At 35.9% G+C, this 288358-nt stretch overlaps 5 protein-coding genes across 14 annotated transcripts in view; 1 reads left to right on the top strand and 4 right to left on the bottom strand.

Annotated features, from left to right (window-relative positions):
• The window catches only part of LOC101891519 (proton channel OtopLc), a 153406-nt gene extending 63029 nt beyond the window's left edge, over window positions 1-90377 (bottom strand). For 2 of the 8 annotated variants that reach the window (XM_011292655.3, XM_011292656.3), the window contains exons 1-4: window positions 88779-90374; window positions 52544-52578; window positions 26043-26504; window positions 20370-20503 (exon numbers count right to left, since the gene is read on the bottom strand). In XM_011292655.3, the coding sequence (XP_011290957.1) occupies window positions 20370-20503; window positions 26043-26174 (266 nt within the window). In that variant the 5' untranslated portion in view covers window positions 26175-26504; window positions 52544-52578; window positions 88779-90374. Of the gene's footprint in view, window positions 1-15929; window positions 15996-20369; window positions 20504-26042; window positions 26505-52543; window positions 52579-88778 lie in introns of all 8 variants that reach the window. The other 6 variants (XM_011292654.3, XM_011292651.3, XM_011292653.3 and 3 more) reach the window with 6 other exon arrangements.
• A 40551-nt stretch (window positions 90378-130928) lies between these two features.
• LOC101900593 (proton channel OtopLc) lies at window positions 130929-273424 on the bottom strand. Of its 2 annotated transcripts, XM_059122014.1 has the most exons (9): window positions 272715-273424; window positions 262998-265409; window positions 161467-161605; window positions 160808-161388; window positions 149584-149701; window positions 141534-141630; window positions 141267-141467; window positions 135827-135987; window positions 130929-132763 (listed from the first exon to the last, which is right to left on the bottom strand). In XM_059122014.1, exons 2-9 carry the CDS (start codon window positions 265193-265195, stop codon window positions 131618-131620), a joined length of 4641 nt encoding a protein of 1546 aa, XP_058977997.1. In that variant the 5' UTR covers window positions 265196-265409; window positions 272715-273424; the 3' UTR covers window positions 130929-131617. The 2 variants fall into 2 exon arrangements, with proteins under 2 accessions (XP_058977997.1, XP_019890230.1); XM_020034671.2 differs by having other exon boundaries at window positions 160808-161605; window positions 272715-273423.
• A 7917-nt stretch (window positions 273425-281341) lies between these two features.
• Window positions 281342-283017, bottom strand: LOC101900773 (zinc finger protein ZPR1). Its single transcript, XM_005177542.3, has one exon. The coding sequence runs from the start codon at window positions 282857-282859 to the stop codon at window positions 281456-281458; it is 1404 nt and encodes a 467-aa protein (XP_005177599.1). The 5' UTR covers window positions 282860-283017; the 3' UTR covers window positions 281342-281455.
• A 1377-nt stretch (window positions 283018-284394) lies between these two features.
• Window positions 284395-285867, top strand: LOC101887938 (replication factor C subunit 5). The gene is made up of 6 exons (XM_005177554.4): window positions 284395-284509; window positions 284570-284634; window positions 284692-285142; window positions 285209-285423; window positions 285485-285562; window positions 285628-285867. Exons 1-6 carry the CDS (start codon window positions 284469-284471, stop codon window positions 285777-285779), a joined length of 1002 nt encoding a protein of 333 aa, XP_005177611.1. The 5' UTR covers window positions 284395-284468; the 3' UTR covers window positions 285780-285867.
• A 908-nt stretch (window positions 285868-286775) lies between these two features.
• On the bottom strand, window positions 286776-287736 carry LOC101888110 (glutathione S-transferase theta-1). Of its 2 annotated transcripts, XM_059122015.1 has the most exons (4): window positions 287534-287736; window positions 287405-287419; window positions 286988-287374; window positions 286776-286937 (listed from the first exon to the last, which is right to left on the bottom strand). In XM_059122015.1, the coding sequence occupies exons 1-4, from the start codon at window positions 287649-287651 to the stop codon at window positions 286795-286797; spliced, it is 663 nt and encodes a 220-aa protein (XP_058977998.1). In that variant the 5' UTR covers window positions 287652-287736; the 3' UTR covers window positions 286776-286794. The 2 variants fall into 2 exon arrangements, with proteins under 2 accessions (XP_058977998.1, XP_005177612.1); XM_005177555.4 differs by having other exon boundaries at window positions 286988-287419; window positions 287534-287728.
• Window positions 287737-288358: the final 622 nt, after the last annotated feature.

Below are 288358 nucleotides of genomic sequence, written 5' to 3'. Positions count from 1 at the left end.
GCGATGTCCGTCTGTCCGTCTGTCTGCCTGTTGTAATCACTTTGTCTTTCGAACGAATTGAGATAGAAGGCTAAATTTTTGCACACATGTTTATTTTGCCAGTAGACAGGTTAAGTTCGTAAATAGGCCATGTAGGTCAATGTTTTCATATATCACCTATATAACGGTACCTCCCTATATTCGGTATTTTGATGATTTTAGCGATATTATTTACCGGAATTGTTTCAAACTTGGTGTTTGCAGTTCGAAATGGATACAACAGCCTAAGGCAGAAAATTGTATATGCAGGTTCACGTCTTCGTATAGCCCCCATATAACGGTACCTCCCAATATTAGGTATTTTGATGATTTTGGCGACATTATTCACCGTAGTAGTTTCAAATTACGTATTTAGAGTTCGTAATGGGAACTACAGTCTGTGACAGCAAATTGCCTATGCAGGTCCAGGTCTTCGTATAGGCCCCATATATCAGTACCTCCTTATATTCGGTATTTTGACGATACTCTTAAATTTAAAGTTCGTAATGGAAGCTACATATTTGGTATTTTAAAAATGTTGACAGAATTTTTGGCGAATGTTATCTTTTTCGAAAATTTTCAAATTCGTTCGAAATGGTGGAGGGTATTCAAAGTTCGGCCCGGCCGAACTTGCTGCTTTTTTACTTGTTGTCATTGGTTTGTTGAAAGCTTTGATGAGGAAGATGTAAATAAGTTACAGAATCTCTAAAAAAACAACGGACTTGCTCTTTTCAGGAACCAAACAAGTCTAAGATTAATCTGTTAATTTATTTTAACAGAATTTCTTAGACAATTTTGGCTAAGTTAAAAGTGTTATTTCTTTCTCTGCCGTACGTGTGCAAAATATCACAATTTCAATAAGATTGTCTTTAAGGCAACCAGTCCCAAACATAAAGTGTTTCATTCCCAGACACATAACTCCACCATAAATGTTGTTCCGACTATTGGGCTTCCACAAATAGATTGCTTCTACATCAGTGAAAAACCCTGTAGCTCTATCGAGATTGAGAAGATCTGTTAGTGTTAAATATGATGTCGATCTAAAATAACTTGTCATCTATACACCGACTTAGCCTGGCTTAAAAGATCTATTGGTCTTTAATGACGTGATCTTTATATCCATGGAGGATGGAGGGTATATTAAGTTTGTCATTCCGTTTGTAATACCTCGGAATATACATCTTAGACCTTACAATGTATATATATTCTTGATCAGCATAAAATTCTATGTGGATTAAGCGATGTCAGTGCGTATGTCTGTCCGTCTGTGGAAATTACTTACGCTTCCGAACGAATTGAAGTAAGTTAATAAAATTTTACTCCGATGTGTGTTTGATCTGCAGGCTTTTGATATTGAAAATGGGATAAATAGGTCTACGTTTAGGTATAGCCCCCATCTTTAAAATACCGAATATAGGGAGGTATAGTTATCACCCTATATTCAGCATTTTGATGATTTTTGCGACATTAATGATCGGAATTGTTTCAAATTTCGTAATGAAGGTTCGTAATAGCCCCCATATAATGGTACCCTACAGGGTGAGATGAGAAACCTGCAACCAACTTCAGACTGCTGTCATTTCTAAGCCACTCGTCCCACAACTGTTAAAATTATTACAGTGACAGCTCATTATATTGTTTACAAGCGTACAAAAGCATTTTTGTGAGAAACCGTGATTCTAGTAGCGAAGCCCGACGTCAAGGTAAAGCGACGAAGCGACTTGATCGAAACCCGCGTCGCAGTGGCCGAAAAATGGCTCGTGAGCTGAACATATCGCAATATTCCACTCGGCAAATATTATGAGCTCGGGGTAAAGCCATTGAAATTCCAAAAAGTTGAAGGACTTACACTGCAACAGAAAGAAAATAGACTCAAAAGAGCTAAAGAGTAGCTTCGCTGGGCCGAAAGTTGTGAACTGCCGAATATAGTTTTCTCCGATTAGGAATCATTCATTCTCCCGCAGTTTGTAAACAAACAAAACGATCGTATTTACCTGCCAAAGCTGAAAATGTGCAACTTCGGTTGGCCACTAGAACTCAAGCGCCGTCCATTGTGATGGTGTGGGCCGCCATAACAGCCAATTGTCGCTCTCCACTCGTATTAATCGACCGGTGGCGTCAGAATAAATGCCGAATATTATCGCGAAAATATTCTGCAGTGTGTATTAAAGCCTTGGGCATGCAAACATTTTGGCTGCTGAGGAATGTCCAAGGATTCCAACAGGACTCGGTACCATCGCACTCAGCACGGGCCACCCAAGAATGGTTACAAAATGGCCTTCCTCTCTTCATTTCCAGCGTACAATGGCCACCAAAATCTCCGGATACCAATCCGTTAGACTATTGTGTCTGGAATATTTTTGAAAGCAAGTTTGGCACTAAAAAATACCAAAGTGTCGGTCACCTCAAGCAAGCGCTTCGCTGGGAATGGACCAAAATGCCGCAGAGAAACATTCGGGCAGCATGTGACGGCTTCATTGGCCGTTTGAAGGTCATATTTCGTGCCACAGCTGAACAATTCAAAAAAATTCAATCTTAATCTAAAATTTGATGCTATTTCCGACAATTGGTGCTTATAAAAATTATGGCGTTTGACTTTGTTGCAGTTTCTTATCTCACCCTGTATATGAATTGGGAACTTCTGTATGCAGATCCCGTAGACGTATATAGTCAAAGAACGGAGATATAGCAAAATATACATAGGAATTTAATTTCTGGAATTCTGTTTAGCAATCCTGTAGAAAGAACATAGGACGTAAGTCAAGGGCAGTTGCCCCAAAAAGTATTATGGCCAAGGTCTGGTGAAAAACGAAGATAACCCTTTTATCATTTTTACGAGAAGACACTTTCGTCTTCTGAAAAAGTCTATAGACAAATTTTATTTTCGATGGAAATGCCTATATTGCTCTCCTGCGATTCGTTTACTATCGGTCTCCAATTAAAACGCCTATTGGAGTTATTTGAGAAGGTAAAATATAAATTTGACTCCTGAGGCAGGGCCTTTCAACCACTGTGAGTAGTCCTATTACTATTAAGAAGACATACCGTTCTCCTGTGAGTGGTCCCATTCATGTCACATTAGATAACTTACTGGAAATCTGAGGTTAGGTATAAATATTTGAAAATACTTCTTCAACTGTTATAAAAAGACTTATGGAGGAAATTTGCTTGTCTGTGAGAAGACCTGTTGCTATAGCATGAGAAGACTTAATAGAGTCTTACGAGAAAATATGTTGGCCTTAAATATGAAATCTATTCGTTTTATGGTGAGTAGACTCATCGGTAGACTCATCTAGTATAGATCCTTGGACTTCTACGCCTTTTTATATTAAAAGACATATTGATTTCCCCCTCCAACATAGTCATTTAGAAAACATTTGTTGACCTTGAATTGATAGTCATAAAAATATAACCCCTGTAGCATCGATTACATTACTACCACATGTACATGGGGCATTTCCAACCTACATCAATCCCCAAAGTGTTAAGATAATATTTTGAAGCGAATTCATAAAATTCCTCACGGTCTCCCAACTCCAACACTATATTTCACCTTACCTTATCACAAAATCTCTTATACAAAACACTCCCAACATAAACGCTCCCAAAATCTCTGCTACTCAACATATTCACCACACACACATACACCATTTCCCTTTCCCATCTATGCTTCATTTCGCTTCATGTTTTCTATTTTGTTTTTCTTCCCATATTGTTTTGCTTAACATATTCGTAATAACGTAAAACGCCTCACAAAAGATACACAAAACAATAGACGAATGAATTCTCATACAGAACATAGCCGAACAGCGAGCGCATTATATTTTTGCGGTATTCCATTTTAAGGCGCAAATTCGTAAAGGCGCAATATGCCAACAAAAACAAACTACGCAACAAAACACATAATCCAGATATCCTTTGAATGGGTGTGTATGTGTGAGAAACATATTTGACAGTGTGTGCGTGCCTATGCTTATGTTCCGTAATAACGCAGCAATATGGAAAAAAGTACACCAACAAAAACGGCAATATGGAAACAATGAGTTTGTTATTGTGTTCCGTGCGCACACACGTATACACACGTACATACATTTTCTCACGTACTAGGACAAAGGACATTTATTGCTTTGTAATGCCGGTATGCGTTGTAAATAAATTGACTCCAAAGGAGGATGAACAAAAATAAGCAACACATCTATTTTGTGATGAGATATTGATGCGTATTACGTTGGATGAAAAAAAAAAACAATTTTGCTTCGCATTTTAAGGATGTTGCGTTTTAGTTTCCTGTTTAAGGTCCTTAAGGTTTAAAGCGAAAGCTTAAAGACAATTTAATCCTTCAAAGAAGTCTCCTTACTTCAATTAATTCACGAGAGGTCTTCTGTGAAAAGTCCTTTTGACATTCCAGGAGAAGTCCTTTTGGTATTCCAGGAGAATACCTTATGGTCCTCAAGGAGAAGACCTTCTGGTCTTCTAGGAAAAGACCTTCTAGTCTTCTAGGACAAGACCTTCTGGTCTTCTAGGAGAAGACCTTCTAGTCTTCTAGGAGAAGACCTGCTGGTCCTCTATTAGAAGACCTGCTGCTCTTCTATGAGAAGACCTGACAACAACTTTTGGTCTCATAGAAGACCTGAAGGTCTATGAGAAGAACTTCTGGTCTCTTCTATGAGAATACATTCTGGTCTCTTCTATAAGAAGACCTTCTGGTTGCTTCTATGAGAAGACCTTCTGGTCGCTTCTATGAGAAGACCTTCTGGTCGCTTCTATGAGAAGACCTTCTGGTCGCTTCTATGAGAAGACCTTCTGGTCGCTTCTATGAGAAGACCTTCTGGTCGCTTCTATGAGAAGACCTTCTGGTCGCTTCTATGAGAAGACCTTCTGGTCGCTTCTATGAGAAGACCTTCTGGTCGCTTCTATGAGAAGACCTTCTGGTCGCTTCTATGAGAAGACCTTCTGGTCGCTTCTATGAGAAGACCTTCTGGTCGCTTCTATGAGAAGACCTTCTGGTCTTCTATGAGAAGACCTTCTGGTCTTCCATGAAAAGACCTTCGGGTCTTCTAGAAGAAGACCTTCGGGTCTTCTATGAGTAGACCTTCGGGTCTTCTATGAGTAGACCTTCGGGTCTTCTATGAGAAGACCTACTGGTCATCTATGGGAAGACCTACTGGTCATCTATGGGAAGACCTACTGGTCATCTATGGGAAGACCTACTGGTCATCTATGGGAAGACCTTCGGGTCTTCTATGGGAAGACCTTCGGGTCTTCTATGGGAAGACCTTCGGGTCTTCTATGGAAGACCTTCGGGTCTTCTATGGGAAGACCTTCGGGTCTTCTATGGGAAGACCTTCTGTTGGTCTTCTATAAGAAGACCTTCTGTTGGTCTTCTATAAGAAGACCTTCTGTTGGTCTTCTATGAGAAGACCTTCTGTTGGTCTTCTATGAGAGGACCTTCTGTTGGTCTTCTATGAGAAGACCTTCTGGTGGTCTTCTATGAGAAGATCTTCTGGTCTTCTATGAGAAGACCTTCTGGTCTTCTATGAGAAGACCTTCTGGTCTTCTATGAGAAGACCTTCGGGTATTCTATGAGTAGACCTTCGGGTCTTCTATGAGTAGACCTTCGGGTCTTCTATGAGAAGACCTTCGGGTCTTCTATGAGAAGACCTTCGGGTCTTCTATGGGAAGACCTTCGGGTCTTCTATGGGAAGACCTTCGGGTCTTCTATGGGAAGACCTTCGGGTCTTCTATGGGAAGACCTTCTGTTGGTCTTCTATGAGAAGACCTTCTGTTGGTCTTCTATGAGAGGACCTTCTGTTGGTCTTCTATGAGAAGACCTTCTGTTGGTCTTCTATGAGAAGACCTTCTAGTGATCTTCTATGAGAAGATCTTCTGGTCTTCTATGAGAAGACCTTCTGGACTTCTATGAGAAGACCTTCTTGTCTTCTATGAGAAGACTTTCTGGTCTTCTATGAGAAGACCTTTTGGTCTTCTATGAGAAGACCTCTTGCTCTGCTTTGAGAAGACCTCGTGCTTTTCTGTGAGAATTCCTCTTGGAAGACCTCTTGCTCTTCTAGGAGAAGACATCTTGCTCTTCTACGTGGGGAGCTTTAGACAGTGTGAAGAACTTATATATTGGTTTTTTGAAATATAACCGACTTTTAAATTTTCTAGATAACTTATAAAATAAATCATTGGATTATTGGTAATTTCTCGCCAACCTCTCCTTACCATCATCATATCTTGCGAAAACGCTCACCCTGCAATTATTCAAATAACTAATAGTTGTCACAAAAACCGCATGAAAGTGAATCCCCGCTGATATTTTGGCCCTTTAATTTCTGCCATATTTCATTGATAATTACGAAAATATGTGGCTGATGGGTAAATCTATTCAAATCAATTTGTCATACAACAGCGGGGTACATTTATGCACACACACAGAGATAAATTTAAAACAATTGCCGAAAGAATGAAAAAGGCCGATCACCCTATCTACGCAGCATGATGCAGCGCATTTACAGCTTAACCTTATCGCGCACGTATTACGGAAAATTCAAACTCAAATTACAATGCCAACAACTATGAAAAATTGCATTCATTTAAATTGAAAAGTATTTTTCCATTTTCCACTTTGCATTCCTGCCCGTTTTTTGTTTTTTAATATTCTTTGGAAACTGAATCCGAACGAGCGTTGTTGGTTGATGTGCCAAGTGTGCCATTCGTTTTATAATTCGGATTATTATGTCAATGAACGCCAAAGCCTCTGTTTTGTTGGCTTTTTCTGTAGGATTCTTGATGCCGTTGTCGTTGTTGTTGTTGTTGGGAAAACAAAAGTTTCTTTTTCCTTTCTTGTGTAAAATTTTTCATTTGCTTTTCTTTCTTTTTCACTACTCCCTTTCCATAAACACATTCACATTCGTATTTTACAATAAAATATGTGGCACAAGCGATGTGTAAACAGAGTCGAGATATGAAAGTTGTAAGAGGTGTTGCTGATGTGTGTGTGTATGTGCGTGAAAGTGGCACAGTGTTAAGAAGTAGCAGATATTAATTCTTTGGAATTAAAATGAAGAACTCCTAAGACGCACATGAGGATCAATACTGTTTTGTTTATTATTCTTCCCAGATTTTTTTAAAGGGCCCCAGCAAAAGTATCGACTTTTGAGGAGGAGAAACTAGGATAAGGGAGCAAATGTATCACAACTTAAGACTCTAATTTCACAACTTATAAACAAAAAAATTAAAAAAAAAAAAAAATGAAAACATAAAAAATTGACATAAGTGTATTAGAAATACCTAATAGTGCCCTATGAGGGCAATTTTATGTACTCCCTTTGATGTATAAGGAAGACTTATTCCGGATCTAAAATTGACAAAACACTGGTATGTGGAAGGTTAAAAAAATTGGTCAATTATTTCCTATTTTAAGAAATTTACAACTCCAATGCAACATAGCTAATTTCAATCAAATATTTTAAGTTTCTATAAGGCTAAGAAGGTTCGCTCAAAGAAACCAAAACACAAAATTTTAAGCCAATTTTAAAAAAAAAATTGGTCAAGACTCCCGAAATGACGAAAATCAGGAGACACATTTATGTGAGGGCTATATTAAAACCTGGACCTGGATATTGATATTTTTTGTCAGTAGGGTTTCTACATAACAAGGACTCAAAATGTCAAAACTTGGATATATTAAATGGAAAATATGACTAAAATTTTAAAAATACAACACCTCTAGCGACAATGCAAAAAAGTTGACTTACATGGCCCATTTTCGGTAGCATCAATTCCTGAAGTAAAATAGAGCTCTCCATAAATTCCAAAGGTCTATTTTAAAAAAGTCACAAAATATTGAGGATTTTATGACAAATATATTTTTTAACGATCATTGCAACAATCACCTTTGAAGTGAGTTTTTAAACATATCATGATCCCTTTAGTGACTTGGTTGAGTACTAACCAGTAAAAAGTACCTGAGCTCACCCGGGCCGTAGTTTTAATACCCAACAAAATTTGCAAGGAACATGAGAGCCGTTGTTGGGGGCTATATGAAGTTTTTGTCACAGGCTTCAGTAGCGATTTCGACCTTCAAATACGAAATTTAAAACAATTCCGGTGAATAATGTCGCTTATATAATCAAAATACCGAATAAGGGGATGTATCGTTATATGTGCGCTATACGAAGTCCTGGATCTGTTTTAGCCATATTTTGAAAAAATATCAAAAAGACTCCTTTGGTGGCTCGCATGTACCTAAAATCAACAGATTCCAAGAAATTTAAATCCTTAAATTTTAAAAAGTGTTAAAGGGAGTGGAACTTCCCCCTCTAATTTGGCTACTTTTTAATTTAAGCTTTCCGAAAGCTGAAGCATGTGTCTTCTTTTTTAGCTCTACATTGTTGAAAAGTTCCGTTGTTGAAAAAGTAGAATTTTATCGCACAGTGTTATTCAAACGAATTGCCTTATTCTCTAATGATGCCCCAACCTTTGTAGCGTCAGATCTAGACTCTGATGAAACAACAATAATTTAGAGATCTATGGAAGTAGATTCATTATTCCATGAATGGAAAACATTCAATTGAAATGACACTCTCCGCCATAGATATGAAGACGGGGACGAACACGATATATTCTCCACGATTAGAGAATGCAAATATTTGGGCTAAATCAGGGGCATACACTTAAATGCCTTTCGACAAAAACTCAATTTTCTATGAAAAAAGGACAAACTCTATTAGAATAGTAAACCAGGACCCAGTAAGACTCACCCCCCTCTTTGACTCATCTTTCCTACGTCCCTGCTCTACGCCAAAACAAGAGATGATTTCAATTATTTTTTTTGGAGTGGACATACATAATGAGACCCCTGAATCCACAATTCCATTGTCAATATGAAAAATACAAACGCGGAAAGATTTCCAAATTTTTGTACCGAGTTGATGGCATAGAATCCCATTTTGAGTCGATTTATGCACGTCCGTCCGCCTGTCCACATATATTGTTGTAATCAAAGTACAGGTCGCTTATATTTCCGATCAAAGTGAAAATTCCCAACCTTATTGAAATTGGAAAATATTTGAAATCGATATTCTGCACTCAAATGTGTAATATTAGTCCAAATAGCCTTCGATTACCTTCGATTGGCCACCAAAACTCAAATGGCGAATATTATCGCGAAAATATTTTGGAGGGTGTCTTAAGGCTTGGGCACGCACATATTTTGGCCGCATACCTTGGATATTCCAACAGGACTCAGCTTCATGGCACTCAGCACGCGCCACCCAAGAAAGGTTACAAAATGAGGTTCCTCGCTTCATTTCCAGCGCACAATTGTGACCAAAATATCCTGATACCAATCCGTTTAACTATTGTCTCTAGGGTATTTTGGAAAGCAAGGTTGGCAAAAAAATACCAAAGTGTCGATCACCTCAAGCAAGGGCTTCGCCGGGAATGGGCCAAAATACCCGAATCGGGCAGCGTGTGACGGTTTCATTGGCCGTTTGAAGACCATAATTCCTGCCAAAGGTGACCAATTCGAACAAATCTAAACTTACTCTAAAAGTTGAAGCTATTTCCGACATTTTTGCTTTCATTGAATAAAATTTAAAAATTATGGAGTTTGACTTTTTTGCAGATTTTTATGTCACCTTTTTTAATATAATCTTTTTCGAAGTCACGAGAGGTACAAACGATCCACTTGACATTAATTCGTAATTTGAACGCGTATTTGTGGTGTAGTGTATCATAAAGTCGGCCTGCCCGACTTTTCACCTTTCTTTACTGATTTTTAACGACGCTTATTTACACTTTCGCAAAAAAAAAAAATCATATACCGAGAGAATATTATGGGCTATAGGAAACTTATAGTTATATTTACACCGATTCCCTTAGTGAAAAAAGTAAAAGAGATGATGATTATGACTCGAATTCACATTCAATTTGTCAAACATACTTCTAGATTGAATTCGGTCCTTGTTAAATTAATTTAAAGCCATTATCTCCCCTTTCAGTAAAATTCGTCCTTAGATCGGATTTCGAACACCCAAAGACACATTTTTAAAACAGCTTCAATTTGATCTATGATGGTGGTATATGGGTCATACTTTTACCAAAACTTTTACTGTCTGTTGTGTTTTTATTTTCGAAGTTGGGCCGGAGTCGGAATATAAAACTGGCTCGAATTCAAGATCCTTGCAAAAATCTTTAAAAATCCTATAATCGGGTGTACCATTGATTGTGGACCAACGTATCCCAGATTCAATCCCATAAAAATTACAGGAAAAATAACTACGTCTTTCAAAATGTTTGGCAATTACCATAGACGTTAGAATTTACAGAGTCTACCTTTATTCTTTCGTGGTATAAAATATAATAAAAATATTCCCTCGTAATACTGTTTAAAAACTTTTGTTCTGTTGCTAATGCTTTTGTTGCAACTAAAAGTGGCAAACAGTAGTATTAAATGACACAAACACAGAAACCCTCACTCCCTAACATACAAACACACACACATTGCAACACTTTGGCCAACTGTTTACAAGGAGCGAAAAATAGTGTTAACAGATCCAAAACACAAATGTCGCTTGAATGTTTGTTTCTCGTGCTGTTGTTGTTGTAGTCGTTGTTGTTCGTGTGTCTTATATGAGCCATGCCTTTGTCAATGCGGCATTTTCTTTCATTCTTTTACTCTTTGCCAGATTTATGCCAGCAGAATACAGTCAGTCAGTCAGCCAGCAGTCCGGCATGTTGCACATTATCTTTGACATCTGTTTTTCCCACACCACAGCACACTCTAAGTGTCAGTATGTGTACACATAAACACATATATGTTCTCTGGGCTCCACTGTTTCACTTTGTTATTGTAATCATGTGTTCGTCGTAGTTGCTCGTTTTCTGTTAATTTTTAATGTTTAAAGCAACAGAGTGGAGAATCAAGGAAATATTCCGGGTTTCTGGTATTACCAGCCAGGGGAAATTAACTCCCATCTTAGTTTTTCCTGGTGACACTTTACACATGACTTGCTGCGCCCTTTCTCGTGTTGCTATGATGTGGTGGATGGGAGTAATAATTTTCATAACCATAAGCAAATGAAACAATGGAATTTCTAGAGTAGAATGGCAGAGTATTCTCAAAATTGTACTTGTGAGGGATTATTAAAAGAACATGTCAAGTGGCACAAGGCTCAAGCGGAAGTTCAAATAGGTTTTTTTTCTGAATTATTGATTACTCTGGGAGTTATTGTGAAAAGTTGTTACAAAATTTTAAAAAAATTCATAAATTTGATCTATTAAAGATTTATAGCTAAATAAATAGTGTCTCCTTAAGTTTTTTCTTGGTAAGCATTTTGAGGGAATTTTTTAAAATTATTCTTTCAACATAAAATCAAGGTTCCACTACTCCTGGCCTAATTCATGTACAGTACATATTTTGTAATCTTAGAATAAAAATACCGGGTGAGATGAAAAAACTGCAACCAACTTCAAACTGCTGTCATTTCAAAGGCACTCGTTCGACAGCTGTTAAAATTATTCCAGTGACAGCTCATTATATTGTTTACAAGCGTACAAAAGCATTTTGATGAGAATTTTCCAAAAAAAGTTATTCGTGATGGAATTCAAGCGTGATAGTGTGATTTCTTTATATTTGGCTGGAAAACCGCAAGTGGCTATCGTTAGAACACTCCAGTATTTAAATGTGAATAAATCTTGTGTGTCTCGTACCATCGCTCACTGGCAGTTTAGCCCGACGTCAATGAAGTGGACCGCAACATCAGCAGAAATGGTTCGAAAAAAAAAAGAAACGACTTAATCGAAACCCACGTCGCTATGGCCGAAAATGGCTCGTGAGTTGAACATATCGCAATATTCCATTCGGCAAATATTGGATAATGAGCTCGGGGTAAAGCCATTGAAATTCCAAAAAGAGCAAGAACACCGCAACTGAAAGAAAATAGACTCAAAAGAGCTAAAGAGTTGATTCGCTTGGCCGTAAGTGGTGAACTGCCGAATTTGATTTTCTTCGATGAGAGAACATTCGTTGTCCAGCAGTTGGTAAACAAACAAAATGATCGTATTTATTTGCCAAAGAGGTTAGTTAAAAATTTGCACCTTCGGTGGGTCACCAGAACTCAAGCGTCGGCACATGGTGATGGTATGGGCCGCCATAACAGCCGATGGTCGCTCTCCGCTCATATTAATCGACTGTAGCATCAGAATAAATGCCCAATATTATCGCGAAAATATTCCGGTGGGTGTATTAAAAACTTGGGCACGCAAACATTTTGCCCACAGACTTTGGACATTCCAACAGGACTCAGCACCATCGCACTCAGCACGCGCCACCCAAGAATGGTTACAAAATGAGGTTCCTGGCTTTATTTCCAGCGCACAATGGCCACCAATCCTCCGGATACCAATCCTTTGGATTATTGTGTCTGGATTTTTTTCGAAAGCAAGGTTGGCACTAAAAACTACCAAAGTGTCGATCACCTCAAGTAAGCGCTTCGCCGGGAATGGACCAAAATACCGCAGAGCAACTTTCGGGCAGCGTGTGACGGTTTCATGGGCGTTTGAAGGTGATAATTCGTGCCAAAGGTGACCAATTCGAACAAATCTAAACTTATTCTAAAATCTGGTGCTATATCCGACATTTTTGCTTTCATTCAATAAATTTAAAAAAAAAATGTAAAAATTATGGCGTTTGACTTGGATGCAGTTTTTTATCTTACCCTGTACAGTCCAGTAGAAATCTTATTTTCAAATCTCAGGACTCCAACTATACTGGTCACTCAAAAAATTAAATTGTACGAAACTTAGTACTAGTTGATACACATAAGTAAGAATTTTCACAACCTCTTACATACCTCAGTCCTATAATGCAATATCAGTCCGACAGCGGTTCAACCATTCGAAATTGTACCAAATTTAGTACCAGTTAGTACAACGAAGTACTGTCATAACTACGTACATCATACAGTCCAACTGAAGTCTTATTTTCATATTTCAATGTTTGAACTCTACCGGTACACCCAAAATTTAAATTGTACGAAACTTAGTACCATTTAGTAAAAATAAAATGGCATTTACAAAACTACCCACATTCCTCAGTCTTAGAATGCAGTAGAAATCACATTTCCAATTTCAGGATTCCAGCTCTATCGGTTTACACAAATCGAAATTGTAACAAATTTAGAACCATTTAGTACACCTAAGTGCGAATTTCCAAAGCTTCCTACACTCCCACAGTAATCACAATTCCAAATTTAGGATTCTATCCCTGTTGGTTCGCCCAAATACAAATTGTTCTCTATTAAATACATTTTAGTACATATAAGTACAAATTTCCAAAACTAACTACACTCTTACAGTACGTGTGTAATCTTATATTATCAGTAATCTTATTTCCACATTTCAGGATACCAGCTCTATTTTTTCACCCAAACCCAAATAGTACCAATTTTAGTACCAATAAAATACAAATAAGTACAAATTATCATAACTACCAGTCCAATAATACTATTGTTTTCAAATTTCGGGATTCCAACTCTTCCGGTTAAACCAAAAAATAAATAGTACCAAATTTAGTATCATTGAGTACACATTAGTACGAATTTCCAAAACTACCCACATTCCTCAGTCCTAGTATGCAATAGTAATCTTATTTCCAAATTTCAGTATTCCAAATCTACCAGTTAACCCAAAATTTAAGTTGTACCAAATTTAGTACCATTTAGTACTTATCGTGCACATACGAAACTTCCTCCAAATTTAACCATAGTATACTCCTCCAGAAATGTTAATTTCAGGATTCCACCGTCATCCATTCCTCCAAATTTAGATTGTACTAAATTTAGTACCGTTTAGTGCCAAGAGTGACCCTTGCCCAAAATTGTAGCTTCAGCCTAGACGTTGATGAATCACGAATACGTACAAAACTATTATATTCAAATTTCAGGATTCCAACTATACCGGTTCACCCAAAATTTAAATTGTACCAAATTTAGTATCATTTAGTACACATAAGTTGGAATTTCCAAAACTACCTACTCTCCTCAGTCCTGGATAGTAATTTTATTTCCAAACTTCAGTATTCTAACTCTGCCGGTTCAAATCTAAATTGTAGCAAATTTAGTAGCATTTAGTACTGTTCGTGCACATAAGTACAAATATCGAAAATTTCCTCTATATTCCAAATTTTCTCTATATTCCGCCAGTAATGTCAATTTTAAGTTTCAGGATTCCAGCTCCATCCTTTCCTCCAAATTTAAATTGTACTAAATTTAGTACCGTTGAGTTCTTTTTGAATCCATGAATACACACTTCCAAAACTACTTCCTAACATCGACTTTACTCCTCAACTTTAATTCACATTCCATATTTCAAGTTGTTAACTCTAACCTTTTGCATAATACGAAATGGTACCAAACGTTGTACATTTTATCACTTTCCGTACACTTATGGTGCGAATTCCTAAAAACCCTTTGATACACAGAACATACAGGGTGAGATAAAAAACTGCAACAAAGTCAAACGCCATAATATTTACATTTTTTTACCCTCCACCTTGAAAAGGTCATTCCATTCGCAACATCCCTAAATATTCGTCGTAGGCCCCTAAAGTATATATATTCATAATCAGCATAAAATTCATAATATTCATAATCAGCATAAATGTCTGTATCTCTATCCGTCTGTCCGTCTGTATGATACAGCCCACATTATTTGCCATAGAGCGTCAAAATTTAGCAGAACAATTTGTATTGTGTCTAGGATGGTTGGTATTGAAAATGAGATATATCGCTCCACGTTTTGGTATAGTCCCCATATAACGGTACCTCGCGATATTCGGTATTTTGATAATTTTTGACACATTTTATCACGGATTTGTATGAAAATTAATATTTTTAGGTCATAAAGGGTCCTAGTTCGTGTGGCGAAATATTGTATGTATGCGTCCACGCTTTGGTATAGCCCCCATATAATGGTACCTCCCGATATTCGGTATTTTGATGATTTTTGCCACATTTTTACGCGGATTTGTCTAAAAGTCGGTATTTGTTGGTCATTGTGGGTTCTAAATCCGGTGGCGAAACATTGCATGTATAGGTCCACGTTTTGGTATAGCCCCCATATAACAATACCTCTCGATATTCGGTATTTGGATGATTTTTGTCACAATTTTTCAAAAACCCAGCCTTATGTGACCCCTTCGGACCAAAATTTTTGGATTCAATCTTCAGCCAATTTTTCTAGGCGTTGATAAATCATGATTATCTTATCATTATTATTTTTTTATTTGTATATATAGAAAAAAATAAAAATACATATTTTTTATTCGGTGAATGTTTTACACCCATATTTTGTAAATATATGAACGTCGCTTGCCACATATGACAACATATACATATTTTCTAATTTACGCAGTGAGTATTATTGTTAGTGTGCCTTTTTTGTATGGTGCAATGTGCATTTGATATAAAAGTACTTGAGAAAATATGGTGGTGTTAAGACAATGTGTTGAGTGGTTTGATTATAACGCGCACATAGATCATGCATGCATCGAACCCCAACTAAACACATACAGAAACAAATAGAAACCATGCATCTTCCCCTTCCCCAGGCTGGCACCAAATGTACCCCAGCTGTTGGTGGAGAAGAAGATCACAGATTTCCATCATAACAATGATATGAACAATAAACACTAAATCATAAATATTAAAAAAGATTTTGTTAGACAAGAAAAAAAAACTATTCAAATTTGTGAACTATTTAAATATGTGCCAACAAACCCAAATATTAGTAACAAAACACAATATGACTTTTAGAAAAAGAAATAAACTATATAGGCAAAAGAATGTTAGAAAAATTGAATTCACTAATTTCTAGTAAAATTTATTCGTATTTGTTTTGCCAACCTTTTTGATGGTGATGCCGAAACTTGTTCCAGATTCGTGCTGGCTGATTTGCGTTCTTGGTTGTTACTTGAATTTCAAATTAGTCGTTTTTCGGTTTAGGCGATTTTATTATTTTTTTTTTTAGATTTTTTGATTATAATGGGGCACACACACAGACACAGATTGAAACATACAGTTTGACACACATAAAATTATGAAAGAAAGAAAAAAACATAGAAATAAAAAAATTAAAATATGTAAACAAAAAACATTAAGAGATTATGGAATTTTATAAAAATTGTATTAGTAATCGTTTTTTTTTTTTTTTTTTTTTTTTTGTTATCGTGTTAGTAACAGAAATTGGACAGTTAGAAAAATAGTTTTGGAGCGAAAAAATTGAACACTACCAGAATGTTAAAAGTCTCTCTCTTTTCAATTCTTTTTCTTGGTTTCTTGACAACAAATCCAACAAATTTAGAAAAAATGGATCTCTGAAAACCAAGTAATAAAAAAATTTATATGTACGTCATTAACGAAACTCACTAATCTGACATAAAAAGTTCTGATAAGGTCAAGTGTTGAAGGACTTCAATCTTAAATTTTGAAACAATTCCTTAATAATGTTGCTTATATTATCAAAATACCTGATAAAGTGAACTAGACGAAGACGTGGACCTGAGTAGACTCAGAAGGAACTCCTTGTGTGGATTTTCAGACAATTTCATTGATAAATGTGACTAAAATCATGAAAATACCGAACATCGGGAGGTATCGCCATACGGAGGATATACGATATCCTGGACCTATGTAGACAATTATCTTACAGGGGGTGAAGTACCCACAAAGAACTCCTTGTGTAGAATTTCAGACAATTCCATTGAAAAATGTGCCTAAAATCATAAAAACAAACAGACGGACAGGGCTAAATCGCCTTCGAACGCTTATTAAGAGTATATATATACTTTGCTAAGTCTAAGAGTATTATTTCGGTGAATTACAAATGGAATGACGAACTTAATATACCCTCCATACTATGTACGATGGAGTTATTTTTATACCCTCCACTAATTTACAAAGACTAAGAGGAGGATACTACAATTTTGGAGAGAGCCACTAATCCCTGTTGGGTCCCCAGTTTTTTTTTTTTTTTTTGGGGGGGGAAACTTTTTTTCTGAAACTTTCGAAAGAAACTTTCAATTGAAGGGCTTAAATATAAAATTATATTTTGAGTCGTTTATTGAATAATTTCGGCCCTTTATTGCGAGCTACTGAAAGGCACCTGATATAAGTTTGATAGTTAAATTTGGTTTATATAACGTTTGGTTGAAATTATACGAAAGTGGGTCAATATATACGACTTTCAAAATAAATGTAGTATTTGTGAAAATATTGAGATACGCGTAGGCTTAGCGAATTTTAGGAATGAGATTTTTTACGAGAGTTATGATGATTAATAATGCCAGAAGGAGTATACATATATTTCCAATTTTTACACTTGCACTGAAATGGATACAAGTAGAACGACATCCTATAAATGATCACTTTTCTGGGAGGCATTAGAATAAATGGACCAATTTTGCCCATCTTCGAGCTCGATCCATTTGTGAGAGAAATATTAGGATATGTGAACCCAATCAAATACTTCCCCTTAGAGTTATCATCCGCACAAGCTAGCAAGGGACGACCATCGCTACATCAACCCCAAAGACGGATGTCGCCCAAAACGATATTTCGATAAGGGTACTAATCTTACTGTAGGAAAATTGTTTAAGTAGCTCAACCTAGTAATATAATATCCAATATAATGGTGTTTCGGTATTCCAATATTTTTTCATACATTTTCATTTATTCATTACACACTCCTTGAGAAACATTTGCTGTTCCCTACAAGATTTTGTACCCTATACCAGATGGAGGTTATATTACCTTTGTCATACTGTTTGCGACAGCTCGAAAGGTTCATTGGAAATCTCATAAATTACATATTTTTGGGACCACAATAAAATTCTAAGTCGAATAAACGACTTCCGTTTCTTTAAAACAGAACAAATGATACAATTTTCCAGATGAGACAATGAAATTGGGTTAAGATATTTATATCGTGAGATAATTGGTATTGAATGTGGAACATATTTGTCTACGTTCATGTATAGCTCCCACATAAGGATATATTTTGATTTTCGTTATTTTAGAAGTGTTGCACTTCAAATACAAAATGTGAAATAATTCCGGGAAATAATTTCGCTAAAATCATCAAAATACCGAATATCGGGAGTTCCGTTATATAGGGGCTATACCAAAACGTACACCTGCATAGACAATTTTCTGTCAAAGGATCTAGTATCCATTATGAACTTCAAATACCGAATTTGAAACAATTCTGGTGAATAATGTCGCAAAATCATCAAAATACCGAATATCGGGAGGTACCGTTATGTGGGGGCTATACGAAGACGTGGACCTGCAATTTTCTGTCATAGGCTGTAGTATCCATTTCGAACTTCAAATACCAAATTTGAAAAAAAATTTCTAAATACCGTATATCGAGAGGTACCGTTATATAGGGGCTATACCAAAACGTGGACCTACATGGCCCATTTCCAATACCAAAAGTCCTGCAGACATAATATCCATTTAAGTAAAATTTTATCAACCTACTTAATTTCGGAGTGATTTCCACAGACAGACAAACATCGCTAAATCGACATAGGATTCTATGGTGATCAAGAATATATATTTTGTGGGGTCTACAATGTATATTTTGAGGTGTTACAAACGGAATGACAAACTTAATATACCTTTCATACTATGGTGGTAGGGTTTAAATTCTATGGTGATCAAGAATATATATTTTGTGGGGTCTACAATGTATATTTTGAGGTGTTACAAACGGAATGACAAACTTAATATACCTTTCATACTATGGTGGTAGGGTATAAAAAATCAACGTTGATTCACTTTTTGGTATAGTCCCATATTGCAGTGTCCCCTGATTTTTAATACCTTAAAAGCTTTGGTCTAAGCTTCCAACCAAATCAAAAGTAATTTAATATTTTATATTTCTCAGTGGGTATCTAAATTTTTCAAATATTCAGCACCTCCTATTTTTCGATATTTTCGAAATTTGTGGTACTCAAGGTACCACGTTTAATTTCTCTCAAAAATAAAGTTTGTCATTCCGTTCGTCGATATAACCATTAATAAAACTATAAAAATATATATTCTTTATTGTCAAAAAATTTCAGTCTTTCTTTGGTCTAACTTTTCAAGGGATTGACTTAGATGACTAAAATTTTTCTCGAACCCATGGATAGAAAATGACATCTATCGGTCCAATTTTAATAGATCCCCAATATAAAATTACTTCTGGATTTTAGATATTTCGAAGTTTCTAACCATTGCAACAATTCATTATTTATGGGCCTGTTTTGTTAATGTTAGGATCCCTGGGAATCTTAATCCGAAATTTTCACAAAAATGTGGAAGAGAGGGAACCTTGCCTCTTCTATTAAGGTAGCTATGCGAAACCTTAGTTTGAAATAACAATACATGGAAAAAAGGTTCAAAAAGACCCTATGAGGGTTTGAATGTATGACTGAAATAATCCTCGCATTGTCATCTGTAATACTGCTGAAGACACTATATAGCTAAATTGTATGGACTCCATGGAATTTTAATCCGAAAACTTCACAAAAAGGTGGAAGAAGCATGGGGAACATTAGTCCCTTTATTTAGGTAACTTTGCAATGAAAACTTTTAAACTGCGATAAACCTGTTTCCAATTTTTAGCACTACTTTCATAATCTGCTGAAAATTTCCTGAAATTTGTAATATTTTCTATCTCCCTACCTTTTTCCAATCAATTTGGCTTAAGCATAATTCTAGTTTCTCGGGGCGTAAAACGCATATATCTTTGCAATACAGTTTAGCGTAGGTTTATGTTTTGGGGTATTGCCAGTTAATCTCTCCTCTCGTTATAAAGTCTCATAACCCCTTTCAAGGTTCTACTCTACTAAGCAAATATCATCACTTGTCTAGTTTTTAACTACTTCCCATTTCAAAAAAATTTGTAGTGTTCAATTTTTTTTCTGTTTTTTAAAAAGTTTTGTAAAAACATAAAATTTCATTTTAAAATAAATTTCGAACACTCAGTTTAAGATTAGGTTAAAACTTTTTTTTAAATTCAGTTATGAAATTTAAAACACAAAAATTATTATTTTTAACAAGCACAAATAATATTACCAAATATGTAAATATAGAGAGTAGAAAATGAAATTTTACATTAATATTCTCAAAATTACTTCAAAATACTGGGTTTGGGTGGAATTTTTTTTTTTTTTTCACAACGGGGGAGGTAAAAGAGCAAAAGCCTCACAAAAGGATACAAGTTAAGCAAAACAGAAGAACAAAAAATGATAAATATTATTGATTTGGAAATTTCAATTTCAATTCCATACTTACTTTGCATTTTTAGGCCTTCTTACTTCTATGGGGAAATCATCGTCGAAATCCAAATTGAAATCTTCTCCTAAATCCCGTGGCACCAAAGGGGTACGCTGATGGGCCGGACTTGTGTGATAGCCATCGCCATGCAGCTGTGGTTCGGATGAGTGTTTGTTCGTTCATTCGACAATCCAAATACAGAATTTCGTTTTGTAACAAAGAATTGTAAATATTTAGAGATTCAGAGTTTTTTTGAATTTAGTGTTTCAGTTGTAACAATTGGATGTTTTTGTGCGAGCAGTGAACGGGAATAAATGTATGATTTATGTCCAGACGATCATCATCAGCAGCATGTTTGCATCAATGTTTTGTTGTTTATTTGTAGCGGCAACCAAGTGGAGGTCAAAATTATGAACATTTGTTATGCAAATGGGGTGGTGTAGTGGTGGGAAATTGAAAAAGGGGAAAACAAAAGAAAATTTGAAATTGTTATTGTAAATTTTCGTTGCATGTATGATTTCTTTTACAAATCACTCAACAACATTCCGAGTTATTGTTATGGTTATAGTTCAACCCGAAAAGAAAAACTATATATCCATGGATGTACAAAACAAACACATACGATCGACCAATGATGCATTCAAAGAAAATTGGAATTGAATATAAACTAAAGAATTTTGAATTTTGGTTAGGGCAAAATGTAAACAATTTTAATAAAGACAAGGAATTCTCTGTAATTAAAATGATTTATAGAAGTATTCTGCTTATTTTTACAATGTTTTAAGGAAAATTTATGTGAATTAACTCATTTGCATGGTTAATTAGTTCAATTATCTACCGATTTTTTTTTTCATTTTTTTTTTTGTAATAAATAAAAATAGTAAAAAAGTAACTTACATTTTTATATATGTAATAATAATATCTAATAATAACCATGCAGACGAAAAACTATAAAAATATAAATTACTTAATTTTGAACCTATTCTGGGTGTCACATACAAAGGAACAAACTTTTCTTTAATGTTCGGGCTAAACACTTTTTGCCTGTCTGACTAGTGCACGCACCAACTCTAGAAGGAGGGGTTCTTGAGAAGACATCAAAAAAGTCTGAGATTTTTTTAACTAGATGTCCTTTTTGCCAGGATGTCCTTTAAAATTATAAAAATTTGCAATTATGGGTTCAAAGTACATTTAACAAGAAAGTCTTAAAGTCGGACGGGGCCGACTTTATGATACCCTACACACTAGTAGAGCTCTACATAACAATTAAAAGTTTTTATGACCGAATTCAATCCTACACGCTATGATTACAATTATTATTTAAAGTTCAAAGCACTAAATATGCCGAAGCATTTGTATCTTTTAAATTCGGACTTATATTGCTCATTTGGTGCAAAATTAATTTTAAATCATATAAATATATATATGGGAGCTATATCCAAATCTGAACCGATCTCGATAAAATTTGGCAAAGATATTTCTGAGCTGTATTTGATATATTTTCCCGAAAATCGTTGTTACGGAGTGCATATTACGGCTGTGAGTAACAAATACAACAAATCGGATGAACAGTATATATGGGAGCTATAGCTATATCTGAACCGATCTTCACCATATTTGGCATACTAGCTTCTAGACTCAATTCAGTCGCATGTGCCAAATTTCATCATATTAGACGTTTGGTGCACAATAAAAGGCAAATCGGACGAAGATGTATATGGGAGCTATATCTAAATTTTGACCGATTATCTCCAATTTCAATAGGGTTCGTCCTTGGGACAAACAAATGTTGTTTGTTTTGATAATAAATGCGACCTGCATTTTGTTCACAAGAATACATGGACAGACGGGCGGACAGACGGACTGACATGCATAAATCAACTCAGAAAGTGATTCTATGAAGATCAGCAGATGTGTGACTTTTGTGGGGGATGTACCAGAAGGAGTGGACCGATGTATTCCATCTTCACACCACATCTTATGTTAATACAAGTATTTTGATGTGTATAATTTGAATACAATCAGGCTCTTACTTCAGATTTTATAAGAGTTTTAATTATTTAAAATGTAAACCCTTTGTGGGGGAGGTACTTGATGGAGTGGATCGATATTGTCAATTTTCGCACCTAACCTAGCACTAATGCAAATGATAAGATTTGCAAAGTTAAAGAGAAGTTGGACTATCCTTTCTGTTTCTTTGGAGAACATTTTTTTTTTTCATTTCGTCCTATTTTGGATGGGAGGTACCAGAAGAAGTAGGCCGATATTACCCATCTCCGAACTCGATCCAAATTTAAAATTATCACGATGTACCAAGTTTGGAGCAAATCGAATACTCGCTTCGTGCGGGCCAGCCCGACAGACAGACTGACGGACGGACATCGCTAGATCGACTCCAAGGAGATCTAAAACTGTTATTTCGATGTAGCACGTTTTCAATGAGGCACGTTGACCGACATGGCCCATTTACGAGTATAACCTGCCTATTGACCAAATACACATATGGGCTAGGTTTCAGCTTTCTATCTCAAGTGGTTCGAAATTAATATATTGGAGGAGAGAGAAACTAATATATGAGAGGTATAGCCTACTTTGAATCGATTTCCACTAAATTTAACGAAAGCATTTCTGTCTCTATTCTGAAATTTGATGCAATTTCCGACATTTTTTGCTTTCATTCAATAAAATTTAAACAAAAATGTAAAAATTATGGCGGTTTACTTTGTTGCAGTTTTTTATCTCACCCCGTATATATTCTAGATCAGCGTATAATTCTGAGACCAATTAGCGATGTTAGATAGCGAATTGAGATAGAAGGTTAACATTTTGCACACATGTGTATTTTCCCAGTAGGCAGGTTATCGTGTTCGTATAGCCCCCATATAACGGTACCTCCATTTATTCGACATTTTGATGATTTCAGCGAGATTATTAACCGGATTTGTTTTAAATTTCGTATTCGAAGATCCTAATTAACCTATGTCAAAAAATAAAGCTCATCATTTAAACGGCATTTTTCGGTATTTGATGAAATTTTTCAAGTCCCTTCCAAATGGTGGAGGATACTGAAAGTTCGACTCGGTCGAACTTAGCTGCTTTTTTACTTGTTGGTAATGAAAATGGGCCAAGTAGTGGTATATCCCCATATAATAATATTGTAATGAATATAATTATACCTGCCAGATTTATGGCGTTTTGGTTTTTTAGTCACAATTTTAACTAGACTTAGCTAATTGGCAGTTTGTATTAGATTAAATGTTGGAAACATCTTGCGTAGAAATATCTATATCGGTTTAAGTATAATTCCCATATAAATTAAATCGCAATATTCGGTATTTTAAAGACTTTTTTCTAAATTTTTCAATAGAATTATATTGACTTGTTATTTGGAGTTCGTTATAGGCGCCCCTTCTCGGACAGATAATTGGCAATAGAGGTCCGCGTTTTTTCGCAGGATCCTTCCACATGATGGAGGGTCTTAAAAGTTCCACCCGGCAAACTTAGCTGGCCTTACTCTCATTTTAGGGTAGGAAAAATGTTTGAAAAAAAACTATTCAACTTTTAACAAGTAAGTAAAGGCTATAGTCGTGCGGTGCCGACCATGTGATACTCTACAACACTACAATATATTCGAAGTTCCCTTATATCCAAATCCATTTTAGAAGATTTAGTTTTTGAAATAATGCCAAAGAGTCCTGCCCAGAGGTTACCCTTAAGTTTTTGACCCGGAGAATTTGGCCAATATTTACACACTCTGTAGTGTTGTGAAGTATTCAAAACAATTGCACACGTAAGTTGTGGTCCATTTTACAGCTAAATATAATCCAATGGGCATCCAAAATGCTAGACTTCTTCCCTGTCCTCAACTCTCTTCCGATGCGAAATTGCGTGTCGATTAGTTTTCAATTATGGCGTATAGAGCGACTACAAAATTAGAAAAAAATAAGTTTTTTAGCCATTTAAACCTCTAAATGCACATCCGAAGAACAATAGGCTCATACAAAATTTCGTGAGGATCGTGAGGATAATTGCAACATACATATAATACCCTCAAAACGTAGTGTTGGGAGGTGTAAAAATTTAAAATTCAAAATTGTAAGTCAAATTGAAAGAATCGCATGCGATAAAAAATATGACAAAAATGGAAAAAAATGAAGCAAAAGATATAACTTTTTATTGATATACTATTCCACGACCATTCCAAATTGATGGGAATTGTGAAAATCGGCCCAGCGGTTCTTGATTTAAAAGCAGAATAAATGACATAATTTTTTTTACATATATATTGTACAAATTTTGCTATATATCCGATTTCTTGGCTATTAGCATCACTTTAATGGTCAGAAGTGATCTTTTAATGTATTTGTGATTTGGCAGGGATTAAAAATAGTCGCGGTTTAGGGTAAATTTTACCCGCTAAATATTGTCCGATGGCCGCCCAAATTGGTAGGTTTCTGCCCACTCCTAAACTCAAACTCCGTATAAATTTTCGCGTCGATTGGTTCATAGAGCAACTGCAAAATCAGAAATTTTTTCTGTTTTTGGTCCATTTCAACCCCTAAATATCGTGCTATCATCTCCAAAAACAATAGGGTTCTATTCTGATCATAATCCCACCTCCATTTTCAATTTCGTGAGGATTGGTTCATAATTGCGACCTGTAGCTTGTAGGTTTTAAAAACCTAAGACCTTTTTTGTATCCTTGAAATCAAGTTTGTTCCTCTGTGTGTAGTGGTATTTAAATTTTGATATAATAAAATAATAATTTAAACTTCTTTATTTACAATAACTGTTTGAGATGTGTAGGGATGTGAAAAAATATTTCGTTTCAACAAAAGCTATTCAATTCCAATTCAGAAGTTTTAAATGTAAATGAAATATGTAGTGTTATTCAATTAAATGTGATGAAGGAAATAGCATGAAATGTTTTGTCGAATATCATCATGAGACATTAGGTGGATTTTTGGACTTCAAGGGAAAACTCACTTATGCAAAATTTGATAAATAACAAATTTGATAATAATTTGATAATAACAAACAAATCAGATTGTTTTTCAACAAAGTTTAATTAATTAATTCTTATATTTGTATTCGATTTCTCTTTTATATAAAGAATAAATATTTTATATAATTTAATATAATTTTCCCTCGAAGACGCAAAACGCACCTTATGTTCGTATATAAATGAAACAATGTGTCATGTATGTGTATGATTGATGGATTGATTGATTACATGTATGAACGATGAGTTGAGCAACTTAATTATAAAACATAAATAAAATAGTAATAACAATAATAATTAATTCAATTAATTAAAGATAAAGGGCCAACCATTACTCGTGCAAGGATATTAACTTTATTTTCAGTTTAAAGTTGTTGTTTTTGTTTCATTGTCTTATTCTGTTTGATGACTGTGACTGTAATTTTGGGTGGAGTCTGTAAAAGGTTTATGTTTTTGGTTAATTTCAATTTTAACAAATGACAAAAGAGAAAAATACAACCCCTGCAGCAAAATATGTAACACAAACTGTAAAAATTATTTGAATTTGTTTTTAAAGAAAACAAAAGTTGTTTTTAATTTTCATTTAAATGGAAAAAGGGGTAAAAGAAAAGTTATTCCACACAGGAAAAAGAAATCCTTGTAACGAGTAGTTTTGCAGTTATGGCCCCTACCTTGACTATAGTGCCGACCTGTTGTAGCTCAGCCGATTGCCGATTATCCAAGAGATTTGCACGCTCCATTTGTTCAAGTGGTAATGATTCACGATTTTGCTCGTTTAATAAACGTTCTCGCATCTCATGTATGTAGGGACAACGCTGCATTCCTTTTTGTTGCCGTCTTGTTCGAAACTGGGGGGAATTGGGATGAGGGATGCTGAGTGGAATGACCAAATAGTTTTAGTGATAAGGCGTAGTTTTTGTTTTTGCTTGGTTTTCTTCAATGGGTAAATATTTGTTTCCAAATATGGGGAAACCTCAAGAGGGGGGTTCTTAGAGTGTCTTATCAAAAATGTTGTAGCTAATTTTTGTTATAATTTTTTGCTTTATATAAAAAAAATTTTGTAGGCTTTTTGTATAAAATTTAATAGGCAAAAATCAGTCGATTTTGTTGAAATTCCATTAGCTTTGCTGAAGAATATTTTCTTGGTCAATCTGCAAAGAGAAAAATTAGAAAAAGGAAATTAGTTTGTATTGAAAGAAATTAAAACGAAGCAAATACAGATTAGTTTATATCCACTAAATAAGAAGAGTTAAGGATTATTATTTTTAAAATATAAACAAGAATAGTAAAATAACTGACTGACCGTATCAACGCCCAGATGAAATGGCTGAAGCTAGAAACTTGAAATGGGTGCAAAAAGTAAAAAAATTGAGTACTTTGTATTGGACAAATGCTACGAACTACAATTCTCAAATTTGAGATGAATGAGAAACACTGATTCCGTGCAGGAATTTGGTCATGAGGACCTTTATATAGGGTGAGATTAAAAAAATACATCCAACTTTAGACTGCCGTGATCTCTAAGCCTCTCGTCCGACAGCTGTTAAAATTATTCCAGTGACAGATCAGTATATTGTTTTCAAGCGTACAAAAGCATTTTGGTTATAATTTTCCAGAAAAAAAGATATTCGTGATGGAATTCAAGCGTTATAGTGTGATTTCTCTATATTTGGCTGGAAAACCACAAGTGGCTATAGTTAGAGCACTCCAGCATTTAAATGTGATTAAATATTTTGTGTCTCGTACCATCGCTCGTTACCGTGAGACTGGTAGTATAGCCAAACGTTAAGGAAGTGGACGGGAGAAAACAGCAACATCAGCAGAAATGGTTCGAAAAGAGAAGAAGCGACTTAATCGAAACCCAAGTCGTAGTGGCCGAAAAATGGCTGGTGAGCTGAACATATCGCAACATTTCATTCGGCAAATATTGAAAATGAGCTCGAGGTAAAGCCATTGAAATTCCAAAAAGTGCAAGAACTTACACCGCAACAGAAAAAAAATAGACTCAACTGCTGCTAGAACTGCCGAATTTGGTTTTCTCCGATAAGAAAACATTCGTTGTCCAGCAGTTTGAAAACAAACAAAATGATCGTGTTTACTAACCAAAGAGGTCAGCTGAAAATGTGCACCTTCGGTTGGCCACCAGTACTCAAGCGCCGGCCGTGGTGATGGTGTGGGACGCTATAACAGCCGATGCTCGCTCTCCGCTCATTTTACTCGACATCAGAAAAAATGACGAATATTATCATAAAAATATTCTGGAGAGTGTATTAAAGCCTTGGACACGCAAACATTTTGGCCGCAGACCTTGGACATTCCAACAGGACTCAGCACCATCGCACTCAGCACGCACCACCCAAGAATGGTTACAAAATTAGGTTCCTCGCAAGCAAGCGCTTCGCCGGGAATGGGCCAAAATACCGCAGAGCAGATTTCATTGACCGTTTGAAGGCCATAATTTATGCCAAAGGTGACCAATTCGTACAAATCGAAACTTATTCTAAAATGTGCTGCTATTTCTGACACTTTTTGCTTTCATTCAATAAAAATTTAAAAAAATATAAAAATTATGTTATCACGTTTATTAGTCCTTTGGTCCTTGAAAAAAATATTCTTTGAAAATCCACGTTTATTAGTCCTTTGGCCCTTGAAAAAAATATTCTTTGAAAATCCACGTTTATTAGTCCTTTGGTCCTTGAAAAAAATATTCTTTGAAAATCCACGTTTATTAATAGTCCTTCGAAAAATTATTTTTAAAATACCACGTTTTTTTATAGTCCTTGGAAAGAAATATTCTTTAAAAATCCACGTTTATTAATAGTCCTTCGAAAAATTATTTTTAAAATACCACGTTTATTTATAGTCTTTGGAAAGAAATATTCTTTAAAAATCCACGATTATTAGTTCTTTGGTCCTTGACAAAAAATATTCTTTAAAAATCCACGATTATTAGTTCTTTGGTCCTTGACAAAAAATATTCTTTAAAAATCCACGATTATTAGTCCTTTGGTCCTTGGCAAAATATATTCTTCAAAAATCCACGATTATTAGTCCTTTGGTCCTTAGAAAAAATATTCTTTAAAAATCCACGTTTATTAGTTCTTTGGTCCTTAGAAAAAAATTGTTTAAAAATCCACGTTTATTAATAGTCCTTGGAAAAAATATTTTTAAAAATCCACGTTTGAAATTGAAAATCTTGAGTTCTTCTAATGTCCACAGAAGACACTGAGGTCTTCCTTCGAGCGTCCGTAGAAGACTTCCAGCTCTTCCATTGTCCGTAGAAGACATAGTCTTCTCTTGTCCATAGGAGACCTCAAGGTCATCTTTTGTCCATAGAAGAACTAAGGGTCTTATATTGCCGATAGAAGACTTCAGGATCTTTTATTGTCCATAGAAGACTTTAGAGTCTTCTATTGTCCATCGAAGATTTTAGGGTCTTCTAGTGTTCACAGAAGACCTCAGGGTCTTCTGTTGTCTATGTAAGTCTTCAGAGTCTTTTATTGTATATTGAAGACTTCTGGGTCTTCTATTGTCTATAGAAGTCCTAAGTCCTTTTGCCTTTAGAAGACCTGGTGGTCTTTTTTTGCCTATAGAAGACTTAGAGATCTTCTATTGCCTATAGAAGACCTCGGGGTCTTACATTGACTATAGAAGACTTCAGGGTCTTCTATTGTCTTGGAAAGACTTCAGGAACTTTTGATATCGATTTATTCATACATTAAATATTTTTTTGTTCTGAGTTTATTCAAACCGCTTCTGTTCGTATTTCTTTATTATCTCCATAAATTATGGACAATAAAACAAACAGCAAACGCAACTTATGTTCATCATTATTGCCAAGAATAGAGGGTGTGAATTTCCATCCGAATTTGTACAAATTCAAAACAATTTTCTGGCCAAATGCCCATTTATGCGGCTCTGTGTGTGTGTGTGTGTTCTCCTTTTTTGGTGTAAACAAATGGCAATTTAAATGACCATTCATAAAATGATACGCCGCAAAAGTAGTTCATAAAATAATTTTGGAATTTGTTGGTTTGGTTTTTCGGGTAAACAAAAAGTCTATTGTAATCTGCGTGCGTGTGAGTGTATGTATTCAGAAATGTGTGAAATAAGTGCTAAATAATATTAATATCATAGTTTATAGATGCACATTATTCGTTGATTATTTCGATTTCAAAAAATATTAATTAATTGTTTTTTTAGCGAAAATTTTTCATTGTGGCGTAAGATATCAAAGCATTTTTGGAAGGAGGAAAAACCATAAAAATTTCAAAATTCCTTTTATTTGTGAAACAAAATATCATAATAGGTTTTTAGGAAGTTAAACGATTAAGGTCATTCAACAATTCTTTAAGGATATATAGTAGGTAGTAGTAGGTAGTGTGGCAAAACCAAGACGAGAATTTTGGGTCTAATGGAATCCCTCAGCCCCTTACCCAATTCTATAGAACGAATAAAGATGTTCTAATCATTTTTTATTCCTTATGATGATAGTTATTTCCCCCATACTGTCCTAAATCGAAAACTATATACAGGGTGAGATAAATAAACTACAACAAAGACAAACGCCCTAATTTTTACAATTTTTTTTAATTTTATTGAATCAAAACAAAAAATGTCGGAAATAGCATCAAATTTTAGAATAAATTTAGATTTGTTCGAATCGGTCAACTTTGGCACTTTAAAGGGCCAATGAAACATTCACACGCTGCCCGAATGTTGCTCTGCGGTATTTTGACCCTCCAAGTATTCTATGGATAATAGAAGACCAGGTCTTCTACAGGATGAGATAAAAAACTGCAACAAAGTCAAGCGCCATAATTTTTAGGTTTTTTTTTTTTTAATTTTATTGAATGAAAGCAAAAAATTTCGGAAATAGCATCAAATTTTAGAATAAGTTTAGATTTGTTCGAATTGGTAACCTTTGACACGAATTACGGCCTTCAAACGGCCAATGAAACCATCACACGCTGCCCGAATGGTGCTCTGCGGTATTTTGGCCCACTCCCGGCAAGTGCTTGCTTGAGATGATCAACACTTTGGTATTTTTTAGTGTCCACCTTGCTTTGCAAAACACTCCAGACACAATAGTCCAACGGATTAGTATCCGGAGATTTTGGTGGCCATTGTGCGCTGGAAATGAAGCGCGGAACCTCACTTTGTAACCATTCTTGGATGGTGCGTGCTGAGTGCGATGGTGCTGAGTCCTTTTGGAATGTCCAAGGTCTGCGGCCAAAATGTTTGCATGCCCAAGGCTTTAATACACCCTCCAGAAAATTTTCGCGATAATATTCGGCAACGGATTGGTATCCGGAAAGTTCGGTGGCCATTGTGCGCTAGAAATGAAGCGAGGAAACTCATTTTGTAACCATTCTTAGGTGGCGCGTGCTGATTCCTGTTGGAATGTTCAAGGTCTGCTGCCAAAATGTTTGCATGCCCAAGGCTTTAATACAACCTTCAGAATATTTTCGCGATAATATTCAGCATTTATTCTGATGCCACGGTCGATTAATACGTGCGTAGAGCGACCATTGGCTGTTATGGGCGGCCCACAACATCACCATGGCCGGCGCTTGAGTTCTGGTGGCCAACCGAAGGTGCACATTTTCAGCTGACCTTTTTGGCAAGTAATGTTTTCTAATCGGAGAAAACCAACTTCGGCAGTTCACCACTTTCAGCCAAGCAAAGCAACTCTTTAGCTCTTATGAGTCTATTTTCTTTCTGTTGCGGTGTAAGTTGCTGCACTTTTGTCTTCAATGGCTTTACCCCGAGCTCATTTTTCAATATTTGCCGAATGGAATATTGCGATATGTTCAGCTCACCAGCCATTTTTCGGCCACTGCGACGGGGGTATCGATTAAGTCGCTTCTTTACTTTTCGAACCAATTCTGCTGATGTAGCTGTTTTCTTCCGTCCACTTCCGTGACGTCGGCTACGCTACCAGTATCACGGTAACGAGCGATGGTACAAGACACAAAAGATTTATTCACATTTAAATGTGCTCTTGCGATAGCCACATGTGGTTTTCCAGCCAAATATAAAGAAATCACACTATCACGCTGGAATTCCATCACGAATAACTTTTTTCTGGAAAATTGTCACCAAAATGCTTTTGTACGCTTATAAGCAATATAATGAGTTGTCACTGGAATAATTTTAACAGCTGTCGGACGAGTGGCTTAGAAATGACAGCAATCTGAAGTTGGTCGCAGTTCTTTCATCTCACCCTGTATATATATTTTTTTAAATACAATTTTCATATTATTATTCCCTATTTTAAATTACTTAATTTTTTATTTCCCAAAAAAATACCATTCTTATATCATCCACCACTAATAACTTTTATATCATCATAAATAATGACAATTATAATTTTTTTTTGTTTGTTTTGTAATGCCCAACTGCAATTTAAAATTTATCAAATGACATCCAACAGTAGCTTTGATGATCTCACAACGATTGTCTACAAATAGAAATTGAACTTTTTTATGTCAGCTGAGTTTGCTTTTTCTCTGTTTGTTGTTTCTAAATTTCTCATATATGGAAAGTTAAATCGTATTCGCACAGAACTCGATTCAATTCAACCGGCAAACGGCAAACAGACAATAATAAATGAGACCCAGACAAAAACAAGCATTAAATTCATTTCTGTTTTGGGAATTCAAATACCAATAAAAAAACAAACGCCAAAGCAAAACCTGAAAAAAGTTCACGTAATCACCAAAAAAAAGCGTAAACAAAACATGAGGCAACTTTAAAGTAGTTTGCAAAAAAAAAAAAACGCAAAAACGATAGAACTGCATGCCAATGTTTAGAAGTTCTAATGGGTGAAACGGGGAGAGGAGAAGGAAAATTATAAAAACAAATAATGTGTGTCGAAGTACACAGGCCTACAGGTATAAGTGGAGAAGTTGGCAATGAAGTTAGTAAATGAAGTTAGTAAATAGCCATGAAAAGTGGATCGCTGTTAAAAAGTAGGGTCAAAATGATGAGGTTTTCATGGAAAAAATTTACTTTAAGAGTACGAAAAGTATCAAAACTAAAAAATCTTAACGAATTATAATTTAAATAGCCATGAAAAGTGGATCGCTGTTAAAAAGTAGGGTCAAAATGATGAGGTTTTCATGGAAAAAATTTACTTTAAGAGTACGAAAAGTATCAAAACTAAAAAATCTTAACGAATTATAATTTAAAGGTCAACAAGGTCAATTTTTAGAAATAGACTCCGAAATTGCACCAGAAAAATCATAAGGCACTATATAGTTGTGGTAATTGTTATTGGGTTATCGATTAAAGAAGAAAAACTTCAAATTTGATGTAGTACACGTTTTCAAAACCAATTTTAATTCTCTATTCTATACAATTCAATCAAATTTCAGTATTTTTTCTCTATTTATTGTACATATTTCCGATACCAACTCCATATATCAAGGCTACACATGAACAGCGACCTTAATACCAAATTTCAATTTTTTACGCATCCAACGCCAAATTGCACCAAATATGGTAATATTTAGTACTTTTCATACACTTGTTGTAAACATCTCCAAAACCAAATTTAATTCTCAATTCTATGCACTAATAATGACCCTTATGCCAAATTTCATAATTTAAACAATATTAGTACCATTTAGTAACTTTCGTACACTTGCTGAACGAATTTTCAACCACGAGTCTTTATCTAAACCCAGCAGAGACCAACTTTTGAAATTACGCGCTTTTTGGTTCACCCAAAATGGAATTGAACTAAATTTAGTACAATTTAGTACAGTTCTTACACCTAGTAGAAATTTCCAAAATCACCTCCATTCATTAACCCCATTTCCAAGAATTATTTATTTTACCAAATTGGAAGATATTACCTCTGTCTTTTCCTAATCCAAATACCAAATCTAAAAGTATTTGGTGCTTTTCCCACTTTTCGTACTTTTTAGTACGTATTCCCATGTAACCCGCTATGTATCAACCAAACATCAAAAATGTGATTTCAATGCCAAATTTTAGACGTTCGACTCAATATCCTACACAAATATCAACCTAAGTACTATTTAGAACTTTTTAGTACGTATGTCCCAAACCATTGCTCCAAATCTCAACCCTACACACTAGAAGCGATCCTAATGCAAAATTTTAGATCCGATTTGGTCCAAACTTGGCACATCGTAATATTATTATCAAACTTAGAGCGAGTTTAAAAATGAGTTATTTGAGTTCACTCCTTCTGGTTCCTTCCGACAAATGGTCGAAATTTTCAAAAACATATTTGACTGCACAGAAAGAGAAAGAATAATCCAATATTGCTCCAACTTTGCAAATCCAAATATTTATATCAGTGCTAGGTGAGGTGCGAAAATGGATAATATAGGTCCACTCCATCAAGCACCTCCCCCACAAAGGGTCAACATTTTGAATAGTTCTAAGCCCTATAAAATGTGTAATAAGAGTCGGATTATTTTCCAATTTTACACATCCCGGTATTTTTGTTACCACAAGATTCGGTGTGAAGATGGGATATATCAGTCTACTCCTTCTGGTACCTCGCCCACAAAGGGTCAAAGTTTAGAAATATTATAAGTCTTATAAAGTGTGAAATAAGATTCCGATTATATTTTAATTTGATATAGCTTAATATTTCTACTATAACAAGATCTAGTGTGAAGATGGAGGATATAGAAACACTCCTTCACAAAAGGGTCTTCAAATTTGATGCATTGAGATTTATCGGTCTACTTTTTCCTGTACCTCCCCCATAAAGGGTCAACATTTTCAATGGCCCTCATAAAACGCGAAATGAGCATCCGTTTCCTTTCAAACTCAGCACATTCCATTATCTTTATTAACACAAGATCTGCTGTGAAGATGGTAGGTAGTATGGTAATATGTAGGTCCAAGTTTTCCTATAGCACCCATATAAAGGTACCTTCCGAAATTTCGACGATTTTAGCCACACTTTCTAACAAAAACCGGCTTTTAGAGTTTATAATTTGTTGTAACTCTTGTAGCAGAACCTTTTTATACCCTACAACACTATGTGTTGGAGGTATTATAAGTTTGATTGGGCCAAAAATTATGTAACACCTCGAAATATTGGTTTTCAACATACGAAAATATTTATGGATCTTCCTATCTCGCCGAGCTGAGTCGATCTATCTATTTATATCCTTCCGTCCGTCTGTCCATGTTAATTTGTAATCACTCTACAGGTCGCAATTATGGCCCGATCTTCACGAAATCGGAGGTGGGCTAAGGCCAGAATAGAAGCCTATTGCTTTTGAAGATTATCGCATAATATTGGCGTTGAAATGTACCAAAAGCAGAAAAATTTTCCTGATTTTTCAGTTGCTCTACAGGTCGCAATTATGGACCAATCGAAACGGAAGTTAGCATGTGGCTAAAGCTTAATGCTGGGCAGAAGCCTTAAAATTTAGATGGTTATCGTGTAATATTTAGTGGGTGAAATAGACCATAACATTGGCGTTGGTTCAAATGAACCAAAAACAGAAAAATTTTCCTGATCACACAATTGAAATCAATCGACAAGGCTTGAGAAGAGAGTTAAAGAGAGGACAGAAGTCTATGATTTTGGATGACAATTGAAGTGCGTAAATATTGGGCAAATACCCCTGGTCAAAATGTTAAGGGTAATATCTGGCAAATCTTCCAAAATGGATTTGGACATAAGGGGCTTGTAACATATTGTAGTGTTGTAGGGTATCACATGGTCGGCCCCGCACGACTATAGCCGTTGCTTATATGTTTTTATATATTTGTTCTGAGGACTATATGTATAATTGTGCCTTCTCATATTCGGTATTTTGACGAGTTAAGCCTCAGTTTCTAGCGGAATAGCATAAAATTTGGCATTTATAGTATAGAATAATGCCTATACAAGTCCACGTTTTCGTACAGCCCCGATATAATTTTACCTCCCGATATTCGGAATTTTGAAAATTTAACATATTTTCTAACGGAATATTTTTGAATTCGATATTTTGAATTTAAAACGGTTTCTACTTCATCTGACAGAAGATTGTCTATATAAGTCCAGGTTATTATATAGCTCCCATATAGAGATACTTCCAGATATAGGGTATTTTGAAGGTTTTGGCCACATTTTCTAAGGCAATTACTTAAAATTCAGTATTGGGTTTTCGTGGTGGATTCGTCTGCTTGTATGGAACAATTTCTATATAAGTCAAGGTATTTCTATAGCCCCTATCATCCCGATATCTGATGATTGTAGCCAAATGTTTTACAGAATTGTTTGAAATTTCTATTAGATTTTCCTTCGGTATTGTCAAACATACCGATTTTTGAAATTGTTATATTTGACAACACCGAAGGTGGTTGAAATCTTGATAGGATATGAGGATTTGGAATATCCTCTATACAGGGTTGCCCATATTCGACGGACCTTTGGGTCCATTCCAATCGACGAGGCTTGTCCGCAGGCAACATTCTTTGCGTCAATTAAATTTTGTACGTGAACAAATGCAAATCAATGCGAATAATCCGTTGTAAAGTGGACCGAGCCATGCCCAACTGCTGAGAACGGCGTTTTTGGGATGTTCTTGGGGACCTCTCAACATTGGCTCGTACGGCAGCGATATTTGTAGTCAAACCAAACAATTTGACTACATACGTTTTCCCATAATAGAGGATAAAAGCATTTTGACCAGACTGAAACGAAAGTAATTTCTTAGTAGACGAGTGTTTACCTGACATCACGTTCCGCACAGTTAACAACACGTTTCCGAAGAGAGAGAGCGGGATGATCATTAGCAAAAAAGCAGTCACTCGAACAAATTAACAAAAAGCCAACAACAGCAACAATAATTTGAACAAAAACTAAATGTTCTAAACTGAAGTGTAAAAACAACGATATTCGTAAATGTTGTTGTAGCTAGTTCATAGTTTTAATTCTTCTTTTTTCATTTCAAACATTCAAAAATGTGCCACTGACAGAGTGACTGACTGACTAACTAAATAACAGAAAATGCATTTAACTATTGAAAATTGTATAGTTTTTTTTGTGTTTGTTTGGGCCCAACCCATCAGGGGCTAGATGGTCTGGCTGCAACGAATGAATGGATGGAATGAATGAATGAATGAAAGAAGTGGTGAATGAAATGAAGTTTGTTTTTTATGCGTTTTTTTTATTATTATTCAACGTTGTTCGGCATTACATACGAATGTGTGTAATCCTATGGCCAGCGGTAATTGTTACAATATGATAATGACAAACCATATAAAATTACACTTGAACAGTCGTGAAGTTCAATGATCTTTGTATAAACATGAATATCTGAATTTTCACTTGTTATGTCCACCACCATCCACGAGACTGTCATGTATTGTAGTTTTAGTTTTTTTTTTTTTTTGAGTTTTTCCTTTAGTTTTTCAAGCAGGAAATATTATATTTTTGAACTAAATATGACGTCGGTTGCTTTTTTTGGTTTTGGCACTTGTCATATCCGTTGTGATGTTGGAATATAATACCCTTGGCTTGGTTTGTTACTTGTTAGGCATCAGCGCACATTTTTGAAATATTTATTACAAAGTTCCGTGTGATAATTATTTAACACATATTGTGTGACTTGAGACGAAATTAGTTGTAAGAAAATTTGCATTGTATAATTTGTAGATATGACAATATTTATGATTTATCTGCGTATTTCCCATAGCTCAACAGCAACTTAAATTGTCCACACAGTTTAGATGTAAATAAGAACAAGTAAAACCCAGAAAAGAAAGTCTAAAAGTCGGGCGGGGCCGACTTTATGGTACCCTACACCACTTTGCTAATTTAGTAGAGCTGCGCATAACAATTAAAAGTTTTTTATGGGAGAATTCAGTCATACACGCTATGATTATAATTATAATTTAGAGTTCAAAGGACTAATTATGCTTAAGAATTTGTATCTTTTAAATTCAGACTTATATTGCCCATTTGATATATATGGGAGCTATATCCAAATCTGAACAGATCTTAATGAAAATTGGCAAAAATATTTCTGAGCTGTATTTCATATATTTCCCTGAATATGGTTGTTACGGAGTGCATATTACGGTTGTGGGTAACAAATACTACAAATCGGATGAACAATATATATGGGAGCTATAGCTATATCTGAACCGATTTTCACCCAATTTGACATACTAGCTTCTAGATTAAATTCGGTCGTAAGTGCAAATATTAGACGTTTGGTGCACAATAAAAGGTAAATCGGACGAAGTTATATATGGGGGATATATCCAAATCCGAACCGATCTCGATAAAATTTAGCAAAGGTATTTCTGAGCTGTATTTGATATATTTCCCCAAATACTCTGTAACAGAGTGCATATTACGGCTGCGGAGGACTAAAATAACAAATCGGATGAAAAATATATATTGGAGCTATAGCTACATCTAAACCGATCAAATTTGGCAGACTTATTTTCAGGCCTAATTTGGTTGTATGTGAAAAATTCCATACTATTCGGGAGGATATTATTTGGTGCACAATAGAAGGCAAATCGGACGAAGATATATATGGGAGCTATATCTAAATTGTTACCGATTATCTCCAATTTCAATAGGGTTCGTCTTTGGGCCAAACAAATAATATGTGTAAAATTTAATCTGGATCGGGTAATAAATGCGAACTGTACTTTGTTCACAAAAATACATTGACAGACGGACGGACATGTATAAATCGACTCAGAATGTGATTCTATGCAGATCATCAAACGGAACTATGGGTCTATCTCGTTTCCTTTTGCCTGTTACAAACAAATGCACAAAGACATAATACCATGACCACCTTGTGGTGTAGGGTTTAACCATAAACCAGTCCGAACTTTTAATACCCTCCACCTTTGGGTAAAGAAAACATTTTTATATAAAAGTGTCTGAATTCAAACGTGTTCTACTTTAAACCACAAACACCAGTAAGTCCGTTTGAATAATGCTGTTAAAAATTTCTAGAAACCATAAAGTGGGTGAGGCCGTTACAGGGTGAGAAAAAAAATACTGCAACTGCGCCATAATTTATACATTTTCTTTGTTTAAATTTTATTGAATGAAAGCAAAAAATGTCGGAAATAGCATTAACTTTTAGAATAAGTTTAGATTTGTTCGAATTGGTCACCTTTGGCATGAATAATGGCCTTCAAACGGCCAATGAAACCGTCACACGATGCCCGAATGTTGCTTTGCGGTATTTTGGCACATTCCCGGCGAGGCGCTTGCTTTTTAGTGCCAATGCTAAGCAAAATACTCCAGACACAATAGTCCAACGGATTGGTATCTGGAGATTTTGGTGGCCATTGTGCGCTGGCAATGAATCGAGGAACCTCATTTTGTACCCATTCTTGGGTGGCGCGTGCTCAGTGCGATGGTGCTGAGTCCTGTTGGAATGTCCAAGTTCTGTGGCCAAAATGTTTGCGTGTCCAAGGCTTTAATACACCCTTCAGAATATTTTCGCGATAATATTCGGCATTTATTCTGATGCCACGGTAAATTAATACGTGCTGAGAGCGACCATCAGCTGTTATGGCAGACGACACCATCACCATGGCCGGCGCTTGAGGTCTGGAGACCAACCGAAGGTACACATTTTCAGCTGACCTCTTTGGCAAGTAAACACGATCGTTTTGTTTATTTACAAACTGATGGAAAACGAATGTTTTCTCATCGGAAAAAACCAAATTCGAAGCAACTCTTTAGCTCTTTTGAGTCTATTTTCTTTCTGTTGCGGTGTAAGTTCTTGTACTTTTTTGAATTTCAATGGCTATACCCCGAGCTCATTTTTCAATACTTGTCAAATAGAATACTGCGATATGTTCAGCTCACGAGCCATTTTTCGGCCACTGCGACGCGGGTTTCGATCAAGTCGCTTTTTTATTTTTTGAACCATTTCTGCTGATGTTGCTGTTTTCTTCCGTCCACTTCCATGACGTCCGGCCAGTATCACGGTAACGAGCGATGGTACGAGACACAAAAGATTTATTTACATTTAAATGCTGGAGTGCTCTATACAGAAATCACACTATCACGCTTGAAATCCATCACGAATAACTGTTTTTCTGAAAAATTTTCAACAAAATGGTTTTGTACGCTAGTAAACAATGTAATGACCTTCCACAGGAATAATTTTAACAGCTGTCGGACGAGTGGCTTAGAAATGACAGCAGTCTGAAGTTGGTTGAAGTTTTTTCATCTCACTCTGTATATCTTTATTTATGAATTGAACATCATTTCCTCGCTTTACATCAATTTCTTATTTCCATGTACATAAAATATCTTTTGCAATTATTTTCTATTTTAAAAGCTAAAATTCTTAAAAAAAATTAACTCAATTCGTGTCAGGGTCATAGAGCCATTTCCAGTTTATTGCACCAACTGAAAGCAGCATCTCCATTCATTGCACATTAATCGATTAACTAGGCGAATTAACGCAGCCATAGATAGGCCTACTTTCACACGCAACTAAACGAAAACAATATTTAAAACAACATAAATTTTCTAAAGTCTATTTTCAAATTCAAGGATGTTCTACTTGGGTGCAACTACACACACGCTTACAAGAATACGCGCTTGCTAATAAAAAAACAATGTCTGTCAGTCATTTTCACTTATCTATCCTTCTCTTTCCCTCCGTAGGCCCTATAAAATATGTTCACGATGTTGTTGACAGTTGAGTTTCCTATTAAAAAGGCTATTAACTTTAGTGCACAACGAAAAAAAAAGAAGCAAACCGTTGATACCCACCTAGACAGCCTCTTTGCAGTCATATCTCCTATCCTGCTATCCTTGAAACACTTTGCTGTGTCGCCCTTTGTTAGCCTGCATTGATGAGGAGGAGCAAGCAACAATTATTAGACCTTATCGTAATATTACAATGTCGACGTGTATCAACTGACTTCGTAGACAGATTTACACCATTTACACTCGTCTACAATCTTTGTGGAAAATTTATTAGGATCAAAAGGATATAAAATGATAATTTCTGTACAAATTTTAAGAACTGAAGACCCTTGTTTCCATTCTACTACGATTTGAAGCTCTTCCATAAAAAACCAGTAAAGAAAGTCATAAGGTCGGGCGGGGCCGACTTTATGATACCCTACACCACCTTATTAATTTAGTAGAGCTCCGCATAACAATTAAAAGTTTTTATGGGAGAATTCAATCATATACGCTATGATTATAATTAGATTTTAAAGTTCAAAAGACTAAATATGCCGAAGCATTTGTATCTTTTAAATTGGGACTTGTATTGCCCATTTGGCGCACAATTAATTTGAAATCGGATAAAGATATATATGTCAACCATATTTCTGAGCTGTATTTAATATATATCTCTGAATATCTTTGTTACGGAGTGCATATTACGGTTGTGGGTAACAAATATAACAAATCGGATGAACAGTATATATGAGAGCTATAGCTATATCTGAGCCGATCATCACCAAATTTGACATACCAGCTTCTAGACTCAATTCGGTCGTAAGTGCCAAATTCCATCCCATTTGGACAAATATAAGATGTTTGGTGCACAATAAAATGTAACTCGGGCGAAGTTATATATGGGATCTATATCCAAATCTGGACCGATCTCGATAAAATTTAGCAAAAGTACTTCTGAGCTGTATTTGATAGATTCCCCCAAATATTGTTGTTACAGAGTGCATATTACGGCTGTGGAGGACAAACATAACAAATCGGATGAAAAATATATATGAGAGCTATAGCAATATCTGAACCGATTTCGATCAAATTTGGAATACTTATTTTTAGGCCTAATTTGGTTGTATGTACAAAATTCCATAATATTTGGGCTGATATTACACGTTTGGTGCACAATAACACGCAAATCGGACGAAGATATATTATCGAAATTCAATAGGGTTCGTCCTTGGGCCAATCAAATTATCTGTGCAAAATTTCATCTGGATAGGGCAATAAATGCGAACTGTACTTTGTTCACAAAAATACATGGACAGACGGACGGACGGACATGCATAAATCGACTCAGAATGTGATTCTATGCAGATCGTCAAAAGGAAATATGGGTCTATATCGTTTCCTTTTGCCTGTTACAAACAAATGCACAAAGGCATAATACCCTGACCACCTTGCGGTGTAGGGTATAATAAAATCTAGGTCAGATGCAAATATTGACAATATCGGCCCACTCCAACATGTACCTCCCACACAAAAAGTCAATATTTTGATTAATTATACCCTCAGCCATATGGCTGATAACCGTGTCAGACCATTGGTTTTTTAGGTCAATATTCGTTTCAGGACATTTGGAATCGATCTAGCAATGACCATAGGACCGTCCGTCCTTCTGGGCAAGGTCTTGCTGGCAGGTGCGCAAGATAATTCTCGAAGAGAGTATTCGATTTAATATTATTATCAAACTTAGATCGATTTCGGAGATGGGCAATATCGATACACTCTTTTTGGGACCTCCCATGCAAAAGGTCGAAATTGTCACGAAAATGTTTTACTGCACAGAAAAACGAATGGTTAATCCGATTTCCTTTATAATTGCATCAGTGCTAGGTCAAGTGCGAAAATCGACAATATCGGTCCTACCTCCCCCACAAAGGGTCAAAAATCGAGTATAAAATCCGAAATAAGCATCCTTTCCCTTCATATTTCACATATTCTATTTTTATACCCTCCACCATTCTATGGAGGTTATATTAGCTATGTCATTCCGTTTTTAACTCCTCGAAATATTCATAATAGACCGTACATATCTTCTGGATCATCTAAAATTCTAAGATGATCTAGCGATGTTCGTCTGTTGTAATCACGCTATCTTGTGAACGAATTGAGATAGAAGGCTAAAGTTTTGCATACATGCATAGTTTACCAGTAGGCAGGTTAAGTTCGTAAATAGGCCATGTCGGTTCACGTTTTTGAATAGCCCCCATATAACGGAACGTCTCGATATTCGGTATTTCCATGATTTGAGTGACATTATTTTCCGGAATTATTATACCCTACAACACTATGTGTTGGGGGTATTATAAGTTTGATTGGGCCAGAATTTATGTAACACCTCGAAATATTGATTTCCCATATAGGAAAGTATATATGGATCTAGCTCGCCGAGCTGAGTCGATCTAGCTATGTATGTCCGTCCGTCCGTCTGTCCGTCTGTCCATGTTAATTTGTAATCACTCTACAGGTCGCAATTATGGCCCGATCTTCACGAAATTTAAAATGTAGGTGGGGTTAATGACAGAATAGAACCCTATTTCTTTTGGAGATGATCGCCAAATGTTTAGGGGTTGAAATGGACCAAATACTGAAAAAATGTCGGATTTTGCAGTAGCTATACAGGTCGTATTTATAGACCAATCGACGCGGAATTTCGCATGTAGCTACAGTTTAGGGCGGAGAAGAAGCCTACCAATTTGGGTGGTCATCGGATAATATTTAGCGGTTAAAATAGACCATATCTTTTTTGTTGAAAAAATTCAAAATTTTTCATTAAACCGCGAATATTTTAAATCCCGGCGAAATTACAAAGCCATGACAAGGTTACTTCTGATCTTTACATTGATGTCAAGATCCAACAAATCACATATATAGCAAAATATGTCTATCAAAGAAGATATGCTTGAAAAATCTCTTATATGTCGAGAACGGCTGAACTGATTTCGACAGTTCTCATTAATTCAGAATGGCCTCTTGGCAGAAAAGAAAAAACGCCTAAAAAATAGCATAAAAATATCTCTCTAAAGATGAAAATATTGATTTTGTAAATTTTCTCATAATTTTTCAATTTAGTCATATTTTTTGGCATATTTTCATTTTGAATTAAACATTTGGTAATATTTCTACAGCTAACAAAACTAAGTAGTTAGGATATCAGGATATCATATACAGATCGCATTTATGGCCCGATCATTACGAAATTTTGCATGGGGATAAGATGAGGGTCAGAATAGAAGCCTACACTTTTTGTAAATGATCGCCGTATATTTAGGGGTTGAAATGGACCAAAAAACTGCAAAATTGTCAGCAGGTCGTAATTATCGCCCGATCCTCACGCATATTTGAATGGGGGTTACCGCACATTGCAAAAGCCAATCAGTTTCGGATGGCCATCCAAATATATTCAATGTGTGAAATAGTTTGCCAACTTTTGTAGACAAAATACGAAAATGTCCAATCCAGAGACTTTTTGGAGAATTCACAAATACAGGAAAGACGCACTTCTGACTATTTCGTTAACGCTGATTTCGTTGAAGAATATAGTCAAATGTCTGTATCTCATATAGATGCGTTTCAGTCAAAAACCAACAATAAATGTTAATCTTTTGCCACTTCTGAGAGATTATAGGTCTTTGGGAAATATTGGTTCCAGATCTAGGAAGGCCATGTACGTGCGAAATCTGCCAATAAATTGGAAATGAGCAAATTAGTTTATGTTGCTATTATTTGAAAATTAGAGAACGAAACCTGATGGTTTTCTTTTATTATTTGTCACAATATCTTGTGGAATTCTTTCGAGTTTCCCGCCTATGTAGATTGTATCGTTTATTATATTGTTGTAGGGTATTCAACGGTCGGCCCCGCTCGACTGTAGCCTTTGCTTACTTGTTTTAAATAAAATAGGACTAAAATTTTTGTATGCAGGTCCACGTCTTCGTATAGCCTCTATATAACGGTACCCTCCGATATTCGGTATTTTGATGATTTCAGCAACATTATTCACCGGAATTGTTTCAAATATCGTATTGAAAGGTCTTAATGGGTACTACAACCTATGGCAGAAAATTTTGTATGCAGGTCCACGACTTTGTATAGCTCACATATAACGGTACCTCTCGATATTCGGTGTTTTGATGATTTCAGCAACATTATTCAACGAAATCGTTTCAAATTTCGTATTGGAAGAACTTAATGGGTACTACATCCGATGACAAAAAATTTCGTATTCAGGTCCATGTCTTCGTATAGTCCCCATATTTTCATTTAAATGGTAGTTTTCGATTTTATTTATTTTTTTTTTTTTTTTTGTGAAAAATTTCAAGTTTCTTCCAAATGGTGGGGGTATTAAAAACCTAGCGGCTTTTTTACTTGTTTCTACTAAAAAAGGATCCGCTGTGAAGATGAGATATATCGGTCCACTCCTTCTGGTAACTCCCACACAAAGGCTCAAAATTTTGAATATCCGTGAAGCTGACAAAACGCGAAATTAACATCTGATTCCATTCAGACTTAGTGCATCTCAATATTTCCATCAACATAAGATATGTTATAAAGATGGTAGAGATCGGAGCATTTCTTCCGATACCTCCCCCACATGGGGTTTAAAATTTTGAAAAACAAAGTGCTCAAGAAAAGCGAAAAAAGCATGCAACTCTCTTCAAATTGCACAAAAATTTTTGCTAACACAATATCTTTTGTGAAAATGATCATTTATATCTGCTAACCTCTTCTGGTACCCCACCCACAAAGGTTCAAAATTTTCAATACCTTTATTAGTCATAATTTGCGAAACAAGTCAGCGATTCTTTACAACTAGCTATATTTAAATATTTCTCTCAACCAGAAACTTGATTTGAATATAGAATATATGATTTTCCATAAAATGTTCTTGTAATTTTGCTAATACCAGTATTTTTAGATGAAGGAATACTTCGGTCGACTACATCTGGTACCTCACGCAAATTTTAATATTTTCTGCATAGAGGGTCAAATATTTGAATAATCATAAAATAAATCAAAAAATTATTTAAATAATGGAAGATTGGCCGACTAATACTACATAATTTGTGTTTTTTTTTACAGTTAGTTTTTTATTATATTTACAATTTTAAGGCTTATAAATCTCTTTTGGGACTGCATTGCTTTTTAGGGCTTGCCATACTCGATAACTATATTCCCATTACACCCTAGTGCACTCATAATACATTATATATTCATATATTTACCATTCTGTAAACTTTGACATTGTGTAAAATCCTGTGTGCGCATATATGTATATATGTACATTTACATCAGTTCCATGTGTATACAAAATTTACAAAGCGGGGAAGAGTGGGGGCAAAAAAATGTAGATATTTTATGTTATGTTCTTAACACTTTTCCATCGCTGTCAGTTATTTTTAATGACCTGATTTGATTATCGTTTTTTTCTCGCTCGCTTACATTGTTAATTTTATGAAATAAACTTTATTAAAAAAATAATAATGCGACAGCAGCATCGTTGAGAGTGGGAGTTGTCCTACAACGCACATGAAGGACCTTAGCAACATCTACAGGATTGTTAAAGTGTAAGTGATTTACACCATGGGGCATAGACCGAACGTTGTAATTCAATTTCGTTCTCATTAATGTCTAGTGGCGATGACGTTATATTAGTTGTTCCATATTGTCATCTTCGCGCGTGGTGTCCTGTGAGAAAAACTGGGTTATTTGATTGACAATATTGTTATTTGAAAGAAATTATTTTAAAAATAAGTGAACTTTTTTCATGTGAAACATACCAAAACGTAATCGTCCACATGTAGCGAATATTTGGAAGAGGGTCTTGAGAAGAGGCTCAGATGAAGTACCCAAGTGCCAATGATCCTAAGACTGTCGAGGAAATGCTTCGGGCCCCCTAAATAATCCAAACGTTTGTAGTCAGGATACCGACTACGTTCTAACGGAACTTTGATTTGAAACCTGGGCGCCTTATTGAGCACTTGCCATGGTACGGAGGATATCCCATGATCTACGTTAGTCCCTTCAAAACGCGATGACGCATAGACGACAATTTTAATCAGTTTCCGATTTTCACATTTGAGGTATTTGATTCTAGACTGAATTCTGTCCGATGTGCAGAAATACATCATATTTGGACCCATATCCGTCCATGAAGCACAATAAAATTGAAATGGCGGGTCTAACACATGTTAGACCCTACAAAGTATATTTTCTTGATCAGCGTAAAATTCTAAGTAGATGCCCGACAGACGGTCTGTCTCTTGTAATCTCGTTATCTTTCGAACAAAATGATATAGAAGTCAATGAGATAGATCCAAACTTTTGCACACACGTGAATTTAACCTGTACGTATATATATGTTTTCGTATAGCCCCCATATAACGGTATCCCGATATTCTGTATTTTGATGATTTCATATTCGGTAAAGTTCGGTTCATAGATTTCTAAATTGATTCTACCTTTTGTGCCAGATTACTTTCTGTATATGTTCACATTATCCCTCATATAACGATAGCTTCCGATAATCGGTATTTTGGCGATTTAATCCACATTTTCAAAAGGAGGTATTTTGAATTAGGTACATAGAGGTCTTAATGTATTCTCCACCCTTTGTCAGAACATTGTCTATAAGAGCCAACGTTTTGTGATGATGATTTTAGCCACCTTTTTTTTAGCGGAATGGTTTAAAATTCGGTATGTAGGGTTTGTAATGCTATCCATCTCCTGTGGCCGTAAGTTGCATTATATCCCCCAATATAGCAGTACCTCTGAATATTCGATATTTAATCATAATTTTCAATATTTTTATTTAAATTGGGTATTTATATGTTCTACAGCAGGGAATTGCTATAACGGTTATGTTCTCCCAATTTTGTTATTCTCTGATTACCAATGTGTCTGATTAAGATTGTGGAGAGAATTACGCTCAATGAAGTCCCTATTGACTGCTTTGCCTTGACCCTGATTTTGACCCCACTTTGGGATAGGTGTCGTAAGGAGGACTCTTTAGCCGAGATCTAATGCTGTTTGATTGGGATATGCGGAGTTTGAAAAAAATCGGACACAACATAAATATTTAATAAATGTTACAGTTATTCAAAATGTTGATCTCTTGAGGGCTGGTACGAAAGGCAGTGGGAAAATATTTTCCATGTTCTCCTTTGATCTAAGTATAAAAATTATCACGGACCTAATTTGGACTATATCGGGTATTCGATTTGTTCTGTATGAAATACATGCAACACGTTGACCTCTTTGGGGTTTACTAGAATGAGTAGGTAGATGTATATTGCCCTGCTCCGAACTCAGATACATCAATTTTTTAACCAAACGGATTCCCAACCGAGTGTCATCGTGCACACCAATCAAATAGACGAATCACCAGTCAAATTTCCTGAGATAGATTTCGCCCAAATATAGTCATAAAAATCCCGTTACTTCGGTTAGGAACATTTTGATAGCATCAAATGATAATTACCCTTCCCAAGTCACAAGACAAGTAAAAAACATTAAGTTCGGACTGGCTGAACTTTTAATAGCCTCTACCATTGGATAAAGAAAACATTTTTATATTAAAGTATCTGAATTCAAACGTGTTCCGCTTTAAACTATAAATACCAGTAAGGACGTTTTGGATAATGCTGTTAAACTTTTCAAAAAACCATAAAGGGGGTGAGACCGTTGCATGGGAGCCATACCGTAACCGGAACCTCCATAGACAAGTTTATGCTTCAAGGATTGCAAGCTACCAAATCTTTTTAAATACCAATTTTAAAACAATTTCGCTAATAAATGTGACTACGATTAGGAAAATACCGAGTATTGGTGGGTATCGTTATATATGCGCTATAGGAAAACGTGGACCTAAATTTTCAATGTTCTGCGCTGGAGCTAGAACCCATTACGAACTACAAATACGAACTTTTAGTCAAATCCATGAAAAAATGTGCCAAAAATCATTAAAATACCAAATAACCGGAAGAACTGTTATGTGGGAGCTATACGAAAACGTGAACCTTAATATTCCATACGCATTACGAACTACAAATACGAATTTTTGGACAAATCCGTGGGAAAATGTGATAAAAATCATCAAAATACCGAATATGGGAAGGTGCCGTTGTATGGGGCTATACCAAAACGTGGTATAAATACAATGCTTCGCCACACGAGCTGGACCTACAAATACCAATTTTTAGACAAATCCGTGGGAAAATGTGGCAAAAATCATCAAAATACCGAATATCGGTAGGTACCGTTATATGGGGCTATACCAAAACGTGGACCTATAAGTACAATGTTTCGCCACTGGACCGGACCCATTATGAACTACAAATATCAATTTTTAGAAACATCTGTGCAAAATTGTGGCAAAAATGATCAAAATACCGAATATCCGGAGGTACCATTATGTGGGAGCTATACGAAAACATGGGCATAAATATTCAATATTCCACAACAAGAGCTAGAACAAATTACGAACTACAAATACGAATTTTTTGGACAAATCCATGGGAAAATGTCGCAAAAATCATCAAAATACCGAATATAGGGAATTACCGTTATATAAGGCTTTACCAAAACGTAAACCTATAAATACAGTGTTTCGCCAAGGGACCGGACCGAACCCATTATGACCAACAATTACCATTTTTTCACGGGCCGTTATATGGGGGCTATACCAAAACGTAGACAATGTTTCGCCACCGGACCGGATCCATTATGACCAATAAATACCATTTTTAGACAAATCCGAGAAAAAAATGTAAAAATTATCAAAATACAGAATGTCGAGAGTTACAGTTATATGGGGACTATGCCAATACCAACCATCGTAGACAAAATACAAATTGTTCTGCCAAATTTTTAGGCTCTACATCAAATAATGTGAGCTGTATCGTGATTTCAACAGACAGACGGACATCATTATAATTTTATGCTGATTATGAATATATATGCTTTATGGGGTCTACGGCTAATATGTAGGGATGTTACAAACGGAATGACAAAGTTATTATACCCTCCTTATATTATTATATTACTTATAAGTTACCAAAATATGGAAATATCGATATTCCTTCAATATTTAATGATTTCAAATCACTGTGTGTAATTTATTACTATTGCCCCCTTAAAGGTCTGATTTTTTGCTTTATATTTAATTCTAAATTTCTTTAAACAAATGCCTTAATTTTTCACGCATTTGTCCAATACGTGTATTCGTGTACGTCTTCTTTAAATAAATCATATTGTGCGGGTGTTGAATAAACAAATTCAAAAACAAATCGTGACTTTAACCACAAAACACTTTGGTTTGGACAATAAACAATTTAAACTCACGAAGTTCATGACCTCCGCCAACACAATAAAAACAAGAAGTGCTCATTAGAGGCGAAACTACCCAAAAAATTGGATTGTTAAACAATTCATTTAGATCATCATCATTTACACAATTTGATTTCAAACTAATAATTAAACATGCCACGCCGCAGCACACACAGACGCATACATGGAAGACACGGCGACTTCCTGCTTCCATATATTTTCCCATACAAAACAACAATTAAAATATCCCACTAAAACTTTTATTTATTCTAATTTGTTGTTCTCTTCAGTATCCAAATCCATAAGAAGTGAAATGTGTAACAAATGCTTTGGTGGAAGAAGACAAAGGCACCAAATTAGAAAAAAGAACGAAGAATACAACGAAGAAGAAAATATGACGGGGAAAATGTCTGATTCCAGCAAAACACAAATCTACGCATCGTTGCCACATACGAAAGTAAACAAAAGAGCTGTTCTATAAACCACTCTGCTTTGCTCTAGTAAAAGAAACGTGCTTGAATTTCGAAAAAAGACAATAGCGGAGGGATGGCTCCCCTCCCGCCATCATCACCGACAATTATTTATGCTGGCGAAAACTGTTGCGCCAGCCATAGTGGCCCTTATTGCGTCTTTTGAGAAGAGACTTTTATCAGTTTGCTTGCACGTTTTCTTAAGTGTTAGTGTCATGAGCTGGCTGTAGCGATGTAAACAATTCGCAAATCAGGTACCTCGCTCCTAATGTTCCCCCCTTAAGAATGTATAAAATTTGTGTGAGATACAATTTGGTGCAAAGAGGATTTTCTTTTAGTTATTAATTTTAATGAAGATCTTAAGTATTATTTTGAAGTGGTGGCTGGAAGGTATTAGGTGGGTTCTCCATACAACAACTATATGCATTCTGTAGACGATATCTCACATCACTCTATGTAAACTGAAGACATTCTGGCGTTTTTTTTATAGCCAGAAGGTCTTTGGGAGTTCTCCCAAAGCAGAAAAACTCAAGGGGTCTTTTTTAATCAGAAGGCGCTTCAGATGTCTTCTATAGGTAGACATCTATAGATGTCTCTTATGGAGAGAACACCATCGGGAGGATAAAAGACCTTCTATATACAGAAAACCTTCGAGATCTCATATATAGACAAAGATCTTCAAAATGTCCATTGACAGAATACCTTCGAGAGATCTTCTTTAGAAAGAAGTCTTTCGAGAAGTCTTCTATAGGCAGAAGACATTTAACCGGACTTCTTTAGAAAAAAGACTTTCAAAAAAGACCTTTTTCCATTGACAAAAAATCATTGCTAGCTCTTCCATAATCTTCCATCAACCGAAGGCTTTCATGAGGTCTTCCATAAACAGAAAACCATTGACGGGTATTCTCTAGACAGAAATCTTCTAGAGGTCTTCTAAATACATAAGAACTCTTACAAGTTTTCTATAGACAGAAGAATTTGGAGAGAGGTCTTCTATAAAAATAAAACTTTGGAGAGAGGTGTTCTATAAAAAGAAGACTTTGGAGAGAGGTCTTCTATAGACAAAATCCCTTCCAGAGGTTTTCTGTAGACAGAAGACATTGACAGAAGGCCTTTGGGTCTTCTATGGATAGAAGACTTTTTGGAGGTATTCTATTGTAAAAAGACCCTTGTAAAGGACTTCTATAGACAGGGGATCTTTGAGAAATCCTTCAATTGACAGAATAACGTAGAGAATCTTCTACAGTAAGTAGACCTTTGAGGGGTCTTCAATAGATAGAAAAGAGGTCTTCTATAGACAAAATCCTTTCCAGAGGTCTTCTATAGACAGAAGACCTTTAGTTCTTCTAAATTCGGAAGATCTTTAGGTGTTCTAAAGTCAGAAGACCTTTGAGAGGTCTTCTAAGGATTTTTTTTTTTTTTTTTTTGAGGTATTCTATTGTAAGAAGACTCTTGGAAATGACTTCTATATACAGGAGATCTTAGAGAAATTCTTCAATTGACAGAATAACGTAGGGAATCTTCCATAGTAAATGACCTTTTAGAGACCTTTCTGTCTTTTATAGACAGAAGACATTGGGGTGGTCTTCTACAGACAGAATACCTTCGAGAGGTATTCTAAAGACAGAAGGATTTCGAGAGATGACCTGTAGACATAGGACCTTTGAGAAATCTTCCATGGACAAAAGGTCTTCAAGGGGTCAGGACTTCTATAGATAAAAGACATTTTACAGATCTTCTAGATTTGATCTTTCATTTGCCTTCTATATGTATTTTATGAAGAAAGGATCTTTTATAGGCGTTTTATAAAAGAAAGGATATTTAGAGTTTTTCCACTGAATTTTGACGGGATTTCTATAGACATAAGACTTTTTAGGCATCTATTACAGACCGTGTTTCAAGTTTTCCTCTAAACTAAAATACTTCGTCTTCAATTAAAATAATTTAACTTTCGTCCAAAAGTACCATCCACCCTAATGTAACTTAAACATTTCGTGACGACAAACCATTTGTTGCTTTTGTTGTTGTTGTATATACAAAATTAAATGTTTAGTTCGGAATATTGTAGTTGTCGATTTAATTTTTTCTCGTTTTGTTGTGGCCGTAGTAGTAGCAGAAACATTGTAAACATTAATCGTTAATGCCGTTAATAGACGACAATAAAATGGGCATGGGGATTCACAATTAAACCTACAAAAATACATTCAGAAAATTATTAACAAAAAATTACAGTATGACCATAATTTACATCTAATGACATATTACCGTATTTCCAAAACGGCCACCTGTTTGCGCCAACAATTAACATAAAAACACCATCAAGTTCAATCCCCTCATTTGTTGTGTAATTTCATGAAAATGGAAATTTGGTCGAAAATTTGGAATACATTAGAATTTTTTATTAGTGGACATAGGGGAAAAGCAGTTGCATCCACCTGTGTCCGCAACACAAAACAAAGCTTGTGGCCGAAAAGTGATGTATTTAAGAGATGATTTATTTTGCATTTATACACGTTGTAATTAATATGAATTAGTATTTTATGAGAAATATCGGGGTGGTTTTCGGTTGTAATGAAATGTAGACTGCATGTCTACCAGAATGTTTTATTTTAATAACAGTGTGTCCCTACAAGAAAATAGTTATTTTAATGCACTTATTTATACTTACAAGGACTTGGGGGTTTTAATACGTATAAAACATACCTGAAAAAAGAGAAAAGAAAACATTAGGTAGAAAGTACGTACTTAATATATTACATAATTCAATAAATCCAATAATTCATAACATATCCTTTTTGAATTCACTATTAATATTTGGCGAATTTTTATGAATATCTTATCAAGGACTTATGTTTATGATTTTTAGTTGTTTAGTTCAAGGGCTTGATTCTTGTTCAATGAAAATATGAAATTAAAAATATTTATCATGGTTTATCGCGTATTCCAATTTTTGGAGTATTAAAAATTCGGATCATTTTTTTTTTTTTTTTTTTTGGAAATATAATTTTTTATTTTAATTTTTTATTATTTTTAACATTTTATTTTTTTAAAATACCTTTCGAACCAATTTTTGGGAAATTTTTATGTTTCTCATGTTTCTTAAATGAAAAGATAAAATTAAAAATATGGCTGGAGAGGTATTACACATTTGATACGGCCAAAACGTGCGTCATCGCCATACCAAATCGGGAACCTGTATAGCCAATTTTATACTTCAATGATTGTCATCTTCCAAATATTTTTAAATACCAAATTTGAAACAATTTCGTAGGTAAATGTGACTAGGATTATCAAAATACCTAATATCGGTTGGAATCGTTATATCTGCGCTATGGGAAAACGTGGACCTAAATATTCAATGTTCTACCGCTGGAGCTAGAAGCCATTATAAACTACAAATACCAAATTTTAGGTAAATCCGTGTAAAAATGTATCAAATATCATAAAAATACAGAATATAGGGATGTACACGGCGACAAAGTGGAGAGCATAAAAACGGAGGTTTTGGAACCTCTAGTACTAGTACATTTCTGTATAGCACATGATATGACTTCAGGAAAAATTATATTAAAAAATTTTATTAGAGCAATAGATATACCGGACCGAGATTCACCAAATCAATATATATATATATATATATATATATATATATATATATATATATATATATATATATATATATATATATGTATATATATATATATATATATATATATATATATATATATATATATATATATATATATATATATATATATGCATAACCGTAAAATCGGATGAACATCTTTATTGAAGGTATATAAAAACCGTCACCAATCTCGACGAAATTTGGTAGAGGTACTTTTAAGCTGTATCTGAACCGATGTTAACCACAATTTGAAGTACTTGTTTCTAAGATGAATTCAGTCGGAGTTAAAAAACTACAACAAAGTTAAATTCCATAATTTTTTAAATTTTTTAAATTTTATTGAATGACAGCAATAAATGTCGGAAATAGCATCAAATTTTAGAATAAGTTTAGATTTTTTCGAATTGATCACATTTGGCACGAATTATGGACTTCAAACGGCCAATAAAACCGTCACACGTTGCCCGAATGTTGATCTGCGGTGGCCCATTCCCGGCGAAGCCCTTGCTTGAGGTGACATTTTGATACTTTTGACTGCCAACCTTGCTTTCCAAAATACTCCAGATACAATAGTCCAAAAGATGAAGCAAGAAACCTCATTTTGTAACCATTCTTGTGTGACGCGTGCTGAGTGCGATGGTGCTGAGTCCTGTTGTAATGTCCAATGTTTGTGGCCAAAGTGTTTGCGTGAACAAGGCTCCACCCTCCAGAATATTTTCGCGATAATATTTGGCATTTATTATGATGCAACGGTCGATTAATACGAGCGGAGCGCGACCATAGGCTTTTATAGCGGCCCATACCATCACCATTGCCGGCGCTTGAGTTCTGGTGGCCAACCGAAGGTGCACATTTTCAGCTGACCTCTTTGGCAAGTAAACACGATCATTTTGTTTGTTTACAAACTGCTGGACAACAAATGTTTTCTCATCGGAGAAAACCAAATTCGGCAGTACACCACTTTGGGTCAAGCGAAGCACACTCTTTTGCTCATTGGAGTCTATATTCTTACTGTTGCGGTGTAAGTTCTTGCACTTATTGGAATTTCAATGGCTTTACCCCGAGCTCATTTTTAAATATTTGCCGAATGGAATATTGCGATATGTTCAGCTCAGGAGCCATATTTCGGCCACTGCGACGCGGGTTTCGATCAAGTCGCTTCTTTACTTTTCGAACCATTTCTTCTGATGTTGTTGTTTTCTTTCGTCCACTTTCTGAAGTCGGGCTATGCTACCAGTATCATGGTAACGAGCGATGGTACGAGACACAAAAGATTTATTTACATTTAAATGCTGAAGTGCTCTAACGATAGCCGCTTGTGGTTCTCCAGCCAAATATAAAGAAATCACACTATTACGCTTGAATTCCATCGCGAATAACTTTTTTCTGGAAAATTCACTCCAAAATGCTTGTGTATGCTCGTAAGCAATATAATGAGTTGTCACTGGAATAATTTTAACAGCTGTCGAACGAGTGGCTTAGAAGTGGCAGCAGTCTGAAGTTGGTTGTAGTTTTTTCCCTGTATATGGGGACTTCTAGATTAAATTCGGTCGGATATACCAAAATGCAGGTAATTTGGACTGATATGGGGCACAATTAACCGGAAATGGGTTGGAAATATATATGATAGTTATATCTTAATTTGAACCGAGTTTCACCAATTTCAATGGAAGAAATATAAGACGCGCTCTCAAAACCACCTCCACATTTTAACCACAGACACCTATACCTAAATAAAAAATTTCCTGGTTCCAGCCTTATTCCTTTACACAAAACAAAATTTAATGTAGTTTTCGTACAAATATAGGACGCACTTCCAAAACCACTTCCACATTTTAAATACAGATACCCACAGAGACCTAAATAACAAATTTCGGGATTCCAGCTTTATTCATTCGCCCAATTCCAAATTTACTGTCATTTAGTAGCTTTCGTACAAATATAGGACGCATTTCCAAAAAAAACCTCCATATTTTAACTGCTGACAACAAAAGAGACCTAAATAACAAATTTCGGGATTCCAGCCTTATTCTTTCACCCAATACCAAATTTAATGTCATTTAATAGATTTCGTACAAATATAGGATTAATTTTTAAAACCACCTCCACATCTTAACCACAGACACCAAGAGAGACCTAAATAACAAATTTCGGAATTCCAGCCTTATTTCTTGACCCAATACCAAATTAAGTATTATTAAGTAGTTTTCTTATAAATATTGGACGCATTTGGACCAAACAAATATTTTTTGGAAAATTTCATCTCAATCGGATAATTAATTCGACCTTCATTTTGTTCACAAGAATACATGGACAGACGGACGAACATACGGACTGGCATGCATAAATCGACTCAGAAAGTGATTCTATGAAGATCCTCAAATATAACTATGGCTCTATCTCTTTTCCTTCTCCATGTTACAAACAAATACACAAAGACGTAATACCCTTACCACCATGTGGTGTAGGGTATAATGATACCATGGCTTATATTCATTTACATACAATTTCTAACTGGTCCAAAATTAACTAACCTTTGAATAATTTTTAATATTCAATGAAATTTCAATAAAAATTAATGCCTCTCTCTTAAATAAGATATTGAAAATCTACTTTAACATTCCATTTCATCCTCCACCCATTTTTTTTAATGTTGATTTTTAATCATTTGCTGTTTTATTTAACTTTTTGAAATTCCAATTTTTCATTGAAATGTATTTAGTGTGTTGGTGTTAGTGGTGCTGCTGTCCAACGAGAAATTGAAAATGCAAAAAAAAAATGTAAAACACATATAGAAATAAAAAAAAACTAGTACATGTAATTTTCATTGACAATTAGCAGTGGCCGACCGACGACAATTGGGTCACTAACAAAGTGTTTTGGTTTGGTTTGGGTGGTGGTGGTGTTGGTTAGCATCCATAAATTTACAAATGGAAAAATCACAATTATCGTTTGTTCTCTTTTTCGCTTCTCGCCATTTGTTCGCCTTTCATACGAAATTCAATGGATAATTAAATTAGCACTGAAGGCAAAATTGTGTGTCAAGTAAAAATAAAAATCCATACATACATATGTGTGTTTGTAGGAAAATGTAAAAAAAAGGCAGAAAGAAAACTAAAATAGAACATAAGCCGCCTGTCCATACAATTGAAATGTCAGCAGAGCCAGCCTATGTGTGATTTGTGTGGTTCTAAGAAAAATATTTTCTTTTATTTTGAATAGATTGCTAGAGATATAAAAATGACAATAAATTAGATTCCATTTTGATAGACGACAACTGTCAGACGAGTGTGGGTTTGGAATTTGATGTAACTAAGAAAATAATGAGTAGGAAAATAATTTTTTTTTTTTTTTTTTTTTTGAATTTTCAAGGCCGGGAAGCAAATATTTTCTGAAAATTTCGACATAATTAGACATGTGGTATTTAAATAATTTCCACAAGAGGAAAATGGAAAATGCAAAATCCACCATTCGTATTTATCGACAAAAATAGTTTTGCTTTTAAATTTATTTTCAAAAATCTCTAGTATTATATCAAAAATCGGTTAAGCAGTTTTACTAATGACCTGTTCCAAAACCTGCCAGAAGATAAAAGTTCTGGTGTTTTATATATATTTTTTTTTTTTCAAATTAGGCCCGAATAATTTTAGGGTTACAGACTAATTATACCCTTATTATTCCGTTATTCCGTTTGTAACATCCCTAAATATTCGTCATAAACCCAATAAACTATATAAACAGGGTGAGTTGAAACAACTGCAACCAATTTCAGACTGCTATCATTTCTAAGTCACTCGTCCGACAGCTGTTAAAATTATTCCAGTGACAGCTCATTATATTGTTTACAAGAGTACAAAAGCATTTTGCTGAGAAATTTCAAGAAAAATGTTATTCGTGATTGAATTCAAGCGTGATAGTGTGATTTCTTTATATTTGGCTGGAAACCCACAAGTGGCTCTCGTTAGAGCACTCCAGCATTTAAATGTGAATAAATCTTTTGTGTCTCGTACCATCGCTTGCTACCGCGATATTGGTGGCGTAGCCCAACGTCAAGGAAATGGACAGAAGAAAACAGTAACATCAGCAGAAATGGTTTGAAAAGTAAAGAAGCGACTTGATCGAACCCCGCGTCGCAGTGCCCGAAAAATGGCTCGTGAGCTGAAAATATCACAATATTCCATTCGGCAAACGTTGAAAAATGAGCTCGGGATAAAGCCATTGAAATTCCAAAAAGTGCAAGAACTTACACCGCCACAGAAATAAAATAGAATCAAAAGAGCTAAAGAGTTGCTTCGCTTGGCCAAAAGTGGTGAACTGCCGAATTTAGTTTTCTCCGATCAGAAAACATTCGTTGTCCAGCAGTTTGTAAACAAACTAAATGATCGTGTTTACTTGCCAAAGAGGTTAGCGGAAAATGTGCACCTTCGGTTGGCCAGGACTCAAGCGCCAGCCATGGTGATGTGTGGGCCGCCATAATAGCCAATGTTCGCTCTCCGCTCGTATTAATCGACCCTGGCATCAGAATAAATGCCGTTTATTATCGCGAAAATATTCTGGAGGGTGTATTAAAGCCTTGTGCATGCAAACATTTTGGCCGCAGACCTTGGTCATTCCAACAAGACCAATTCGAACAAATCTAAACTTATTCTAAAATTTGATGGTATTTCCGACATTTTTTGCTTTCATTCAATAAAATTGTAAACAAGTAAAAAAGTATCGGTCGGTTTTGCCTACAGATGTATACCCTCGGCCAATGTTCGATTATTAAAAATATTTTGGCTTCTGTTAAGATTATTCAAATTTTTAACCCCTTATGCAGTAGGTTCCGAAGGAATGGGCCAATATTGGCCATTTCGTATCGGACCTAAATAAATATGATTTTTTTTTTTTTTTTTTTTGAAAGTTTCGATCTTTTGTGAGGGAGGTATCAGAAGGAGTGGAGCGATATATTCCATCTTAACACCAGACCTTGGGTTAATAAAAACATTGGGATGCGTGAAATTTGAAGTCAAGCGGACTCTTACATGACATTTTATGAGAGTTGTACATATTCAAAATTTTGACCATTTGTGGGGTAGGTACTTGATGGAGTGGGCCGATATTGTCCTTTTTCACACCAGACCTAGCACTAACGCAAATATTAATTCTTGCAAAGTTGGAGCAAAATCGGATTACCTTTCTCTTTCTGTGCAAAAAAAATATATATATTTTTTTTTAAAAAAAATTCGACCATTTGTGGGGAGGTGACAGAAGGAGTGGACCGATATATTCCATCTCAACACCAGACCTTGGGTTAGCATTAATATGGGTATCTGTGAAATTTGAAGAAAATCGGACTCTTATATCACATTTTATAAGAGTTGTAATTATTCAAAATTTTGACCCTTTGTGGGGGAGGTACTTGATGGAGTGGACCGATATTGTCCATTTTCACACCTGTCCTAGCCCTGACGCAAATATTAGGATTTGCAAAGTTGGAGCAAAATCGGATTATCCTTTCTCTTTCTGTACAGAAAATATATTTTTCGAAAATGTCGACGTTTTGCGGGGTACCAGAAGGAGTGGATCGATATTGCCGATCTCCGAACTCGTTCTAAGATTGACAAAAACATTACAATGTACCCAGTTTGGACCAAATCGGATACTCCCTTCGAGAGTTTTCGTGCGCACCAGCCAGCCAGACAGACAGACTAGATCGCTAGATCGACTCCAAATATTCTGAAACGGATTTGGTTCAAAGAGACCTAGGGTCTAAAACCGTTATCTCGACTAGGCACGTTTTGACCGTATCAAATGATATATACCTTCTGTAGCCATATGGCTGAGGGTATAAAAAATGTAAAAATTATGGCGTTTGACTGTATTTCAGTTTTTTTATCTCATCCTGTATGTACCGAATTTTAAACAATTCTGTTCGAAAATATGATTTTATTCGTCAAAATACCAAAAATCGGTACCTTGGTTGTCAAGTTTCAGCTAATTTGTTTGAAAATTGTTGCAGAAACGTTCAAAATACCGAAAATCTAGGGGTACCTATTGCAGGGGCTATACCTAAACTTGTTATTTTCAATAGCAATCAGCCCGCATATACTATAAACCTTTGCGCCAAATGTCAAATGACTTATAATTTTATTCTGATCAGAAATATATGTACTTTTTGGGATCTCCGAAGAATATTTCGAGGTGTTGCAAATGAAATGACAAATTTCATATACTGTCCATTGTACGGAGAAGGTATAAAAATTGATTGATCGATTTGGAATTTTTGTTAGTACGAATACTCAAAACCAATGTAAATTTCTTTTTTATAAAGTTAGAGATAGTTCCCTTTATTTCCCGTAACTTCCATTAGTACTTCCTCCGACTTCGATAAGATATTGCACATATTTTTATTTTGTGAAGACTTCTGTAGTTGGCCCCTTCGATTTTTAAAGGAAAAACTGTAAAATTCTCATGCATTATTTTGGAAGATAATCAGAAACTATGATTTTAAATTTTATATGGCTTTAAGATTTTTAAAATTGAAAATAAACTAAAACTGAAACTGGACGACCAAACGACCTTAGCCCATGGTTGTAAGTTGTGATAAAATCCAATATTGCATTTCACAAAATATTTCAAAATCTCTATGCCATAAAAATCATCTTTTTAATTCCAAATCTGTCCTAAAAATTCCTACCCATTTCTATTCTTTCTATTCATTAAAATCGCACACACAAAACAATCGTTTTACGTCGATAAACCTAATTCATTTTTCATGTTTTGAGCTGAGAAATGAGCAGCAGCAGCGGCAGCAGTCAAAAATCAAACAATTGTTGTGTTGTGTGTTCTGCTCGACCTGTTGATGATAATTCAATAGCTTTGTGGGCACACACTCAAGCGACCAGACTCTATGATGGGCAAATATTTAGACTACTCGAAATGGTCATGTTTGGTTGGTCATTTTTGGGTAGAATGTGTTAAATGTGATTAACATAAATTTGCACATAATTTATTGGGCGATTCTTGTTGGTGCCAACAACCCAACGAAGATGACATAAGATAAAAAACAAATATTTAGTTTGTTCGCTAATACATTTATTTGTTAAGCGGTAGCAAAATTGAATGGTGTGTTGTTTCCATGGAGCTACTTTTTTTTAGCTAGATGTCACCACAATTTTTTCTTCTTTTCTCAAATCACCTGTTTGTGTTTGTGGTTTTGAGACAGTTTGTTGATTCATTCATCATTTCAAGTATACCGCCAAGAGCTCGTTGATTTGCACTGTGCTAATTGAGAACTTAAATATAACGAGTGTTTGGAAAAAATCACCAGTCACGGTTGCTTCACACACTACGAATGACATAATATGTAATTAACTTTTTTTTTTTTTTTGTTTTCTGTTATGTGAGACTCTTATAGAAGATTAGGGGCTTACTGGGACCCACCAGCATTGGATTGGAAATGTGCTGGAATTTTTTATGTTTGTTTTTTGTGAAACATTGAACAGAGTTGGGATTGTATCCAATAATGGGGCTAGAAAATGTCATTGTTAATGCAAAAACATAGAAACCCTTATTGTTATTTAATCTTTTTATGACGACATTTTATTACTTCAGATTTTTGTTATTTGTTGTTAATCACGAAGAGTGTTTTCGGTATATTTTGTCATCAACTGAAGTAATTACTTTAGAACTTCAATGAGATAATTTCCTTTCAACTTCCGTCGTCTGTTTCAGATTTTATTTAATTTGTCATTCAGTTTGTGATTCCTTGAAAAATATGTTTAAATTCTACAGGGTGAGATAAAAAAACTGCAACCAACTTCAAACCACTGTCATTTCTAAGTTACTCGTTCGACAGCTGCTAAAATTTTCCCAGTGAGAGGTCATTATATTGTTTACAGGCGTACAAAAGCATTTTGCTGAGAATTTTCCAGAAAAAAAGTTATTCGTGATGGAATTCAGGCGTGATAGTGTGATTTCTTTATATATGACTGGAAAACTGAAAGTGGCTATAGTTAGAGCACTCCAGCATTTAAATGTGAATAAATCTAAATTTGTGTCTCGTACCATCGCTCGTTTCAGTGATATTGGTAGCTTAGCCCGCCCAACATACCAAAAATAAAATACAGCTTGAGAATAATATTATGAAAATAGTTTATCATAAGAATTTTTCAACAATGCTTGAGAAACACTTTTTTGCACAAACTTTTCTCAAATCTGTCCTTTGTTGACAAATTTGTTTTGATTTTTTTTTGTGAAAATTGTCAACAAAAAATTATTTTCTTTGGTTAAAATCAAAATCACGCGAATTTAGGACCCATTTCCGGACGAAACTCTAAGGTAATGATGAATAATAAATCTGGGAATCTGTAGTATAAATTATTTCAATCTCATTTCAGAATGGAGGCGTCAAAAAGTTGCAGGAATTCAACAGAAGTGAAGAATAAGTGGAGGAGATACAGAAGCTCAAATAAGGGGAAAGAAAGCATCTAGGTATCAAGGCAACAGGATGCAGTGACAGCTGGGATGGCAATCAATGAATGAAATGTGTAAAATAATTAAAAAATGAATAAATAAATATTTTTTACCATTGAAAAAATAAGCTTTATAAAATATTACTTTCGTAAGCTTATTCTGCAATTACAAGAATAAGCTTATGAATAAGGGTTCCTTTTCGATTATTCTATAATTGTTAAACAAACATTTCTCAATACATTCTCAAGATTTTCTCAAGCTTTAGGCTTATGTTTGTAAGCTTATTAAAATATTATTCTCAAGTCAATTTGGTATGTTGGGCGACGTCAAGGAAGTGGACGGAAGAAAACATCAACATCAGCAGAAATGGTTCGAAAGGTAAAGAAGCAGGTTGATCGAAACCCGCGTCGCAGTGGTTGAAAAATGGCTCGTGAGCTGGACATAGCGCAATATTCCATTCGGCAAATATTGAAAAATGAGCTCGGGGGAAAGCCATTGAACTTCCAAAAAGTGCAAGAACTCACACCGCAGCAGAAAGAAAATTGACTCAAAAGAGCTAAAGAGTTGCTTCGCTTGGCCGAAAGTGGTGAACTGCCGAATTTGGTTTTCTCCGATGAGAAAACATTCGTTGTCCAGCAGTTTGTAAACAAACAAAATGATCGTGTTTACTTGCCAAAGAGGTCAGCTGAAAATGTGCCCCTTCTGTTGGCCACAATAACTCATGATGATGGTGATTACGGTATGGGTCTCCCTAACAGCCGATGGTCGCTCTCCGCTCGTATTAATCGACCGTGGCATCAGAATAAATGCCGTATATTATCGCGAAAATATTCTAGAGGGTGTATTGAAGCCTTGGGCACGCAAACATTTTGGCCGCAGACCATGGACATTTCAACAGGACACAGCACCATCGCACTCAACACGCGCCACCCAAGAATGATTAGAAAATGAGGTTCCTCGATTCATATCCAGCGCACAACCGCCACCTAAATATTCGGATACCAATCCGTTGGACTATTGTGTCTGGAGTATTTTGGAAATCAAGGTTGGCACTAAAAAATACCAAAGTGTGGATCACCTCAGGCAAGCGCTTCGCCAGGAATGGGCCAAAATACCGCAGAGAAAAATTCGGACAGTGTGTGACGGCTTTTTTGGCCGTTTGAAAGCCATAATTCGGGCCAAAGCTGACCAATTCGAACAAATCTAAACTTATTCTAAAATTTAATGCTATTTCCGACATTTTTAGCTTTCATTCAATAAAATTTAAAAAATGTAAAAATTATGGCGTTTGACTCTTTTGCAGTTTTTTTTTATCTCACCCTGTGTATCGAAATTATGTAAAGATCTGAACCGATCTCGATAAAACTTGGCATAGGTATTTTCAAGCTGTATCTGATGTCCGGTTCCAAGTATCATTGTTATGGAGTGCATGTATTACGCATGTAAGGGACTTTAACACCAATCGGATGATACATATATATATGGGAGCTATAGCTATACCTGAACCTATTTTTACCAAAATTTTAAGCACTAGCTATTAGGCTGAATTCTGTCGTCAGTCCCAAAATTCATTCAATTTGGGCTGACATCAGCCATTTGGTGTACAATAAACCTGAAATCGGATAAAGATATATATGGGAGCTCTATCCAAACCTGAACCGATCTTGACAAATTCTAAAATACTTATTTCTGTGTTGTATCTGATTACAAAGATTATTGTTGTGGAGTGCCTATTACGCATGTGAGTGACTTAAAACACAAAATCGAATGAGACATATATATACAGGCGCTATAGCTATATCTGAACCGATTTTCGCCAAATTTAAAGTACTTGGTTCTAGAATGAATTCAATCAGAATTACCAAAATGCAGTTTATATGGTGCACAATTAACCCGAGATAGGTTGAAGATATATATGAGAGCTATATCTAAATTTGAGCCGATTCTCGCCAATTTCTATAGGGTTCGTCCTTGGCCCAACCAAATGTTGTTTGGAATATTTCATCTCAATCGGATAATAAATGCGATCTGCATTTTGTTTACAAAAATACATGAACTGACGGACGGACTGACATGCATAAATCGACAACGAAAATAATTCTATGAAGATCCTTAAAAGTAGCATGGGTCTGTCTCGCTTCCTTCCCCATGTTACAAAGAAATGCACAAAGATACAGGGTTGCCCATATTCGACGGACCCATGTGGCAACGCCATAACTTTTGACAGAGATGTCACATCGCTTAATGACATACCGCGTTTGAAGCGTCAGTCCAAGCAGATTTTTACCATGAACCAATACACGCCACGCGAGCTCTCTGAAATAGTTAAAATTTACATTCAACAGAAGAAGTCAATTGTGAAAACTCAACGTGCTTTTAAAACATTAAAAAATGTGAGAAGTGCGCCTTCTAAAAACACCATTAAGCGTTTATACGAAAAATTTTCGACTGGTAAGGCTCTTCCTAATCCGAACAGGCCATATAAAAGTCGACCAAGGCGATCGGTCGAGAATATCGCTGCCGTCCCATAAACGCCGTTCTCAGCAGTTGGGCATGGCTCGGTCCACTTTACAACGGATTATTCGCATTGATTTGCATTTGTTCCCGTACAAAATTCAATTGACGCAAAGAATGTTGCCTGCGGACAAGCCTCGTCGATTGGAATGGGCCCAAAGAGTCATGGGTCCGTCGAATATGGGCAACCCTGTATATGGGAAATATTGCTATATCTGAACCTATTTTTACCAAAATTTGAGGCATTTGCATTTAGGTTGAATTCCGTCGGAAAATAATTCTATGAAGATCCTTAAAAGTAGCATGGGTCTATCTCGCTTCCTTTCCCATGTTACAAACAAATGCACAAAGATATAATACCCTTACCCATTATACCCTATCTATTAAATACATTTTTTCTACAAAAATGTTGAAATTTATTATCAAAAAAGTCCAAGATAACCACTACATTATCCTTGAAAAAAAATTATAAAAAATATTATTTGTTTGTTCCTCTAATTGTCCTGTAAAACATATTCATATACATTTTAAATCTGTTGTTCATATCCCTTAAAAATACACGTTTGGTGCATTATCATTAAAAAATTATGTTTATTTTTATTAATATTTATTATTAAAAAATATCCTTAAAAATCCAAGTTTTCATTGAGAATGTTACTATATTTTTATAAAATTATGGAATAGCTAACTTAGTAATAATTATAATTTTCATTTTCGTTATAGGTCACAGGCTGAGTGATTATTTATTGAAGGTATTTATAATTTTTTCCTTAGATCCATTAAATGAAAAAACATTTAAAATATCTTTGCTTCCAATGGTCCTCTTTTTCGTTAAAAGTATTTTTCATTAGAGAAACTGTACATTTTTTTGTATCCCATGACAACTCGTAATGTAATTTTCTGAAATCAACATAAAAAGCTTATGTTTTTAGTTGGCCATAAAACGTCTAATGACCACAGGTGGTTACCAAGAGCAACATATACCCACAACGGTACCTTTCCTGTATATATATGTGTGTGTGTGTCCTCAACTCTTTGCAATGACATTTCTCTGTTCGAAACTTTTCCCCAAAGGACTTTTCAACATAACTTGCCATATGGCCAATAGTTGTGAATTAGTTATAAAAGCATTAAATACAAGTTTCCTAGAGTCCAATGCCTACAGGATGGTAATTAGTAGGAAACGAGTAATACCATTTAAAAGTGTAAAATATCAATCATAATATAAATAATTTATTCGAATGGAAACCACATAAATATGCCGGAGTGGCACACCTACCCAACATTTTGTTGTTGCTCTTTCAAAAGGTCCTTAGGAGCAGGAAAAAGGAAAATATTGTGCAAACGACCAACTCATCCCTGAACTTGAAGATAAAACAATTCCGTTCTTACCTTTTGCCTGAGTAAATGCAATCATGGCAGGGGGTGTAGGGAGGTGGGTGGAAGGAACACAAAATAAAATTTATGCCAAAGTTCATTAAAGTTTTATGCATTTGTTGCGTGTGGCAAGCCAAATGCAACCAAAACAACGTCATTCGTTTGGCCAGAGGTTTTAACACCACTCAGCCAACTAACCAGCCAGGCAGCGAGTGATGGTGGAAAAAAGACAAAAACAACGGTTCCATTGACACAACCACCGCCGGGTTGAAACATTGGCAGCAACGCCAAAAGGACATTGCACTTCGCTGAAAGGATCATAAAATATTTAAATTCCGGGTTGGAGGTGTGGAGAGGGTTGCACCAAATGGGAGTGTGGAATAGTTTACGATTAAGTACAATATAGTTCAATAGCATAACACCCCCATCCATGTGGTGGGGATCCAGTGTTATTAGATGTGCATTTATTTCAGACAGACCAGCCTGGCCATTAATTTTCCCCCATCCACCCTAAAACATGACAATATTTATTATTTATTTGTTAATGAAACCTAATTATGTTATTGTCATCTGGTGTTCGATGTTGTCCAGGGAGTGTTTGATGGCCAACCACCAGTTGTTTGATTTGTATTGCCTTACATCAAAGGTGAGTTCGCTCCGTTGTTTGTCTTCCACTAATGCTATCATAATTTCCACCTTCTGTGTCAAATGATGGCTTAAAGACACCCTCGATGCAATAAAGCAAAGAGGTCCTTTATGGCCACTTGTGAAACATAAGTTGGCTGTTGAAGGAGGGAAAAAAACTAAACTTTTTCAAACAAAGTCTGAACTTTAGTTCTACTGCCAGGAAAACTAAGTTATCTTCAGGTTAGAGAAAAAACTTTTGTTTTGCAGAAGTTTTTTTAATGTTCGCCCACTCACATATGTATACATGTGTGAACGTTTCTCTACCCCTTTATTGGTTAACAAAACAACTTAAGATGCAATAACCAAACAATTGCTGCAAGTGGTTTGGGTAATTAATACCTTTCGGTTTGCTAAAGTTGCCACCGATCTATTGCCTAACACCAAACCACATTGTGTTTTGCAACTTTTTTTAGGAAAAATACGGATTGAGAACATATGTTATAGACTGCTACGGGGGAAGGATATTATATTTAGGTATTTGGACGGCTAAATACTGATTGATGGCAATTTCAGAAATTTTCTATTATTTTACTTATTTGGTTAATAGCTTGGCTTAAGGTCATTAAAAAACTATGTTTTTATTTTTGAATTTTTCCTTTTTTTATTCATGGATGAATAAAAAAAGGAAAAATTCAAAAATAAAAACATAGTTTTTTAATGACCTTAAGCCAAGCTATTAACCAAATAAGTAAAATAAATATAACAGGTCAACAATATACAACAACAAAATTTTCTATTATTTTGAATTAATATACTGCTTTCCTTATAGGGGCTCTCAATTTCTGGAGATACTGCCCGTATAAATATTTGATGTTCTAAAACTCGTATATTGTTTATTTGTTAGTTTTGTCCTCCGCAGCCGTAATATACACTCTGTAACAACGATGTTTGGTATAATACAGTGTGAGGTTAAAAAACTGCAACAAAGTCAGACGCCATAATTTTTACATTTTTTATACCCCACAACACTATGTGTTGAGGGTATTATAAGTTTAATTGGGCCAAAAATTGTGTAACTCCTCAAAATTTTGATTTCCCACATAGGAAAGTATGTATGGATCATCCTATCTCCCCGAGCTGAGTCGATCTAGCTATGTATGTCCGTCCGTCTGTCCATGTAGACTTGTAATCACGCTATAGATCGCAATTATGGTCCAATCCTCACGAAATAGAAAATGGAGGTGGTGTTAGGGTCAAAATAGAAGCCTAGTGTTTTTGGAGGTGATCGAAAAATATTTAGGGTTTGAAATGGGCCAAAGGCAGAAAAAAACTTGATTTTTCTGTTGCTCTACAGGTAACAATTATAAACCAATCGGCACAGAATTTTGCATGGAGTTAGAGTTTAGGACTGGGCAGAGGCTACCAATTTGGAAGGTCATCGGGCAATATTTTGCGGGTAAAATAAATCATAACTTTTATATAAAAAAAATACTAAAATGTCCACTAAACCCTGAATATATTTTCTTACGGCAAAATCACAAATACATTAAAAGGTCACTTCTGACCATTACCGTGATATCGGATATGTAGCGAAATTATTACAATCTATAGGTAAATGAAATTGATATTATTTATTCCGTTTATAAGTCAAGAACCGCTGGACGAATTTTGACAATTTTCACCAATCCGCAATGGTTTCTTGCCAGAAAAGGGCAAAATCTTAAAAATCGCGTAAATATCTACCAACAAAAAAAGTGAATACTTTTAGTTAAATTTTTAAAATTTTTGGCATATTTTTATCGCATGCGATTTCTTTAATTTGACTTAAAATTTTGAATTATTCATTTTTTAATTTTTTTTCTACAGCTCTTCTCATAGAGGAGCAATAGCTCTCCTATCGTCCGATCCTCACGAAATTTTGCATTGGGGTAGGGTTGGGGTCAAAATTAAAGCCTATTGTTATGAAGATGCATATTTTGATGTCCAAATGCACAAAAAAAAATTAAATTTTCCTGATTTTGCAGTCGCTGTATAGGTCACAATTGTAAACCAATCGACACGGAATTTAGCATGAAGAGAGAGTTAGGAATAGGGAAGAGGTCGAGCATTTTGGATGACCTTTGGATTATACTTTTGTTGAATTTATTTTGAATACATAACAACACGGCGGAGTTCGTAAATAAGTAATTCAGTAGTTCAAAAACGAAATCCTCCACAATAGATTTGGACATAAGGTGGCTTCCAACATATTGAAGTGTTGTAGGGTATCATATAGCATTTGCTCACTTGTTTTTTTTTAAATTTTATTGAATGAAAGCAAATATGTCGGAAATAACATTAAATTTCAGAATAAGTTTAGATTTATTCGAATTGGTCACCTTTGGCATGAATTATGGCCTCCAAACGGCCAATTATACCGTCACACGCTATCCGAATGTTGCTCTGCGGTATTTTGGCCAATTCCCGGCTAAGCGCTTGCTTGGGGTGATCGACACTTTAGTATTTTTTAAGTGCCAACCTTACTTTCCAAAATACTCCAGACACAACAGTTCAAAGGATTGGTATCTGGAGATTTTGGTGGCCATTGTGCGCTGCAAATGAAGCGAGGAGCCTCATTTTGTAACCATTCTTGGGTGGTGCGGGCTGAGTGCGATGGTGCTGAGTCCTGTTTTGGCCTGCAGCCAAAATGTTTGCGTGCTCAAGGGTTTAATACACCCTCCAGAACATTTTCGCGATAATAATCAGCATTTATTCTGAAGCCACGGTCGATTAATACGAGTAAAGAGCGACCATCGGCTGTTATGACGGCCAACACCATCACCGTGGCCGGCGCTTAAGTTCTGGTGGCCAACCGAAGGTGCACGTTTTCAGCTGCTCTCTTTACAAGGCAAGTAAACAAGATCATTTTGTTTCTTTACAAACTGCTGGACAATGAATGTTTTCTCATAGGAGAAAACCAAATTCGGCAGTTCACCCCTTTCGACCAAGCGAAGTAACTCTCTCTTTTGAGTCTATATTCTTTCTGTTGCGGTGTAAGTTTTGGCCCATTTTGGAATTTCATGGCTTACCCCGAGCTCATTTTTCAATATTTGCCGAATGGAATATTGTGATATTTTCAGCTCACGAGCCATTTTTCGGCCACTGCGACGCGGATTACGCTCAAGTCGCTTCTTTATTTTGAACCATTTCTGCTGATGTAGCTGTTTTCTATCGTCCACTTCCTTGACGTCGGGCTACGCTACCAGTATCTCGTTAAAGAGCGATGAACGAGACACAAAAAATGTATTCACATTTAAATGGTGGAGTGCTCTAACGATAGCTAATTGTGATTTTCCAGCCAAATATAAAGAAATCACACTATCACGCTTGAATTCCATCACGAATAATTTTTTTTCTGGAAAATCTCACCAAAATGTTTTTGTACTCTTGTAAACAATATAATGAGCTGTCACTGAAATAATTTTAACAGCTATCGGACGACTGGAAAGTAGAAATGACAGCAGCCTGAAGTTGGTTGCAGTCTCAACCTGCATACCCTCTTAGACATATGGCTGAGGGTATAAATATTGATGTGGACCAACAAACAAGAAAATCGAACATTTATTTCCAATTTTATACGGAATCATAAATTCCATATTCATCTCAGGTTTCTGGTATAAAGAAATATTTGGAGTGGCAAGTTATGATAGGTATAAGTGTTGGAAATTGTGGCCTTTTGTTGATGAAGTACCAGAAGGGGATGCAGACATATATCATCTTCACATCTTGTGTTAGCAAAAATAATTGTTGAATAATTGTGTGAAATTATCTTATGTCAGTAGAAACAGTGGGATGTATGAAATATAAAGAGAACCGGAAGCTATTGTCGGATTTTATAATCGTTTTGGTTATTCATAACTTTGACCCTTTGTGGTGGAGGTACCAGAAGGAATGGTCACATTTCTACCTTCTTTATATCAGATCTTGTGTTGATGGAATTATTTTCGCGTTTTATGAGCTCCATGGATATTCAAAATTTTGATCCTTTTGTGGGGGAGGTACCAGAAGGAGTTGACCAATATATCCCATCTTCAAAGTAGATCTTGTGTAAGCAGAAATAATGGGTTGTATAAGATTTGAAGAGAACCAGATGCCTATTTCAGATTTTATTTTTTTGGTTATTCAGAACATTGAACCTTTCTGTGAAAGGTGCCAGAAGGAATGGTAGGATCCCTGCTATCTTTATAACAGACTTTGTGCTGATAGAAATATTGATTTGTGAAAAGTCTGACTGAAAATGGCGTTTCATGAACTTAATGGATATGAACAATTATGACCCTTCTTGGGGAGGTACCAGAAGGAGTTAACCGATTTATTCCATCTTCACACCGCAATAAAAATATTGTGATATGTGTAATATCAAGGCAATCGGACTCTTACATCACATTTTACAAGAGGTAAAAAAAAATATTCAAAATTATGACCCTCTGTGTGGATTTGCAAGTTGGAGCAAAATCGGATCATCCTTTTTCTTTCTGTGCAGTAAAAAAAATCATTTTGAAAATTTCGACCTTTTGTGAGGGAGGTACCACCAGAAAGAGTGGGCCGATATTTCCTATCTCCGAACTCGATCTAAGTTTGATAATAATATTACAATGTACCAAGTCGGATACGCACTTCGAGAGTTATCGTGCGCACCAGCCAGACAGACGGATTTGGCCCAATGAGACCTAGGGTCTAAAATCGTTATTTCGATGAGGCATTATGATGTATACCCTTTTCTCTAGTCATATGGCTGAGGGTATACAAAAATTCTGCAACAGTCTTCATGATGCCAACTTACTGTAACAGAATTACTGTATATTTAAAAATATTTAAATTTAAAAAATGCAAAAAAATCCCTTGGTGCGGAGACGATTCTCCAATTATCTATTCATTTGTGGGTGTGCACTCCTTAAACGTCTGTCTGCATACGTAATAATTTAAATTGCAGACACATATACATATGTATCTGTAGTGTATGTAAATTCCTGTCTTCTGTTGCATTTTCCGTACATAATAATTTAAGATTGTTCCCATTGATAGTGACCCTCCGCCACTAGTGTTGCATGTACACTTTTCATATTGGGGAGGTGGGGTATTCCAACAGGAAGTTTTTTGTTCTTTTGGACCTCAAACTCCCCACTAGCCGAACACTTTCCTGTGAACAACACAACAAACTGCAGCAATACAGAGTTCCATGTGTTCGAAACGAAAAAAGGCAGTTTTAGCCTTTAAAGCCGGGGGTGGTTTCGAAATGCATTCAAGTTCAGCTAAATGCTCTTCGTGTTCTACCTTCATAGCTTTGGCTACAATTTTTTTTATCGTATTTGACATTTTCCGTTGGCTGTTGTGGGTAGTCCTTCATATCCCTTCTCCACTCTTAGAATATGATGAACTAAGCATTAGGTTTTGGAGCGACGTTCCACATTTATCCCAACGTTGTTGTTGTTTTATGTTGTTGTACAGTTTGCCTTCGCCGTGACAATGTGACAAGGAAAGAGCAAAAAGGCGGACAACCACTTGTGCTATGTTTTCACAAAGTGTGTGTGTGTGCCATAAACAAGAGTTTGTTGAGCTCCCGTTCACGTGTGTGTCTGTGTGTTTTGATGTTTCTGTGGGTTTGTCTCAATGATCCTTGGCCGTATGTCCTTATTATTATTTTTGTTGTTGTTGTTTGTTTTGTTTTTATTTTTTACCAAATGTATCCACTACTTCTTGATGTTGCTTGCATTTGCCACGATTTTTTTCTCTTTCTTAGGGTTGGGCTTTGTTAATTGTATTTGTTGTTTGGCGTTGTTGCCTCTGGTCATTGTTGTTGTCGTTGTTGCTGGCGTTTTGGTGGTTTGTCCAATTGGATTTGTGGCGGTCTTTAGAGCTTGTTCCTGCCACCAATTCTGTTTACATTTTTCGCCTTTAAATAATTGATAAATCAACTCATTTGGCCCCCGCCTCCGCGGGGAATTTGTGATGTTTAACTTGAAGGTTGATTTGGCATTAGTTTGTAATTTTGTCATCATGGAAATAATGCTAAAAGGGAGCTTATTTTTTTAGGAAAGAATATTTACTATAATTCGATTTTTACCATACTCAATCAATGGTGGAGGATTTATTAAATTCGGTAGCCATTTTTTATATCCATTCTATGGAGGGTATATTAGCTTTGTCATTCCGTTTTTAACTCCTCGAAATATTCATGAGAGATCCTACAAAGTGTACAGGGTGCTGGAAATGAAGCGAGGAACCTCATTTTGTAACCATTCTTGGATGGCGCGTGCTAAGTGATGAGTGCGATGGTGGTGAGTCCTGTTGGAATGTCCAAGGTCTGCGGCCAACATCTTTGCGTGCCCAAGGCTTTAATGCACTCTCCAGAATATTTTCGCGACAATATTCGGCATTTATTCCGATGCCATCATGCGACCATCGGCTGTTATAGCGGCCCACACCATCACCATGGCCGGCGCTTAAGTTCTGGTGCACATTCTCACTATCATTTTGTTTGTTTAAAAACTGCTAGACAACGAATGTTTTCTCATCGGAGTAAACCAAATTCGGCAGTTCACCACATTCGGTCAAGCGAAGCAACTCTTTAACTCTTTTGAGTCTATTTTCTTTCTGTTGCGGAGTAAGTTCTTGCACTTTGTAAAATTTCAATGGCTATACCCCGAGCTCATTTTTCAATATTTGCCGAATGAAATATTGCGTTATATTGCATGTGTGCGTTTTGCGAGTAGGCAGGTTAGGTTCGTAAATGGGTCATGTCAGCCCACGTTTTCGTATGGCCCTTATATAGCGGTACCTCCCGATATTCGGTATTTTGATGATTTTAGCGACATCATTCACCCGATTTTTTTTCGTATTCGAATTTTGTAATGGCATACTAACAATTCCTAAAACTTTCGTCTGTAGGTCCACATTTTCGCATAGCCCCCATACAGCGGTACCTCCCGATATTCGGTATGTTGATGATTTTAGTGACATTTTTACCGGAATTGTTTCAAATTTCGTTTTTAAAGTTCGTAACGGGTAGTACAGCCTCTGACAAAAAATTTCGTATGCAGTTCCACGTTTTCGTCTAGCCCCCACATAACGGTACCTTCCTTTATTCAGAATTTTGATGCGTTTACAGACATTATTTGCCGGAATAGTTTCAAATTTCGTATTTGAAGATCTTAATGGGTGCTACAGCGTATGACTAAAGGTCATAAAGGTCATAATTGAAACAGTATTTTTAGGATTTTTTTTTTAGTTTTTCCGAAATAGTGAAACATTGATATGGGAGCTATAGCTATATCAGAACCCATTTTCATCAACATTTGAAGTATTTGCTTCTAGGCGAATTCCGTCGCCATTTGGGCTGATATTATACACTTGGTGCACAATAAACCTGAAATCGGATAAAAATTTATATGGGAGCTAAATCAAAATCTGAACCGACCTTGACAAAATTTTAAAAATTTATTTCTGAGAAAGATTATGGTTGGTGGGATGTGCCAAAATTCTGGTGATTTGGACTAATATTGGCCATTTAGTGCACATTTAACCCGAAATCGGTGGAATATATATATATGGGAGCTATATCTAAATTTGAACCGATCTTGATAAAATTTAGTATTTCTGGGCTGTATCTTATATTTGGTACCAAATATTATTGTGATGGAGTGCATATTACGAATGTGAGAGGCTTAAATACCAAATCGAATTAAACATAAATATGGCAGCTATAGCTTTATCTTAACCGATTTTCACCAAATATAATACACTTGATTCTTGACTGAATTCAGTCAGATGTGCCAAATTTCAGGTTATTGGCCATTTGGTGCACAATTAACCCGAAATCAGTTGAAGAAATATATATGGGAGCTATATTTAAATCTGAACCAATTTTGATCAAATTTGGCAGAGGTATATCTGGGCTGTATCTGATATCTGATACTAAATATCATTCTTGTTTAGTGCATATTACGAATGTGAGGGGCTTATACACTAAATCGGATGGAACATATATATGGGAGCTATAGCCATATCTGAACCAATTTTCACCAAATTTAATGTACTTTCTTCTAGACCGAATTAGGTTGGATGTGCAAACTCAGGTCAATTAGACTGATATTGGCAATTTGACAACTAGGTTTCCTTGAAGAGATGTGTGTGAGCTATATCGAAATTTGAGCCGTTTCTCACCAATTTCAATAGGCTTCGTCCTTGGGCCAAAAAAATATTGTTTGGAAAATTTCATCTCAATCGGAAAATAAATGCGAGCAGCATTTTTTCACAAAAATGCATAAACAGACTGACGGATGGACTGAAATGAATGAATGGACTCAGAAAGTGAGTCTATGAAGATCCTTATGAAAATCCTTCTCCGTGTAACAAACAAAGGCACAAATACATAATACCTTTCCAAATATGTGGTGTAGGGTATAAAAATGTTGAAAGCAAACTCATTTCACAGACGTCAGGCTTAGGGAAAATAATTTTCCTGTGTTTTGTCATTTTTATTGATTTTTAGTTACATTGTTTTTTTTTTTTTTTTTTTTTTTTTTTCTTTTGTTTTTTGAAACTAAAATGCACATTACTATACAACTATTTAAACGTGAGATATATTCACTAAGCCATTGCATGTCAATATTCTGTCAAACTTGCAGTTAATGTACGTCAGTCTATAGGCATGTACTTGCTTTTTGAGGGTGTCATTTTCTTAGTAATCCGCTTACATTTTTTTTTTCATTCTTTATACTGTTGGATATTAAGTTACTTACTTTGTACAAGCTAGTTTATCTCCACAGTAGTATGGAAAGCTAATCATTAATTCTAAGACTAGCATAGCTTTTGAAACATTTACGGGTATGGCAAAGCCAGCCGGCTTTTTTTTTATTATTTTTTCAACTTTTGCATTAAGGAACTTTAAAAATTACATCACTACAGGGTGAGATGAAAAAATTACAACCAACTTCAGACTGCTGTCATTTCTAAGCCACTCATCCGACAGCTGTAAAAATGTTTCCAGTGACAGCTCATTATATTGTTTACAAGCATACAAAAGCATTTCGGTGAGCTTTTTCTAGAAAAAAAGTTATTCGTGATGGAATTCAAGCGTGATAGAATGATTTCTTTATATTTGGTTGAAAACCACAAGTGGCTATCGTTAGAGCACTCCAGCATTTAAATGTGAATAATTCTTTTGCGTCTCGTACCATCGCTCGTTACCGTGATACTGGTAGCGTAGCCCGACGTCAAGGAAGTGGACGGAAGAAAACAGAAACATCAGAAAACAGCAATGGCCGAAAAATGGTTCGTGTGCTGAACATATCGCATATCATATCTTCCATTCGGCAAATATTGAAAAATGAGCTCGGGGTAAAGCCATTGAAATTCCAAAAAGTGCAAGAATTTACACCGCAACGGAAAGAAAATAGACTCAAAAAAGCTAGAGAGTTGCTTCGCTTGGCCTAAAGTGGTGAAGTGCCGAATTTGGTTTTCTCCGATGAGAAAACATTCGTTGTCTAGCAGTTTGTAAACCAACAAAATGATCGTATTTGTTTGCCAAAGAGATCAACTGAAAATGTGCACCTTCGGTTGGCCACCAGAACTAAAGCGCCGGCCATGGTGATGGTGTGGGCCGCCATAACAGCCGATGGTTGTTCTCCACTCGTAGCATTAGAATAAATGCCGAATATTATCGCGAAAATATTCTAGAGGGTTGATTAAAGCCTTGGGCAAGCAAACATTTTGGCCGCAGACCTTGGACATTCCAACAGGACTCAGCACCATCGCACTCACAACGCGCCACCCAAAAATGGTTACAAAATGAGGTTCCGCGCTTCATTTCCAGCGCACAATGGCCACCAAAATCGCCGGATAGCAATCCGTTAGACTATTGTGTTTGGAGTATTTTGGAAAGCAAGGTTGGCACTAAAAAATGCCAAAGTGTCGATCACCTCAATCAAGCGCTTCGCCGGGAATGGGCCAAAATACCGTAGAGCAACATTCGGGCAGTGTGTGACGGTTTCATTGGCCGTTTGAAGGCCATAATTCGTGCCAAAGGTGACCAATTCGAACACGTCTAAACATATTCTAAAATTTGATGCTATTTCCGACATTTTTGCTTTCATTCAATAAAATTAAAAAAAAAAAATTAAAAAAATGATGGTGTTTGACTTTGTTGCAGTTTTTTATCTTTTCCTGTATGCAGGTCCACGTCTTCGTATAGCCCCCATATATACCTCCCGATATTCGGTATTTTGACGATTTCAGCAAAATTATTCACCGGAATCGTTCCAACTTCCGTATTGAAAGATCTTAATGGGTACTCCAACCAATAGCAAAAAAATTCGTATGTAGGTCCACGTCTTCGTATAGCCTCCACATAACGGTTTTCATTTAAGTGGTAGTTTTCGGATTTTTTTTTTTTTTTTTTTTGAAAATTTTCAAGTTCCTTCCAAATGGTTGAGGATGTTTTTTACTTGTTTTGCATTTTTTTTATTGAAACGTAAAGAAGCTTCAAAAATTACATCAGTACATTTGCACCAATACTTTTGTATTAATTTATTCCATACCATTATGTACATCATTAATTAATATAATCAATATTTTGTGGATTTGGAAATCTCTTTTAGGCCTAATATTGGTGTTAGCATTGTATAAGCGCCATATCCACGAATGAAATAATAAAAAGTTCAAACAAATAACAACATTTAAACTTTAAACATTTTAAGGAAACGAAAATCACAACAGTTCATTTTTATGAAATGGTGTCAATGTCCCTCTGCTTATTTTGCAGGTCATCAAATCTGCTCTGCTGACCATCGGACACCAGAGTGTTTGTATAGTGACAATAAATGTCCTACAGTTTTTTTGACATTTATCAAATATCTTTGTTTGCAGTTGAAAGAAAGTTTCTTCTCCTATGCCCATCAAAAGACTCGTCATTTTCCAACTCAAACAAAACCTTACAAAAAAGTGACAAAAACTTTCGGAAGCGTAGACAGACGCATGTTCCCGAGACAGTGTTCCTTGTCTTTTTGTGTGCCGATCACCCGTCATATTCTTAGTTCGTACTATTATTATTATGAATTTCTATAAAATATATATTGAAACGTGTTGCCACAACGTGATGTCTGCAAATTCATAATCAATGAATGAATGAATGAACGACGGACGGACTGGCGGAATGAATGAAAATGCCATTTCTATATGCGAATGAATGATGGAATATGTGTGTCGCTATTGAAAATGGAAGATAACACCAGCAGTTGAGGCATGTGTCGTACGCCGTTGTCGTCTGTTGTCATCATTTTGTGCAGAAAATGTAAAAAACACGATGTGGGGAAATAGTGGAAATGTAAGAAAAGCTAAACAGTAATAAAGGCAACGGACACTATTGCTGTGGTTTTTACTAGCTTCAGGAGAGAAGGAAATCCAAACTTTTATGATATAAAAAGGGGAGATCGGCGGGAAAATAATTCCTTTACCGAATAATGAGTTTAGTAAGTATATTTTGGCAGCAGTAACTGCTAACAAACCAATATAACTATCCCTGTTTTTACCCTAGACCTTACTATGGAGGGTAGATCAATTTTGTCATTCCATATGTAACACCTCGAAATACTCATGAAAGACTCAACACAGAATTTATATTCTTCATCAGCCGATTTTGCATTTTAGACTGACTGTCCATCAGTCCATCTATCCGTTATATTCACGCTATATTTCCAACGAATACGGATAGAAGTCTAAAATTTTGACTTCGTATATTTTGCCAGTAGTAAATTGGTCATGGATTTATAAATTTAGTCCCCATATTACTGTACCTCTCAATATTTGGTATTTTGCCGATTTAGATCACATTTTCTAAAAAAATCGTCCTGTGACAAAGCTTTGTCTACATAAGTCCATGTTTTCTAATAGACCCCATACAATGGTACCCGATATTCGGTACTTTAAAAATTAAAACTACATTATTCAACGGAATTGGTGCATTTGTTATACGATTGAGATGAAATAGTCACAACAACATTAGTTTGGCCCAAGGCCGAACCCTTTAGAAATTGGTGAGAATCGGTTTAAATTTAGAAATAGCTCAGCAATACCTCTGCAAAATTCAATTGCGATCGGCTCAGATTTGGAAATAACCTCCTTTATATATCTATACAGGGCAAGATAGAAAAAACTGCAACAAAGTCAAACACCATAACTTTTACTTTTTTTTAATTTTATTGAATTAAAGCAAAAAATGTCGGAAATAGCATCAAATTTTAGAATAAGTTTAGATTTGTTCGAACTGGTCTCCTTTGGCACGAATTATGGTCTTCAAACGGCCAATTATACCGTCACACGCTGCCAGAATGCTGGTCTGCGGTATATCGGCACATTCCCGGCGAAGCCCTTGCTTGAAGTGATCAACACTTTGGTATTTTTTAGTGACAACCTTGCTTTCCAAAATACTCCACACACAATAATCCAACGGATTGGTATCCGGAGATTTTGGTGGCCATTGTGCACTGGAAATGAACCGAGGAACCTCATTTTGTCACCATTCTTGGGTGGCACGTGCTGAGTGCGATGGTGCTGAGTCCTGTTGGAATTTTCAAGGTCTGCGCCCAAAATGTTTGCGTGCCCAAGGCAGAATATTTTTGCGATAATATTCGGCATTTATTCTGATGCCACGGTCGATTAATACGAGCGGAGAGCGACCATCGGCTGACATGGCGGCCCACACCATCACAATGGCCGGCGCTTGAGTTCTGGTGCCCAACCGAAGGTACACATTTTTAGCTGACCTCTTTGGCAAGTGAACACGACCATTTTATTTGTTTACAAACTGCTGGACAACGAATGTTTTCTCATCGGACACGGAGAAAACCAAATTCGACAGTTCACCACTTTCCGCCAAGCGAAGCAACTCTTTAGCTCTTTTGAGTCTATTTTCTTTCTGTTGCGGTGTAAGTTCTTGCACTTTTTGGAATTTCAATGGTTTTACCCCGAGCTCATTTTTCAGTATTTGCCAAATGGAATACTGCGATATGTTCAGCTCACAAGCCATTTTTCGGCCACTGCGACGTGGGTTTCGATCAAGTCGTTCTTTATTTTTGGGACCATTTCTGCCGATGTTGCTGTTTTCTTCCGTGCACTTCCTTGACGTCGGGCTATGCTACCAGTATCACAATAATGAGCGATGGTACAAGACCCAAAATATTTATTCACATTTAAATGCTGGAGTGTTCTAACGATAGCCTCTTGTGGTTTTCCAGCCAAATATAAAGAACTTTCATGCTGGAATTCCATCACGAATAACTTTTTTCTGGAAAATTCTCAACAAAATGCTTTTGTACGCTTGTAAACAATATAATGATCTGTCACTGGGATAATTTTAACAGCTGTCGGACGAGTGGCTTAGAAATGACAGCAGTCTGAAGTTGGTTGCAGTTTTTTCATCTCACCCACTACATACATTTGGCTATATTTAAAAGTATATATTTAAATAAATATTTTATCGATTTTCCGACTATAATTTTTTTTATATATTTAGGAAATGTGGTTTTTTTGCAATTTTTAAGGACATATGTAAGTCGTGAAATTAAACAATTTTAAGGGGCCCAAGACTAAAAATCATTCATTTATTATTTAATATGACCTTCAGTCCAAAAATCTTAGATTTTTTAGAATAATACTAAGAAACATAAATCTATTTTGAAACCATTTCGGTGGTCCTTGTTAGCAAAAATTTTCTTTTCCATGTCAAACGTACAGAAAATGCCAAAAAAGTGACAATTTTCAAATTTTCCGTCCCAGTGGCTTAGGTAAATATCTATCGGCAATCATACTAATACTTCCTTAACCTATTTTTTCTATTCATTGTAGAGTGTAAATTAAGAATTTTTATTGATATCCTACAACAGACCCCTAAATTACTGATTTTTTTCCCTAAAGAAGTATAATGAAAATTGCTCCAATTGACAATTTTCGAACATCGCCGCTTCAATAAAATTAAATTTTAACAGGTCCACCGCTTCAATAAATAAACTCTGTCACAAGAAAAGCGCATCAATGTGCAAACAATATTTCTCCTCAAGTTTGTATGAATATTGAATATCCATTATGGATGTGGCAAGACAGCCAAAAGGCAAATTCAAATGTAATTGAATCATTCGAAACTGGGGTGTCTGCCGTCTATAACTTCAATTGATGGCAGAAGTTTGCATCTTTGGATTTCCGCGATAGAATTAATAAATCATTACTTAGTAGAGCCAGCGAGCCAGCCAGCTATCTGTGTCGCGACGTGGTAATCATCACTTCGTATTTTTCTACAATACCACATTATGCCACCATTTGTGGTATGGAGGCTTTGAAAGAAAATTCAAACCACACCCCTCTTCCCAGCCGCACAAAATTTAAAGAAAACACAAAAAAAGGCGAAACATAAATTGCGAAAATAGTTTGCGGTCATTACGCCAGATAAAGACGACAACCGCGACTATTGCAACAGCAGCAGCAGCAGCAGTTTAGCTTGTGACATATCGGTTTTATGTTCCCTCCATTGGGCCCATGTCGGATGCCTTGCGCCATTGCCTCATTGACGAACACCGAAAACAGTTGAATGGAAAAGTGGGGTCTGATGGATATTTCCTTCAATGTCGTCATAATTACTCATTGCTGATGATGAATCAATATCACCTCAGCTTTACCTCACGTAAGGTTAGCATTTCTAGGGTTTCGTTGACACAATTTTCATCAGAAAAGTCCATCGAAAAATGGAAACTACTACACAACAAACATTGACGGCGGAAAAGTGACAATGACACCTTATTTGATACCATGTTGTACAACAACCACCCACCATCGCATTTAATTAAGTGCCAAAGCTTAGAACTTAATCTGCAAGCACGTTTTCGGGAGGGTTTGAAAAGAAAAATGTTATTTGAATTTAACAAAACAAGTGAAAAGGACAGTAGACTTTCTGAGCAATGTTCTCAGAAAATATCTATGAGCAGACCTTCTAGTCTTTGAAAGGGAGAACTTTCAGCAAGGTGAACTTTCAGCCTCTGTATGTGAATACCTTTCTGACTTCTATATGTGGACCTACGAGTCGTCTAAGAGAGAGAAAATTTTCTCTTTTTTCTGAGGTCTTATCAACTTTTGTGAGAGAATTTTTATCTGTGATATCTTCTACTTTCTAGTATTTAATTATAAGACCTTCTTGTATACCTTACAATATTCGTGAGAACAGATGATATTCCAGTTTCTTGTGATATCTTCTTTCTTCATAGAGAAGACCTCTTGATCTTCTGACAGAAGATCTTGCAGGCTTATATGGTTCACGATACCTTGCGATCTTCTGTGACAAGATATTCTCGTCTTCTGAGGGTAAGCATTATGATTTTCTCTTCTGGTACTGTCTTCCCTAAAAAGATCTATTGCGAAAAGGCATTCTGGTCTATGATCTTCTAAGAGAAAGTCTTCCTGTCTTCTACGAAGTCTTCCTGTCTTCTACGAGAAGGTCTCCTGTCTTCTACGAGTAGGCCTCCTGTTTTCTACGAGAAGAACTTCCTGTCTTCTTTGAGAAGACCTTTCAGTCTTCTATGACAAGATCTTCCGGTCTTCTATGACAAGAAATTCTCGTCTTCTATGAGAAGACCTTCTCGACTTTTTTGACAAGTCCTTCACGGCTTCTATGAGAAGCCTTTCACGGCGTCTATGAGAAGCCTTTCACGAAGTCTATGAGAAGCCTTTCACGGCGTCTATGAGAAGCCTTTCACGGCGTCTATGAGAAGCCTTTCACGGCTTCTATGAGAAGCCTTTCACGGCTTCTATGAGAAGGCTTTCACGACTTCTATGAGAAGCCTTTCACGCCTTCTATGAGAAGCCTTTCACGGCTTCTATGAGAAGCCTTTCACGGCTTCTATGAGAAGGCTTTCACGGCTTCTATGAGAAGGCTTTCACGGCTTCTATGAGAAGCCTTTCACGGCTTCTATGAGAAGCCTTTCATGGCGTCTATGAGAAGCCTTTCATAGCGTCTATGAGAAGCCTTTCATGGCGTCTATGAGAAACCTTTCACGGCGCCTATGAGAAGCCTTTCACGGCTTCTTTGAGACGCCTTTCTCGGCTTCTATGAGAAGCCTTTCACGGCTTCTATGAGAAACCTTTCTCGGCTTCTATGAGAAGCCTTTCTCGGTTTCTAAGAGAAGCCCTTATCGGTTGCTATAAGAATCTTTTCTCGGCTTCTATGAGAAGCCCTTCTCGGCTTCTATATGGAGATCTTCTCGGCTTCCATAAGAAGACCTTCCGATCTTCTACGAGAAGACCTTCCGCTCCTCTACGACAAGGCCTCCGTCTTCTCCTTCTAGCCTTTCTCCTTAAATGTTTTAAGCTTTCGTTATGTGTGGTATCACTTTTTTACAGCTTTGATTGATAGGCTAGATATCTCGAAATCGTATCGCCTTCATTTGTATTTTTTTTTTTTTTTGTACCCGTAAAAGTCTTGTAACACCTTGCTTTCGTCATTTTTCAGAATTCATTCATAGTTTCTTGTAGCTATTTTTTGTTGTTCTTGTAACAACTGCCAATTGTATTACCATAAATGAACAGAACAACATTTAAATCACGTTAGACGTTCGCAGCTGTAGGTATGGCGTTTGAGTTGGCTGCTAGGTCGGCATCAGCAAATGAAATGTGGATTGTTGGCATTGTTAGGCAGCCAGTCGACCAGCCGGTCAGCCGACAAGCCAAAACCGTGTGTGGTGGGCTTCTTGTACTTGAAATGGCAACCCCCACAACTGGAATTATTTTTATTTTAGCTATAATTAGCTTCAATTATTTTTAATTATTCTAGATTTTGTTTTAAAAGAATTTTGAGTAAGATTTCATTAAGACCAAATTTGAGAATGGAAATTTTAAGAATTGAGGCACTGTACAAAAGTCACGGTTTTATTTGACAATTTAAGTGATTTTGGCTTTTCCACGAAGCACCGAGTTTACAGCTGATGTTATAACAACAAGAAAACGTGTTAAGCTATTGAAAAGTTCTTGTCTTCTTTTATGGTTGGCAAAAGGAAAAAACTACTACATCACCTTTTGTTTTATTACACAAGAGTTACAGGTTCATTGACTGGTGGCTTCCTCCAAAAAAACGGGAGTAGTTTGAAGAATAACATCATCATTATCATCAATCATTTAACAGGGCCAAAAGGAAAGAGGATATGAGAGAAATAAAGGAGGACGCTTCAGCCTTTAAACAGATGTGACCTTTCGGCCCACTGCATTTTTCGTTTGGCTTAAATTCTCCTAAAAATACACGTCCAATGCTAAAAATAGTTATAAACTGCCAAAGCACGTGCCATCGCCACAACTTCTTTGGCAGCATTAGAAAAAAGTGCAGAACATGTTTGCCTGTTTTTTTTCCTCGTTTCATTTTTCCATACCCGTGCCAAAAAAGGCTAACACAAGGGAATCCAAAAGCCTGAAACGGCCAAAAGAGATACAACAGCAAATGCTCTAAACCGGAAAACGTGAAGGTAGGCATAACAATTGACTGGGGGAATCTTCTTCTAACTTTTATGGACAAAGAATGATTTCTTTGACCTTTTTTGTTTTATGAAATTTGTGGTTTAAATTTATTTAAAAGGAAATAAGGTTTTGGGAAATCTGCAAGAGATTTAAGTGGAAATATAGGCATTTTTATATACAGGATGCGATAAAACTCCAACAATTATTTGAACATTTGTGAAGGCAAAACTGGTTTAAACGGCTCATGTACATTTTCTTTTAATGCAAAGGAAATTTCCATTTCTTCCTTTAAATGGCGACTGATAATGAAATTTGATGAAGATTTTTTTGTCTTTGATGTCAACGTTCTAAAATAATGCCTTTTAGGAGAATTTTGCCTAAACTCACACGAAGTACGGTTTTAACACCAAAACGTCTTCTTTGATAATTATGGATTCCTAGCCTTTAGGTAAGATTTAGATTTTTGATGTCTTCTAGGACCTATAGTAGGATTTCAAGTCAAATAATTTTTTGGAATAATTCGACTGGCGATGTTCTCGCTTAAAGGTTTTTTCTATCATATTTCGAAAAAAAAATTTCCAAAAAACCCCCTTGATGACTTGCTTGAGGGCTGCAATTTTCGACCAAAATAATACTCGTCTTTATACCCTACACCATGGTATGGAGGGTATATTAAGTTTGTCATTCCGTTGGTAACACCTCGAAATATACATTTTAGACCCCACAAAGTGTATATATTCTTGATCAGCATAAAATTCTATGTCGATTTAGAGATGTCCGTCCGTCCGTCCGCCAGTCCGTCTGTGGAAATCACTCTAGCTTCCGAACGAAATGAAGTAGATTGATAAAATTTTACTCAAGGGTATATTATATCTGCAGAACTTTTGATATTGAAAATAGGCCATGTAGGTCCACGTTTTGGTATAGCTCCCATGCAATAGTACATCCCGATATTCGGTTTTTGATGATGCTGGAGACATTATTCACCGGAATTGTTTCAAATTTCGTATTTGAAGTTTGAAATGAATACTACAGCCTATGACAGAAAATTGACTGTGCAGGTCCACGTCCTCGTATAGCCCCCATATAACGTTACCTCCCGTTATTCGGTATTTTGATGATTTTAGCTGCATTATTTACCGATTTTTGGAAAGTTTCGCATTTGAATATTGTAATGGTTTATGACAAAAGCTACCTATGCAGGTACATGTCGTCGTATAGATCCTAATGTAACAGCCACATTCGGTATTTTTAAGATTTTAATAGAATTTTTAACGGCTTTTATGGTTTTCAAGAAATGCTAAATTCGTTCCAAATGGTGGAGGGTATTCAAAGTTCGACCCGGCCGAACTTACAGCTTTTTTACTTGTTTTAATTGTTCATTTCCTCCTTAGCTTAGTACCTTTCATATGCAAATCGCAAGAAATCGCATAAATTCTAATTACCCACCCCGTTCCATTTGCTCAACGAATTGCACCTACCCCCCACGAATTCTAAGCCTATTTTGCTCATTTTGTATTTCCATATGTCGTTGCCGTTGTTGGATATTTTATTCGCTTTCATTTTCTCGGCCATTGTTGGAAATAATGGAAAATGTATTAGAAACCTAGAAAAGATATACCGAGAATTAGAATGCAAAAGACGTTTGTTTTTCCCTCTGTCACCTCCACCCGCAAGTAGGAGATGGAGAAAAAGACCCATTAATTGCTAAGCCAGTTTATGAAATTATTTGTTCATGTCTACTCTCCCTGTTGCCACAAACAATGGAATAGATTTCCATTCTATTCGAATGACTCCCTCCCAGTTCCATTGTTATATTCCTAGATTGAGATTCTTTTTCCTCCGACTGTCGCTATCAAATGCAGACATGCCATTTTTTTTTTGCCCGCATCTCCTACAACAATGAGTTCCTTTTCTACATGGGAGTTAAATTTTCATATATTTATTCTCCATTTAGAAAGTTTGAAGTAGGAGGCTGGGTAGGTTGCACCAGTTGCATGAAGACATACATATACCTTCATTGTTAAGTAATTTGAAAAGATGTAGCTCCTCATAGCATATTGACAAGGAGAAGTGGTATTTAGAGCATCACATTGTTGTTGTTGTTGCATTTGTATGTGTGAGTGTACATAATCCTTAGTTGTCGTCGTCGTCCTGACAACAAAAAGGTAAGTAAATACCACTGCATCCTAAGGGCAATGCAATCTGTTGAGCGATTTGACTTTACTTGTGAAATTTCACCTCTTCAATGGACTTGAACTTATTAAATTAGAAGAGTCACCGGTCAGCGGATAATGAAGTGGGAAGAATATGTTCCCGGAATGTGTGTTAGAAGGATGTTTAGGAGTTGAGTAAGAATGATGAATGCTCTTAACCTATAAAACTCCCACAATTTTAAGATTCTAGCTTTAGGATTTTATTAATCAGTTTCCAATTCGTAAAATTCTTCAACCTTTACACTAGGCCACAAAATCAATTTTTTTTTTCAAAATTTAGAGGCAAAATCTATGAAATTTGAGCTGAAAAACGAAGAAAAGTGCATCGGCGTTTTCAAAGTTTACATTGCAAATTAACCTTAATAGGGGTGGTATGTCCCTCCCCCCTCCTCTACCAATTGTTATACCCTCAGCCATATGGCTAATTACACCCTCAGAGAGGGTATATATCATTTGATATGGTCAAAACGTACCTAGTCGAAATAACTGTTTTAGACCCTAAGTTTTATTGGACCAAATCCGTTTCAACGATAATCCGATTTTGATCCAACTTTGTAAAACCTAATATTTACGTCAGTGCTAGGTCAGGTGAGAAAATGTACAATATCGGTCCACTGTATCAAATACCTACCACAACTCTTATAAAATGTGATGTAAGTGTCCGATTGACTTTCAATTTCACAGCTCCCAATAATTTTATTAACCCAAGGTCTGGTGCTAAGATGAAATATATCGGTCCACTCCTTCTGGTACCTCCCCCACAAAAGGTCGAAATGGTCACAAAAATATATTTCCGATTTTTTCCAACTTTGCAAATATTTGCTTCAGTACTAGGTCAGTTGCGAAAATGGACAATATCGGTCCAATCTATCAAGTACCTCCCACACAAATGGTCAATTTTTTAATAATTATAACTGTTATGAAATGTGATGTAAGAGTCCGATTATCTTCAAATTTAACACATCCCAATAATTTTATTAACCCCACGTCTGGTGTTGAGATGGAATATATCGGTCCACTCCTTCTGGTACCTCCCCCACAAAAGGTCGAAATTTTGAATAATCATTAAGTTTATAAAACGGGGGAAAACATCCGATTCCATTTAGACTTGGCACATCTGAATATTTCTATCAACACAGGATCTGTTATAAAGGCGTTAGAGATTGGACCATTCCTTTTGGTATGGGTGAAAACGCTCAAAGACAGCCGAAGAAATAAGCATCCAACTCTTTTCAAATGTCACACATACAAACATTTTTGCTAACGCAACATCGGTTGTGATGATAATATACAGGGTGAGATGAAAAAACTGCAACCAACTTCAGACTGCTGTCATTTCTAACCCACTATTCCGACAGCTGTTAAAATTATTCCAGTGAAAGCTCATTATATTGTTTACAAGGAAATGTGCACCTTCGGTTGGCCACCAGAACTCAAGCGCCGGCCATGTGGGCCGCCATAACAGCCGATGGTCGCTCCCCTCTCGTATTAATCAACTGTGGCATCAGAATAAATGCCGAATAATATCACGAAAATGTTCTGGAGGGTGTATTAAAGCATTGGGCACACAAAAATTTTGGCCGCAGACCTTGGACATTCCGACAATACTCAGCGCCATCGCACTCAGCACGCGCCACCCAAGAATGGTTACAAAATGAGGTTCCTGGCTCCATTTCCAGCGCACAATGACCACTAAAATCTCCGGATTCCAATCCGTTGGACTATTGTGTCTGGAGTATTGTGGAAAGCAAGGTTGACACTAAAAAATACCAAAGTGTCGATCACCTCAAGCAAGCGCTTCGCCGAGAATGGGCCAACATATCGCAGAGCACCATTCGGGCAGCGTTTGAAGGCCATAATTCGTGCCAAAGGTGACCAATTCGAACAAATCTAAACTTATTCTAAAATTTGATGCTATTTCCGACATTTAAATAAAATTTAAAAAAAAATTAAAAATTATGGCGTTTGACATTGTTACAATTTTTTTATCTCACCTTGTATATTTGTGAACCCCTTCTTGTACCTCACAATTTCCAATACTTTTGATGTGTCAGAACTTGCGAAACAAGTCAGCGATGTTTGTATCAACCAGAAACTTGAGATGAATATGGAATTTATTTAGCATAAAGTTGGATTTTCTTGTAATTTTGCCCATTCCAATATTTTTATCTGTATTATATGAAGTATTAAATTGGAATTCTTCGGTCGACTATATCTGGTAACTCACGCACCTTTTAGAATTTACGCACATTTAACATTTTCTAAAAATTATCCCATATCTCATATAAAGTGAGGGAAGTAACCGATATAGACCAAACCTGAAACCTCGTAATATTTATATCATAATTATTTATGTCCAGTACGAAATGGACAATATTAGCCAATTCCTTGGGTGATTCGACAATTTCAATAATCATAACAGAAGTCAAAATAAATTTGAATGATCAAATATTGGCATCTGTCGGCAAATCCAACTGATACTTTTTGACTTGTCTTATTTATATTTTGGAAATAAGTTTCTTAAAATTAACTCAAAATACAAACAAATCATCGGTACTCACTTTATTGTTGATAACCAGTTAATGATAAGTATTGTCCAATGGATTCAGGCAGTCTCTGATGTTTTTGTCTAATTTTTTTTAGGTTTACCAAAATTGGTTTAGCACGAAAAAAAATGTTTTCAAAATAAATTTTAGAGATGACTTAATTATTGTCAAATATTAAGATATAAAAATTCTTGCACGCACTTTTTTGTATTTATACACGAAATTCATCAATCAAAATCAAATTCACAAGCCAATCAAAAGAGAACACCGAACGAAGAGACACCCGTTTTTTTGGCAGTGATGATGGCTACTCTGTTAGTTAACACACATGGGGCACACATACACGCGCACACACGCGCTTTAATAATAACGACCTTCTTGGTGGGGTGTAAGGACGATATTGCAACGAAGAATCCTTTGCTACGTTGTTTTTGTTGTCGTCGTGATTACCTTTTTTGTTGTAAGGCCGTCGTTAGAGGAAATACCGGTTGTCGTCGTCGTCGTGGTGGTTGTTACGAATATTATTTTGTTGTTGTTGCGACTGTTGCTATAAATTTTGTGTATTTTGTTGTTTTTTTTATTTTGCTTTTTTTGGTTTGTTTGTTTATTTTTGGTCCTTCACAATGAACTCAAGAACGTCGTTATAGACTTTGCAAACGTTGAACAAGTTAAAAATACTGATGGTTTCGGTGAGTGAATGTCGTCGTAGTATTGGCGCGTTATCCTTTTATCCTGGTGCACAATGCTGGCTTTGATTTGCTGTTATATATTTGAGGATCTCTCAATAGTTGTTGTTGATGACAGGATATTTTTATGTTTTGCCACTGATTTTGGTCGCACTTGACAGACACACGCCGCCGCCGCCACAAATCGCAAAAGGTGTGAGACAAATTTCATAGACACAAAGGACACCAATAAAGGACTTTGGGATACGGTTTTGAAGAGTTAAATTTGGCGTTTTATTTTTATGAATTTAATGGGGAACAAAATTTTTTGATTGTTTTCTCCTCTGATTGATTTTAGAAAAATTCCTATAAAACAGACTTGGTTTTTTATGGCACTTTTGGATTATTTTGTTTTATTTTATGATTTTCATTATTCAATTCAATGTAGTTTTGATATTCTTTTCAAGTTTATTGTTATTATAAAAAATTTCCGTTTTTGATATGTTTTTTCTCTGAAACTTCTTCCCGTTGCTGTTTAGCCGAATTTCTCAAGGAAAAATTTCCGAGGAAAAATTTCGCCAACTTCCTTTTTTTGTGTGGGGGGATTTTGCACTTTTCTTTCGCACACCGTAAAAAACACCTCCAGCTAACACTCGTGCCAAAACGAACACTCACACTCACATCCGCATTTAAACTCTGTTTCGGACACCGATTTGATTCGAATCTCAATCTAATGATTTTTACTGCAGTGTCACACTCTCTTCTAGACGGGACTTATTTCTTTCTTCTTCTTCTTCGCTTCTTTTTGCTTTGCTTTCTTTTATTTTGGAATATCTCAAACGTATTATTTGGCTTCTTCCATCGTTCACAACAATTCGATTCAGACTGATTGGAATAACAGCTAACAGATAGCCAGCAAGCCAAAGTTATAGCAGAATCAAGCAGACAGCCAACAAGCCAGCCAGCCATCCATTCAGGCAGTCAGTCAGCTAAGCAGCCGAGCGTAAAGCGTCGCATAGTATTATGGAAGCCAACATGAGCAGACCATCAACCAAACACTCGTATTGACGCAGCTGTTGCTGCGGTGGGCAGCGCAGCTCCGTGTTGCTGTCCTATCGTCACATTTATCGTATTATGCCGCATATCGTAATGTAACATCATCAGACAACACAAACAACAACAAACATCAAACGACGCACTCAACTCCAAAACATTAGACAATAGGGTTGCCAAGTTTGAAAGAAAAACTGGGATGTGCAAGTACGGGATATGAGAGAAAGGAAGGTCCAATTGGAATTGTCAGCCGATTTGACTAAAAAAAATACCCAGCAGAGATTTTTTTAGAAGATTCGGAAAAAAACTAAAATCCAAATCCCAGAAAATAAAACGACCATTAAAATAGGTGTGAAGGGTAGTAGTTTTTATATTTTACCAAAAGCGTCTTACAAACGAACAACGCTTGCAAATCTATTCCAGAAATGCAAGGATATACAAGTTTTTACTGCGATAACCGAATCTTTCTTTATGATAACGAAAAAGAAAGAAAAATTTTAGATTCTTGCAGGTTCTGCAACGGAGCAATTATTAACAAAATGACTGGTCTGTTAAGAGTGTTCATAGCGCATCTTTTTATTTTACGATCATTTTAGTCTCAGTGGGTACGCAAATAAGCTGAATTGTCAATTTTGAAGTGAAAATAAGTAACAAGCATTGCAAAATGGATGATTATTTCGGATTTAATATTTGTTTTGCTTAGTCAAAACTTTGACCCTTTGTGAGGAAGGTACCAGAAGGAATGGTCCGATCTCTACCATTTCTATAACAGATCTTGTGTTGATAGAAATATTGAGATGTGTCAAGTCTGAATGGAATCGGATGTTAAATTCGCGTTTTATGAGCTTCGTGGATATTCAAAAATTTAACTCTTTCTGGGGGAGGTACCAGAAGGAGTCGAGGTATCCCATCTTAACACTAGACCTTGGTTAAATAAAAAGTTTGTGATGTGTGTAATTTAAAGGGAACCATATGCTTATTTCGGATTTCATGATCTTTTGGGTTATTCAAAACTTTGACCCTTTGTGTGGAAAGTACCAGAAGGAATGGTCCGATATTTACCATCTTCATAACAGATTTTGTGCTGATGAAGATATTGAGATGTACCAAGTCTGAATGGAATCGGATGCGTATTTCGCGTTTTTTGAACTTCATTGATATTCAAAAATGGGGGAGGTACCAGAAGGATTGGACCGATATATGCCATTTTCACACCAAACCATGGTTTAATAAAATATTGTGATGTGTGTAATTTGGAGACAGTCGTAATCTTAAATCGGATTTTATAAGAGTTATAATTATTTCAAAATTTGATCCTTTGTGGGGAGGTACTGGATGAAGTGCACCCAAGTTGTCCACTTTGTACCTCACCTAGCACTGATGCAAATATCGGATTATCCTTTCTCTTTCTGTGCAGTGAAATATTTTTTTGGAAATTTTTGACCTTTTGTGGTCGAGGTACCAGACAGAGTGGACCGATGTTGTCCACCTCTGAACCCGATCTAAGTTTCAAAATAATATTACGATTTGCGATGTTTGGACCAAATCGGATACTCCCTTAGAGAGTTTTCGTGCGCTCCAGCCAGGTCGGATGCTGACATAATACAAATATCTAACCAAAGTAAAGAACACTAGACTTTTTAGGATTTAGAATAATTAGATGAAACAATACAATAGCGTTAGAAACCGTGCTCTTACAGATTTCTTGAAAAATAATGGGATTCCAGAAATATTTTAATATCTATTAAAACAGTATGGCAACATATATGTATTTTTCCTTCCGATTTCTTACTAATATTGGTATTCTTTTTGTAATTGTAATCATTTCAAATAAGCATCTCTGCATTTTCTGTAACTCAACCTGTCAAATTTCACTGCATAAGAACGGGTTCCCTCTCTGATATGTGTATCCAATGAATTTGTCAAAATTTATGACAATGCAATGTTGTCAAATTAATAATTTTGAAAAAAATACTTTCTTAATTATACCATGGTTATAACTAAAGTCGTTATAGTTGTCTCACACATCTTTCTTTCACAATTTCGATTCAATAAATAGAAGAAGAATAAATTCAAGCAATGACATAAGAGGACTTTAAATTCAGTCATAAGAAACAAATATATGCAGAGTTAGCGCAAAAACTTAAAGTCGCATGGAACATATTAATTTTGACATACATTCAAAAAAATCTATTAATCCTTACCGATACGGATAAATAGACTCAACTATATTACATTTTTTCTTTGGTAGAATTATTTATTTTATACAACAACGACAATTGTGAGTAATGGCAACCCTACTGCCAATATTTATTTCGGTAGCAGTGGGTGGCGTAAATGGTGGTTGCAATGTTTTGGAGTCGAGCAGAGCACATGCCAAATAAACAAAAACAACCAGGGAAAAAACAATATCAAAAATACAAAATAACATAAATGGGCAAACAAAAGCATACGAACGCATTCGTCACAAATCGTGTACGTTGATGTTGTTTATGTTCTTCTTCATCTGTGTATCTCTCGGTGTTACACCCCATTTAGCGCCACTCATTTTTTGCGGTCGGCATTGCTGCCACTTCGGCTCTCTATTTTCCGGTTTGTGTATTATGCCGGAATACGTGATATCGTAGAAAATGTCAGAATATAACGTAAGTAAATCGAAGAGCAACGCATAGAGGGCGATATATCGTATAGCAATGTATGTGTATCGTATGATTCGCATGTACCGTAAAAAAGAGGTGGTGGTGAGTAATTTTTGTGTTCTTGTCGTGGTGTATTGTTTGAATTCGCTTTTTATTAATTTCCCATTTCCACCACTTTGAAATGACCATCATTTGCTGAAGCCCCAAAGTATGCTACAAATTTTTAACGCTTTGCGGCATGTATAATTACCACCCATGGCGCGTTTTTGTTTGAGGTTTTAAGTGCGCCGTTATTCATCGTACATATTTGGCAATGACGATTGCCATAATAATTTTAATGCACTTTTACCTCGATTTTATGTTGTTGCTTTTTTTGCATTTTTTGCACTTTCTTAATAATTGGTCATATATGGAAAATGCTACGAAATGAGTTCAAGGAAAGTAAAGCAAATAGCTATGCGTGAAGCTTAACAGCTTTCTAATGTTTTGTGTTTGTGACATTGGCAAAATATTGCAATGCAAAGATAGTGCATTTCTGTTCATGCATATTGCATGCATATTTTTAAATAAGTCATAGAATAATGGTACAGAGTTGGCGTTCTCTAAATTTTAGTCAACCTTGTTGACATCAGAAGAGAGTTAACAATATTTAGGAATAGACTTTTACAGTTTTTTTAAGATCATTGGTTTTAAAATTGGACTACATAAATATTTGCTTGTTGGAGAATAAACCGGACCCTCTCATTTTCGATAATGCGGACTCAAATTCGGCATTTGGAATATTTTAGGTTTCCGAATTGGCTCTTCTTTAGCAGTTAAGGTCCAGATAGGGTAAAAATTAACCTTAGGATAATAAACAAAAAATACACCGGCGAATTTAGGAATTTTTAAGGTCCTGGTCCTACTTTCCACCCGAAGTGGCTCTAATCTGTATTTTGAGATTTAAGTAATGTCGAAATCTTTTATAACATTTCTTTTGTTTAACCTCGATAAAACAAATAGAATTTCAGCCAAATCGATTAGGAAATTTTGCCGAAACCATCGAAATAGCTTAAATTAGGGGATATTTAAATGTAAGAATTGTACCAAAACTAGAGTTATTATTTCCATGAGTTACAAACGGAATGACGAACTTAATATGTCCTCCATGGTGGTGGGTATAAAAACACATTTAAGTGTTAAAGTCGTAATTTATGTGAGTTTATACAAAAATCTCCTATAAAACATCGTTTCAGAAGAATAGTGTCAAAGAGAGAAAAAATCCTCATCACATTTCACTATAAGTCATCAAAGAACAATAAAAGTTTTGTTGTTTATCAAAAAAATATTTACATCAATGTTCTCAAAAAAAAAAAAAAAAAAAAAAAAAAAAAACGAAAATATTTCTTAATTTTTTCCTCAGCTATATGGCTAGAGAGGGTATATACGAGTATAATTTTATACGGTTAAAACGTGCCTAGTCGAATTAACGACCTAGGTCTCTTTGGACCAAATCCGTTTCAAGACATTTGAAATCGATCTAGCGATGTCTGTCTGTCCGTCTATCTGTCGAAGAGAGTATCCGATTTGGTCCAAACATGGTACATTGTAATATTTTTGTCAAATTAGATCTACTTCGCAGATGGGCAATAACGGTCCACACCTTCTGGTACCTCCCCCACAAAAGGTCGAAATTTTCAGAAAATATATTTTCTGCACAGAATGAGAAACGATAATTCGATTTAGCTTCAACTTTGCAAATTCTAATATTTGCATCAGTGCTAGGTCGGGTGCGAAAATTGACAATATCGGCCCACTCCATTAAGTACCTCCCCCACAGAAGGTCAACATTTTGAATATTTACAAGTCTTATAAAATGTAATGTAAAGGGCCGATAGTCTTCAAATTTCACACACCCCAATAATTTTATTAACCCAAAGCCTGGTGTAAGGATGGAATACATCGGTCGAAATTTTCAAAAAAAAATATTTTTTCTGCACAGAAAGAGAAGCAAAAATCAGATTTTGCTCCAACTTTGCAAATCCTAATATTTGCCTTAGTTCTCGGTCAGGTGCAAAAATGGATAATATCGGTCGACTCCATCAAGTGCTTCCCCCCCAAAGGGTCAAAATTTTGAAAAATTATTACTCTTATAAAATATGATGTAAGAATCCGATTGTCTTAAAATTTCGCACATTCCAATATTTTTATAAACTTAGGATCTGGTGTTAAGATGGAATATAACGGTCCACTCCTTCTGGTACCTCACCCACCAAAGGTCGAAATTTTGAATCATAAAACGCGAAATTAACATCCGATTCCATTTAGACTTGGCACATCTGAATATTTCCATCGACATAGAATCTGTTATAAAAACAGTAGAGATCGGACCATTCCTTATGGTACCTCCCCTACAAAGGGTCAAAATTTTTAATATCTATGAAGGTCATAAAACAGCATCAGGTTCGCTTTATATTTCACATCCCATTACATCTATTAACACAAGATCTGTTGTGAAGATGGAAAATATATCGCTTTCCTTCTGGCAAAGCCCCCCCCCCCCCACATACGGATCCACATTTTCAATAGTTATATATCTCATAAAATGCGAAATAAGCATTTGATTCCTTCAAAAAATTCACACATTCCAATATTAATACTTACAAAAGATCTGATGTGAAGATATAGGTATCGGAACACCCTTCTGGTACCTCCCTCGTAATGGGTTACAATGTTCAATATTTATATATCTAATTACATTACAAAACAAGTAAACGATTCTTTTCAAACTTGGCATGTCTTAATAGTTTTCTCAACCAAAGATTTGATATGAATATGAAATTCATAGGCCAACTCCTTCTAGTAACTCTTCCACAAAAGTTCAATATTTTGCTATCGATCGAAAAACCGACTGATACTTTCTATATTGTTTTACAACAAGTTTGTCCATTTTCGTTCCATGCGTTGTCATTTTTTGGAAAATATTGAAGCAAAAATCCCGTAATTAAAGCTAAATGCACCATCGTACATATACCTTAACTAAATTATATGCCCATTTAAAACCTTTTTGCAAAATTTATTTCTCCATAATAAATTGGCCATTTGACAAAGTGGCAAAGACAGCCAGACACTTGTGTGTGTCAACACCCAACATTTGCTGTGAAAAGGAAAAGCCATGCAAATGGTACACTGGTTTGCTTTAATTCCTCCACCTTGTGATAGATAACAAAAATGTCTAAAAAGGACACTTTCCTATACACAAAACCAACCTGGAGAATCTTATTCAAAATTCTTCGGCAATGAAAGGCAAAACGTCCATTGACAAGGTGTATGGAAGTCTACACCCTTAACCGCAAAGTTGAATGTCCTGCAAATGCCAAATGACAACAACAAGGCGAGGTGGCTGCCAGGAGACAGAGTGTGGAGTGGTTACCTAAAGTATACTCATATTTAAATGTAATTTAAATCATTTCCATTCAAAGCTTAAATATTCCGGATGCATTGCTAACCTAGATTCAGCATCAGCACAAGATAGAAAGGGAGATACAAACATGATGAGCTACACACCTATGTACATGCATATATGTGTTTATGTTATGTCGCCTGTCATGCATTTCCTGTTGCCTGTTCAAGCCCTGGGGCCGTTAGTATGAGTTGTGTGTATGAACATACACACTCACACTTTTATATAACTGTAGAATCCCTAAGGACAACATTAGCTTGTCTGTTAGCATTTAATTTTTTTGCAACATTACAAATCATTTTCCACACCCATACACTCACACAGAATGCAATGTACAACCCATTTGTTTACTGTTTACTTGAAGATTTTCATCCCAATCAACAATGGAACTTCCTAAAAAACCAAAAATCATCATGACGAGGATGATTTGAAGTATTACTCCAGTTTTATATCTAACTTTTGTTTTCATACCCTACACCACAAGGTGGTCAGGGTATTATGTCTTTGTGCATTTGTTTGTAACAGGCAGAAGGAAACGAGATAGATCCATAGTTCCTTTTGATGATCTGTGATTCTAACATTCTGAGTCGATTTATGCATGTCCGTCCGTCCGTCCGTCCGTCTGTCCATGTATTTTTGTAAACAAAGTACAGGTCGCATTTATTGCCCTATCCAGATGAAATTTTGCACAAATCATTTGTTTGGCCCAAGGACGAACCCTATTGAAATTGGTCAAAATTTAGATATAGCTCCCATATATATCTTCGTCCGATTTGCCTTTTATTGTGCACCAAACGTGTAATATCAGGCCGAATGGTATGAAATTTTGCACATACAACCAGATTAGGCCTGAAAACAAGTACGCCAAATTTCATCGAAATCGGCTTAGATATAGCTATAGCTCCCATATATATTGTTCATCCGATTTGTTATTTTTGTCCACCGCCGCCGTAATATGCACTCTGCAACAACAATATTTGGGGAAATATATTAAATATAGCTCAGAAATACATTTGCTAAATTTTATCGAGATCGGTTCAGATTTGGATATAACTCCCATATATAACTTCGTCCGATTTACATTTTATTATGCACCAAACGTCTAATATTTGTCCAAATGGGATGGAATTTGGCACCTACGACCGAATTGAGTCTAGAAGTTAGTATGTCAAATTTGGTGAAGATCGGTTCAGATATAGATATAGCTTCCATATATATTATTCGTCCGATTTGTTATATTTTTTACCCACAATCGTAATATGCACTCCGTAACAACGATATTCAGGGAAATATATCAAATACAGCTCAGAAATATCTTTGCCAAATTTTATCGAGATCGGTTCAGATTTGGATATAGCTCCCATATATATCTTTATCCGATTTCAAATTAATTGTGCACCAAATGGGCAATACAATTCCGAATTTAAAAGATACAAATGCTTCGGCATATTTAGTCCTTTGAACTTTAAATTATAATTATAATCATAGCGTGTATGATTGAATTCTCCCATAAAAACTTTTAATTGTTATGTGGAGCTCTACTAAATTAGCAAAGTGGTGTAGGGTACCATAAAGTCGGCCCCGCCCGACTTTAAGAATTTCTTTATTGTTTTTTTTTTTATTTTTTATTTTTTTTTTTTTTTTTTTTTTTGACAAAATGCTAGCACCGCACAGTAGTGCCTAATTGCCAGAGAATGAGAAGCGTGTCAAAACATTGTCAAAGAATGCATTGCAAGGATTCCTGTATTTTGTGTTCCGTGTATGGGCTAAAATCAAAATTGTGTAAACATGACTGACACACATACGTACAACCATACACATTGTTCTTCGGAGAATGAAATATGCAATACAAAATTATAATCGTTCATTGCTGCTGTTGTCGTTTCGTTGTATTTGCACCGATGACTACAAGTACATAAATCTGATAGTCGTCGTCGTTGGTCGGTACATCATGTAAACATCGTCGTCGTCATCATCATTAATGTTATCCTGATTTTTTGCCTAGTTTCTCAAGAGAACTTTTTGGTACTGTTGTTGCAGTTGTTCTGAAAAATTGCCATCATTCAGGCCCCATTTTGGGCAAATACATAGAATTGAATGCATTGAATTGAACCACTCACATGAGTATATACATACATACATATGTATGTACAGCTTTGAGGTTTCTCATTTTATTTTTCGCTGTTTGTAGGGTTGGGGACTGAGTTGGTGTTGGATTGAACTGCTCCACAGTCGAAGTCCACTTTTCGCGCCCATTTTTTTCTTCTTCTTTTCATTGTGAGAAACTTAAATACATACTTTATAGAGGAGAGGACCTAAGGCAAAAACGGCCTTTTTAAATGTTGGATTGGGAGTAAAGGGTCATCGGATAATATTTTGCAGATATTCGAACGGAGGAATGCAATGACGATTACAATAATGACTCCTAAATCGAAAATTAAAGAACGATTCCGTAATTTGGAAAGATTTTTAGGCATTGCATGAATCCCACTTTTTTTCATTTTCATTCAAGGACCTTCGAAATCGGTGACATTTTTAAGAAACATTTATTGAAGGACCATAGATTCATCTTTTTAAGACCCTAGGTCTATTTGGACCAAATCAGATTCAGGATATTTAGAGTCGATCTAGGCATGACCATAACTCTCGAAGGGAGTATCTGATTTGGTCCAAACTTGATCGATCGATTTATAACCCTCATAAAACGCAAAAAAAATTCCATTATCCTCAAATTTTACACATCCAAATGTCTCTTCCAACACAAGATATTGTAATGGTTGAAGAATATACGTAGACGCGTCGACACAATTGCTGGAACAATGAACTGTCTAACCAATTTTGAACTTGAAAATTTTAAATGAAAAATTTATGAAATTTTGAAAAAAAAATTTGGAAAACACATATTATAGTAACCTCTGATTGACATATTTTAAGAAAACCTGCTTATATTAAAAAAAAAACTTTTACAATTTTGACATATCAATCCTCCAAAGCGTTGATGATAAATAAAATAAAGACATCTTCTTGTTGATAAAAATAGAGTTTCCCGCGATACAGAAGTCCTTCAAACAACTGCATAAAATCTCAAATTTTCTCCATGAAGAATTAGTGGATTTTTATGATTTTTTTGAAGGTCCTCTTTAACTCGAGAAACGATTTTTTATTCAAAAATCGTAAAATATTTTATAAAAATGTCTTCAAGATTCTTCAAAAGCTGTGAATGTTTTAAAAAAAATCGTTTGAGGGACCTCCTGAATCCGGAAATATTTTCAAAATTATTTTCAAGGGACCACCTAAGATATAGTTTTTAACCCTTGGCCATTTGGCTACAGAGGATATATATCGTATCATTTGATACGGCCAAAAAGGTGCCTCATAATCCTAATATAAAGGATTTTTATAAGAAAAGAACCTTAAATCTTGTATTGTTAAAGAGACTTGTTTTTAAGGACCTCTGGAAATCGTGAAATGTTTAAGATTTTTTTCCAAAAACATTTGCAAAATGTCTTTTAAAAACCGGGATTTTTTAACCGACATCCTGGCAATATACATTTATAAAAATCGAAAGTTGTTTAAAATGTTGTTTTTTCAAGGACCTTTGGAAATACTGATTTTTTAAGAATTGCGTTTTTAAGAACGTCTGAAATAGCAGACTTTTTCAAAAATGTTTGTTAAAAACTAGCAGTTTTTCCAAGATAACATGACCATGAATTTTGTTTTTAAATGTCTTTCCAGGATTCTCTAGCCAATAACAGCGAATTAAAAAAAAGCAAACTCCCGGCCTATAAATCGAAATTTTTATTTATAAAGATTTAAAAAATCTCGATTTTTCAAAGCTCATGGATTTTAAAAAAAAATATTTTTTAAAAACCTTTTTTCACAAGTCTCTTAAATACGAGCATTTTTTAGAAAATTCTTCTTTTTTAAGACAAACATATTCTAGGACCTCCGATAATCTTAAATTATTAAAGAATTATATTCAAGAACTTTCTAAAGCACACAATTTGGTCCTTGAACGTTTGACGTTTAAAATGTTCTTTCAAGAAGCTCTGAAAATTTTATATTTTTTTAAATGACTTGATTTTAATCTTTTAAGCTTTAAACTTTAAATGAATTTTCATGGACATCCGAAAACCATGATTATATTTAGAAATGTAAGATTTGCAACTTTTTTCAAGGGTTTTCAAGGAAATTCCTGGAAAAAAATATTTTAAACAAATTTGCTTGGTGGGAAAGCCCTTGAAAAACTTAAAATTTTTCACAATAGATCTTTTTAAATTTATTACAATATAACCATGGGTTTCGGATGTCCTTGAAAATTTATTTAATAAAAATCAAATTATTTAAAAAAAAATGTACAATTTTCAGGGGTTCTTGAAAGAAACATCAAAGATTTCCATTATTTGGAACGAATTTGGCAATTTTCAAAAAATAAAATCCGTTAAAACTTCCGTTAAAATCTTAAAAATACCAAATGTAGCCGTCATATTAGGGTCTAAACGACGACATGGACCTACATAGGAAACTTTTGTCATAAGCCATTATAATATTCAAATTCGAAACTTGACTGAAAAAAATGGGTGAATAATGTTGCTAAAATCATCAATATAGCTAGGTACTATTATATGGGGGCTATACCAAAATGTGGGCCTGCACAGACAATTTTCTGCCTCAGGCTGCAGTATCCATTACGAACTTTAAATTCAAATTTGAAAAAAATTCCGGTGAAAAATTTCGCTAAAATCATCAAAATACCGAATATCGGTAGGTACCGTTATATGGGGGCTATACGAAGACGTGGATCTGCATAAATAATCTCCTGTTATAGGCTGTAGTATCCATTATGAACTTCATACACAAAATTTTGAACAATTCCGTTGAATAATGTCGCTAACATCATCAAAATACCGAATATCGGGAGGTACCGTTATATGGGGGCTATACCAAAACTGGTATGGGCCTATATGGCCCATTTTCAATACCAAAATTCCTGCAGAGATAATATACATTTGAGCAAATTTTATCAATCTACTTCATTTCCTTCGGAAGCTAGAGTTATTTCCACAGACGGATAAACGGAAAGACGTACGGACATGGCTAAATCATCATAGAATTTTATGCTGATCAATACTATATACACTTTGTGGGGTCTATAATGTATATTTCGAGTTGTTACAAACGGAATGACAAACTTATTATACCCTCCAAACTATGGTGGAGGATATAGAAATGGATCCATATAACTTAACCTGAAATGAAATGTAAATGATAATTGGAGGGCCTCATAAAACTCCAAAGGCCTATCTCAATATTGTTCGTTGTGGATTCGCACTCAATCGTTTCCTGTTTACTATACTGACAAATGCTCAATACATTTTACGCCAAACAATTTGGAGTAATTTCAAATGCGCAGGCGTTGTAGAAAATACACAATATTTTGAGGATAGGGCAATAACCTCTTCATCAGGTAGTAGAATTAAAAATAAAAAAATAAACAAAAATTGTAAAAAAAAAACATATTTTTACATAATTTTTTATGAAAACCGATTTCCATTTCAAAATCCTTCGAAGGAATGACTGTGTAGCCCCAAAATGGCATTTCCATTATGTGGTAAACAACATAAATTATTCGCGTCCGCAAAAATGGGTGTGAGCAGCTGCTGCTGCAGCATTTTGTGGCAAACAGTGCGTTCTGCTCAGCATGGCAAAGAAAATCAATAAAATGCGTCGTAGCCAACATAAAACCTTCGTCGTTGTCGTTATGTTGTGGTCTCTCCTTAACTTCGTGTTTGACTTTTGCATTAGAAAAGGTACACCCCATACATGGAAGTCAAAGCAACAGTCTAGAAAGCTTTTTTCCACGAGAAAGCTTTGTAGGTATAACATGAGGCATAAACTGTTGAACAAAGATAACCATCTATGTTGTGGTTGGGACCCCTTCATTAAGCACAGAGGGGAAATTGTGATTGGTTGCTATCTCTTTCCCACTTAACATCCACTAAAAGCTCTAAAGGTTTAAGGGGAGCGTGGGAAGCTTTTGAGAAGTATTTGCAAATTAATTCTTACTCTCTGCATGTCTTTTTCTAAAATCTCTCTCACGCCCCTATTCGACTCTTTTTACTCGATGTGTACAGCATCCCTAAAGTTGTTTTTGGTTCAAAGGCAAAAGCTTTTCCTTGTGGAAATTCAGTTTTTATCCGTATTTCCTGGCGCGCAGGCTGTTACCATACAAATGTGTATGCTTTGCTTCCCAAAATGTTTTTTTTTTTTTTTTTTCTTAGCTTTTTTTCTATTCTTGGGTTGGTCCCATTAGTCTCCTTAACAAGTTGCAAAGGTACAAATCTTTTATTTTTATGGCCATCATTATCATCACTATTCGCAACATTTGGTAGTAGAAGGCGGGAGCTGAACTACCGTTCAGCATCATCTTTCACCCGCCATTATCCACAGCACCTTGCCACTTCAACACCCATTTTTGCAGAAGCAATACACAGAGATGGGTGGGTGTGTATGCGTGTAAGCGCGCGCGAAGAAAGTATGCTGCTCTACCTGTGCTTTTCGGGCTCCCCTGACACGATTTTGTCGCTCTCCGCACTACTCTAAATAATTTATGCAAGGATTTCATTCTTAGCTTTTTTCTTTCATTATTTTCAGATTGTTTTTTAGTTCAAGTAGTTTTTTTGCTAGTACGGCCAACAAAGCCACTGCCTGGCTGCTTTAGATACTCTATGACGATTTAACCCATTTCTGTTTTTTTTTTCTCAAGCTATTGTCGAACTTTTCGCTTGGACTTCTTGCTAGTTGTCGTCGTGGTTTTTGTTGTTGTTTGCTGCATAGTTGAAGTATTTATTTTTTTACTCTTTTAATGCTTCATACTCTGGGTTTCTATTTTAATTGTGTAGTATTTTGGAAGTTTTTCTTTTTTGTGCCAGCTCTCCTTTAGTGTCCTTTCTGGTTAGTGCCCCTCCGGACTATATTTTTTCATGTGACCACAATTGACAAATGTTGTTAAGAGTTTTACATTGCTTAAGGGACAAATGACCCTTTGGTTTTTTTTATCCATCCCAACAGAAGATAAATAGAACAATTTTTCTTCATAGTGAAGATGGATTAAAGATATTAAATTTTGTTTATTAGGAGGGGTATGTGATACGCAAGGAAAAAATCTATAAATATATAAGCATATATAGCCAAAAAAAAAGTAAAACGGATCTTAAATTGCAAATAAGCCTCCTCAATAGTAGCATACCAAAACGTAGTTCTGGGAATAGTCATACTATAAGAAAATGTCGAAAAGTAAAAACAAATATTGTGGGTTTTGAAAAGAGATATGACGTACAGACCATTTGTTCAATTGTAGTTCTTAATGAATATATTTGTTTTTATTTGGTGTACAAATTAATAATTGCAAACTTGTGCCACTAATGAAAAATGGATCGAGTTTTGGCAGGAAAAATTCTCTCTTGAAAACACAGTATGTTTTTGATGATTAACTAAACACGTCTGCTTTAAGGTATTTAATTCCAAATTTCACCAAAAACAAATCTGTTAAAAAATAGGGATAAAATTATAGAAATACCGAATATAGCGTACTTCCGTAATATGGGTATACAGTGTGAGAAGAAAAAAAATGCAACAAAACTTCAGACTGCAGTCATTTCTAAGCCACTCGTCCGACAGCTATTAAAATTATTCCAGTGATAGCTCATTATATTGTTTACAAGCGTGCAAAAGCATATTTGTGAGAATTTTTCAGAAAAGGAAGTTATTCGTGATGCAATTCAAGCGTAATAGTGTAATTTCTTTATATTTGTCTGGAAACCCACAAGTGGCTATAGTTAAAGAACTCCAACATTTAAATGTGAATAAATCTTTTGTGTCTCGTATCATCGCTCATTACCGTGATGCGGGTAGCGTAGCCCGACGTCAAGGAAGCGGAAGGAAGAAAACATCAACATCAGCAGAAATGGTTCGAAATGTAAACCCGCGTCGCAATGGCCGAAAAATGGCTCGTGAGCTGAACATATCGCAATATTCCATTCGGCAAATATCGGAAAATGAGCTGGGGGTAAAACCATTGAAATTCCAAAAAGTGCAAGAACTTACGCCGCAACAGAAAGAAAATAGACTCAAAAGGGCTAAAGAGTTGCTCCGCTTGGCCGTAAGTGGTGAACTACCGAGTTTGACCGATGGGAAAACATTCGTTGTCCAGCAGTTTGTGAACAAACAAATTGATCGTGTTCACTTGCCAAAGAGGTCAGCCGACATTGGTGATGGTGTGGACCGCCATAACAGCCGATGGTCGCTTTCCGATCGTATTAATCGATCGTGGTATCAGAATAAATAAATGCCGAATATTATAGCGAAAATATTCCTGAGGGTGTATTAAAGCCTTGGGCGCGCAAAAATTTTGGCCGAAGATATTCTAACTCGCACTCAGCACGCACCACACAAGAATTGTTACAAAATGAGGTTCCTTGCTGCATTTCCAGCTCACAATGGCCATCAAAATCTACGAATACCAATCCGTTGGACTATTGTGTCTGGAGTATTTTGGAAAGCAAGGTTGGCACTAAAATATAACAAAGTATCAATCACCTAAAGCAAGCGCTTCGCCGGGATTGGGCCAACATACCGCAGAACAAGAAAACATTTGGGCAGCGTGTGACGGTTTTCGAAGGCCATAATTCGTGCGAAAGGTGACCAATTTGAACAAATCTAAACTTTTTCCGAAATGCTGTTTGCTATTTGCGACATTTTTTGCTTTCATTCAATAAAAAAAAATTAAAAAATTATGGCTTTTGACATTGTTCGAATTTCCGAAGAACCTTTAGTGCATATATCCTACACCCTATCAGGATCCCACATTCTAAATTTAAGAAATTTTGCTCAATCCATTTGACCAATACAATCAATTGCATTTTTTGTACCTATTATACACTTTAGTTCAAATTTGGGAAGTCCCAGCCTTTTAAGATTGCAGCTTCAGCAGTTTCGCCACCCATGCAAATAGTCCACATTTTGAAAATTTTCCAAAATTTCACACTTTACAACTCCCCGGACAAATGGCAAACTTGTTTAAAAATGTTTAATACCGCGTTAGATGGAGGGACTATTGGTGCTAAAAACGATTTTTATACCCCAAGGCAAGGTTATATATCATTTAATACGGCCAAAATGTGCCTCATAGGAGTAACGGTTTTAGACCAAATCCGATTCAGGACATTTGGAGTCGATCTAGTGATATCCGTATGTCTTCTGGTTGGTGCGGACGATAACGATTGAAGGTAGTATACCTGTATCAAATTTTATCGCGATCGGATCAGATTGGGATATAGCTCACATGTATATCTTTATCCGCTATCAGGTTTATTGTGCATCAGACTAAATGGATTTTGGAAATATCGACTGAATACTTCATAGGAACAACTTCTTCAGATTTGGAGGAAATCGTTTTAAATATATCTATAGCTTCCACATATATGCTTTTGGTGCAAGATATCAGACACAGTTTTGAAATAAGTGCTGCGCAATATGCACTCCACAAGAATGTTATTATTATGTACAATGCCTCTGTCAAATTTGGTCAAGATCGGTTCAGATTTGGATATAGCTCCCATATATCTTTATCCGAATTCAGTTTTTTTGTGCACCAAACGGCTAATATCAAGCCAAATGGACTGATTTTTGCCACTTGCGGCGGAATTCAGCCTAAAAGGAAGTGGAAGGAAGATGTTTGATACCGAACATCAGATAGAGCTCCAAAATACCTCTGCCAATTTTTTTCGATATCGGTTCAGATTTTTATATACCTTCGATATGCCTCTCCATCCGATTTTAGGTTATTGTTACCCATATATGTAATATCAGCCAAAAGTAGAAAAGTGTAGGGCATCATATAGTCGACGCCGTCCGACCTTTGACCTTACCTTACTGGTTTATTTTCGAGTTTAAATTCGTAGTTTTGGACATTATTTAAAAAAGTTAATCGTTGCATGCTACTATCTCAAAATCGAAAATAATTTATGAAGATCCGACATATTTTGATTTTTTTATTTATGCACCATGCCGGTGGGGTGGCATTCTATTGTATACTGTGAAAATTGTGTGTTTTTTCTCGAGGTCTAATAATATAAATAAAGAGTGATTTGTTAAGAGCTTGATAACTTTAAAAAAAAAAAAACGCATAAAATTTGTAAAATCTCATCGGTTCTTTATTTGAAACGTTAGATTGGTCCATGACATTTACTTTTTGAAGATAATTTCATTTAAATGTTGTCCGCGGCTGTGTCTTAGGTGGTCCATTCGGAAAGTCCAATTTTGGGCAACTTTTTCGAGCATTTCGGCCGGAATAGCCCGAATTTCTTCGGAAATGTTGTCTTCCAAAGCTGGAATAGTTGCTGGCTTATTTCAGTAGACTTTAGACTTGACGTAGCCCCACAAAAAATAGTCTAAAGGCTGTGTCTTAGGTGGTCCATTCGGAAAGTCCAATTTTGGGCAACTTTTTCGAGCATTTCGGCCGGAATAGCCCGAATTTCTTCGGAAATGTTGTCTTCCAAAGCTGGAATAGTTGCTGGCTTATTTCAGTAGACTTTAGACTTGACGTAGCCCCACAAAAAATAGTCTAAAGGCGTCAAATCACATGATCTTGGTGGCCAACTTACCGGTCCATTTCTTGAGATGAATTGTTCTCCGAAATTTTCCCTCAAAATGGCCATAGAATCGCGAGCTGTGTGGCATGTAGCGCCATCTTGTTGAAACCACATGTCAACCAAGTTCAGTTCTTCCATTTTTGGCAACAAAAAGTTTGTTAGCATCGAACGATAGCGATCGCCATTCACCGTAACGTTGCGTCCAACAGCATCTTTGAAAAAATACGGTCCAATGATTCCACCAGCGTACAAACCACACCAAACAGTGCATTTTTCGGGATGCATGGGCAGTTCTTGAACGGCTTCTGGTTGCTCTTCACTCCAAATGCGGCAATTTTGCTTATTTACGTAGCCATTCAACCAGAAATGAGCCTCATCGCTGAACAAAATTTGTCGATAAAAAAGCGGATTTTCTGCCAACTTTTCTAGGGCCCATTCACTGAAAATTCGACGTTGTGGCAGATCGTTCGGCTTCAGTTCTTGCACGAGCTGTATTTTATATGGTTTTACACCAAGATCTTTGCGTAAAATCTTCCATGTGGTCGAATAACACAAACCCAATTGCTGCGAACGGCGACGAATCGACATTTCACGGTCTTCAGCAACACTCTCAGAAACAGACGCAATATTCTCTTCTGTACACACTGTACGCATTCGTGGGGTTGGCTTAATGTCCAATAAAGTAAACTGAGTGCGAAACTTGGTCACAATCGCATTAATTGTTTGCTCACTTGGTCGATTATGTAGACCATAAATCGGACGTAAAGCGCGAAACACATTTCGAACCGAACACTGATTTTGGTAATAAAATTCAATGATTTGCAAGCGTTGCTCGTTAGTAAGTCTATTCATGATGAAATGTCAAAGCATACTGAGCATCTTTCTCTTTGACACCATGTCTGAAATCCCACGTGATCTGTCAAATACTAATGCATGAAAATCCTAACTTCAAAAAAATCACCCTTTATTATACTTACTTGAGTTGACAAAACCAAGTATATTCACACATATATAATTTTCATATATTTCATCTTTATTTTTATTTCATAATTTAATATTTTCCCAATTTTAATATTGTTTTTAACATTCTTGGATTTGTTTTTTTTTTTTTTATTTTTGTTTTGTTTTTTCTTTTCTTTTGAATTCAAATGCATTGCCATACGACATAATGATGAACTACTAAATGGATTAATATTTTGTTCTCAGATTTCTCGCTAGATCTGATCTGATGTATATACGATTCTAGAAATATGAGTATATGTCAACTAGAATACATTCTTTTCATTCAAATAGTAGTGTGATAGTATTTATTTTCGTTATTTTCCATTTATTCCTAACTTTTTTGCGTTTTTTTTTTATTTAAATAAATTTTTAAAGATTTAAAAAATTAATTTATTTTCGAGTTTTATGATTTAATAATAAAATGATTAGTTATTTAAAATACTAATAATATTGATTTATTTTTTTATTAGTAAATTATACTTAAAAATACACTTATAAAATACGACATTTGAGTGAGAGTTAGACAAAACAGGGTGGGGCTGGGACATGTGTATCATTGTTTTTTTTATTTTATATGATAATCATGGAGATAATCTTACAAATACATAAAATGTGCTTTTTTGTGTAGATTTATATAAATATATATGTATGTATATACGAATTAAAATATCTACTTAAAAAATTACACAAAATATTTTAATTACACATTGTTGTTTTTTTTTAATTAAAAATAATTTTATTAAACTTTTGATTTCATTACAACTTGAGGAGTAGCTTTTTACACAATTTCAAATAATGATTTAATTTATATAATAAAGTTTATAATTATTTGTTAATCACAATTAAATGCTACAGCAAATTATGCAAACTATTAAATTTATTTTTTAAGAAAACATATAATATTTTTTTTTAATTTCTAATAACATCATAAGTAACTATATTCATATATATGAAAAATATTTTTTAATAATGAGCAATAACTTAAATTTAATAATGCATTTAATTTTATTTTTTGGTAAACATTTAAAATTTATCACATAAAGTCGAAAGAAACGCATACACATATATTCTATATAAATTATTTTTATTAATTTACATATTATTTTTTTTTTTTAATTTAATATAAAATATTATAAATAAATTGAGACGAGGCATGAGTTTATTGTTTTCATAAAATATTAGCTGTTTAAATAATATAATCGTATTCAATTTATTAAGTCCGAAATTGTAGTGAAAATTATTAAAATTTAAAGGGAAAACTATAGGCATTACAATGGGGAAACAATGTCAAATAAAAAATATACCTCGCAGATCATCTTCGTGTTCATGCTCAAACGGCATATTATTTTAAAAAGATGTTTCGAGTTCTTCAAAGCAGTTATCGTAAAAGTAACATGACCTGGCCGAACTTTTATTCCCCTTCGGGATTCAATATTCAACCGAAGTAATTATAACACTTCAAATATCAGTGAAATCAATTGGAATGCAGTTAAACTCTTCAAAAACATCATATCTAGGGCGGTACGGGTTCATAGTGTGGTACTTTCCTGCTACAAGGGTTGGTATCTCGTACATATATATCACGTATTTTAAATATCAAGCTTGAAACTCTTCCATGGAAAAATACGGCTAAAATGTTCGAATACCAAATATCATATAAATATAAAAAATGAACCTACAGGGTGAGATGAAAAAACTGCAACCAATTTCAGACTGCTACCACTTCTAAGCCACTCGTCCGACAGCTGTTAACATTATTCCAGTGACAGCTCATTGTATTGTTTACAAGCGTACAAAAGCATTTTGGTGAGAATTTTCCAGATAAAAAGTAATTCGTGATGGAATTCAAGCGTGATAATGTGATTTTTTTATATTTGGCTGGAAAATCGCAAGCGGCTATCGTTAGAGCACTCCAGCATTTTAATGTGAACAAATCTTTTTTGTCTCGTACCATCGCTCGTTACCGTGATACTAGTAGCGTAGCCCGACGTCAAGGAAGTGAACGGAAGAAAACAGCAACATTAGCAGAAATGGTTCGAAAAGTAAAGAAGCGACTTGATCGAAACCCGCGTCGCTTACATACATATAACATATCGCAACATTCCATTCGACAAATATTGAAAAATGAGTTCGGGGTAAACCATTGAAATTCCAAAAGTGCAAAAACTTACACCGCAACGGAAAGAAAATAGACTCAAAAAAGCTAAAGAGTTGCTTCGCTTGGCTGAAAGTGGTGAACTGCCGAATTTGGTTTTCTCCGATGAGAAAACATTCGTTGTCCAGCAGTTTGTAAACAAATAACGTGATCGTGGTTACTTGCCAAAGAGGTCAGCTGAAAATGTACACCTTCGGTTGGCCCATGATGTGGGCCGCCATAACAGCCGATGATCTCCCTCCGCTCGTATTAAACGCTGAATATTATATTCTGGAGGATGTATTATAGCCCTGGGAACCCAAACTTTGGAAAGAAGACTAAAAAATACCAAAGTGTCGATCACTTCAAGCAAGGGCTTCGCCGGGAATGGTCCAAAATACCGCAGAGCAACAATCGGGCAGCGTGTAACGGTTTCATTAGCCGTTTTAAGGCCATAATTCGCGTCAAAGGTGAACAATTCGTACAAATATAATCGTATTCTACAATTTGATGCAATTTCGATATTTTTTGCTTTCATTCAATAAAATTAAAAAAAAACGTTAAAAAATATGGCGTTTGACTTTGTTGCAGTTTTTTATCTCACCCTGTATATGGACAATATTCTGGGGAAGGAGGAAGAACCCATTACAACCTCTAAATAACGAATTTCATTAGAAAATGGTCTTAAATCTCAAATCAAAATACCGAATATCGGGAGGTACTGCTATACGGGGATTTATATGATTACTCATTATTTATACGGATCATCCTAGATACAATGCAAGCTATTATGAAAAATACCCATTTCAACCGTTAACTATTATTCGCTAATGTTCCGAAATTTTTGAAGTCTACCCTGTCATAAACTCGAACAGCTTAAAAAAATGATGTCTCGATCGATCCGTAATTTTCACTTGTAAAGAGACTGCTAAATCCACTCCATTTTATCCCCTTAAAACTTCCTAAGATTATGTTGGTTAGACCTCAACCTCTTTGGGATCAGCCCCAATTGCGGGGTGTAGATCGATAGAGTTTTTGTTTTAAAGGCAGACTGACAAATTAAGCTTTGGAGATATGTATGGGTCTAGGACAAATATTTCAATGTGTTATAAACAGGACACCGACGTTATCGAGCGATTTTTACTTTCTACTTGAATTCGAGCAGAATTGCTATGATTCTCGAATAAAAGCGAAAATGCCTTGCTCGTTTTCGAGTGAGAGTAAAATTCTTTTGCGTTAAATTGAGCAGATCTGCTTCAAATTTTACAGATTTTATTTTTACCTAGTACTCTTTTAGTTTTTGTCAAACTTGTTGTTGTATTTAACGTATCAAGATTTTATTGTTTAAATAGGAGTGCTAGGAAGCTCTCCAACAAAAAAAGAAAAAAGAAGAGTAAGAGTAAACAAACCTTCAAAGTGCGTACTCTTCCAGAATTATTGCTCACGCGTAAAATCGAGCAAATCGGAGCTCTGACTTCACACTTGATCCAAAATGTACAATTATTCTACGAATAAAGGACGTTCATAAATCTCCTATAGATAAAAGTCTTTAAGTGGATAGAAAGTCTTTAAGTGGATAGAAAATCTTTTTCGAATTTTCTTAGCTTTTCACAGGCCCTTTATGGGTAGACTGGGTCGTCTCTATATTAAGACCCTCGACAGGGGTTCTATAGATAGAATTCCCTTGGCAATGACTTTTATAAATAGAAGATCCTTGGCGAGGACTTTTGTGGAAATAAGGCCTTTAACGAGGAACTCCATAGATAGAAAAACCTGGACGAGGCCTTCTAAAAAGAGAATTCCATATAAAAAGTCTTTTATAGATATAATACACTTGACGAGGTGTACGACCATAGGCGAGGTTGTCTAAAATAGAAGACCCTTGACAAATTCTGCTAAACATAAAATACCCTTGTCGAAGTCTTCTAGTTCAAAGGTCATTCAATTGACGAGGTATTCTTCAGATTAAATACTCTTGACGAGGTTTTCTATAAATCCTTGGCAAAGTATCCTTTTCAAAAAAATACCCTTGATGAAGTATTCTGTAGATGTACTCTTGTGTACCCTTCACAAAGGGTTTTTATACATTCATTCATGAGGCTTCAGAGGGTTTATAATACTATTTAGTATGGTCAAAATGTTCCTCCCCGAAATAATGGTTTCAGGTCATTTGGAATCAAACTAGAGTTGAATGTCCGCTTGTCTGTTTGTGCCCATGATAACTCACGAAGGGAGTATTCGATTTCGTCCACATGGTGGTACATGGTTATATTCGATCAAACTTAAATCAAGTTCGGGGATGAGTAAAATCGATCTACTCTTTCTGATATTCAAAGAAACCAATTTGCCTCATCCGATTATCCGATTAGTTTCAAACTTTACATATCTTAATATTTGAATCGGTCTAAGGTCCTTCGGATATCTCGCCCACAATGGGCCGGAATTCTAGCGATGTCTGTCTGTCTGTCTGGCTGGCTGATGCGCATGATAACTCTCGAATGGAGTATCCGATGTGGTACAAACTCGATACATTGTAACGCCCAAAAGTCATGCTTTCGTTTTTGGGGTACATTATTATTTTAAATACCATTTTTACTTACGTATGTTATATACATCAACTATGAATTATATTTTTGTTTGAAAATGAATTAAAATATTTAAGTTATGAATTAAACTAACAGCTACTCAGGGTCATGTAATTTAAATGTATTTGAATATTAACGGTCACACAGGTCCCCTAGTAGAAAGAAGTATACTTAAAATACAACATTGGAACCCCTGGTGGCAAATGGCGGAACTACGCAAAACTGTCAGATTGGGATCAGCTGCTGTCATGAGAAAACAACAATCGTTGTCCAGCCAAAAAGGTATAAAAGGAGACGCATTTCACACAATCGAGATCAGTCTTCTGTTGATGGCTGGTAAGTCAAGTGTGATTGGGAGGAAGAAAAGGCGCGCAACCTCGGTTGAATTGAGTCTTAGTAAGCCAAACAATAAGCCTTGACTATTTGTGGTGACTGGACTGGACTGAACGCAGGGTCAAGTGAGGGTTGTAGCAATACTCCCTATTCTTCGGGCTGCGTTGACGGCGACTGAACGCAGGGTCAAGTGAGGGTTGTAGCAATACTCCCTATTCTTCGGGCTGCGTTGACGGCGACTGAACGCAGGGTCAAGTGAGGGTTGTAGCAATACTCCCTATTCTTCGGGCTGCGTTGACGGCGACTGAACGCAGGGTCAAGTGAGGGTTGTAGCAATACTCCCTATTCTTCGGGCTGCGTTGACGGCGACTGAACGCAGGGTCGAGTGAGGGCTGTAGCAATACTCCCTATTCTTCGGGCTGCGTTGACGGCGACTGACGTACTCATCGGGCTGCTGCTGTGCCAAAGCTGCCGCCACCCGATTCGTCGTGCGCGTATTCATCGGGCCGCCGCTGTGCAAAGCTGCCGCCACCCTATTCGCCGCTCGCCTATTCATCGGGCCGCCGCTGTGCCAAAGCCGCCGCCACCCTATTCGCCGCTCGCCTATTCATCGGGCCGCCGCTGTGCCAAGCTGCCGCCACCCTATTCGTCGCTCGCCTATTCATCGGGCCGCCGCTGTGCCAAGCTGCCGCCACCCTATTCGTCGCTCGCCTATTCATCGGGCCGCCGCTGTGCCAAGCTGCCGCCACTACTATTCGTCGCTCGCCTATTCATCGGGCCGCCGCTGTGCCAAGCTGCCACCACTGCTACCCGTTTATTAACATTTCGACTGAACTTTGTGATTTAGTGTTCTTCGTAAAACGTTCTGAACGTGATTTTATTGTGTTTAGTGTAGTGTTAGTGTTATTTAAGGAAATAAATTTATAACGTTTTAAGAAAATATTTTTGCTTCGCTCTCTCTCTCTTTATGTCCTAACAAATAAATTTTTGTGACGACTCTGGCCCCCGCTGAACCTACCCCAGCTTCAAAGTGAAAACACGTCGTCACAATGGCGCCCGAGCAGGGACCATAAAAGAGAGAAAGAATAAATAAATGAGTGAACAATAATTAGACAAATACAGATGAAAACCCAGTGAAAAAAAAAACAGTTAAAAAAAAAAAAAAAAAAAAAAAAAAAAAAAAAAAAAAAAAAAAAAAAAAAAAAAAATGTCAAACGAAAAGACAATGTTGAAGGTCTCCTGGGCCTATATGCTAAAGCAAGAAGACTTGGTAACATATCTTACTGAATTCAATCTTGATCCAGTTGGAAAAGTGGACGATCTCCGAAAAAGATGGGCTAAATTTCTCCACAACGACCATGAAGCCGATGTATACAGACGGCTTATAGAGTTGCAGAACAAACATGAAAGTACCAGTCCGACCAAATCGCCGACATTGCGAGCCGTCACAAAACAACCCCTTATAACCGTAACACCGTGTGGAGCAGAAGCAATAGTATTATCCCCAATAAAAACAGAGTACGCCCTTCCCCACATTTCCGCGGAAAGGTCACATGGAGAGTCAAGCACAGGGGTAACAAACGATCAAAAAGTACAGAAGATGTCGCCAACAAACCCCGAATATGGATTTCAAAAAGATTCTCCGCCCAAGCCATCCAATAATTCGTCGTTACTCGTAATTCTCGACCAAATCCGAAAATGGAATATTACTTTTGAAAATGGAATGGACCCTATTGGATTCGTAGAACGTGTAGAAGAAATGGCTGAAATGTACATCGTGGAAGTGAATCAAATAATTAAAGTAATGCCAGAGTTGTTACGAGGTAAAGCTTTAATCTGGCTAAGGAACAACAACCGACACTGGACTACCTGGAACGAATTTAAGAGTGATTTTCTGAAATTCTTTTTGCCACCGAGATACTTTGAGAAATTGGAGGATGAAATTAGGAGAAGGATACAGCGTAATAAGGAGCCGTTTAAGGAATATGTACTCTCTATACAGCATCTTATGCAGCACACCAATATGACCGAAGAACAAAAATTGGAACGAATTTTTAGAAACGCGCATTCGGATTATCAATGGTACATTCGCCGTAAAGACTTTACCACACTTTCGGAATTGATCTCCTTGGCAGACGAACTCGAAAGCATACCAAATAATTCTCGGTCGGAACAGCCTCGAAATCAACAAAACTATAATCGACGTGCGGACAACTCTAGAAATAACCTGTATTGCACCAATCAAGGTGACCAAGTGCTAAACGAAAGCTCATCCAATCCAGAAACGCAGCAGGATGAACCCCCGGCAAAGAAGAGTAACCAGAATGTTACATCCTTGCAATGTGAAGAATATCGCCTTACTGCAACTGTCTTAATAGAGGGGAAAGCTATTAAAGCAACTGTCGACACTGGTGCCACTAGCTGTTTTATAAAAAGAGAATTTGCGGAAAAAATCAAGAAAAGGTTTACTTATTCACGGCATGAGGCAAATGTTATCCTCGCAGACGGCACCACGGTGAACATCACAAGATCAACAGTGTTACCTGTTACATTTGGAAACCAAAGCTCAGATGTTACATTTCTCATCATGCCGCAATTCAAGGAAAACATCATATTGGGATTGGAATTTCTAAAACAGTTCCACACGACCATTCACTGCGCCGGTATAAGTGTCAAATTAAGTAAGCCAACCACCTCAACGGAGCATTGTACCGTGGCTATAGGAGAGGAAACCCCATCAAAAGAGGTAATAGATACAATGACAGCTACGAATAATGTATCCCCCAGACCTAAATTCTTAAACGATGAATTGAGTAAAACGCAATGTGAGATCGTTGAAAATTTTCTGGCACAGGAACTCCCTAAGTTCCAACAATTAAATGGCCTATCGTCAATAGCTGAACATAAGATTGTAATGACCGACGATCGACCCATTAAATTAAGATATGCTCCGCGAAATCCTGCAATGCAAGCCGTGATTAATGCCGAAGTGAGAAAGCTCGAAGAACGAGGATGTATAGAGCCGTCTACAAGCCCATACTGTTTCCCCATCACATTAGTCAGAAAGAAAAATGGGAATTGGAGAACTTGTATGGATTTTCGCCAATTGAATAAACGTTCTGTTCCAGATGCCTACCCTTTACCCCGCATCGACACAATACTGAATCGACTACGGGATGCCAAATACGTGAGTAGCCTGGACCTTAAAGACGGATATTGGCAAATACCTATGGCGAAGGAGAGCAGAAAATACACGGCCTTTGCGGTAGCTGGTAAAGGTCTATATCAGTGGAAAGTGATGCCTTTCGGTTTGCATTCAGCACCGGCAACCTTCCAACGGGCATTAGATAGTGTGATTGGGCCTGAAATGGACCCCCACGCTTTTGCATACCTTGACGATATCATCGTCATTGGAAAAACGTTTGAGGAACACTTGCGGAACTTGAGAGAAGTGTTCAGAAGATTGCGATCAGCTAACCTGAGAATAAACATTGAGAAATGCGAATTTTTCAGAAAAGAAACGAAGTATTTAGGCCATGTTGTGAGTAGCGAGGGAATAAAGACGGATCCAGATAAAGTTGCCGCAATAGTGGAAATGAAACCTCCAACATCGGTAAAGGAGGTACGAAGATTTCTTGGAGTAGCATCTTGGTACCGAAGATTTGTCCCACAGTTTGCAACAATTTCACAACCATTGACTAGTCTTCTTAAAAAGGGAAAACATTGGAAATGGGGTCCCGAACAACAAGAAGCATTCTCAGACCTAAAAGCAAAGTTAACTGAAGCCCCCGTTCTGGCTTGTCCGGATTTCACAAAGACGTTCATATTGCAAACTGATGCCAGCAACTATGGCCTTGGAGCAGTTCTAACACAGGAGTTAGATAACGTGGAACGTGTCATAGCCTACGCCAGCAGACATTTAAAACAGGCTGAAAAGAACTACTCAGCGACTGAAAGGGAATGTCTAGCCATACTGTGGGGCATCAGACACATGAGACCCTATTTAGAGGGTTACCAGTTTATAGTTATTACCGATCATTTGGCCCTAAAATGGTTAAATTCTATTGAAAGCCCTACAGGTCGACTCGCACGTTGGGCTCTCGAGCTACAGCAATATAATTTTTTGATCAGATACCGTAGAGGAAAACAGAACGTTGTGGCAGATGCGCTTTCGAGAACACCTTTGGAAACGGTAGACCTAGCCACAGTAAAATATGACACCAGTCCGTGCCCATGGCTAGAAAAGTTGAAGGAAACCATAACCAAGAATCCGAAGAAGTATCCAGACTATACAATCATTGAGGGAAATGTTTATCGACATTTTCCCAAGCAAATAAACGATGAAGATTGCACACCATGGAAGCTGTGTGTGCCCACCGGATCAAGGATTCAGGTCCTTAGAGAAAATCATGACAGTGTCACCGGAGGTCATTTGGGAGTGCGAAAGACTAGCAACAAGGTGGCGAACCGATATTTTTGGCCTGGTATGTTCCAGGACATCAAACGTTATGTCCAGCAGTGCGAATGTTGCCAAAAATATAAAGTCAGCCAACAGAAACCAGCAGGGGAAATGTTGATAAGAATCCCGGAGGAACCATGGGCCACTATTTGTGCGGACTTCGTAGGACCCCTACCGCGATCTAAGCACGGTAACTCAATGCTACTCGTTATTATGGATAGATTCTCAAAATGGACGGAGTTGGTTCCATTGCGGAAGGCTACGACAGAGGGATTAATAAAGGCATGCAGAGAAAGAATTATTTCTAGATATGGGGTTCCAAAAATATTGATAACCGATAACGGAACCCAATTCACTAGCAACCAATTCGAAAAATTCCTAGCAGAAATGGGTATAAAGCATCAACTTACGGCTCCTTACACCCCGCAAGAGAACCCTACTGAAAGGACAAATCGGACAGTGAAAACAATGATAGCACAAGTTTCGAAACAACATAATACATGGGACGATATGCTGCCCGAAATAATGTTAGCCATAAACACTAGTGCATCAGAATCCACTGGATATTCGCCGGCATACCTGACACAAGGAAGAGAACCGCGACTGCCCCAGGCATTATATGATCAGCTCACAACAGGAACTGGTGCTAGAATAGTCTTACCAGAAGACCGTGCCCAGGAGTTGAAAGAAATATTTAAGATAGTGCGTCGAAACTTGGCAAAAGCATCTCAAAACCAGCGGAGACAGTACAACCTTAGACGACGAGTTTGGAAACCAAAGATTGGGGAGCAAGTTCTAGTTCGTCTACATCCTCAGTCGAAGGCCGTCGAAAATTTCGCCGCCAAACTAGCGCCCAAATACGGAGGGCCGTTTGTCGTACAAAAATTCCAATCTCCAGTAATCGTTGTAGTCCGAGGAAAAGACAACATCACCCGCGTCGCGCACTTAAGTGAAATTAAGCCTTTTTATGAAGAACAAAATTAAATGGTAGACATAGAAGTAGAATGTTGATTGTAGTTCCACTTACGTTTATGTGATGCCATTTCATTATAATTTCTTATTTTATTTTTAGACATTAAATTGACAATACCCAAACTAATCAGTGTCCTAATATAAGCCCATACTTCAAAGACCATCGCAATTCTCAAAATTTCAACATCACGATGGAGCAAGATAGCCCCAACACGAAAAAATTCAAACGGGCGAAGGAGAAATTTCGAGCTCATCTGGAACAAGTCGAGGCTCAAAGGCGAAGGACAATATTTTTAGACGAAGGTCCTAGTACCAGCCGAAAGAGGAGAACAAATCAATACCGTAAGCCCAATCCAAGAAAGGGTAGCAGTCAATCCTCATCGCCCCAGCACCAAATATTTTACCGAATGTGCAGCACAACCCCGAATGACGTTCCACAGCAAAAGTGTAACACGACCGAAAACAACAGCGACGATATCGATGAAACTGACTCTTTGAACGAGGAAACCCAGCCTAGTAGTGACGTCCCGCGTACACCAACCTACGCCCCGTGTTTTGGTTCGCCAAATAGCTTTAAGCCGGCTTCCGATGTGCTCTCAACACCCACTTCAAGGTGCTCAGAAATGCCTGTTACACCGGGTAAAGAATGGTGTCGTGACTCAGATGACGCATCAACTCTTCCTCGGCCCAATATGGAGGAGTCGGGTGAATCTCAATCAAATTTCGAAATGGATGAAGAATGTCGGCGTATGTTTTACGGTTACTTAGAAACCTCAGTGACTCGGCGAGCACAGTCACCCTTATCCTCGAATAATTCCTCGCTGGATGAGTCGGATAACGAAGATCAACGTTCCTCGTCTCCGCCAAAAAGGTATGGTCTGGGATTTGTCCGTCAGAAAGATAGCCAATACAAATATCTCGGATTTCGCTGTTATGAGAGAACAGTTACTATGCAGCTTTTGGTCCCCGACTCCGGGGAAAATCCAATATATGAAATAACCAACCCACCGCCGGATAATCATCGTACGCCCTCACCCACACCCGCGATAGGGGAAGAGATCAACACCGAAGATATCCATTCAATATCCAACACCTCACACAAACATGAGGAGGTTCCTACTTCATCCTCACATGCTTTCGCACATTTAGAAGAAGACTCCAGATCGACCGCAAGTAGTTTTGTGACAGTTTCCGAAGATCCTAGTTCTGAGTGGTGGACCCAATGGCAGACGCTGGTTGGTGTTCCTCCATCATCACCGCTATATAACATAACCGAACAAGCAAATCTGTTGCATAGTGATGACGTACAAATTCCATCGCAATCCAATGCTGCCGTCATATCGGACGATCACAGGTCCCCCAACGTGAAGGAAGATAAATCATTACCAGGAACGCCGGGACACGTTGTCGAACTGTCATCACCATCGATGTCTTCCCGATCGTCATCCTCATCCTCATCAGCCTCGTCGTCTTTATCGTCATCCTCATCCTCATCAGCCTCGTCGTCTTCATCATCATCCACAAGCCAAACGATGACACCTCATCAGCCAACATTGTGTAGCAGTCAACCTTCCATCGATGAAGTGTTTATACCCAGTAAGGAGAATAATAGCACACCAAGTACAATCAAATTGCCAGTCACTGAAATCCCAACTGAGTCAACGCCATCGTCCTCGACAGACAATCCCGTGAACGATAACACATTTCTCGAACTGCCAAATTATCCCGAAAACCTACAAATCCGTATCGAGAAGTTTAAAAACAATTGGAAAAAGGGACACAAACTGAAGCGAATTGTTAAACAAGATGGCAAGCAGTACCGCATAATAATATCAGCAGACGGGGTAGTGAAGGTATCTCTCCGAACTTCTGCAATTGGTCTCTAACATACCTTCCTATTCGACCGAGATATAGTCGAACCAAAGTGCCCATGTCGGAGAAATAAAAGGTTACATAACACCCTAGGGCTTCCTGGCTATTGAAACCCAATAGCAATAGAGAAAGCAAATCAAGGAATCAAAAATCAGAGGGAGGAAGAGATGCCATGTAACGCCCAAAAGTCATGCTTTCGTTTTTGGGGTACATTATTATTTTAAATACCATTTTTACTTACGTATGTTATATACATCAACTATGAATTATATTTTTGTTTGAAAATGAATTAAAATATTTAAGTTATGAATTAAACTAACAGCTACTCAGGGTCATGTAATTTAAATGTATTTGAATATTAACGGTCACACAGGTCCCCTAGTAGAAAGAAGTATACTTAAAATACAACATTGGAACCCCTGGTGGCAAATGGCGGAACTACGCAAAACTGTCAGATTGGGATCAGCTGCTGTCATGAGAAAACAACAATCGTTGTCCAGCCAAAAAGGTATAAAAGGAGACGCATTTCACACAATCGAGATCAGTCTTCTGTTGATGGCTGGTAAGTCAAGTGTGATTGGGAGGAAGAAAAGGCGCGCAACCTCGGTTGAATTGAGTCTTAGTAAGCCAAACAATAAGCCTTGACTATTTGTGGTGACTGGACTGGACTGAACGCAGGGTCAAGTGAGGGTTGTAGCAATACTCCCTATTCTTCGGGCTGCGTTGACGGCGACTGAACGCAGGGTCAAGTGAGGGTTGTAGCAATACTCCCTATTCTTCGGGCTGCGTTGACGGCGACTGAACGCAGGGTCAAGTGAGGGTTGTAGCAATACTCCCTATTCTTCGGGCTGCGTTGACGGCGACTGAACGCAGGGTCAAGTGAGGGTTGTAGCAATACTCCCTATTCTTCGGGCTGCGTTGACGGCGACTGAACGCAGGGTCGAGTGAGGGCTGTAGCAATACTCCCTATTCTTCGGGCTGCGTTGACGGCGACTGACGTACTCATCGGGCTGCTGCTGTGCCAAAGCTGCCGCCACCCGATTCGTCGTGCGCGTATTCATCGGGCCGCCGCTGTGCAAAGCTGCCGCCACCCTATTCGCCGCTCGCCTATTCATCGGGCCGCCGCTGTGCCAAAGCCGCCGCCACCCTATTCGCCGCTCGCCTATTCATCGGGCCGCCGCTGTGCCAAGCTGCCGCCACCCTATTCGTCGCTCGCCTATTCATCGGGCCGCCGCTGTGCCAAGCTGCCGCCACCCTATTCGTCGCTCGCCTATTCATCGGGCCGCCGCTGTGCCAAGCTGCCGCCACTACTATTCGTCGCTCGCCTATTCATCGGGCCGCCGCTGTGCCAAGCTGCCACCACTGCTACCCGTTTATTAACATTTCGACTGAACTTTGTGATTTAGTGTTCTTCGTAAAACGTTCTGAACGTGATTTTATTGTGTTTAGTGTAGTGTTAGTGTTATTTAAGGAAATAAATTTATAACGTTTTAAGAAAATATTTTTGCTTCGCTCTCTCTCTCTTTATGTCCTAACAAATAAATTTTTGTGACGACTCTGGCCCCCGCTGAACCTACCCCAGCTTCAAAGTGAAAACACGTCGTCACAACATCATTATATTATTATTATTATCAATCATTGATAGAGCTCGAAAATGATCAAAATCGATCCACTCCTTCTGGTACCTCCCACACAAAAGATCAACATCATCATGGAAAATAATTTACCGCATGAAAATATAAAGGATCGTCCAATTTTTGTTTAAACTTTGAACTTTGAGTTCGAAAATGGACAATAGCGTGATTGTTTCCAAATTTTGTACATCCCATTATTTCCATCATCTCATATGAGGTGGAGGTAGTGGTTAATATAGTCAAAACATGACACGTCGTAATATTTATATCAGACTTAGGTCAGATGCCAAACTGGACAATATAGCTCCGCTCCTTCGTGCAGACATTTGTTAAAGATAGAAGAGTTTTTAGAATTCTTTGATAAAATACCTTTCGCAGGTCATCTGCAAATTGGGGATTTTTGTACTAGATCGTTGAACGTGGATCGTTGACACTAGGTGTTTCATTAATAGATGACTTCTTGCAGTTTTGATGAAGGTTATGCATATGATCTTTGAAATTTACATTAGAATCCCATATTTAAGGAACAGTCAAAGGATTGGTGGTTTGGAATTGGCTCACAGATGAAATTATATTTCTATAATACTAAGTTCAAAGGCAAAATAGTTGGAAAAATATTGGCCAAATTTCACAAATTCATATAAGACAAAATGTTGGTACATGGCCAAGGCTTGCCATTACCAATAAAGCTGCAAAACTGTCCGTAATTTTCATGTTTTAAAAAATGTTTTCGGAGTTGAAGGTCAACAATTTAAGTTTTTTCTGTCATTCTCTTAAAAAATATCACAAACAAAATTCTAACGTTTCAAAATTCTTTGATTCTCATGAAGTTTTCCCTGGGATTCATGTCCATGTCCATTTTTTCAAATAGCCCCCATATAACGACACCTCCGGTATTTTCATGATTGTAGCCAAATTCTTCAAAGGAATTGTCTGAAAATCCTTTTGAGTACTTTACCCTCTGGAATAGAATTGTCTATATAATTCCCCGATACCGTATGCCCCCCATACAACGGTACCTCCGATATTCGGCATTTTTATGATTTTAGCGACAGTATTCACCAAATTTTTTTCAAATTTGGTATTTGAAGTTCGTAAGGGGTACTTCAACCTTTAACGAAAAATTTTCTATGCAGGTCCTCGCCTTCATATAACCCCTCCCGATATTCCATATTTTGATCAGTTTAGCGACATTATTAATCGGAGTTGTTTCAAATTGCGTATTTAAGATTCGTAATGGGTTCTACAACCTATGACGCAAAGTTGTCTATGCAGATTTGAATAGCCCACGTATAACGTGTTTCTCTTAAGCGGTATTTTTCGATGGATTTTTTTTTTTTTGGAAATTTTCAAGTTTCTCCTCCCAATGACGGAGGGTATAAAGAGTTTCACCCGGCTGAACTTAGCTGTATTTTTATTTTACTTTTTAAAATTGTATTTGTTTAAACTCCCTATCAAAAATTTCCTTGTCGACATTTGAGCTATTTGACAATTATTATTTTCACTAAATATGTTAAATATTCAAAAGAAGATTGAAATTCACATAATAGGAAAAAATAAAATTCTACGACCAAATATTTCATACATATACACATATTCACGTAAATACATTGGATTCTGACTTATAGCAATAAAAATAACAATGAACAAAGATTTTTCTTACAATTTTCCATACAACTTGTATTTTTCATCTTTTACAACTTCATAATTATGGAATTTTGTTTTATATTTAATAATCTATGATTGCTATAATTTTAAATATCTTACTTTTCTTTGTCATACTGTTTTTTTATAAATTTTGATTAATTTTTTTTTTTTTCAAAAATTTCATTGCAATACTCCTATATTTATCAAAGGTGACATTTGGTTTTTTCGAGATTATTAATTTGCAATGAACACACAAATCAGTCTCTATACAAATATTGTTTGTTGTTGTTGTTGTGATTTGTATTATGCCAATAAAATGGTGGTTGGTCATAAACAATATTCCCTCGTATTTTCTTCTAATGATTTGTGATGAGCTAAGATTGTAGGTTTTTTTTTGCTATTCTATCATTGCTGTTGTTACTTTGTTGTCAAATTTTGTATTATTTGTATGTATTTGTAATTTTATGTTTGTATATCTAATGTCGTTATCCGAAAATATGAAATTCTTAAAAACTTTTGTTATTCAATTATTATTCTAAATTTAGTTTTTGTTTTCCATTTTAACATTTTATGTTTCTTTTTTTTTCAATTTTGTGGTGGGTCATGATTATGATTTGTTGAGTTTTGAGTTTTGTTTTTATTTTTCTTCAGTAAAAATCGGTAGTTTTTGTTGTCGAATGAATGAATGAATTTATATGATATTGGTGAAATGGAAAATTAAAATTATATGCCACAATACTAAAAATCTTCCTTTTGCAGTCTTCTATGAGAAGACCGTGCTGTCCTCTATTAGAAGGCCTCCAAGTCTTCTATAAAACGACCTCGCCGTCTTCTATAAGAAGACCTCCAAGTCTCCTAAGAGAATACCTCAAAGTCTTTTATAAAAATCCTCCAAGTTTTCTATAACAAGACCTTCAGGTCTTCTAAAAGAAGATCTCCAAGTCTTCTAAAAGAAGATCTCCAAGTCTTCTAAAAGAAGATCTTTAAGTCTTCTATAAGAAGACCTCCAAGTCTTCTAAATGAAGATCTCCAAGTCTTCTACAAGAAGACCTCCAAGTCTTCTATAAGAAGAACTCCAAGTCTTCTATAAGAAGACCACCAAGTCTTCTATAAGAAGACCACCAAGTCTTCTATAAGAAGAACTCCAAGTCTTCTATAAGAAGATCACCAAGTCTTCTATAAGAAGACCACCAAGTATTCTCTATGAAGACCATCTCTTCTATAAAGAGACCTCCAAGTTTTCTATAAGAAGGCCTTCCGGTATTCTATAAGGAGACCTTCTAGTTCTAAATAGAAAAACCCTCTGGTACTCCCTAGAAAACCTCTGGTCTTCTATAGGATGAACTTCTGGTCGTCTATAGAATGAACTTCTAGTCTTCTGCAGGAAAACCTCCCAGTCCCTTATAAGAAGACATTCCAGTCTGCTATAATAAGAACTTTCGGTATTCTATAAGAAGACCTTCCGGTATTCTATAAGAAGACCTCCCGGTATTCTATAAGAAGACCTTCCGGTATTCTATAAGAAGACCTTCCGGTATTCTATAAGAAGACCTTCCGGTATTCTATAAGAAGACCTTCCGGTATTCTATAAGAAGACCTTCCGTTATTCTATAAGAAGACCTTCCGGTATTCTATAAGAAGACCTTCCGGTATTCTATAAGAAGACCTTCCGGTCTTCTATAAGAAGACCTTCTGGTACTCTATAGGAAAAACCTCTGGTACTCTAACCCTCTCGTCTATAGGATAAACTTTTGGTCTTCTATAGGATGAACTTTTGGTTTTCTATAGAATGAACTTCTGGCCTTCTATAAGAAGACTTACCGGTCTTCTATAAGACCTTCCGGTCTTCTCTAAGTAGACCTTATTGTCTTCTATAAGAAGACCTTCCGGTCTTCTATGAGAAGACCTTCTGGTACTCTATAGGAAAACCCTCTAGTCTTCTATAGGATGAACTTCTGGTCTTCTATAAGAAGACCTTCTGGTCTTTTATAAGAAGACCTTCTGGTCTTCTATAAGAAGACCTTCTGGTCTTTTATAAGAAGACCTCCCGGTATTCTATAAGAAGACCTTCCGGTCTTCTATGAGAAGACCTTCTGGTCTTCTATAAGAAGACCTTCTGGTCTTCTATAAGAACACCCTCTGGACTTCCGGAAGACCTTTTGGTCTTCTATAGGAAGACCCTCTGGTCCTCTATAGGAAGACCCTCTGGTCTTCTATAGGAAGACCTTTTGCTCTTCTATAGGGAGACATTCTGCTCTCCTACAGGAAGACCCTCTGGTCTTCTATAGGAAGACCTTCTGCTCTTCTATAGGGAGACCTTCTTCTCTTCTATAGGGAGACCTTCTGCTCTTCTATAGGAAGACCTTCTGCTCTTCTAAAGGAAGACCTTCTGCTCTTCAATAGGAAGACTTTCTGGTCTTCTATGGGAAGACTTTCTGGTCTTCTATAGGAAGACCTTCTGGTCTTCTATAGGAAGACGTTCTGGTCTTCTATAAGAAGACCTTCTGATCTTTTATAACAAGACTTTTTGGTGTTCTATAGGAAGACCTTCTAGTCTTCTATAAGGAGACCATCAATTCTTCTTCCTTCTGGTCTTCTTTAAGAAGACCTCCTGGTCCTCTATAAGAGGACCTTCTGGTCTTCTATAAGACGACTTTCTGGTCTGCTATAGGAAGACCTTCTGGTCTTCCATAAGAAGACCTTCGGGTCTCCTATGAGAAGTCCTTCTGGTCTTATATAAAAAGAAATTCTGGTCTTCTATTAAAAGCAATTCTGGTCTTCTATTTGAAGACCTTCTGGTATTCTATTCGAAGACCTTCTGGTCTTCTATTTGAAGGCCTTCTGGTTTACTATTTCAAGGCCTTCTGGTCTTCTATATGAAGAACGTCTTTGATTCTATAAGAAGACCCACTGGCTTCCTATAGGAAGACCGACTGGCTTTCTATAAGAAGACTTACTGGCTCTCTGTAAGAACCTCTTCTATGAAAACACTCTCTGTTTTTCTGTAAAAATAAATAAGTCTTTGGAGGAAGTGAAGAAATGAAAGGAGCAAAAACCATTGCTTCTGACAAATAAAACTTTGGAAAAGGGTATCAAATATATTCCGAAAATATTTTTAAGTATACCTCTTTTTAATAAAATGGTCCTTCTTTGTTGTATGAATGTAGTAGTATCATGTAAGTATTTACTATTTAAATCGTTATTTTTTTGTTAATTCCGAAAAAATGATCATTTGTGTACTTTTAGTTTTGTGTATTTTTTTATTAATTTTCCGTTTTGTTTTTAATTTCTTAATTTACTTTAGTTTTACAAAAAAATTGTTAAATTGCTTTAAATGCTTTACTGGTTTACAACACTATCAAAAAACAGTTTTAATATTGTATTCTGCTGATCCTACAAATAGCATTCGTTTATAAAGAACAACACATTACTGATACTGATTTCGAATTCATATCCTACATTTCTCGTTTTTATTTGTTCAATAGGTTTTATATCAATTATATATATTTTGTTAAGGTTTTAATATATATTTCCAATACTTTGAGTTACGTTAACTATGATTTTGAGATTACAAAGATTCCATGATTATTTAGTTTTTCAGTTTTTTATTTCTGATTTTTCACAAATAATTTGAACATTTTTTCGTTAGTAGTGACATTTTAATGTGTGTGTTTATTTTACTTTTTTGTAATTATTAATAACGACAATGTTTAGTGAGGAAAATGGGAAAAAATAATTGAATTAAAAAATTTTAAATAAAATATTCAATTAAGAAAACATTTTAAAAATTAGGGGCAATGTTGAAATTCATTAAATTTTTTAATATTGATAAAAAAAGTCTAACATTATTCAAATTTATCTGCCATAGTATTTGATGGGCAATTTTTAGGGGAGCAGATAAATTAGCAACAGAAAGGTTATATTTATTTCGAATATCTGGGTCCGAATTCTTTCATTCGTAACGAAATAATTTCGAAGAAGATTAATTTTAATATGCAAACGACTAAATATCAAGTTTCAGAGTTAAACGTCAATTGTTTATGCCAAAATCTTCATTTTTTATCAATCTAAAATAAGCACACAGAAATACATTTCGATCGAACTGTTTTCGATGTCGAATAAAAGAAAAAGGGGTTTTTCTAACCTCCTCTTATTGGTTGTCAAAATTTTAATTGTTCTTCCAAAAGATGATAACTACGAAACAAGTCAGCGATATTTCTCAAAATTTATATATGCCATTATCAGTCCAGAATATGGTCTTCTGCACCCACTTCTTCCTGTCCTCCCCCACAAGGGACCAACATTTGAAATAATTTTCTAATTTTTTTCAAAAGTATGCGCCCCTATAATTTTATCAATATAAGATGAAGTGTATTAAAAAATTTCACACATATTCCATACATGTATGAAGAAAGTAGGTGATATAATTCAAACCTGGGACATCAGTTCAGGAGAGAAACCTCTACCATAAATGGTCAACATAATTATAACGCAAGTCAGAATATATTTAAATAAAAGATGAGATAGAAAAACTGCAACCAACTTCAGAATGCTGTCATTTCTAAGCCACTCGTCCGACAGCTGTTAAACTTATTCCAGTGACAACTCATTATATTGTTTACAAACGTACAAAAGTATTTTGGTGAGAATTTTCCAGAAAAAAAGTTATTCGTGATGGAATTCAAGCGTGATAGTGTGATTTCTACATATTTGGCTGGAAAACCACAAGTGGCTATCGTTAGAGCACTCCAGCATTTAAATGTGAATAAATCATTTGTGTCTCGTACCATCGCTCGTAACCGTGGAAGTGGAAGAAAGAAAACAGCAAAATCAGCAAAAATGGTTCGAAAAGTAAAGAATCGACTTGAACGAAACCCGCGTCGCAGAGACCGAAAAATGGCTCGTGAGCTGAACATATCGCAGTATTCCATTCGGCAAATATTGAAAAATGAGCTCGGGGTAAGCCATTGAAATTCCAAAAAGTGCAAGAACTTACACCGCAACAGAAAGAAAATAGACTGCAAAAAAGCTAAAGAGCTGCTTCGCTTGGCCGAAAGTGGTAAACTGCCGAATTTGGTTTTCTCCGATGAGAAAATATTCGTTGTCCAGCAGTTTGTAAACAAACAAAATGATCGTGTTTACTTGCCAAAGAGGTCTGCTGAAAATGTGCACCTTCGGTTGGCCACTAGAACTCTAACGCCGGCCATGGTGATGGTGTAGCCCGCCATAATAGCCGATAGTCACTCTCCGCTCGCCTTAATCCACCGTGGCATCAGAATAAATGCCGAATATTATCGCGAAAATATTCTGGAGGGTGTATTAAACCGTTGGGCACGCAAACATTTTGGCCGCAGACCTTGGACATTCCAACAGGACTGAGCACCATCGCACTCAGCACGCGCCACCCAAGAATGGCTACAAAATGAGGTTCCTCGTTTCATTTCCAGCGCATAATGGCCACCAAAATCTCCGGATACCAATCCATTGGACTATTGTGTCTGGAGTACTTTGGAAAGCAAGGTTGGCAGTAAAAAAATTCCATAGTGTCGATCACCTCAAGCAAGCGCTTCGCCGGGAATGGACCAAAATTCAATAAAATAAAAAAAAAATTAAAAATTATGGCGTTTGACTTTGTTGCAGTGTTTTATCTCCTGTACACATACATTCAAATATAACAACGGTCAAATACAACAACGAATTTAGCTCTCACTTTAAAACGAGCGAAACATACTCTTTCATATTTATTTAATATTCCAAGGGTGCTATCGCTCGATTTCCAGAAAACAGTGAAATTCAGAGATCTGCTTTATTGGAGTCTTTAGAACATGGAAGAAAACCTTGAGACTACCTCTACAAAGAAGTTCCCTATGAAGTTATTTCTGATATGGAAAAGGTCCCCTGTGCATAACAGTCCTTCACTTGGAGGGTCTTCTGTATGCCTTCTATGCATTACAAAGATTCTGGATTAATGTGAATAAAATTATCAAAAATATCGAATGTCAAATTTCAAAGCTTTACTTCAAATTATATAAACTATAACTGGATTTCATCGGACGGACGGACAACGTGCAATTGACTCAGGATTTTATGCTGTTCATGAATACATATAAATACTTTATAGAGCCTCCGGAAAATATTTGGGGGTGTAGCAAATGGAATGACTGATTTAATATAACCTCCTTTCTATGGTGGAGGCCTTTGAAAAATTACAGCCCACAAAATGTTACTTTTCAGATTATTGGACATTTTTGAACTGATTCAAATACATTCTTTGATAAAACTCAAAAATCACAAAAGATTATATTTATAAAGGATATTTAGCCGGGGGTTGGCTATTGGGTCCACAGTGCTTTTGCCATGTAATCAACAGTTCAAACCGGAGCATTACATAAAATGTCGACTTAAGTCTTCGTATTTTGAAATTGAAGAATCCGTTGATCCAAATCTAACATCTTCCAGTTCTATGTACACATTCATAAACTGTGTATCATTTTCAAAAATGTTTACCAAAAAAATCGAAATAAAAAATAATAAAAAGGGTCAAAAAATTCAAAAAAAATATGTTTCAAAACGATTGAAATAAAAAACAACAACAATTTCAAATAAAATAATTTGTTTATTTAAAAATTAAATTAAAATAATATTAATACATCATTAGAATATATATAAATATATATAAAATTTAAATAATCTTTGGAATGTCGCTCACAAACAAAACAAATATCTTAATTTTTATTTTCTTATCAATTTCTTTTTTTGATTGCTTTGTTCAGGGGTTTACATTATTTAAAAATAATTAAATAAAATTTACAAACATATATATAATATCTCATTATTTAATAATATATACAATAATATTAATAATTTTTTATTTTTGTGTGTTTTTTTAGTTTCAAAAAATTATTGCCTAAACAAATGAGTTTTAATGACTGAGGAAAGGATGAAATGACAATGGTGGTGGTGGTGATGATTCCTTACAAAGAAGAGCAACAAAATTGGTCAGTAGTTTTATTTTTTTGTCTTTTAAATTACTTTTAAGTTTTTTTGTTCTTGTTATTTTTGTATTTGTGTGTATATTTGTTTTTTGTAGATAGATAGATATATATATTTTTTTCTTTTCTTTGCTTTGCTTTCGTTTAGTTTCCTTATGCCTACAAAAGAAGATCAAAAGAATCCACCTTCGAAGAAGTCATAGAACATCGGTGTCTTTGCTCGGTTTTCTCTCTCTCTCATTCTCTTTCGCTCTCTCTCGCCTTATCCAACATTGAGCCTAAACAAAGCTGAGTTCCTTTTGTGAATTGGCATCGATGAACTCCAGTTGCATATAAACTCATTGACCATTGATGATGTAGACTGGACAAAATGCACGACCATTGCCACCGCCTCCGCCACCAGCACCAGCACTTGATTTCCTCGACGATTGTTGCTTCGATTCCACGACAGTTTCATTATCGGTTGTCTCCAGATCTTCCTCCTCGGTGGCTTCGGTGCCTGTGCCAATTCCACCACCCTCTAACACTACAGTTGTTGTTTCCGAGCCATTGCCACATTTTTCAGCCGGTGGAGCTGATGGTTCACAATTTCCCCTGCCATGGCCATTCGAGGTTGCGACTCCATTACCACCACTACCACTGCCATTACTGTCCGCCTCCTCAATGGTCTCAACTATGGTTGTCGAACAATAACAATACGACAAGTTGGTCTTAAGTTCCTCACAAAATTGTTGTTGTTGCGCAATGCTGGCAATGCGCTCACGGGCTAATTCTCACATGTACGTCGGTTTTAGTTTATAGGCCCGCTTCCAGATTTCACACAAACACACCGTGGAATGGAAACGATAGAATATCGCCAAAGGCATTGAGACATGGGTGATAATGGTCCAGGCCCACAGGCCATAGAAATTCAGCTGTATAGGATGTGACTCGGCCCGAGACTTTTCCAGCGTGCTGATGGCCCACATGGCCAGATTAACAACCAACATAAAGGTAACAATTTCTCGACCTGGTTTCTTACGAATATGTTCCGGTGTCACGGCCTGTCTTCGACTGGCGTCCAATATAAACATAGTTTGACACGCTGTCTGCACAATGGATGCCAAGGCGTTGAGCGGTACCAGCCAATCATCACTTCTCAGCGAAAAGTGTCCCGCAATTACTGTGAAGATGTTATACAAAAATGAACCCGTCTGGGCACCCACCAGCAGAATATCATCCAAGGAGAAACTGCGATAGGCATCGTACTGCAGATGACGTATTTGAATCATTCCCACCAGCGTGGCTATTGTTGCTGTGCCATAGATAAACAATTCACAAATCGTCACCTCCATTACGGCCAAGGCCACAAAGTCCGGTCGTGAGATCAATACGAAGAATAGAATCAAAGAAATTATGGTCAGCACCAAAATCAGAATACCCACAAACAGGCCCTTGTGGGCCCGGGCACAGTCCACCGAATAGTGGTGTGGAGATCGTTTAACCGGTGAACTTATCATATCGGGTCGTTGGGGTTTCGGTATCTGTGGTCGGGAGATACTCTTCCACATGACATACAGGATGGCAGCACATATCAGAGAATATTCAATCGTGCAGGGAAACAGGAAGGGTGAGGCATCCTGCACCAATGTTCCCAAAATATTTGTACGTCGACATTCAAATATCTGATAGGGACCCTTCAGGCCTCGTGGTACGCGCAGCAGGACGTTTGGATCTGATGGTGCCAACACAGAGTGAGCCCTTGAATGTCCCGGTATTCGATGTGATATGCGCAGCGTTCGATTTTCGGGATTATAAAATGTCAATATTTCGTGTTTTGTTTCCTGTATCAGGACATTCAGCCAAACGGCAAGATTCGTTCCAATCATATGCATCAATCCGAAACGGGCTATGATTTTATAGCGATAGACTTTGATTTGCTGCAAAAAAAGAAGCAGATGAGAGAATTAAAATTTGAGAGAATTACTTTGGGTTGTTTTTCGGAGATGTTGAAATGTAACTGTTGTAATATACAGGGTGAGATGAAAAAACTGCAACCAACTGCAGACTGCTGTCAATTCTAAGCCACTCGTCCGACAGGTGTTAAAATTATTCCAGTGATAGCTCATTATATTGTTTACAAGCGTACCCAAAGCATTTTGGTGAGAATTTTAAAGAAAAAAAGTTGTTCGTGATCGAATTCAAGCGTGATAGTGTGATTTCTTTATATTTGGCTGGAAAACCACAAGTGGCTATCGTTAGAGCCCTCCAGCATTTAAATGTGAACAAATCTTTTGTGTCTCGTACCATCGCTTGTTACCGTGATACTGGTACCGTAGCCCGACATCAAGGAAGTGGGCGGAAGAAAACAGCAACGTAAGCAAAAATGGTTCGAAAAGTAAAGAAGCGACATGATCGAAACCCGCGTCGCAGTTGCCGAAAAATGGCTCGTGAGATGAACATATCATAATACTCCATTTGGCATATATTGAAAAATGAGCTCGGAGTAAAACCATTTAAATTCCAAAAAGTGCAAGAACATACACCCAAGAGAAAGAAAATAGATTCAAAAGAGCTAAAGAGTTGCTTCGCTTGGCCGAAAGTGGTGAACTGCCAAATTTGGTTTTCTCCGAAGAGAAAACATTCGTTATCCAGCAGTTTGTAAACAAACTAAATAATGTGTTTATTTGCCAAAGAGGTCAGCTGATAATGTGCACCTTCGGTTGGCCACCAGAACTCAAACGCCGGCCCTGGTGATGGTGTGGGTCGCCTTAACGGCCGATGGTTACCCTATTAACCGTATTAATCGACCGTGGCATCAATATTATCGCGAAAATATTAAAGTCTTGGGCACGCAAACATTTTTGCCACAGACCTTGGACATTCCGACAGGACTCAGCACCATCGCACTCAGCACGCGCCACCCAAGAGTGGTTACAAAATGAGGTTCCTCGCTTCATTTCCAGCGCACAATGGCCACCAAAATCTCCGGATACCAATTCGTTGGACTATTGTGTCTGTAGTATTTTGGAAAGCAAGTTTGGCACTAAAAAATACCAAAGTGTCGATCATCTCAAGAAAGCGCTTCGCCGGGAATGGGCCAAAATACCGCAGAGCAACATTCGGACAGCGTGTGTCATTGGCCGTTTGAAGGTCATTATTCGTGCCAAAGGTGACCAATTCGAACAAATCTAAACTTATTCTAAAATTTCATGCCATTTTCGAAATTTTTTGGTTTCATTCAATAAGATTTAAAACAAAAAATGTAAAAATTATGGTGTTTGACTTTGTTGCAGTTTTTTTTTATCTCACCCTGTATTCAGTATATTTACGATTTATCAAATTTGTTATCTGAAATGTTGCAAGTTCGGTACATGTACTTTATTACCGGACCGATAGAGGCCGGTGTCAAAACAAATTGGTCCAAGATTTCCATTTGACGGTAATCACCGATATTTGGTATTTTTATGATCCTAAGTCCATTTTCACGTTGTTTTGAATTTGGCCCTGCCCTGAATTTCTTTACTTATTTAAGAATATTTCAATCCAACATTTTTAAATCGAATAGTGTAAAAAATCAAAAAAAACCCGCATTGTTTGAAAAAAATTGATAAAACATTTAGGGAACTCGTTGATAAAATACCTTTGATTTTTCAAAGAATTCCAGCTAAATCGTAGCCGTGATTTCTAGGAGAGTTTTTCATGGAACTCTTACCAAAAATCGTTGATGTCTTTAACTTTCACCAATGAAATCCTGAACACAAAATCATGAAATGTCAATATGTTTATACCATCCACCATACATAGTATGGATGGTATATTTAGTTCGCCATTCCGTTTGTAACTCATCGAAATAATCATTTTAGACCTGTCCGTCCGTCTGTTGTAATCACGCTATAGTCAAAACGAATTAAGATATGAAGCTAAAATTTTGCACAGATCTCTCTTTTCTCTGGAGGCAGGCCAAGTTCGAAGATGGACTATATCGGTCCGTGATATCGTATAACCCCCATATAACGGTACCCCCGATACTCGGTATTTTGATGATTTTAGCCACATTTTTCAACGGAGTTGTCCAAAAATCAACACAAGGAATTCCTTGCGAGTACTTCATCCCTTAAAAGATAATTATCAATATAGGTCCACGATATCGTATAGCCCCCATATAACGGTATCTCCCGATATTCGGTATTTTGATGATTTTAGCCACATTTTTCAATGGGATTGTCTGAAATTCTACATAGGGTGTTCTTTGTGAATACTTTACACTTAGACAGAGCTTTGTCTATATAGGTCCACAATATTGTTCATCCCCCGATATATTGGCACCTTTTTTATATTAATAAAATATGATTTTTTTACAAAATATTCTTAAAGAGATCTTGGTTATATTTAAATTGTGGATTTCAAAAAACTCACAGTAGACTTGTCGAATTTTTAATTTTTTTAAACTAGAGCAAAAATAGTGTTTTATTAATTTCCAGGAAATTGTACAGTTTTTAAAAATATTTTTTATAGAACTAAATCATGAATTTTCTACGAAATTTGTGGATTTTTGAAAATCTCCCTTTGTCATATTTAAATATTTATTTAATTATTCTTTAAGGAACCGACCATCGTGAATTTTTTATAAATATTTTTAAAAATTTCTGACCTTTCTAGCATATAATCATGAATTTGTCGAATAATTTATAAATCATTTCTAGATTTTTTGAATAGATTTGTCGGGATATCATGCCAAGAAATTAAGGATTTCTTAAGAAAACCAGAGCCAATTGAATAAAGAACTGAAAAAAAAATTCAAAAGCAACACTTCGAAAATATTACAAATCACCTATTTAAAAAAATTACATGTAAAGCACTGCCGCGTTACCCAACTATATGCATATAAATTCGGTTTACAATCAATACGGAAAAATATTTTTTTTCAGAATGGCTAACATACTTATGACTGATTTTTGTTTACATTATTTTAAGTAGATCAAATATACACATCTACTTACCTCATTATTCAAAAATATAAAATACATTTGAATAAAAATGAATGCCATTCTCGTGGCGGGTGTCAGAGCCAACAAAACATTGTGACATTTTGTATCCGGATTCAATTCAAAATATTGACCAAATTCCAGGCCAGAATATATCATGCTACCAATACCGAAGGCTGTAAAGAAATAAAAAAACAAAGTTAAACAAAACAACAAGAAATGTAAATTTTTTCTTTGCACAGAACTAAGAAGCAACATTAAAGTCATTTAAAAGCAAACACGATAAATAAAGGACAGCGGTCCCCACGACCAACTATCAAAAATTTTCCGTTTAATTTCCTGCAAAAACAAAAGCAGCTAAAATAACGATGAACAGAAAACGGAGACGGATATAAAAGCGACAACAAATTTAATTCGAAATTCCAGCGAGACTTGTGAGTCTGAGTGTGTGTGTGCGTGGGTTTGTCTGACACTCTTGATACTCTGTCCTCCCCCTTGGAGATAAGCAGACTTTAAGAAAACTTAAAGATAATTCGCACACAATTGAATTATGACGGGATTGCAAGGATTTTCTGTGTGTGTGTGTCTGTTTTCACTCAACCGTTTTGGTGTTTTTTTTTCGCTAACATGGGGTTTTCTGAAACAAAAGAAGAAAAAATACAAACAACAACGACATAAAAAACAACTCCAGTAAAATACAAACCATGAGGCCCTAAAGTATAGCCATTACATGTAGCATAAATTAAATGTGTAAATTGAAGAAGTCTAAGTAATCCTGTTGGCAAAGGGAGAGAGATGGAGACACTTGGATGGGGGAATTTAAGTGCTATACATAAACATATATTATTTTTCATCCAACAGCGAAAGAAGGAAAAAAGTGATATTATTCAAGAGCAGAAATGTCTAAATGTAATTAGTTCTTCTATCCTAATTTCCCTTCCCTTCTCCATACCAATAAGGAAAGGATTTTTTACGTCATCTTGATACCGATTACACTGTCACTATCTACGCCAATAACGATTGTAAGTGAATGGGAAGTGAAAACGGCAAAATTCTGATAAAAACTGAACAAAAGTTAAATCATATGCCAAACCGATCCCTTTTAAATTTCATAGTTTTAAAGAAAACATTTTATTTCCAAAGCATGATATCAAATATTGGGAAATTTCATGAAAAATGTTACAAAAAATACTAATACCGATGGATGTATACCTTCAGCCAATATTCGATTATTTAAATATATTTTGACTTATGATTATTCAAATTGTTGATACTCTATGGATTAGGTTCCGAAGGAATGGGTCAATATTGTCCATTTCGCATTGGACCTAAATAAATATGATATAAATATTTAGAAGTGCCAGGTTTGGACTATATTGGTTACTTCCTTCACTTTATATGAGATATGTGATAGTTTCTTGAAAATATTAAAATATATAAAATATAGTACCAGATATAGTCGACCGAAGTATCCCATTTTCAAACTTCATCTCATACAGATAAAAAATATTGGTATGGGCACAATTACAAGAAAATCGAACTTTTACAGGGTGATATGAAAAAACTGCATCCAATTTCAGACTGCTGTCATTTCTAAGCCACTCGTCCGAAAGCTGTTAAAATTGTTCCAGTAACAGCTCATTATCTCTCACCAAAATATATTTTCCAGAAAAAAAATTATTCGTGATGGAATTCAAGAGTGATAGTGTGATTTGTTTATATTTGGCTGGAAAACCACGAGTGGATATCGTTAGAGCACTCCAACATTAAAATGTGAATAAATGTTTTGTTTCTCGTACCATCGCTCGTTACTGTGATACTGGTAGCGTAGCCCGACGTCAAGGAAGTGGACGGAAGAAAACAGCAACATCAGCAGAAATGGTTGGAAAAGTAAAGAAGCGGCTTAATCGAAACTCGCATTGCCGTGGCCAAAAATGGCTCGTAAGCAGAACATATCGCTAAATTTCATTCGGCAAATATTGAAAAATGAGCTCGGGGTACAGCCATTGAAATTCCAAAAAGTGCAAGAACTTACACCGCAACAGAAAGAAAATAGACTCAAAAGAGCTAAAGAGTTGCTTCGCTCGGCCAAAAGTAGCGAACTGCCGAATTTGTTTTCTCCGATGAGAAAACATTCGTTGTCCAACAGTTTGCAAACAAACAAAATGATCGTGTTCACATGTCAAAGAGGTCAGCTGAAAATGTACAATTCGGTTGGCCACCAGAACTCAAGTGCCGCCCATGGTGATGGTGTGGACCGCCATAAGAGCCGATGGTCGCTCTCCGCTCGTATTAATCGACGTTGGCATCAACAAAAATGACGAATATTATTGCGAAAATATTCTGGAGGGTGTATTAAAGCCTTGGGCACGCAAACATTTTGGCCGCAGATCTTGGACATTCCAACAGGACTCAGCACCATCGCACTCAGCACGAGCCACCCAAGAATGGTTACAAAATTAGGTTCCTCGCTTCATTTCCAGCGCACAATGGCCACCAAAATCTCCGGATAACTATCCGTTGGACAATTGTGTCTGGAGTATTTTGAAAAGCAAGGTTTTGGGTACCAGAAGGAGTGGACCGATATATCCGATCTTCAAAGCAGAGCTTGGGTTAATAAAAAAAGTATTGTTATGTATGTAATTTGAAGAAAACCGGATGCTTATTTCGGATTTTATGATCGTTTTTTTTTTTTTTATTCAAAACTTTGGTACCAGAAGGAATGGTCCGATCTCTACCATCATTGAAAATGGAAATATTTAGATGTGCGAAGTCTGAATAGAATCGGATGAGCTTCATGAATATTCAAAATTGTAACAATTTTTTTTTTTTTTTTTTTGGGGGGGGGGATACTGTTGCGGTTCATACGAAGACATGAATCTGTATAGGCAATTTTTGTGTAATAGGAGGGAGTACCAATTTCGTTTTCCAAATACCAAATTTTAAAACAATTCCTGTAAAAACTTTGACAAAATTCGCAGAATATCAGGAGGTTCAGTTATATGGGGACAATGTAAAAATTTGGTCCGGTATGGACAGCTATTCGTGTTAAAACTATGACTAAAAAAAACATATATATGGGCTGAAAACTCCACGGCCCTAAAATGCATTTTAGTAAAATTTCATCAACCTACTTCATTTCGGTCGGAAGCTAGACTGATTTCCCCAGACGAACAGACATATATTGAATTTTATACTGATCAAGCATACGTATACTTTATGGCGTTCGAAATTGATATTCCGATGAGTTACAGACGGAAAAACAAACTGAATAGTCGCTTGGTACTATGACGGAGGGTGTTAAAATATCGGCAAATTATTTTGCGTTTTTTAGAGGGATTATTTTCAAAATGTTCACCTTCCGTGGGAGAGGTACCAGAAGGGCTGGACCGATATACCCAATATGAACGTTACATCTTTGATTGGCAAAAATATTGATTATACAAAGTCGAATTTATGGCTCGATTCTCACAAAAATTTCACATGGAGGTAGGGGTGGTGTCAGAATAGAATCCTACGATCGAATTTTTGGTAAGTGTTGAAAAGAACCAAAAACTGAAAAAAAACAATTATAAACCAATTTTGCATTGAGTTAGAGTTTAAGGCTGGGAAGAAGCCTACCAATTGGAATGGTCACCATATAATATTTAGAGGGTAAAATGGACCATAACTGTTGTGTACAAAGATACACATTTCCATGAAAATATTCCAATAAATAAGTTATTTTTTAATTTTTTAAATTTTATTATAATTTTTTATATTGCATTGAATTGTACAATTTGTATTATAAACAGATCACAATTTTCTTCACGAAATTTTGCATGGAGGTAAGGTTAGAATAGAAGCCTATAATTATGGTTGATACGGCCAAAAATGTGTTTCGTTATAAAACGATTTTAGTTACTAGGTCTCTTTGGACCAAATTGGTTTAAGGCCATTTAAAATCGATCTAGGGGTTTCTGTTCATCTGTCCTCCGGGCTGATACGCAGGCACATCATCATATTATTGTCAAACTTAGATCGAGTTCGAAGATGGGCAACATCGGTCCATTTCTTTTGGTACCTCCCTCACAAAAGGTCAACATTTTCAAAGAAATAATTTACATAATAGAACAAGAAAGGATAACCGATTTTTTTAAACTTTGAAAGTCATAAAATTCGTATAACTGCTAGGTCAGGTGTGAAAATGGACAGTATCGATCTCCGTCCATCAAGAACCTCCCCTACCAATGGTACAATTTTTGAATGATCATATCTCTCATGAAATGTGAAACAAGTACCCGAATCTTTTCATATTTCACACATCCCAATATTTTTAATAAACAAAGATCTGGTGTGACCATCCCCACAACAGATCAAAATTTTGAATAATTTTTTATCCAATAAAACGCGAAACAAGCACCTGCTTATTGACTCCCTAAACAAGATCAATATTTCTACCTCCTCCACAAAGGGCTCAAAAGTTTGAATAAACTATATCTTTCATAAAATAACAAAAAAGCATTTGATTCTTTCTAGTTTTCGAAAATTCCAATATTTATACGGTATCAATACCTCCCCCACAAAGGGGCAAAAGTATTTATATTAATGTCTCTCATAACTTGCAAATCAAGTCAAAGATTATTTTCAAACTTGGTATGTCCTAATATTTTTCTCAATCAAAGACCTGATGTAAATATGGAATTTATTAACTCCAACCCCATCTGGTACCCCTCCCACAAAAGTTCAAAAGTTCAGTCTTGATTATTCGCATAAAATTAGAAATAAATGTTCGATTTTCTTTAGATTTTGCAAATAACAATATTTTTATCAGTGTTCCAAATTTGAGGACTTTTGAGGATAGCCGATTTATCAATAAGTTAAGTTCTCCGTCATGTAAAAACTACTATTTATTTTTATCTTGGTAATCCCGAAGCGTTTCCTGCCTTATAAATAACTTTTCCTCCGGTCTTAATAATGTAAACAAAATTTGATACTTTTCCTCGAAGCTATACATATTTTCCCACAATTTGTCTCTGCCATTGATTAATGAAACTTTCAAACTCAAGTCCTATGTTATCATTGTAGTTATAGAAATATTTTCTCATTTGTTATAGCAATAAATATGAGCTCATTATTGCAGAGTCCTGGTACTGTCGTATGCTGCAGAGGCTGAGCTTTCTGGTAAATAACGAGAACAACTCACAATAAATAGGAATCCTTTATTGTTTTCAAAAAAGGAAAAAAATATTTATATACGAGTATGTGCGAGTTACATTAAAACCCCATTTCAAAACAAATCCATTATAAACTATTTCTCTCTCGCTGGCATTTAAAAGCATCCCGCACACATACTCACCCACAAACAATTCAAAACTTTTTACTATAAAATTTATTACTACAGCATTCATAAATCTCTGGCAAAGTCGAACAATAGTGCGAAGCACAACAAAACAGACCCATTTACTTCACTTACCTACAGCACCCATACGCAAGTAGAAACTACCGTAATGATGTTGCCGCCCCAGGGGTGATAATAGAGAGGGTCGTCTCGCCGATGATATGGCCGGTGGCATACGCTTGTTGCGATGCGTTGATGTACTATCCGTATCCGATTCATCCATACTCTCCGAAGCACTAGTCGAACGGGTCTTGGCCGAGAGTTTTGTGGGAGAAGCTAGAATCAAAGGGAAATATACGATTAGTAGACGAAATCTAATTAACGTATGTTGGCGTTGGTTACCTATATTGGCCGGAATTTTTGGTCGTCCCCATAGCAGCGTGGCATACATGAAAAGTAGGAATATCATACTACCAATGTAAAGATATAAATAATACACCTAGACGAAGGAGGAAGAGAGAAAGGAGAAGAATCAAATATGTTAATGACATCTTAATTATACAGAAAAAATTAAATAATGTTTTATATGTATATGAGTGTGTAGGTGTTTATGTCATGGTGGCGTAATTTAGATGTCACACATCAAAATGTTAATTTATGAACACTTGCAACTTAATGTCAGGAGGTTTTTTTTTCTTAATTCACGCATGTATGTATGTACATCTAATATATTCGGTACACACAAAAGTAATGAGCAAACCCCACCTGCATTCTCCAAAAAAATTAACCCATCTTGTAAAGGATTTAAGTTCTTAAAGGCATTTAAGGTACATATATATGACGTATTTCTATACCGTCAGCTTTATGAAGATATACAGGGTGAAATAAAAACCTGCAACAAAGTAAAACGCCATAATTTTTACGTTTTTATACCCTCCACCACAGTATGAAGGGTATATTAACTTTGTCATTCCGTTTGTAGCTCCTCGAAATACTCATGTCAGACCCAACAAAGTATATATATTCTTGATCAGCGTAAAATTCTAAGACTTAGCGATGTCCGCTTGTCTGTATGTCCGTCTGCTTGTCCGTAGTAATCAAGCTATCTTTCGAACGAATTGAGATAGACGGTTACAATTTTGCACACATGTTTATTTTGCCAGTAGGCAGGTTAAGTTCGTAGTTAGGCCATGTAGGTCCACGTTTTCATATAGCCCCCATGGTACTTCACTATATTCGGTATTTTAATGATTTTTGCGACATTATTCACCGGAATTCTTTTAAATTTGGTGTTTGAAGTTCGAAATGGATACTACAGCCTAAGACAGAAAATTGTCTGTGCAGGTCCACGTCTTCGCATAGCCCCATATAACGGTACCTCCCTGTATTCGGCATATTGATGATTTTAGCTACATTATTCACCGGAATTGTTTCAAATTTGGTATTTAAAATTCGTAATGGATACTACAGCCTATGACAGAAAATTGCAGGTCCAGGTCTTCGTGTAGCCCCCATATATCAGTACCTCCCTATATTCGGTATTTTGACGATTTTATGTACAATACTCACCGAAATTGTTTGAGATGTCTTATTTCAAGTTCGTAATGGGTGACAGAAAATTGTCTATGCAGGTCCACGTCTTCGTAGAACTCCGATATAACGGTACCTCCCTATATACGGTATTTTGATTTTTTTAGCTACATTATTCACCGTTTATTTTAAGTTTCGAATTTGAATATTATAATGGCTTATGACAAACAAAGCCTAAGTAGGTTCACGTCGTATAGCCCCCAATATAGCGGCTATATTCGAAATATTTAAGATTTTAACAGAATTTTTAACGGATTTTATTTTTTGAAAATTTCCAAATTCGTTCCAAATGATAAAGGGTATTTAAAGTTCGGCCCGGCCGAACTTACTGCTTTTTAACTTTTTTTTTTTTAATTTAATTGAATAAAATCAAAAAATGTCGGAAATAGCATCAAATTTTAGAATACGTTTAGATTTACTCGACTTGGTTACCTTTGGCACGAATTATGGCCTTCAAACGGGCAATGAAACCGTCACACGATGCCCGGTATTTTGGCCCATTCTCGGCGAAGCGCTTGCTTGAGGTGATCGACACATTGGTATTTTTTGGTGCCAACCTTGCTTTCCAAAATACCTCAGACACAATAGTCCAACGAATTGATATCCGGAAATTTTGTTGGCCATTGTGCGCTGGAAATGAAGAGGGGAACCTCATTTTGTAACCATTCTTCAGTGGCGAGTGCTGAATGCGATGGTGCTGAGTCCTGTTGGTATGTCCAAGGTCGGCGGCCAAAATTTCGGTGGCCATTGTGCGCTGGAAATGAAGCGAGGAACCTCATTTTGTAACTATTCTGAAGTGGCGCGTGCTGAATCCTGTTGGAATATCCAAGGTCTGTGGCCAAAATGTCTTTAATACACCCTCCAGAACAGTTTCGCGATAATATTAGGCATTTATTCAGATGCCATGGTCGGTTAAAACGAGCAAAGAGCGACCATCGGCTGTTATGGTGGCCCACACCATCACCATGACTGGCGCTTGAGTTCTGGTGGCCAACCGAAGGTGCACATATTCATCTGACCTCTTTGGCAAGTAAACACGATCATTTTGTTTGTTTACAAACTGTTGGACAACGAATGTTTTCTCATCGGAGAAAACCAAATTCGGCAGTTCACCACTTTCGGCCAAGTGAAGCAACTCCTTAGCTCTTTTCAGTCTATTTTCTTTCTGTTACGGCTTTCAATGGCTGTATCCTGAGCTCAATTTTCAACATTTTCCGAATGAAATATTGCGATATGTTCAGCTCACGAACCATTTTTCGGCCGCTGATACGCGGGTTTCGATCAAGTCGCTTCTTTACTTTTCGAACCATTTCTGCTGATGTTGCTGTTTTCTTCCGTCCACTTCTTTGACGTCGGACTACGCTACCAGTGTCACGGTAACGAGAGATGGTATGAGACATAAAAGATTTATTCACACTTAATTGTTGGAGTGCTCTGACGATAGTCACTTGTGGTTTTGAAGCCAAATATAAAGAAATCACGCTTGAATTCCATCACGAATAACATATTTGCTGGAAAATTCTCACCAAAATGCTGGAATGACAGCAATCTGAAGTTGGTTGCATGTTTTTCATCTCACCCTGCATATTAGTTACCTCTGAAACCAAACTATAACTGATCTAAAGCCAAATTTTGATAGGTGGTATGATCTACCTCAAATAAATTCCTTTCTTATGGGAGCTATACTAAGTACGCATAGTGGTGTAGGGTATCATGTAGTCGGCCCCGCCGAATTTTCACTTTTCCTTACTGTTTGTTTTATACCCTCCACCTTGGAAAGGAGGGTATATTAACTTTGTCATTCCGTTTGTAACATCCCTAAATATTCGTCGTAGATCCCATAAGGTATATGTAATATTTCGTACTCAGCTTAAAATTCTATGTTGATTTAACGATCACCGTCTTTTTGTCTGTCCGCATGTCTCTCTGTCTTTCCGTTTGTCTGTTGAAATCACGATACAGCCCACAATATTTGACGTAGAGCGTCAAAATTTAGCAGAACAATTTGTATTGTGTCTAGGATGGTTGGCAGTGAAAATGAGAAGTATCGGTCCACGTTTTGGTATATTCGCCATATAATGGTACCTCCCGATATTCGGTATTTTGATAATTTTTGCCACATTTTTCCATGGATTTGTCTGAAAATTGGTATTTGTAAATCATAATGGGTCCTAGTTCGTGTGGCGAAATATTGCATGTATGGGTCCACGCTTTGGTATAGCCCCCATATAACGGTACCTCCCGAGTTTTGGTATTTTGATGATTTTTGCCACATTTTTTAACGGATTTGTCTAAAAATGTGTTCTAGCTCTGGTGGCGAAACATTGAATGTATAGGTCCACGTTTTGGTATAGTCCCCATATAACCTCCCGGTACCTCCCGATATTCGGTATTTTGGTGGTTTTTGTCATATTTTTTCATGGATTTGTCTAAAAATTGGTATTTGTTGGTCATAATGAGTTCTGGCTGCGGTGCCAAAACATTGTATGTATAGGTCTACGTTTTGGTATAGCTTCCATATTCGGTATTTTGATGATTTTTGCCATATTTCTTCGCTGATTTGTCTAAAAATTGGTATTTGTGGGTTATAATGGGTTCTAATGTTTTCTAAGTTGGAGAGTATTAAAAGTTCGGCTTAACTTAATGTTTTCTTACTTGTTTTTTTTTTTTTTTTTCAATATATTTTCCAAGTCTATATGTCGAGCTCCTGAGTTTCACATAAATCATTGACTACCTAGGCAACATTTTTGAAGCTAACAACTTTTTTCAATTTTCTTTCATGCCCCATATGTCTCCCCATTTAGGCCAAACATAACATGACTACCAGCAGCCGAAAAGTGTTTGTTAATTTTTTGGCGACAAATGGAAAATAACATCATCGCCAGTTCCAGCAGCATTAAACATCAGACGATATCACAAGGCAACACCGTAAGTCAGTCAGTCACTCAGTCTGATAGACAAAATGAACGGATAAACGACGAAAAAGACTGGCAGACAGTTTGGGGACACACTTTGAAATATGTTGCTGAACGAACGAACGAAAAGTTAATGTTGTAAGCAATTGAACATGACATTTGCCTGTAGCAGCCGAAAACATGCTGCCGGTACGGGGAGGAAACAATCCTTGTTGGAACAGAGGAAATGCCGTGGAACTCCCACCCAAAATAAGGTAGCAGTGTTACATCAGCGAACAGAGTTTTAAGAGACAACATCAGCTCATCATTGATGTTGGTGGAGTTGTTTTTGTTTTTGTAATAATCGTTCGCATAGTATGTCTACCTACTTAACGTTGTGTTGTCGTACGTTTCGTTTCGTTTTTTTTTGTCTCCTGGAGTATTTCATGTATGACAGGCATACAAATTTCTGACATTGTCTGCTGCCAGTTTCGAAAATTGATTTTACGGTTTTTTTGGTTCATTAATTTCCGGTGCCAAGGCATAAAACAAACATCCCCCCCTCAATGATGTTCATTGTAGCCCCATTCCTTGTACGTAACATTATTTTGTAAGATTATGTTGGGGGTGTTCATGGGAAGTTTTTTTATCTTTTCTGTGATAAAAAGAATAAAAAACTTTTAATTTTCCCCCAAAAAAAATTGTTATAATTTTATTCCAAATATAATTTAAAACACATCATTTATGATTTTCCACCACAGTTTCGTTCTTTTCTTGGGGTCATTTATGCAAATGTTAAATAATCAATTTATCTCATTTACATTCATCATCTGGTAATGTCTTATTTAATATTCATTTAGCAAACCGACTTCCAACACCACAGATCGTTGTTCTTTTATGGTTGTTTAATTATACGAAGTGAAAAGTTCTCGGAGTTTGTTACACCAACTGACGGTATTCATGGATGCACAGATTGTATTAGTATTCGAAAATATAAACGAAGTGAAAACTTGTCTGTATGTATATATCATCATGCGTGGGAATAGTAAACCCAGCAGACAATGGGTTTATTAAGTACATTTTGGTGATAGTTACTACTTTTGCACTAAATTGGAAATGGGGTTGATGTAAGGAGGTGTTTTTTAAAATGTATACTAAGTGTAACAATTGTACGAAATGGTACTACATTTGGTACAATTCCGTTTCGTGTGAACGGAAGTAAATGCGAATTTGAAATGTTCATATTGGGGACTCTGATGGGGAATTTGATGTTGGAGGCGCTATTCTGGTGTAGCCTGGACATATTGAGATGGTTTCGGAAATACAGGGTGGATGAAAAAACTGTAACCAACTTCAGACTGCTGTAATTTCTGCTGCTGCTGTCGTCCGACAGCTGTTAAAATTATTCCAGTGACAGCTCATTATATTGTTTACAAGCGTACAAAAGCATTTTGATGAAAATTTTCCAGAAACAAAGTTATTCGTGATGGAATTTAAGCGTGATAGTGTGATTTCTTTATATGTGGCTGGAAAACCTCAAATGGTTATCATTAGAGCACTCCAACATTTAAATGTGAATAAATCTTTTATGTCTCGTACCATCACTCGTTACCGCGATACTGGTAGCGTAGCCCGACGTCAAGGAAGTGGACGAAAGAAAACAGCAACATCAGCAGAAATGTTTCAAAAACTACAGCAGCGACTTGATCTAAACCTGCGTCGCAGTGGCCGAAAAATGGCTCGTGAGCTTAACATATCGCAATATTCCATTCGGTAAATATTGAAAAATGAGCTCGCGGTAAAGCCATTAAAATTCCAAAAACTGCAAGAACTTACACCGCGAAGGAAAGAAAATAGACTCAAAAGAGCTAAAGAGTTGCTTCGCTTGGCCGAAAGTGGTGAACTGCCGAATTTGGTTTTCTCCGATGAGAAAATGTTCGTTGCCCAGCAGTTTGTAAAAAAACAAATAAAATGATAGTGTTTACTTGCCACAGTCAGCCGAAAAAAGTCAGTGGTCAGCTGAAAATGTGCACCTTCGGTTGACCACCAGAACTCAAGCGCCGGCCATGGTGATGGTGTGTGCCGCCATAACAGCCGATGGTCGCTTGGGCACTCAAACATTTTGGCCACAGACCTTGGACATTCCAACAGGACTCAGCACGCGCCACCCAAGAGTGGTTGCAAATTGAGGTTCCTCGCTTCATTTCCAGCGCACAATTTACCTCAAGCAAGCGCTTCGCCGGGAATGGGCCAAAATACCGCAGAGCAACATTCGGGCAGCGGTTTCATAGGCGTTTGAAGGCCATAAAGGTGACCATTTCGAACAAATCTAAACTTATTCTAAAATTTGATGCTATTTCCGACATTTTTCAGAAATGTGTACAATATGTGCTCGAAAAGTACTAAATAGTAAGTACTACATTCGGTACAATTTGATAATGGTTGAACTGGTAGCACTTGAAATCTGAAATGTGGTATTAGGGGCGCTGTTCATATGTAGCCCGGACATACAGTGGTGGTTTCGGAAATGTGTACTTAATTTGTACTAAAAGTACTAAATGGTACTATGTGTAGATTGGGTGAAGGGATAGATATAAAATTCTGAATTTTAATATTAGATTAATAATGGAATTGGTTATTAAGAATGGCTGTGGTTTGGAAATGCGTCCAGTAAATGTACGAAAAGTACTAAATTCGAAATTTGATATTAAGGTATCTTTCGGTGTCTGGAGATAAGATATGGAGTTGGTTGTGGAAATAACCTGTAATTGTACGAAAAGTACTGAATGGTACTATATTTTCTATTGGATGATGGAATAGGGCTGAAACCCTAAAATTTGATATAGATGTCGGTGTTGGTGCCTTTGATTATTTACGATAACCATATACCATAATTCCATATTCATCTTAGGTTTATGGTTGAGAGATATATTTAAATATAGCAAGTTGTATAGAATCGCTGACTTGCTTCCCAAGTTATGATAGGTGAAAATGAGTCCCTTTGTGGGTGAGGTACCAGAAGGGGTTCATCTTCACAACAGATCCTGCATTAGCAAAAATGTTTATATGTGTGAAATTTGAAGAGAGTTGGATGCTTTTTTCGCTTTCTTTGAGCGTTTTGTTTTTCAAAATCTGGAACCATATGTGAGAAAGGTATAAAAATAAATGGTCCGATTTCTACCATCTTTATAACAGATCTTGTATTGAAGGACACACTGAGCTTTTATCAGCTTCATGGATATTCAAAATGCTGACCCCTTGTGGGGGAAGTACCAGAAGGAGTGGGCCAATATATCCCAACTTCACAGCATATTTTGTATTAAAAGATATAATGGGATGTGTGAAATATGAAGAGAACCGGATGTTTTTTTTTTTTTTTTTTTTTTTTTTTTTTTTTTTATATTCGTTTTGGTTATTCAAAACACTGACGTTTTGGGGGGGAGGTACCCGAAGAAGTGAACCAATATTGTCCATTTTCGCACCTGACATAGCAAATATTAGGATTTGAAAGTTGCAGCAAAATCTGATTATCCTTCCTTTTTCTGTGCAGTGAAATATTTTTTTGAAAATTTCGACCATTTGTGAGGTACCAGAAGGAGTGACCGATATTGGTCATCTCCGAACTCGATCCAAAGTTGATAATAACATTACGATGTATCAAGTTTGGAACAAATCAGATAATCCCTTCGAGATATTTTAAGGTGGACTTTTCGCAGACGAAGTAGCGTGCACTTGTTGTTTAATTATATTCACGCAACAGTAACTACGCATAAAACGGCATCCAAAAAACTTATTTTAAAATTGACATGTCGTATAAAGCAATTACTGTCCAAACTATCAAAGAGACATGTTACATGATCACTTAAAATAACATTTTAATTAGGTAATTTCTTATAAGTCTGTATAAATCCAGATGTATGTCTATGATATCCAACCAAGTAATTTTGCAATCATCCTTTTTAACTTACCTCGTAAAATGACGGCGGAATATACGTTGAGATAACTTCAGCCATTGGAAATGCAATACCCATAACAACCAATAATTTGCCATACAACGCTGAGAATAAGGTTGCCAAAGCATCACTCCTGCAAAACAGAAAAAAAAATTAAATATTAACAGAAATGGTCAGACAGGCTTCCGCTTCTGTTGGCTCTTGTAAATAACATTTTTCATATAAATAATTTGGAAACATATTTTAACAAAATTAAATTGAGCCTCAACATGACATATCATCACATGATGAAAAACAACGGGATTGTACTAATGACAAAATTATTTAACTCATACGAAGGAAAATTGTGTTATCAACAATTGTTAGAAAACAGTTAACTTTCTTTTAAAATCGAAGATTTCTCAAGAAAACTTTGAAAAAATATCTTGAATAAAAACCCACTAATTTTTGGACCAGAAGTACGTGAACAACAACAGAATCAAAGATTTTTGTTATTTAGTACTTACACCCTCAACAAATGTTAACCCTCAATAATGTTTTTACAAAAAAAAAAAAAAATCTTACAAAATTCATGATTTTTTCGAAAGTCTTAAAATGTTTAAAAGTGTACAGGATAGTTTGAGTATTTTCAATTCAGCAAAGAAATGTCAAAATGACCGATTTCGATAAAAATGTGGCAGATATATTCCAGACCTGCATCTGATACCTGGAACCAAATATCATTGTTATCGAGTGAAAAAAATATATTGAAATTTCCAATTATTCTAATACCTCCTCCACGAAAGATCAAAATATGCCAAGAAAATAATTTATCCCTAATTCATTTTGTTCAAACTTTAAAAAATTCTAACACTTGTGTCAGTGTTAAGTAAGGCGTGAAAATAAACAATGTCGGCTAACTTTTTCTGGTACTTCCCCCACAAAGAGTTACAATTTTGAATATTCATAAATCGTATAAAATGTTAAGTCTGACTGTCTATTATAAAATAAAAATTAAAATTAAATTTTACTTCGGAGTCCTTGACATTTTAAATAATATATCAAAAGAATCCCCGATTCTTGAGTGGAAACCTCAGAAATCCATGAAAAATAATATCTAAAAATCAAAGGTTCTTTACAAGGAAGTCCTTGAAAATATTTTGTTTTAATTCACAATTCTTGGTTAGGAAGTCCTTAGATAACACGGTTCTTGGTTTGAAATTCCTTGAAAAATATTTAAAAGAAATCCTTCGTCGAAAAAAAACCAAGATGATTGGCAAAAGAAAGTCCATGAAATATTTAAAAAAGACTTACTATTTAAAATAATCGACAATTCTTGACTATGAAGTCCTAAAAGCTGTCTTGAAAATATTTATATAACATTTTCAAATCTCGGCGTCAAATGTTTGACAAACATTTTTAAAGAATCCAAGATTGTTTGCTAGGATTCCTTTAAAAATATGATTCTTTGCCATGAATCCTATGAAAAATAATAAATTTTCTCCGCTGGGAAGTCCTTAAAACAATATAACTACTTTACGAAAAACCAAGTTTCTTAGGAGGTCTTTCCTTGAAAAATACTTTAATAAAATCCAACTTTTTTGGCAAGAGGATTCTTAAAAGAATATTTAAAAAATACGCAAATACTTGGCTAAGAGATCCTCGAAAATAATTTTTTTTATTAATCCAGAATTCTTGGGTAGGAAGTCATTCGAAACTATTTAAAAAACGAAATCATTAAAACACAATTTCGACCAGCAAGTCATTGATCAAATTTTATTAGAAATCTTAGGATTTGTTTAACGAGTTTGGAGACATCTCAGGGACCCCATTTATATCGTAATTTTCAAAAAAAAAACTTAAAAACAGACTTAAAAAATCGATATTTTTATATTTCCCAATTGATCTAAATTTGACAGAAATATTGGAATGTGAAAATCATTTTAACTATTCAAAATTATATTATTTTGTGTGGAGGCACAGGAAGAAGTGGATCAATGTTTTCCATTTTTGCACACAGGTATGTACGAAAGGTTGTGGCACTTAGGTTCGTGCCTCAACGAAATGCCTACTTTTCTGAATTGTGTTGTATATTTTGCGTGAAATTTTCCAAATTTTCATTTTTTTGGAAAAGGTACGCGGAAAAGAGGCCAATATTATCATATTCGAATATGGCATAAGTCTTGCATAACTATTACCTTGTGTCAATATTTGCACAAATTAGGCTTAAAAGGAATCAGTATATAATTTTTTTTTAGATTTTAATATTTTTTTAAGGGGGGGTTTATTGTGGACAGAAAATCAATATCATTCACCTCAACCATAAAATATTACCAACCCTAAATAATACACCCCTCGAGAGTTATATATCAGTCAGATAGACGGATGCGTATCGTTGGATCGATTCCAACAGTGTCTTAATAATAACATAATGACATATTTTATTCACAAACGTTCTGGTATTTGGTACTACTTTCCAAAAAAAATCAACTTTTATAAATCCATTTCTAAGCAGTGACGCCAATTAATTCCTATCTGGTCAAACATAAGCACATGCCCAATGCTTCAATATTTAACTCTGTACCAATTTTTCGAAATTTCCACAAAAAAAAAAAATAATCTACGATTCCGATGACCATAAATAATATTTTACAAAACTGTTGTAAAATTTCTACCCAAAAACATTGTTGGCAATTTAATTCAATTTAAAAAGAAATACCAAAAAAAAAATTGGTGTTTACATTTTATCTCAACAAGCCAATCAGAGCTGGAGAATTTTCAAAATAATCCACAGACATGTTGTCATTAGGGAAGAGATAAAAACTCGACAATACAAATCAACACTCATTGCCCGTAGACAATGTTGTGGCAATGCATTGACGCATCACAGACAAAGATGCAGTCCAGAGTACCTCCCCCGGGAGTGACACGTGAAGCAGAGTCAAAATAAAGCAGTTAAAAGGATTCCGTTCACACACACCCACACACACATATGAGAATTGTATATGTGTCTCCGAATAAAAAACCCCACCTAACCAACCGCCAACAATAAACAATCATGTCACGCAATCAACAAAGTAAAACAACATTGCCCACTCACTGCAAATGACAAAAATAATAGCAACAACAAAAAGGACAACACAACACAACACAAATAGAAGTAATAACAAATTGAGAAATAAAATGTATGGAGCAAAAAACAAAAGAAAAGAAACAAGTAAATGGAAAAAAATAGTTTGTTTCTTTCTTCCTTTGTTGTTTCTATTAAGTTCGTGACTATGCTCAACAATGGCCAGCAATTATGATAGTGGCATGCATGCATTTTTAAACTATAAAAGCTCAATCACAAAGGAGAAACGAGAGCTGGAGACATGCACAGGACTATACAGGTAGTAACACTGCACTACAATAGTTCTTTACCTCAAATAAACATACCTTTATGTTTGTGTGTACAATTCGAGGAAGTGAAAAATGAATAAAAGGAGTGCCATCAAATCATATTTAAATTTATCAAAACTATAAAAATATTTACATTCACACGCACAAACACAGGCACACACACATACATCTTTGTATGCTTAGTCTGTATAACTTTTAAATAAATTGCATATTCATCACATTGTTTGTAGTTAATTTCATACCAGGACATTGTGTGATGAATAGAAATGAGAAGTAAGGAATGAAGTAAGTGTTGTTTTAATTATCACCAAACTTATAAATTTTATAAAAACAACATTGTTGTTGTAAGCATGTATTGTTTGTGCAATATATCATTTAGTGATTTCCTTGTACGAGGGCAGATACAAAATAGAACGTATTGGAAATAAGTAAAATAAACAACGCTCGTTTTTATGTTTTTGTGCATTTGTTTGTAACAGGCAAAAGAAAACGATATGATAGACCCTTAGTACCTTTCAATGATCTGCATAGAGTCACATTCTGTGTCGATTTATGCATGTCCGTCTGTCCATGTATTTTTGTAAACAAAGTACAGGACGTACTTTGTTTCCAGATGAAATTTTGCACAAGTCATTTGTTTGACCCAAAGACGAACCCTATTGGAATTGGAGATAAAAGGTCAACATTTAGATACAGTTCTCATACATATCTTTGTCCGATTTGCCTTTTACTGTCCACCAAACGTGTAATATCAGCTCTAATAGTATGAAATTTTGCACATACAACCAAATTAGGCCTGAAAATAAGTATGCCAAATTTCAACGAAATCGGTTCAGAAATAGATATGGCCTCCATATATATTGATCATCTGAATTGTTATTTTTGTCCTCCGCAGCCGTAATATGCACTTTGTAAAAACGATATTTGGAGAAAAAGATCAAATACAGCTCAGAAATACATTCGCTAATTTTTATCGAGATTGGCTCAGATATGGATATAGCTCCCATATATATCTATGTCCGATTTGTCGTTATTGTGCACCAAACGTGTAATATTAGCCCAAATGTGATGGAATTTAGCAAATTGAGTCTAAAAACTAGTATGTCAAATTTAGTGAAAATCGGTTCAGATATATCGTTCATCCGATTTGTTATATATGTTCTCCACAGCCGCAATATGCACTTCGTAACAACGATATTCAGTGAAATATATCAAATTTAGATCAGCCACATTGGCCCAATTTTATCAAGATCGCTTCAGATTTGAACATAGCTCGCATACACAGGGTGAGATGTAAAATACTGCAACCAACTTCAGACTGCTGTCATTTCTAAGCCCCTCGTCCGACAGCTGTTAAAATTATTCCAGCGACAACTCATTATATTTTTTGCAAGCGTACAAAAGTAAATTTTCCAGAAAAAAAGTTATTCGTGATGGAATTCAAGCGTGATAGTGTGATTTCTTTATATTTGGCTGGAAAACCACAAGTGGCTATCGTTAGAGCACTCCAGTCGAACTGTCGAATTTGGTTTTCTCCGATGAGAAAACATTCGTTGTCCAGCAGTTTGTAAACAAACGAAATAATCGTGTTTACTTGCCAAAGAGGTCAGCTGAAAATGTGCACCTTCGGTTGGGCACCAGAATTCAAGCGCCGGCCATGGTGATGTTGTGGTCCGCCATAACAGCCGATGGTCGCTCTCCGCTCGTATTAATCGACCATGGCATCAGAGTAAATGTCGAATATTATCACGAAAATATACTGGAGGGTGTATTAAAGCCTTGGGCACACAAATACTTTTACCGCAGATCTTGGACATTCCAACAGGACTCACCACCATCACTCTCAGCACGCACCACTCAAAAATGAGGTTGCAAAATGAGGTTCCTCGCTCCATTTCTAGCGCACAATGGCCACCAAAATCTCCGGATACCAATCCGTAAGACTATTGTGTCTGAAGTATTTTGGAAATCAAGGTTGGCACTGAAAAATACCAAAGTGTAGATCACCTCAAGCAAGCGCTTCGTCGGGAATGAGCCAAAATACCGCAGAACAACATTCGTTCAGCTTGTGACGGTTTTATTGGCCGCTTGAAGACCATAACCAATGACCAAGTTGAACAAATCTAAACTTCTTCTAAAATTTGATGCTATTTCCGATATTTATTGTTTTCATTCAATAAAACTAAAAAATCTAAAAATTAGGTCTAAATTATGGTGCACATGTACCAAAGACCTAAAATGGTAAAGACTAGACAAAATGCATTCTGAGCAAATGGTTTGTGGCTATACTACCTTGAATAACAGCTCATTACAGAGGAATGTTAATATAAAAAACACAATTATAGCAAAGAATGACAAATAAAAGTTTGGATAATCCAAAATATTAGTTTCAAAATTCTATTCCATATACCTTCCCAAATAATTGCATACTGCTTTAGCGGTTTAAATTGCTTAACATTGGTAACTATGTTGTTACGATATCATAACAACAGAGGTATTTTTCACAGGGTTGCCATATTTTGACTCTGTCTTGTCCCATCTTTATACTTCTATGTCTTTGCATTTACTCCCCTATATAGGTCCAAGTTGTGGTATAAATGTACCTCCCTATGTTCTTTATTTATTTTTTTTTAATTATTTCAGCCACACTCATTTTTGACCTAAGGCTAATTCAAATATTAAGATGTGCAAAGTTTGAACGAGATCCGATATCCTCCCTTTGCTTTTTTTAGGGTTAACTATTCTCTTTGTTAGTTTTGAAACATTACAATTGTAGAAATAACAACCAAAATAACTATAAGTTAGGTCGGGTCGAACAATAAAACACCTTCCACCACTGGGTAAAGAAAATATTTTACAGAAAAATATCTGAATTCAAGCGTGTTCCACTTTAAACTACATATACCAGTAATACCTTTGGGGTGATGCAGTTAACTAAGAAAAAGGCCATTAAAAGAGTGGGCCGTTATATGGGGGCCATACCAAACAGGTACCCATTGTACCCACAACTTTATATTACAACGATTGTTACCTATGACAAATGACAAAATGACAAATTTTAATAATTTTCATGGGCAAATGTGACTAGGATTATCAAAATATCGAATATTGGTGGGTACCGTTATGTGTGGGCTATACGAAAACGTCGACCTAAATATACAATGTTCCGTCACATGAGCTAAAATCCATCACCAACTACAAATACCAATTTTTAGACAAATCCGTGGAAAAATGAGGCGAAAACTATCAAAATACCGAATGTCGGGAGGTACTGTTATATGGCGACTATACCAAAACGTGGACTGATATATCTCATTTTCAATACCAACCATCCTACACGCAATACAAGTTGTATGTGCCAAATTTGAAGCTCTACGTCAGACAGACATCATTAAATAGACTTAGAATTTTAGGCTAATCATGAATGGTTTTATGGGGTCTACGACAAATATTTAGGGTTGTTGCAAACGGAGTAACGAAGTTAATAAACCCTCCTTTTTTTAAGGCGTATGGTATAGAAATACATATTTTATTTTATATTTCTCCTAAAAATTATTTTTACCTTATTTGGAGGACTATTATTACTCCTTGGAAAATAAATCCAATTTGAATAAGTTTTTAGCGGAGCTTAATATTATATCATAAACTACAATATGTAGACACACACACAAAGAACCCTTTCCCTTTACACAGACACACATTGTCCCCACCCCCACCCAACACAATTTGTCTCTTTTTCGCGATAATAATAATTGTCATAGAGTCAATCATCAACGACAACAACAACCAACTGCCACTTGAAAATCGCGTTTACTCAGGAAATACATTTTCCAACTGTCTGCAATTCAACACATAATCAAACTCACTCACACAAACACAGACACATTCAAACACTTGGAGAAAATCCATAAATCATTCGCTTATTTGTTTGTCTTTTTATTGCCTTAGATTGCTTTTACAGACATGCCATCGCCTTTTCCTTCTTCTTTGTTTTGCATATTCACACATCTGTCTATACATTCATTTATTATCCAAACTCACACATACAGCCATACACACATACTTATTCATATTTGCTTACTGAATGGAAAGATTTATGACTTCTTTTTTGAATGTAACAATAATCTTTGGGAAATTAAGTATGGGAATTTTCTTGGGCCATAAAATGCAGTGGCACTCCTTTTTCCTAGGGGGAAGGCTACGAATATTTTGAGAAAAGAACAAAAATTTGAACGAATACATTGATTCCTCCGGGAAAATGAGGCGACTTTTAAATGAATTATAGGTAATATTGGTGGAGACCTAGGGTTTAACACCATTATTTCGACAAGGCAATTCTACCGGCGGCACAAGAAAAGAAAGAAACTCACTCGATTTATTTGATTTTAGCTTGTTTACAACATTGCGAGCAGAAGAAAAAAACTCAGCAAAAATATAAAAAGATCCTAAGACAAATTGGACAAATAGACATTGAGCAGACATGTCGGATACTATTGATTGATTGATATATTGACAAGTTGTTCGTTAAAAATATTGAAATATTGAAACAGAGACATTCGGAACTGGTACAAATTTCCAGTTTTCCCACAAAAGGTAATTGCTGATTTCAAATTTTCTCCTCCTCGATGCCCAATATTATTTAACACTTGGTTAGGATTCGATCGAGACCGCTACCGATTTCTATCTTTATTATACCATGCAACCTTATGTGTTGGGGGTATTATAAGTTTGATTGGGCCAAAAAAATTGTAACATATATATATATATATATATATATATATATATATATATATATATATATATATATATATATATATATATATATATATATATATATATATATATATATATATATATATATATTTATCCGATTTCAAATTTGTTGTGCACCAAATAGGCAATATAATTATAATCATAGCGTGTATGATTGAATTCTCCAATAAAAACTTTTAATTGTTATGCGGAGCTCTACTAAATTAGCAAAGTGGTGTAGGGTATCATGAAGTCGGCCCCGCCCGACTTTACGACTTTCTTTACTGGTTTTTTCCTGATTTTGCAGTTGCTCTGCAGGTCACAATTTGTACAGAGAACGGAATTTCGCATGAAGTTACAATTTAGAACAGGATAGAATTCTACCGACTGGGGCGGCCATCGGATAATTTTTAGAGGGTAAAATGGTGAAAAACACCAAAAGTATAAAATCTTAACATATGCCAATAAAAATTTGAATATTATGCCTTACACCACAAGGTGGTCAGGTTATAATTCATTTGTTTGTAACAGGCAAAGGAAACATAGTTCATTTTAATGATCTGCATAGAATCACATTCTGAGTCGATTTATGCATGTCCGTCCGTCTGTCCATGTATATTTGTAAACAAAGTACACGTCACATTTTCTGCACGATCCAGATGAAATTTTGCACAAGTCATTTGTTTGACCCAAGGACGAACCCTACTGAAATTGGAGACAATCGGTCAAAATTTAGATTAAGCTCTCATATACAGGGTGAGATGAAAAACTGCCACCAACTTCATTTCTAAGCGACTCGTCCGACAGCTGTTACCGTTACGCTACCAGTGTAGCCCGACGTCAAGGATGTGGACGGAAAAAAACAGTGGCATCAAAAGAAATGGTTCATAAAGTAAAGAAGCGACTTGATCGAAACCCGCGTCGCAGTGGCCGAAAAAATGGCTCGTGAGCTGAACATATCGCAATATTCCATTCGGCATATATTGAAAAATGAGCTCGGGGTAAAGCCATTAAAATTCCAAAAAGTGCAAGAACTTACACCCAACAGAAAGAAAATAGACTCAAAAGAGCTGAAGAGTTGCCTCGATTGGCCGAAAGTGTTGAACTGCCGAATTTGGTTTTCTCCGATGAGCAAACATTCGTTGTCCAGCAGTTTGCAAACAAACAAAACGATCGTGTTTACTTTCCAAAGAGGTCAGCTGAAAATGTGCACCTTCGGTTGGCCACCAGAACTCAAGCAAAAAATTAAAAAAATTATCGCAAAAATATTCTGGAGGGTGTATTAAAGCCTTGGGCATGCAAACATTTTGGCCGCAGACTTTGGAGATTCCAACAGGACTCAGCATCATCGCATTCAGCACGCGCCACCCAAGAATGGTTACTAAATGAGGTTCCTCGGTTCATTTCCAGCACACAATGGCCACCAAAATCTCCGGGTAACAATACGTTGGACAATTGTGTCTGGAGTATTCTGGAAAGCAATTTTGGCACTAAAAAATAACAATGTGTCGAACACCTCAAGCAAGCGCTTCGCCGGGAATGGGCCAAAATATCACAGAACAACATTCGGGTAGCGTGTGAATGGTTTCATTGGCCGTTTAAATGCCATAATTCGTGCCAAAGGTAACCATTTCGAAGAAATGTAAATTTATTCGAAAATTTTATGCTATTTCCGACATTTTTTGCTTCTATTCGATAAAATTTAAAAAAAAATGTAAAAATTATGGCGTTTGACTTTGTTGCATTTTTTTAATCTCACCCTGTTTATATTGTCCATCCGATTTGTTATATTTGTTCTCCACAGCCGTAATACGCACTCCGTAACAACGATATGGACCAAAAAAAATAAAAATTATGCTGATTTCGCACTCGCTCTATAGGTCAGAATTAAAAACCAATCGAACCAGGATTTTGCATGCGGATTGAGTTAAGAACAAAGCAGAAGTCTAGAATTTTGGATGACCAATGAGTTGTATTTAGAGGGTAAAATTATCACAATTTTCGTCTGAAATTGTTTTGAATAACTAAAAGGACGAGGGTAAATACCCTCGGTCAAAGTGCTAGAGGACACATTTGTTCAGGCCTGTATGCCGTTATTTAAAAAAATCAAATCTTCCAAAATGGATTTGGAACTAAAGGGGCTTCCAAAGTGTTGTAGGGTATCAAAGTTTCGGCCCCGCCCAACTATAGTCTTTGCTTACTTTTTTATCATATGCTTAATAGCATACTACACTATATGTGGGGGTATTATATACTGGCCGTTGGGTTAGGGCTAGAATATAAGCCTACTGATTTCTACAAAATATCTAGAAGTTAAAATAGATCAAAACCGAAAATCGCCGATCAAAAACCAAAGATAACATTTTTCATCATTCAAGAAATCGACCAAAATGTACTTTCACGTAAGGGTCATATGGTCGGTCCCGTGTTACTATAGCATTTCTTACCTGTATTATCTGGAGTTGTAAGTCAGAAGTGATCGGAATGTAAGATCTTCTCACTGATCCTGGAATAAATACATACAATGTCCTCCACAGGAAACTTGTGCTATTTTCAGTAACTTTACAAGTTCAAACACACAATCGTACATCTGACCCGTCACTTTAATGACTTTATGCACAAAATATCCAACTCAATACTCTAGCCAAACAATGGCAATTTTTGATTTAGAAATTCCAATTTTTCTACAAAATGTATTTAAGTTCTTTAAATTTCCATTTTGATATCTGTAAAACTCAGAGATTTTTCACATTATTACTTGGTATTTGAGATAAATTTTAAAAATTGTAAATTGAGTTTCTGTAGCGCTAAAAATTCTTCAAACCCTGCTTGACGTTGCACATAATTTTAGCACTGATATCTGATTATCTCTTTGCAAAATATTTTATATGTTGTTCTATTAGTTTTTGTGTAATAATCTCTTTAATACGGGAAGTCAAATTTTAGTCCACAACTTAGCCATATTTTTTCTCAAAATTCGAAACTCGAAATTTTTTTTGAAGAAGCGACACTTTTTGAGATAATAAGCGGTATGTGTTTCACTTTCAAAAAATTTCTCACAACAACAATAATAATGATAATAATAATTCATTTCAAAATGTCTACTCACTTTTTAACTCTCGGCATTGGTGGATAGATGAACGAAGGACGATGTGTTCTCTTGATGGCTGGCAACACTGGATAACTGGACAGCTGACTAGAGTGATACATTAACGCTAAATGACCAGTCTGGCGTTCGTCGCCTGTCAACTGCTGCTGTGACGACATGCCTGGCGAAGGAGGACCCGAACCATGACCGCCATCTCCACCGCTGCCACCACCACCGTCGCCATCGCCCCCATCATCGCCGCCACAAGTCAATTGCGAGGCCACTGGTAAATTCGATTCATCGATAGTTACACGATGCTGTGAACCCGACTCACGTATACGTGCCGATAATTTGGCAGGCGACACCGACGACGTGTGAGACGTTGTATCCGGTGCTACCAGAAGATTTGGGGAAGGCGTTACCGTGGTGGCCGGTGAGGTATGTTGTGGTGGTGGTCGCAACGTCTCATCGCCACTGCTGCTGGCCGCTCGAATATGCCGCGATTCGTGTAACAAACTTGAACTGGTGTATGAAGCTGGCACTGTGGGAGTGGGCACCGCTACCCCATGCGAATGGGGATGATGATTCTGATGGTGAGGATGCTGAAATTGGTGGGGCAAATGATAGTGGTGATGACTGCTCATTTGGCGACCTGTAGGTAATTTTTGAGCTGTGGTTACAATGGCCTGAGGCTGTTCATCACGATAAGACAGGGATGTGGTGGTTGCCGCCGCTGTTGTCAATGCCGAAGATGCTGTGGCCCGAGTGTCGCTGGTCGAGGCCGATGAAGATGTTGATGGCAATGAGTCCGTGGCAGTACTGCAAGTTGAATTTGAACGAGACATTAGTGAGGCTAATTGAGGTTGATTGCAAAATTCTAATGAATGTTGGTTTATAATTGTTGCAATTGCAAAAATTAAAAAAAAAACGACAACAGCAACAACGTAGACAGAGATTATCACTACACCACACTTCCCGAAATAGTTATAGCGACCATTGGTGTTACGTTGTTGAAATGTTTTCTATTTTTTTTTTTTTTTTTTTGGAATTTTTTTTATTTTTAAAATTCAAAATTTTGCACGTCCGGACATAATGATAAATGGATAATAAATGATTTAGGTTTTTACTTTTGTTCGCTCTAGACTAACAAAAAAAAGATAAATCTCCATGGACCATGAATTGTGTCGACCTCTCTCTCTCCCTATGGGATTCTTTTTTTCTGTAAATTGAATAATTGAATTGAAACACAAACGCACACACAGAGAAAAGAAGAATTGTGGTTACTGCTGCTGCTGTCCGGTCAATGATAATAATGCCACTGATTATAATGCTGATGGCAGTGGCAGAGCGGTGGAGGTGGTGAAGAAGAAATGTCATTGAGTTGGATGCCACTACTGCTGTTGCCCGGTCAGCAACGGTGTTGATGTGGTGTCAATGATATTATTTATGTGTGTGAATATGTTTGTGCAAGTTTAACAAAAAACAAAATACAACAACTACTGTCCCTCCACGATTCATTCACATGTTCGCTCATCCATTCACATTCATTGAGAGATAGAAAGTCTTTCCCAAATGAAAAACCACACTGTCTGTCCATCATTCATAAATCTGATTTGAGTGCAAATTTCCTCTCCGCTCAGTGGTCAGTCTGTGACTTTTGGCATCAATGGATTATTTTTAAAATAAAAAGTGAAAAAAAAATTATCTAAAGAGTAGCTACATTCTGCCCTAAGGGTAATTCGAAATCTATTTGAATATTCTACAATTGGAAGGACAAAGTGATGTATGGTAAAAGGTTAAGGGATGGGGTAAAAGACATTTTAATACCCCGCAGAATATACAGGGTGAGATGAAAAAACTGCAATCAACTTCAGACTTCTGTCATTTCTAAGCAACTAGTCCGACAGCTGTTAACATTATTCCAGTGACAACTCATTAAATTGTCTACAAGCGTACCAAAGCATTAGCTGAGAATCTCCAGAAAAAAAGTAATTCATGATTGAATTCAAGCGTGATAGTGTGATTTCTTTACACGGAAAACCGCAAGTGGCTATCGTTAGAGCACTCCAACATTTAAATGTGAATAAATCTTTAGTGTCACGTATCATCGCCCGTTACCGTGATACTGGCAGAAAAGTCCTACGTCAAGAAAATGGACGGAAGAAAACAGTCACATCGTGAGCTGAACATTTCGCAATATTCCATTCGGCATATATTGAAAAATGATTATCCCATTTCACCGAAATTTCAAAAAGTGCAAGAAATTACACAGCAACTAAAAGAAAATAGACTCAAAAGAGCTAAAGAGCTGCTTCGCTTGGCCGAAAGTGGTGAACTGCCGAATTTGGTTTTCTCCGATGAGAAAACATTCGTTGTTCAGCAGTTTGTAAACAAACAAAATGATCGTGTTTACGTGCCAATGAGTTCAGCTGAAAATGTGCACCTTCGGTTGGCCACCATAACTCAAGCGCCGGTCATGGTGATGGTGTGAATTGTCATAACGGGCAATGGTCGCTATCCGCTCGTATTAATCGACCGTGGCATGAGAATAAATGCCGAATATTGTTCTGGATGGTGTATTAAAGCGTCGCTTTATTTCCAGCGCACAATGTCCACCAAAATCTACGGATACAAATCCTTTGGACTATTGTGTCTGGAGTATTTTGGAAAGCAAGATTGGCACGAAAAAATACCAAAGTGTCGATCACCTCCAGCAAGCGCTTCGCCGGGAATGAGCCAAAATACCGGAGAGCAACATTCAGGCAGTGTATGACGGTTTCATTGGCCGTTTGAACGCCATAATTAGCGCCAAAGGTGACCATTTCGAACAAATCTGAACTTATTCTAAAACTTGATGCTATTTTCGACATTTTTTGCTTTCATTCAATAAAATTAAAAAATGTAAAACTTATGGTGTTTCACTTTGTTGCAGTTTTTTATCTCGCCCTGTCTCTTTGGACGAAATCAGGTTCATTGGACTTACGATTGTCTAGCAGGTTCGTACTATAACACTCCGATTTGGTCCAAATTTGGTATGATTACCGAAACTTGCGTATTTTTTTTAAGTCTTCCTGGACAAAGTTTATTGATTTTTAAAGATTTTTTAGAAAAGGATATTTTTTACAAAGTTCTTTCAAAATTCCAGGACTTCAGGGCAAGGACTTCTCTGTAGAAAAACATGAAATTAAAGAATATATTTTCAAGGACTCCCGGGGAGATAATTAGATATTTTTATACCCTACACCACAAGGTGGTCAGGGTATTATGTCTTTTTGCATTTGTTTGTAACAGGCAAAAGGAAACGAGATAGACCCATAGTTCCTTTTGATGATCTGCATAGAATCACATTCTGAGTCGATGTATGCATGTCCGTCCGTCCGTCTGTCCATGTATTTTTGTAAACAAAGTACAGGTCGCATTTATTGCCCGATCCAGATGAAATTTTTCACAGATCATTTGTTCGGCCCAAGGACGAACCCTATTGAAATTGGAGATAATCGGTCAAAATTTAGATATAGCTCCCATATATATCTTCGTCCGATTTGCCTTTTATTGTGCACCAAACGCGTAATATCAGTCCGAATAGTATGGAATTTTGCACAAATCATTTGTTTGGCCCAAGGACGAACCCTATTGAAATTGGAGATAATCGGTCAAAATTTAGATATAGCTCCCATATATATCTTCGTCCGATTTGCCTTTTATTGTGCACCAAACGTGTAATATCAGTCTGAATAGTATGGAATTTTGCACAAATCATTTGTTGGGCCCAAGGACAAACCCTATTGAAATTGGAGATAATCGGTCAAAATTTAGATATAGCTCCCATATATATCTTCGTCCGATTTGCCTTTTATTGTTCACCAAACGTGTAATATCAGTCCGAATAGTATGGAATTTCGCATGTACGATCAGATTAGACCTCAAAATAAGTATGCCAAATTTCATCGAAATCGGTTCAGATATAGCTATAGCTCTCATATATATTGTTCATCCGATTTGTTATTTTTGTCCTCCGCAGCCGTAATATGCACTCTGTAACAACAATATTTGGTGAAATTTATCAAATACAGCTCAGAAATACATTTGCTAAATTTTATCGAGATCGGTTCAGGTTTGGATATAGCTCCCACATATAACTTCGTCCGATTTACATTGGATTGTTCACCAAACGTCTAATATTTGCCCAAATTGGATGAAATTTTGCACTTGCGACCGAATTGAGTCTAGAAGCTAGTATGTCAAATTTAGTGAAGATCGTTTCAGATATAGCTATAGCTCCCATATATACTCTTCATCCGATTTGTCATATTTGTTACCCACAGCCGTAATATGCATTCCGTAACATCGATATTCAGGGAAATATATAAATTAGAGCTCAGAAATATCTTTGCCAAATTTTATCGAGATCGGTTCCGATTTGGATATAGCCCCCATATATATTTTTATCCGATTTCAGATTAATTGTGCACCAAATGGGCAATACAACTCCGAATTTAAAAGATACAAATGCTTCGGCATATTTAGTTCTTTGAACTTTAAATTATAATAATAATCATAGCGTGTATGATTGAATTCTCCCATAAAAACTTTTAATTGTTATGCGCAGCTCAACTAAATTAGCAAAGTGGTGTAGGGTATCATAAAGTCGGCCCCGCCCGACTTTAAGACTTTCTTTACTAGTTTAGAAATATTTTTCCAAGAAAGATTTTCAGGGACTTTGGTCAAGAAATCAAACAAAAATATTTCTTGTTGGAAATTCTAAATTTTATGGAAGACATCGTGGTACTTTTTTTCCGAGGTCTTCCGACTAGAAATTCAAGAATATTGATAAAACAAACATTTTTTTGGTCTTCCTTGTAGAAAAATCAAAAAAAAAAAATCTCACTTAGTTCAGAGATTTTAAGGAGAGGAATCATGGATTTTTTTAAATATTTTTTATTGACGTCCTGACAATAAATGTCGGATTTTTTAAAGTGTATAATTATGGACTTGCTAGCAAAATTACCGATAAAAAAACAATGACTTGTTTTCAAGGACCTCCCTGTAGAAAATATAGACTGTTTTGCGGATATTCTTCAATGAAGTTATTTTAGATTTTCTTACCTTATCATGGATTTTTAATAGATTATTTTCAATGAATTCCCGGCAAAAAAAAAGAAATTTACAAGGAAAATCATGAATTTTTAAATGTTCAATCAAGGACTCAGAGTTTATTTAAAGATTTCCTTGGAAAAAAATGATTCTAGACTTCCTGTCAAAAGGATGGGAATTCTAAAGTATATTTTTTAAGGATATCTTGGTAACAATTTATTTATTTAATTATTTATTTATTTATTTATTTATTTATTTATTTATTATTTTTTTTTTTTTTGAGAGAAATTCCTTGCAACAAATCATGATTTTAAAGAAAATAGAATAGGATTATTTTTAATAAACATTTTTTGGAATTCCCTCCTAAATTCAGAAAAATTTGGCAATAACTTTCTGGCCAAAATGTAAGGTTTATTTAAAAATAGATTTTTAGGACTGTATAGAAATTTCAAAATTTATTTTTTCCAGGACATCTTGGTAACAATTTTAGATCTTTCTTTTGAGAAACAAATTATGATTTTTAGGGAATATTTTTAAGGATTTTCCCGGTGCAAAATTCAGAGATTTTTTTAAAACAGTTTCAATGAAAAATTTTGATTTTTAAGAATATTTTCAATGAAAATTTGACAGTTATTTTCTGGCAAAAATTAAAAGGCCAAATTCAAGGACTCTTGGTAACATCTTTTTTTTAAATCTCCTTCCTTTTTAAGGAGGTTTTCATAACATATTTTCAATAACTTCCTGGTAAATTTTTCGGATTTTCGAAGGCTTTTTTTCAGAAACTCGTGGATTTGCTTATAATATGCTTTCATTGACTTCTTAACAAAAATACATGATTTTTTTTAATTTTATCATTGACTTTTTACGAATAAAAAAAATTTCAGCAGTTTCTGTGCAGAAAATTATGATTTTTAAGAATTTTCTTTTCAAAGACTGTTAAGAAATTTTTTTCACGGAAAGAAAAAATGTATTTTTTAAAAAAGATATTTCAGATTATGTAATATTTTTTAAGAACTTTTTCAAAATTGAATAATTTTAAGGACTTCCTGCCAAAAGAATTTAGGATTTTTTCGATGACTTCCCGCCAATAATGTTTGGATTTTTAATTGTTTAAGGATAACAATATATAAATATGTAGGACTTTTAGGTCTATCAAGGACTTTCTGTAAAAATTGTTGGATTTTTTCTAGAAAATCATGGATATGACTTAATATTTTACCAATGTCTTCCGAGTTTAAATCGTGATTTTTTTTTTTAAGAATTTCAATGCATTTTCAGATTTTTTTTTTAATTTCTGAATTTTTAAAAGGTTTTTAAAGGCTTTAATCCTAAATATTGTGGATATGAAGGAATTTTTTTTAGGTTTATATGCTCAAAGATAGTGGCTTTTTAAGTTCATTTTTATGTATTTCCTGGCAAAAGAATGGAAATTGGATGAATATTTTGGCCAAAATCGTGAACTTTTTATAAACATTAACTGTCCTTTGAAACTCATACAAATAATCATACCTAATTTGCTAACAGGATTGATCAATGAATCCAATTTCTAAAGTTGGACATTTTTTAACATTTCAAATCAAAAATGATTATAAAAGGGATTTATATAAAATTATAATGACGAAAATACGAAAGTTTTAGACTGTTGATTGATAAATTATAACTGGAGATTATATATGTTATATGTGATATATGATATGGAGCAAAGCTCCAAATATTTTCCGGATTCCGTTCTTAACATTAATTAACATATAGTGTCAATGTTATGCTGTCGAAAATAAAAAAATGAGTCACAAATCCGTATTTAAATTTTATTATAAATTCCACTTTAAAAGATATAGTGTAGGGTACGCTGAATGCATCTCTCACTGACATAACTAGCCCATTCGATTTTGCGCTCAGGTGAGCATAAGTCCTCTAATGTTAAATTCAATTAAAAAGTCTTCTCCACACATTCACTGCACAACATATTAAAATACATACATACATTTGCACATGCATATACACTAAATGTTCTCCAAAACTATTTACGACCATGAACATAAACTAGAAAACACGACGAACAACACTATTCTGCAAAGCAATCTTCATGTTTAACCTGGTAATGTTGATAATGACGATGATTCTGAATGCAACAGCATAAAATTGCAAAAAGCAGGTCATCAGTTTAAGTTCAAGTACCGTTGAATTTTTCTCTTTCTCGACTCTCGGTTGATTGCAATTCTCTATTCAGGAAATAACTAAAGCTACAATCAAGCAAAGATGGAAAAACTTAAACGAAATGAGTTTTATTGCCTATTCTTCTGTCAAGTGGTCGGTGAAGTACTTGCTTTGACCATTAAACGGCTGTCTTAATAAGCAAACCCGCAATTTTAATTAACTATAATTAAAATAATGAAAAGCTGGCGCTTTCTTATAAATAAAAAAACATTATCCCTGATTGTTTTTTAATTAAATTTAAATGGAATGGTTATTTATTTCTTTAAAATAATTATGTTTTTGCAATATGGTGATCAAACACATACTACACAGTGCAACAAGGCATGTACACTTGTGTCCTAAACGTATGAGTGATTTCATAAATATAATGTCACTCATACGCAGAGTATTCATGCAAATAACCGCAGTCCATGCAACTAGATAAAACTCAAACGAAAATCACAGGAGTTAAAGGGAACATCAACATTTTCTACAATTTCGAATTTTTAATAAGATTTTTATTTTTTCATTCTAAAATTTGAAAATATATTCCTACAAACGCTTTACATAATAATTTCAATTTCGAAAAAATGAAAATATTCAAAAAATATACAAAAACTGTGAATTAAGTGATTTGTACGCCTACCTTCTACATTGCATTCTGCAAAAAAATGCATATCTTTTCTATTTTTAAGGAAAAATTTATAGATTACCCTGTGCGATAAAATTTAACTTTTCCAGTAATGTCAGAGAAATCTATACCAGATTATGAAAGAAGAGCTTGTGAGGGAATGGAGGAAAAAAGTTTAAGACTAAGATTCCTTGAATCCTTGCATTTTAGTTATGTAGTGTGTCTGGCAATTTTACAAGACGATGATTATTTATTATTGTCAAGAATTTTAACCCTCATACAAGTCAATAGAAAAGTCTTTTTGGTCCTTTTTTACTTATGGCCCAATTTTTAACAAAAGCTATATTTTAAATGAGTTTTTACAAAAATCTCTTCCAAATGTGAGGTTATAAAAAAATCTCGTCTATCCATCATTTTGGAATCATGGCGATAACGACAAACTTATTCTTTATCAAATTTCACCGAAGAAAAGAAATCTCCATTTCCACTATACAGGATGAGATAAAAAAACTGCAACCAACTTCAGACTGCTGTCATTTCTAAGCCACTCGCCCGACTGCTGTTACAATTATTCCAGTGACTGCTCATTATGTTGTATACAAGCGTACAAAAGCATTTTGGTAAGAACTTTCCAGAAAAAAAAGTTATTCGTGATGGAATTCAAGGGTGATGGTGTAATTTCTTTATATTTCGCTGAAAAAACAACAAGTGGCTATTGTTAGAGTCCTCCAGCATTTTAATGTGAATAAATCTTTTGTGTTTCGTACCTTCGCTCGTTACCGTTAGTGGCAGCGTAGCCCGACGTCAAGGAAGTGGACGAAAGAAAACAGCAACATCAGCAGAAATGGTTCGAAAAGTTAAAAAAAGCGACTTGATCGAAACCCGCGTCGCAGTGGATAAAAATGACTAGTGAGCTGAGCATATCGCAATATTCCATTCGGCAAATATTAAAAAATGAGCTCGTCGTAAAGCCATTGAAATTTCAAAGAAAGAAAATAGACTCACAAGAGAAAGTTGCTTCGCTTGGCCGAAAGTGGTGAACTGCCGAATTTGGTTTTCTCCGATGAGAAAACATTCGTTCGTTGTCCAGCAGATTGTAAACAAACAAAATGATCGTGTTTACTTGTCAAAGCTGAAAATGTGCACCATCGGTTGGCCACCAGAACTCAAGCGTCGACCATGGTGATGGTGTGGGCCACCATAATAGCCGATGGTCGCTCTCCTTTCGTATAAATCAGAATAAATGCCGAATATAATCTCGAAAATATTCTGGAGTGTGTATTAAAGCCTTGGACACGCAAACATTTTGGTCGCAGACCTTGGACATTCCAACAGGACTCAGCACCATCGCACTCAGCGCCAGCCAAGAATGGTTACAAAATGAGGCTCCTCGCTTCATTTCCAGCTCACTCAATGCCAAGTCTCAATGGCCACAAAAATCGCCGAATATCAATCCGTTGTACTATTGTGTCGGGAGTTTTTTTGAAAGCAAGGTTGGCACTAAAAATACCAAAGTGTCGATCACCTTAATCGTCGGGAATTTGTCAAAATACCACAAAGCAACATTCGGGCAGCGTGTGACGGTTTCATTGGCCGTTTGAAGGCCATAATGCGTGCCAAAGGTAACCAATACGAACAAGTCTAAACTTATTCAAAAATTTGATGCTATTTCCTACATGTTTTGCTTTCATTCAAGAAAAAAAAATAATAATAAAAAATTAAAAATTATGGCGTTTGATGTTGTTGCAGTTTTTTATTTCATCCTGTTTATGCCTTAAATCAACGAATTAGAACTGATCTTAATCTGAGGATTTCGAAAATATCAAAATGGAGGATCTTGACCATCTTTCATTGAGGTTACATAGCGATGTAAAATTTCAAAACGATACACTTGTCTTCCATTTTCAGTATTACATTCAGAAGTTACTACATTTTTTCATTAATCATAAGAAAATAATTTTGTTGCCCAGTGTAGTTGTTATTTGGTCTATCTATTGAGAACAAAAAATTTCCAAATCGGTCTATAGTATGACTCTTAAAAGTTTCACTTCATTTTGAAATACATTCATTTACAATTTGCTATTTCGAATCCTCAAGGATATTAAACATCGCATCATAATGTGGTTATATTATAACCGTATTGCTTTCGCACATATTTTCCAAAGTTTTTATTCCCTTCAGCATTGAGTGTATCCGAATTCCGCACGACGAAACTTATCCTCTTTTCTCTTGTTTTCTGCTTGAATATCCAATTTTTAATAATTTGTGCTCTTTATTTTTTAAATAATATTTTTTTTTAATATTCCATTAAAATCACAATATATTATCTCCAAAAAAAAAACTATCATCCCAAGTTAGCAACAATAAATTCTTCTCCATAATGAAACTGAATTTAATAATAATTCGCACTTATAACACACACAGCACACCCACACACTAACCCATAGCCAACACTTCTCACATACAAACAACAACTTATAATGGTATTCTTGGCACAACTTTTATATCAGTTCACCAAATGCATTTACTTAAAGTTTGTTGTTGTTGCTGCTAATGCTAGTGTTCTTCATGTTGTTGTTTTTGCCATTATACGTATTATTTATTCCACTAAAAACACACACTTTCTCTGTCTCTTTCGCTCAGTGTCGCTGAATGACTTTATTTCCTGTGTTTTCGTAGTCAATGTTTTATACACATACGAGTATGTGAGTGTTGCTTCTACAGTGTGTATAAATTCCATAGACACACATACACACACGATATTGTATATGAAAATGAAAGGGAGCTGTAATGGACGCAAAATGGGTTGGTGGGTATGTGTCTGGGTGTGATGTGGTATTTAGTAGTAAATCTCTTGGGCGAGAAGAGACCCAACCAGACATTAAATATTCCAAATGATTATCGTGTGTTAAAAGTTTGATAATAGAGTTTACAAAACAGTTTTGTCTTCGTCGTTTGTTGTTGTTTTAATTTTTTTTATACCCTACACCACAAGGTGGTCAGGTTATTACGTCTTTGTGCATTTGTTTGTAACAGGCAAAAGGAAACGACATAGACCCATAGTTCCTTTTGATGATCTGCATAGAATCACTTTCTGAGTTGATTTATGCATGCCAGTCCGTCTGTCCGTCCGTCCGTCTGTCCATGTATTCTTGTGAACAAAATGCAGGTCGCATTTATTATCCGATTGGGATGCAATTTTGCAAACAACATTTGTTTGGCCCCCGACGAACCCTATTGAAATTGGAGATAATCGGTAAAAATTTAGATATAGCTCCCATATATATCTTCGTCCGATTTGCCTTTTATTGTGCACCAAACGTGTAATATCAGCCCGAATAGTATGGAATTTTGCACATACAACCTGAAAATAAGTATGCCAAATTTTATCGAAGTCAGTTCAGATATAGCTATAGCTCCCATATACACTGGTGGCCAAAACTAAAGCAACTAAAATCGCAAAGACAATAAATGTCCTGTAACTTTTACAAAAATAAACAAATCGTAACTATTTTTCCAGTTTTAAATGAGGTCTTTAATTCAATTTTAAGAAACTAAAAATAAATATACAAAAATAATTTTGAACGAAAAATAATATGTGGAAAACTAAAATGACCCAATTTTTTGCTTGGTCAAAACTAAAGCAACTTTTGATTTTTTATTTTAAAATAATTAAATTTTGGCTAATAGTCGATAGCATCCATTATTTTTGATAGCAGTTGCACACCTACGAGGCATTGAACCTATAACACGCTCAATTTGATCCTTGGGTATGCTTTTCCAGGCACCCCGAATTATTTAGAAAATTTTGTGCTTATTTGTTTCCGAATCTCGCTTGATCTTCCTATCTACGATAATCCATAGGTTGTATATGGAGTTTAGGTCAGGTGATTGTGCCGGCCATGACAAAACATCGAATTTTCACTCCTGCAACAAATATTTGACATGTTTTGATGCAAGTATGGGATCATTGTCATGCTGAAACACCCAAATCAGCCGAATATTTTAATCAGCGTAAGGGAACAACGTGATGTCCAACACATCTTTGTAAACAAACCGATCCACAACTTCCTTTATTTTATGGATAGGCCCAAGTCCATAGAAAGAAAAACAGCGCCACGCCATTTTTGACCCTCCCTCATGCTTCACTGTAGCTTTGCAACACTGCGGCTTGAGTCCTTCATTTTTTGGTCTTCTCACCGTAAAATTTTTCACGTCTGAGCCTTTAATATTAAACGTAGACTCATCCCAGAAATAATGTTTTTTCCATTTAGCTTGATTCCAGTTAATATTATCGTTTCCGAAAGCCTTTTTATTTTTTTCAGATATAAATGGCTTTTTTGATGTCTTACGGACATGCGGACCAGCTGCCATTACTCGTCTACGCACTGATCTTGAGCTTATATCCAATGATTGTTCTCTCACCAATCCAGTTGAACTCTTAAATGGTTGTTTTTTTATTTCTCTCATAATTTGTGGATCAGTACGGGCTGAAGTTCTTCACGGCCTTCATCCGTTATGGACTGTTACTACTGATCCAGTTGCAAAAAACCGACTTAGTATACAGAAATAATTATGAAATCACATAAATATTTATGAAATATTTCTCGGAAATTATTTTCTGTGATATGTTGTTTTGATAGTCACTGATAATTTGCTGTTTTATTCAGGTACTGTATTTGCTTCTAGCCATTTTTAAAATTTGTTTGGGCAGTACTTTAAAAAACGGAAAGAAAAACACATACTGTTGTAAAAAACTTTTCAAAAAGGATTTATGACAAGCGAAATTGTCGAAGGAAGCAAAAAGCGATAAATATCACAGTAAAAATAACTGAAATTGCAGCAGTTATATGAATGTACAACAGAGTTGCTTTAGTTTTGTCCAAGCCAAAATCGGGGTAATTGGCTTTAGCATACATTATTTTTTATATAAAAAGGAATTTTGGTTTTTTGTTTTAGGTTTTTAAAAAGTGAATAAGGTACCTAATTTAAAACAAGAAAAACTTTGTCATTTTCATAAATGTGTATATTGTTCATCCGATTTGTTATTTTGTCCGCCGCAGCCGTAATATGCCCTCTGTAACAACAATATTTGGGGAAATATATCAAATGCAGCTCAGAAATACCTTTGCTAAATTTTTTCGAGATCGGTTCAGATTTGGATATAGCTAACATATATAACACCGTCCGATTTACCTTTTATTGTGCACCAAACGTCTAATATTTGTCCAAATGGGATGGAATTTGGCACATACAACCGAATTTAGTCTAGAAGGTAGTATGCCAAATTTGGTGAAGATCGGTTCAGATATAGTTCCCATATATATTGTTCATCCGATTTATTGTATTTGTTACCCACAGCCGTATTATGCACTCCGTAACAACGATATTCAGGGAAATATATCAAATACAGCTCAGAGATATCTTTGCCAAATTTTATCGAGATCGGTTCAGATTTGGATATAGTTCCCATATATATTTTTATCCGATTTCAAATTAATTTCGCACCAAATGGGCAATACAAGTCCGAATTTAAAAGATACAAATGCTTCGGCATATTTAGTCCTTTGAATTTTAAATTATAATTATAATCATAGCGTGTATGATTGAATTCTCCCATAAAAACGTTTAATTATTAAGTGGAGCTCAACTAAATTAGCAAAGTGGTGTAGGGTATCATAAAATCGGCCCGCCCGACTTTAGGACTTTCTTTACTGGTTTTTACTCGTTGCAGTGGGGCATTTGTTGATGTATGCACAGTGCGTAGATGCCATGTTTTGGAGGATTAATACTCAAGAAGATTTTGAAGGGCATTTTGAGAAAAAATGTATCTATATTTATAAAAAACAAATAACTAGCTGATCGTGAATCAACGCCCAGACAAAACGGCTGATGCTAGAATCTTGGCGTTTTTGCACGATGGTGAGCTTGGAGCGTAAGCCTACGCTGCTTTTCTGGAAATTCGTAATAAAAGTGTACGAAATGTACTAGAAATTGAAAAGTTGTATTGAGATGGAGTTCAGGAGAATTGCTTTGGGGTTTGGAAATTCGAACTTTAAGGGTAAGAAAAGTTCCAAAATGGCACTAAACTTCTAAAATGGCACCATTTGGTACTATTATTTGAACAGACGGAGCCAATCAAGGTTGGAAAGCAAGTTTGATATATGAAGGGTTTCGGGATATTCGTACTAAAATGTACGAAAAATTTATTACTTTGTATTGGACAAATGGAATTAGCTAGAATTCCGAAATTTGGAATGAGAGTCCTTGATGGAGTGCGATAGAATTTTTTCCTTTTTTTTTTTGAAATTTGGGGTTGTGGAAATTCGAACTTTATGGGTTCGAAAATTTCCGAAATGGCACTAAACTTCTAAAATGGCACCAATTGGTACTATTATGTGAACACAGAGAGCCAAAAACATGAAATATAGTATGAGGATCAACGTTGGAAAGCAAATGTAATATATATGAAGTGTTTCGTGAAATTCGTACTAAAATGTACGAAAAATTTAGTACTTTGTATTGGACAAACGGAATGAGCTAGAATTCTGAAATTTGAAATGAGAGTCATTGATTGAGGTGGTTTTAAAAACGTGTACTAAATGTGTAAACTGTACTAAATGGTACAACATTTGGTTTAGGGTGAACGGATGAAGCTGGACTTTTGAAATTTTGTATTGGGGTCCCTGTTAATGGTAGGTTTGTGATAAAGAAATGGTTATGGTAATGTGTACAATTTGACATTGGGTACTAAAAGTACTAAATGGTACAATATTTGGTATTGGGCGAGTGGATAGGTCTGGAATTCACAAATTTTATATTGAACTCTCTGTTGGTATCTGGAATTGAGATATAAAGGTGGTATGGAAATGGGTACTAAAACGGTACGAAAAGTACTAAATAGTACTAAATTTGGTATTGGGTGAAGAGACAGCATCCTTCCTAAAATTTGTCATGTAGGTAGTTGGTAGATGGGCGATAAGGCGCGGTTTTTGGAGATTCCTTTTAAAAAGTGGTATATATTAAGGGCCAGAATCTCCAAATCCTATATAAAGGTGGAAGTGTGATGAGTTCATCACATACATTAGTCAGAACATACAGAAACAGCAAAACAACAAGAACATGCGACGATGAAAATGAGAACAGCATTAACCACCCCATTCGCTGACAATTCAGCTTTCGACAATATGCCATTTACGGCATAAGGCAAATAATTCTCAATCACTTTGTAAGACCGGTCACATATAGTGTTCGGTTTGAGTTACTGCAGTGGGCTTGCCGAAGAGTAGTTAGTGATTTTCTGAATAATTTTCTGTCCTCCGACTAACAGAATTTTTACCTGGGATTTCTTTGGAACTGGCTCACCTTAAGTTGAGAGACCGGCAATTCATTTGCAGTTGTTCATTGTTCCACAGAAGCTTCTTTAGCTCGTTGTACCGTATCGTAGCTTAAACATTAGTAGTGTAGTAAGGGGAGTCATAAACGTAGTGCTAGCTGAAAACAAATCCTAGCCATTGCCTTTAAATCGTCAACATCCCGAACGTTGACATCATTCCGAACACTAATGTCGTAGGTCCTTATTGTATTCAACCCGTCGACATCCAACAGCTATAAATTAAAGTTCCCGATTACCTTGAAATCGTCAATCTTACCAACATCGACAACTGTCTACCAGATATCAAAGTTCCCAATTACCTTCAAATCGACGTCACTCTGAGCACAAACTTTGTAATACCTGATCTCCCGCTCCGGTCAGCATCCGTCGACCATCCATAAGTCCCACATTACCTACAAGTCGTCACCGTCCCTTACACCGGCGTCACCCAAACAAAAACATCGTAATTCCTGACATCTCGCAGTCAACATCCCAAAAGTTCCCGATTACCTTCACATCGTCAAAATCCTGGTCTCACACACTTGTCAACATCCGACAATCATCCACGAGTTCCAGTCATAATTGAATCATCGGTAACCTGAACATAATCCCCGCCTAATCGCACTTCATCAACTACCCGAGTACCAATCGTAACAAATCGACGTCACTATATAACAGTTCCCGATTGTCGACAAATCGTTCACTGACTGAATATCGACCCTGATTGCGTACGAGACATCGTAAACGTTAAATTTCCGATCATCAAGTGAAAAACTCTATTTTTAATTGCTGAGCTTCTCCGAAGTCAATTCGCAATCCCACATATATTTATGCCCCATGTCTTGGAGGTACTATAAGTTCGATTGGGCAAAAAAGTTCGTAACATATCAAAATATTGGTCCTCGACATAGGATTACATCCTATGGATGTTCCTATCTCACCGAGCCGACACGATCTCGACTCGATATCCGTCCGGCCATCTAAGTTAATTTATAATCACCCTACAGGTCGCATTTATGGCCCGATCCTCACAAAATTTCGCATGGTGGTAGGGGTAGGATGGGAATATAAGGCTAATGTTTTTGGAGATGATGATTACGTGTTGAAATCTAGAACAGAGCAGAAGTCTAGTATTTTGGATAGCCATTAGATAATATTTAACGGGAAATGGACCAAATATATTTGGACCTAGGGGGCATTCCAATATATAGCAGGGTGTCCCCCAGGAGGGGAAAAATCTTAAATACAGCAGAGTTTACATCAGCCAACGAGAAAACCGTGATACATGGTCGCTGTTAAATACACGGTATATAAAATAGGATGGTGTTTTTGGAAACTCGTACTAGGAGTAAAATTTTATTCTATTATGATTGATTTTGTTCGGATGTTGTTGGACCTTGAAATATTAACAATTACTTTAAAAACTCCCTACAATGGCATTCCAATTGGGTCTTGATTGGGGTTTTTTCATATTCTTTTCCTACTGCTATTTGATATGAGAATTTAATAATAGCTGCATTCAGAGCGTGTGTGAAACATGTGATACCATAAAGAGCTCTGACAGTCACGGAGAGTCTGCGGCTATTTTTGTTGCCATCACCAAAGATTGCGGAAGTGTTCGTTCCAGAGCATGGAGTTCTAATTGACAATTAGTATGGTATTTGCTGTTGTTGTTTTTTTTTCCTATCAAGAATGGAGTTGGAGTAAATGGACACAAATGTGTTCGTGTGTATGGATGTACATCTCTTTTTTGTATTCGTATTCATAGATACCAACATTTGTGTCCTTTGGCATGGCATGGCATGGCACACACTCATTTCTTATTCTCTCCACATGATGTGAGAATGTGTGGTGGCTGGGGGTCTCTCGTACTTTCAAAAGTTATTTTAATAGGAATTTGTGGTTACATCTGTGGTGAATAAATGATTTTTTTGGTGGGAAAGAAAGTTAAGTGCCAGACAATATTTTGGTTTTCGTTTTGAAAATGGTAATTAATATTTAATGTCAAAATGGGTGTAATATTTTATGATGTAAATTTGGAAATTAAATTCAAAAGGGAATTCTAATATTTCACTAGACTTTTTTCCAAGAAAGTTCTTGGGAACTTCTTTGAAAGGAATAACTAAAAAAATTTTCGATTCCTTTGAAAAAAGGATTTTTGGTTTTTTTGAAATGTTGATAATTTTAAAATTTAAAATAATTTTTGTTTGTTTGATTTGGCCCAAAATTATAAAGCACCTTGAAATATTGGTCCTGCACATAGGATGTTCTATATAGAGCTGAGTTGATCTGATACAAAGAGAAAATATTTGGATGATTTTGCAGTTGCCAAATTTTGCATGGGGTAACGTTCGGAAAATATTTGGGGTTTAAAAGGGACCAAAAACCTAAAACTTGTCTAGATTTCGTTGACGAATATATCTAAATATCGGAGATACAGCAAATCATATAGAGGAACCTAAATATTCAAATATTCTTTTGAAACCCCATTAACACGTCGTGGGGCGTAAATATAGGGCCGACGATTTGCATGACATCGTGGTTTCGGCCAAAAGTCAAGATATCGGTCAAAACAGGACTATGTGACATTATTTCAAGAATAAAATGGAAATAAATGGTTCAATATGAATGAGAAAACGCTTTTGAATGTGAAATTTATTTACTTTCCGAAAGAGCTAATTAGGTATGAAGATCAACTTGGTCAAATACCAATACTTTTTAGAGTATTTTTTTGTTAAGATATTGGTTACTCACAGTAATGATTATTCGAAAAGAGGAGCAATTAGATCAAAATTTGCATTTTTATTTAATAGATAACTGAATGTTTCTGTAGAAACTTTACCACAAAATAAAATGTTGTAGAAAATCAAATGGTCGACACGCCCGACCATAGCCTTTACTTGTCTCAATATATGCTAAACAGTCCTTGAAAATATTGCCTAAAAATCAAGGTCAATTCCGCTATTCTTGACCATTTTAAAAATAATATCTCGAGAAGGAATTTCTCACAAGATTTTGAAAAACGCTTTAATAAAAATTCTATATTTTTCATGTTTTCGTCAGTTTGACCTTAAGAAATCTATTTTTCTTGGCTCGAAGTTTTAAACCTAGTTTTAACAGGTATAAAAGTCTGTAAATTCGACCGGGCTGAACATGGAATACCCTCCACCATTTGGAACGAATTTGGAAATTCTCAAAAACAATAAAATCCGTTAAAATCTTAAAAGTACCGAATGTAGCTGTTACAGTAGGGTATATGCGACGGCATGGACTTGCATAGGTAACATTTGTCATAAGCCATTACAATATTTAAATGCGAAACTAAAAAAAATTATTAATTTAGCTAAAATCATCAAAATATCGTATATCGGGAGGTACCGTTATATATATATGGGGGCTATAGGAAGATGTGGACCAGCACAGACAATTTTCTGTCTTAGGCTGTGATATCCATTACAAACGTCAAATACCAAATTTGAAACAATTCCGGTGAATAATGTCGCTAAAATTTTCAAAATACCGAATATCGGGGTGGTACCGTTATATGGGGGCTATACCAAAACGTGGACCTACATGGCCCATTTTCAATACCAAAAGTCTTGCAGACATTATATACATTTGGGTAAAATTTTATCAATGTACTTCAATTCGTTCGGAAGATAGAGTGATTTCCACAGACGGACATACGGACAGACGGACGCTAAATCGACATAGAATTTTATGCTGATCAAGAATATATATACTTTGTGGGGTATAAAATTTATATTTCGAGGTGTTACAAACGAAATGACAAATGTAATACCTTTTACCTTGAAGTGCCTGAAAATCTACGATTTTTTACTTCGAATATTCTAAAAAATTCCATTTTACGTACCAGAAGTTTGCCAAATGTTGGCAAAGAAATTCTAAATTCCACGAATTTTGGCCAGAAAACATTAAAAATGTTCTTTAAAATCTCGGTCAGAAGGCCCTTGAAGAAGGTTTTAAAATAAAATCTGTACAAAAATAAGTTGTAAAAAATATTCTGGATTTAAATTTATGTAAATCCCTTTACAAATATATATAAAAATGTACAGTTCAGGGGATTTTAAAATTTCTTAAAAATACTTAAAATATATTATACTCGATCTTAGTTTGACAATATTATCGCCATTTGGTTTAAAGGAACCTATTGCGATGAGGCTCGTTTTGACCGTATCAGATGAGTATAAGAAATTCGCTAGTCTTGTTTTTTTTTTTTTTTTTTTTTTTTTTTTTTTTTTTTGAAATACTATTCTTGCTAAAAAGACCTTAAAAATACAAAACGTTAAGGAAAAGAAGGCAGCATTTGATTAAAATATTTTTTTATGTCTTTAAAAAATTTTTGAAAAAAATTGCAAATTTTTAAGTCGATAATGTTCTAACTAAATAAATAAATAAATCCCTGATTTTCGATCAAGGGATCCTTTAAGAATTATCTCTATTTTTTTCAGTGTCAAAACTCCGTAAATTTTGGCCAGGAAATCTCAAATAAAATATACTCAAATTTGTTGTCAGGAAGCCCGTAAAACGCCCACAATTTCTTTACCCAGAAGTCCTTGAAGCAACATTTTGTAATATCCAAAAATTTTATAAGGAAGTCCTTGACTAGAAAACCTGGAAAATATTCTAGAAAAATTCACGATATTTTTTAAACTTTAAAAAAACTATTCTAAAAAATTCACGACTTTTTGTCCAATAAATTCATGTATAGTCCTGGACAAAAAAATTAAAAAAAGTTACAATTCACGAGAAGAATGTTTCTTGTTCAATTGAAAAAAGATTATTTAAATTTAAGACATCTACCCAGAATTTGTTGAACAAAATTAAAACCAAATTTACTTTTCATGGACAAGAAGTCCTAGAAAACATTTTTTGTTAAATATCACCACACATGGCTAGAATATCTTTTAAAATTCACGATTTTTTGGCCAGGAAGTCCTTGGTCAAAAATTCTTACGAACTAGTTTATGTTTTCACATAGTGGAGGGAATAAAAAGTTCATATTAATCTACCACAATTGGCGTGTTCCTCTCAAACACAAAACACCCAAGACAGAACCACCACAAAAAAACCCAAAAAATCCCAATAATTAAATTCTAAATGCATATCTTAAATTTTAATTAAATTTAATGCAATTTGTTTTCCTCCATCCGGCCTGCCGTCCAACACAATCACATTCATCCATTATTCCAAATAGCACTGCACACCACAACTTCTTATCCCCCAAAACGCTCATCCACAGCTCATTAGTAGACAATTTTTATTAGATTTATGGTAATGCTTTTAAAAGCCATTTGGAGAAAATTAAAATTCAATTTTCTTCTTCTACGAAGGCAAAGTGGAGAATTTTCATTAAAGTTAATTGGGCAAGAAATATGGGTCAAATATTATGGGCCTTGAGTGGCATTTTGTCTATGTTTAAGTGCATGTAAATCGGCATTAGTAGTAGTTCTTTGGCCAGAATTGAATGGAGAGAAAATTGTTCATATTATGAAACTCCTTCAAACCCAAAACGTTAAAAGAACATTAAAGTTCTCATTTGTTCCGGTAAACAAAATTGCACAACACTACCATTACCACAGCTAAGGAAAGAAAGAAGAAAAACTACAACACCATCACCACCACTAAAACCCCATATCTTTGAAGGCATCTTCTGTTTCTTTTTTTTTTTTCTGGAAAATCTCCACGCCATGCTTTTGCGGTTAGTTGTTCGGGGAGTTTGCTGCTGGTATTTCCTTTGTGCCCGACAACACATTTGAGCGCTGAAACTCGGCGCCATCTCAAATTGTTTCGCATCCAAAACATCATACGTTTCACTGGAAATTGTTCATTTCTGTGGAAAATCAGACAAGCAATTCTACGGCTGATGCTGTTTCTGTTATTTGTCTTGATGTTATTCCACGGAACAAGTCTAATGATAGCGACAACAGATATGTCTGTGAGGATGTCGTATGTTACATATGGAGTTTGCCGATAAAATGAAATAGACTGGGATCATTATGAAATTGTAATTGAAGCTGTTTTTGCTGTGGATATTTGGACACATAAAGGGAGTCATAGTTGAACTCTTAGCGGTAATTGATCTAGATTTTTGAGATGGAATATATGGGTTGCCAATCTCCAATAAAAAGTGCTTTCAACCTGAAATTGAATGCTATTTTCGATTTTCGAAAAAAATATTTGGCAGAGCTTGATTTTCAAAATCGTACCTTCCTTTTTCAAAAACATGTAAAACACCACATGTAAACTTAAGATATTTCGAGCTTAGTTTAGATGTCACAAACTGTAAAAATTCTGAATTGTAGTCTAAATATTGCAATATTTTTCCCAGGATATTTACTACTTGCCAATATTTGAATTACCGCTTCCTCGGCTGAAATTGGGGCCAAGACACTTTTTTAAATTTTATTGAATGAAAGCAAAAATGTCGGAAATGGCATCAAATTTTAGAATAAGCTTAGATTTTTTCGAATTGGTCACCTTTGGCACAAATTATGGCCTTCAAACGGCCAATGTTACTCCGTCATATGATGTCCCAATATTGCTCTGCGGTATTTTGGTCCTACCCCGCGCAGCGCTTGCTTGAGGTGATCGACACTTTGGTATTTTTTAGTTCCAACCTTCCTTTCCAAAATACTCCAGACACAATAGTCTAACGGATTGGTATATGGAGATTTTGGTGGCCATTGTGCGCTGGAAATGAAGCGAGGAACTTCATTTTGTAACCATTCTTGGGGCGTGCTGAGTGCGATGGTGCTGAGTCCTGTTGGAATGTTCAAGGTCTGCCGCCAAAATATTTACATACCCAAGGCTTTATTACACGCTTCAGAATATTTTGCGCGATAATAATCGGCAGTTATTCTGATGCCACGGTCTATAAATACGAGCGGAGAGTGACTATCGGCTGTTATGGCGCCCCACGCCATCATCATGACCGGCGCTTGAGTTCTGGTGGCCAACCGAAGATGCAAATTTTCAGCTGACCTCTTTGGCAAGTAAACACGATATTTTTGTTTGTTAACAAACTGCTGGACAACGAAAAACCCAAATTCGGAAGTTCACCACTTTCGGCCAAGCAAAGCAACTCTTTAGCTCGTTTGAGTCTATTTTCTTTATGTTGCGGTGTAAGTTCTTGCACTTTTTTGAATTTCAATGGCTTTACGCTGAGCTCATTTTTCAATATTTGCCGAAAGCAATATTACGATATGTTCAGCTCACTAGCCATTTTTCGGCCACTGCGACGCGGGTTTCTATCAAGTCGCTTCTTTACTTTTCGAGCCATTTCTGCTGTTGTTTTCTTCTGTCCACTTCCTTGATGTCGGGCTACGCTACCAGTATCACGGTAAGGAGCGATGGTGCGAGACACAAAAAATTTATACACATTTAAATGCCGGAGTGCCCTAACGATAGCCCCTTGTGGTTTTCCAGCCAAATATAAAGAAATCACACTATAACGCTTGAATTGCATCACGAATAATTTTGTTTCTGGAAAATTCTCACCAAAATGCTTTTGTACGCTTGTAAACAGTATAATGAGCTGTCACTGGAATAATTTTGACAGCTGTCGGACGTGTGGCTTAGAAATTACAGCAGTCTGAAGTTGGTTGCAGTTTTTTCATCTCACCCTGTATATACCCCCTATACATTATTTGATCTAGCTATGTCCGTCCGTACGTCTGTATATCTGGCTGGGTAGTGCGTACAGTAACTATAAAACTGAGGTCTAGTTCGGAGATGTGCACAATACTCCATTCCTTCTGATACCCCTCCCACAAAATAATTTTCCTGCCATGTCAAGTGAGAAAATGGAAAATATTGGCTTACTCCATCAAGTATCTCACGCACAAAGGGTGAACATCTTGAATATTCATGAAGCTCATAAAATACGAAACTAACATCCGATTTCATTCAGACTTGGTACATCTCAATTTTTTCATCAACACAAGATCTGATATAAAGATGATAGAGATCGGACCATTCCTTCTGGTACCTCCACCACCAAGGGGTCAAAATTTTGAATAAAAAAAAGATCATAAAATCCGAAATAAGCATCCGGTTCTCTTATTATTTACCCAAGGTCTGGAGTGAAGACGGGATATTACTAACCACTCCTTCTGATGACTCCCACACAAAGGTTCAAAATTTTAAGTATCCATGAAAACGCGAAATTAATATCCGATTCCATTCAGACTTGGTACTTCTGAGAATTTTCAAAAGTGTGATGAATAAGGGGGTAGGGGCTTGAAAACAATGTAGAAAAAATTACATTTTTTTTCAATATTCCAATGATTTTAAAAATATCACATCTAATTTTCTTTAATGTTTTTAAAATTATTTATATTACTCCCCTTTAAAACTCTTGAAGTATTTCTTCAAAATTACAAAAAAGTTTCTAAAAACTCCCCCTTTAATAATTTTAGCTATGTTGAATGATAATTTAAAATTTGTTCTTATTTCATGCTTCTAACATATAGTCTATTCTTTGTGAATCAAACTTCAACAACAAAAACAAACACCAAACCAACTCAGCTTTGAGATATTTGTATTATCACAGATACGTTCATTCATTCATTCATTTGCCTGTCGCTGGCAAAACCACTAACTAAACCAAAAATAACAACAAAAACAGAACAAAAATCACACAGATTTCAAATAGTTGGTTGGTTGGTTGGTGAATAAAGAACATATTTAGAGATTCCACATTTGTACGACGTCGTCGGCATAATAGAAAATTTCGTGAAGTTGGAGTTTCTGTTTTTGTCGAAAGGCCGAAGTGAAAAACTAGTATTTTTTTTCGAGAATACAGAACTCCATTCAATACAAAACAGAGAATAAATCGCATCTATACAAAGCTACAATGCGCGTATATAATAGAAATACAGTGGGACCTAATTTAAATAACCATATCTTCTGTTGGATAGTCATTGGGAATGGATAAGAAACCATTTGCAATCGATAAAGGACTGTATTTTATGAAAACTACTTCTGTTCTTTGTAGCCCTGTCCCACTGTCCATATTTTTATGCATATAAACCCAATTGTTAACAACTGCAACAGCGAAAAAAAAAACAAACCAAACAACCCGCATACTCCATATACCTAGAGAATAGATGAAAAGAAACTTCAGATTTCTGTGCAGCGATGCAAATGTAGGCGACTGGGCAAAAAGTTTAATGAACCGACCGGCAATGGTGGTGGCACTACAATTGGAGTACGACACCACGCCCGTTGCCGAGCTGCCAGCGAGAAATTGGAGTTGGAGATAAACAAACAAAACTGAACAAGAAAAAAAAGTAGTGTGTTTTTAATATGAAAACAAACAAATAGCGTGAAAGAAAAACAAACAACAACAACAAAAAGAAAAGAAATATATGTCAACGTATTTCTTGAATGTTGTCTAGCCTCGGGGCGTATGATTAATACTACAACGGATATTACTCATACGTCATTGTTGTCTTAATTGTGGAACATGCAGTTGGTGCTTTTTTTTTTGTTTTTTTTTCTGTCTCTCTCTCTCAAACACACACAACTGCACGCACTGCTGCTACTTCATTATTGTGGGAGAAAACAAGCAAATTCTTTGCTTTGTGTGTTTCACAAAGTTCACTTGGTAATATGCCATGGAATCCTTTGTTTCATGGCGCTAGGCTTTGTAATTGAAAAGAGGTGTTAAATAAAATGAATACCAGCTTTGTGCCTGATTGGTTTTGAACTTGTTCACATTCATTCAACCGACTTCTAATTAAAGTTCAATGATCTATAAAACAATGTTTTTTCATTGATATATCAATCTTTTTCAAGGGTTTATTTTTCTATGCCACTTTACAATAAATTTATGATGTTTGTTTGAGTTGCAGCTTGAATTATTTATTCTACTCTAGAAAACTCATCTCATTTTCATAACTTACAAATAATAATAATGCCAATAACATGAAGAAAAATCCACTCGACAAAATATTGTCCCAGTAAATGTATGCTAAGACCAGATTACAATTTTGTTATAGCACACATCAACATACATATGTAGATATTGCATATATGTAAATGTAATTTCGATGGCATATTACTATTAGTTGACTCCGTTCGCTTAATAGATATGTTATTTAAAGTTTACCAAAATTTGCAAGAGGAGTACCGAAAAAGTTGGCCGATATATCCCAATTTCGCTCCAAATGCAATATTAGCTGACTATTGGGATGTGCGATGCATTAAAGTCGACACATTTTATTCAAAACTTTAAGCATGAATAGAAGAGATACAAGAAAAAGTGATCCAATATATCCTATGTTTACTCTAAATTATTATATTACTGTTATTTTTTTATACCCTCCACCATAATATGGAGGGTATATTAACTTTGTCATTCCGTTTATAACTCCTTGAAATACTCATGTCAGACCCAACAAAGTATATATATTCTTGATCAGCGTAAAATTCTAAGTCGATTTAGCGATGTCCGTCTGTCTGTCCGTCTGTTTGTCCGTCTGTGTGTTGTAATCACGCTATCTTGCGAAGAAATTGAGATTGAAGACTTAAATTTTGCACACATGTTTATTGTTCCAGTAGACAGCTTAAGTTCGAATATGGGCCATGTGGGTCCACGTTTTCAGATAGCCCCCATATAACGGTACCTCCCGTTGATGATTTTAGCGACATTATTCACCGGAATTGTTTCAAATTTGGTGTTTGAGGTTCGAAATAGATACTACAGCCTACGGCAGAAAATTTTCTATGCAGGTCGACGTCTTCGTATAGCCCCCATATAACGGTACCTCTCCATATTAGGTATTTTAGTGATTTTGGCGACATTGTTAATCGGAATTGTTTTAAATTTGGTATTTGAAGTTCGTAATTGATACTACAGCCTATGACAGAAAATTGTCTGTGCAGGTCCACGTCCACAATATTCGTTTTTTTCACGATTTTAGCGTCATTATTTACCGGAATTGTTTCAAATAACGTATTAAGAGTTCCTATCACGAACTCTTAACAGTCTGTGACAGAAAATATGTCTTCGTATAGGCCCCATATATCAGTACCTCCCTATATTCGGTATTTTGACGAGTTTAGGTACAATACCCACCGAAATGGTTTGAGATGTCGTATTTGAAGTTCGTAATGGATGCTACAGCCTGTGACAGAAAATTGTCTATGCTGGTCTTCGCACTGCTCCGACATAACCGTACCTCCCTATATACAATATTTTAATGATTTTAGCTACGTTATTCACCCTTTATTTCGAATGTTTCGAACTTGAATATGGCAATGGCTTATGACAAACAATGCGTATGTAAGTCCACGTCGTATAGAAAATTGAAAATTGCCCACTTCGTTCCAAATTGTGGAGGTATTAAAAGTTCAATTAAATCGCTTATATTTTTAATCCCAGCGAAATCACAAATAGACGAACAGGTCAATTCTGACCGTTACGACAGATATATATGGCGAAATATATACAACGTGAATATGCAAAAGAAAAGGGATGTTAGCTGGAATGCTTAAATCACACGTATAGCTGCACCGATTTTCACAAATTTTGTCAATTCAGTATGTCCTCTTGGCATAAAAGTATAAAATCTAAAAAAACGCAAAAAATATGCCAATAATGATGTTAATATAGATTTTGTAGTATTTTTTTAATTTTTTTTAATTTATTTCATATTTTTTATCGCATGCGATTTTTTTAATTTGACTTATAATTTTGAAGTATACATTTTGTGATATTTTTTCACCTTGCAACATAGGTTGGGGTTATTATAGACATAGTGCAATTATCCTTTAATCCTCACGAAAATTTTTACAACGGTAGGGTTAGGCTCAGAAGGGCTAGTCCCATTGTTTTCAAAGATGTCCGCAATATATTTAGGGGTTGAAATGGACCAACAACTAAAAATGTTCCTGATATTGCAGCCGTTATAAAGGTCACTAATAGAAATCAAAGGACACAAAATATCGAACATATCGCAATATTCCATTTGAAAAAATATTGAAAAATGAGCTCGGGATAAAGCCATTGAAATTCCAAAAAATGCAAGAACATATACCGCAACGGAAAAAAATATACTCAAAAGAGCTAAAGAGTTGCTTCGCTTGGCCTAAAGTCTTGAACTGCCGAATTTGGTTTTCTCCGATGAGAAAACATCTGCGGTCCAGCTTTTTGTAAACAAACAAAATAATCGTGCTTACTTGCCACAGGGGTCAGTTGAAAATGTATACCTTCGGTTGGCCTCCAGAACTTAAGCAATAACAGCCGATGGTCGCTCTTCGCTCGTATTAATCGACCGTGGCATCAGATTAAATGCCGAATATTATCGAAAAAATATTCTGGAGGGTGTATTAAAGTCTTGGGCACGCAAACATTTTGGCCGCAGACCTTAGACATTCCAACAGGACTCAGCACGCGCCACCCAAGAAGGGTTACAAAATGAGGTTTCTCGCTTCATTTCCAGCGCACAAGGGCCACCTACATCTCCAGATACCAATCCGTTGGACTATTGTGTCTGGAGTATTTTGGAAAGCAATGTTGGCACTAAAAATACCAAAGTGTCGATCACCTCAAGCAAGCGCTTCGCCAGGAATGGGCCAAACGCAGAGCAACATTCGGGCAGCGTGTGACGGTTTCATTGGCCGTTTGAAGGCAATAATTCGTGCCAAAAGCGACGAATTCGAACAAATCTAGACTTATTCTAAAATTTGATGCTATTTCCGAAATTTTTTGCTTTCATTCAATAAAATTAAAAAAAAAATTAAAAATTATGGCGTTTGACTTTGTTTTTATCTAACCCTGTGTTTTATCAAGGTTCTCTTCCTTACGGCAAAAAATATACAAGGACCTCCTGACCAATAAAAATCGATTTTTCGTCGATTGTTTAACAATTTATTTTTAAAGACCTTTTGGTCAAAACTCTTGGATTTTTGAAGATATGATATCTTGATTTTTTCTATTTTTTCCTTAAGGTCTACCTTATAATAAAGATTTATTTCAAGGACATTCTGATGAAAAATGGTAGATTTTTAAAGAAATTTTGTCAACCACATAGTTAAAGGCTCTCCTGACCAAAAATCGTGGATTTAAAAAAATCAAGGAATACCTGACTAAAATTAGAGAGAATCTTATGGCTGAAAACCATGTATTTTTCTATAAATTCAAGAACATCCTGACCGAACATAAATATTCAAGGACCTCCAGACAAAAGCATTCCTTTGGTTTTTACAAAAAAGGGATGCTCTATTTTAAAATTCTCTATGACCTTCTGAACAAAAAAACATGACCTTCTGAACAAAAAAATCATGGAGTTTTACCAAAATTTTTAAAAGATCTCCTGGCCAAAAATGTTTTATTTTTTATTAAAAAAAATTTCACGGACCTACAGGCCAAACTAATTTGCGAATTTTTTGTTTAAATTCACATCTCAAATACAAATCGAATATATTTTTAAAATAATTAATATATTTTTCGTGAATTAAAATAAACAATATTACAAATTTCTAATTACAAATAATCCTCAAGGACGTTGCAGAAAAAAATCGATTTTTTATTATAACATAACAACAAAGACCTCGAGCTCAATTTTATTAAAGGTACATTTAAAATAATTTATAATAAAGATCGAATTAAATAACTAAAAATTAGAAAATACGTATAACAAAAATGCTTACATTGGAAAAAATTTGTATGTGTACATATTTAAATGATCATGTATAAACCTGTCTACTGTATCGACTGATACTTTCTTTATTATTTAATATTCCACTCTTCTTAATAACCATCTCCCACTCCCTTCAAATCAATCTCCTATTCATATTAATTTGTTTAATCACTTTGTTCTACTTCAATAAATTGTTTTCGATTTAATTGAATTTCTGATGTGCATTTCCCACCAAATGGGTTTGGGTTGCTTGGGATGGAGCAACTCCATTCCATGGATTCCATGCCATTTTGCTACCCGGTAGCATTTTTCGAAACGTCTTCAAACATTGCGATTATTCAAATTGCTTTTACGCCAGCATAATCCGACCATCCAAAAAGTGGATTATTTCCATATCTCTTAAACACTTCAAAGCTCATTGCTGATGCTTAGCTGTATAGTCCGGGTAGTTGGATTGCTGCTGTTGCTGCAGCTCCAGCTTGGTTGCCGTTTGGCACTCACATCAACTAAATCCCCAAAAAACGGAAACTATTAAAGTATTCTTCTTCTACTCCTGCTACTTCCACAGTTCTGCATCTTGGGAGTTCATTGCTCTGCTTTTGTTTTCTTAAAGAACCAGCGCACGAAAGAAAGAAACTTTTGACTAAAGTCACTCGGAGAGGCAAAAGGAGATGGAGAGATGAAAAAAAAAGAAAGTTAATTCTAGTAAATCGGTGGTGAATGAAAATAAAATACGCACACACACACACCGGAAAACCCTAAAGAGATTTGTGAGTGATGTAGAAAAAGTGAATTTGCCAATTAAAGAAAACGTTTTGTGTCTTCATCTCCATCATCATCTTCGTCATCAGCATCGTCATCATCATCATCATTCTCAATAATTCAAGTTTCCACAACGTTTTACTCAAGTCATTCACGTTTGAACAAAGACGAAAATCCCATTTAAAAGGAATTTACAGACATCACTGCCGGCCAGTGAATAGAATGACAGGAAGATTTAACGACGATGAAATACAAAATGGGAAATTTTGGGAAACGCTTTAGTCTTGTGTGTGATAGAGGAAATTGAGCATTGTCCATAATCTAGATACCAATTATTTTCTTTCAATGGGTACTTCAAACTAAACAACCTTTATATGACAGCTATACAATTTCTTAAGAAGTTCTTGAAAAACCGAGTTCTTCCAATTGCAAAAATTAATCCAAATTTTTATGTATCCGCGACGTCTCTAAAAAATTAAAAATCCACAATTCATGGCCATGGCGAGTTCAAAGAACATTTTGAGAAGTCCTCAAACGTGGTTAAAGCTTAAAAGACATCGAAACACCATCGGTCTTCTCTGGTACGATTAGATTTTTAAAGACATTTTTTGCAAGGCAACCTGACTAAAAATCACTATTGAAAAAATGTCTAGGATCGTGAATTGAAAAAAAAAAATTTTGATAAAAATCGGGGATGAATCGTTTGATCAGATTCATAGATTTTTAAATAACTTGTATAACATATACAGGGTGAGATAAAAAATTCAACAAAGTCTAACCTTATAATTTTTAGATTTTTTATACCCTACACCTTTGAAACAGACCAAAGGAATCGAGATAGACCCATAGTTCCTTTTGATGATCTGCATAGAATCACTTTCTGAGTTGATTTATGCATGTCAGTCCGTCCGTCTGTCCATGTATTTTTGTGAACAAAATGCAGGTCGCATTTATTATCCGATTGAGATGAAATTTTCCAAACAACATTTGTTTGGCCCAAGGACGAACCCTTGGAGATAATCGGTAAAAATTTAGATATAGCTCCCATATATATCTTCGTCCGATTTGCCTTTTATTGTGAATAGTATGGAATTTTGCACATGCAACCAAATTAGGCCTAAAAATAAGCATGCCAAATTTGATGGAAATCGGTTCAGATAAAGCTATAGCTCCCATATATATTGTTCATCCGATTTGTTATTTTTGCCCTCCGCAGCCGTAACATGCACTCTGTAACAACAATATTTGGGGAAATATATCAAATGCAGCTCAGAAATACCTTTGCAAAATTTTATCGAGAGCGTCCGATTTACCTTTTATTGTGCACCAAACGTCTAATATTTGCCCAAATGGGATGGATATTGGCACATACGACTCATGGCTTTAATACACCCTTCAGAATATTTTCGCGATAATATTCGGGATTTATTCTGATGCCACGTCGATTAATACGAGCGGAGAGCGGCTGTTATAGCGGCCCACACCATCACCATGACCGGCGCTTGAGTTCTGGTGGCCAACCGAAGGTGCACATTTTCAGGTGACCTCTTTGGCAAGTAAACACGATTATTTTGTTTGTTTACAAATTGCTGGACAACGAATGTTTTTTCATCGGTGACGGAGAAAACCAAATTCGGCAGTTCACCACTTTCGGCCAAGCGAAGAAACTATTTAGCTCTTTTGAGTATATTTTCTTTCTGTTGTGGTGTAAGTTCTTGCACTTTTTGAAATTTCTAAGGCTTTACCCTGAGTATATTTTTCAATATTTGCCAAATGGAATATTGGGATGTGTTTAGCTCATGAGCCATTTTTCGGATTACAGCAATCTTAAGCTGGTTGGCAGTTTTTTCATCTCACCCTATAAAGTGTGAATATTGGAATTTATCGGTTTACTTTTTGATATCGCGAATCATAGGACCTACTTTGTAAAAAATCCTAACGTAGAACTTCAATCAATTTGTTTATCAAATTTCATTAGGTTTTCCAACCACACCAATTCACCAATTTCTCAATCAAGCCAATATTTTACCAATGACCTTTTTGCAAAAAATAATGGATAGTGGACTCCTAGCCTTCTGACACAAAATCGAGGATTTTTAATGATAAGTTTTCCAAAGACCCTTTGACAAAAATAACGAATTTTTAATGAAATTTTTACAAGGATTCAAAATTGTGCATTTTTTAATAAAATAATTTCAACGACACTCCGATCACAAATAGCTGACTTAAAAATGACTATTTAGAAACGATATCCAAGTATCAAAGAATCCAAAGCATTTTTAGTGGTTTTCAAAGAACTTCAAGGACTTCCTAAGGTCTAATCTTTCAAGGACCTTCTCATTAAAAAAAAGGTAATTTTTAATGAAAATGTTTTCAGGGATACTCTGATCAAAAAAACCTGTTCTAATTAAAGAATTTGTTAGTAACTTTCTGTCCTTAATCGTTGATTTTAAGAAAAAAAATGTTCAAGGATTTTTTTTCAAAAAGAAAGAAAGGATATATCCTATTTCTTTAAATAAGAATTTTCAAGAACCTTTTGACAAAACGTATTGTATTTTTAAAAACAAACATTTTGAGGGACCTCCTGATCAAAAATCGGGATTTCTTACAGACATTTTTTTTTTGGACATCGTGGATTTTCAAGGTAGATAGATATCTTCTCGAAGCATTTCCTTTTAATAAGATATGGGATAGTAATAAATATTTTTTATATTTTTTCTTCATGCAATGACTTCTGTCAAAAAATCTGAATTTTGAATTATTTTTTGAAGGGCCTCATATTGTGATTTTGTAAAACAAGCGTACATTTAGAAAAACGTTTCGTGACTTTTTAACAACAATTTTTTCAAGGACTTTATGGTCGAAAAACTTGGGGTTTTTGAAGAAAACAATTCATGATTTTTTTTAATTTTTTTTTTTAAAGAATTCTATTTGACAAGAAATCAAGGATTTTCTAAGGGAATTCCTGCCATAGGATCACGGATTTTTTAGAGTTTTTTTAAGTTTAACCTTTTGAAAGTGATTATTGTTATTATTATTTTTATTTATTTATTTATTTTATTTTATTTTATTTTTTTTTAACAAATGTGTTTTAATTGATTTTTTCTTTAAAGTATTCCATTTGACAAGAAGTTGTGGATTTCCTAAAGGAATTCCTGTCAAGGAATGATGGATTTTTATAAGTTTTCCCTTCAAAAAAAACATGGATTTTCTAAAAGACTTTCTGCCATTGAATCATGGACTTTAATTGCCACGACGCTTCATTATTAAAAAAGTTCTTATCATCCAAATCCAGACAAAAGATGTGGACAACATCGGAGATCCGGATCGCAGTACACGAAATTAAAATCTTGCTTATTTATAAAAATATTTGATCCAAATTTGTTAAAAAATTATGGTATTCGAAATTTATATTAACGGGATAGTACATCCCATAATTTAATATTTTTCACAACATTGACCGTAAGTGGAAAATGTTCCAAAAAGGGTTTTTTTTCGTAAAAAAAATAGAATACACGAAGCTTGAGAACAGTAGGAACTAATTTCAACGAACGAAAGTTATGAATAAAATTTGGATGTGTCCGATATTCTTTTATTTTCACAACACAATATTAGTTTGATACAAAATAATATGGACCCATTGTAACCATATTTTAGCAGGATCTAAAATTAAAAAAAAATGAATTAAATTTGAATTAGATGAATAGTGGAGCATTTTATTCGAGTTAAAAAAATAAGAAAAAGAAAGTTGATGGTACAGGAAGAATTGTTTTTATCTTGTTAATTTTCTAACCCGACTAAGTCTGATATGAATTGTTTCAATATTCGAGTTTTGGGCAAAATCGGATAATTCTTTTGCTATTTTTTTTTTTTTTGTTTTTGCAGAAAATACATAACTTTGTCGACGTGCTTCCGTAAAGAGTGGACCTAAATTGCCTATTTTCGAGCTCTATCTAAAATTAATGATTTAAATACAATACGAATACTTCTTTCCAGTGTTCTCATTCGAGTTGTGTCAATGTAGTGCATAGTTCAGTACATAGTTCCTAAACGTATGAATGATTTCATAAATTTCATATCACACATACGCAGGGTTTTCATACAAACAACCGGAGTCTACGAAACTAAATGGATAAGGAACTAATTCGTTCTATCGAACTAGATCGACTCAACTCTAGTTCTCATGCGTACAAGGCAGACGGACATGGCTGAATCGACTCCAAATATTAAATAACGGAGTTCATCCTAAGAAATAGAGAGAGAGAGAGAGAGAGAGTGAGAGAGAAAGTCATGTGTTTTAAAATGTTATTTCGCATAGTCGCATATACACTATAGTCGTAAAAGTGATTTATACCCTCTGTAGCCAAAAGGCTAAGGGCACAAATATACTTTCAGAGTCCATATATAGAATACGCCTATATACATGTATCTTCACTAAAGATTCTGTATGTCCCATATTAAATTTACACACCAACTACAACAATTCAACTTTTTTCAGTTCTATTCCCATACTCCTCACAGGTAGAAGCCTACATACAAACCAGAATGTCCCAAATCGCATATTCCACTTTCGCATGACACAATTCCTGACTTAGCAAATCCCTTTATTTACTCACCCACACTCCCTCCCTCCCTCGCACACACACACCCAGCGTCTCTTGCAAATTGTGATCTCTGATTGGCATAAGCATTTATGCTGTTGACACATATCTTTTATTTTAATTTCATACAATTTCCGTTTTATCCACTCAAGTTTACAAATTCAGATTACATCGTATGTAATCGAATTAGAGGACGAAATCGGGGAATAAAACCCAACCGAACTGGGGGAACAAAAACTGCTGCTAACTGGAGCAACATGGAAAAAAACAATAAAAAGTAAAATCTGCAACAAAAACTCCAACTAACAACTATCATCATCGACTTTACAAGCTCATCGCATGTCTGTCTGTCCGTGTGAGTGTGTCTGTCGGTTACCATGACTCACAACAACAACCAAGACAACTACAACTTTTTTAAAACAATTTGTCGGTAAATCTGATAAATCCTTTCATTTTTTCTGTTCTTCTTCACTTACATATTGTTCCGAACAAATCATGTTCGACATAATGTTTAATGCAATTATAAGGGAAGGAATGACAAGGGAGATATGACATGGCGTGTAAACTGTGTTGCCATATTAACTTACTGCAAATAACCAAAACTGATTTTACCCATCACAAAATCTTGTCCGAAAGGACCTCCATAAGGTCATCTCCTTCCACGGGGTTTAGAAGACCACGGGTTCAGACCTCCACGCGATCTCCTATGTTTAGAAGACCTTCAGACGACCTTATATGTTTAGAAGACATAAAGAGGGTGTCTATATTTAGAAGACCTTCAAAAGATCTATGTATAGAAAACCTCCAGAGGGTGTTCTACGTTTAGAAGACTTTAAAGGTCTTCTATATGTAGAAGACCTTAAGAGGGTATTCTATGTATAAAAGACCTCCAGACAGTCTTCTATGTATAGAAGACCACTAGAGAGGATTCTATGTTTAGAAGACTTCAATACGGTATTCTATGTTTAGAAAACCTCCAGACGGTCTTCTATGTTTAGAAGACATCCAGAGAGATACTTAAAAGACCTCTAAACGATCTTCTAGGTTTAGAAGACCTTCAGACGGTCTTCCATGTTTAGAAGACTTCCAGACGGTCTTCTATGTTTGGAATTCCCTCAGAGGACTTCCAGAGGGTCTTCCACGTTTAGAAGACTTCCAGACGGTCTTCTATGTTTAGAAGACCTCCAGAGGGTCTTCTATGTTTAGACCTCCAGGTGGTCTTCTATGTGTAGAAGACCTCCAGACGGTCCTCTATGTTTAGAAGATCTCCAGAGGGTATTCTATGTTTAGAAGACTTCCAGAGGGTGTTCTATGTTTAGAAGACTTACATAGGGTCTTCCATGTTTAGAAAATCTCCAGACGGTATTCTCTGTTTACCTCCCTATATTTAGAAGACCTACAGACCGTCTTCTATGTTTAGAAGGTCTTCTATGTATAGAAGATCTCCAAAGGGTCCTCTATGTTTGGAATTTCCGCAGAGGACCTCCAAATGGTCCCTATGCTTAGAAGACCTTCAAAAGATATTTATGTATAGAAGACCTCCAGCTGGTCTTCTTTGTGTAGAAGACCTCCAGGCGGTCTTCAATGTTTAGAAGACCTTCAGACGGTCTTTCATGTTTAGAAGACTTCCAGACGGTCTTCTATGTTTAGAAGATCTCCAGAGGGTATTCTATGTTTAGAAGACCTCCAGAGGGTGTTCTATGTTTAGAAGACTTACATAGGGTCTTCCATGTTTAGAAAATCTCCAGACGGTATTCTCTGTTTACCTCCCTATATTTAGAAGACCTACAGACCGTCTTCTATGTTTAGAAGGTCTTCTATGTATAGAAGATCTCCAAAGGGTCCTCTATGTTTGGAATTTCCGCAGAGGACCTCCAGATGGTGCCTATGCTTAGAAGACCTCCAGAGGTCCTCTATGTGTAGAAGACCTCCAGACGGTCCTCTATGTTTAGAAGACCTCCAAGCAGTCTTCTATATTTAGAAGACCTCCGGAAGGTTTTCTATGGTTAGAAGACCTTCAAGTGGTCTTCTATGTTTAGAAGACCTCCAGACTGTCTTCTATGTTTGTGTGACCTCCGGACGGTCACCTATATTTAGAAGACCTCCAGACGATATTCTATGTTTAGAAGACCTTCAGGTGGTGTTCTATTTTTAGAACACATTCAAACGGCCTTCTGCAGACCTCCAGAGACTCCTCCATGGTTAGAAGACCTCCAAAATGTATTTTATGTATAGAAGATTTCCAGACGGTCTGTAAAGAGAGGACCAATGGTAAAAAAAGACCCCCGGATGGTAAAGAAGACCTCCGTATGTATAGAACTCCTTTTGGGTTACGTTTTGTGAAGTCCATCTTCCTATATCCCTGAAACACTTCCAGCGCCGAACCAATTTTTCTATGAATATGGCAACACTGCTTCGAGTACACCCACATTTTCACACACACTTTTCTCCATTCTGATGACTAAATGTAGTTAAAGGATACCCGCATAAATGCAATATATAGGTCATCTGCGATGTTCCAGATTCATTGGGAGGACGATGTGCATACAAAGGTGTGGCTCTAAGTGAGTGTGTATATGTCTGTGTTTACTTGGGAGGAGGTCCTTCGAATCAGCAATGTTATTATTACAAATTGCATTTTGGTCACCATTGCAGAATATTCTACAACGCAAAGAGATGATCGCAGCAATGCCTTGCCATGCTGTTGTGTTGGATATTTACGCGCTCCCCTTTTTTTGCAAAGCATTTCGAAATTGCCATCCTGGCCATCCAGCAAATGAGGCTATGAACATATTACGTTGAAACAAGATATAAGCCCTAAGGTTATAAAATGCATTATGCCGGCCATATGGTCTGTGTTAGAGTGGGTGTGTGTTTGTGCCTTGTGCAATTGTAACAAATATATCGGTTGCTTCGTCGCCGTCGTCTCGCTAACTTTGTCTACACAAAAGCTGGCCATCATCGTCGGAGGACGATATAAAAAGTGGAATATGATTGCAACAACAACTGGACTAAACTTGCAACGGCCTAAAAGCAATTGTGTTAGGTGGCTAAGGGGCGTTGTGTAGGGAAGGATGGGGGTGGGCCTCAAAACCATAACAAACAAAAACCCTCGGCAAAAATAAATTCTAAGGTAACATTGAAAGACTTGACAGCAAACTAAGGCGAAACTGGGTCAAACTCTTTTTTTGCACGGCAAACAAAAAACAGACATTTCTACTTTTTGCCCCATCAATGTTATGATGTTGCAAATGTGTGGGTGTAAATATGAGTGTGTATCGTATATGTGTGCCTGAGTTGTATACAAAAATAATATATTTTTATTGCAAAATAAAAAATCAACTTTAAGTTACCAACTTTACCATTGAAAGAAAAAAAGAAAACAAATTCATAAATTTTCAACAAAGAAGCCGAACACAAGCCATGGAATTAGGATATAAAAAATGCATTTATGTGAACATTCTTGAAATAGTTTTGACCTAAATAGCCTAATCCATATAGAATGCAGTTTGAGTATTACATTTATTTCAATTATATTTGTAATCTTGAAAGCATGTTATCCGGAATGAAGATTAGCTTTAAATGTTTTAATTTGTTTTAAATAAGCACAATATACAAAATAAAATTCCGATTTTTAAGGCAACATATTTTGGGTGGATACACATGTTTTGTATTCGAAATTGGCATTTTAAGCTTTAGTATCGGACATAAATAAATGTTATAAATATTGCCAGGTTTGGACCATATTTTGTACATTCTTCATTACACCTCAGCCATGGCTAGAGAGGGTAAATACATTTGATACTGCCAAAACGTGCCTAGTCGAAATAACGGTTTTAGACCCTAAGTCTCTTTGGACCACATCCGTTTCAGGACATTTGGAGTCAATCTAACGATGTCTGTTCGTCCGTCTGTCTGGCTGGCTGGTGCGCACGATGACTCTCGAAGGGAGTGTCCAATTTGGTCCAAACTTGGTACATTGTAATATTTTTATCAAACTTAGATCAAGTTCGGAGATGGAATATATCGGTCCGCTCCACTTGGTACCTGACCCACAAAAGGTCGAAGTTTTCAAAAAATCATCAAGTACCTCCCCAACAAAGGGTTAAAATTTTTAATAATTACAAATCTTAGTGATGTAAGAGTCCGATGGTCTTCAAATTTCACACATCCCAATATTTTTAACAATCCAAGGTCTGATGTTAATATGGAATATATCAGTCCGCTCTTTTTGGTACCTCCACCACAAAAGGTCGAATTTTTCAAAAAATATTTTTTGAACAGAAAGAAAACGATAATCCGATTTTGCTCCAGCTTTGCAAGTCCTGATATTTACGTCAGTTCTAGGTCAGATGCGAAAATGGACAATATCGGTGCACTCCATCAAGTACCTCCCCTACAGAGGGTCAAAATTTTGAATAATTACAACTCTTATAAAATGTGATGTAAGAGTCCGATTGTCTTCAAATTTTGACACATCCCAATAATTTTATTAACTAAAGTTCTGGTGCGAAGGTGGAATGCATCGGTCCACTCCTTCTGTGACGTCCCCATAAAATGTCGACACTAAAAAAATCTGCACAGAAAGATAAGCAATAATCAGATTTTGCTCCAACTTTGCAAATCCTAATATCTGCTTCAGTTCTAGGTCAGGTGCAAAAATGGTAATATCGGTACACTCCATCAAGTACCTCCCCCACAAAGGGTAAACATTTTGAATTGTTATAACTTACATTACTAACGTGATGTAAGAGACAGATTACGAGATGTAAGCGACCAAATTACACACATTACAATATTTTTACTATCCAAAGGTCTGGTGTGAATATGAAATATATCGGTCCTCTCCTTCTGGTACCTCCCCCACAACGGGTCAACATTTTGAATAACCTAACGATCATAAAATCAGAAATTGGCATTCGGTTCTCTTCATATTTCACACATTCCATTATTTCTACTAACATTTAAAAATGTGATGTAGTATCCGATTTTCTTAAAATGTCAGATATCTCAATAACTCAAGATCTGGTGTGGCGTGAAATATATCGGTCCAAACCTTCTTGTAACTCCCCCACAAAGGGCTAAAATGTTCAATATACATTAAGCTCATAAGACGCGAAATTAACATACGATTCCATTCAAAAATGGCACCTTTCAATATTTCTATCAACACAAGATCTGTTATAAATATGGTAGAGATCTGACTATTCCTTCTGGTAACTCCCCCACAAAGGGTCAAGGTTTTGAGTAACCAAAACGATTATAAAATCCATCCGGTTCTCTTAATATTTCCCACATACCATTATTTCTACTAACACAAAATCTGCTGTGAAGATGGGATATATCGGACAATTCCTTTGGGTCCCTCCCCCACATCCGGTCAAATTATCGAATAGCCATAAAGCTCGTAAAACGCGAAATGATTCGATCTTATTAAACTCGGCACATCTCAATATTTCTATCAACACAGTATCTGTTGTAAGGACTGAAGAGGTCGGCCCACTCCTTCTGGTAGCTCTCTCACAAAGGACAACATTTTTTAACAACCGAAAACACAAAAAAATGCAAGCCTCTCGAACAAAAATTCTGAATTTTTTGAGAATAGTTTTACAAAGTTTTCTAAAATCGTTGATTTTTTAAGAATATTTTATTTATCGTTTTTTTGGACCTCCTGCGGAAGAGTTTTATGTCCTGAAGAAAAACCCAACCTAAGAATATTATTATTACTTATTTATTTATTTATTTATTTTAGATTAAACTACCAAATCATCGATTATTTAAGAAGCTATATTTAAGGCCTTTATGACAGACAAATTGGATTTTCGAGAACCAGGAAATTTTGATTTTTAAGCCAATTTTAAGGACTTCCTGACAAAATAATTGAACCTCTCATTCGAAGATTTATTGAAACATATTTGAAGGAATCCCTGAATTAAATCATGAACTGGGGAAGAATATTTACTGTCCGTTAAAATTAAAACAAACAATATCTGCGACTTTGGTTAATATATTTATGATCATAGGCTGAGACAGATCACCCAGAGACACCCTCACAAATTATCAAAATTTTCAGAAAAAAGATTCTAATTGAGTGGGAACGGGGTATCTGATTCGATTGGCAACGCGAACATGATAGTATTTATGTCAGGTCGAGGTCATGTTTGCAATTGGACAATATCGGTCCACTCCATCGGGTACCTCCTCCATAAAAGGTTAATTGACCATTGTAAGTATCTTGTAACAATGTTTGTTAAAGATTCAAAACTAATTTTTTTCAGAAATATAAAAAACAAGTAAGCAAAGGCTACAGTCGAGCAAGGCCGACCGTTGAATACCCTACAACACTATAATAAACCATACAGTTTATATAGGCGAAATACTCGACAGAATTCCACAAGATATTGTGACAAATCATAAAAGAAAACCATCAGGTTTCGTTCTCTAATTTTCGAATAATAGCAACTTAAACTAATTTGCTCATTTCCAATTTATTGGTAGATGTTGCACGTAAATTGTCTTCCTAGATCTGGAACCAATATTTCCCAAAGACCTATAATCTCTCAGAAGTGAGCAAAGATTAACATTTATTATTGTTTTTTGACTGAAACGCATCTATATGAGATACAGACATTTAACTATATTCTTCAACGAAATGGTCAGAAGTGCGTCTTTCCTGTATTTGTGAATTCTCCAAAAAGTCACTGGAATGGACATTTTCGTATTTTGTCTATAAAAGTTGGCAAACTCCTTCACACATTGAATATTTTTGGATGGCCATCCGAAACTGCTTGGCTTTTGCAATGTGAGGTAACCCCCATTCAAATGTGCGTGAGGATCGGGCGATAATTACGACCTTCCGACAATTTTGTAGTTTTTTGGTCCATTTCAACCCCTAAATATATGGCGATCATCTCCAAAAAGAGTAGGCTTCTATTCTGACCCTCATCTTATCCCCATGCAAAATTTCGTAAGGATCGGGCCATAAATGAGATCTGTATATGATATCCTAACTACTTTGTTTTGTTAGCTGTAGAAAATTACCAAATGTTTAATTCAAAATTAAAATATACCAAAAAAATATGACAAAATTGAAAAAATATGAGAAAATTTTACAAAATCAATATTTTCATCTTAGAGAGATATTTTTATGCGATTTTTTTAGACGTTTTTTCTTTCCTGCCAAGAGGCCATTCTGAATTAATGAGAACTGTCGAAATCAGTTCAGCCGTTCTCGACATATAAGAGATCTTTCAAGCATATCTTCTTTGATAGACATATATATCGCACATATTTTGCTATACATCCGATTTGTTGGATAATAATATCAATATAAAGGTCAGAAGTAACCTTGTGATGGCTTTGTGATTTCGCCGGGATTTAAAATATTCACGGTTTAATGAAAATTTTTGATTTTTTTCAACACAAAAGATATGGTCTATTTTACCCGCTAAATATTATCCGATGACAACCCAAATTGGTAGGCTTCTTCCCCGCCCTAAACTCTATCTACACGCGTCGATTGGTCTATAATTGCGACCTGTATAGCTACTGCAAAATCCGACATTTTTTCAGTATTTGGTCCATTTCAACCCCTAAACATTTGGCGATCATCTCCAAAAGCAATAGGGTTCTATTCTGGTCCAAGCCCCACTTACATTCTAAATTTTTTTGAAGATCGGGCCATAATTGCGACCTGTAGAGTCATTACAAATTAACATGGACAGACGGACAGACGGACGGACATACATAGCTAGATCGACTCAGCTCGGCGAGCTAGGAAGATCCATATATACTTTCCTATGTGGGAAACCAATATTTCGAGGTGTTACATAATTTTTGGCCCAATCAAACTTACAATACCCCCAACACATAGTGTTGTAGGGTATAAAAAGGCCAAATTCAATATACAAATTATTTATATAAAAATTCCCAAAATGTTCCACATCCATTTTTTCAATTGAAGTATTACTGAAATATTTTATCTCCTTAATAATCGTTGTTCGTCTTAAATCTTTTCCAATACATCTACAATAATCTCTCCAATATAGTCCTAACATGAAATACAATTTAAATTTTCACTTTTCAAATCCATGCAATCTCCTTCTTTATCTATTCATGCAAAACATTCAAACCACCCTGGTTCTAGCTATGGCTTTAACCAACATCATTTTGGGTTTTGCACAGCAAATAAGATTTTACATTTTTAAAATATTGAATTTGATTTTCTCTGTATACATATACGTTAGTATACAGATAATATTTGTATGTAAAACCAATAACATTCAAATTCAATCGATCGGATTGTTTGGTTTGTTTATGCTGCTGTCCTTGTGTGTGATGATGAGTGGGTTGGAGAGAGAGAGAGAGAGAGAGTTTACTAAGTGTACATGTGTGCATGTGTTCGCATCACATACGACTGAGTGTTTGTTTTTTGTCTTCTATTCTCATCTTCGAATAAATATTTGATGTGTTGGATGACAACTTGAAAAAGTTTAAATAAAACAAAATGCAATTTGTAGTGAAAGATTTCATTGAATGTTGAAAAGCATCCTTCGATGGTGCAAAAATAAATATGTAAAATTCTATTTGGTTTTCGTAATGTAAACAAATGGTATGGTTGATGGGAATGAGTGGAAGAGTGAAAGGCAGACTCTATGGGCCTCTTGTGAATAAATTTAGAGTTTGAAGATATTGAATGGCAAAATAATTTATGGGATTACAAATATGATTTGTAGGGAGTCTGAAGTATGGAATGTAGCCAAGGGTAATGGGTTTGTGGAGCGGATTTAATATACCGATTTTCATTTATAAATCAAATGGAAATTCCGGTTAATGACTTCCCTACAAGAAATAATATTTACAAAAGCCCTGTAAATGGTTACTCCTAGAATAATAATTTTTAAAAATCCAAGTTGATGGTTCCTCAAGAAAAAACAAAAACTTAAAAAAAAATCCGCAATTTTTTTTTAAACCACGTTGAAGGCTTCCCCAATAATGTATTTTATTAAAAATCCATTTTGATAGCACCTCAAAAACATTTTGTTTATAACATAAACATCGACGGCGATTCCAAAATTTTATGTTATTTACATGTACCAACTCGAAAAAATGCCAAGGAAAATTGTATAAAAAATTAGGACATATTTTTGCCTTCTTTGAAAACATTAATTCAAATATTTTTTTGATATATAAAGGAAATTGAGATTAATTTTCTTTGGCGAAATGTAGTGAAATTTGTTCTAGAAAATTTCTACCCTTGACACTTTTTCCAAAAAATCAAGTATTAAGGGAGATTGTGACATAGAACTGAAAAGTGTTAAATTAACAGTAAAAAATATTAACGTAAGTGTGTAATAAATGAAATTCGAATGTAATTTTCTTAAAAACTACTATTCCAGATATATGGCTTATTTTGAGATTTATGGTGAAATCTTGTGTAGAATATTTCATCCTTTGACGCATTTTGCCTAAGAGGACATTTTATGTTACTTTCATGCAGCAAGTCGAAAAAAAAACAAATTAGATTTTTTTCTAACAACGCATCCAAGAATATATTGGAAAAGAACGGAACGGAAGAACGGAAAAGTGTTAAATAAACGTTAAAAATAATTAACGTAAGTTTGTAATGAATGAAATTCGAATGTAATTTTCTTAAAAACTACTATTCCAGATATATGGCTTATTTTGAGATTTATGGTGAAATCTTGTGTAGAATATTTCATCCTTTGACGCATTTTGCCTAAGAGCAGATTTTATGTTACTTTCATGCAGCAAGTCGAAAAAAGACAAATTAGATTTGTTTCTAACATTAACGCATCCAAGAATATATTGGAAATAGATATTTCTTTTCCATATTGGAATTCGATCTAGGATATTTCTTCCTTTGACCCAAAAAATTATTAAGGAAGATTTTGACTTAGAATAGACTTTATATATTAAGGTGGGAATACATAAGACGCTTTTTCGGCGGCTGGCTTCTTCGTTGAGTATCAAAGGATTTTTAAGTTGCCTTAGTTCGATCTTGGGCCTATGCTCCTTTGTTATTTTCCGACGAAGCCAGCCGATGACTTGAGGCATTCAATAAAGCTTTTTATGTATTCTCACCCTTAGTTGTTAAAAAGCAGTTTATTCTGAGTTTTATGGTGAAATTTTGTGTAGAATATTTTACGTGTTGACACATTCTGCCTAAATACGTCATGTCATGTCGAAAAAAGTCCAAGAAAAAATTAATTAAAAACAGTAAAAAAAAAACTGTAAGTTCGACCGGGCCGAACTTTTAATACGCTCCACCATATGGGACGAATTTGGCAATTTTCAAAAAAATGAAATCAGGTAAAAATTCCGTTAAAATCTTAAAAATACCGAATGTAGGCGTTATATTAGGGTCTATACGCCGACGTGGACCTGCATAGACAAGTTTTGTCATAAGCCATTACAATATTTAAATGCGAAACTTGAAAAAAATCGGTGAATAATGTAGCTAAAATCATCAAAATACCGAATATAGGGAGGTACCATAATATGGAGGCTATACCAAAACGTGGACCTGAACGGCAAATTTTTTTGTCATCCATTACGAACTTCAAATACCAAATTTGAAAAAATTCCGGTGAATAATGTCGCTAAAATCATCAAATTGCCGAATAGCGGGAGGTGCCGTTATATGGGTGCTATACGAAGGCGTTGACCTGCACAGCAAATATTCTGTCTTTGGCTGTAGTATTCAGTACGAACTTCAAATACCAAATTTGAAACAATTCCGATGATTAATATCGCTAAAATCATCAAAATACGGAACATCGGGAGGTGTCGTTATATTTCGATCGGAAGCTAGAGTGATTTCCACAGACAGACGGACATAGCTAAATCGACATAGAATTTTATGCTGATCAAGAATATATATATACTTTGTGAAATGTATATTTCGTGGTGTTATAAACGGAATGACAAACTTAATATACCCTCCATACTATGGTGGAGGGTATAATTAGGTAATATTTCTGTTTTTGTGTGTGTGTGTGTTTTTTTTTTTTTTTTTTGAAATATTGAAACATTTTTTCTTTGAAACATTGACACAAGTATTTTAAGGATATACAATTTTTTTATTTTTCGATGACTTATAGTAAAATTCGGAATAATTTTGTCTTTGACGTCATCCTTCAAAAAAATATGCTTGAGTGCACAAACTCACTCAGAGTACGGGTTTAACCTTAAAATGTGTTTTTAATAGGTATACATAAATTCCTGGTTAAGATTTAGACTTTTGATGTATTCTGGGACCCAGTATTCCTAGTATTATTTTAGGTAATATTGCCGAAGACCTTATATACCTAAAATACACGGATTGCAAGGAATCGTAATCCGAAAAATTTGCCCCCACTATTTAGGTAACTTTGCGATGAAAATTTTCAAAACACCGATACACGTGCTCTACTCTTATAATCTGCTGGATTTTTACCGTAATATTTTGATTTTGTGTTGCACAGTGTAATTTATACTATTTAGATACTGCAGATACATTATTTATGTTATTTAGATAATACATTGTCGATATGTAAAACGTTGAAGCTTGAGTTTGTAAACATACGAACTATAAACAGTCGCCCTTGAAGACACTCTCCCATCTCTCTCTCTCTCTGGCAATCCACCTCATTTTAATGAAGTATAATATCATGAAATGCTATCAGAAATTTACACCTGATTGAAATTTCGGGCGGCTAACAAAGGCGCCCTTCTGAAATCACCAACTTGATATGACTTGCTTTGTAAAATTAAAAAAAGGAGTTTGTAAATGGGAAAAACTTCAAAATCGTCAGTCATCCATCCGAATGCATTCATACATGCATAGCTATGCTCACACAAATACTAAAGCAAGTGCAGCTTACAATAGAGAATTATTGTCAAAAGATATGAAAAGCATATCAAGTTAAGTTTTTTTCGCTCCATACCGATGTGCTGAGGCGCAACAATGGTTGTTTTTTTTAGCAATTTCCTCAAGTAGTCCATGGGTAACTGTTGCATTACGAGACGCTGTGCTGAAGAGACGCTGTTATTTTTTTGGCATTCCGTCTGTTTAGAAAATACGTGACGTGACGTTGAGAAAATATTAAAATATATATATTCGTTTTTCCGTTGTTATTTTTGTCTCGCACTAAGCGAGAAAGGGGGCAAAGGGGTGATTCTACACTTGTAACAGCAACTTGACTTGAATAGTTGCCAACAAGGTCTACTACTATGCCCAAGAAGGTTATCAACCCAAAAAAAAACACACACATACGCACACTTGAAAAAAAAGAAACTTAGAACGTTTTTTTGTTTGTCTGTTTAGGTGTGTGTGTTCTGTTCCACAAAGAAAGGCTCTCGTCACCATTCGTGAACACAAAGAACAAGCAGAGATAAAAAGGAATTAGGGGGGTACATATCAAAATGCATCCTTCATTAAATTTCACACATTTGGAAAAGAAAGCGAGAGAAATATATGACATTTATTTTAGGATTTTTTAGAGGCTGTAAGACTTCAGATTTGACAGATATATAACGGTACCTCCCTATTTTCGGAATTTTGATGATTTTAGCGACATTATTCACCGGAGTAGTTTCAAATTACATATTTAGAGTTCGTAATGGGAACTACAGTCTGTCGCAGAAAATTGTCTATGCAAGTCCAGGACTTTGTATAGGCCCCATATATCAATACCTCCCGATATTCGGTATTTTGACGATTTTAGGTACAATACTCACCGAAATTGTTTAAGATGTCGTATTTTAAGTTCGTAATGGAAGCTACAGCCTGTGACAGAAAATTTACTATGCAGATCCAAGTTTTGGTATAGCTCCGATATAACGGCACCTCCCTATGTACGGTATTTTGATGATTTTAGCTACATTATTCACCGTTTATTTCAAGTTTCGAATTTGAATATGGTAATGGCTTATGACAAACAATGCCTATGTAGGCCCACGTCGTATAGACCCCAATATGTTTTGAAGATTTTAACAGAATTTTTAACGGATTTTTTTTTTTGGAAAATTTTTAAATTCGTTCCAAATGGTGGAGGGTATTCAAAGATCGGCCCGGCCGAACTTACTGCTTTTTAAATTGTTATACATCATCTAATACAGATAATAACATTGGTATGGACAAAATCACAAGAAAATCGTACATATATATACAACTCTATGCGAAATCATAAATTCCATGCTCATCCCAGGTTCCTGATTGAGTGAAATATTCAGATAAAGAAAGTTTTAAAGAATCGCTGCCTTTTTTTTCGCAAGTTTTGTAAAAATGTTTGTGTGTGTATGAAATTTGAACAGAGGTGGATTCTTATTTCGATTTCTCTGAGCGTTTTGTTTTTCAAAATCTTGAACCCTATGCGGGGGAGGTACCAGAAGAAACGCTTTGTAGGGGAGGTATCAGAAGGAGTGGACCGATATTCTCCATCTTTACAACAGATCTTATATTAGTAAACATAATGGGATGGGTGAAATATGAAGAGAACCGTATGCTTATTTTGGATTTTATAGTCGTTTTGGTTATTCAAAATATTGATCCTTTGTGGGGGAGGTACCAGAAGTTATGATTCGATCTCCGCCATTTTAATAAAGATCTTGAGTTGATCGAATATTGAGATGTTTGTAGTCTGAATAGAATCGGATATTTAATTTATGAGCTTCATGGATATTCAAAATTTGAGGGTAGAGTACCAGAAATAGTGGACCGACATATTTCATCTTCACACCAGTCCATGGTGTAATTTGAAGACAATCTGAATCTTATATCACATTTTATAAAAGTTATAATTATTCAAAAATTTGACTCTTTGTGGGAGAGATACTTGATGGAGTGGACCGATATTGTCCATTTTCGCACCTGACCTAGCACTCATGCAAATATTAGAATTTGCAAAGGCGGAGCAAAATCGTATTATCCTTTCTCTTTGTAAGTAAATTATATCTTGGAAATTTCGTCCCTTTATGGGAGAGGTAGAAGAAGGAGTGGACCGACGTTGTCCATCTCCGAACTCGATCTACGTTTGATAGTATTACGATGTACCAAGTTTGGACCAAATCGGAAACTGCCTTCGAGAGTTATTGTGCGCACCAGCCAGCCAGAGAGACAGGCGGACGGACATCGCTAGATCGACTCCAAATGTCCTGAAACGGATTTGATCCATAGAGACCTATGGTCTAAAACCGTTATTTCGATTAGGCACGTTTTTGCCGTATGAAATAATATATACCCTCTCTAGTCATATGGCTGAGGGTGTAATGATGGGGTACCATTTTTTACGATTAAATATTTGTCGAATCTTATCCTTTTTAGGTCTGTGTGAAATATTACATATCTACAAATTAAAGAAATGGAGGATATTTTCGAAGAGTCCTCAAAAACTTTTTGGGTGCAAGAAATATGTGGAATTTCTCGTCCCAATTTATAGTCTCTAAAATTTTCAGGAGTATAATACAGTACTATTTTACAATAAAATATTTCAATCTGCACTTTGTCCCTACCCCATTCACTTTAAAATATACCCTCGCCTTAGTTGGTTAATTTTAATATAGTGTCCTTGCCATTTTTGCCTTTCAGCAAATTTTTGACAATTATATATTCACTTTCGCATCACAGACACACTAAGTGAAATTATCACTCCAACAACAATGGCATGTCATGCCACAATGTTGCAGCACAACCCCTGCTGCATACACAAACCACATACATCCCCATTAATTACACATAATATCATCATGAGCTTACCACATACACACACAAGTGCTACTCCATCCTCCATTCTTTCTCTTGCTCCCTTTCACTCTCTTCCCACTCTCCTTCCCAGCTCATTGCACTATCCTTTGGGATATTATCTGGTGACATAAACCACCATTAGATCCAGTGAGATTGAGTTATACATTGCATTAGAAATGCCAGATTGGCAAATTTCTGCAGCAGCCAGGGCAAAATTCACACCAAAATCATGGACACACATACCCATGCAATCTGCAAACGTTTGGATGGGTGCACGTGTGTGTGTTTGTCAATGCAGAAAAGTGATTATCCAGAGAGTTTTAGTTTTTACAGCATCCACATGAAGACTATGATTGCAGCATTGTGTCTTCCTGGTACTCAGCCACACGCACACACACTCAGTCTCCCACACACATGAATGTGTGTGAGTGCCTGTACCAAATGCATTATTCAGTGACTAATTAATGCAACTATGACAAATAATTATGTTGCACATTGTATTAGTGATGAGCTTAGCTGGCTTGAAGTTAAATTAACCATAACCATCGCCCCCCACCCATTTCAGGGTAACGAGGAGAACAACATCAAGAACATAGAGCTCCATTAGAGTAACATTAAACCATTGAGACGTGTAATTAGAATAAAAACTTGCAAAAATGCAGGTAAAGGTAGAGAGACTTGAGGAAGAAAGATGAGTTTAGTTTTCTTTGCGAATGGGGTACTGAAAGTGACAATGGCCTTTGGAATGGTTAATGATGAGAAGAGACTTTTTTTCTAAATTTATTTTTTTATGCAAAGTGGACCAACCCAGCAAACATTTTGGAGCCACATGAGCTGAATAGTTTTATAGTTTTATTCACAGGTTGAAAATAGTAGGTTCTTCTTAATATATGAAAGTATGACTTGAAATAACCTATTTCTTTTTACCTATTACCAAGTAAAGAGTAGGCGTTGGTCCGGGTGGTATTGTGTTAAACGAGAAATCAAAAGACCTATGGGCCTATTAATAAAATGGGTTGGTAGGATGGTGTGTAAGTAGTTAGTATTGTCGAAAACTGAAAAAAGAATCCATTATTTGGTATCGAGATTTTTCTTTGTTGCGTAATTTTTAGAGGGTGACTTTTATGTTATTATCCTTTTGCCAACACTAGACGCTTACGAAGAGCTCAAACTCAAGAAAATATCTCAACTGTATCGGACAGTGCTAATGATAACAATGAATCACTCTGTGCAACACAAAATATATTTACCGGGAAAATCCGACAGAATATGAAGGTTTACATTGAAAAGTTATAAAAATAGAATGGGGCAAGTTCCACCTCTTACACACATTTGAACATTTTTGAATTAAGAGTCCTCGGAATAAGGCAGGTAGTGCCTTTGGCAATATTGCAGATAACAAGTATAAAACCATTAAGTGCGGCCGTGCCGAACTTTTAATACCCTCCACCTTAGGGTAATGGAAACATTAGAAGCAATTAAGACCCACAAATACCAATTTTTAGACATATTCGTGGGAAAATGTGGCAAAAATCATCCAAATACGAAATATCGGGAGGAACTGCTATATAGGGCTATACAAAAACGTGGCCTTATATATACAATGTTTCGCCAACGGAGCTAGAACCTATTATGACCTACAAATACCAATTAATAGACAAATCCATAAAAAATGTGGCAAAAATCATCGAAATACCGAATATCGGGAGGTACCGTTATATGGGGGCTATATCAAAGCGTGGACCTATAATTACAATGTTTCGCCAACACGTGGACCTATACATGCAACGTTTCGCCACACGAACTAGGACCCATTATGACCTACAAAAACCAATTTTCAGACAGATCCGTGAAAAAATGTGGTAAAAACCATCAAAGTACCAACCATCAAAATACCACAAATACCAAATCAGGAGGTATACGGCTCTACCAAAGCGTGGATCCATACATACAATATTTCGCCATACGAGCTAGGACTCATTATGACCTACAAATAACAATTTTCATACAAATCCGTGAAAAAGTGTGGCAAAAATCATCAAAATACCGAATATCGGGAGGTACCGTCATATGGGGACTATACCAACACGTGGACCTATACATGCAACGTTTCACAACACGAACTAGGACCCATTATGACCTAAAAATACCAATTTTCAAACAAATCCGTGAAAAAGTGTGGCAAAAATCATCAAAATACCGAATATCGGGAGGTGCCGTTATATAGAGGCTATACCAAAACGTGGACCTATGCATGCAATGTTTCGCCAACGGAGCTAGAACACATTTTTACCAACAAATACCAACTATTAGACAAATCCATGAAAAAGTGTGGCAATAATCATCAAAATACCGAATATCGGGAGGTACCGTTATATGGGGGCTATACCACAACGTGGACCAATACATGCAATGTTTCGCCAACGGAGCTAGAACCTATTATGACCAACAGATTCAAATTTTTAGACAAAGAAAAATGTGCCAAAAATCATTAAAATACCGAATATCAGGAAATACCATTATATGGGGGCTATATCAAAGCGTGGACCTATACGTACAATGTTTCCCCACACGAACTAGGACCCATTATGACTAACAAATACAAATTTTCAGACAAATCCGTGAAAAAGTGTAGCAAAAATCATAAAAATACCGAATATCGGGAGGTATCGTTATATGGGGGCTATACCAAAACCTGAACCTATACATACAATGTTTCGCCACACGAACTAGGGCCTATTATGACCTACAAATAACAATTTTCATACAAATCCGTGAAAAAAATGTGCCAAAAATCATCGAAATACGGAATATCGGGAGGTACCGCTATATAGGGCTATACAAAACGTGGCCTTATATACAATGTTTCGCCACCGGAGCTAGAACCCATTATGACCAACAAATACCAATTTTTAGTCAAATCAATGAAAAAAATGTGGCAAAAATCTTCAAAATACCGAATATCTGGAGGTACCGTTATATGGGGACTACACCAAAACGCCGACCGATATATTTCATTTTCAATACCAACCATCCTAGACACAATACAAATTGTTCTGATAAATTTTGACGATCTACATCAAATAATGGGGGCTGTATAAAAACAGCAGTCCATACCGACGCCTTTACAGCCGTCTGTACAGACGCCTTAACAATCGTCTATACAAACGCCTTAACAGCCGTCTATACAGGCGCCCATACAGACGCCTTACGAAGACCTAAAATGGTACTGGCCTTTTATGGGAAGACCATCTACTGGTCTTCTATGAGAAGATCATATACTGACCTTTCTAGAAGGCTATCTACTGGTCTTCTAAGAGAAAACCATCTACTGGTCTTCTATGAGAAGACCATCTAGTTGTGTTTTATGAGAAGAACTTCTACTGGTCTTCTATGAAAATATGACCTACTAGACAAAATGCATTTTGAGCAAATGGTTTGTGTCTACAATACATAGAGTAACAGCTCATGGCAAAGACATGTTAACATAAAAACCACAATTACAGAAACGGATAAGAAATAAAAATAGGAAAAATCCAAAATTTTGGTTTCAAAATTCTATTCCATGGGCCGTTCTGAAAATTTGCATATTGCCTTAGCGGTTTAAATCAGTTAACATTGGTAACTATGTTGTTTTCAAAGGGTTACCATATTTTGACTCTATCTTTACACTTCTATGTCTTTGCGCCTTAACAGCCGTCTATACAGACGCCTTAACAGTAGCCCTTACAGATACCTTAACAGCCTTGTAATAAAAATCTTTCGTAACGAGTGTCAACATTTAAATTTCGTATAAATTCTTCTTAATTTTTCTCTGAAAGCAGCAATGTCATGCCCCAAGATAGAATCTTTCGAACTAATTTTAAGAATATATTGCCCTTTTGAATTATGTTAGCATTTCAAATGTAAATTATGAATGTACTTTATGTTATGTAGCCACACGAATTGCTGCTTCAATGAATATTTATGAACTGAGTATTTGCACATCCCGCACACACCTACACACACAACAAACCTTATTACACATTTTTTTTCATTTTCGTAAATGCTAAAGATGCCCAAAGCTACCAATGAACTATGACCCCAGATTCAAGTGTTTCTTCTTCATCTTGGCCTGCAGCTGCCATTTATTTCATGTGAAATTCTGCTAAACAATTTAAGTGTTGTTGTTTTAGCTGCTTTTTGGGGTTATTGCTCCAACAGTTGTGCAATTTATGTTTACTCAACAACAACAACTACAACTACTACTTTGTTGCACTTATTTAAAAATTCAAAACAGATTTCATGTTGCAGCTACAGCAGCAATGCAATCGTCTCGAGGGGTAGTTACCCCGGCTGCACTTTCATCTACATTTCGAAGTGCGCCAAAGTAGAATTTGCCACTGATCTCCTGTATTTGCTGATGTTGTTGTTGCAGTTGTTGGCGTTGTTGTCGTGGGTCTTGCTGTAGTTATGTGTTAGTGTAAGTGGATTTCTAAATGCCGTGAGACCTCTTTTAATTATTTTACAAGCAAAAAGGAAATGTTTCATTCATGATAAAGTGAGGAGGGGTGAGAGGTATAGAGAGGGTTGTGAGGCACAAGTATAAATAGTAGTTTTTCTTTCATACTTTCCTCCTTTGCTTTGGGAATTCACCCGAACTGGTATTTGCCAACCACTCACTCATTTTCCGCTCCCCAATGCATGGGCTTCAGAGCACAGGTGTTGCATAGGCCACACACTACCTACCACCTGTAAATGTATGCGTGCTCCATATCCATACATATGTATGTATTTCTTTAATGAAGTTGAATATTAACATTTGAAATATGAAACAAGATTCGCCTCAACGTAACATAACGCATACGGCTCTCTGTGGTACGCTGAACCCGGAAGGAATTTTATAGGGGATTGCTGTTAGTTGTTATTTTGTTATTGTGGCACCATTTCGATGGCATAAAAAATGGGATCGATAGCAGAACTAGGGTGGGAAATTAAGTGTGGATTTAATTAAGGATTCTTAATGTGAGGTGGGTATTTATTGGAAGTATTAAAAGGCGTCTGCTCAGGCAGACGGATGTTAAGGAGACTATAATGACATTCGTATTAACAATTGTTAGGCAGTCTCTAATCAGGAGCGTTAAGGTGTCTGTATAGACGGCTGTTAAGGCGGCGTATAGACGACTGTTAAGGCGTCTGTAGAGACGGCTGTTAAGCCGTCTGTTAAGGCGTCTGTAGAAACGACTGTTACGGCGTCTGTATAGACGGCTGTTAAGACGGCTGTTAAGGCTGTCTGTATAGACGGCTGTTAAGGCTGTCTGTATAGACGGCTGTTAAGGCTGTGTGTATAGACGGCTGTTAAGGCTGTCTGTATAGACGGCTGTTAAGGCTGTCTGTATAGACATCTGTTAAGGCTGTCTGTATAGACGGCTGTTAAGGCTGTCTGTATAGACGGCCGTTAAGGCTGTCTGTATAGACGGCTGTTAAGGCTGTCTGTATAGACATCTGTTAAGGCTGTCTGTATAGACATCTGTTAAGGTTGTCTGTATAGACGGCTGTTAAGGCTGTCTGTATAGACGGCTGTTAAGGCTGTCTGTATAGACGGCTGTTAAGGCTGTCTGTATAGACGGCTGTTAAGGCTGTCTGTATAGACGGCTGTTAAGGCTGTCTGTATAGACGGCTGTTAAGGCTGTCTGTATAGACGGCTGTTAAGGCTGTCTGTATAGACGGCTGTTAAGGCTGTGTGTATAGACGGCTGTTAAGGCTGTCTGTATAGACGGCTGTTAAGGCTGCCTGTATAGACGGCTGTTAAGGCTGTCTGTAAAGACGGCTGTTAAGGCTGTCTGTATAGACGGCTGTTAAGGCTGTCTGTATAGACGGCTGTTAAGGCTGTCTGTATAGACGGCTGTTAAGGCTGTCTGTATAGACGGCTGTTAAGCCTGTCTGTATAGACGGCTGTTAAGCCTGTCTGTATAGACGGCTGTTAAGGCGTCTGTATAGACGGCTGTTAAGCCTGTCTGTATAGACGGCTGTTAAGCCTGTCTGTATAGACGGCTGTTAAGCCTGTCTGTATAGACGGCTGTTAAGCCTGTCTGTATAGACGGCTGTTAAGCCTGTCTGTACAGACGGCTGTTAAGCTTGTCTGTATAGACGGCTGTTAAGCCTGTCTGTAAAGACGGCTGTTAAGCCTGTCTATATAGACGGCTGTTAAGGCTGCCTGCATAGACGTCTGTTAAGGCCTCTGTTAAGCCTGTCTGTATAGACGACTGTTAAGCCTGTCTGTAGAGACGACTGTTAAGGCGTCTGTATAGACGGCTGTTAAGGCTGTCTGTATAGACGGCTGTTAAGGCTGTCTGTATAGACGGCTGTTAAGGCTGTCTGTATAGACGGCTGTTAAGGCTGTCTGTATAGACGGCTGTTAAGGCTGTCTGTATAGACGGCTGTTAAGGCTGTCTGTATAGACGGCTGTTAAGGCTGTCTGTATAGACGGCTGTTAAGGCTGTCTGTATAGACGGCTGTTAAGGCGTCTGTATAGACGGCTGTTAAGCCTCTCTGTATAGACGACTGCTAGTTTGCCTTCAAAGATGATTTTTAAGGGATCTGTGGGGCGGAATCTCTACAAATGAATGGCGTCTACATAAATACCTATTCATCCCTCTGCCTAGTTAACATTGTGACACACTTTAACTGGCCACCTGCCTCCATTGCAGTCAATATTAAAAATTATTCCTGTCACTTGTATCTATCACCTTAATCAGGTCTGTGCCTTTAAGTAAAAGAGTGTGATAGTTCTTTTTTGTTCTCTCTATTTCACTTAAGGCCAAACACGTCTCAAGAATGTTCTAATATCTAGACATCTAGACATCCTTTCTTGACGTCTCCGTCTACGTGTATCCTTTTCCATGTCATGATACCTATCTTAGGGAGGTGGCATGTCTGCATGACGTCTTTTGCGACGGACAATGGACAAGTGCCATTGGCCAGAGTTTCAAAGGTTTTGCTTTTGTTTTGCATCTGTTTCATAGTTCAAATCTGGATGATATGAAGAAAATAGTTGCTGTTTTTTTTTTGTTCACAACAGAGTCTATGGAGAGACTGGTTGGAAATTGTGTGTCTTTGATTGCAGAGCGATAACAAAAATCATTAATATTTTTTAATGTTATTATACCCAGCGTCGGATTGAGTGACTGGCTGGATGGATGTAGGACTTTTTATTTTTACAAATGAATTTAATTTGCCAAACAGCACGATGTCGATGCCTGCAGTGAATGGAAATGATAAGGCAAGAAGTGTAGAAGAGAACATAAGTTATATTGGAGGTAGTGGGATGTAAGACGGAAAGACCTACCCATTTATTTTGTAGAAAGAAGACCTTTTAAGGGCATTCTAAGGGCAGAAAACCCTTTGAAGGCCATTTATGAAAAAAAGAGCTTCCATTTTATTCTTTGGACAATTGACCTTTAAGGGCGATTTACCGACAAAATACCATTCATAGAATTTCTATACAAAGGAGTTTTCATTAGTTCTTCAATCGATCTAGAGAATGTCTTAAACAGAAAACCTTTCATAGGACATCCATTGACAGAAAACATTCGAAAAGCCTTCTATTGACATAAGTGTCTTTTTTTTTTTTTTTTTTGATCTTCTATAGACAACAGGCTAAACCAAGGTCTCAGATAAACAGAAGGCCTACCAGGGGCCTTCTGCAGACAGAAAAATGTCAAAGGTTTCCTACACAGCTTCTCCATAGAAAGCAAAGGGGCTTTAATGAAGAGAAGAACTTCTATAGAGAGAAGACCTTTAAAGGATCTTATATAGAGAGAACAGTTTTAAAGTGTCTTCTAGAGGGAAGACATTTAAAGGGTCATTGAAGACCTATAAAGGATTTTCTACAGAGAGAAGACCTTTAGAAGTTCTTCTATGTAGAGAAGACCATTAAAGGGTATTTATGAAGAGAATACCGTTAAAGGGTTTCCGATAAAGAGAATTCCATTAAAAGATGTTCCATAGTTGGCGGACCTTTAAATCGAATTCTAAAAATAAAAGACTTTTCAGGGTCTTCGATGGTGAGAAGACCTTTAAAGGTTATTCTATGGTGAGAAGACCTTTAAAGGGTCTTCTATGGTGAGCAGACCTTTAAAGGGACTTCTATGGAGAGATGACCTTTAAAAGGGTCTTCTATAGGAGTAGAGTTTTTACAGAGTCTTCCATAGAGGGAAGATCTTTAAGGATCCTCAATGGAGAGAAGACCTTTATAGGGTCTTCTTTGGAGAGACAACATTTAAAGGATCTACTACGGAGAGAAACCCTTTTAAATGGTCTGCTATGGAGAGAAGACGTTTAAAAGATAATTCTATGGTGAGAAGGCCTTTAAAGGATCTTCTATTGAGAAAAGATATGTAAAAGGGTATTCTATGGAAATAAGACCTTTAAAGGGTCTTTTATGGAGAGGAGGACATTCTACAGAGAGAACCCCTTTAAAGGGTATTTTACAGTGAGAGGACGAAGACCCTTTGAAGGTCTTCCACAAGGAAAATAACTTTAAAGGGTCTTCTATGGAGAGAAGACCCTTAAATGGTCTTCCAAAAGGGTCTTCTGAAGAGAAGACCGTAAAATAGTCTTCCATTAACAGAATAACTTTAAAGGATCCTCCGGAGAAAGAAGACTTTCAATAGTTCTCCTGCAGAAATAATACCTTTAATAGGATTTCCACACAACTTTAAAGGGTTTTTCTATAGAGAAGACCTTTAAAGGGTCTTATATAAGAAAAAAGACTCTTCAAGGGTACTCTTCCAAATTTTTTTGTAGACAAGAGATACTTTAAGGGTCTTCTATAGACAAAAATCCTTTCATTTTTTTTTTTTTTTTTTTTTTGTACAGAGAAGTCAGGTCTTCTAGAGACAACTGACCTTTAAAAGCTTATCTTTATAGAGACGATTTTGGAAAGGTTCATATAGAGGAAAGATCCCCCAAATTTTCTTCCACAGACAGCAGATCATCTAAGGGTCTTCCATAGGCAAAAGACCTAAAAAAATACTTCTAAAGACAAACCGTGGAACATTCACAGACAGAAATCCGAAATGTCTGCTATAGAAGGAAGATATAAAAAATACAATGTATTCCATAGACATAATACAGGAAGAGTCTTCTGTGAACGGAATGCCTCTTTAAGGTTTTCTGTAGACCGATTATCCCTTAAAGGTCTCCTATAGAACAAATATTCTTGTACAGAGAAGACAGGTCTTCTAGAGACAACGGACCTTTAAAAGTTCATCTCTATAGAGACTTTTTGAAGGGTTCATATAGAGGAAAGATCCCCCAAATTTTCTTCCACAGACAGAAGATCATCTAAGGGTCTTCGATAGGCAAAAGACCTATACAAAATACTTCTAAAGACAAACAGTGGAACATTTACAGACAGAAACCCGATCGAATGTCTGCTATAGAAGGAAAATATACAAGGTATTTCATAGTATACAAAAAGAGTCTTCCATGGATGGAATGACTCTTCAAGGTTTTCTGCAGACCGATTATATCTTAAAGGTCTCCTATAGAAAAAAATCCTTCAAAGGTCAAAGACGTTTCATAGGGCCTTTGTGAGGAGAAAACGTTTCAAATTATTTCGAATAAACGAGTCCTTTAAAAGGATTTAAAGAGAAATCTTTGAAAAGTCCTCTGTTATTTTTCAAATTACGTCTCTACCTTCTCTTTACCCTGGCATCGTCATTGTAAAAATAACCAATCCACAATTAATTATAAAGTAAAGCAGTAGGTCAAAGCTTTCCACAAATTAATTTTTATCTCAATGCTCTGCCAGCCTACGGTTGAAGGGGTTTATTTTAACAGAACCACATTAAAGGTGATATATTTGACACCATTTATCTACGTTTATACTTTTTGCTTTATATTTACTTTTACACAGCTACATTTTACCTTCTGCCCCACACACACTTGTTGGCAACCGAGAAAAATGTCAAGTGCATAATTTATAGAATGACATGAAACGGTACCCGGTCGACCCTCTTTCAATTATTCACAGCCACACAAAATCATTTGGAATTTGAAATGGGTACGAATCTGAAAAAAAAAATTAAATATTTCACAGCGGCCAACGTTTAGTGAACGCTGGCCAATCATGCTCGTGGATACTCGACATTATTGTGACATGTCAGAATAGTTAGTTATTATCACAGTTAGTTAGCAATAGCAACAACATACAGCATGGTGGCAGAAATTTGTTGCTCGTGGATTAACGTAATCGCTGGATCACAGCATCGTCATCAGTAGCAGTAGCAACGGCAGCCACCAACGTTTTACAGTTTTTTTCTCTCTCCTTCTTTTACTCTCGTTTCGGGGAATTTCGTTTAGCGTCATGTCATCGCTTTAAATGCATTTAAATAGTTCAGTTCACGGTTCACAGTTCACTTTATTAAGTGTAATTTAAATAAATAAAAACAAAGAACATACATTTCAATTAACTTATCTTGCCATAGCCGAATCTGCAACCTCTCTCCCATTCCTCCCTCTGCTCTGGTAACAGAGCTTGGCAAACATTTGCTGTATTTTAAAATTTTCACTGTTTTTTGTTCAGCACGAAATTTGCATGGAAATGGATTTTTTTCGAACGGAATGTAAATGTGTTGCTGATTTACATATTAAGCTGATAGAACAGTTTAACGTGGCAATGTCTTTGTCGGCAAAGCTTTTTGATTTTATAAAAAATATTTAACGTAAGTTAGGATCATTCGAGCTTTTTTTTTAAAAATTTGAAATAATTCATTGAGCACGAGCTTGATCAATTCATTATTTCAAATAGAGATTTAATAGAAGTCAAGGCTCCATTTATTCAAAATATATGTTAAGATTCACTGGTCGTTTTATCAATGTCCCACTGTATTATTTTTATTTGTATTTTTTGTGGTATTTTTTGCTTCCACCATCATTGGTCGGACCACGGAGCGTATACGTGATACGTTTTAATAAATTTTATTTAATATTTAATTCATCTTCATTAGTGAATAGCCATGATTTTTTTTTAACTCTGCCAGACAAACATTTCTTTGGAATAATTCATTGTTTCGGTGATTTAGATAAATTATTAAATGCTCAAATTAGCAGTATCTTAATCAAGGTTATTAGCGTAATCTCCACACAAATAAATAAATAAATGTGGTGGATTTTTGCGGTTATTTTAAAGCGAAAATTCGTTAAAATGGAAAATTAAGACAGTTAGGATGGTGTCACTTATACAAAGGAAGCAAATATTCTTAAAAATTATGGACTTTTCAAAAATATTATGGACTTTATCAAGAACATGATAAGTAATTTTTATAAAAACAATGACTTTGAGTTCAGTAAGTTCCGGAATAACAACAAACTTACATTTTTTGGACATGTAGCCCCCGAAATACTTAAGAACTAAAAAATGTACATCTATATCTATAAAAGAGGAAAAAGTTTGTGTGTTTGTAGTTTATGGACTCGAAAACCGCTGAAAAGATTTTCCTGAAAATTTCCAAGTATGCTGCAACATCGCCTGAAAGTAACATAGGCTATATACATTTTTATACCCTCCACCATTCTATGGAGGGTTTTGTCATTCCGTTTGTAACTCCTCGAAATATTCATAATAGACTCTACAAAGTATATATATTGTGGATCAGCGTAAAATTATAAGACGATCTAGCGATGTCTGTCTGTTGTAATCACGCTATCTTTCGAACGAATTGAGTTAGAAGGCTAAAATTTTGCATACATTCATAGTTTACCAGTAGGCAGGTTAAGTTCGTAAATCTGCCATGTCAGTCCACGTTTTCGTATAGCCCACACAAAACGGTACCTCCCGATATTCGGTAGTTTCATGATTTTAGCGACGTTATTTACCGGAATTATTTCAAATTTCGTATTTGAATTTCGTAATGGATATTACAGCCTATGCAAAAAAATGTTGATATGCAGGCCCACGTCTTCGTATAACCCCCATATAACGGTACCTACCGATAGTCGGTATTTTGATGATTTCAACAACATTATTCACCGGAATCGGTACTAATTTCGTATTGAAAGATCTTAATGGGTACTACAACTTATGGTAAAAAAAATTGCGTATGCAGGTCTACGTCTTCGTATAGCCCTCATATGACAGTACCTCCCGATACTCCGTATTTTCATTATTTTTTGCGACATTATTCACCGTAATTGTAACAAATTTCGTATTTGAAGTTCGTAATGGGGACTACAGCAAATAACAAAAAATGTCGTATGCAGGCACACGTCTTCGTATAGTCCCCATATAACGGTTTTAATTAAAGTGGTAGTTTTCGGATTTTTTTTTTTGAAAATTTTCAAGTTCCTTCTAAATGGTGGAGGGTATAAAAAGTTCGGCCGGGCGAAATTAGCGCCTTTTTTACTTGTTGACATTCCACTTGGAACTGGAGATATAGCATCAAAATCGCTTCTTACATAAAGCCCAGAAAAACTAGATTATTTTACAATCCACGATTTTTGAGCATAAACCTCCTTAAAAACACTATTTTTGGACCAAAAGTCCTTAAAACCCTGACCTAAAGTTTTTCAAACCAATATTCCACGATTTTTGACATGAAGCCTTTGTGAAATTTCTAAAATCCATTTTTTACAAAGAAGTGCTGGAAAATACACAGTTTAAAAATTTTCATAAATTTAAAATTTTTTCCTGAAAACCCTTGTAAAATATTTTTAGAGAGTTTGAACAATAATTTCCTTGAACAGTAATTTCTAGCAATTCTTGTTGGGCACAAAATCCTTAAAAGTATTATTTAACAAGTTAATAAGTAAAAAAGCTGTACTTTGAATAAACTCCACCATTTGGAACGAATTTTGCAATTTTCAAAAAAAAAAATCCGTTAAAAATTCTGTTAAAATATATTAGGGTCTATACGATGACGTCAACCTGTATAGGTTATTTTTCACCATAATAATATAGGGAGGTGGGGGCTATATCAAGACGTAAACCTGCACAGACAAATTTCTGTCATAGGCTGTAATATTCATTACGAATTTCAAATACCATTTGAAACAATTCCGGTGAATAATGTCGCTTAAATCACCAAAATTCCGAGAATAGGGAGGTACCATTGTATGGAGGCTATACCAAAACGTGGCTCATTTTCAATACCAAAAGTCCTGCAGACTTCATATATATATGAGTAAAATTTTATCAACCTACTTCATTTTGTTCGGAAGCTAGAGTGATTTCCGCAAACGGACGGATAATCGACATAGCATTTTATGCTGATCGAGAATATATACACTTCGTAGGGTCTAAAATGTATAATTCGAGGTGTTACAAACGGAATGACAAACTTAATATACCCTCCATACTATGGTGGAGGATATAAAAACTATAAATTGCTGTTGCCGACAGATGTCAATGTTCAATTATTTAAATATATTTTGACTTCTGTTATGGTTATTGAAATATTTGATCCTTTATAGATTAGGTTCCGAAGAAATGGGCCACAATTTTCCATTTCGTATCGGAAATGGTTTGAAATATATATAATAATGTTTAGAAAATAGTAAATGCCGTATCGTATGATATATACCCATGATGTGGGCTATACGAAGACCTGCATAGTTAATTTTCTGTCATAGCTTGCAGTGCCTATTACTAACTTCAATACGAATTTTAAAACAATTCCGGTGATTAAACTCGTTAAAATCATCAAAACAACGAATATCGGGAGGTATTGTTAAATTGGGACTATCCGAAGACGAAGAAATTTACGAACTTAACCTGCCTACAGGCAAAATACACATAAGTGCAAAATGTTACCATTCTACCTCAATTCGTTCCAAAGATAATGTGATGGTAAAAGACAGACATCGCTAGATCGACTTAGAATTTTACGCTGATGCAGAATATATATACATAGTTTGTAGGGTCTATCATGATTATTGGTAGGTGTTGCAAACGGAAAACAAAGTTAATATGCCCTCCAAAGTATGGTATAGGGTATTCATATTTTTTTTTTTTTTTGTTATTTTTAACAAGATATATAAAAAATTTAAGATTTTTTTGAAAATGTCTTGCAATTTGTTTACACCCACTAAAGGCGTTTTTTCCGAGATTTTGTAAAAAATAGTTTTTAAGTAGACAATTGAATAGATGAATTTAAAATTCTTGCAAATCGGAGTTTTTGTGATAGGTGCGAGAGTGAATGATTCAATATTGCTCATTTCAACCTGCCCTAAATCTCACAAAAATATTAGGTGCTCTCTTTACATTATATGAAATTTTAAATTATTGTAAGGGAATGTTGTTTTAAAAATTGTTTTTTGACCTGATATAGCTAAGGATGATATATATATATTAACATATTTCCAATTTTATGATATTATTTGGTATTTTAAAATTTTTTGAGGAGTTATTAGAAGGATGGCCAATTTGTCTATCCCAACTCGATCTAAATGTATTAAAAATATGTGCCGAATTTGGACCAAATCAGATTTTAGGCGACTCGATTGGAAATTTTTCAATGTCCTGAGCAATTACCTAATGCATTTTAAATCAACATATTATCAAACTAAAATTCATTTCAATTAATTAAATAAAAATTATGCCATAAATTGTCATACACACATTTTTAATAAAATTCCGTTCAATATTCATAGGTCCTGGGAGTAGTAAATTTTCACATCTCTTATCCATATCTGACTATTCCATGCAACAATTTTCCCCCAATGCAATCGATTTAAATGAAAAGTGAAAATGTACATCAAATTTAATTAAGCGTAAATAATCAACATACACACACAACAAAGACTCAAACACATGTACACACCCACACATATATATGCAGTTATCAACATAAAATGGATTTCAAATTTACAGCCTGCAGATGCCTTATCTTCCGCAACCGACCCCAACAATATTCAGAAGATTACACTCATGTGGCTTATTATGGTCCTTGTGTGGTTAAAGGCCACAATCTCATATTCATTGTTGTCTGGCAGACATGATGATGTGACCGAGTCGATATGACGAAATTTTCGTTGCCATTGCAACGCCGTTAAATATTTATTAAAGACATATCCTGTACGGAGGATGGGTGGTTGATGAGCTGGGTAATTGAGCATATGCGAATGGAATGTTTAAGACACAATGTGACACACACTTACAAACGGAATGTAAATGTTGTGTATTTTATTGCACAAGTTAAGACGAATTCATATCTGCAAGGAGAAAGATTTATAAGGAAAAAAAAAAGAAGTGATAATTGTGTTGAACTTGTCGGGGCCAAGATGCTAGCGGTAATGATCACTTCTGGCAATTACATCCAAAAAAGTTTTTTACAGCTAAGTCTTATAAAAAATGTGTTTTTAAGAAAAAAATTAGAAATCACAATTAGTACTTGAAAGTATTCTTAAAAAAAACTAGGATGCTTAGCAAGGAAATTCTTAAAAAACAGCATTTTTGGCAAGACTCAAATCCGAGACTTTGTTCATAAAGTAACAGACATATGATTTATTGGCGGATTATGGTAGCTGAAGATTTTTTTATTTAAAAAATATTCCATATTTGATAGACCTAATATAATGTACGAAAGATCATTCAATACGGCAGCTACGTCTTATAAAAATTAACTAGAAAACTGGACGATTGATTATTACCAATAACCTACTTGTAGCAGGGTTAACCAAAACTTCCGCATTATCCTTACGCTTAATATACAGGGTGAGATAAAAAACTGCAACAAAGTCAAACGCCAAAATTTTTAATTTTTTTTTAATTTTATTGAATGAAAGCAAAGCATGTCGGAAAAAGCATCAAATTATAGAATAAGTTTATATTTTTTCGAATTGGTCATCTTTAGCACGAATTATGGACTTCAAACAGCCAATGAAACCGTCACACGCTGCCGAATATTGCTCTGCGGTATTTTGGCCCATTCCAGGCAAAGCGCTTACTTTTGTGATCGACATTTTTTTTTTTTTGGTATTTTTTAGTGCCAACCTTGATTTCCAAAATACTCCAGACACAATAGTCCAACGGATTGGTATCCGGAGTTTTTGGTGGTCATTGTGCGCTGGAAATTAAGCGAGGAACCTCATAATGGTTGCAACCATTATTGGGTGGTGCGTGCTAAGTGCGATGGCGCTGAGTCCTGTTTGCATGTCCAAGGTCCACGGCCAAAATGTTTGCGTGCCCAAGGCTTTAATACACCCTCCAGAATATTTTCGCGATAATATTCGGAATTTATTCCGATGCCACGGTCGATTAATACGAGCGAGGTTATGGCTGTTATGGCAGCTCACACCATCACCATGGCCGGTGCTTGAGTTCTGGTGCCTAACCGAAGGTGCACATTTTCAGCTGATCTCTTTGACAAATAAACACGATCATTTTGTTTGTTTACAAACAGCTGGACAACGAATATTTTCTCATCGGAGAAAACCAAATTCGACAGTTCACCACTTTCGGCAAAGCGAAGCAACGCTTTAGCTCTTTTGAGTCTATTTATACCCTACACCACAAGGTGGTCAGGGTATAATGTCTTTGTGCATTTGTTTGTAACAGGCAAAAGGAAACGAGATAGACCCTTAGTTCCTTTTGATGATCTGCATAGAATCACATTCTGAGTCGATTTATGCATGTCCGTCCGTCCGTCTGTCCGTCCGTCCGTCCGTCTGTCCATGTATTTTTGTAAACAAAGTACAGGTCGCATTTATTGCCCGATCCAGATGAAATTTTGCACAGATCATTTGTTTGGCCCAAGGACGAACCCTATTGAAATTGGAGATAATCGGTCAAAATTTAGATATAGCTCCCATATATATCTTCGTCCGATTTGCCTTTTATTGTGCACCAAACGTGTAATATCAGCCCGAATTGTACGGAATTTTGCACATACAACTATATTAGGCCTGAAAATATGTATGCCAAATTTGATCGAAATCGGTTCAGATATAGCTATAGCTCCCATATATATTGTTCATCCGATTTGTTATTTTTGTCCACCGCCGCCGTAATATGCACTCTGCAACAACAATATTTAGGGAAATATATCAAATACAGCTCAGAAATACATTTGCAAAATTTTATCGAGATCGGTTCAGATTTGGATATAGCTCCCATATATAACTTCGTCCGATTTACCTTTTATTGTGCACCAAACGTCTAATATTTGTCCAAATGGGATGGAATTTGGCACATACGACCGAATTGAGTCTAGAAGCTAGTATGTCAAATTTGGTGAAGATCGGTTCAGATATAGCTATAGCCTCCATATATATTATTCAGCCGATTTATTATATTTGTTACCCACAACCGTAATATGCACTCCGTAACAACGATATTCAGGGAAATATATCAAATACAGCTCAGAAATACATTTGCAAAATTTTATCGAGATCGGTTCAGATTTAGATATAGCTCCCATATATATATATTTATCCGATTTCAAATTAATTGTGCACCAAATGGTCAATACAAGTCCGAATTTAAAAGATACAAATGCTTCGGCATGTTTAGTCCTTTGAACTTTAAATTATAATTATAATCATAGCGTGTATGATTGAATTCTCCCATAAAAACGTTTAATTGTTATGTGGAGCTCTACTAAATTAGCAAAGTGGTGTAGGGTATCATAAAGTCGGCCCCGCCCGACTTTAAGACTTTCTTTACTGGTTTTTTTTTTCTTTTGCGGTGTAAGTTCTTGCACTTTTTGGAATTACAATGGCTTTACCCCGAGCTCATTTTTCAAATATTTTCCGAATGGAATATTGCGATATGTTCAGCTCACGAGCCATTTTCGGGCACTGCGACGCGGGTTTTGATCAAGTCGCTTATTTACTTTTCGAACCATTTCTGCTGATTCACGCTTGAATTCCATCACGAACAATTTTTTTTCTGGGAAATTCTCACCAAAATGCTTTTGTACGCTTGTAAACAATATAATGACCTGTCACTAAAATAATTATAACAGCTATCGGACGAGTGGCTAGAAATGACAGCAGTCTGAGTTTGGTTGCAGTTTTTTCATCTCACCAAGTATATGACCAATATGTGTGCCATAATACATGACAACTACAGTGCATCACAACTCTAACTCTTCCCCCATCGCTCAATTGCAATATTCTGTACTTTTTGTCCTTGAAGTACGAATTCCAAAAAAAAATCATGTTATTTCAAGCCCAAACCCCAAGCATTTGCAGCTTTGATGTAGAATTTCCCAAATATATCGCATTTCCTTACCCTCCAAATCAAGGGCGATGCCCCACAAAGTTTTGAACTTCTAAATGTTACCGATTGCTTAATGATCGTTCTACTATGTTGTACATTTGTATTAATTTTTAACCTTGGAACGTAAATTTCCAAAACGCAGGATGACCATAAATACCTGCACACTTCATAGAAACGCAAAGATCTAGCTCTGCAGTTCCGTGTTACTTTGCAACTTCCAAAGGTCTCGGCATTTCTTGGTTCCGTATAATTTTATACCTGTGGCTACTACACGCAGCCTCTATATAGAATTTCCAAAAATATCGGCTTTCCTTAAACCTCTAAATCAAGAGCGACGACCTTATAAAGCTTCGATCATACTGATTGCTCAGTGATCGTCGTACTACTATGTACCTTTTTATTAATTTTTTCCCTTTGAATTGAAAATTTCCAAACCGGAGGGTGACCCTCAATGTTTGCACATTTCACAAAAGCTTCAAGTTCTAGCTTTTGCAGTTCCAGTTTGTACCTTTTAGTAAAGTTCACATTTTTGAGGCAAACATTTCTAAAAGTCTCGGAATTTCTTGGACTTCTAAAACAGGAGTGACGTCAACGCAAAAAATCGAAATTATAGTTTTTGCCGATTGTTCGGTGACACTCGAACTATTTTGTACCTTTTTAGTAATTTATACCTTTGGAATGAAAATTTCGCACGAAAAGATCGAAGTTCTACCTCTTTCCATTTGGTACCTTTTTAAAACAGTACGAATTGGCAAAAATCTCTCCCTTACACAATCTAAAACCAAGGATGACACTCACAAAAATTTTCACAATTCTAGCTCTTATCGATAGCTCACTGACCATGTCGTACTTTTTTTAATACTTTGGTACTTTTTGAGCCCCAGAAGTGTGAATTTCCAATAAAACGTTGGGTGAACCTAACACAAAAGTTTAAAGCTCTAACTCCGTTTGACCAATATATGTGCCGTACTATTTGGTAACATTTAGTATCTGTCACAAGATCGCGCCAAAATTTAAAGATTTTGGGCTCAGTCGTTTTTCTTAGAGGTTGGTATTGGCCAAGCCAACTCAACTTAAAATAATTTCCCGTTTTCAAACCACCTTTAATGTGGGAAGTCTAATACATCAGGGCGGATTAAAGAAAAAAGTCGATGGCTTTTAGCCAACTCGGAGTCATATTTATCGAGGTGGAGGAGGTTATGTCGGCTCCTAGCATTTTAAAAACAAGTAAAATAACTGTAAGTTTGTCCGGGCCCATCTTTGAATACCCGCCACAATTTGTAACGAATTTAGCAATTCTCCAAAAACATTGAAATCCGTTAAAATTGCGTTAAAATCCTTAAAATGTAGCTGTTATATTAGGGTCTATACGAAGACATGGATCCGCACAGGTAACTTTTGGCATAAACCATTACAATATTCAAATGCGAAACTTAAAAAAAAATCGGTGGAATATGTTGCTAAAGTCAACAAAGTACCGAATATAAGGAGGTACCGTTATATGAGGGCTATACGAAGACGTGAACCTGCACAGACAATTTTCTGTCATAGGCTGTAGTATCCATTTCGAACGTCTAATACCAAATTTGAAACAATTCCGGTGAATAATGTCGCTAAAATCATCAAAATATCTAACATCGGGAGGTAACTTTATAGGCGGTCTATACGAAGGCGTGGACCTACATGGCCCATTTTCAATACCAAGAGAATATACATTTGACATAATATACATTTGACTAAAATTTTATCAACGTGCTTCATTTCGTTCAAAAGCTAGAGTGATTTCCACAGACGGATGGACGGACACAAATCGCTAAATCGATGTAGAATTTTATGCCGATCAAGGATATGTATACTTTGTGGTATCTAAAATGTGTATTTCGAGGTGTTACAATTGAAATGACAAACTTAATATACCCTTCATGCTATGGAGGAGGGTATGACAACCGGGGTCAAATATAAATGATTTCTAAAATTATTATTTCGTTGAAAGGCCGATCAAAACTGTCAGCTTCAGACAAAACATTGAAATATTAACAATTTCACACCAGACCGACAACTCAATACACTATGGCGTATGATTATTATTAAAAGTTGAACATAAGTCATACGCCAGTCTGTACATATATCCGCTGAAATCCTTGAATCTATTTCTCTTTTTTCAAACATCTGAATATAAAAGAAAAGTAAATAAAATATGGACAATTTCATTTCTCTACACCTTATTTACTTAGAAGAATCACACAGAGCATTCATAATGCCGCTTAGTTTTTTTTCCGCTTTTCAATGTTGTCTATTGACAATCAACAAATGTCAGACATAAATACGATATATAAATACACAGAAAAATAACAATCACACAGACAACCACATGTCACTCACATTATACCGGGTTAGATGGCTTTTAAAGAAGAATAATAAACGGCTGCAAAGAAAAACGGAGACTAGCCACCACCTAGAATAGATAATATATTCTCTTTTTTGTTTCTTTAATTCACCCAGACATTCACCCAGTGTCAGACTGAAGAATACCGACAAACAAACAACGAAATCTCTGCATAGATGTCATAACATATCTCTATTGTAATTAATTTAATTCAACAACTCATTCATTCACCGAGGCAAAATGCCGTGGCAACAAAATGTTTGTGCCATGGAAGAGACAAAGTTTGATCTACCCAGGGTGGTGATATGTAAGGAGGGAAAAAGATGGAATTTATGTATTCCCTGGTTATTGTTTGAGATACCATACCCTATTCTCCACACACTGCATTGTAATCCATATGTCTAATTGTACAAAACATGTGGTTAGGTGTCATGTCAACCTGGAGATTGTCAAACAATTTTATTACGACCACTGCGAGGCGACAATGATGACTGCTACATAACATCACAACAACAGCAGCAACAATAATATAATATATAATAACCACCCATGAACGAGCCACAAATTGAGTGAGAAATAATGCCGACAACGGTGAGGGGGGAATAAAATATAAGACATGGTTAGGTTGTCTCATAATATACCAGATAATGAAATTTAGTAGGATATAGTACAATGTGGGCGTTATTAATGTGAGTGTTAATCAGAAAAAATGTGCTTATGTATATGTGAAGATGCAATCACATTAAAACACCTACTACATACATAATATTTAAGTCATGAAAAATAGAGGTTATCAGATTTGATCTATGTTCGAGAGAGAGAGAGAGAGAGAGAGAGAGATGTGGGAAGTTTTAAAAAAAATTATAATAATAATTTTGTGAGTTTTACAGAAAATGCTTAGATGCACAATTTTTTGACCCCTGCACTCTAGTTTTATACACTCCACAATGCTATGGAGGGTATATTAACTTTGTCATTCCGTTTGTAACTCCTCGACATACACATGTCAGTTCCAACAAAGTATTTATATTTATGATCAGCGTAAAGTCGTAAGTCGATTTAGCGATGTCTGTCCGTCTGTCTGTCCGCTGTAATCTCTTTGGAACGAATTTAAATAGAAGGCTAAAATTTTGTACACATATATATTTTGTCAGTAGGCAGGTTAAGTTCATAAATGGTCATGTCGGTCCACGTTTTCGCTTGGCATCCATATAACTCTACATCTCAATATTCGGTATTTTGATGATTATTATATTTCGTATTTGAAGTTCGGAATCGGTACTACAGCCTATGACAAAAAAGTAATTATGAAGGAACACGTCTTCGTGTAGACCCCATATAGGGCGTTTTTTTATAATTGTTCGTCCAGGCCAAACTTACTTGATTTTTTATACCCTCCACCATACATAGTATAGAGGGTAGATTCTTGATCAGCGTAAAATTCTAAGACGATTTAGCCGTTTCCGTACCAAGGTCTGTTGTAATCACGCTAGAGTCAAAACGAATTTAGATAGAAATTTTGCACAGATTAGTCTTTCGTGTGCAGGCAGGTCAAGTTCGAAGATGGGCTATAAAGGTTCATATAGCCCCCATATAACGGTACCCCCGATATTCGGTGTTTTGATGATTGTAACCAAATATCTTAATGGAATTGTCTGAAAATCCACAAAAGGAGTTGTTTCTAAACACTTTATCCCTGAAAGAGAAATATCTATATAGGTCCACGATATCGTAGCCCTTATACAACGGTACCTCCCGGTATTTTAATGATTTAAGGACATTATTCACCGGAATTGTTTCAAATGTCTTATTGAGAGTTCCAAATGGGTTCTACAGCCTATGACAAAAAATTGCGTATGCAGGCCCAAGCCCTCATATAACGGTACATTCCGACATTCGCTATTTTGATAATTTTAGCGAGATTATTCACCGGATTGCGTATTTCATAACTGGAACTTCAGTCTATGACAGAAAATTGTTTATGCAGGTCCATTTATTCGTATTTCCCAGAAAATAATAGTAACTCCCTATATTCGATACTTTTTAGATTTTAACAGAATTTTTAAGGGATTGTATTTTTTATTATTTTTTAGATTTTACAAAGAAGTAGACCGATATTTCTCATCTCCGAACTCGATATAAGTATGATAATAGTATTACAATGTACAGGGTTGCCCATATTCGACGGACCTTTGGGCCCAATCCAATCGACGAGGCTTGTCCGCAGGCAACATTCTTTGCGTCAATTGAATTTTGTACGGGAACAAATGCAAATCAATGCGAATAATCCGTTGTAAAGTGAACCGAGCCATGCCCAACTGCTGAGAACGGCGTTTTTGGGATGTTCTTGGGGACCTCTCAACACTCGCTCGTGCGGCAGCGATATTCTCGGCCGATCGCCTTGTTCGACTTTTACATGGCCTCTTCGGATTACAAAGAGCTTAAATGTGTTCTTAGAAGGCGCACTTCTCACATTTTTTAAAAGCACGTTGAGTTTTCACAATTGACTTCTTCTGTTGAATGTAAATTAAAACTATTTCAGAGCGCTCGCGTGGCTTGTATTGGTTCATGGTAAAAATCTGCTTGGACTGACGCTTCAAACGCGGTATGTCATTAAGCGATGTGGCATCTTTGTTAAAAGTTATGGCGTTGCCAGATGGGTCCGTCGAATATGGGCAACCCTGTATTTAATAACAAAAAAAGGATCATAAAATACGATATAAGCATCCGGGTTTATTCAAATTTCACACATCCCAATATTTATAGCAACCCAAGGTCCGGTGTTAAGATGAAACATAGCGGTCCACACCTTCTGGTACCTCCCTCGCAAAGGGTCAACATTTTGATTATCCATGAAGCTCATGGAATGAAAATTAACATCCTATTCCATTCAGACTTGGCACATCTCAATATTTCCGGCAACACAAGATCTGTTACAAAGATGGTTGAGATCGGACCATTTGTTTTGTTACCACCCCCACATAGGGTTCAGAATTTTAAAAGCAAAATTTTGTAAAATCAAATTTCACATATCCATACATATTTGCTAAAGCAGGATCTCTTATGAAGGTGATGTATATCTGCGAATCCCTTCTGGTACCTCACCCACAAAGGGTCACAATTGTCAATACTCTTATCTGTCATAACTTGCGAAACAAGTACGCGGTTCTTTACAACTTGCTTTATCTGTTCTTGTCCTTGTTCTTTTCTTTTCTTTTTTTATTACATCAATCCATATTCTTTCCATTTAACTAGGACATTAAATAACAAAGCCTTATTTTGTCCACTTCCAACAATTGAATCGAAAAGTTTATTCATTCATTTCGAGTGTAGTTTTGAGTGTCATCATTGCGGAATTTATTTTTCTTGTTTCTTCAAACAGATTAAATGTTTTTTGTAAATGAAACTTAATCGTGTACGAAAACAAGCTTTCAATAACACATTTGATTGATGATATGTTTGTTGTTGTTGTTACTATTGTAGTTAAATAAACAGGATACGCGTCATGGATACGTGTCAATGTCGATGTTATTTTTTATCTTCTTATCCTGTGCAGTGGTTATTTTAGCTAGTGAAAAAAAAAAACAATGAAACAAAACAAAGGACATTCACATTTGATGTGCCTGACAAAAAAATTTATCACAAGTTTCGTGTTGTTGACTTATGTGTTTTTTGTAATCTCTAGTTGCAACATACATAGATAAATAAATAGTAATGAAGCTCGAATAAAAAAAAAACTCAGCAACAGACAAAGAAAGGATGGCAACATATAACTTTCAATAATCATACAAAAAATGTAAAAAAATTTAAAAGTGTCAAATTTGACGTCGGAAATATGCACAAGTAAAAACAAGTAAGTAAAGGTTATAGTCGTGCGGGACCGACCATGTGATACCCTACAACATTACAATATATTGGAAGCCTCCTTATGTCCAAACCTGGAAGATTTCGCTTTAGAAATTATGTCACGGAGAACTGCCCAGATATTACCCTTAGCATTTTGACCAAGGGCATCTGTCCAATATTTACACACTCCATCGTGCTGTTAGTTGTTGTGGTCCGTTTAGCAGCTAAATATAATCCAATGGTCATCCAAAATACTAGAATTATTCCCGGTCCTTTACTCACTTCTCAGGCGTGTCGATTTGGTTCAATTGTGTGATTAGGACATTTTTTTCTGTTTTTTGCTCAAAAGCAAGAGTATTCCCCAAAGTTCGACTTTTATGTATTTCGGATATCACCTGTAAGTAATGTTAGTATTTTCCCACACAAAAGTAGTGGTCCATTTTAACCGCTGTTCTAAATTCTAACATCATGCGAGATTTTTTGTCTCTTGGTTTCAATTTGTCACCTTTATAACGGCTGCAAAATCAGGAACATTCGTAGTTGTTTGTCCATTTCAACCCCTAAATATATTGCAGACATCTTTGAAAACAATAGACCTAGCCCTTCTGAGTCTAACCCTATCCTTGTGAAAATTTTCGTGAGGATCGGACGATAATTGCAATCTGCATATAATAACCCCAACCTTTGTTGCAAGGTGAAAAAATATTGCAAAATATGCACTTCAATATTATAAGTCAAATTGAAAAAATCGCATGCGATAAAAAATATGAAAAAATAAAAAAAATGTCACAAAATACTTCAAAATCTATATTGACATCATTATTGGCATCTTTTAATGCGATTTTTTAGAGGGTATTCTGAATTGACAGAATTTGTCAAAATCGGTCCCGCCATTCGTGAGATATTAGCATTCTAGCTAACATCCCTTTCCTTTGCATATATACATTGTATATATTTCGCTATATATATCCGATATATTTACTATTGGTATCTACTTAACGGTCAAAATTGACCTTTTCGTCTATTTGTGATTTCGCCGGGATTAAAAATATTCGCGCTTTAATGAAAAAAAATAATTTTATTTAACACTAAATATTGCCTGATGACCATCAAAAGTGGAAGGATTCTGACCAGCCCTAAGCTCTAGCTACATGCTAAGTTCCGCTATGATTGGTCTATAACTGCGACCTGAAGAGCAAGAGTACTTTTCACCATAAGATAAAGAAAACATTTACAAATAAAAGTTTCAGGATTCAATATTCCAATTTCCATTTTAAACTGCAAAGGTCCGTAAAATCAGTTGAAGAGTGGAATTAAGATTTTCTAAAAAACATAAAGTGGGCGGTACTGTTGTGTGGAGCTATACCAAGACGTGAACCTATATAGACCATTTCCTACCACAATATTAGTTTCCTGTTGCCAGTTTGGAATGTCAAATTTAAAACAATTCCGTCAAAAATCTTGCTAAAATCAATGGGCTATATGAAAACGTTGACCGAGATAACTCATTTTTCATACCAAACAAAAGTATTATGTCAAAATTAAAGGCTCTTCATCAAATTATATGATTTCCGCACAGAGCCAGATAGAAATCCTTAAATCGATCACGATTATGATCAAGTTTATGCTGACCAAGAATATATATTCTTTATAAGGTCTCCGACGAATATTTTGACGTGTTACAAATGAAATGACGAATTTTATACATCTTCCATTTCATGGTGGAGCTTGTTACTATGAGCCAGGATTGGACCAAGTCAAATACTACCTTAAAGATTCATTGTGTCCATCATTTCCACAAACCTGCGGCCAAGGCATAATCAGCAGGAAATGGCAATAAAACAGTGATCATTAATAGCAATATGGGGTCTATTCAATAGTATATACCAAAATTGAAACCAAACTTTATAAATCCACTCGATAGAAAATTGAGTACTATTTAGTATGTCTCGTACACAATACCACTCTCCTTATCAAATATCGTACTTTTCCCTATTATCCTATATTCAAATCCTAACCGATCTCGATAGAATTTAGCAGAGGTATTTGTACGCTGTCTCTGGCTGGTATTTCATTGTTTTGGAGGGCATTTTAAAGGTGTGAATGAAAAATATATATCATACCTATAGCTTTATCTGAACCGATTTTCACTAAATTAGATTCATTCTCATCCGGACTGAATTCGGTCATATGTGCCAAAATATATTTAATTATGGGGCTATATCTAAATATTGTCCAATTATCACAGACAGACGGACGGATATGCACAATTCGACTCAGAATGTTATTCTATGCAGATCATCAAAAGGAACCATGGGTCTATCTCGCTTCCTTCCCCATGTTACAAACAAAAACATAATATCCTGGCCACACTATGGTGTAGGGTATAAAAAGTCCCCAGAAAAATGCTGCCAAAATGTTTAAAATTCAAAATAGCAGGTGCTTTATAGAAAAAACCTAGACCCCTAGAGCGTATATAGCCAGCAAAGGCGGCGCCTATTACGCACAGCAAATATCAAGATTTAGAAAATTCTATCAAAAAAATTAGCTATAAAATACCAAATATAGGGAGACACCGTAGTAAAAGTAAGTCTTATCTCGCACCTTCGCCTCGAAGTTGATCCTCACCCAAAATTTCAAATTTCTAGATTCAGCCATTTCAGTCAATCACTTAACTTATTTATAAATGTAGATGTTATAAACGTGCCTCATCGAAATAACGTTTTTTAGACCCTAGGTCTCTTTCGACCAAATCCATTTCAGGACATATGGACAATATTGGTCCACCTCTTAAAGTAACCTATACCAACATTTTGAATAACCATGAAGCGAGTTAAACACAAAATTAGGGTCGGATTCCTTTTAAACTTGGTACATCCCAATTTTTCTATCAACACAATATCTGTTATGAAGATGGTGGTAGACATCAGACCACTCCTTCTGGTACATCCACCACGAAGACCCCAAGTTTTGAATAACCAAAATGATTATAAAATCCGAAATAAACATCCGGTTCTCTTCATATTTTACACATCCCATTATTTCCTCTAACACAAGATCTGCTGAGAAGATGGGATAGATAATTTTGACACTTCAGAAGGTTCACTTCTTCTGGTACCTCCCCCACAAAGGGTCAAAATTTTGAATATCCATGAAGCTCATAAAACGAGAAATTAATATTTCATTCTATTCAAAATTGCTACACCTCAACATTTCCATCAACACAATATCTGTTATAAAGATTATAGAGATCGGACCATTTCATCTGGTACCTCCCCCACATAGGGTTCAAGATTTTGAAAAACAAAATGCTCAAAAAGCGAAATAAGTATCCAACCCTCTTCAAATTTCACACATACAAACATTTTTGTTAACACAAGATCTGTTGTGAAGATGATATATAACTGCGAACCACTTCTGGTACTTCATCCACAAAGGATTACAATTTTCAATACTTTTTTCTGTTAGATAAAATATATCAGCGATTCTTTACAACTTGTTATATCTAAATATTGCTCTCAAACTGAACCCAGAGATGAATATGGAATTTATGATTTCGCATAAAATTGGATAAAAATGTTCGATTTTATTTCTCATATCAATAGATGAAGTGTGATAATTGAATACTGCGTTCGACTCTATGTGGTACCTCACGCACATTTTGAACATTTTCTAAAAATTATAACATGTAACCGATGTAGTACAAACCTGGCACGTCGCAATATTAATATCATATTTAGTTAGGTCCGACAATATTGGCCTAATGGTCTATTCCTTCTAAACCTACCCCATAGAAACATTCAAATGATCATAACATAAGTCATAATATATAAAAATCGACCATTGGCTGAGGGTATACATCTGTCGGCAAAACCGTCTGATACTTTTTAACTTGTTATTCAAAATTTTGACCCTCTGTTAGGGGAGAGAATCTTGTTGGGTGAGGTTCGCACCTGACCTAGCAGTGATGCCAATATTAGGATTTGCAAAGTTGGAGCAAAATTGGATTATTCTTTCTGTGCAGTAAAATATTTTTTTTGATACTTACGATCTTTTGTGGGGGAGCTACTAGAAAGAGTGGTCCGATATTACCAATAGTTTGATAATAATATTAAGATGCACCAAGTTTGGACCAAATCGGATACTCTCTTCGAAGGCTATCGTGGGCACCAGACAGACAGACGGACGGACATCGACAGATGGACGTCAAATGTCCAGAAAAGAATTTTGTTCAAAAATACCTAGGGTCTAAAACTGTTATTTCTATTAGACACATTCTGGCCGTATCAAATTATATATACTCTCTCAGCCCCATGGCTGAGGGTATAAAAAATGTGTTGAGTCGCGACACAAATTTCAAAAATTTAGCCTCTAATATATGAAAACACCAAAACATTGGTGTTTTCTTTTCCAACTTATTTTCCCTTAAGTGTTTAATTAAAGTCAACTTATTCTTTCATTTCACAATGGCCAATGGTGAATGTAAGAAAATACTTTTCTCTGCACTTCAAAACATATGGTGTCTTATGGATTATGAGTTTCCTCCGCTCACATACGTTTGTTATTTCATAAACGTTTTGCCTGTGCACTCATATGTCCTCGTTTTCAGTCATTTTACAAAGGGAATAAAAAATAAAGGGTTTTCTTCATTTTTTTTTTACAAAAGTCTTGTTTCGGAATTCATTTGCAAAGAGAGGGTGTGTATGTGTGTGTGATTTCATCAGAGTAAAGGGCTTTGCCTACCTTTTTAGAATACAAAGAAATACGTTTTATTACGTTTTATTACAGAGTAAGTATGTATGTGTGGGGCTCTCTGTTCTCATTCATAAAGCTCCATAGACTTTTTTTGCCGGTATACAGATGTAGATATTAGATTCACTTGTAAATCTGGTGACATTGACGTGTGTAACAAAACATTGGTATTATCGTTTCAAAACGTTGACAGCATTGGATTAAATGACAACGACATGAGTCGTTTTAATTTTGAGAAAATTAAAGAATGTACCAAGGAGTAGGAGATTGGAAGGGACAAGCAACAAGATGTTGTCGAAGTTACCTTTTTGCCTCCTTCAACTTTTTCCCATGCCCCATTGAAGGGATATTTGACAGGAATTTGACATTCAGTTCAATGGATATTACTTCTAAACAAATATATACAGGGTGAGATGAAAAAACTGCAACTGTCAAACGGCATAATTTTTATACCCTCCACCTTGGAAAGGAGGGTATATTAACTTTGTCATTCCGTTTGTAACATCCTTAAATATTCGTCGTAGACCCCATAAAGTATATATATTCATAATCAGCATAAAATTCTAAGTCGATTTAACGATGTCCGTCTGTCTGTCCGTATGTCTGTCCGTATGTCTGTCCGTCTGTCTGTCTGTTGAAATTACGATACAGCCCACACTATTTGTCGTAGAGCGCCAAAATTTAGCAGAGCAATTTGTATTGTGTCTAGGATGGTTGGTATTGAAAATGAGATATATCGGTCCACGTTCTGGTATGGTTTTTGCCACATTTTTTCACTGATTTGTCTAAAAATTGGTATTTGTGGGCCATAATGGGTCCTCGTTCGTGTGGCGAAACATTGTATTGTCCACGTTTTGGTATAGTCCCCAATTAACGGTACTTCCCAATATTCGGTATTTTGGTGATTTTTGACACATTTTTTCATGAATTTCTCTGAAAATTGGTAGTTGTAGATCATAACGGGTCCCAGTTCTTGCGGCAAGTCATTGAAATTATAGGTCCACATTTTGGTATAGCCCCTATATAATGGTACCTCCCGATATTCGGTAATTTGATGATTTTTGCCACATTTTTACACGGATTTGTCTGAAAATTGGTATTTCTAGGTCATAATGGGTTCTTTGGCGAAACATTGCATGTGTAGGTCCACGATTTGGTATAGCCCCCATATAACGGCACCTCCCGATATTCGGCATTTTAATGGTTTTTGCCACATTTCTTTTAATGTTTCCTTTACCCTAAGGTGGAGGATATTAAAAGTTTGGCCCGGCCGAACTTAATGTTTTTTTTACTTGTTAATTCTTAACCCTTTCAGTGTCAATGAAAATTTTTGTCGAGATAAAAATCTGAAATTCCGTACTAATTTACTAAAATGTGCTCAGAAATTCGAAAACGAAACTAATAGCATAGAACTGCAATATTTTTAAATAGCGAACGTGTCTGTTATTAAAAAATATCAAAAATAACGGTTCGTAAGAAAAACAAAAAATGGCAAAGAAAGAGAGTACTTTTAAATGTCAAATATATTTGACAAAAACACTGAAAGGGATTATTGAATGAAAGCAGAAAATGTCGGAAATAGCATTAAATTTTAGAATAAGTTTAGATTTGTTCGATGTGGTCAACTTTGGCACGAATTATGACCTTCAAACGGCCAATGAAACCGTCACACGCTACCCGAATGTTGCTCTGTGATATTTTGGCCCAGTCCTGGCGAAGCCGCTTGCTTGAAGTGATCCACACTTTGGTATTTTTTAGTGCCAACCTTGCTTTCCAAAATACTCCAGACACAGTAGTCCAACGGATTGGTATCCGGAGATTTTGCTGGCCATTGTGCGCTAGATATGAAGGGAGGAACCTTATTTTGTAACCATTCTTGGGTGGCGCATGCTGAGTGCGATGGAGCTGAGTCCTGTTGGAATGTCCAAGGTCTGCGGCCAAAATGTTTGCGTGCCCAAGACTTTAATACACCCTCCAGATGCCACGGTCGATTAATACGAGCGGAGGGCGACCATCGGCTGGTATGGCGGCCCACACCATCGCCATGGTTGGCGCTTGAGTTCTGGTGGCCAATCGAAGGTGCAAATTTTCAGCTGACCTCATTTTGTTTGTTTACAAACTGCTGGACAACGAATGTTTTCTCATCGTAGCGGAGAAAACCAAATTCGGCAGCTCACAACTTTCGGCCAAGCGAAGCAACTCTTTAGCTCTTTTGAGTTTATTTTCTTTCTTTTTTTGCACTTTTTGGAATTTCAATGGCTTTACCCCGAGCACATTGTTTAATATTTGCCGAATGGAATATTGCGATATGTTCAGCTCACGAGCCATTTTTCGGCAACTGCGACGTGGGTTTCGATCAAGTCGCTTCTTTACTTTTCGAACAATTTCTGCCAATGTTGCTGTTTTCTTCCGTCCACTTCCTTGATGTCGTGCTACGCTACCAGTATCACGGTAATGAGCGATGGTACGAGACACAGCAGATTTATTCAAATTTAAATGCTGGAGTTTTCTAACGATAGCCACTTGTGGTTTTCCAGCCGATTCCACTATCACGCTTGAATTCCATCACGAATAACTTTTTTTTCTGGAAATTTCTCACCAAAATGCTTGTGAACGCTTCTAAACAACATAATGAGCTGTCATTGGTATATTTTTAACAGCTATCGGACAAGTGACTTTAAAATGACAGCAGTCTGAAATTGGTTGCAGTTTTTTCATCTAACCCTGTACATATATCATGAGACACCTTAACGTGTTTTCTAATACCCTTGACATATTAACAACCTTTCCCCAGAAAAATGTTTACCTTATAGCCTCCTAATCACTGTTCTTTACCTCCCTCTCCCCTCTTCCGGTTTTCTACTCATGAATACCTATGTTAACTTGACTTTAAATAAAAATACATGGCATGGCATGGGGTTTACAACATATCAAACAAGTCCATCGCACACATCAACATACATGTTGCGTAATTTGATACATGAAACGAACAGCTCACAATGTGGATTCGTTGAAAATGTCAGATAAATCACGTTTTTGAACTCAATCCCTCAATTTGTTCCTTCCTTCTTTCCGTTTAACCGTGCCGTTCTTTTTTCTACTGCATCCGTTGTTTGAAAGGGGCAAATAATCAAGGTGAAATGAAAATGAATAGGCAGTAAAACGTATGAAAATAATATCTATAGATGTGTGCATGTGTGTGCGTGTGTCTTTATCTTCAACTTGAACTTTACCTGGTCATCAGCGCCATCAAATGAAAATGTCAATTGTTTGTGGCATTGGTGGGGTCCCGCAATTATTAAGAAATTTTACTAGAAATGTTGTATTTCAATTAAAATGTAATTAAAGCACATAACTAAGAAGTTATGTGAGAGGGAAAGTTTTCTAAAAAGAAAACATTGGAATTTTATTTTGGTTAGAATCGAACCTTGAAGGATAATTTTTGGTTTCAACAATTTTTATATCTTTCGCTATATGGCTATAGGGTATATATAAAACCAAAATGTGCCTCATCGAAATAACGGTCTTAAGATCTATGTTTCTTCAGATGAAATATTTTTAAGGCCGTTTGGGTCGGTCTAGTCATACTTCGCCGGTGTCATATTATACCCTCAGCCATATGGCTAGAGTGCCTCATCGATATATTGGTTTTAGACCCTGGGCCTCTTTAGACCAAATTCGTTTCAGGACATTTGTAGTCGATCTATGGATGTCCGTCCGTCTGTCTGTCTAGCTGATGCGCACGATAACTCTCGAAGGGTGTATCCGATCCAAACTTGGTACATCGTAATATTATTGTCAAACTTAGATCGAGTTCGGAGATGGGCAATATCGGTCCACTCAAAGAAAATAATTTACTGCACAGATAGAGAAAGGATAACCCGATTTTGCTCCAACTTTGCGAACCCTAATATTTTCATTAGAACTAGGCCAGGTGCGAAAATCAACAATATCGGTCCACTCCCACAAAGGTTCAAAATTTTAAATAATTTTAACTCTTATAAATTGTGATGTAAGAGTCCGATTATCTTCAAATTGCACACATCAAAATATTTTTATTAACCCAAGATCTGCTGTGAAAATAGAATATATCGGCACCTCCACACAAAGGGTCAAAATTTTAAATATCCATGAAGCTCATCCGATTCCATTTAGACTTGGTACATCTCTATATTTCTATCAACACAAGATATGTTATAAAGATGGTAGATATCAGACTACTACTTCTGGTACCTCCCCTACATAGGTTACAAGATTTTAAAAAACAAAACGCTTAAAGAAAACGCAATGGACCTCCAACTCTCCTTAAATTTCACACATACATTGCTAACACAAGATCTGTTGTAAAGATGATATATATCTGCGAACACCTACTGGTACCTCACCCACAAAGGGTTACAATTTTCAATACTTTTATCTGTCATAACTTGCGAAACAAGTCAGCCGATATTTACAACTTGCTACATGTACATAATTCTCTCAACGAGAATCCTGAGATGAATATGGATTTTATGATTTCGCATTAAATTGGATATAAATGTTCGATTTTTCTGCAATTTTGCCCATACAAATATTTTTACCTGCATTAGATGAAGTATGACAATTAAAAAAGCTGTAAGTTCGGCCGGGCCGAACTTTTAATACCTTCCACCATTTAGAACGAATTTTTCAATTTTCCAAAAAATTAAATCCGTTAAAAATTCTGTTAAAATCTTAAAAATAACGAATATAGCCTTTATATTTGGGTCTATACGACGACGTAGACCTGCATAAGCAACTTTTGTCATACGCCATTACAATATTCAAATGCGAAGCCTTAAAAAAATCGGTGAATAATGTAACTAAAATACCGAATATAGGGGGAACCATGTATGGGGGCTATACCAAAATGTGGACCTGCACAGACAATTTTCTATCATAGGCTGTAGTATACATTACGAACTTCAAAAACCAAATTTGACACAATTCCGGTGAATAATGTCGCTAAAATTATCAGAGTACAAAATATCGGAAGGTACGGTTAGATGGGGACTATACGAAGACGTGGACCTGCACAGACAATTTACTGTCTTAGTCTGTAGTATTCATTACGATTACAAATACCAAATTTGAAGCAATTCCGGTGAATAATGTCGCTAATATCATCAAAATACCGAAAATAGGGAGGTACCGTTAATAGGGGCTATACGACCTGCACAGACATAGTATTCATTACGAGCTTCAAATACCAAATTTGAAACTATTCCGGTGAATAATGTCGCTAAAATTATCAAAATACCGTATGTCGGAAGGTACAGTTAATAGGGGCTATTCGAAGACGTGGACCTGCACAAACAATTTTCTGTCATAGGCTGTAGTATCCATTACGAACTTCAAATACCATATTTGAAATAATGTGAATAATGTCGCTAAAATCATCAAAATAACATATGGGGCTATACGAAGACATGGACCTGCACGGACAATTTTCTGTATTAGGCTGTAGTATCAATTATAAACTTCAAATACCAAAAATTATCAGATGCTTCATATAAAGTAATTGAAGAAAGTAACCAATATAGTCCAAACCTGGCACGTCGCAAAATTTGTATCATATTTTGGACAAAATGTATTGGCCCATTCCTTCGGAACCCACTCTATAGGGGGTCATAACAAAATCAAAATATATTTAAATCATCGAACATTAGCTGAGGGTATACATCTTTCGGCAAAACCGACTGATACTTTTAAACTGGTATGGTTCAGATTTTGTTCCACAGGATAATTCGCCAGTTTTTTTCAAAAATTAACAAGGAGTGGCATTTAAGTTATCGGGGCATGTTGAGAAAGAAATTGGCAAACATTTGATTTGACGAAGACGAAGTTACACTCGATTTTCAAAAAAAGAATATTTGGCGGTTCTTTTTAATCTCTGTTTGGCGGAGGGTATAAATATAATTGTTAAAACTGATTTAATTCAGCCTCTGATCCTCATATTCTAATCGGCCCCTATTTTTGAGGTTCTATAACAGAAACCATTGCGTCTTAACAAGGCGCCATACACTATAAACCTGATGTACTAGAGCTTCTATATGTTGCCACTTGTTTTGTTTAACAACAAATTTACGACAGCCCGCCCCCTGGAGTGGTGAATGGGATATCCAAACAACTTTAATCCAAATGCCACAGTAAAAACAAACATATACGCAACATATTCATTTAATTTTTACAATACACCAGAGATCCAACCCCCACCATCCTCTACCCCTGATTGCAAATGAATAGCACACAAACATTCCCCCCTCGGGGCGGCAACCGAAAAGCAACTTGCCTTTTGAAGAACTGCAACTTCACGGTAATTTGTGTGTTTCCTTTTTAAAGTCATATTCCACTTCAAAATTGCCTTTTTATTTTAATCTTCTTTGCAAAGGATTTGTAAGGAAATCGTCTGCTGCTGGTGGAAACATTTCAAAGTTGTTACTCTTCGTCTCCTTCTTCATCCAAAACGACATATGTTTTATGTTTCAAGGAGATTCGAGGAAAACATAAAATTTAACTTTAAGCCTTTCGGTACTAGGACTTGGCGGCACAGCCGGAGAAGATTATGACTGGAATCATATTAGTTACAGTTGTGAAGATAGACGATGAAGCAATAGCTCTATGCAAGTATTTCAATGGCAGAAGAAAAAATGGGTGGAAGGATAATTTCGTAAGCCGTAAAAAATTACAAAACATTACGACCATAAATGAGACAAATACATGTATGCGTATGTATGTATGTACATGTCTTTAAAAGTGAAATGAACTGCCTTGGCAGAACAATAAATTTGTAATTTTCCCAAAAATGTTCAGCCATTCAAATACATCTACAATTTGGGAATTTTCCATTTCGTTTTATTTAAAAACTAGCAGTTGAACATCTCTTAAAAACACATACCAATGTTCATAGTGAGAGAACAAATTGCCACGTTTGTCATGCTGGGAGAGAGAGAGAGAGGGTTTTTTTGTTTTCATTTTTTGGCATCGAGCATCGTCGTGTCTACATGTTGGCTTAACCTTAATTTAGATTTCTCTTTTAGCTTTTTGTTTTTTTGCGATTTAGAAAATTTTGGTTTGATGGTCGTATAGGACGTCGGTTGTGACAAGGGAGAGGGCATCGGGGAGGATTTCATAGAGTAATTACAAGGATATCAACCGAAAAACAACCAACACTTAGATGGAAGCAACAATTTCGTCGTAAGTACTTATGTTTAGCATAAAGTGGTCTACACCATTGCCCAGAGGGGAGGGGTTGGAAGACGTTTTGTTTTGCAGTTGACTGAAGAGCTAATAAAATAATTGTTACCTTTTTCTGTTTGTTTGGTTTTCGATGTCAGTCAGCCGTGTAAACGTTTTAGTCTTACTCAACATCATTACTGAAGGATCGAGGGTACCACGAAGGGTAGCGAGGCATGTAATATTAGTTCGATTGGGGATGGAAAAATTCACAACAAATTTACTTTTTTCATTACTATTTTGCCCTACAAAAATATATAAAAATATATCTAAATCCTATACATCAACGCTGGACCTTAACACCTAACCCAAAGGAAGACATATTCTGATACTCTTAAATATTAATGCATTTTTTGAACATATTTAAAGAAAGGGACCCAAAAGACCCCTTTGATGGTTCGACTGAGGGTTCATATTTTTATTAAACATTCCCTTTTTTACCAGCATTACTGCATGTACCCAATCTTAATCTTAATTCGAATACAGGGTTGTCCATATTCGACGGACCCATCTGGCAACGCCATAACTTTTGACAGAGATGTCACATCGCTTAATGACATACCGCGTTTGAAGCGTCAGTCCAAGCAGATTTTAACCAATACACAATACACGCCACGCGAAATAGTTGAAATTTACATTCAACAGAAGAAGCCAATTGTGAAAACTCAACGTGCTTTTAAAACATTAAAAAATGTGACAAGTGCGCCTTCTAAGAACACCATTAAGCGTTTATACGAAAAATTTTCGACTGGTAAGGCTCTTTCTAAACCGAAGAGGCCATATAAAAGTCGACCAAGGCGATCGGCAGAGAATATCGCCAGTGTTGAGAGGTCCCCAAGAATATCCCAAAAACGCCGTTCTCAGCAGTTGGGCATGGCTCGGTCCACTTTACAACGGATTATTCAACTGTATATTGAAAAATCTAAAATGTTAAACGTTCCTCATATTTAAGTTTTTCAATGGGTCATATATCGGTTTGTAAGCACATCGATCATAGCATGCTATTTCGAAGTTCAAGGGATTTTTAGAACAACTGATTTGACTGCAGAGTGAGATGAAAAAACTGCAACCAAATTCAGAATGCTGTCATCTCCAAGCCACTCGTCCGACATCTGTTACAATTATTCTAGTAAAAGCTCATTATATTATCTACAAGCGTACAAAAGCATTTTGGTGAGAATTTTCCAGAAAAAAAGTTATTCGAGATGGAATTCAAGCGGAATAGTGTGATTTCTTTATATTTGGCTGGAAAACCACAAGTGGCTATCGTTAGAGCACTCAAGCATTTAAATGCCAATAAATCTTTTGTGTCTCATACCGTCGCTCGGTAGCGTAGCCCGACGTCAAGGAAGTGGATGGAAGGAAACAACAACATCAGCAGAAATGGTTCGAAAAGTTAAGAATCAACTTGATCGAAACCCGCGTCGCAGTGGTCGAAAATGGCTAGTGAGCTGAATATATCGCAATATTCCATTCGGCAAATATTGAAAAAATGAGCTCAGGGTAAAGCCATTGAAATTCCAAAATGAGCAAGAACTTACACCGCAACAGAAAGAAACTAGACTCAAAAAAAACTAAAGAGATGCTTCGCTTGGCCGAAAGTGGTGAACTGCCGAATTTGGTTTTCTCCGATGAGAAAACATTCGTTGTCCAGCAATTTGTAAACAAAATGATCGTGTTTACTTGCCAAAAGAGGAACTGGAACAAATCTACGCTTATTTTAAAATTTGATGCTATTTCCGACATTTTGTGCTTTCATTCAATAAAATTTAAAAAAAAAATGTAAAAGCTATGACGTTTGACTTTGTTGCAGTTTTTTTTATCTCACTCTGTGTATATGGGAGCTGTAGCTATATCTGAACCGATGTTCACCAAATTTGATGTACTTACTTCAAACCTGAATTCCCTCGAAAGTGTAAAAATTCGTTTCCATTGGGCTTATATTAGCCATTTGTTGCACAATAAACCTAATCTGATCCGATCTCGATAAAATTTGACAAAGGGATTTCTGGGCTGTATCTGATATCAAGTATCCCAGCTGTGTAGGGCTTAAAAACCCAAATTGGATAAAACATATATATGGGAGTTACAGCTATATCTGAACCGATTTTCTTTCTTTCAAATTTGAAGTACTTGCTTCTAGACTGAATTCGGTCGGATGTGCCAAAATTCAGGTCATTTGGACTGATATTGGCCATTTAGTGCACAATTTACTCGAAATCGGTTGAAGATATATATGGGAGCTATATCTAAATTTGAACCGATACTCACCAATTTCAATATGGTTCGTCCTTGGGCCAAACAAATATTTTTTGGAAAATTTCATCTCCATCGGATAATAAATACGATCTGCTTTTCGTCACAATAATACATTGACAGACGGACTGACTGACATGCATAAATCGACTCCGAAAGTGGTTCTGGGAAGATCCTCAAAAGTAACTATGGATCTATTACATTTCCTTCGATATGTTACAAACAAATGCACAAAGACATAATACCCTTACCAGTATGAAGTGTAGGGTATAAAAAAATCTAGTCAACATTTTAGTGATTTAGATCGATACCTCCGATTTGACGCTGACCAAGGACAATTAATCTTTATATGATCTTTAATTATTATTTTGATAGGTTGCAACCAGGAGGATAAACTTAGTATACCCTCCAATTACATGGTGGAGGGTATAAATATGTGAAAGGCATTCCAAATCTTTTCGAACCTATACTTTTCCCACTCCCCCTCCCCCAGTGAAGGAGGTCGTAAATAGAATTTTCATATTTTTCTACAACATCTTCAGTAAGCCATAAAAATATTAAAAATTCATTTGATTGCAGCTGCAGAAGCAAACAACAACAACTCTGTTTGTTTCCAATTAAAATTGCTTCTCCAGCCATATGGAAACTGGTTGATGTATTGCCTCTTGGCTGTACAATATTTAAAGCCTTATGCCGGCCTCTCTGGCAAATGTTTGCCTTCTTCAACGACGAATTGTGTTCAATGTTCAATATTTTCGGTTTAGATCAAAAATTCCTGGCAAAGTTTTTGTGGTTGATTGTAAATTGGTTGGGTTGCATGGCTGATAGATGTTATATAAATACCACACAAGTGTGTGTGTGTGTGGGTGTGCAAATAAATATCTGTGCTGTGTGTGTGTGTGTGTGTGGGCTCATTGTGTCTGTACTTTCGATTCACTAACGGAAAGTTTGAATAGAACTTGAAGAGAGTTTTCGCTTTGATGGTGATGATGATTGCCAAAGCGTCAAAATTCAAAAATTCGATTTGTTTACATAAGTCAAAATCAACACTTGCCAACAAACACATGTACACCACGCACACAGTCAGATATACACACACACACACACACCCAAAGATATGAGAGTGTTAACCATGAAGCCATAACAAAATCAGGCACAGCATCCAATTTTTATTTAAAGTTAACGAATATTCATTGAAATGTATGAAATTTCTGTTAACTGATATACATTAGGGTGGTTACTTATATAGAAAGTTTTCGGTTTTAGGATTTTATAAAATTTCAATAATTTCTTGGAATTTTTTATGTTGGCATACGTTCCCCATTACTGTTTATACATTTCCACATTTCAATATTTTACTCGGTGGTTTACAAAGTAAAGCTACTCCACACGCACAGACCTACGGATGACAAACATCCACAACACTCTTTGTTGGGGGGCGGAGGAGGACTATCAACATTCACACAACCGTGAAATGTGTTTTTTGGTTTTTCATTCGAACTCGGCGAGTTGGTTGACAACATAACCCAAAGATGTCTATTTCTGGTTGGAATATGGAAATGTCCCTTTTTTCGCAATGTAATGAAGCTGTATATTCCCTACCCCCCACCCCCACCATACGTGCGTGAGAGTGTAGATATTTGACTGCCTGACTCTGTCTGTCTGTCTGTGACCTGGGTACCTAGACAATTCCCATTAAAATTGTCGTCTTTCCGCAAATGTTCCATTACTGCTCAGCCTGGCGTGTGACGTACTCTTTCCAAAGGAATAATTTGCCGGTATCAATGTAATTAACACATTACCATTTGCTTCTGTGGCCAGGGAGGTGAGATGAGATGCGGAAAGAGAGGGATTTCAACATTGAAAGCCTTCTGTCTGCAACTTGATGACTTTTCCGCATTTTTCAGTATTTGCTTTATTTAAATGTATTTTTAATTAGTTTTGAATATTATTAGTAGACGTCATTATTGTATAGGTGTTAATGAAAAGTAGTTGGAAATGCATTGGGAGAAATGGAAAATTTGATTACATTTCGAGTGGTTTTAAGGGAAAATGTTGTTGATTTATTCCTAATTGAATTGAAAACTGTTTTTAAATTTTAAGTGTTTGATTTATCACCCTCCAAGACTTTTTCACAGGAACAACAAATTCTCGGTGCTGTATGGGAGAGAAGATTCTATAGACGGAGAGAAGGGAGTCTTTATGGACAAGGAGAAGGGAGACTTCACAGAAGGAGGACTTTTTATAAACAACTAATCAACAGTCGGCAAGGGGTCTTTTACATGTCCAGAATTATGTATCTAAATAAGCCAAGGAGAAATTCTTTATGGATGACGAAAAGGAAGTCTTTATAGGCTAGCAGATGAGTCTTTCTATGGACGATTAGAATAAAATCTTCATAGACCATTGATGGACGTCTTTATAAACTCTATTTTGACTAGACCTTTTTACCCTCCACCATAGTATGGAGGGTATATTAAGTTTGTCATTCTATTTGTAACACCTCGAAATATACATTAGAATAAGTTTAGATTTGTTGCAATTAGTCACTTTTGGCAGGAATTATGGCCTTCAAACGGCCAATGAAACCGTCACTCGCTGCCCAAATGTTGCTCTGCGATATTTTGGCCCATTCCCGGCCTTGAGTGCCCAAGGCTTTAATACACTCTCCAGAATATTTTCGCGATAATATTCGGCATTTATTCTGATGCCACGGTCGATTAATACGAGCGGAGAGCGACCGTCGGCTGTTATAGCGGCCCACATCATCACCATGTCCGGCGCTTGAATTCTGGTGGCCAACCGAAAGTGCACATTTTCAGCTGACCTCTTTGGCAAGTAAATACGATAATTTTGTTTTTTACAAACTGCTGGACAACGAATGTTTTCTTATCGGAGGAAACCAAATTCGGCAGTTCACCACTCTCGGCCAAGCGAAGCAACTCTTTAGCTTTTTGAGTCTATTTTCTTTTCGTTGAGGTGTAAGTTCTTGCACTTTTTGGAATTTCAATGGCTTTACCCCGAGCTCATTTTTCAATATTTGCCGAATGGAATATTGCGATATGTTTAGCTCACGAGCCATTTTTCGGCGACGCGGGTTTCGATCAAGTCGCTTCTTTACTTTTAGAACCAATTCTGCTGATGTTGCTGTTTTTTCCGTCCAGCACCTTGACGTCGGGCTACGCTACCAGTACTACGGTAACCAGCGATGGTACGAGACACAAAAGATTTATTCACATTTAAATGCTGGAGTGCTCTAACGATAGCCACTTGTGGTTTTCCAGCCAAATATAAAGAAATCACACTATCACGTTTGCATTCCATCTCAAATAACTTGTTTTCTGGAAAATTCTCACCAAAATGCTTTTGTGAGCTTGTAAACAATATGTCACTGGAATAATTTTAACAGTTGTTGGACGAGTGGCTTAGAAATTACAGCAGTCTGAATTGGTTCCAGTTTTTTCATCTCACCCTGTATTAAATTTGTCACTCCATTTGTAACACCTCGAAATATACATTTTAGATCACACAAAATATATTCTTGATCAGAATGAAATTCTATGTCGATTTAGCGATGTCCGTCCGTATGTCCTCAATCCGTCTGTGCGTCTCTCTGTCTGTGGAAATCACCTTAGCGTCCGAACGAAAAATAAAGTAGGTTGATAAAATGTTACCTCAATGTATATTTTGTCTGCAGGACTTGTGGTATTGAAAATGGGTCATATATGTCCAAGTTTCGGTATGGCTCCCACATAACAGTACCTCCCGATATTCGGTATTTTGACTATTTCTGCGACATTATGCACCGGAAATGTTTCAAATTTGGTATTTGAAGTTCGTAATGGATACTACAGCCTGTAACAGAAAATTGTCTGTGCAGGTCCACGTCTTCGTATAGCTTTCAAATAACGGTACCTCCCGATATTCGGTATTTTGATGATTTTAGCGATATTGTTCACCGGATTTTTTTTTCGAATTTGGTATTTCAAGTTCATACTACGATACTACAGCCTAAAACAGAATATTGCCTGTGCCGGTCCACGTTTTGGTATAGGCCCTATATAATAGTGCCTCCCTATATTCAGTACTTTAATGATTTTAGCGACTTTATTCACGGGAATTGTTTCTAATTTGGTATTTGAAGTTCGGAATGGATACTACAGCCTATGACAGAAAATTGACTGTGCACATCTACGTCTTCGTATAGCCCTTATATAACGTACTTTCTGATATTCGGTACTTTGATAATATATGCGACATTATTTACCGGAATTGTTTCAAATTTGTAATGGATACTACAACCAAAGACAGAAAATTGTCTTTGCAGGTCCATGACACCTCCCTATATTTGGTATTTTGATGATTTTAGCGACATTATTCACCGGAATTGTTTCATATATAACCATCATGTTTCCCATTTGAATATTCTAATGGCTGATGACAAAAGTTGCCTATGCAGGTCCACGTCGTCGTATAGACGGCTACATTCGGTATTTTTAAGATTTTAACAGAAATTTTAACGGATTGTATTTTTGAAAATTGCTAAATTCGTTCCAAATGGTGGAGGTTATTCAAAGTTCGATTCGGCCGAACTTACAAAATTTTTTACTTGTTTAGACAAATGAAGTGAAAAATTATAATGAAGTAGTTTCTCTAGACGACCTGCAGAGAGTCAATTAATGAGCGAAACAGTAGAAGACAAGAAGTAGAGTATTTAAGGCGATCTGGAGAGAACATTATACGACATAAAAAGTACCTTTGAAGAGGCCAGTGACAAGAGGCGAATATAAAGACAAAAGAGACAACTATTTTTAGACCCTCAGCCATATGGCTAGAGAAGGTACATATCATTTAATACGGCCAAAACCTACCACATCGAAATTACGGTTTTATACCCTAGGTCTCTTTCTACCAAATCCGTTTCAAGAGATTTGGAGTCGATTTAGCGATGTCCGTCTGTCCGTCCCTCTGTCTGGCTGGATGGAGCACATTATAACTCTCGTAGGAAGTATCCGATTTGGTCGAAACTTGGTACATCGTAATATTACTGTCAAACTTAGATCGAGTTCGTGGATGGACAATATCAGTTCACTTCTTCTTTTGCCTCCCCCACAAAATGTCGAAATAAAAAAAATATTTTACTTCACAGAAAGAGAAAGGATAATCCGATTTTAGGGTCAAAATTTTGAATAAGTATAACTCTTATAAAATGTGATTGATGTAAGAGTCCCATTGTCTTCAAATTACACAAATCACAATATTTCTATTAACCCAAGGTCTGGTGTGAAGATGGAATATATCGGTCTACTCCTTCTGGTACCTCCCCCACAAGGGGTCAAAATTTGGAATATCTATGAAGCTTATAAAACGCGAAATTAATATCCGATTCCATTCAGACTTGGCAAATCTCAATATTTCTATCAATATAAGATCTGTTATAAAGATGCTAGAGATTGGACCACTCTTTCTGGTATCTCCTCCCACAAAGGGTCAAAGTTTCGAATAACCAAAACGATCATAACATCCCAAATAAGCATCCGGCTCTGGTACCTCACACACATCTTAACATCTTCTAAAAATGTTCACATACCTCATATAAAATGAATGAAGTAATCAATATAGTCCAAACCTGGCACGTCGCAATATTTTTGCCATATTTATTTAGGTCCGATACGAAAAAGTCAATATTGGTCCATTCCTTCGGAACCTATTCCATAGAGGGTCAACAATTTGAATAATCATAATAGAAGTCAATATATCTTTAAATAATCGAACATTCGCAGAGGGTGTCGGCAAAACCGACTGATACTTTCTGACTTGTTGTTTGTTAAAACAAAAACACATTTATTAGTTGGCGGGGAAAATATCAATGTTTATCGAGAGCTATGGCAGGAAAGGCCATTAATTCGAATGTACATCTCATCAGTTTTCTTCGTTTTTTCTGGGAATATTCTCAGCATCAAATATGTAAGAACAACTTCTGTGAAAAATATATTGCCTACATTTAGGCTCTTTGCTATTTTTGACTTCGTTGCCTACATATAGGCTTTATTAACAATTGTAACAAATATATTGCCTACATTTAGGCGGCAATCTTTAAGCTCAATGCTTTTTCCAATGACGTTAATAAACAACAGCAACAACAAAAACGACAATTGTAATTTTGTGCCGAACCGAGTAAAGTTGCAACGTTGTTACTAACCCACTGCCGTCTATATCTGCAGTGACTCAATAACACTTGAAATGTTTGCACAACTTCAACAGCGCTGGGTGCCTGGGCTAAATGAATGAACTCGACCGGCTACAGAAAACAGGCTTTTCACACAGGAAAGCCTATTTTTCTCTTACCAACACCACCAGCACCATCGGCAAATGAAAAGGATAATTCTTTTCATTACAACCGATGAATGGGTGGCTGGCTGACTGCCCTCCCGCCTGGGAATGCCACCACACATAAATAATAAATAACTTTAGGAAAAGCCAACTATGAATGAATGGAATAAAACGAACGGCGACGGCAGCGACGGCGACGGACGGTCACATGTAAAGCTTGGCGTCAGTCATCAGGTTCATGGTAGTTGTTTGCTGCCGTGACAGGATGATGATCTACCAAAGGTTTTTCGCTGACTTTCCGACTGACTGCCTGCATAGCTGACTAAGTGCTGCTAACTAGCTATCTCGTTTTATCTGCTGCTCGTTTCTTGCTCCTGTTTAACGCTGCTGCCGCACCAACACCAATCATGAATGAATGACTGACTGACTAACTGAATGGCTAGAGAGTGCAATGACTTTGTTGTGCAGAAATAAAAAACAGAAATGAACAGCAGGTGAATTTTTCAAGGAAAGAGGAATAAAGTCTCTTGGCGTTTTGTATTGATTGTGGGAAAAGTTACAGAAAAAAAACATGGCAGAGGAAAAAAAACGGCAACAACAATTTTACGCCTGAAATTTTATGTCATATTGACAGAAAACAACGTGCATTGACATGGTTTTAACCGAGTCACATCATTATGAAACGATTTCACACACACACACACCCACACACATGTAAATCCTATAAATGGACGACACTGACGCATACAATGTCGTCTCCTGTTGCCTTTGGTTCAATAAACTTTAACTTAAGGCAAATTGAAAGCTGGTTACTATTTTTATTTTTGTTGTCCTTCCGGGTGTATGTGGATGTTATCCCAGAGATTAGTTAATCAGTTGATTGGCGGACATGACTATGAGAGATGGTGTCAACGTATTACTATCAACTCATTGCTTTTTATAAATATCTTTTTTTTATAAATATCTAACATGACCTGCTTGATAGCTGCTTACACGGAGACCTTCCGGTCCATTGTGTTGTTGTTAGGAGTTATAGAGAATTGAGTAACATGGAATTTATATGAAAGAGAGATATTTAAAAAGAGTCATCTTTAATGACTCATTAACTAGTTAGAAAGAATGAAATAGTGAATATTCTTCTTCTTCTTGAATATTCAAATCAGCATGCTCTTATCAAGATGTTCATCAAAAGGATTATTTTTAGTTAGAAATCTCTGATATAACCCAGACCCACTATTTTGCCTGAAAGTCCTTAGAAATGTTCAAATAAAATCTCGAAAGAGAAACTAACACATAAATCATAAACATATGACCTTCGCCTTAACAAGGCAAAACTCAAAAATTAAAATCCAAGATTTCTTGGCATCAAGTTCTTGAAAAAAAAATCCTACAAAATTCGATGCTTTAAAATAAGTTTATAAAATAAAAGGGTTTTTGGACATAAACTTCTTTAAGAAATGTTTACCATTCCGCGATTTTTGAGCATGAAAAAAAAATCATATAATCCACACCTTTGGAAATGAGGTCCTTGAATACAAGTTCTGGTAAAGTCCGCGATTTTTAATCATTAAGTCCTTGAAATCCACGATTATGGGTCATGAGATCCTTTGAAAAAATAATCTTTTAAATCCACGTTTTTTAGCCATGAGATCCCTTGAAAAAATAATCTTCAAAAATCCACAATTTTTGCGTATAAAATCCTTAACAAAAATATGATTTCAAAATCCACGAATTTTGGATATTAAGTCCTTAAAAAATATAGTTATAAAAAAAATTATCAAACTTGAAAAAGTTTTTATATAATTCTCATCTTTGGACACAAATGCATGCAATTTTCGGCCATGAGATCCTTCGGAAAAATAATTTTTAAAAATCAAAGATTTGTTTGAGAAGCAAATCCTGGAAAAATATTCTTGTAAAATCTACGATCTTTGCAAAAAAATCTAACAAAATGCGAGGTATGCTAGGCATAAGTTTTCTGAACAATTCTTCTTAAAAATCCAAAATTTTTGGGTATACTGTCATTAACAGAAATATGCTTATAAAATCCGTGAAAAAATATACTTATGAAAAAATCTAACCAAGCTTAAAAGAGTTTTTTATATAATCCACATCTTTGGACATGGGATCCTTGGATACAAATTCTTACAAAGTCCCCGAGTTTTAGATATGTAATCCTTGAAAAAAAATTTTCTACGAAATCCACGATATTTGGGCATGAGATCCTTTGAGAAAAATCTTTAAAAATCCACGATTTTTTTGAAGAAAGTTCTTATGAAATCTACCATATTTGCTAAAAAGTAATTTTCGAGCATGAAGTCACCAAAAATGATCTAAAAAATCCAGAATACAATCTCTAATAAAATCCACAATATTAAGGAAAGGATTGTTGTACAAAATCCACTGTTTTTGGGCATAAAGTCCTTAAAAAAAAATATTTATTTTTATAAAATCCTCAAGTATTATTTAACAAAAATAATTTTACAAAATCAACGATTTTTGGGCATGAGCTCCTAGAAAAAAGTTCTTACACAAAATTTCGGTAAACCATATCATAAAGACCTTAGATGAAATATCGTTACAAAATCCAATAAAAAAATATTTCTTCAAAGACTACGCTTTTGGACTTGGTACCCCGAAAACCAGTTCTAATAAAATCGTTAGTTTTTAGGCAGGAAGTCCTTAAAAGTTCAAATAAAATCCACAATTTTTAGTTATAAAATCTTTGAAATGAATCACAAAACGTTCAGGATTTCTAGGCATGAAGTCCTTAGCAAACAATAAATTACAAAACTTAAGATTTTTGAGTAGAAGTCCTTAAAAGAAGTACAATAATGATTTCTTGGCAGGAAGTCTTAAAAATCTTCTTACAAAATAAAGAAGTGTTTGGAAAAAAATATTCCCAAAAATAAATGACTTGACCTTTCAAATAATATTCTTAAAAATGTCAATTTTCCTTAGCAAATACCTTTTAACAAGTATAAAAGCACCTAAGTTTGGTCGGGCCCACTTTAAATTTCAGTAATTAGCTGTAGCACCCATTACGAACTTCGAATACGAAATTTTGAATCAATTCCGGTGAATAATGCTGCTAAAATCATCAAAAGACCGAATATCGGGAAAGGTCGTTATATGGGGGCTATACGAAGACGTGGACCTGCACAGACAATTTTCTGTCTTAGGCTGTAGTATCCATTACGACCTTTAAATACCAAATTTGAAACAATTCCGGTGAATAAATTCGCTAAAATCATCATATGGGGGCTATACGAAGACGTGGACCTGCACAGACTATTTTCTGTCATAGGCTGTAGTATCCATTACGAACTTCAAATACCAAATTTGAAACAATTCTGGTGAAAAATATCCACAAAATCATTAAAATACCGAATATCGGGAGGTACCGTTATAAGGGGGCTCTACGAAGACGTGGACCTGCACAGACAATCTTCTGTCTTAGGCTGTAGTATCCATTATGAACTTCAAATACCAAATTCGAAACATTTCCGGTAAAAATATCGCTACAATCATCAAAATACCGAATGTTGAGAGGTACCATTATATGCAAACGTGGACAGACATGGCCCATTTACAAACTTAACCTGCCTACACATGTGTGCAAAATTGTAGTCTTCTATCTCAATTTGTCCCAAAGAAAGCTTGATTACAGAGGGATATCGCAAAGTCGACTTGGAATTTTACGCTGATCATGATTATATATACTTTGTTGGGTCCGACATTAATTTTTCGAGGAGTTACAAACGGAATGACGAAGTTAATGGTGGAGGATACAAAAAAATACTTAAAAATCAAGTCTGTTTGTCCTTTGAAAACGTTCTAAAAATCCATCATTTTTATCGGTGGTTAACTGTTGAAAAATATTCTTCAATAATATTTGAGTAGTAAAGACAATATAAAAATAATGTGCATGATATGACAAGAGTAGGCAGTTTTGAAATAATATCTAAAATGTAAGAACATACTTCAGAATCAGGAAGCAGAAGCTTGTAGCCATCAGCATGATGAACGAAGAAGCTTAAAAAGTTATTTAAAGATGGAGAAATTGATTTACTACTTTTTTCCTTTAAGCTTCACAGTGAAAAGTAATGTAAAAACGCCTAAATGCATGCAATAAAATTTCTAATTTGCGGAGCAACTTTCAACAATATTTCACATCAGGTTTAGCACAGTCGCCTAAATGTAGGCTATATTTTTCAATAAAACTTTAATTTATGAGAAAAAATTATTTCTATTTTTAAAAACGTTAATATTTTTGGCCAACTCCTAAATGCATGCAATGAAAATTTTAAATTTCGAAAATTCAATTTCTTTCAGCCTCAAATTTGCGGTTAAACTATTTTGATTTAATATTTTTCATTTGAAAACGAAAAAGCCAAAAAACAAAAAAAAACTCATCAAAATTAAATAAACCACAACAAAATAACATTGGTCAATGTCGACTAAAGAGGCGGCGAGACACATTTAAATCAATTTGATTTTTATTCTTTCTCCCCTTGTCCTTTTACGTTTGTGTAGTACTCTCCTGCCCTCGCTCTCTCTCTCTCTCTCCATTCGACCATTTGGCATGCAAATAGTCATTAGCACATTTTCAACACAGACAAGCAGTCACCGAGGTTATCTCGAAACTTTTATTATTAAATAGATGTCTAAACGCTCTTGACATTTTACTGTCTTTCCAGCTGCTGCTGCTGTTGTTGTTGTTGCTACTGCAGCCTGTTTACGGTAATTTGGGGTTGTTCAAATATCAACAGCAGCAGCAGCCGCCCAGCCGCCGCACACGATTAGTAGCAATTACAGAGAATTTAATAACACGAAAGGATTTGTGAAGCTTTTGTGGGTAGACGGGCAAATAGGCAGACAGACAGACAGACATCTAGCCAGCCAGATGTACATTCGAGTAGATATTTTGAAATGGAGATATGGCTGGGTAATTGTTTATTTAAAATATTACTTAATTTGTAAAATGATTACATTGGGCTTATGACGGACCCCATACTGTTATTTGGTATAACAGGTATAAAGGATTTTAATTGGGAATGTGATACGAAGCGGGGGTTATATTTAGAACTCAATTTTAATGGGGTCAAATTGTGAGCTATAAGGGTATTTCGTCCGTGTATAGGGGTATGCTCTATATTTTGAGAGCAAAATGTAAAGCACCGTCTGAAAAGGGCCAACAATTTCGAAAAATCTCAGAAAAGCGAAGATCCAAATGGGTTATTTTATTTTTTATATTATGACCTTTTACCCTCTACCATAGTATGGAGGGTATATTAAGTTAATTATTCCATTTGTAATACCTCGAAATAGAAATAAGACCCCACAAAATATATATATTCTTGATCTGCATAATATTCGATGTCGATTAAGCAATGTCCGTCCGTCCGCAGAAATCACTCTAGATTCCGAGCGAAGTGAAGTAGGTTGATAACGCTTTGCTGTAAATTGACAGTCTATTATGTAAGAAACATCCTTGCATAGAACTATCAATATAGGTCTAAGTTTTAGTAAAGTTCCCATATGACAGTACCTCCACATATTTGATATTTTAATGATTTGTGCCACACCTTTTACCAGACCTGAATAAATATGATATAAATATTGCGACGTGCCAGGTTTGGACTATATTGGTAACTTCCTTCACTTTACATGACATATGTAAATGTAAAATTTGTGAAGATTGTTTAAATGCATATTTCGCTTTCTTTAAGCGTTTTGTTTTTCAAAATCTTGAAACCTATGTGGGACAGGTAGCAAAAGAAATGGCCTGATCTCTACCATTTTTATATTGAGATATTGAGTTGTGCTAAGTCTGAATGGAATCGGATCGGATGTTAATTTTGGGTTTTATGAGCTTCATGGATATTCAATATTATGACCCTTTGTGGTTGAGGTACCAGAAGGAGTGGACCGATATATTCCATCTTCACACCAGACCTTAGGTTAATAAAAATATTATGATTTGGGTAGTTTGAAGAGAACTGGATGCTTATTTCGGATTTTGTAATCGTTTCGGTTATTCAAAGCTCTGACCCTTTGTAGGGGAGGTATCTGAAGGAATAATCCGATCTCTACCATATTTATAATAGATCTTGTTTCGATGGAAATATTGAGATGGCCAAGTTTGAATGAGTTTCATGAATATTAAAAATTTAACCCTTCGTGGGGCAGATACCCGAGGGTGTGAACCGATATATTCCATCTTCACACCAGACCTTAGGTTAATAAAACTATTGTGATGTGTGTAATTTGAAGAGAACCGGATGCATATTTTGGATTTTTTAATAGTTTTGTTTATTCAAAACTTTGACCTTTATGGGGGAGGTACAGGATGGTGTGGACCGATATTGTCAATTTTTCATTGAAAATGTGGGAGGTACCAGAGAGAGTGGACCGATGTATTCTATCATGGCACCAAACCTTGGGTTAAAAAAAAAATATTGGGATGTGAGAACATTGAAGACAATCCTACTCTTACATCACATTTTATAAGAGTTGTAACTATTCAAAATGTTGGCCCATTGTGGGGGAGGTGGACCGATATTGTCCATTTTTTCACCTGACCTTGCACCGACGCAGATAGTAGGATTTGCAAAGTTGGAGCAAAATCGGACTATCGTTTCTCTTTTGGTGCAAAAAAATATTTTTTGACAATGTCGACCTTTTGTGTGGGAGTTACCAAAGAGAGTGAACCCATGTATTCCATCTTGGCACCAGACCTTGGGTTAATAAAATTATTGGGATGTGTGAAATTTGAAGGCAATAGGACTCTTACATCACATTTTATAAGACTTGTAATTATTCAAAATTTTGACCCCTTGTGGGGGAGGAACTTAATGGAGTGGACCGATATTGTCCATTTTCGCACCTGACCTAGCACCGATGCAAATATTAGGATTTGCAAAGTTGGAGCAAAATAGGATTATCCTTTCTCTTTCTGTGCAGAAAATATGTTTTCTGAAAATTTCAACCTTTTGTGGGGGAGGTACCAGAAGGAATGGACCGATATTGCTCATCTCCGAACTCGATCTAAGTTTAACAATAATATTACGATGTACCAAGTTTGGACCAAATCGGATACTCCCTTCGATAGTTATCGTGTGCACCAGACAAACAGACAGACGTAGATCGCTAGATCGACTCCAAATGTCCTGAAACAGATTTGGTCCAAAGAGACCTAGGTTCTACAACCGTTATTTCGACTAAGCACGTTTCGACCGCATCAAATGATATATACCCTCTCTAGCCCTATGGTTGAGGGAATAATTATTCAAAATTTTGGTCCTTTATTGGGGAGGTACTTGATGGAGTGGACCGATATTGTCCATTTTCGCATCTGACCTAGCACTGATGCAAATATTAGGATTTGCAAAGTTGGAGAAAAATCGGAGAAAAAAAATGGCACTGATGCAAATATTAGGATTTGCAAAGTTGGAGAAAAATCGGAGAAAATGTTGACATTTTTTGGGGGAGGTACCAGAACGAGTGGGCCGATATAGCTCATCTCCGAATTTGGCCGTATCAAATGATGTATACCCACTTTAGCCCTATCACGGGGGGTATAAAAAATTAAGCTTTTTTAAAAAAAAAGAGGAATATATCAATATGATCGGCACATTTCTTTAAAAATAATAAGAAAAGTTACTCATACTGAAGATCTTTTAATTAGCGTAAGAAAAAGTGGTATTCTTCAAAAACGTAAAAATTTTCCCCTAAAAATGAAGAATATTGGTATAGTTTAACCAAAAATTCCCCAATGATTTTTCTACAAAAGTATGGCGTATAAGTGATGATATCACTCATACGAACCCTAAAATAAACATAAAATTGACCTGTTTTCTTAACCAATGGGTTTTTAAGGGAATTGTCCTACATTTTTCCTGAAAATGTAGAAAAAATAGTTTGCCTTGCAAAAAGAATGGGTAAATATTCCATTGTATTTGGAAAATCATATATTCCTTAAATCTTTTAATTTAAGTTTTCAATTTCCCATTGCCTTGCAATTATTATCCTTTATCATTATATCCTTTAAAAATCCTTTCAAACTTTTAATAAACATTGAAAAACATTTTCTTCTACTTACGGTTTTTCCGCCTTCTCGGGATCAACATCATCCTGACGCATAGGTGGACTGCTTATCAACTGGGGACTATATACCTTGGGGGGACTGGTGACACGCGGTGGACTGTGCATTGATGGTGGACTTTTAACCTGTGGTGGACTACGTATAATCGGAGGTGAAGGCATGGCCGGTGGACTGTCACCCTCCTGGGGACTTTGTAGGCGAACGGGTGCCGCAACAGATCCATTCGACTGAGTTGGACTTGCCACTTTAGCCTCCTCGCCGGATGCTGTGTGATGACTTTTTTGCGACAGCGAAGGGCTGTGCTTGGATGTATGCGAACGTATTGAACCCGGTGGACTGCGTATGGATTTTAGAGAAATTGGTGGTGAGGTAATTGCCTCGGCTTTTACGGATTGCGAAGCTGAGACAATGGAAGCTGCAGCCGATGCTACCGAAGCTGCTGCAATACTGCCAGCCCTAGAGCTAATGCTGCCGCCAGCACCGCCTCGTATACTGCCACTGCGGCTGGCGGTACGGCTGCCGCTGCGACTGCCACTGCGACTAACACTACGACTAGGAACACGACTACCTCCTGCGCCGCTGCCGCCTCCTCCTCCGCCTGTTGCACTTGTAACACTACTTTTACGTTTGGGTGAACCCGACACCGTAGGTGTTGGTGTCGGCTGCGAGAGTTGCGAAACTTGTGATGTTGGTGTTCCGGGCATTGATGACCTTTTTTCATTGTCCTCATTACCCTCCTCCAAAGGTGGTTGTGGTGCCCTATCTGAGGATAGTTCATCCTGATCTAATGGCTTTGTTTCCGACACAGGGGTCTTGGTGCCATCCTCATCTTCGGCGGGATCTTCCAGGCCAGCTGGTGGTGGTATATTGGCCATTAGTTGTTCCTGTTCCGCCTCATCCATGGGCTCCTCGGCCTGGTGATTATACATGGAGGAGGCCGAATAGCCATTGGTTGGTGGTGTGGTTATGGTGGTGGAATCATCATCCCGAGAGGATTTCTCTTCACCATTGATGGCCTTTTGGGCTGCCTCCTGCAGAACCTCTTGTACCAAATCCATTGAGGGTTCTCCGGACACACCAGATAAATCTATTTCCGGTTCATCATCTTCGTCTGGTTCTTTTGGTTTCGAATCTTCGATCGGATCGTCTTGTTGATCGAACTCGGGTGGTGGTGTGGGTGGCTGTTCATCATCAACCACATCACACTCGGGTGGTGGTGGTGGTGTTGAAGGCATGGTCAGAGGTGAGTGTTTCGATATGGGTGGTGGAGAGTTGGGCTGAGATTGATCACTCTCCGAGGGTGGGGTTAAAGGTGGTATCTGTGAAACATGTGTGGGCGGTGGTGAGACAATTTTTTGTATGGAACTAAGTTCCGGACATGGTGGGGGTGTTACAGGTGGCGAGGGCGAGGTGGAAGGTGTGCGACCCTGCATTGGCTTGGGCAAGTGGCTGTCATCCTCATCATCGTCGTCGTCTTCATCATTGTTGGCCTGATGCGTTGACTGTGGTCGATTGTAGGTTAGATGGGAGGGTATGGGTGGCAATGGTGGAGGTGGAGAATCTTTATCACCCTCATCATCACCGTCATTGTCATCTTCACCCTCTGTCTCTTTGTCATCGGTTTCCTTGCCAGAGGTTTCTTCATCCGGAGTCTCCTCCACATTATCGGTGGCCTCAATATCGGCCTCAGCCCCATCATCATCTTCCTCCTCGACATCATCGTCATCTTCTTCATCTTCCGTCTCCAGAGGTGGTGAAGGTGGCTGGGGTAAAACCCGATTGGAATGAATGGAGGATGAAGCAGTGGTTGCTGGTGGTGGTGGTGGGGAGAGTGGTGGCGGTGGCATCATTTCCAAGACGGACGTTGTGGGCGAAGCTGGTGGCGAGGGCAAGACTGTCATCTGCGGCGGTGGTGTTGGAGGTGTATCGTCGTGTTCACTAACGGTGGGCAGGCCCATGGTCTGCTGTTGCTGCATTATGGTCATAACTGAGGGCGGGGGCGGAGGTGGTATGACCATGTAATCCATGCCATCACCCACCAACGGCAAGGGTGGAGCTGTGGCCTGATCCAGAGCTGTATTGTCCACCTCTTCGATGTCGGAATCAATGCCTTGAGCAAAATCCATATAGAAGTTGTCACGTGAATCGCTGGATCCACGCCGCAATTTCAGGGATAGATCCGGAGAGCTATCCATGTTGTTGCTGGTGTTGTTGTGAAATTTTTAACACTTGGCCCTCACGCGAGCTGTTGAGTTTCGGGAGGGCTTATCTGCTTGAAATTGAACTTTAATTTATTGATTTTCTGTTTTTTCTTTGACGGGATAAGTCACATAGATTTTGGATTAGTGAGGGTGGGAAATGGGGGGATACTCAATGAGATTTTTTCTTGTTCTTTTCTCTTAGATTTTCCTAAAGACAGAGACATTGGAAGGGAGAATTGTAATAAAAACCGCTTATGTGGCACTTCAGAACCCATTAGCTTTATTTATGACACTTTTAATCACACACACACACATGCACACGCATCCTAGCCGTGAGGACACACTTGAAACAGATTTGGGTTTCTTAAGCTTTTCTTTTTTTTGTTATTGTACATTTATTACAACAACACATGAACTTTTATTTATGACAAACTATTCTCTTATGCCAGGGATCTGCAGATTGTGCGTGTCCTGTCCGCTTTGTGTTTATTACGCATTTGAATTTTTGCGCCTTTTTTTTTTCTTCTACTCAGCCATGTCCCGATTGGCTGGCTGGCTATTCACTCGGTCGGTTAACTGTTGTACGTTGTTGTTATTTTCATTACCACTACTCCTCTTGTTGTTGTTGGCAGTTTTATGATTGTTTCTTGTTTTTGCATTAAAATGCGTAACGCATTTTATTTGTAACGTCTCCGAGGACCGAGAACGAAAGGAAGTGTTATGCGTTGTAGCAGACAAGCTGCCACCAACAAAAACAGAACAGCATAACAATGGGAGGGGGGTCACACATTAACAACCCTCTTGTTTAGCATAATAATAGCAAAACACACTCACACACACACATACACGCAACATAACTGCCTGAAACCATTGTCGTAGTTTGTATCCTCAAACTGCTACGCAGTATGGCTTTAACGAGGTCACACAGGCACACAAAGATTGGCTTTAGGTTTTTTGATTTTTGAGTGCCTGAGTGAATCTGTGTGTGTGTGTAGAAGTATGTCTCCTGGTCTATGATCCAGAACAACTAAGTGGATATGTTTTTTTTTTTTCTTCTTTGGCTCCTTTGTAGTCAAAACATGTAGTTTTCATTGGTTCTTTTATTTTTATTTCGCCTTTTTATTCTATTTTTGCAGACATTTTTATTTTGGAGGGGAAACCCCGCCATAAAGAGCAGACAGCTAATCTAAGCCATAAATCTTAAAGAAAGAAACAACCTTAAAGACAAGTGCTAAAAATAGGCCGTAGTAGGAAAAGGAGAACAGTTTCGCAGTAGAATTTAATTCGTTGTCCAAATTGCCAGAAATTTGAGACAATTTTTTTAGCTGCTTTTGCGTAGTTCCAGCAATTTTCAAGAGAAACGTCTAAACCTAGAATCTTGAAACTTCGCAGGTAATCTAAGCCATAAATCTTAAAGAGAGGAAAAACAGTCTTAAAAACAAGTGCAAAAAATAGGCCGTAATAGCAAAAAGGGGAAGAACTTCGCAGTAGAATTTAGTTCATTGTCCGAATTTCCAGAAAATTTAGACAAAATTCTTAGCTGATTTTACGTAGTTCCAGCAATTTTCAGGAGAAACGTCTAAAGCTAGAATCTTGAAACTTCACATGTGGATTACTTTTAGTTCGCTGTCCATAGATCAACCTGGGTTTTTGGGAATCGTACTTAATCGTATATGAAATATATTTGAAAAATCCAGCATTTTAGAGCTAGAATTTGGAAATTTCTTTTGGAAGTTAAATGGCGTTTTTGGGGAATCGCACTTAAATATTCTAAAAGTACTGAATATTAATGCTAGAATCTAAAATGTGGCACACAGTTCGATTGCGACGAGTTTTACATGTTCTGAGTACTAAAAACAATACCAAATTCGAAAATATATATACTGGCATTTGACATAAGATTGACTTCTACTGTCACATTGACAGGTTGTACAGTAATTAGTACTAAAGGGTACTAAAGCACGAAATAGTTGAAAGTAGCGTTGGGAGCTAAATCCATACATTTTGTACGAATGTCGCTTTTTGAGGCTAAGATAAGATGTTGCTTTTAGAAATGGGTACTAAAGTTGTTTGGAAGTTTAGAAATTTGGTAGGTAATTTTACTCGACGATGTGCAAATATTCTACAATAAAAGACCTAATATGAATAAGTGGAGCTTGAACACACAAGGTTGACCCGAGGTTCACTTGTAGAGAGTAGTGGTCGAAAACGGCAGGGTATGTGAAAAGTTGTACCAAAAGGGTACAAAAGCACTAAATCCTAATAAGTGCCACCTAAATGTTGGGGTGGGAAAGAGATAAAATTGTGTTTTTGAGTCATGTACTTTTAGAGCCTGAAATTCTGAAATTCAGTTTAACGAAGTTCATATTGCTTATTTACTCAAAGAGTGGCAAAATGTTATTCCTTATAAGAAAAAAAAACAGTTTTTGGATTTTTTTTAAAGAATTCTAAATTTTGGTACGAAGTTGGTATTAAAACCGAAGCTCTTAGGAAAACTAAATGTGAAGAAGTAGAGTTCAATTTACGGCGAGAAGGGGTAAAAATGGAAGAGTGAATAAAATGTGTGCTAAGAGGATACTAAAATTGCTTAATTCAAAAAAAAATACCAACGACACTATTTTTGGCGGACGGACTGATGAGGCAACGTTTTTAAAAACTTAAATAGTTTTTAAGGGTTATGATTACTTAAAATGTTATCCCTTATTAACTTTATTTTGGCTTAAGGTCAATTGAAAAACATCAGTGTTTTATTTTTATAATTTTGATTTTTATTTTCCGATATTTCGACTGTCTTCGACAGTCATCTTCAGGGAAAAAAATTTTTATTGAGAAAAGCAACAGTCTTGTTTCACCGTCTATGCTAAAATGTTAACCCTTTGTGTGGGAGATACTAGAAAGAACATGGTCTGAAGATCCTTTCTCTTTCTATGAGGTAAATTGGTTTCTTTGAAAATGTTGACCTTTTGTTAGGGGTGTATTAAAAGGAGTGGACCGATATTGCCCGACCGATATCTCTTCTAAAATCGTAGTTTCGGTAGGGCCAGTATTGGTCGTGTAAAATTATATACACACTCTATAGTCATGTGACTGAGGGTGTAACAAGTGCTTGAAAAAAGGCAACTACGAAAATCAAATGGGTGTTAGGAAATTTGTACTAAAAATACAAACTCGAAGAACACACCAACAAATGTGTTTCCCAGTTAAAATTTTTCACATTTACAAAAAGAATGTTGAAATTTCGCGAAAAGGGAGGCTCAAAAAAGTACTAAAAATCATCAAATCGTAAAACTATTAACTCCTATAAAATATCCTTTTTTGTCTCCACAAAGTGTAAAATTGAGTCAACATAAACTTTCTATATCGATTTAGCCCTGCCCTGGAAATCACTCTAGCTTCCGAACGGAGAGGAATGTGGACAAAGTAACCTTTAAATGTATTTTAGGTCCGTTTAATTGAAAATGTATATTTCGAGTGTTTAAAACACAATTATTAACCGAATTTGTTGTAAATATGTGTTCCCAAAATGTAGGAAGCATTCTTGCAGAACATTTAAACGCCTCCATATATTCGTCATTTGGATGATTTATGTCAAAAATGTGATATTTGGACTTTGTATCGGTACTACCTCACGAAACGGTAAGTCTCGATATTTAAACTTTTCACCGGAATTGTTTTAAATGCAAAATTTGGGTTTAATAATGGGTATTACCTCCTGCGACAGAAAATTACCTAATATAAGCCTATAGTCGGTATATTGATGATTTTAGCCACATTGTTAAACAGAAAAAAATAGTTTTAAATTAAGTTTAAACTTCTTCGTGGTTTCATTCTCTCAGGCAGAAAGAGATCCATATGGGTCTAAATTGTTCTATAGACCCCACGAACGGTACCTCCCGATATTTGGTATTTTCATGATTAAACCATTTTTGTTTTTAAGGAAATTATTAAAAATTTGATATTTGAAACAAGTAATCGATAAAATGCCTCTGGCAGAAATGTATCCCTAGTAGATTCGCGATTTGTTATAGTCTCCATATAACGAAACCACCCAATGTATTATATTTTGAAGGCTCATTCCAAATCCAGATAATTTTATTTGTAACGGTTTTCTAAACTTACTAGATATGAAGGATTAAATATATCGATCCAAAAAGGAATGGTCAATGGTGTTTTCGAGCCGAATTTCTGTGCTTTACAGACTGCTGAAATTTCGTTATGGTGCGGGGCATGATATAAAGTAGAGCTTTTGTGCACTCCTTGTTTTCATGCTGGATTCTCAAAGGTGAAGCATGATATAGTAAAATTTGTGACCATTCCTACTTATATTTACTAAATGTTGTATGTAGAATTCTGGTAAGTTTCCTAACGAAGCTAACTTATTCTACAAAATTTAAAAAAGTAACATAGGTAATAAAACTTTCGACCAGAGCTGGAGTACTAAAATCTAGCATTATAAATACTCTTGGTATGAAGTATTCGAAAACCGCTGGTGGTATTGAAAAATTATGTCAAAAAGTACTAATCGTTGCTTTATTTATAGTCGTAGACACTTTAAATGTTCCATGTTATCAAACCAGCGAGATTTTGGTATAACAAGCTTGTTTTTTTTCAATGACCTTTCCACTTTATATTCCCACAATATGGATATTAAAAATTAGTCTGACAGACCTCAAAAATTACTGTCAGTTATCTGATGATGATCATTGAAAAATTATTCTTATAAATTCGGGGTCTGAATTTATATAATGGATCTGATAAAACATGCAAAAACATTCCTAAAATCATCCATAAGTAATCTAATAGATCTCAAGAAAATTTTCTTCAAAACGCACGATTGGTGTTTTCATGTAAAGTCCTTGAAAATAGTCCTGATAGTAATTAAAACGACTTTCTTAAAAATACATGATTATTAGTCTGTAGTCCTTGAAAATGTTTCTTAAAAATTCCGGGATTGTTGTTTTCATGTATAATTCTTGAAAATAGTCCTGATATTCCTTGAAACGATTTTCTTAAAAACCTCAAAGTACTCTAAAAATACAGGAAATGTATATTATTTAAAAAATTATTAGTGATTGAGTCCTTAAAACTACTTTTTGAAAATTCCTAAATTAATAGTCTGATAGTTCTTCAAAAAAATTAAAAATCTATGGTTTATGGCCTTGGAAAATCTACTTAAAGATCAACGGTAAAATTAAAAATATTCTTTGAAAAAAATATTTTTAAAAATGCATGATAAGTCCTTGATATGATATTTCAAAAGATCACGATTAGTCCTTGAAAAAGCATCGTTAAAAGTCCACGATTAGTCCTTGAAACAATGTCGTAAAAATCCACAATTAGTCCTTGAAAAAAATGTCATAAAAAATCAACGATTATCCTTGAAAAAAATCTTAGAAATCTACGATTATTCTTGAAAAAAATTCTTAGAAATCTACTATTAGTCCTTGAAAAAATATTCTAATAAATCCAAGGATAATCTTTAAAAACAATTTCTTAAAAATCCACGATTAGCAGCTGCAAAACATATTCTCAAAAATCGCATTATTGCTTGAAAAGTATCCCAAAAAATCCACGATTAGTCCTTTGAAAAAAAAAAATATTCTTAAAAATCCGCTTTAGACATAAGCCTACACAGCGACACCAGCCCATCTGATATTTTAAAATTTTTCTATGTATGTACAGGTTTTGAAATAGTCTCATATAACAGTAGCCCCCAATTATGGGCATTTTGAAGCTCCTAACCACATTGTTTTAACTGAATGGACCACCATTTGATGCTTTTAATTCGTATCAAATTAGAATCATATCTTGCAAAAATATTCAGAAAATTTTCTAGGTTTTTTTGGCATATGACCGAACCTGAACCCACCATTTCTAAGGGATTTTCAGGATGATCAAGTTAACTAAAAGGCAGTTTTTAATTACTACGATTTATAATCCTCCAAAGTATGATAAAAAAATTGTCTTTAAAGGCGAAACTTCGTACTTTTGCAAAAACAATCCAAACTAATTGAATGTGATCTGGATCGAGACGAGTGCGACATTACGGTTTTTAATAAACAAAAATGCTTTGAGCCAAAATTTTGATTTGAACCATATTTCTTAACGGGATCCATTTGGCCTTTTGGATCAAAATGGTTTATCAAATCCCAAACATTCAAAAAATTACTGTATTACGCTTTTCCAGATTGTAAATTAGTGCCATAATCTTTTATCAAAAACTAGTAATAATTTGATTCCAGGATCTAAAAATAATACTATTTTTATCGACAAAACCCCTAATATACACTTCAAAATAAATGAAAAATGGGCGTGTCAATGACACAATTAAATTTTACTATGGTCACTTTTTAAATTTTGTCATCCTTTTTGCAGTTGGCCAAAGAAAACTCTAATTTATCTCCTAAAAAACGACGAGACACTCAACAGAGATAGAGAACAATAAAAAAGAACCAACAACTACAACCATGTTAATATCAACCAATTTCCAAATTGAAAAATTATATGTATCCATTTCAATGCCAATTCATCCTTTGGAGTATCCTTTTTTTACTGTTTATCTTATGGCTGCACAAATCGTAAAAAATTGCCCCTTTCCCTTTGTGCAAAAGTGACAGGACACACGGTGTGTTTGTGTAGTTGGGGTCCTACATACATACACTTGGCATGAAACGTAAAAACGAAAGCGATAGTATTAGGTGTTGTCGTTACGAGTGCAAGGGAATACCCCCTTTGCCAACAACAGACATACATTCATACACACCATCTCCATTGCTCCCTAACATGATCGTGAAACGAACTTTAACTTTATTCCAGAATTTCTATACACCTTGGCCAAAACTATTCAAGTTCGGCTTTTATGTAATTTTCATCCATGGGTAGGTATATCCTGCTGCTATGCTGGAGGTTTGGTAGATAGATTTTGGATTTGTTCCAGCATCAATTACTATTACGATATACACGCACACACACACACACACAAATACACACTGGACGATGGCCCCTAATAGAGGGAAAACAATAACAACGACAACAACAACAATATTAGCACCGACCGAACGAACAAACGACACCGACGATACGATACGAGTTGTTATCCTTTAGTATGTACTTTTTGCAATAGTTTCAATGTGAGAATGTGTGTGTGTGCCTCTCTCATATTGTAGGTGCGTGTTGCATGCAACTGCTGCTGCTGATGGGTCAGGTTGAGGTTATCATTGCTCGCTGGCTGGCTGGCAGGCAACTGGCCTATCGGCCTTTTGGTCCTGCATCCCGCCATGAACAATCATCAGAAGCGGCAGCAGCAGGAGCACCATTACAAATCAAGTTTGTATTCGGGACAAATGTAAGGCATACACCGACAAACAAGAGCACACATGACCACACACACACTTTTATCCGGTACGATTCGTTTGATGTTGTATATACACTAGAAATTTACAAGTCACACACACTTTGTTTTCACTTCCAAAATTTTATTTTTAATTTTCAAAACTTTTCAAATTTTCTTTACCGGTTTCCTTAGATTTTCCACCAATCCTTTTGGCAACGAAAAAGGATTCGTTTTTGTTTTATTTTGAAAATTTTTGCACTTCTTTCATCAAAACCGTTTCCATTGGTAAGTATTTGCTTTTGTTTTTTTTTTATTTTTTTCTTCTTCTTCTTTTTGTTCTTCCAGTTAGAATAACTGCACTAAGCAGCGCTTTTTTCTGAAATCAACAACCGTCCGTACTCGAAATTTAACGTTCTTTTCACGTCGACACTCGAAAACAGAATAACTGTGATATCCCAGCACCAGCAAAGGTGTATTTGGTGTGCTCTCAATTTTCTCAATTGTGTTGCACATACATATTTACCATCTTCTTCGTGTGCCCAGATTTCCACAACATATTTCGAGTTACATGTACCCAGCAATTTTTGCAAATATTCTTCTTCGCATCATTCACTTTCCAGCTCTTTCCCGCTCTTTATTTCCGTTTCAAAAGTGTTCTCATTAGAATATAATCTCTCCCAATGGGAGCCATTCATACTCTCCCATTTTAACCAATTTCATTATACCTACACACCGTATGTTCTCTGTTTATGTTTTTTTCATTCTCAAACAAACAACATTGAGCACGACTTGGTGGCAAACGCAAAACACAAATGCTGCCTGCTATGAATAACGGAAGTGGAAGAGAACTTTTCGCATCAATTATGTGTAATGTCGTGTGATGCTTCGCAGAATTTGCAATGTGGGAGATTTTTCGTATGAACAGGGTGTTATCAAGTCATTGCCGTTGTAAAATAAAAATACAATAGTTACAAGAAAAACAGAGTATATTAAAAAGAAAAGCTAAAAATAAGAGACAAGTGTATTGACATCTTGAAATTTTTCATCGGAAGGTATTCAAAATAGGGCTCAGAAAATTCGTAAATTTTTACACTTCTGAAAATATATAAATATATCGTCAGGGAGTGATTTAGCAGTGATATTTCTATGTTGTATATAATAGTTGGTACCAAATATCGTTGTTGTGGAGAGCATTTTAGGGGTGTGAGGGAGTTAAAAGAGCAAAAGTAATACTCCTATCACAAAATGCTATAAATTTTACGATTACCCCCTAATATCAGTTCTGTTTTGACATTTTTTAGTAAACTCATGCGAAATACACGTTAATAAATAATGTTACGCTACACTGCTCCAGAACGCGGAATATTGTTGACGTTTTATTTTACCAATAATTGGTCGGTGACTTTGGCACAACAGGAATTTCGTCGCAGATTTCCTGGCCGTCTACTGGTGAAAAACTGCAACGTTTTTAACAAAAGTTGTTGCCAGGCGAGAATATTGCTGCTGTAGCCCAGGATGTCATGGACGACGGACGTGTCACGCAAATGGGTATCAGTCGGCGGTCTTTACAGCGAATTTTGGTACAAAATGGTTCTGTACAAAGTCCAGATGGTGCATCAGCTGTTAGCCAATCACGTCTAACATACGCTCAAGCTATCCTTATTCAACACCAAGAAGAAGAAGCTTTTCCATCAAAAATAATCATGAGTGATGATCACTGTATGGTGTGTCACTGTATGGTGTGCTGTTTTTGCTGAAGGAGTCATCGGACCTTTTTTTCTTCGAATAAGTCGCGGGACAGACGGTTACTGTGAATGGTGAGCACTACAAAGCAATGATCAACGTCTTCTTTTTGCTGCAACTCGATGAGTTGGGATTGGAAAACATATGGTTCCAAAAGGACGGTTTATCGGCACACACTGCACGTGCCACTATCGATATGCTGAAGGATGCATTTCCCCGACGCCTAATCTCCCGATTCGCATTGGCCGGCAAGATCGCCTGATTTGACCGCTCCAGACTTCTTTTTGTTAAAATAAAAATATCGTAGTTAAAATAATAGATTATTTTCTAATCAGTCTAATTTCTCTTAGTTTTTTAATTATCAAAAAACCAGTGTTAAAACATAATTTATAAATTTTTTGCAATAATTCGTTTTATTAATAATTCTGGACAACATCCAATTTTAAAAACAAATGAAATGAATTTATTAATATAAAAAAATTGAATTTAGTTTTCTCTTAAATAATCTCATTTATGGACTTATGTTTTGAGCAGTGCTGGTATTACCATAGACAAATAAAGGTATAGACTAAAAAGTTGTCTCATCTGTTATATCTGAATAAGTGCTTCAATAGATGTCGTTCATGGTGTGAGAGAGGTTCAGTAGACTCACTCAATTCTCTCAAAATACAAAATATTAAAATTTTTTATGATTCTTTATTATTTATAAATTAAAAAAAATTGACTGGCCCAAGATCAACAATAGTGACATCTGCCGGAAGGGAATATTTTAAAACTTTTTAGTCTATACCTTTATTTGTCTATGGTATTACTGACTTATAATCTCCAACCTCCCAATTTACTTTGAATAGTTCTATGTTCTATTTGAAATAAGGCCCTGCTAGCAAAAAACTCACTGTATGCACTCCCCGTTTTGTTCAGAAACACCATTGGAATTTTCATTAAAACTCACAAAGAGCGCCAAATGAAAGTTGTGTTATGTTGTTGTTTTGTTTTTATTTCCTTGTTTTGGTTTTTTTTTGTGTCTTTTGGAGTCTGGTGTATGTGTGTACTCGCAACTGAATGTTAAGGGTGTTTTTGGCACACAACTGCTGCTGGTTCGTATGAATGAATGCGAAAAAGTGTCAACGAAAATGGCAACAAAGGAAATAAAGAGAGATATTCTTCTGGGAACTCCAATTATAACAAGTTAAAACGTAGTTGCTCTTACTTCTGCGTCTCCATGGCAATGATGCTCTTTCTCACAGAGAATGAGCAGTCAACAAAAGAGTAACAGAGATAGAGAGAGGGAGCGAGTTACATCAAATTACAACATCCGACCCCATACAAAATTTGTGTAATGCGTAAAAATAACACAACAGACAATAATAATAACAACAACAACAAAGAGAAGACAATGAGTGCAATACTTACATCCTCACATATTAACATTTATGATTGCTAATGTTGCTCGAGCACATTCACACATACTTTCACGAGTCTTATGCAAAATATGTATGAATTAATCTTTAAGTAAACATTATGAACTGACAAATAGGTATCCGGAGATATAGTCATTATTAAATAATAGATGAGGAACGGCATGTGCGTTGCTATTTTCAGGTTTGATATTGTCTCGTTGCTGTGATGATGAGGATGATGATGACGATAATAATCACACTACCCATGTTATACGTGATGCCAAAAATTAGATTAGTGGTCGTAGATTTTGCGGGAAATCTGGCCACAATTACATCCTTCTAATTCCTATTATAATTGTTGCCTTTGATATTTCCATGACCCATAACTTTTATTAGACCACATTTTAATGAAAATTTGTTTTTATTGAAGCTTGTGTCTGAAATTTTTAATAAATGGAAGGAAAACTCTATGGCATAATTGTTGATGAGAAACAAAATTCGAAATATAGGCGACAATATTGTGTGGGGAACTAGATTTATGGTTATAAAGTCCACCGATCGGCTTAAAAAGATGTCAAATTACCTATAATGCAATGTCCTACTTGACAAGGTAATAGCAGTTGCAAGAGGTGGTTATCATTGATTTTTAATGTTTACCTATGGCTGGCGCCCAAACACATGCTTAACGACCTAAATGTTCGAAATTGGCCCAGGGGTAGAAACCTTTGAGAAACGCCATGCTTTATTAAAAGCATCACATCTAAAATGTTCTTCCGTTCAACATTAGTCAAATATAAGTTATTCGTATTCCCTCAAATTTTGTTTTAGAATCACTACGTGCAACTGGCGCCCAAGCGCACTTTCAAAGACCTATAATTTTTATATTTCCCCAGCGGTATTGTATTAGATTTCCTTCTACAAAGCCATGCTTGAATTTATGTATTCCCGATTGTGTTCAGACCCCGTGATTGGCAATTGGAAATGCCTGGATATTCGTTGGTACAATATGTATGAATTTTGTTTTTTGTCCTTGCCTAGCCCCAGCAACGAGAAATCTACGTTCATCTTCAAAGTGTATGAACGTGAAGGTTGTTAAAAGACAATTTCAAAACTTCTACACTTTACATTTTGATTTTGAATTTTTATGTGTGAGTGGCGCCCAAACACTAATTTAATGTTATGTCCATAATATTAGAAAGAGTCACGCCGAAATCAGGGCTGTAAATTGAAGATTAACGTAGTTCAGGAAAGTTGAACGCCCTACTCATGACCCCATTTTGAAAAGACATCCATGTTATTGAGAGAGAGCAGTATAACAGAGAACTCCCATATCAATAGGCGTATAAAGCAAGACTATATTATTAACCCCGACGCGAAGTAATTAAGGAATACGCAAACGGCCACCCAAGCACATGTGTGACTTTTTTTTTCGAAATTCATAGTGCGTTCGACTTAGGTAACGGAAAAGTGATTAAAGCTATTTATTTTTGATTTTGTTGCGATCTTTTGTTGATGATTGGCAACTGGGAATGTCTGGATATTTTTTGTTACGAGCTGTATGAATCACGTTTTCTGTCATCCTTTAATTTCCAACCATATGAACCTGTAAGGCTGTTTAAAGACAATTTTAGGACTTGAATAAATAATCTATCCTTCAAATCTTGATTTTGAATATTTACGTCCGACTGGCGCCCAAACAATTGCTTGATGGAAGCAAACGCCATAGTAAAGGAAGGTGTCTCAAGAAAGTCAGGGATGTAAATTGAAGAATGTCGTTTTTAAAAGGCCACCCCGCACAGAGTGAATACCGCCCGATCGCAGCTAAAACACGAGAGTGGCCCCGGAAAATCAGAGAAATTTAGTAGCACCTGAGATTAGCATAATAACTACATTTGAATTGAAACGCAGGACCTGCCATCGTCAATCCTAGGGTATGAAAAAGGGGTCAAAACACAACATACACATATTACAGAGAAGCTTAGCGTTTACTGCTCTCTCCCTATGGCCGCCCAGCTTTGACCCCTAAATCTAAACAAAAAATAACAAAAGTCTCAAGTAAAAAAGCAACAAAGTTCGGTTGGGCCTAACTTTTCATACCCCATCACCATTTTGAAGGAACTTGAAAATTTTCCAAAAAACATCCGTGGAAAGATCTCGTTTAAAGTAAACCCGTTATATGGGGGATATACGAAGACCCATTACGAAGTTTAAATACGAAATATGATATTTTGGTACTTCGAACTTGACCTGCCTGCAGACAAAAGATTGAGCTGTCCAGAAAATTGTCTATACAGCTCCAGGTCTTCATACAGCCCCGATATAACGGTATATATAGGGAGGTACTTATGATTTTCGGGATTTTGATGATTATCCACCAGATTTTTTTTAAGTTTCGTATTTGAATATTGTAATGGCTTATGACAAAAGTTACCCACGTCTTCGTATAGACCCCATATAACGGCTTTATTCGGTGTTTTTAAGATTTTAACAGAATTTTTAACCGACTTTGTTTTTTTTTTTTTGAAAATTTCCAAATTCGTTCCAACTGGTGGAGGGTATTTAAAGTTCGGCCCGGCCAAACTTACGGCTTCTTTACTTTTTCTTTGAACATATATACTGTATATAATGTAAAAGTTCATAATAAGATCGAACTCAACAAAGTAGTTGGGTTTCATGCTGAGAAAAACTCAAATCAAATGGAACTGATTATTTAAATGCCTTGAATTTTGCATATGTAATCTTTCTTTAATCACTCCTCTACGAAGCTACTTTAGAAAGTTCTCACCTTATACATAACTATTAATGCCCAAAGTGTCAATGGCAAATATTCATTACATGCTTCGCATCTCAGCCGGACATTAGACATGTCTATGATTATCTCAATTGCAAAGAAAAAGTTATACCTTTTCCCATACAAAGTTTGGTCATGAGTGTCCTTTCGACGATAAATCGATTAGTGTCAATTTCTTGGTTCTTCGGTTCCTTTTTTGCGATATTCATTCCTACATATGTACATTCATTCTTGTATTGGGATACGTTTTTTTTTTTTCTTGCTACTCTGTCGTTTATGTTTTATCCAATTGACCTAGATCTTCCTGATTCTATTGTTGTTGCTTTAAATGCTACTGGTTTCTTCCCACACACACACAATATTACATTCAGGACATAGTGTAACAGCAGCATGAAATAGAGGTCTATTGTTATTTCTCTTTACATGATGACACATATACAGGCATACATATGTGTGGGTGTGTGTAGTTGTTATAAAGATGTATTTAAGATTTTGCTAACGGCATTTTATATATCACCCGGCCGCCACCAGCCGATGTTAATATATTTCAACTTAATGCCATCGCAGCACTGTACCAAATAAATAGTATGGCCCCAAGTTACACACACACACATGCGACCTGCCAACAACTACGTCTTACCCAGGAGTAATGACAATCTTACACAATAGCTAATAACTTTTTCCAACATATTCCCGTTTTTTTCATGCTTTTTGGGGACTTTGAGGATTGTATGCCAATGTTTACAGAAAGCTTTTGAATGTGGATGACTTTCAGTTATGTTATTTACATTTGTCTAACAGAGCTTTATTTAACCCTTTCAGTGTCAATGAAAATTTTTGTCGAGATAAAAATCTGAAATTCCGTACTAATTTACTAAAATGTGCTCAGAAATTCGAAAACGAAACTAATAGAATAGAACTGCAATATTTTTAAATAGCGAAAAAATATTATTAAAAAATATCAAAAATAACGGTTCGTAAGAAAAACAAAAAATGGCAAAGAAAGAGAGTACTTTTAAATGTCAAATATATTTGACAAAAACACTGAAAGGGTTAAAGACCTTAACTGTTATGGTTTATATCACTCAAGAATGTTACAAGATTGGTATTTTATTTACAACACCCTAAAATATTGGTCAAAAGTAGCCTTCTTGGCCGACCTTACGTAGGTCTCGTTTCGGACCTGGTTCGACGAATTTTTCAATATCTGTTTGGATTATCATAATTTTAGACAATCCCAAGCTCACATCCCAGTTAACATTTTATTCCGAATTCGACTCAAATCTCAGCTGAATTTTCCGATTCTAAATTTCTTTCGTTTTCGGTAAAAATTTTTGAGATCTGAAATTGTTTCTAAAGCTTTGCAATTTCTAGAAGATATGACAATTTCTAGTGAAGGAGATAAAATTTCTAAAAAAATAATAACTAGAAATCTCGAAAAAAAAACTATAAAATCTACTATTCTTTTATCTAGAAGATATTTAGAGAAATAGACAAATTTCTAAAGAAAATACTTAGAATCTCGGAAAAATCTAAAACCAGAGCCATCGGCCATATGTGTCTACATACATAAAATCTTCATAGCAGATCTTGTATTAGTAGAAATAATGGGATGTGTGAAATATGTTTATTTCGGATTTTATAATTATAATCGTTTTGGTTATTCAAACACCCTTTGTGGGGGACGTACCAGAAGGAATGGTTCGATCTCTACCATCTTTATAACATATCTTGTGTTAATAGAAAGAATATGAGATGTACCAAGTCTGAATGGAATCGAAAGTTAATTTCGCGTTTTATGAGCTTTATGGATATTCAAAATTTTGACCCTTTGTGGGGGAGGTACCGGTATATTCCATCTTCACACCAGACCTTGTGTTAATAAAAATATTGTGAATATTTGAAGACAATCGGACCCTTACATCATATTTTGGGAGTGAGCCGACATTACCAATCTCCGAACTCGATTTAAGTTTTATAATAATATTGCGAGGTAGCAAGTTTGGATCAAATCGGATACTCTTTACGAGAGTTATCGTCAGACAGACGGACATTGCTAGATCGACTTCAAATGTCTTGAAATATATTTGGTCTAAAGAGACCTAGGGTCTTAAACCGTTATTTCGATGAGGCACCTTTTTGGCCGTATCAAATGATATGTAAACTCTCTAGTCATATCGCTGAGGGTATAATAACAATTGAAACTCAGGAATCCTTCTAATTTTCAGACAATAACTATTCAAATTCAAAAATTTTATTTAAATTTTTAATACTTAAGAAGTTTTTTTACCCTTTACCGGAATTCCAAAATTCTATTTCAAACCCGAAAAATTAAATTTGAAAGTCATTTTAAGAAAATTTCAACTTATATTCAAATATTCTATTTGAAATTTAGAATTTCTATTTCAAATTCAAAAAATTTAATATTTTCATTAAAGCCTATATAAGGTCGCCAAGAATACAACTTTCCACAATAATTTGACAATAAACTTGGTAGTTTTTGCAGTATCGCGATTTGACTCTCTTTTTGAATTTTAAATCACAATATATCTTTTGCGATTTTAATCTCTCTTTTTGAATTTCAAATCAAAATATATTTTTTGACAGCAAACATAGTTGCAAGATGGGCTTACTGGCCGACCATATATAGGCCATGTTTTCCATATACAATAAGGAACACCTCAATTCAGAACTTTCATTTGAAATTCCATTTGAAATTATTACCCTTATTCTAAATACATTGTAACATTTGTTACCACTACTCGCATTTGATGAATTGTGAAGTGAATCGAACACAATTCCCGATTCCCCTTTAAAAGTCTTCATTCCGTTTTTGTCTTAATATATTGCCTTCAAAAACAAAAAACCAGATGTACATTTAAAATATATGGGTAAAAACAGCTAATTTATTTCGCCAGAGGAAAATTCTTTCTCATTTCTTACAATATACAAAATTAACTTAAATACAATAGAAAACTTATTTTTACTTATTGCTCTTCATAATTCTCTGTCTTGATATCGTTCAAACCCAACTCTTCATTTTGTTCATATGAACGTTCATATTTTGTAACCTGTAATTTAGCATCGGCTTCTTCTGTATCACTCAACGACTGAACATAACTATTACCGGCTGGATCGTCCAATACCAAGGTGGCGGGCATTTCCAAAGATAATATTTTCTCAAATTTCTCAATAAAGCCCTTGAAACGATTCTTAAACGCTTCATCTGTTGAATCTTGGAACATAACATCATTGCCCTCAATTTGATCTTTCATGGCGGTTAGGATACCCTCAACGGTGGTAAAACGACCACCCAATGCTGAGGGACCAACTTCACAATCCAATTCGGGTATGAGTAAATTACATGTCTCCGACTTTAGTACATCGCGGGTAAGATCTTCTTTGCTATCAATGCGCACCTCAAAACGGGTACCCTTATCTTCAATACCACCACCAGATTTAACTTCATTTGTTTTACAGCCACAAACATCGCACACGGTGGCCATAATAACAACTTCCTTGAAGTGGGGAATTTTTGTCAGCTTCATATTTGTTTCGCATGGGGAACGGCATTCGGGACACAGCGTTTGGAATTGTAACACCTCACCATGCAAATCCTCCAAAGTCCATTCACCTTCAGGAATGGGTTTTAACAAGGGCTTATCTTCTTTCAGAATTTTCTTTTCGCCTTCTTGCACTTCATTGGCATCATATAGACCCAATAGTTCATCTTGTTCCTTGGTGCGGGTGAAGTGTGTTGTCTTGCAATTGGGATCATGTGCCGGAGCCAAAGGATTCTCAACAAAGCTATTACCACTAATATCATCCAATTCCAATGTAAAGTTGGTCTTCAACGCCTTTAAGTCATTCAACCTTTCAATGTAGGCATCAATGGCGGCCGCTGCATCTGGATGTTCAATTCGTCTTTTATCTTGATCTTGACTAAGGCCACGTATCGTTCGATCAATGATACCCTCAACTGTGGTAATCTCTCCCTTCTGGGACTGTGATGGAATTTCCAATTCAACTTCAGGAATTTTAACCAATGTATAATCGGAGCGCACAACACGACGATTCAAATCACCACTAGACTTAACCTCCAATTTAATATGAACGCCTTTCTTTTGGATTTCCGATGCAGATTGAATTTCATTGTTTTCAAATCCACAAAATTCACATTTGAATGACATCAACACAACCTCCTTGAAAAATGGTATTTTGGTCAAGAGCAGACGTGTTACCCCAGTCTTGAAACAATTCATACATGCCGATTCAATTTCTGTTGCCTCATTTACCGCCTCGTCAGCATCAATTTCCTTAAATATGGGACCTTTTTTCTCATCCTGAATGGATTCACTACTGGGTATCGTCTCCGTAGTTTGTGTTGCCATTTTTGCTATCAGCTTAGCAGTTGAACGCAATTACTTTTTGTCGTTTTTCTTTAATAATTTTCCAGAAAATTCGCACTTGTTTTTCTTATATAGTCTGTCGCCGACAAATACGATGTATGTGAATGATGTATGTCTGTCGTCAATGAACTTTTGTTGTTTTACAAACAGCTGATGAAAGAACGTGTCGTGTCAGTGTTGCAGAAAAAAGTAGTAGAATGGGAGAGTTGAGTAGTTTATACCAAAGATTTACGGAAATAACTTTTATGCAAGAATTGATAGTCTAAACTCGCATTTTTATGAAAAATAGCATTTTTAAAGTTAATGATTACTCGGAATGTTGACAATTTAATGCAGAGGTGTCAAAAGGATTGAGTCGATGTTGTCGAGTAAAGTTTCAATGACTTGAAGGACTAAGCTCATATAACCCATTTTCAGCCTCCATCTAAGCTTGACAAAAATGCATGGCAGAAGAATACAGGTAGATGCATCAACGCTTGGGAGCATTGATATGTCAAAAACTGTAAATGTTTTTTTTTTTTTCAAATATAAGTAGATTTTTACATGTTTTCTTATACTACGTCATTCGGAGGCTACTATATTTCGCGTTTTTCAAAAATTTTTACAAATTTAAATATTTTTTCATTCAACATTTTCAATTCCAAAATTGGTTTGACAGTTCATTGTCCCAGCAGCTGTGTCGACGCGTCTACCTATATTCTTCTACCATGCAAAAATGTTACAATTTGCAAAGTTTCAAAAAATCTGATATGCACAACCATCTCCACAACAAGAGTCCTCATGCGTAACTATTTGCCAGAGCGACGAAAGTAGCTGGGTCAATTTAAAATGTTCTGAAGCGGCTATGAGGCTCAAGACAGTTATTTTGACGTGGCTCATTTTGGTGACATTTGAAATATAATCTATGTCGACATAGGTCTGAGGGTATTCAATTCTCTGTTCTAAAATCAGCAAAACTGGTTTTACAATTTTGTACAATATTTTTTCGTACAGTAACCTAACGGCGTATGACATATTTTTTCGTGTTTTTTAAAATTGAACTGCACTCTTTACTTTTTTTTCGAGTAATGTGGTGGTGTTCTAGTAAAAACTTGTAAAATTTGCAGAGGTAGTAGATTCTAGCACGTTCTGAAACTTAACTTTGGACATATACTCCATTCCATGGCAGAAGAATACAGGTAGATGCATCAACGCATGGGAGCATTGATATGTCAAAAAATTTTAAATGTTTTTTCAAATATAAGTAGATTTTTATATGTTTTCTTATACCACGTCATTCGGAGGCTATTATAATTCGCGTTTTTCAACAATTTTTACAAATTTAAACAATTTTCCATTCAACATTTTCAATTCCAAAATTGGTTTGACAGTTCATTGTCCCAGCAGCTGTGTCGACGCGTCTACCTATATTCTTCTACCATGCTCCATTCACTCATATGATACGTTACGTTGTGCACTAACTCCTGTTACTGAATACTCAAAATAACAACACTGTTCTAGATTGTCGCCGGCTTTTGACAACGGAAGGGCGCAAAAATTGTTTTTCGTTGTCTTTAGCAGTACATTTTGCACATTTCGCTAATAAATAAAAATGGGCGAGGAAGCTACTGCGAAAACTTCACGTATGCCATGGTAGGAATATATATTGTTATTAATTTTCTTTTTTTGTAAATAATATTTATCTTTTTGAAGGGTTGAGAAATACCGGCCATCGAAATTGGATGACTTAATTTCACATGAAGAAATTATTTCAACAAGTAAGTTCCATACTTTTTTTATTTAATTTAAAATTTAAAACAATTCCCTTATTACAGTCAATCGCTTCATTAATCAAAAACAATTGCCACACTTGTTGTTCTATGGTCCACCGGGCACGGGTAAAACCAGTACTATATTGGCATGTGCCAAGCAACTATATACACCGGCTCAGTTTAAATCGATGGTCTTGGAATTGAATGCCTCCGATGATCGTGGTATTGGTATTGTGCGTGGACAAATATTGAATTTTGCCTCGACGCGTACCATCTTCAGTGGAACCTTTAAATTAATTATATTGGATGAAGCAGATGCCATGACTAATGATGCTCAAAATGCTCTGCGCCGTATTATTGAGAAATATACGGAAAATGTACGCTTTTGTGTTATATGTAATTATTTAAGCAAAATCATTCCAGCTGTCCAATCAAGATGTACACGTTTCCGATTCGCTCCTTTGACGCCGGAGCAGATATTGCCACGTTTGGACAAAATTATTGAAATGGAAAAGTAAGTTTAGTGTATAACATTTTCGTGGATATTGTTCATGTATATTTTTTTTTTATTAATTTATAGTTTAAATGTTACCGAAGATGGTAAAAAGGCTTTAATGGTTTTGTCCAAGGGTGACATGCGTAAGGTGCTAAATGTCTTGCAAAGTACAAGTATGGCCTTTGATGAGGTCAATGAGGATAGCGTTTATACATGTGTTGGTCATCCACTGCGTCGTGATATTGAAAGAATCTTAGAAACTTTACTATCATGCAAAAGCTTTGAGGATGCTTATAATGGTAAGTTGTATTAACATGTTTCAAGGAATTTTGTCATCATAATAATTCCGATATTTTTTAGAAATCCAAAGTATCAAATCAGTTAAAGGTTTGGCCTTAGATGACATTTTAACCGAATTGCATTTATTTATTATGCGATGTAAGTTGTTGGTACTTTTATTATAGAATTCTTTTTATTAATTATTTCTTTATTTTTCTTTTTAGTGGAACTCCCCATGAGTGTTATGAATAAAATTATTATTAAGATGGCTTCAATAGAAGAACGTTTAGCCAAAGGCTGTACAGAAGGTCCTCAAATTACGGCATTGATTGCAGCATTTTTCATTAATCGGGATCATGTTACATTAGAAAGTTAAATGCATACATTTTTTTCTATGTGTAAGTTATATTTAATAAAAATTAATTTAAAAATTATTGTGGAAATATATCACTTTTGATAGAAAACCCATTGAACAACCGTAAAACAAAGGAAATTTGACATACCATTAAAATGTCCTAATTGAAGGTTTTCAAACCTTTGAGATCGTCTGCAAACTCTTATTTGAATGAAAAATCTTTCATCTGGACAACAGTAAATCAGAAAATCTGGCATACTATTGAAATGTCCTTTATTTGAAATCCTCACACCTGTAAAATCCAAGCAAATTTATTTCAAAGAAACCTCTTTCCGCTGAATGTCAATTAGTACAAAAATCGTATTCCGTGCAGATGCCATTCAATGCCCTTTTGAGATTAATTTTGTTATCCCTCGTGATTTTATTATAATCCGTCTAATCAGATTTCAGGTAAATTATGGGCCTAGGAAGTCTTCCAATTTAACATGGCGAAAAAACTAAATCCTAAATCGATTAAATCAATTTTCAATTGAAATAAATTTGAAAATGAGCATTAGATACTTCGGTAAATCGAATATTAGATTTAGACCCAACTAGTTTTTTATCAACATTTTCATTAATCTAAAATTTGCACACACAAACATATTTCGATCGAAATGTATTCGTTATTGGATGCAAGAATTCCGCCCAAGTATAGACCACAGACTGATTGAAATTGTACCAATCGCATACCTATCAATTGAAAACAATATGCTGCAAACATGCCGTTTCAAAGATTGCTTTAAGCTAACTTTGTTAAAGTGGATCGAAATCACAGTTTATATTTATATGTAACCTTCATATGACTGCGATATTGATGGTATGACATAGCATAAATATTTTGGGAAAACATATTTCTAATTTAATCCAATTAAATTTAGATTTTTATATAACTCCCTTACATCATTCATGCGATTTTGGATAAAAATACTCCATATAGTTCCAAATACCAAAACTAGTTCAACATTTATTCTCTCTTTTGGTAAAATAACTATATTTACAACTTTGATTTATAATCCTTTTCATACGTATAAATCACTTGATGTGCTTCGTTGAAGTATGGGTGCAATCCTTTACGCACCCTTTCAATCCATGCAAATACTTTGGGATATTTATTTTTGATTTCATAGCCACAACATCCTGAAAAATAGATACAATAAATAAAATATATAATAACTCGATAGACTTACTTATTTGTTCAATTTCGCAAGCACCAAAAACATCAGCTGCCGTCAACTTAGAGCCAGTCAAAAAATCGCTATCTTTTAACCAAAGATTTTCCATTGATTCCAAATCAATTTCCATTAACTTGCGATATTTCGCCACTTTGGCTTCGGAAGCAGGTGAACCAAATACTTTTTCTTGTACCCACAAAAAGCGGAAGTACAGGGAACATGATGTACGAATACCATTGTGTTGCCACGATAGAAATTCATCTATGCGAGCTCTTTGATGAAAATCGCAGGGATAAAATTCATCGGAAATGTAATTCTTGGCTGCTAAATAACGAAGAATGGCAATACTTTCGGCTAAGTGCAGCGGTTGGTCGTGTTCTCGATCAATTATGGCCGGCACTTTTTGAAAACGATTGATTTGTTTGTAGTCTTCTTGGATATTTTCACCTAAATTGAAACATTTGTTTAAACAAAACGGAAAACCCAGGACCCCCTTTAGCCAGAAGATCTACCGGCAAATAATATAGTTTTTCTTACTTCTATGCCACCAATAATACTTACCTCCCAACAAATTTATTGTTTTAGGTTCAAACTTGGTTTCACTTGCCTTTAGTAAAATGTATAATGCTCTGGAGGGTTGTGAAAGAAAATCAAAATAATATTCCAAAGAAGTGTCCATTGTTGTGGAAGACTTTAATCTGTACGCTAGAATGCTTAACAATGTTTTAAAATAAATTTGTGTTTATCTGTGCAATTGTTCTGATACTGTTTGGGAGTGTGAATTCCAAAAGAGAATATATGCATAGCCTACAATTGTATTGTGCTCACTCTTTGTTTTTTGCTTTTCTCTTTCGTTTCGATTTGATCTTTTCAAATTTCAGAGGTAGCAAGATAAGTTTACAGTCGAATCCGGGTTATTGTAACAAATCAATATTTCCAGTTATATGCTCCAAAACTTATTTCGGATGTATAGGACTCCCTGTAATAAGACCGACTACTTTGATGTTATTTTTTGCTATGTATGTATCACTTGATTTTTTATAGAGTTTAAAAGTTTACAGTTTTAAAAGGTTTTCCAATCAACATTCAACCAAGAACAGAAATACGTGTTCATCATGTCCAAAAGCCAATGAATCTTGCATGCCAAGAAATTAATATTTCTAATCTAAAATTGAGTTCGGCTTGCCTTTTATAAATGATATAAGACTCTGAAGTGTTGGGACAGGGAATCAAATGGGTAATAGTAAATATTTTCAATAACCCAATAATTTGCAGTACTTTGTTGCTGTTTGTTATTCTATGACTCAAAAGCAAAAAGGGCGATTTCTAAGAGATATAACAAAATTGAAAGAAAAACACAAAAAACAAAATTAATGTTCAAATGGC

This window comes from Musca domestica, unplaced genomic scaffold (genome assembly GCF_030504385.1).
Source record: "Musca domestica strain aabys unplaced genomic scaffold, Musca_domestica.polishedcontigs.V.1.1 2, whole genome shotgun sequence".
NCBI lineage: Eukaryota > Metazoa > Arthropoda > Insecta > Diptera > Muscidae > Musca > Musca domestica.
The sequence above is the reverse complement of the archived record's forward strand: the minus strand, read 5'-3'. Positions and strand labels throughout refer to the sequence as shown.

What these genes read in the sequence shown, in the direction of transcription:
- LOC101900593 (XM_020034671.2), bottom strand. Translation starts at nt 265,195, where the DNA reads ATGGATAGCTCTCCGGATCTATCCCTGAAATTGCGGCGTGGATCCAGC. An exon ending in CCAATGCCGAGAGTTAAAAA is followed by an intron (nt 149,702 to 160,807) that starts GTGAGTAGACAT and finishes TCTGTTTTGCAG; the next exon opens with GAGTGATGCTTTGGCAACCT. An exon ending in TTATATTTTTGAATAATGAG is followed by an intron (nt 132,764 to 135,826) that starts GTAAGTAGATGT and finishes CTTTTTTTGCAG; the next exon opens with CAAATCAAAGTCTATCGCTA.
- LOC101900773 (XM_005177542.3), bottom strand. Translation starts at nt 282,859, where the DNA reads ATGGCAACACAAACTACGGAGACGATACCCAGTAGTGAATCCATTCAG.
- LOC101887938 (XM_005177554.4), top strand. Translation starts at nt 284,469, where the DNA reads ATGGGCGAGGAAGCTACTGCGAAAACTTCACGTATGCCATG. An exon ending in AAAACTTCACGTATGCCATG is followed by an intron (nt 284,510 to 284,569) that starts GTAGGAATATAT and finishes ATCTTTTTGAAG; the next exon opens with GGTTGAGAAATACCGGCCAT. An exon ending in AAAATTATTGAAATGGAAAA is followed by an intron (nt 285,143 to 285,208) that starts GTAAGTTTAGTG and finishes ATTAATTTATAG; the next exon opens with TTTAAATGTTACCGAAGATG.
- LOC101888110 (XM_005177555.4), bottom strand. Translation starts at nt 287,651, where the DNA reads ATGGACACTTCTTTGGAATATTATTTTGATTTTCTTTCACAACCCTCC. An exon ending in AACAATAAATTTGTTGGGAG is followed by an intron (nt 287,420 to 287,533) that starts GTAAGTATTATT and finishes GTTTCAATTTAG; the next exon opens with GTGAAAATATCCAAGAAGAC. An exon ending in TTGCGAAATTGAACAAATAA is followed by an intron (nt 286,938 to 286,987) that starts GTAAGTCTATCG and finishes TCTATTTTTCAG; the next exon opens with GATGTTGTGGCTATGAAATC.